This window comes from Falco biarmicus, chromosome 3, assembly GCF_023638135.1.
Source record: "Falco biarmicus isolate bFalBia1 chromosome 3, bFalBia1.pri, whole genome shotgun sequence".
Lineage (NCBI taxonomy): Eukaryota > Metazoa > Chordata > Aves > Falconiformes > Falconidae > Falco > Falco biarmicus.
In genome coordinates, this window is record NC_079290.1 from 42,247,302 (window position 1) to 42,491,094 (window position 243,793).

The 243,793-nt window shown below is 38.0% G+C and overlaps 1 protein-coding gene across 2 annotated transcripts; it reads right to left on the reverse strand.

Moving 5' to 3' along the window:
* Nucleotides 1-73,911: 73,911 nt before the first annotated feature.
* On the reverse strand, nucleotides 73,912-241,634 carry C3H8orf34 (chromosome 3 C8orf34 homolog). Of its 2 annotated transcripts, none has more exons than XM_056333302.1 (14): nucleotides 241,318-241,634; nucleotides 209,232-209,379; nucleotides 208,155-208,286; nucleotides 199,876-200,004; nucleotides 188,335-188,363; nucleotides 181,235-181,404; nucleotides 176,825-176,991; nucleotides 133,014-133,149; nucleotides 112,826-112,911; nucleotides 107,666-107,748; nucleotides 96,873-96,993; nucleotides 91,672-92,174; nucleotides 86,360-86,453; nucleotides 73,912-74,943 (listed from the first exon to the last, which is right to left on the reverse strand). In XM_056333302.1, the coding sequence occupies exons 1-14, from the start codon at nucleotides 241,513-241,515 to the stop codon at nucleotides 74,936-74,938; spliced, it is 2,004 nt and encodes a 667-aa protein (XP_056189277.1). In that variant the 5' UTR covers nucleotides 241,516-241,634; the 3' UTR covers nucleotides 73,912-74,935. The 2 variants fall into 2 exon arrangements, with proteins under 2 accessions (XP_056189277.1, XP_056189278.1); XM_056333303.1 differs by lacking the exon at nucleotides 241,318-241,634 and adding an exon at nucleotides 240,397-241,196.
* Between the last annotated feature and the right edge of the window lie 2,159 nt (nucleotides 241,635-243,793).

Genomic DNA, 243,793 nt, shown 5'->3' on the forward strand with positions numbered 1-243,793 from the left:
CTTTTAAAAAAAGGCTACAAAAATTAACTGTAATAACTTTTAATGTGATTTAGCACATAGTAGAGCCCTTTCTACCTTCAGAATCTTATATGATTTCTTACTGTGAAAAAACATCCTTACTCTACAATACAGGATAATGTCTTATTTTTAGCTCTTTGGAGATGTATTTGAGGGAAGAAGATACACAACAGATGGTCAATAGAGAGAATTCATATTGAAGACTTGAAAAACAGAAAATTAATTTAAATGCTTAGTTTCAGATTTAGGAGAAACATATTTAGGCTTCCCTGCCTGAAAGAACATGTATTTACACATGCAAATTAGATGTTTGTTTTCAAATAGATACATGGTGGATGACAGGATGCATTAAGCTTGCACTACAGGACAATTTAATTTGTAAAAATTATGGCATGTTAGATGGAACATATGACCTAAGTTTCAGTGATCCAGCAGGAAGGTGATGCCTGTTGATTATATATGGGGTTTGACTCTCTAAAGCTTTAAAGAGTTACAGATTTTTACCTTTTCCTTTCTTGCACGAGAGAAGACTGTAAACTCATGTAGGCTACTCCTGTATTTAAGAAGTTTTAGATTAAAAATTTAACTAAGTACTAGTTAGTGAGAAGTTAGAAACACATAAAAAACCTGCAGATTTTAATGTGTGCCAAATGTGGCATATGGTATGCAATTAAATAAAATAGTTGCTTAACATTTACAGCTTTAAGGACACTTAAAATTTTATTACTCTGCAGATTTCTTTTCCTTGAGAGGGCAGTGAATTCAGTCAAATCCAGCTTTACACTAACTAGCTACTTTGCTAGAAAGACTCTTGTTCCCTTTGACCTGCGTTGGAAAAAAATTAGGCAATGCCTGTATTTATGAACAGCTATTGACATGGGAGCAACAGAGAAACAGGGGACAAGTGTACTTCAGTTAAAAGAGACTGGATGGAGAAGGTGAAATTCTAGCCTCACTGGCCATGGCTATGCTATTTTATGCTGCTGGTTGCCAGAAGAGTCCTTGGCATGTCTTTGCCCTGGGCCGGTTAGTCCTCTCCTGTACGACCTCTGTGCAGGTCCCAGTAGGCAACGTGAATGCAGCGGTGCAGAGAAGAGTCCCAAGCTATTGAAGTCAGTGACTAAATTCCCACCAAGTTCAGGGTAGCCAGGATTTTATCCAGAACTTTTTGTTTCTAAGGAGCAAATGTACGTGAATAAGCTCATTAGTCTTAATAAATTAACACTTCTTTGTGGCTGGTCTGTGTAAACTACAGTATTCATTGTATCTACTTCTTTACAGGCCACAGAAAGACATTATAAATTGCTGCTTTATTTACTGTCTCAGAAACCCTGAAATACCAGTGAAAAAATTTCAGTTTTAAGCCCTAAAATAGCATGGTGAATTGTTGTTGTTTGGTTTTAAGTTTTGGGTTGTGTTGGTTTTTTTTAAGGAAGTGCTGTACCTTAGAATAGAATTATTTTTAATGACATGTCAAGAATGATGTTTTGAAATGTTTTTCAGCTTTTTAAAATGTGCTATTGAATCTTATTAAGCTGTCAAAAGTATGACTAATATGTTAAGAAGTAACATGATCTTGCTGTAAATCAGTATTTCAGAGTAACAGATCTCAGAGCCAGGAGAAGAGGGAAGAAAAACAATTGTTTGCAAACTTTTTGCTGTGACATTTTGTCCTCTCTGCCTCCACAATACACTGCATCTCACTGCTCTAAGAGGCACTTAAATGCTTTACAAACAGTGTAATCTGAGCTAGGAAGCTGGACACAGCAGCAAGCAGGGATGGGAAGAATGGAGAAAGTACTTCCAAGGTAGCACTTTTGGTTTTCCGGCATTTCCACCAAGAGTCAACATTTTCTATTGGAAGCAGTGTGATTCACAAAAGAGTCATTCAATCAAAAACCAATGTGTTCTTAATAGTTTTGACAGAAGATTTTCGGTAAACCCTGACATTAAGTTAAGTGATATCAGGAAGGATGAACCTGTATCAAGATTAAAGCTTTCACCTTCAAACATCCAGAGGTACTCGTTGCTGGAAGGGACCCAGGAGTGTATTCTTTGACTACACACCAAATTACAGTTGAATTTTTGTCTAAATTAGGAAAGGAACTCTCAGGTTTAGTTTCATTAGGAGCAAAATTACTTGTCAGATATAGTAAGATAGAATATGGGGTCATATTTATATATGTTATTTTTATCAATCAAATGACCTATCTTCCATTTGCTCATGCATTCCCAGTGGTAAAGAACAACTGACATCTGGAACAGTTTTCAAACTATTTGATGCAACAATTTTCAAAAGAAAACTGGCTGAATAAAATAATTATTCAATCAATTGAAAATGGAGTTTATTAGTAACAGCTGACTTCTATTTCTGGTTTAGCTGAAAGCAGTTCTGTGATCCCTGCTACCTAATGATTTTCAATGGATGCTGTAAAACCAAAACATATATTATTTGCAAACAGCGTGGCCTTTGCTGTTTTGAATATGTAAATAGTTTCTCTCTTAACAGGTCTACTAAAGGTTAGCCTACTTGCTAACTTGTTTTATTTCCCTGTATCCCTCCAGGAAGTTTTATAGTGAGTAGGCACAGTTGGCAGTTATGGCAGCACCTAAACTGAGTGGATCGTGGCATGGATCACGGCTTGTCTGGGACAAGGCTGGTGGTTACTGCAGGGTCCTTAAAGTCAGAGCCCCTGGGTTTTCTTTCTCCAGAAACCGTGGAGCCAGCTGCTGCACGGTAGGGTCTCACCAACGACTCAGGAGCCTGGAAGGCCCCCTCAGCCAGCCATTTAGATGTAGACATGACTATTCTCTTAACAGGACTGCTGTTAAGATTATGGAAGGCAAGAAAGACTTAAGTTGTTCAGATGCTGCAGGGAGAGGAGCTGGGTAAAAATCAAAAGGGAAGAAGTACATGTTAGGCGGGAAACAGTGTACTGTTTCAAAATCATCATCATTTACTGCTCCTACTCTCCAAAGAACTTTATGCAATTTATTTCAAAAACTAGAAAAATAGTAATCCTGAACTACTTCATGTGAAAAGTCTTCAAATTATTGCTTGAGATTTCCTCACATGGACCTCCTAGAGGTAGATGGAAATTATAGACAGTACCAGTTCCTTCCTCTAGCCAACCTATTCATCACATACCCAGCCAAGCACATCAGGGTAATTTGGGGTCTTGGCTACACAAAGGAAAATGAAGCTGGATGCTTCATAAAAATGAGTCACTTTTTCCCCCAACTGACTATGTGACTGTCTCAGAAAGCCCTGATCGTGGTCAGTTAACTCTGAAAACTATCTTTGCGTGCTTGAATGCCTATTTACCTTTCAAACACTGGGCCAATATCATGAAACCAGATGGAAATTCTTTGAAAATTGAGTACAGGATGGAGTTACTCCAAAGCCAGTGCCCAATGAGATAGGAGCTCAGGAAAAAGAGAACCAATTGAAGTGCATTTTCCCAAATTTGGTATGCCTCACAAAATCAATTCAATATTTCATTTTATCACCATATACTTACTCTTTCTATCTTCTAAATTTTATTAATCAGAAGCAAACAACTAACTTGTCAACCCACTAGTAAAAAACCCTAACATTTTACATTGCCTACCAGCTCTTACATGAAGTCAGTTCTTCAGGCTTACTACATTATCAAAACACAACAACATACAATGTTCTGCTTGGAAAAAATACGTATCAATAAATGATAATCATAGTATCTCTTTTCCTTAATTTATACTCTATAAGGTTTTATATTTTATGATCAACCTGTATTTCTCAAAACTTTTTAATGAAGGGATGTTTAGGTAGTATAATTTACTAAATAAGCATTTCATTGCAAATACATAATTATATACACTAATTTATTCTTTTTTTATATCCTCCTTACAGCATTTTTATGTTATTAAGATCTTGACAAAAGTATCAGCTGTGGCATTAAGTAAACCTCTCTTCTGGTTTTCATTTAGGCTGTTGTGTTCATTTCTGTGTTTCTAATATAAATGAAAGATAGCTGAAATATGAGATATGTGGGGGTTGATGTCTGTATATAAAATCTAGTGCTATATGAAATCACTAGATTAATAGCTATGCTAGTAGGTGCATTATCAGGCAAAAGAAACTTGCCTATTGCTGACAGGTAAGTCTGCCTCCATGGTCTATCAGAACACGTAAGCAAGTGCTTGTTTTTATGCACTGAAGACAACAAAACAAAGAGCAAGCCTAAGATAAAGCTCATGGCAGTGCTATGATCCTTCTACCTGAAGGAGTTTGAAACGTGAACTTCAGGTATGTGCAATAAGAATTATGGACTATGTATGGAGATTATCTTCACATATATTGGTATGATTCTCACATTATTGGTGATTGTAGGAAAGGTAAGAGGCACAATGACCAGCTGTGCTAAAAAAAGTGGATGAACAGAAAAACCACATGTCACTAAGTGATACATTAAATTAGTGCTGCCATTCTGCAGGGCAATTCAGAAATGCACTGTAACTATAGGTATTCCAAGCTGACTTTTACAGGAGCCAATACATGCCTTTAGCCTAGCTAGTCTGCAGCTGGTTTTCATGCATACATTTCTCCTTATTCATTAAAGTAATACATTTCCCAGATCATCTTGCAACTTTATCAGCATCGTTGGTTCTAGCCACTGGAGTGCACTTGTGGCCATTTCCAATGGACTTCCCTTTGCTTCTGAGGTAGATATATAACATGTACTGATGATGTGTGTCTGAAGCCTGCAACTTTCTTGTGACTTTTGGCAACAGTACTAGTGTTCAAACATTATAAATCTGTGTGCTAGACTTTACGGAACAGAACATTCAAAAATGATCACAGAAACATAGGCCAATTTCAGCTATGGTTTTGATTAAAAGTTTGATAGAAACCTCAGAAAAATGACAACATGCTTCCACAGATAAGCTCTGCAACATTTATATTCCACTTCACTGCACTGAGTTGATTCAGAGTGCATTTGCTTTTCCTGGCCGCAGTTTAAGTGCTCAATAAAGTTACATTCTATTATTAAGTGCTGACTCTTTTTCCCTAGATTAACGGGGTTTGGTTGTCCAGAGAGATGAAGTCTTTTGGAGAGGATGAAATATACTGAACTTAGTAACATTACAGATACTGGGCTTTTGCCCTTTTACGGTATAAAGAATGCCAAAAAAAGAAAGCGCTTTCAAGATCAGTGGCCTAAGATTATTTCATTCTTTGTGCAATTTCTTATGAGCCTTCAGGAAAAATCAGAGCATTTTTCCTAGCAAAGATTGCTAAATGTGCCTTTCATAAAACGCGCCTGTGAAGTAGGCAACACTGTAACTTGACCCAATAAGGAAAATGAAAGGTTAGCTTGGAGTGCTCTGTGATGACAAAGGGGTGAACAAATTCAATTTTCCTTACCCTATCATTTAGCAAATTTTGTGATTTATAAATGATTAAATAATTTTATGTATTCATTCTGTACTTTTTAACTGATTACATATTATTAACAAACTACGAATCAAACATGCAAGACCTAGCTATTTATCCATATCACCACGGTAGCAAAATTCTGAGCTGTACATTGCATATTAAATAGCTTGAAAGCAGACTACCTAAATACCCAATTTCTATTTGCTACCATTACTTTATTATCTTAGTGTCACCTGAATGTATTAGAAATAGTAGAAGAGCGACATTATACGCAAGGCTTTATCACTGCATGCTCCTTGTATATTTATTTATCATTTAGCCATATGAAATAATGATAGAGTCAAGAATCCCATTGCACATTTCAGCCAGACATTGACCATTATGCTTTTCTTTCTTTCTTTAACAAGAAGAATTGCACATAAATATAAAACAGACACTATTGCAAGAGTACTGGCAGAACAGCAAATATGACTCCATATTCGGAGAAACTCTCCAGGAAAAATACATGTTGGCAATATTGTTTGATTTACATTTTAAGTGTGGGCTTGTAAACATAACTATTGTGCAGGAATGTTCTCAGAAATAAATCTCTAGGTCATGTCCTATTCCCTCTCTCAATATTCTGGTCAAATACTGGACATTTTCAGAAGACAGAGTACATGCACAACAAATACCTCCCAGAAGGCTGAAAGAACTGAGGATAACTATTTCAGGTACACGTACCTACAAAATGGAAGTATTAGCAAGAAAATATCTGCCACTCTTGCATGAGATACACCATGAGGAAGCCTTCAGCGCCCACTTACTAGTCAGAGGACTGAACAGTCACAGGTTAATACTAAAAAGGAGCATGAGAACATCATACTCACAGAGAAAACAGCATGCACTTCATCCTGTATCATTGCCATAGCAGCTTGTTTTCAGAAGAAAGAGCATTTGCAACCAGCATATATGCCATACAGTATGGTAGGTGCTTGGTAAGCACAATGCACATCTCACAGTCCAAACTATTGAAAGAATGACCTGTCCTCCTTCCACCTCCTACATCATTCCTACATCTACCCTAGACCTACCTGCAGTAAGAAAAATGCATCTCTCAGTTTCACGTTGCAGTCTTCTTTTGTCCCAAGGAACTGGGACTGATTCTTACTGAACTAGACAGCAAATTTTCCAATTACTTCAATAAAGTGGGAACTTTCCCCCTTGGAGTAGAACTTCAATTGCACATAAGTCTCAATTCACTTCAAGGCAATTGTTCTGCCAGCCGAGCGTCTTTCCTGACATGCCTTTCTGGTAAAAAAAAAACCTGTCACCACCCCATCTCACCTGTGCCTGCTGGGTCTTGATTTGCAGCAGGATGGAAATGGGCAAGCGAACAGCAATCACCCATCCGCTCTTACCACCACTATAGAATTCAGCACTAAATTCACTCATTTTCAGAACATGATCCTTTCCACTCTCTTTTGGCTTTTCAGCTGGAGGGACAGTGCAGGAATGGATACTGCGGGCATGCAGCTTAGAGCTGACAAAGGGGCAAACACCTAGTTCATTTGCAGTGAAGTGGGGGGCTGTGTTACCACAGTAAGATAAAAGAGGTGCATCACCAGTAACTAGCAATTGTAAGATCAAGGCATCATGTCAAAAAGTCCACAGATGGGTAGAAGCAGCATTAGTGGACATTGCAAATAATTTCCAAGTCAGAAGGACTCTTGCAGGCTGTGCAACCGGGTGGCTGTGAGAGGCTTCACCGGCTGGAGAGCATACAGATTCCAGAGCAAACATCTGCACTTGTATACATACACTGGTGCTGCTTCAATACTGGGACATGTTACATGGCAGTGACTTTCCTTCAGGGTAGGAGGAGGATCTCACTGATAGAAATCTGTAGCAAAAGGCAGCAACATTTATTCATCCCCTTGCTTTCTTTCTGTGTCCTGAGAGCCAGGCTGTAAGTGTGAAGAACCAAAAGCTGCTTTATCTAGGGGGAAAAGACCCTGCACAAGAAGAGGCAGTGTTTCTTCATGCTCTTTTGTCAGTACGGTTGCTTGTTTTAACTGCCCTTTCCTCTTCATGCTTGGCTTTACTGCTGCAGATGGAAGGAGATGTTCACAGCTCAGCCCTCGGGCCCTTGCCAGACTGTTTCACTGGATAATTTATTCTAGTTTGGATCCTCCCACTACACGTGTTTATGCTGTTTAGGGGCCAGCAGATTTGTTCTTCAGCAGTCATCGCTTTTGCCAAGTTACCTTTGCCCTAGAGGGTTGGCTCCATCAGATTCAGGCCTGCTGAAGTGTACTATATCCCTACAAGAGGGATCAGTGTTTCTTCTGCAAATCAAAGCTGAGCTGTTCACATCAGCTCTAGCTCCTGCTGGCATGGCCTCTCTCCCAGAAGCTACAGGCAATTGGTCCATCGTCCATCTTTGCACAGACACTTCCATGTGGAGCGGATCCCACAATGGTATTCATATGGTCCCTGCTTTATCATTCTGCAGGGGAATATACAACAGCCCAGAAAGAAGACGTTCACATGGATTCTGATCCAAGAAATATGCATATTTGGGGGGCCATTAGAAAGAGAAGTTTGATATCCTAGGGTTTCTGAAAGCTCTCCTCTCAGCAGCGTGGGGTGATCTTAGAGAGAGCTTTTCCAGAGCCCAGGCACAATGATATGAGTCTCAGCAATGGAAATACTTCGGCTCCAGTTCCCCATGACCTAATATGTCATATTTCCATCTGAATGACATGAGACTTGTGTGTTCATGTTTCTAATCCCCTAATCAAATCTCATTTCTGTTTGTCTGGATCATATAATAACACTTTGGTCTACAACAAACATGCTTCTCAGTAACAGTAAACTTCAGACACATTTGTGGGGCCCCAGACTGGCCAAAGAATTGCTCTACAGTTACAGCAAATGGGGTTGTACCTGTGTTTGCTTCTGTGGAATGGTTTAACAAGGTGGATTGAAAATATTATTGGAGAATGTGGGCTGTAATGATTTTTACCTGGTGGGGAGTTATTCATCTGAATGTTTTTTTATCATTTCAAATGTTACTTGTGGGAAGGGAATGTCACAGTGCTCCAAGAGCTACATTATGTCAGCTGCCATGCTCTATAAACAGATTACACACACCTTATATAAACAAAATGTGGTTAGCTAATTATCCTGAACAAAAATACACACACAGAGAAGAAAATTCATTTCAAAATGATTAATTATATAAATTTTAGTTTTACTTCAGCAACATATTTCCAATATCCCCTTGTGTAGCTGCAGCTTAATAAAACTCCCTATAAGATTACCACCATTTAGTTGGTTTCACAAGTTCAGACTGCTGTACAGAATCGTGCCATGTTGTGAATTCAGTACTAACCACATTGTAAACTATGACCTAACTTGGCAGAGAGGTTGTATATATTGTAAATAGATACTATGACAGGTGTATCAGCTAGGGCCAACAATCAACTTTGTAAAAAATATATAGTATCAAGTGGTTACGGCCATAAATAAGCTGGAAAAATTGTAAATGGCTTATTAAAATATTCAGGAAAAATGTTTTATTCAGAGGGTCATTGCTCATTACCCATACCACTAGGTAACAAATTAGAAGGAAAATGCTAAGTCAGGCCAATGCATTTTACTCCTTTTTTCCAGAAGTTATATGTAGTGCATGGTAATAGATTCTTGTGGGAGAAAAGAAAAAGGCTTAAGAGCACTATAATTACTTTTTGTCAAGTAGGAGAGTTCAATAAAAACCAGTATATCTCTGCCTTGCATATGTCCTCCTTTTATGAAAATCTTGTTTCCACAATTGGTTTTGGCAGCATGAAAGTTGAAACAAATATCACACTAGGAAAAAAAAAAATCCATGAAAGGTGGTAGAATTTTCTCTAAAAATGGGTTCAAATCATGGCTGACTGGACAGCAAAATACTTCCAAGTCCGGAAGGACCAAGATGCTCAGAGGAAGAGCTGAAGAGATTAGCTTGCAAAGTTAATGATTTTAAATACATGCTTCCCAATGCTAACGTACAGCACTAAATACAGCAAACAACTTAACTGATGTTGATATAGCCTACGAATGGTTCCCATATGTGGTTCCCAACTATGTGTATACTGGGTAGTATATTTATTCCAGTGGTAAATAAAATCTTAATTCAGCAACCCAGTGGTTTACCAACAGGGCATGTGTGGATATCCAGCTTTTAAGAAAAACATTCTTAGTGGTATTCATAGCCACATTACAAAACCCTGCAGACAGAAAGTCCCTCATGAATTTCCATTGGAATTCCAGCCTAATATGGAACTCATGGGATATAATAAGGATTTGATTTTGTGATATCTAAGGCAAAGCACTGGTTGTGACCTGCTAGAAGTTTTGCAAGTAAGTACAGAATTGACATCTTCAGCACATTCTCCAGTATGTTAGCAGTACATACTGGCCAGACACTCCACAAATCTAGTGTAGTCTCATGTGTAAAGCTAATCGTAGAAAGAAAAATGTCAACATAGCACATTAAGATCTTATTTTATTCCAGTGTTCCATTCCTACTTCTACCTCAGCTCCCATGAAAGCATTATGCAGGAGAACTGAAGCAGTAAATATGAGTTAATGGAGATATTCCTAGTTCTAAGAGTTTGTTTGATACTGTTATACAACAAAGTATTTACAAATACATAAGAAAATATAGGGGTATTAAAATAGAACATTCCTTTTGACTTCCAAAGTCATACTTAATTTAGAAAACCTCTTATAAAAGAAGAGAAACTTGTAAAAGAAAATACATTACAAAAAAAATGTAAGGTGCAACAGTTAAGTCAATGTTAAGACTGCCCGTGTAGCTGTAAGCTAGTATCCTTCTGCAGGCACATTCATGAACTGTGAAATTAAAGACTGCAATGTATTACTTTTTCTTCAGGGCTTTTGTTCACCTGACAGAGCACAGTAGACCATGGCCCAGGACTAATTTGAATAGAGGTACCTGTTGCTGGCAAGACCTCTGCTTGCTGCAGAAGTTGAAAGAAATACAAGGTATGCTGCAGTATTGTGAAAGAAAGATTGTGCTCATAGTAAGTTACATTTGTGCTCTCTAAACAACTAGATTCAAACTGTCCCAGAGGTCCTAGGTGTTGCTCAGCAAGGTGCATTATTCACATTCATCAGAGCTGTTCACTTGGTAGAAGCTGCTTATCACTTTTTGTTCAAGTTATGAGCATGGAACTGGGTATCCAAAATGAATGTGTTAATTTAAAATAAAACCACCTTAGTATTTTAAAGTTTGTATTCATACTTTCTAGAAAATCTTGAATAAATTAATCTTTTACCTCAAAGATAGATTTTTAAAGTTCTTTAAATAGAAAACTAAGTGATGAGTCTTACAGAAAACTTCATGAAATTACCAGTGTGTTTTTTATACCATTAGCAGTAGTACACAGCAAGGCTAGGAGAAACAAAAAGAGAAAAGATTAAGCAGTTGTTCATTAAGTACTCACTGCACTGAACAAGGCAGGGATCTTGCAGGAATTAAGTACATGATCACAGAAGTTACAGATAATCCAAAAGGAAATAACTGGAGGATTAAATTAATTTTGGAAAACAAAACCCAAAACTAACACACCCCCTTAGTTCTGGTATTTTCTAGCTCACAACTCCATGAGTTTGAACCCAAAGGCAGTCTCATCTACGTGATTCTCGCTGCAGTTAGAGGCAGCTGTTAAATCTACAAAAGAAAAAAAATCTTTCCTGTGAATTCTTAAAAAGCATATTATCGGGGTAAGAATTCGTCAGCCCACAACATGAACTGTCTGAGCTGCAGTTGGTGACAGAAGTGGATTGTCAGTTGTTATATACACCAGACAGAGGGGACAAACCTGATGTTTGGTCAAGAAGTAGCTGAGATGTCTGCTGTCAGCAGAGAACAGGGAGAGTGGGAAGCCCCAGGTACTTCTCAGAACCTGGCCAAGTCCCCTAGACGTGACAGACCTTTTTTCCCTGCTGTTCCCAGATTTCACTACTTGTTCTGCATTCTCCATAAGGATTCCTCTTTTATTGCTACTTTAGCTAACTAGATGTTCATTCTCCCACGTCAGCTAAGACCTTCAATGGCTGTTCAAGAGGTTTCCCAGCAAAGACTTCCAGAGAATGCAAACACACAATAAAATGGAAGCTTCAGATCTTATAATTTTGTCCACAGCAGTTTATACAGTAAAGTGAGTTTTGGGTCCGGCCCCACATGTATTAGAGATCCCACTTTTTTCTTTTCCTTCCCCCTGGTTGTGGACCCCACAGTAGCTCCAGGCAGCAGCTCACAAGGCTCCTGTACTCCAGCTGCCCCCCGTCAGCTATTCCCCAACTGCTTGCTGCCTGAGGGCAAGGTTAACATGATGTGTGTAGGTCTGAAAGGTACCTGAATCAATCTGCTGTCTTGGTAAAGAGGATCAAAAGAGCGTACTATGAGAAGTGAGGACAAAAAGACATGTGCTGGAGAGGCAGATGAAAAAGAGTAGATGTGCAGCTGAAACTTTACAGAGAATGGGTTTGGAGCTTCAGTAGAAAAACAGGAGAGGTAGGTGGTGGGTGTGTGGTTCAAGATGTGTGACAGAAGGGTGGAGGACATGAAGGTGATGATAGAGCAGTGGACCAACCGGTTGTACAGCAAGTTACCTGTAAACTTTACTTGGAGTCTTGTCCTTATTGAGATGAATAAATGTCTTCATGTAAATACACAGCTCAATACAAAGACAAACACTAATGGATAACTGCAACTTGCCAGTAGGTATACTAATACATTGATTGTCATCAGTTACTCCAGCAAGGCAGGTGGGCCAACTATATTGTGCCCTGCTTCTCTGTGGAGAGAGAAAGGCAGAGAGGCAAAGCTCTGACACAGGAGGATTTCAGCTCAGGCATGCCCGACTCCCAGCATACTCCTTCTCACCCCATTGTGCTTTTGCTTTTAATTTAGCGTATTTTATGTGCTGGGGGATTTCCAACTAAACCGTTGCATGAGACTCTGATCATGCATTATCAGGCCAAGCTGATCTGCCAGCTGCCCCATGGAGCATGTTGCTGCTTTCTGGAAGAAAGGAAAGAAAAGACTTGAAATGGCTTTTTGTGAAAGACAGGTACTACTTTGTGTTGTGTCAGCATGCTGTGTGTTGGCCTTGTTCTGCAGCCATTTCTCACCTAGCTACTACATACACACACAATAGTAATATTTAAGTCTAAAGTTTATTCATTCACAGGTTTTAAGTACAAAGTAGACCATTTAATCAATGAATATGACCTGCATATGTCACACTAAATCCTGCATCTAGCATGTGTTCACATTTCTAAATGCTTTGCCTTACTAAAGCATGCTGCCTTTCTCCAGCTGTTAAATTTCTGCTGTAGACACATAGTGTGACTTGTAATGTTATCCTGGAGTTGTTTAAGGGTTAAACTACAACATTTTCTTCTCCATAAAAACAAGGAAATCTCTAAGCAACTGACAAAAATCTTCTTAGGAATTGTTATGTTCAGCAGTAACAGCTGAAAGCATTTAGTTTATGAGCCAGTATTCATCTTCAAAGACTTCATTCTGCCCAGAAAAGAAAGAACAAGAGATCAATTAAGATCTCATCCAGCGTGCTAGTAACAGTGGGAAACATACCTCACACAAGTCATATAATCTTGGAATACATCCTAAGCAAACGATAGTCTGATTTTCACGTTCTTACCTTTCATAGTGTACAGATGCTGCTTCAGACTGAGATGACTGATTTTGGGAAATGTGAACAAAAAGAACTTTTGCAAGCTCAGTTCTGAAAAAGGAAATTACATGCAAGGTACTCGGTTCGTCATTATTTAGCACACGTTCTCCAGGTGATAGATGACCAGTCTTTTCACTTAGTGTGATCTCATTCCCATGTAAAATCTGTAGTGTATGGAGCAGGAAAACTGTATGTGGTGCGTTTTCCTATTTAATCCTCAAAGCAACTCCATCAAACTGTCATTTTTATATTAAACATGGAATTAATTATAAGATTATGAGATTTCATAGCAAGGGTTATAAAACTACTGTTTATTCATCTGAAAATGCTTAATTAGTTTTATTTCTAACAGGTTTTCATATTTTGTTTAGAATATTCCATTATGTTCCATGAAGAAATACAGCTCCCTTAGACACGAGCATAAGTCTGGGAGCCATGTCTGAATTTTCCTGAAGATGAAAGTTTCTCAGATCTCAGGCCAGCTTGGCTCTCTACAAAGGTACAGATGAAGACTCTTACAGTGGTGAGAATTTCCTCCAACTTCTAAAAAGAGAGTTGCTGTAAGGTCCTTGCTAATTTTAACCATAGTCAGAGCTGGTTTGCTGCATGGAGAATAATGGGAACAGTCTTTCATCCCACTGGTTTTCCACATCAAATTCAGGACATTTACAAAGGTGGATCATATTTTTGGGGGGTCCATTTTATCGCCACTGTAAATTCTCTGTTCCAAGGTCTTGAGACCAAAAGGACTGATATAAGAAAACGTATAGCTTGTAACAGCTTTCCTTATAAATCTTAGCTGCACACAAAAGAGCAAAGAAAATAGAGACAGTGAACAGACTTTAAGACCGGGAGAATAAAAGAAAGTTTATTTAGAGGAGACTCACTACCAGACTGGTTTGACTTGAATGACGTTTGTAATCTGTAAAGAGGCCATGTTATGTGAGGTGAATACAGAGTAACATTCCTCAAGGGGGAGAGAATGCTTTGTAGGACTTTCTTGTGACTCTGAAAGTACCACTTACGGTGGAGTAACACCGCACCGAATTACAATTCCAAAAATGCCTACAATGAGTGAAAGCAAACAGCCCAGTTGCTCAGAATTCGCTGACGTGTATGTCAGGTAAATTATGCTTGTGTACAGATTATTTTATTATTATTAAGTAGTAAATAAGAGAACATTTGCCTTGTCTGGCTCACTGTGAGAGCACTCACATGCTTTTGCTTGATCAAGGCTCAGGAAAAAGAAGGCAAAGGTGGCTGGACAACACTCTTTTTCAACCCTAGTATCCATCAGCTCAAAATACAGCTCCAGCTACCACAATAATCTTGCTTTGAATCCAGCCTTTGATTTTTTCTTTTATGGCAATGATTCAGATACAACATAGTTAATAAGCAGCATAAATGTCTCCATATTATTTCCAGTTAGGTTCTTCCGCAGATTTTAGGAGATAAATACCTATAGAACTATATTTGAAAGAATTTTTAAAATACTCTTCACAGTTCTCACACTGCAAGCCAGATCCTTTGCAGTAATTAAGTTCAGGCAAACTGGAAAGCAGCATCTTACAATATTCTCTTATGGAATAAAGTTATGAACTCATTTTTTAGGAAAAAAGGTATATAATTATGTAAAGGATTGGTTTGAACTACATCACTTAACAGAAAGTTACCTCCAGAGACACTGATTTTGCAAGTGCACTGAGAGCTACGTTTGGTTTTAGAAATCAGGAAAGTAGTTAACTGTTTCCAGCTGGACTTAGAAAACAAGGTCACCTTCAAAAGAAACTTTTGCTGTGAAACTTTTGAAAGAAGTGGCACTCATAATTCTCACTTCAGCAGTTCTTCTGTAAGAGACCACCATTGCATCTCATTTCTGTGTGTAAGTGCATACAAAACTGCATTGCTGCTTTGTTAACGAACATGTTTACACAAAGTCATGAAGGTTTCGGGGAATTACGGATGTGAAAGTCCCGCTCAGTGCAGGTGTGTTACAGTCATGCCTTTTCTTTATAGCAGCATGATTCATCTCATTTAAGACACAGTAATGAAGACAAAACCCACAGGCACTGGTGTGTTACATTTCAGTATCCTGTGTATAATCATGACAGGAAGAATGCCTGTGTAGTTTACGAAACCTTCATCTCTATTACACATTCTAAACTTCCTGAGTGTAGTTTTATTAAATAAGAACTACTCCCAAATAATTCCCTGATGCTATGCAACCTTTTTTTCTTCCCCAAAAAGCAGATTGATAAGAAACCCTACTTGCACATACAGCCTCAAAAACCACCAGGCATTTCAGCATGCAGGATGGGTTGATGCCGTGGGCAGGGTACATCTCATTCTTGCTGTAAATTGCAGACAAAGGCAACAGCACCTTGAAATAGACCAGTTGTTACTATCTGTGGCAGCTATTTGTATGGTATTTCTCTAGTACATGGTGGGGACAGACTCATATCACTGCCTTGAACAATTTGGTGTGTAGATAATGAGAAACGGTGGTTGGATAATGTAATACAGTAGTGCCAAGAATAAGCATTATAACATGTCAGCAGCTTTTTATTGAATTAAAACGTGATTTTCTAGGTACCAAGTACAGTGCAATTTAAGTGCTACTACTTTACACTTTCTCTGAGAACTTTTAATCTCAAAAGTTCTAAAAAACCCAAAATGTAAGTGAGATACAGAATATTTTCTTACCTCTGGGGTGAAACTGAGCAGCTGTTTAACATCACATACAACAGCACAGTTTAGGACAGCAGTTGCTAATGTGGGAAAACATACCCAGATGTTGACTCCTTGTCATTTTGGGATCACATCTTGCTTAGATATTCATGCTCAGAAGACTGAACTCTTTCATGCCTTTGAAAATTCTCTTTTTCCCTCAAATTCAAATATGAGAAGAAACCATTCTTTTTTTTCCACATATAAAAGCAAGATGTATATAAGGCTTTTCTGACTTTTCTCAAAGTCCCTGGTCTCAAGGCTTTGATTTCTTGGACTTCAGTACTGTGGTGACGCATGCATGAGCACTTGCATCTCTAAAGGCTTTGGGAAAGAGGAGGGGAAAGGACTTATTGCCCGTACTTACATGAGACAAGGCTCATGGAAAATCAGAAAGGGTCCTCACAAGGGTCACGTAGACATCCTTAAGGTCTGGCAGTTAATTTTGACAGCCAGATTAAAGGTTGTCTAAAGACCTGAAACTGATTTTCCAGGCTAAATCAATTTCAAATCTCCAGACTGTTATCTGGCTTAAGTTCTTTAAAATTTTATTTTTATGGGGTTTTATGCACAAAGCTGTTTTAAGTCATGTTGTCGCATTTATGTACGGAAGGAAACCCAACAAACCTGCCCAGGACTAATGTGTTCCAATAGGTGCCTCAAGTGAGGGATTCAGAGCAACAAAATGCTCCCAAGTGCTCTGCCTAACTCAGAAATTCAAACCCTGCTGTTCTACATATATAAAAAAATGTATAAATATACATATATGTAAAATATATTTTATATGCTGACCCAGCCACCACGCACACAGCTAGCAAGGTCACAAGAGTGCCGTGCTTAAGAACTGCTACTCTAGACGAGGAAGCAGCTGGTTTGGTCCTTAACAATAACCAGTTCATTCAGACTGCTTGAAGATGATCTTCAGCTCATGCTGAAGCACTACATTTGATTTAAGATTTTCCACAGGGGACTAATTCAGAGCTTAGTGCAAGCCTATACAGCTAGGCAGTGACTGATGTGTTGAATGCAAACAAGTCTGTCCATGGGTGCGCAGTTAATCTGGTGCCTGACTGACCAGGTAAATATAGCTTGGTTATGCCCTCAGTTTTCTGCTGGCACCACACAGAATAAATATGACCACCGAGTAAGCTTAAAATCTTTTTTCTCCCTGTCACAAAGTCATACTAAGTATTACTTTATGAGGGGATGCTGGTGGTGCAGAATTTATTTCAATGTCTCATTTAGACATCCATTTTTGACACATCTGATACCGTTCCACACTTCTCCAAAGCCCAAACACTAAATGTTCAGTTTTACTTTACTAGTTCCAGCTAATCTCTTGTCCACAGGTTGCATTAGCAAGGCAACAACACATCAGTTAATAACGATTTACCAGCACAGTCCCAGAACAGATGCTACAAGGAGATCACCCATCAGGCGTGGCTTTGGGAGTTCCCAGTCAGAGCACACAACAGAAGACTGATCCCATGAGCCTGAGAAACAGATGATTATTAACGGGACTTATATGACCAAGTTTTTGGCTCCATCCCGTGAAGTTCAAGGACTGAAACAAACCTGGAAGAAGTTCACCACAAGGACTGCCAGGAGAACAGCTGCTTAGGGAAAAAGAAAAAAGCAGTGACCCACACTTCTTAGTGGAAGTGGGTGGAGTTCAGTGAATAGACAAAGTGCAGGCAGAAAATGAACTGAAAACTCTGCTGCTAAGTAACTGTGAAGTTTCAATACAAAGGTGATTCTGAAGTTCTGAACAAGGCAAAAAGTCTTAGAAAAAAACCTGGCTCTAGGAACCAAAGGGATATGATGTCCCTAATGACATCCCTTAAAAATAATGTGTTTTTTCATAGTAATGGTTTAAATCAGAGGCTTGGTGATGATATTTTAACCAAAGTTAACTAATACAGTGAAGTACAGATGCAGACCATATGGAAACCAAGGTAACCAAAGCTGTCAATACAAAGGGGCTTGTCTAACCTGTCCTACTCAAGCAGATGGAAATGCCTTCTGCAAGACAAGAAGTAACAAAACTTCTCTGAAGAATAATTTCCTTAGAGCCAAATCAATCAATTTATATTCAACACAGAAGTGTTTAAAAAAGAGCAGCAAAAGCAAAGAGCTAACTAAACAAAAGTAAAAATAGTTAGCAATACCAGATCAAATCCTTCAGGTAGCCTGGGAGAGAACATGATGATCCAAAGAGTCTTACTTCAGTTCTCCTTGCTAAACTAGCAGGAAAATTGAAAGGAGGGTAATACCATTAGAAGGATGATATCAAATCTTTTTGCTTCATTACCTCTCCAGAAAAGACCAAAGAAAATGGTCAGAGATTAGAAAACAGAGACAGAAGACTAGTTTACTAGCAAAGAGGGGAAAGAACATAGCATCCTTCAGTTACATGAAAACCTCTTGTCAAGAAGAAGAAAATCAGCTGTTCTACTTGCTCATAGTGGAAAGAACAAGTAGTGACAGCATCAAGGGTTAAACATTAAGAAAGAGCTTTGGAATAGATTTTCTGGGAAGGTCACAGAATTTCCAGCCCTGGCAAAAGGTTAGACAAACATCTTTCAGGAAAAAAGATAAGTATAGCTGATATTAGTTTAGGGACTTCATGACCTCTTGAGGTCTTTTGCAGGACTATTTTCTATGATTTGACAACTTAAGCAGTGATGAAAAACTTTACAGACTTTCCTTTGAACTCTTCAGATGTCACTAAGATTATTCAGACCCTTTATTCTAACAATTCTTATTACATAGATAATGAAGGCAAAGTTTGCAGGAAGAGATGACATCCCTTATTTTTCCAACTACATCAGTCTAAAAAGATAGTATTTGGGTACATGTGCCTTTTTGAGAATAGCAGACAGGAAAACAATTCCTATTGTTTAAAAGGACTAAGCTGCAAGTTGGGGAAAAGCAGGTGTACTTTGCATTAGCTTTTAATATGAGGTCATAATATTACATCATTCTCATGGAAAGAGTAAATGTTAACATGCTGAAGCATCATATTTAACAGAAGAAACAAATTCTAATTAACATCTTCACTATTCCAGTTAAAAATGTATGTTCACCTCTACAGCTGCTGTATTTCATACTGAGGGAAGATGTAAGGCTTCAAGGGATAAATTTGTTCATGTGAGCTGAATTATGATTATTTTTTTCCTAACATTAAAAGGGAAACGATATAAAGTTATAATAGTAAAATGGGGATAATGGAGATAGCAAGTATCATCCTTAGCATGTAGTCAAGGACTCTAGTGACACAAAGAGATAAGCACCAGCCTAGTCTGATCACATGGTTGCTGGTCATCCTTCTGTAGGACAATCTCTCATACATGCACTTGGTTGTGACAAATACGCATTGCCTGTGCATCCCTCAAGAAGAGAACAGCAAGGTCTGAGTTGCAAGAAGAATCCTTCCTTCCCATCTAAGCTCCCACCTGAGGATGTCAATGGAAGGGAGAAAAAGCCTGCCAAGGTTTGTTCATGAAACTGTCTTTGGTCTTCTTCAGAAAAAGATGGTCATTTGCAAGAGCGTGCTATGCCAAAAAAATTACTTGTAATTATAAATAAACTCTCTGCTTAGAAGAATGACCACTTCAATTGTAAGACAAAAAACAGTGCTGTTGCACAGTAGTGTACCTCCCACTTCACTCAAAATAAAACCAGACGCCCTCAATATAAACTGATACATATAGGCTTCTTTACAAATCTTGTATTTCCTTCACATTGTTCCCTATTAAGTAATAAGACCTGGTCTTCAGCCTGGTTCTTTACTTTCTGTTTACACCTACAATGACCAGTGAAAAAAATTCAGGAGACCTTGCTAGAAACTGTATTCTACAAACTTTACACATCTATTAAGGCTGAATTGCCCTTATTCCTCCTAGACCAAGCTTTCCAGACTTTCTTCCTTTCAGGAAAACTTCCATTCCCTTCCCTTCTATCCCATTCCATTCCATTCCATTCCATTCCATTCCATTCCATTCCATTCCATTCCATTCCATTCCATTCCATTCTATTCTATTCTATTCTATTCTATTCTATTCTATTCTATTCTATTCTATTTCATTCCATTCCGTTCTGTTCCAGTCTATTCCATTCCATTCCATTCCATCCATTCCATTCCATTCCATCCATTCCATTCCATTCCATTCTGTTCTGTTCTGTTCTGTTCTGTTCCGTTGCATTGCATTGCATTCCATTCCATTTTCTATCCCCCAGTTTTGTATGGCCTTTATCAGCCCGGGTATGTACATACCAGATAGCATTAGAAATTCAACCTCAGGCAGTATCTGTACTACTAGGCACTAATTACATGACATCATTGCAGGCCAGTCTATTAGATCAAACTTTAAGTAGACTTTTTCCTCCATTGCAAATCCCATGAAAGAGCTGATATTGCTGTTGAAATCCCTTTTATATGCAAATCAGCAAGTCTGTCTAAGACACAAACAAATATAATTTGAGTTGTTAGCTATAGCCTAGAGACTCTGCTTGCAACATTTGGACAAACAGAAGCAGAGGCTTCTCCCTGGTGATCTCTTTTACATAGATCAAAGACTTTCTAGCCTTTTATGGGATCCTGTTTAGGAATTAAAAGATGACTTGGCCTTATTCAAACATCAGACTTCCATAATACTTGGAATGGAATTAGAAAGCCTTAACAAAGCCTGTGGTTTAGAATTTGCACTTCTCCTTTAAGCTTAGAATCAAATCATATTTTCAATGTTAACTATGTTAAATAAAACAGTCTCTCTGCTAGTCTATAAAAAATTGCAGACATTTTAGTTGGACACAATCTCTAGTGTGTTTATCTGTTTGAAGGAACTATGCCCTCACTTCCAGATGGATCGAGTTCAGCACTTATTCAAATCAAACCAAGGCAGTTTACAGAACAGAAATTACGTCCTTAATTATTATCTGTGTATTTTTATCTATGACTTGTAAATATGTGAGGTCAGCTGTACCTTTGTTAGAAAATAAACACAGGAAAAAAAATCACAGTGACTGAGCATGTGAAAAAACTTCCAGCTAAGCAAAGTCATTTTTGGAAGGAAAGCTGCAAAACTTCTCAAAAGGAGTTCCTGTGTAAGATGGCTGTGTGTTAACATGCTGCAGCAGCAACTGGCTCTTTAGCAACGTCTCCAAGACAGCAGTGGGCTTTGACACCCCTATAACCCTCTTCGACTAAACTGCAACCTCAAGTCATCATCCTGAACACTTGTACTGCAACGGACAGAAGCGGGAAGGGCAGAACAAGCCCTGCAACACCAGCACAAAGCAGGATATGTCAGGAAAAGAATAACTCTGCAGAACACATCTTGTCTCTAACTCTGAATCTCTTGGATTGACTGTGCGGGCTCCCAAATCCAAAATGGGCTTTCCAGTTTCTGAAAGCAGAACAGTCTTCTGAGCCTTTAGCACCCAAATCATTTTTGGTTGTACTATTTAAAGCAACATCTGCTTGCCAGGCATGATTGACTGACGGAAAAAACTCCACACATTTGTTAAACAAAATAAGTCATTATTGAGATAAGGTACCACTACATGGCAGTATGTCTCTACTGTAAAAAAAAAATAAAAATTCTCAAGCTATTCTGTCACAGAATTATATAATAGGTTTTATTTTCCTTTTCTTTTGCCCATTTAACTTCATATTAAAAGCATCCTGTTAATTTAAATTTCTTCAGGGAAAAGGGATAAGTTTGAAGGTTGCTTTTGGCCAATTTGTGTCTTGGTCACACACAGCAAATCAGATTTGTATTTCTGTAGTTTCCACATGATAGGCAGAATAGGGAGAAAATTTTAATAGATAGAAAATATATTAATATTGTAACAGCGTCAATCCTAATGATTTCTGATCATTTCCAATCACTTCCTGATTTTGTGAAGCAAATTCAACAAATAATGTCTATTAATTTCCAGACCTAGCCAAATATTCTTGTCCATTATGTTTTTTGCCAGAAGCCTGTTATAGAATATCCTTATTCATTACATACTACATGTCTGCCTACTCTAATAAACTTACAAAAGCTCTGAGAGAATAGAGGATGATAAAAGAAGAGCAGAAAAAAGAACAATATTCTTTTTATCTTCTCTGGATTCTTTGTAATGTCAATTACCAATAGATCTCCTTTCTCAAGCAAGTGGCATGTATTTTGTTCCAAAGACAGACCAGCAGAGCACTACGCACAGTAGAGCGTGGGGTGGAAAAAAAAAAAAAACCAACAAAAAAATCCTGGCACCAATATCCTGAGAAGGTATTCCCAACCAAGCCAAAAGCCTGGTTTATAAAGCCCACAGGGATGATCATCCATCTAGCCATCTGCAGACCAAACCACATAATTCCTTTCTTCCTCAAAAGCAAAATTCATGTAAAGTCAGATGTGCAAGGAAAACAAAATCTTTGGTTCCAAAAAGTTTATGCAAACAAAAAGGATTTGTGGGCTCCACATCCCATGAATTTTTTTGTTCTGCTGCATTTTTATCTGCTGGGAAAAAATGAACACAGGACTCTGTTACCAACTGGTATTTCACAGAATTTCTTCAGAGTGCAATGCCATAAGGTACTATGCTGCTGTTTGCCGTGTTTCAAATGAGGAAAGAAAATGAATAGTGCAAATGATAATAAACACTTTGCCTTCACCCACTCAAAAATCTATGGTTGATATATACACACAGTGTAAAACTTCGTGACTCCAAGACTGTCTGAGAAAAAACAGGTGGGTGCATGACCACAAAGAAGAACAGTGACAGCCACTGGCCTGGCTGCTGTTTTGTTCTCTAAAAAGTTCTTCTGGAGGTCAAGCTCCCTGAACCTTGGGGTCCTGGACAGCAACCCTCTCAACAGACTTCCTCTCTCAGGAAATGCAAAAGAGCAAGCTCACCCCTAAGTTCAGCTGGAGCTACAAAACAGAAAGCCTATCCATGGAAAAACAGCTAGAAAGGATGTCAGAAAGTTGTGTAGGAAATTTCTGATTCCTGTGCAGGACCCATTATGCCATGCCAGTTGAGACAAAATCCAGGGAGTGTCTTCTTCTGCAGTGCTCCAGGTAGCACAGGGGGCAGCTGCAGCATGTGCCGTTGGCAGTGTTTCTTATCAGTGATTCTGGTGCTTCATGGGTGGAAATGTGCTGCCATAGCAGCAAGGGCTGAACACAACAACAGGCAGGAATTAAGCTGAATTAAAGAAAAATGCCCAGTCATTAAGTCCATTTTTATAATGCAGAATAACATCATTTAGTCTGCTGGAAGCAAAGGAGGTCAAATCACTTTCCAAACATTCCCTCTCCCATAAAAACTTCTCACTTATTTTGCTGCTAATGACTACCCATTCCTTCCTTCTTCTCTCCAAATGCTCTTTTGCAGTGGTCTTTCCTGTGATTTAGATACATTAGAATTTCAAGCATAAATAAGTACCTCACTTTTCTATCATGCTGTGTAAGTACAACACATTTGAACGAATAAATGTTCATTCTTCGATTTTTAAATCGTTTTATTACTGATAATGGGAGTTTCTGTACTTATTGCCAAGGCCCTTCTTTAGGAATTGATTTTGAGTTTATATCACAGTGTGGTCTGGATTAATATTAACATCTAATTCAAAGCCACTTTTGTCTTGCCTTACTGGATTAATTTAATGCCTTTTTAAAGACACAGCTCTATGTGATATCATTACACTGCCAGATTTATAACAGCCAATGAAGTCACCATTATGGCTTCTCATAATTTTCCTTTTTCACCAATGGTCTAATATGCCATTAGTCCTACTTCTCAATTATGAATCTAGCTTCTGGACAGGTAACCTTTACATAGAATACAATATTTAACTCACAATAATGGTAAGAATTACTTTACAGTGACATTTTGATTAATAAACTATAAATCAGTATTACCAAATTTCAGTATACTTCAGATGCAGTAGATATGAGAAACAGTATTAAAATATAAGGGATAATAGTGAAAATGTTGTTGATATTTCTGAAAGAACTATAGTTCTTTCCAGTTTTTAAATCCTAGTTAAAAATCTTGTCATTTACCCTGTTTGTACCTATTTGTAGCACAGGAGTTTCCTTGTATAAGGACATGCACATGAAATTATGTTCAGTAATATATGAAAAATACTTATTGTATATTAGGTTTTCTGTTGCTTCTACCCTTGCTGAAGTGTGATTCAATATGTTTGTGCTCCTTGTACTAAGTCTAACATCATTAGTATAATGAGTAGATGTGAATTTAATAACTTTCTGTAAAAATATTAATCTTGGCAGTTCAAACACTTTCAGCTATGAGCTGTATCTTGGCTCAGTCATGTTTTCTCCTCCGGTTTCTCTGTGTTTCAGGGTGTCTTGGATGACAAGGAGGGCCATACACCTCTTCTTTCTGCCCCAGTGTACTGTTTGAGGCTTTAAGTACTGAACCTTATTTCTTAACATTTAGACTTGTGAGTGTTGAATGGTGACACATCTTTGATTAATGACAAAAGATTCACATCACGAAAAGGTGGCAGATCAATAGCTGGCCATAGCCATCAGATAGGACTAGATTTTCTGTAAGAAGATGATTCTTTATTGCAACAAAAACTAACAACCCATATATCTGTCTACACAGTTAATTTGCATAGATATACCTTAATTGGTTCTGAAATTACCTTCAGATCAACAGTCATAACTTTGGTGCCCTGGGCTAGTACAGCTGCAGGAGATAGATTTATGTTATCATGGTTGTATAACATTTTTGTAAATGAGGGAAAATAGCTTATTGACAACCTAATCTATGAACAGTATTCCTGTTCCAAACTTCAGATGTGTTTAAGAAATAAATACTTGTGTGTGGTCTTTCTTCCTGTTCCCTCCTCAGACATGATTCTGTTTCTCCAGGGATAGAAAAAGGAAAATGCTGGAAACATGGTTGCCTGGAGAAATAGCAAGTCAGAGAAACAGCTGAAAGAAGGAGGAAAAACATGACAGACAAATCAGACTGAGTACTAATCTTCAGACAAGATTGCCTGGATTTTACATCTATTATACTATTATGCACATTTTTCATTTATCAGATCTCCATTCTGACGATTCATTTATCATCTCTATACATTTAACTCCTCACAGTTCATTGCAGAGCTTAGATGAGAAAGAATGAAATGGAAGTTGCTCATTTCATAACATCCAAAGTATTTATGATGAGCACAATTGTGCTCCAGGACAATCACTTAACTCCTCTGTTTGCCACAGGGCAAACAGTTCCCCCCATACATTTTCAACTGTCAATGTGAATAATAAATAATAGGTTTGATTTTTATATTTAAAGTTTTCAATCCGGAATTAAATTTACAAAATTCCACCATATATAAATTTGCCTTCTAACTTACCTTTCAAAAAGAAAGATAGAAGGGAGGATGAAAAATAATTTTAGAAAACCCAACCATTCCTAAAACAAAAGTTGAGTATCAGTTACTGACCTAACTATATTTTGCACTAAAGGATCAAATGTCCCTATCCCTGACAACTAAAGATAATGAAAAAATACAAACATGAGCTTTGTCCTTTGTTGCAGGGTCAGGAGATACAATCACTCACTTAAACTATTAAATGTAATGCATACAGGCATAGGGAGATGAAAAGTGCCAGTTTAAATTAGCTTGACCTGCAGTGTTGACTCCTGGACAGATGGCATAATATACCCTGACTTCATTGCTGAGGCATTAGAAGTACACAGCAAGAGCCCATTGTGATATTAAGAAAAAGCTCAGAAGCAAACTCAGACTGAGATCCAAAAACCTGCTGGCCCCCTGTGAGGCTCTTGGCTTCCTTTTGCCAGACCTATTACAATATAGAATGAAGTCTCCTCCGTTTTAGCTAAAGCAATGCAGTGCTCAGGCAATGAACACTCATTTTCTACTTTGCCATCTACAGAGAGGGCTTTAGGCTGAGATTCAGAGTCCTAGACCAGGCTGACAAAGGGCAAACCAGTCAAAGTCAATGTATTCTTTCCAGAAGGAAAAGCTAACTGCACCCGAACCTCACTGTTTGACAAAGCTGGCAATCCTTCTGAGGAGGAGTGTACAGGCATAAAAATTAGGTAGATCTGTAAATCCACATATAGTATGTCTCACGAGACAGCAAGTCATCTAAAGAAGTCTTTCTTCCCATAAATCTTTCTAATCTTAGCAGAAACTGAAGGATCTTCCCACACACATGCACACCAACCCACACATATTTTTTTCCAGTAGATTTTAAATCAGAAGAGAAACAAAGTGCTTATCCAACTTCCCTTTTGCATTCATTCTCAAAATCGGGAGGGATGTCTCTGAAGTGAATAGATAATTCACTGTCTAACACCCTGAGAAACAGAAGCAGGGGTATAGAGTGCAGAGCACTAACAAAATAGCCGGGTATATAAAAACAAAGAGCTAAAGGCTAATGGCATCTCAGCGAGTGAAAGGCAGTTAGGAACGAAAAGTAATTAGCCATTTTTACAATGCATGCAAGTTGGCATCGTGAAAATGGTTGGCTCCAAATATCAATGATTTACAACCATCTGTTTCTTCACCAGCGCAGGTTTGCAGCTATGCACTTTGGGAATTTAGGTTTTATGTGCTCTAAGTGGGAAGGACACATCACAATACGAGTGCCCAGCATCCATCAAACAGGTCACCCACAGCTCTAAAGGTCATCTGGGTTCTGTTTTGTTATCTGGTCCCTTTAAAAACTAGAGAAAATAATAACCCTGAAATCTCCTCATGCTTCCTTCTCCTCCAAAGGCAGAAAGCGTAACAAAGGGCAAAGAAAATTAAGAAAAGAGATGATGACATTAGATGAACCTTGCATGGAAAGGAGTTGTGGGATGCTTTGTGTGCCATGTTTGCATTACTTTGAATAGTCCTGCCCAAGTTTCTCATTCTCTTTAGCCATTTTTATGTACTGAGATAATCCTACAGGAAGCCAGATAGTGATTTATTCCATAAAATGTATCAGATTCAAATTGTTCCTGCCAGTGACCACACTTTCCATTTTTTGGGGGGGCCATAGCATAATCTCGTTCTTTTCCATCACCAGCCAAAATCTTTACTATTGTACAGACCATAAACCTGGGGAAGCTCTCATTTTAAAAGACGAAAATAACTGAAAAACAGGAAAACATTTTGTCACCTACAAATCAGCTTTACATGAAACTACAATGATTCAACCTCAAAGCCTGGCAGTAATCTGTGGCTTTCAATACAGACTTCACTACGCTTTGCAGCTCCTCCAGGAACTTCCCTTTAAAATTGTGTTCCACCTTTGATAAATGGCTTGCAGAAAGTCTGCACACCAAGAAACTGAGCACAAAGTGTGGTTTATTTTAAGCACAGAACATCTCTTAAAGCATGAATGATTTCTCCAAAATTTTAAGTGCATAACAAGAGAATAATTTGCATTCCTATGTCTGTTTTTTCTAAACAGTCTAGTAAAAGACATTTAATCCTACAGATAGTGCCTTGCCTAAAATTGGGCATCTGAGTAACAACTTTGGATTCAGCCTTCACCTAGCTAAGGCGTTCTGGCACCTGCTTTATTAACTTAAATCACCCTCTTAAATTTAAACATATTTAAGCACCAGCACCAAAAGTGTGGATAGTTTCCATCAATCTCTGAAGAAAAAACAACACACATTTATCTCCCTGACAAAATTTAATCATGCATATTAAAAACATTGGCTTTTATGACTAATGGAAAGTCAAAACATTTTCTCGGTGTATTATTTTAAAGGATTTGCAACACAGTGGAGCTTTCTGAGCAATCACAACACTGTGCATATATACCCTGATTTTTATTTATACCCTGATATCGCTGAGGCCGTGGATAATGGCCTTACTGTTGCAGTTACCATACAGACAAAACTTTTGCAGCAACCTTTGCCAAATATACAGTTTGGGCTAATAGGGAGCTGGAGCTGAAGGCCTAATCAGAGAGCACTCAGAGCAAGTGAGGGAATATTAAACGCTCCCTTGCAGTTCAGAGCGAAGAGAGGCCTCTAAGTAGGGCAGATCTCCATTCCTGGCTGTCAGAAGGCTGAGTTGTAACATGAGCTGGGCTCCATTTGCTTTTCCATTTATATAAAAACCTTTTTGTTTCTTTTGTTATAAACTTAGACCTCCAGAATAAAGCCTGGAGGAAGGGGGGAGGGGGAACACTTGCTGCCTGAAAGATGTAGTTTGTTGTTGGACCACCTTATGTGGCATACAGTTCCTAGCTATCTGCTGAGCTCGCAGCAGCCCTCTGTGCCAGCTATAATCTCTTAAAAAATAAAGTAGTTGTCCACATCCAGAGAATCCATCCCAGTCCCTGCCCCCAAGAACTCTACATTGCAGAGGAAAGACTAAAGCACACCAGGAAAGCAGGGCAAGCATTACTGTTTCCTTTTACAACACTTAGAGAGTCAATCAGTCTTTAGGAGACATTTTAAAATGGGAAGACCTTGGCAAATCAAGACTTCAAAAGCAGCTCATGGCAGAGAGGAAAAAATCGATAGGATGGGAATAGGGTAAGCATATTAAGAAAGCTCTGCATTTGGCATTACTGACAGCAAAGGGAACAAGCCTTGGACAGAAGAAGATAAAGCTGGGAGAGGCTGTAAGCAAGCCATCTCCATGGGCAGCTATATCTGTCAGGCACGCTAAGGGGAAGTGCCTTGGTAATAAACAGGAATAATATACTGATCATGCAAGAACAGCATATATTGCCACTTTGCTACACTTCAAAGAGATTAGACCAAGAAGAATAATAATTAGTAGGACATTACAAGTGTTAATGTGGAAGATGATGAGTGAAAGCACAAATATAAGTGTTCTAGTTTTCTGCAGAAGAGGACATATTTACCTCTTAGTCATGAAGGGGGGAAGCAACACGGGTTGTGTAGATGTGTTGGTGAAGGGAACTATAAAGAAATTGAAAGACTTTACTCAGCTGAGACTTATGAGTAGTAATAAACAATGGCAGATATGTTCTTCATAAAATCAGTATTCATCATTGCTTTTATGAAGAACCCTTATCACTGCTCCCATTTTAAGGAAGGAAAAATGATGTATAACTCAGCGATACAAATCACCCAAAGCTGCCGAGGGTGGCGCCACAGGGGCAAGAGCAGAAGAATGGTGCTTGGAAAAACGCACAGCATTTCACCTGTGAAGCTGTATTCCCACTGAAGCCAAATGCATCCGTGGCTAAAGGGAACACAGAGGGAGAACTCTTTTGCAATAAGCAATGTGGAATGCATGAGGAGAGAAAATGAACCCTCAGGTGAGACCTTCCTCTACTCCTCTCCATTGGGCAGGTCGAGTGCTACATACAGGGACTAAAAAAACCCTCAGTCTTCCTCCAAGCATAAACTATTTACTCCGGTTGTTTTATCTCAGGCCTGTAAAGGCAACAAAACCTGAAAAAAGAGGGACCTGCAGTAAATAACTGATTACTAGATCACTACTTAGTGCTGTACCTGGTTTACTTTGCTAAATTTAAATCGAAAGAAGGAAAGATGGATCTCAAAAAAGAGCAACTCCAGTCTAGAAAGCCATGATATGATTACCTCTGTGTTTTGTATGAGCTCTACAACTTCAGCCATCAAAGGAATTGAGCAAAGTTTTCAAAAGGTAAATAGCCAAGAAATTTCAGAGATCTGCTGTGATATAAACTTTTATTTTTAAGAGTTACCTCACATGTGTCCTCTCATTCAAAAACTACATGGGAAAGTTCCCCATCACAAACACTTCAGTCATTATCTATACTGTCAATATTTAAAGGATATATATTTAAGGCAGAGGAGAAAGAACCATAATTGATAGCACTGAAGGTGGTAGTTATTCCAGGATTAAATATACGCACACCTCTGCCATGTGAAATGCAGGTAGTTTATTACTGCACATGCCAGTGAAAAATCTGCTCAGAAAGACATGGAAGTAGTGTAAATACATATATGTACATTGAGGAAGCTAATGAAAATATGAAGGCAAACACAAAGGAAGAGCCCTGTTGCTCAGAACCTGAAAACTGCGTGACATCTACCACATGCTGCAAGCCCCAGTGCTTATGCGTATAAGCTTATAAATATAAGGGCTGAATGCTCATAAGGTTGGGAAGAACTTAATATGACCTATCACTTGGATAACAGGTCTGCCATGCCTTGCTTCATTTGAACCTCTCTGCTTCCCCCACCATTGGAGCTGAAAGATCTCAGGCTGGGGGGCTGCGATGGTCTGAGGTGAAAGGAAAACAATGGAAGAAACAGTTTTCTTTTTCTTTGCTCTTATGAATCCCACAGGGACCCCAAAATCACATTTTATATCAGATTCTGAGGGATGAGTTTTCAGCCAGTGTTCTGTAAAACATGCTTTTTCATGTTATAAAACCAGAAAAAGCCAACAGTTTTAACATTTTAAATTCTATTTTGTAAAAATGGGCTTATTTCTATTTTCCCCTCAGCTCCCTTTTTTTTTTTTTTTTAAAAAAAAAAATAATAATTTCCAAAGCCTATAGGGACAAGTTGGACATTTGGCCAAGATTCAATATGACATTTTATAGTTGAGATAATATAAACTTCTGTAAAATGAAGTAGCAAAATGCTGCCAATTAGCTCTAACAATAACTGGAAAGGACAATATTGCCTCTGAAATAATCTCCTTTCCTCTACTTGTTATTAACAAGTTCTGAGCGAGATTATGTTTTTATAGGTGCTGTTTATCTTGGGCTTCTCATTGCTATTGATTTATAAACATATAAAACATATCTAAGTATTCAATAGCACAGAAATATACACAGTAAAGTCTCAATCCTCTGTCATACTTCTTTTCAGTTGCACAATTCCATTCACTTAATTGACATTTTCCTGATTTATAAACCACAGAAGTAGAGCAGAATCTGATCCACAGAGCAATAGGATCTTTCTCTGTAAAATTCGGTTTTAAATGTTAAATAGTCAGTGCCGCAATGATCAAAAGATGCCACAACAGTAGCAGCATCTCTGTTATTCTGAAATTTTCTTGCTTGTAAACTTCAGACAAAACCTCTTTTTGTTTGTTGATGTGAGCATTTTAACAGGAAACAGGAGTTCAGCCACTAAAAAGCACTTTTTTTCCGACACAAATTTCACCATTGTACTGTGATTGACAGCCATCCCAATGTCTATAAACAACCTACAAGCCTCCCAAATTGACCATTCAGTTCCTGCGTCCAACATTTAAACACTGAGCGGTTTTTGCGCTCAATAAAATTCCTTTTCATTTCACCCTGGGTTGCCATGTCTCTTCAAACAGAGACAGAAAAGCAGTGCTCTGTGTCAGACAGATTTTAATTTTCAGTCCTCATCCATTCGTACAATGTAGACACAAGCAAACAAACCCTACCCAAAGCCTAGCAACCCGCAGTTTAAACAGTCAATGCGTATGAGCTACGGGATGAAGGCCTGGACCTGTTCACACATGAATAAAGAAGATTAAGATTTTCTTTCAAAGACATGAAGCCTTTTTGACAGCCTGTGTCAACAGCGCTGTCTGCCTCTCAATGTGAAACAGTCTTCTATCACAGGTTCCCACAGGGAGGTCTTGCTTATTAGCATGCTTTACACTTCCATTCCTTGTCAGTATTTAATTTAAGAATAAGGGTGCAAAGTTTTGCAAACTCTTACTTACCCACAATGAAAGGATAACTTACTGGAGACGTTGAAAGGAAATACCAGCTAACATGAACACCTACAGGGTACACTTTTAAAAGACGATAACCTAGAAGGAAAAAAAAAAAAAAAAAAAAAAAAAAGCAGTGGATGCAGGCGTGTTCTCTATTCGCCACTTATGTGGAAATACACCAATAAATTCATAATCATAGAGTGTCTTTTTTAGCAGGTTAATTTTGTAGATTGCCCATCAGCCTATATTTTAAGTGAAACACACGTCTTGCTGTGCAGGGCAATATTTCAACTAAAATTTTGGACGTAAAACCCCAAAAACGCAAACAGCAAGAATAATACTGACTGGGTTCATATAGAAGCACAAGACTGAAAGGGATCTCCAAAGTCATCAAACTGAGTCCACTGCCATCACAGGCAATATGACATATAAACCCTCTCAAAAAGCGACCCAGTGCTCTTCTGAAACAACACTGTGTACAACAAAAAGCCAAAACCATGATTTTCATCGAAGAGAAAGATTAGTCCTGGCTGAAACTATTTAGATTCCATTTTTCTGAATGAATTACAGCACCAATTCACCATTACATACTGACTGTATCATATTGTTTAAAATCAAAATATTCTAAGACTCCAATCTTTCAAGCACACCTAGGGAGCTGTTTAGATAAAGTGAATGGTCCCAGTGAAGGTAACAGCATCATGCAGATGTAGAGCACATGCAGCTTTCTGGATTATGGTTTAAATTTCTGGAATTAATAGGAAAAAAAATATACCTCCTTCAATATTGGTATAACTTTTGTTTTAAGGAACAAACGAAAATGTCGAGTCCTGTATTAGCTCACTGCTTGGGTAGGACCACAGATTTGTTACCAATTTGATCATCTAGCTTAACATTAAGATTTTATTTTGAAATTATCACATGACAAAGTTAGAATGTTCAGGGCAAAAAACTATTTCAACAAGGAACTGATTATGTCTCAGTGTAGTGGGAAAAGCTCCAAATTTATCTCAATATTGAATTTAACACGATTAAATGAGAATGGTGCTGAAAGCCAAGTCATAATCTATATCATGGGAAGCAAGATCTCAGGCAGGAAAATTATAAAGATTTTTTTTTTTCAAAATTGCTAAGATTTTTTTTAAGGTTAAAAATACTTTCCATCAGTATTTTTAGGGATTTTTTTTTTTTAAATCATGCAGCTGAAATAAAAGGAAATTAATTTTTTATGGCTCTAGTGTAGAATTCAACATGATATACAGAAAAGAGCTGAATGACCTTGTAACTAGAAATAAACAGCTGAGACATGGATCAACATCTAATGCATCAAAAATCTTCCTTTAAAGCTATGTACTGTACATAATAATGAATCATAGTCTTTCACAAGTATCTGCTTAGCAGATGCTTTTTAACAGTATTCCTGATTTCTTTCCCACTGTCTGACGATCGTAACTGAGTGTGTGAGAGCTAATACAATTACACCAAATAGGTACTTCCTTTCATCCTGGTTTAGTACATCCCAAATAAATATTCTAGGTTTTTAATTAGTTATTTTTAAAGCAGTACACTTTGAGTTCTACAATTTCATTCTAGCCAACATTTATTTCTGTCAAGCAAGTATGTGACTTGGTGCACTGCAGTTATAATTCATAACATATTTAGTTATGTTCTCAAAGCTACATATTTGTTTAACAGAAATAAATGTCATTTCAAGTTTTAATTTGCTAAAGTTAAATTTGTCTAGACATCAAGAGAAAAGTTACATAGGTCCGAAAACAAAGACAAATAAGTAAAGAAGAAGAACAAATACAGTATATGTGCAATAGTCTGGATTTTATTCTCTCCAATGTCAGTTATTTATAGGTATTAATTCTGAGAAGGAACATTAGGTTCTAGCAACAGTTAGTGGCAAGCCTATAAATAAAGCATCGTTCTACTATAGAGGCAAAAAAAGCCAACAAATAAAATTGCTGATTTTTGTTTTCTGATCAATTCTTTAAAGTTATAACACAAAAAATAAAAGCATACGTCTCTGCCTTTGCATCTTTTTGTTTCTTCTTTTTTTCCCCACAAATTAATTTATTCACTGTCTCTCAGGGTCTCAGGATGCAGTCTTTTGTTTTCCTTTGTTTTATTGGAGACAGATGCATTGCTTGGAATCAAACACGCTTTATAGGTTTAGATGTACAGTGCATACTATTTGCAAAAAACACTCTCAAAGCAGTTTGGAGACCCCTGCGTAATTTCAGTCACAGGCAAGGGACTCATCAGAACCACCACATTTGTTAAAAAAAAAAAAAAAAAAAAGTGCTACCCAGCACACACACACACACACAATCTATTGGTTTTGGTAAAAAGGGAAATTTAGTGATTTCCTGACATTTTTGTGTTAATTTTCATCACCAGAGAAGCTGCATAACCAAGTGCAGCAGCAGAGAAATTTTGCAAAGCCTTGTGACGCCCGCTTTCAACATGGCTGCCATCTCGCCTTATTCCTTCCCAGCTGACCTCAGTGGGCTTCGATTTTGCAAATGCTATTTCTAACCCTTTGTTCTTAATGGGATTCTATTGCCTCCATCTCCCGACCAGTTAGAAGGTCATCCTCCTCGCCGGGGGTATTTGGCTTTTCTCTCCTGAAGCAAAATGGGAAATAGCCACCCTTCAAGCGATTCTCAAGAAGTTTCTCTGAAGCATGGGATCGGAGGGCACGGCGGTGAGGTTATTTCCTAACTTTACAGCCAGCAGGAGTAAATGTGACCATGTATTTAAAATACTTCTCAGAAGTCCACACATGCACTAGATCCACTTGATAAAGTAGGCAGGAAAGAGGAAGAAACTTGTTTTAAGTGCATGCCTGAGCGACAGAAGGGAAAATTTAGGAATGTGTGTCAGGGGATGGGGAGTTGAGAGAGACAGGGGAAAGGCTGGCAGATGGTGGGGGGAGGGAGTACGGGTGTTACTTAACCATGAGCAGCTACTCCCACTCACTTTATCTGAGGTATCTTTGGAAGGTAGTAGTTTAACATGTAGGCAGAACTGGTGGCTGCCAAAGTAAAGATTTAGCAAAATTTGTGTGCGACAAACATTCTGGCAGTTTGAGATGTTCCAGTCATCAGTGAGACATCCAAGACCTGGTCATGCAGTGGGAGTGTGTACCAGCGCTCCAGCTCTCAAACCTGGAGGCAGCACCCTGGTGCAGATGTGCTCTTACCAGCAGTTGACACAGACATGCCAGGCTGTCCCACAGACACTAAAATTCCACAATCATAATCCAACTGTTACTGTACGGCACATGCAAGACAAAAATAGAGTGAATTGGATGTTCTATTTTTTTTCCCCCTGTAACTTCATGTTTGTAATGAAACAAAAGGCTCACATGGCTCACAGGATTTCTTCTTTTTACTTTAAACTACATGTGGTACACCTATGCATGCTCAGGAAAAAGAAAAAAAAAAGACACATTCTGATTAAGGTTTTGATTTTTCTTAATGATTTATCAAAACAGTGGAGTGTTTAAATTGAAAACCAAAATCACTTATTTTGAGATGCTATTGCAATATTTCACATCTTTTTTCATTCACTGAGACCCCTGCTCAGGCCATCACTTCCCCTGGAGTTCCATAAATTCCTCCCTTGGTACATAGGCTATGAGATTGTAACACCCCTTGGCAGCTTTTAAGAAAATTTTGGGTTAGGCACTGAAATGTTTCTGTACCCCCAAATGGCATCTTAAAGTCAATCACCAAGTTTCAAAACTGGCATGGCGTCAAGGTGATCAGGATTCATGCCCTTCAGAGCTAGTGCTCCCTGACACCAACAGTTCATAAACAGTATTTCACAGTTCACTCTCAGTCAAGAAATTTAAAGGTAGTTTTACAAGCAATCATATTCCAAACATAACTGAAACTACCTTACGGTTCTAGGATGTGTCCCAGCGTCAGTGATGAATTGCATGGCATCTCCAGATTGCCCAGCTACAGGAACATGATATGAAATGTGAGGTTGCTCTGTTCAATTTATTATCACATCACAATCCTCAGACCTTACTTGGTGGCACTGGGAGCATGGCCCTTCTTGTCTTATTCAGCCTTGTTCATAGTGTGAACGTGGCCCAAAGGGTTAGGTCATCTAGCTGGTATCTCAGGTAAGAAAGTGGAGAGGGATCAGTCAGGTCAAAATTAAGAAAGAGAAGCTCTCTGCCCTCACTGCTATAAGGCTGGTTGATCCTGTTTGCCAGGGACAGTAAATTCCTTGGGAAGATTTCAGTGCAGTAATGAACAGCCTTCCTTTTGCCACACAGAAAAACTGAGAGAAGGGAAGAAAGGGACAGCAAAGACTGTTTATGCCACCTTTGTCTGTGGAGCCACGGCCAGAGGATACCAGGTGCTGGGTCGCTTTTTAAGTCTCCAGCCCTCTTAGGTCCTGAACTCCACTCAAGAAATGGAAGAAGGGTGCAGCGGTAGCTCCGGGCATGTGAACTTTGAAGAACCTCCATCATACAAGAATAAATGCTGATGATACCTAAGAAGTGGTGGTACCTGCAACGATTTTGTAGAATGGATTTGTATGTTGGACCCAGTTCAGAGTTGGGCCTTATTCCATAATCTTTCAAAATTCTATATCAGGTTATGTTCTGTGATCAAGCAGATTCCCAGTTGTCCCAGTACTTGTTACCCTCACCAGAAAGGCAAACAGGGAATAACAGTTGTCTAATGTTTTCACAATTCATACTGTATTTGACATTCATTCAGTTTACCCATCTTGCTCCTAATCCTAAAATACTCAACTTTAAAGCAGGGTATTTTCCAGATTTTTACAACTCCATAACATCTGCACCAAATATTGTGGGAATGCTTTAACCCAAGTTCCAAAATTATACATGATTTAATAAGAGAGTTGTTTATGTTGGTTAAACAACAGTCAGCTATTGAAAACAGATTCATGGAAGATGAACAGCTTTAGTACGTGAAATGTTTAGGTTTACTGCATTGTGCTTAAGTATATTTAAATATAAGTTATTAAATTAGTTTGCTAAGATAGCTTGGCCTTAAAAATCTATGTTTGGGGACTCTGTATAGCATTTGATGGCATGATGCTAAGCCACCTATTAGTGTTTTCAAGTTAATCTGAAGAGTAACTGATAAACAGGAACAGCACCAACAGGAAATGTTAAACAGTTATTAATGTGTTTATCTGAGAAGTTTTCCTGTCTGTAAATACAATTATTTTTGCATTACCACTGATGACGATTGACTGTGGTGAGTTTAAAGCTTTCATAACTATGGCTCCACTTAACACAAGTGATCATTATGCCAAATTTTGCAATACAGCCTAGATTTGGTTGGTTTATTACCAGAAAAGTTACTTAAGGTCCCCAAAGAAGTACAGTGCGATCTCTCTTTGTGAAATAATTTCCTTTCATGGTTCCCATTCCATGTAAAGTTTTTTTATTTGCAATTTCTATGTAGTTTTACAAAGCCATAGTAAAAAGCAGTTCCTGCTTCAGCATGCCAACAATGTTAAACATCAGAAATATATTGGATAAAACATGCAAACAAAAGATGGGACTAGTTAATATCGAGGTATCAACAATTAATGACTTCTTTACACACTGTTCTTTTGCATGCACTTTCCTGCAAGTACCTCATCTATAAACTAGTGAGTGCATAGACTGTCTTTACAAAGCATTGCCAGCAGATGAAAAATAAGGAGTCGAAGCCGGGGGTGGGGTGTGGGGGGGGCAGGGAGCGGGGGGAATTATGTACAGCCATTAGCAAGATATCTCTCACTTGGAGAATATGTAAGAAGGCAGATGTCATGCATTTGCTAAAGTATATTTCCACCTGTTCGCTATTCCCCATCCTCACATCCTCACACACAGCTCTGCATTCCTTCACCAGGGTAAAGGAGAGCTTAGCTGCATTAACATCAGGGTTGGGAATTTCCCTCCAGTGTTCATTTTTCCGTGAGACAACATATTCCTTTCTCCTTCAGCAACACTTGGCTCACTGATGGGAGAATGTGACAGAATTTGGGTAAGAAGGCATCCAAGGTTTATAGCCCATAAAGCCAACTCTTCCCACTGCTCTCTGCCAGCCTCCTAGCAGATGTTATTCTGCAGGTAGTGCCAGGGTCCAACTGCTGCTCCTGTTAGAAAAAGCCATTCCGCTCACCTGCTGGAGACAGGAGCTTTGCTATGACTATGACTACTTCTGCAGCCAGCTCATTTACTCTAACTAGAACAATCCAATCTCTCCCCCTGGGTTAAAGGACCCAGCACCACAGGAGACACAGATGCCTTACTGGATAGCTGAGACCTGAGCATGGCTAGACAGGAATTGCAGCCACCTGTTTTTCACACAGACACGGCTTTTCTCCTGCCAGGGAGGCAGGTTCAATGTGACTTCCGAGAAAACACCATTTCATGAAGTGCCAAACCATGCAGTGGCACTCTTCTTTCTTTGCTCTCTGCAATGCGAAGCAAATGGTCCAGTTTCTGCCTTGCCAGAGGTAAGGCTAATTGTGTCTCAGCAAATCCCAGAGCAGCAGCAAAACCGTGTGCTGAGAATAGATATCAGGCAAGGTAAGAGGGAAGGGAGGAACACTGATGCTTCTTCCTCTGCAGTCATCAGCAAGCATGGAGATTTGAGCAGTTCTCTCCCAGAACACTGAAGCTGATGTGGCATGGCCACAACAAGCCATGTAAGTGGTGAACCAAGCCTGGCCCATACCCAATAGGGTCATAAAACCAGAATAATTACAAGTAATCCAGTCCCAGATTAGCATCACTAAAATCTTTGGCACTACCACTTATCACAGCTACTTCAACGCCCTGCATAAGTTCTTTTTTAATATTGACTCACACAAAAATTTATCTTATATTTAAGCAATAATACAAAGCCTACTCCACAGTTCTGACATTCATTCTTTCCCAGTTTCAACAACAGCTTATCATAAATTATCAGTCAGGATGGGATCACAGCACAACTGAGGACAGTCATGAGAAATCTGAAGTTGTTTGGAATGTTTAGTAGAATAGTTTATGGAACACAGCTGAAGAATACAGTAACAAAAATCATAAAGCCTTATTGTCAGTACTGGAAAAATCAACTTTTATGTAACTAGCCCCACCTCTAACAAAACATTAACTTTTTCCACAAATGAAATATTGGGTGATTTGGTTGTTGGGAGTGGGCTGAGGTCTGATATGCCTGGTTAGTCTTTGGTGGGTAATTCATTTGGATCCTGAACACCTAAACCAGATGTTTGTATTTAATAGGTCAGTGAGTCTCATAGGCAAGTCATTATTTAATAGTAGAATCGGGTATTTCAACATGTCTCTCTCCTTTTCCACTACCAAGCAGACATAGTGTCACACATACATACTTTTATCACTTGTGTGCAGCACACTGTAGGCATTTAATAGCTCTAAGAGTTGTATGTAGAAGACTGATGTAATTTTTTGCAGTTTATTAGAGCTCTAACTGTAGGTTTATAGGATACAAAGGTTTAAGTATTCTATATCTGGGGCAGATTCAGAGGCGAAGCAAAAAAAGAAAGTCTCGTTTGGAATATAATACAAGTGTGACACAAGTACCACGACAGTCAGCTGTTAAGTCCTCCTCCTGACTAATTTGAATCACGGTTGTATTCATTAAATTATGTTCACAGCTAGATACTGCACTGAGCTGTCAGCCTTTATTTAACGTGAATCTGGAATGAGTTTATCGTAAGCCTGAGTTCCAGGTCTTTTTCTTTGAATGTTCGTTTTCTTCACTGAATTATTTTGGATTTAGTCCAGTGTAATATGGTAGGGTTTGGCCCGTCATTGTTTCAGAGATCACAGCACTTTCAAACACTGAGTTGCAAGTGAACCTGTGATATCCATAATTTATGAAGAAATATGTTTATCAAGTAAATTCAGATATGTATACAAATACATAGAAAACAGTCAAGAAGTGTAAATTTGCCTGTTTTTCTCCATTCTAGAAGCCACCAAGTCTTTTTAAGTAGAGTTTCCAAAGTGACAGGGCAAAATTTGGCTCCAGAATGACCACAAAGACAAAATAATCACTATTCTGAATACCAAATTCTTTTGTTTGTAAATGTTATATGTTTAAAAGAAATTCTGAATAGTATCTTTATTCAGAAAGATATCTTTGTATAATCCAGAGTTTTATAGTAGGATAAACTCCTGAAATGACATTTAAAGGTGGTGTTTAAATTAGAATAATATTTATTAATATGAAAGAACAGATCATTTTAGATACATGATTTAATTCAAATTAGATATTTAAATCCAGTAATACAAGTGTAGTAGATAAATATTGTCACATGTTGACAACAATGTTGTCAATGTTGAAACAAATATTAGAGTAAATATGGAGTAAATTCATTGGAATCCCCAAATTCACCACATGTTAAACACGAATGGTAACAATGCCTAATTGCCCAATTTTTTTTCCCCCAGTAAAACACTGGTTTGAGTTGCTCAGAACTGTGCCATAGTTGAATTGTTCATGCTGGAGTATGTCCTGCTGCTTGCTCCCTTCAGGCTGTGTTCTTCTGGAGAGTGTCAGCTTAAATGGTTCACCCATTTCCAGGGATAGTGATAAGGTTAAAATGGTGCTGTCCATGTAAAGATGCTTCCAGGTGCCTCATGAAGGAAGTCTAGTATCCTTCCCACTTGGGGCAGGGGCATGAATCTGCTCGGTAGGTTTCCTCCTACAAAAATCTGTGGCAATTAAAAAGCTGATGGAGAGAGCTCTGGAAAGCACATTGCCATGTGCTCAGCACAGTCAGCTGGACCCTGGCAGCTAAATTCCCCAAGGACCCTCCGGCCTTGAGCGTGCCTTGTTCCCACACAGCTCCTGTGTGCTGCCCAGGGGGCAGAGCTGACAATGCTCCTGGTTCTAGCCCATCTCTTGCACCATATTAAATTTTTCTTAAAATGCCAACTTCTGAAGTCCTGCTGAGCTTAAAAGAATCTCAGCTGCCAGTATTTTTTAAAGGTTTCCAGCACTCGCTATTACAATGCAAAGCCTACAAACACAGTGTGAGTACATGCTGAAATCTCAAAAAAAAAAAAATTGAATATAAACTCAACAACCAAAAAGTCTACTAAAAAGAACTGAAGTTTTTTTGGGGTTTGGGGGGTTTTTTTTAACACAGTCTTATGACCTTGAGGGCAGTTTCATGATAAATTGTGGTCTGCCTCCTGATTTTTTAAATGCTTGAGGCTGAGAATACTGGAAATATGCATGCATTTCCCTGGGAGAAGCACTGCAAGGGCCACAGTAGTCTTGTCATGCAGTTAGCCCAGCACTGGAGACAGAAAACCACTTTCCATTCGGCAGGCATGCCATTCACGTTGGTGTCCTGGCAGTAAAGGAAGAAACAACCTGATCCAAGGGGAAGGAGAGACAAGGAACCAAAAGGCATGTGTTGAGAAAGGTCAGAATCAGAAGCTGGGGGTCTGGACCAAAGCAGAAGGGAACAGGAGGGGGCTGGGAAGCGAAGATGAACATGTCTACAGCCAGTAGTGAAATTGCTCCCTTCATAAATTTGGGGAGAAAAGTGGCAGTCCTGAGTCCCTCTGTAGTGCAAAGAAACCCACTGCTGTGAAAAGCCAAAACGAGTGGCTGCATGCTAGGTAACAGCCTGCCACTGCAACCACGGGCAACTTGGACCGCTGAGATCTTTGCTGTGTTCCGACTTTTCTAATCTTGCTAGCTCTGCAGTTGTGGGCAGGCATTCCTTCCCCTGCTCCGTCCCTCAGTTTTCTGTGTTAAAAAAGCACATGCAATAGAACCCAGAAAAACAAAGAGCCCCCCGCAAAGTGAAAAATGTCAGACCTAAGGTTGCTACGAATCAACTCTTTGTACATGTTCATTATGGCAGTGTCTAATGGCACTGTTGCCCATTTCTTCCGCAGACTGCTTCGTGTGACTACAGGACAACAGCCACGTGGCTGGCTATTCCATACTTTTTCTCAGATTAATGTATTAAATATGGGATAAGTATTTATTTCTTGTCTTTGACTTCAGTCCTAATGTCAGTACTATCATAATGCTTCACAAATACGTATGATTTTCCTGAAGAAGTTATCTTTCCATTTCTTACAGCCGGTGCTGGGATTGGCAGTAGGCAGCTGTGAAAAAGTTAAAATTATTTGATCATCATTTTATGAAGAACTCTGTGGCAGAAACAGATGTAAGGGCTGGTTCATTATTGGAGTGTTTTTCAGCTTCTTGTAGTACTAATATTGTCCTTTCTTTTCTTGAAAGCCTCTGTTTTATTCACTGACACCTTTCAACTTCTGTAAAAATATATCAAGAGTTCCCATAAGCAGACTCATGCAATAAATCAGGTGACCAAAGCTCTGTAGATGCAGGGCTAGCTCCTGCTCTTGGGATTTCTTTTTGCAGGTTATATTGGCACTGTGACTTCTGGCTCTGAGCCCGGCTGCACAGAGACGTGTGCCTCCCACCTCCCCCTCCCAGAAGGATGTCATCAAGGTGACCCTGCAAGGTCCAACCATCTGGCTGTATGGAAGAACAGCAATTGACTGGATGGAAATAGTCCAGCCAGAGCTGGCCTAAGTTGGATATTGCCCTCATAAGTATACTACATCCTGTGCACTTAACAGTTATTGCAATTATCATCTAATTAAAGAACACCATAACATGTATGAGTAGGTTGAATTGATATTACTTAGGCAGCTTTAACCCCAGGAATTTTTAACTTCTGAGTGTCTGACTTGCGATCTTAGCATTCCTGTAGTGTAGGGTTCTGGATGTAACAGTCTCTACATATCTGACAATATGTTTCATGCTTCATTTGCCAGAACTGTTATGAACTTTAAGTCAACACATTAGGAGCATGTTTCTGTTTCAGTGGCAAAAGGCCAGCTTTTAATTTCACTTATTTGCCACTGGCTAAACTGTGTAATTTCCTAAACATTTCTTAATTTCTAAAATAAACGTCTAACCAGTATTGCAATATACTAAAACATACTGTTCAGATGACAGAAGGAAGAACAGATATATGTAGGTAAAGCATTATATATAGGGGAACTAGAGGTTTCTACTCCATTTTTATTTTGACAACACAGGGTGAAAAATTTGTATATATTCCTCTGTGCTTCAACTTAAATGTTATTTTGGGTTTGGTTCTATTTTGCTTTGAGCAGGATTCTGTTTAATTGGCTTTGCAGTTTTGTATTCATAACATACAATGTTACAGAATTAAAACAGCACCACAAACTACAAGGTAGTTTGAGTGTTCCTAGAAATATAGGTAATACAGATTAACGAGATTTGGTTGTGATTAATAGAACATTCGGCTAAGGACAGATTATAATGTTAAGAAGTCAGATGGTTTTACTTTTTCTCCAGAACAGTGGATTAAAGACTCCAGCATTGTTCTTCAGCAGTGGCTATCACCTACATTCCCTATGTATGCTACAGACATTCACTTGCAGAGCATCTCTTTATTTTTAGGAGAAAATCTCTTCTAATGTGTTACAATTTTTTTGGTGAATTCTCTGCAACATTTGGGGTTTATTGACACCAGCGTGCATTTGTTCACAACAGCAGGTCTCTGGTTGGTAGATCCACTCACAGTAAAGTTAAGCTTTCTAGAGGCAATGGGGGCAGTTGTGATAAGAAGAAAAATAAGAATTAAATGTAATCTGTCATCAGACTGTAAATGTAAATCAGATTGTAAACATAATCTATAAACAATTTGTTTGGAATGGCAAGGGAAATATTCGTGCTAAATATGCACCAGATTTACAGTGAAGCTTCTAATACTCACATGAATGCTAACATCTTCAAGAAATGGGCTTTTCCTTCTTCATGACTGAAGGTCTGGTTTATTGCTGACTTTGATTACTCAGGTATTGCCATCATCACCTCAGCAGACTTCACACCCAGAAGTCATTCCTAATTAAAAAAAAAAAAAGTCTGACCTTCTCCAAGTTGATATTTTAATTCATTTTCAGACTTATAGAGTAATTCTTAATTAAATATTCAATGACTTTTAAAATCTTAACTCATCACAAACACTGAACAGCTTTAAGAAAGACCCATTTCTGCTGTGAAAGAAAAGGTACCACCACTCTACAGTTAAGGAATATACAGCCATTGACAATAACTGGAGCAACTGTCTTTTGCTTTCAGCATGGTGGGTAGCTTAAAGCTGCTGAGCATTAAGTCATTAATAAAAGTGTCCAAGACAGCAAATAATCATTATAAGTGATGTCAGCAATTCTTCATGACCTTCTAATTTTATAGCCTTTTATTTGAAATACATTAATAAAAGAACCCATAAATCAAGTCCTGGAATGTAAGTAACATGTTCCTATATTGAAAAGTTCATTCTGTATTTCCATCAAAATTTCCATTTCATCTGTTTAAATATCCATTGCATTAATTCAGACATAGACCTAATGTTTCCATGCTACAGGAGAGAGACAATTCATTTGAAATATCCATTACAAGTATTTTTAGACTCTATTTAAAGCCCCAAGGAAATGTATATGATATGCACTTGAACACCAAATTAACTCATTAAGATAAGCACAATTTTGTTAGTGTTAAATCAATTTCTAGTAAAAGGCTGCTTTTTTGTGCTGATAATTTATGGAAATATTTGACTGTTATAGCTCCCAGCAAATCCTTACTAGTGTGTCTGTAATCTTACTACACTGAAAGTATTATAGATAGTAAAAAAAGATGCTTAGGCATCAGTTTTGGAGAATGTACACTGTACCTCAAGGCATTGTGGAATCTTCACCCTCAAGAATATAATTTTTCACTTTAGGGAACTTCCAAAACAGTACATGAAGTGGGCTCTCTCTTGCCTTTTGCTAGTGCTCTCTTGTCATGGTAAAATGTGAACTTTCCACTCAGCAGAAGAATGGGTAACAGAGAGATGAACCAGGGAAAAGATTCCATTAAAAGGGGGGTGTGGGGGTGGGGGTGTGGCGTGGGTGTGGGTTAGGAGCAGTATCACAATTCATTCCAGTAACTTGGACAATACATATCCTGTAGTGGTTCACACCAAACATGGAGTGAATGCCTTCTGAAATAGGTACCAGGTAAGGGTTTTTTTATTTAAATTTCACAGGCCACGTTCTCAATGGCTATAAATCTGTGTCGCTCCATCTGCACAAGCCCGCCGTTCCACTGCAGTATAAAACTATTTAAGCCTGAATTATAGTAGTCCAGGCTTCATCCCCACTCCCGTCCCTGTCCCAGTCATCATTGCTAGAGCAGTGTGGCTGAGAAATAGCAGAGCGAGCTGCCAGAGGTAGCGGACTCGTTGGGAACAACTGCACCACCACCCTGTGATGGGGGACCCCCCCCAACCACACTGCAGGCATTTGGGCAGCTCAGTGTGGCTTAAGGCAGAGGGAATGCCAGCTCAGCAAGGGCAGCCTGGACTGCAGTCAGCACCAGCCACTGTGGGACTGCACCTTTGACATATGTCACTGAAACTTATTCAGCTGACAAGCCTAAATTGTGTTGGTTTTAGTGAAATGAATCTTGCCACCATAAGAATGGGGCAGTTTCCCAGGTAAGACATTTTTGAATGACACACAATTTGGCTATGAACCACTGAGATCGTGGGCCCTTGAGACAATGGCTGAGCAGGGCAGATAGATGCAACACATCTTTTCAATGGCATTACATTTAATTACAGAAAGCCGTAACTCCAGCTTCAAGATTCCCTGACAGAAGTTAAGAAAAACAACACCACCCCCCAAAAAAAAACATATCGCAGACTTCTTCACCGCACAGATGTGCAGCAGACGTGGGTTAATTGCTGAGGCTGCAGTTACAGTCTGCTTTGTAGTAGGATCATGAGGAACATGATATGTGGCTGTATCTACCCTGGCGAGTCATGCGGCCCAACGTGAGCGGATCTGGAGAGTGAAACAGCCAGTGTTGAGGACCCAACCTCCAAACTTTCTGCATTCGGGTGGATGGGGGGGTTGGCTCAGATGAGTTGTAGCCTGACCGTGCGGAAAACATGCCAGCAAGCAGTGGGGGTGCATTAGTTCAGCTCCTGGAGCATATTTTCTGGCTGGGTTTATCTCAAGAGGCAGCCTGTCTGCGTGCCGGGGGAGCACTCTGCCATGCGGGCAGGGTGCAAGTGGGGATCAGTCTCCCCAGGAGCACCCGCTCACCTGGCCCCAGCTAAAATGCTCATCAAGATATGCCCATACACATGTACCAACGCCTGCCGGGATGGAGTAGATGACCCTTGCTGGAAAGATAGAGCCTGTCACAAAAACTGGTGAAAGTTGAGTATGTGGAATATATTACAGCGTATCTTCATTATTACTCCTTCACTTTTAGATACGAGGCGAAGTCCTTTGATACCTGTAACTGCTTTTGTTAATGGTGTTTTTTCTTCGTGGCCAAACGTTATATGAAGCCTTATATATCCTCTGGTTTATTTCAGGCATTTTGCCTGAGTAAAGACTTTAGGATCAGGCTTATAGATTCTAAATTCTGGAGATCCTTTGGGAGACATAAATCATGGCTGCATATAACTTGGCTGATTTAAGTGAAAGAAAATACTTGTAAGAATGTGTACTTTTTAAAAAACTATGTTTAAAGATATATTGAAAAATCAAGTCCTGTTGCACTGATGTCATCTACAAAGGTGGGGCACTGCCTGTGAGGTACTTCAATGTTTTGTGGGTTCCTATAAAACTTGGCCAAGGAGCAAAGGCATTTCAGTTTAACAAGCTAATAAATAGTTTTGAATAACCCACCTTGTGTCTCATAACATTTGGAATTAAAACATAAACTATAGCCAAGGAGGACAGAAAATAAAGAAATGCAAGGCTGCCCTCTGCCTCTTACACTGGAAGGGATGTAGAGGATAGTGATGGAAATGGTTTTTTTTGACATATGTGATCCATTGTCTTTTCTGTTTTCTACCCCCTGCCTCAGTAAATGGTGCAGTATACTGTATTACATAAAATTAAAAAGATATTCTGACACAAACTGAAGATTTATTATACAAAAAAGTGCCGTGCAGAACATTTTTCAGGGAATTACAAGATCTCCACAGGCATGCCACGATGTTCAAATGTTGCAAGAGGAAATCATATTCTGTCTTGAGATCTAACCTAAAATTGATAAGAGTTCATTTGTATTTAACATTTTGGCTGGGGCTGGGCCTTTTCCAGGATTTTTCTAATGTTCTTTTGGGACTGCAAGGAAGTCACCTTGGTGTCAGCGTTGCAGCATCCCCAAGTGCCAGATAACCTGTCGACATCATTCTGAACCACTTGTAAATTAGGAGAGGAAGTGAAAGAGGAGGCAAAAGGCCACGTTCATGTAGGATGAGGACGTTTTAGTGGACAGACTCTGCATTTTACTACTGGCAGCCGGTATTAATTTCAGTGAATTGATTTAGCCATAGAACAAAAGTAAGTGAAAGGAGCATTGTCTCAAAAATTTGTATTGTAGTTACAAGCTACACCTTTATGACTGATGAAGCGGTGTCTAAGCTGACAAGTTTTGGCTTTTAACCTGTTTGAGAGACAATGTTTATTTGTGGCTGGTGTCTAGGGTAGGAGGAATAAGAGAAGTAGATGGTGAGGATAACATAATCCAATTGTAGTCCTAATTATACTGCAATTGCTTTGATCTTTAATGACTTGTTTTAGCTACTTTTGATGGAAAGCCTTAGGCTTTTGCATGTGGAACACCAAAAATAAATTTAAAAGAGTACATTTGAAATATTATTTTTTTTTACATGAAGTATCATGCCATGGGTAACACCTGCTTTTTAGCTTCAAAAGGCACAAGGCTGAATCCACACATAGGTTTTCAGCCAGTTCTTGTAGTTCATATAAGAGCACGTGAGCATTATGTGACCACTGTGGGGCCATTATGCAGGTTGAACCTACAAATCTTTAGGTGTCTGCCATCTTAGTAATACCTAAGTGCCCCAATTTAAGGTAGGGAATTAAACATGTAGCAAATGAGAATCACATGGGTAACATTTGGAAAATAATTACAATAAGTATGTTGATGGAAATCATCCAAGAACAGCTTTGGCAAAATGAGCTATGAAGTACATTTCATCTGTGTTTACATTTTTAACACTAAAATACAAAGTTTATATTGTTCCCCTTTAGTCCACCTGGGAAACGAGGGATATTTCTCTTCTATGTTTCCAGAAAAACAAAAATAAGATTGGAAATAAATGTTAAACTGCTAGCTTAAGGGCATATTTTCATCTTGTTTGGAGCAATAATTTTTAATAGCATTAATAAGAGGCATACATACTGGGAGAATAAATCCACCTGGGCTTGTGTGTCAGAGGTAGGTGAGCGGAGCTGTGCATACATCTTTGTCTACATGGAATTGATCCAAGCACACTTTGTATCTGATATGCACAAGGACCTCAGTCACAGTCTTTGTCTTCATTTTGCCAGTTAGTCCCTGTGTAAATAATTAAGGATTTCTGTTACCTGACTATGTAGTACTTCAGAAACACATAATATCCATTTATTAACCTTTGCAGGTTAATTTTCACAGTGGAAAACACAGGGAAAAGTACTTGCCAAAGCACACCCATGTTAATATATTGCAAACACAAAGCTCAGAGAAGTATCACAGCTAAGATGAATGTGTTATTATTTGTATTTATTTCTCTACTAGAGAAGCGCATACAACTTTCCAACAAGGATAAGAGCTTTGGGAAAGTAAGCTTTGCACTTAGCCCCAGACTTTCCCCTCTAGACCTTCCATGTGTCCCAGCCACTCACTAGTACCTTCCAGTGACTCAGATACAAACAGACATGATTTTTAATTGTATGTTCTACCAAGGTCACTGTGATATAAGACATCAGAAGGAGCTGCACTGAGGTTAGAAAGCACAGAACAAGAGGCAACAGCAGATTACATCACTGAAATAAATTAAAAGGAAAATAAACAGAAGTAACTTCATGTTGTAAGCTAGTAGTGGCATTAGCCCTGCAAGTACACCCTGGTTCTGTTAAAACACAGTTAACATTCAAGTAAAATAAGTGAAGCTTAACCAAAACCAACAGTCCTCCCTTGAGTATTTCACTACAATCATTAAGTCACAATTAGCAAAACAATTACAGTAGAATCTTCGTGAAAGGGACACAATTTTATTCCATGAGAGTAATCATCTATCGAACACTTGACTTCTGAATATAACTAAAAACCTTCTCGAAAGTGTCCTCTCCTTTAATTCTGTAGACCTTGCCATGGCAGATCACACACAACGAAGTGCAAAACATTCAGGAAAGAGTCTGGAAAGTTCACTTGCAAATCCTAGAATCCAATACAGTCTCAATGGCTTAAGGCTGTCAGCACATGCAAATTTCCTCCAGTGTCAGCAGTGGGAAAATTGTATTACATGTAAATTAAACATACAATTTGCAAACTGATAGCAGCTGATTAGACTCTTGGCCCTCAGGCTTAGCTTGGTTTCAGCTCTGCATGTATTCAAAGTACCAAATTGCCAATTAAAGAATCTGCTCCTAACCTTCATGGCTCAATGTTCTGGAGAGAAACAGCAGTCTTATGTCCTCCTCTACTTCCAAAGTTTCCCAGTACAAACCTGAGGCTTCACCCTTTCTTTTTACAGTGTCTCTGGGACATGAAGTGGCAGGACTGCCACCTCTGCACAGGGAAAGGGAGAGAGGGCCTCATGACTCTTCCAGAAAATAGGACTACTGTGACAAAGGAAATGTTATCTTTCTTGGTTTTAGACAGAAAAATTCACTGGCAAGGCCTGTTCATCACAGAGGTTCTTGTAAAGGTGGGCCCCCACCACTGGTAGAAACTAGCATGCAGATTCCTGTCTTTAATCTAGCTTTCTGGATACTTTGCGAAAAATCTTGGCAAAGCTTAATAATAATAACCCTGGGGATCCTGGGCTACCCACATGGCCTATTTTTAGTTGGCTTGTGAGTGTATCCTGAAAACATCTGGAATTTCTGGGACTTCACTGTACCAACAGCCTTGCTAAATAGTAAGTCCAGCCACACCAAGAACTGTGCTGAACGCTTCTTGCTGATTTTCTTACTCAAAGATCATTTCTAAGGAGACATTCAAAAGATCTTTGTAAAAAAATTTGTTCTGCTTTGTGCTCCAGTGTGCCTTATATTTTGCTCTGTCACGTCACGTGCTTACCTTCTGAAGCAGTTGGCATTTTCCCTCAAGGCTGTCATGTATGTTCTTTCTCAAACTTTTTAAACTTTTCCCTTGTGTTGCAACTGATCAGGAATGTTTGGCCAACACTAGAAACTCATCTTAGGTGATGTGGTGTACTGTAATTGTTTGGTTTTTTAAAAGTAAGATTGTATCAGTGTTGATGATAAATACCAGCATGAGGGATATACATGAAATTAAGCCTCTTTACTTTCGTCATCCTCTGGAACAACTGGAGGAAAGCAAGGTCATGTCCCTCAAATAATTCACAGCTTTTTGGCAAAAATAAAGTGATCTATTACTCAGTAAATTGATTTTCTTCCACTATTGATTGTAAGCAGCAGACATGTTGTAGAATCCTCCCCATATTTCAGGAAAGGAGCTTCATTTCATCTTTACACCATAAGTGTGTCATAAGAATCCCTGTGACAGCAAAACCAGATAGACTTGTGCTATGTGAGATGAACTATATATTTAAAAGCCCTTTGGAACAGATTTCTGTCGTAAACAAACTGCTCCCACTGGGCTAAGTTTTACATGCACATATATAATGTTACAGAAAGAAAAAGAAAACCACCACATGCTCTCTTAGTGGCTAATGGGTACACTTTTTATTGACTATGTGTACAGTTTATAGGAATGTCAACAGGATGAAAATGTGTTTTTTAAGTTGCCAATTGCTAATATGATTTTGTGCTTAAAAGTGAATCACAATTCCCTTATAAATTAAAAGTATCACAGATAATTTATCTAACACACTTGCCAAGCTTTTTCTTTCTGTCAGTTTAGACACAATATTAAAAATCAACTTGAAATAATAGAATGGTTCATGAAATGCAGCTACTGTCTGTTCTACATTTTTGTTTTTAAGTAAACTTGTGCCAAAAGGAAAGTTCACATAGAGCCAGAAAGTCTGTATGAAATCATTTACTACCCCCCAAAAATGCACTGAAGAGAAATTAAATTCTGAACTTTCACTGATCTCTAATAGGGCTCCCTACAAGAAGAAGTTTATTGTTCATGGGCCAACATTAAAAATGTGATTAATTTCAATTTTTGAAATACGCTTTGATCATAATTATTACATATTTGAATTAATCATTTAAAATCCACCCTTGTTTGAGATGGAATTGCAAGTAGACAGCTCTACAGTAAGCCGTATATGGGGTGGAGTGGTTGGAGAGGAGAGAGAGGCAGTAGGTAACTTGCAAAACAGGATAGCGTGACTTTGCATGCACTAACATTGATTGCAATAAATCTTTTCTACTTCAAATCAGACATTCCAGTGCTCTATCACTGATCAAATTCAGATCTCAAAAGGCTCCAGCCAGAAAGCCTGGTTTCAATCCACCATTGGAATGAGGGCATGGGTGAAGGGAGGGAAAAATGAGCTAAACTGAAGATGATGAGATCAGCTTTTAAAGTGCAACCTACTGTATTTTAATTGTGGTTTAAAATATATAAATGTATAAATTCAGGATGTCAACTGTCACATTCAGAGAGACAATGTGAGGTTATTCCAGTCCTGGTTAGTGAAAGTTAAACTCTAGCTCAGTAACATAATGGAAAAATAGCGTTTTGGAACCAAATTATATTAAAAAAAGAAAGAGGTGATTGATTCAAACTATATTCTGAGAAAACTCAGAAAATACCAAACAAGCCTTCAGACTGTTCCTCTGTGAGTCCAGAAAAAAGCAAAGCATGCTTCAGCACTGGCATGTTGGCAGTGTACAGAGGCAGAATGCAGGTGGGCACGTTTTTGTCCATAGGGCATTCAGAGGGAATGCTGAATCACAGTGCTGTCTTGGGACTGGTGGAACAGTAGTGATTGTCCAAGATACACAATCAATTTTAATAGACATACACTGCGTAAACGTTATTACATTAACCATTGCATGCCAGAGTTTAATGGTCAGGTGTTTCAAGGAGATCAGTGAGGGCTAGATTACAAAATTAATGCAAATTAAAGTGGTCCAAAATAACACACCTTAGATGATTTCAGTGTTAATGGAACTGGGGCTAGCATTCAGATCCTAAATTAGGTAGGAACTAAAAGAGCTGACAAACAGGTAACCAATATCTCCTACCCATGTGTTAGCCTCCGTTAACCAATGCAAAGACAGGGACTCCAAAAAAGAAAAAAGATTTCCAAAAGCCTCTACGGACAAGAAAACGTTGCTCTGAGACCAACATTATCATGACCAGTGCACTCCAAGAAGCATGCAATAACTACTACCCTCTTAAAACTAAAATTGTAAAACCATTAAAAAGCGATGAGGTGTTGTTTAATTCATTTTGTTTGGAGATGTTTAAGTACTTGTGAATGTAACTAATGACAGTTTTATATAGTGACAGATTAAGTCCAATTCCTGTTTAGTAGCTGAAATGCTCCATAGTAACTCCTAAATAACCATCGTCAGAGCACCGGGTTTAGTGTTATTTACTCTCCTCCTTTGAGTGCATGCTTCCCAGTTCAGGCAGTGCTCTGAAGCACAAGCAAACTTCACAACTGCTTTCTGGTCCCTCCCTGTCCAGACTTCTGAATCTGGAAGAAGGACGCTCTCCCAGCCAGCATGTTGCAGAGTAATGGTAAGCAACAGGGCTAAGGAGAGCAAGACCTGGAATCTTCAGGGTTTTAGAAAAAAAGAGGTTATTTCCATAATAAATACTACTAAGAAGTGAAGAGGAAGGAGAAGAAGGAAGGGAAATGAAGAAGAGAAAAGGAATTTCCAAGGTCTGGGCTTTGCAGCCAGAAGGATGTTTGCCTTGATGGCCAGGGCAGGTGTTTTAGAAGACCCTGACATTTTGCTCAACCCAGGTCTCACTTAGTTTTAGTTTGTGAGTGAGCCTTTATCACTCACAGAGGTCTTCCTCTTGCTAACCACAAGCGAAATCAGGATTTTCAAGACCATACAGAGAAACTGTAAGGAAACATTAAGAAAGCATGGAAAAGAAAGGAGGGTACAGGATCGAGAGGGAAAAACAAAACTCAGAATAAACCAAGCAGAAGTATACTGCTCACTACTTACAAACCTATATAAAAAAAGAACAGTTTACAAAGATATAGATCTAAGTCACTGCCATAAATGCAATGTTTGAAGGGAGTTGTACCACTGTGATGGGTACAGCTTCAAGTCTCAACCAGAAAAGAGCCCAGTTCCAGCATTTCTTAGGAAAACTACAGTGCCCAGCACACATTAAATCTTGCAAATAAAACAGCAATCCATCATAACTAGCATGTATTTCTGAGGATGTCAAGCGGAAAGAAATTTAAAATTCAATAGATGAATGCCATTTCTACCTGAACATAGCTCAGGTTTTTAGCAACATTGCTTTTAAATGTATATGTCTTCAATATCAAATTAAACACATCTTTTAGAAGTCCCTACTCATAGTGTCGCTACCAGCTATAACAGTCTTTTCACAGAGCTACGACGACTGCAGCCCTTTCCAGCACATTACTAAATCAAAACACATTGCTCTAGAAGTAGCAAATGAGATTTGAGGTGACTAATTGTTATAAAAGGGTAATTTTATTAGCTCAGTTATACCCAATATGTAGTACAGTTACATCAAAGCAATTAGCTCCATTAACATGCCCTTTCTGATTGATGTGATTTGTGATAGGCTTCCCATACATACAGTGTTATATACAATAAGTAATTAATAAAATCTATTTAAAATGTTGCGCAGTGTGGAACCCCCCTGAAACTGAACAGGTATCTTAGATGTACATAACAAGTAAGGGAATCAACCATCACACAAATGGAGATTACTGCTATCCCAGAAATCAGAAAGTAGTTCTGAGGAAAAAATATTTTTAGGTTTGGAACAGAGCAGCCTGCACCCCATAATTAAGCAAATGACACAAGCCCACTTTCCTCTTAACTGCTGAATATTGGTACTACCAGAGATCCAAGGAGTAGAGCATAAATATTTCCAGAAAATGGAAATCAGTTCAAATGTGCTTCCTAATGATGCTTATTTCTTCCTGTTTATGAATGTGCTGTCTGTTTTTTTTACGTAAGAGGATAAATTAAAATAACTCCACTGCTTTCCCCTTTTTGGAGCTCCCAGTCTTAGCAATGAATCTTAAATAGAAAACAGGGTGGGATATTTCTTTGGTATTTGTCAGGGAGTAGGTGGAAAGAAGGAAAATTTATTCTGCAGTTATTGGGACTACAACACCAGGCTCGCAGCAACCACAATGTTCACATGTAGGTGACCTGGCTATAAAATGAACTTGATCATTATTCGACAAATCCAATGCAATATTTTTTTATCCCTTTCGTGATAAGAATCATATTTTAGAGCAAAATAAAGGCCTCCCCATGAAACTGATTTAATGGGGAGATCAGGGCACTGAACCCAGAAAAAGCTCCATGCAGGTAGCTGGACCTCTGACCTGCCCACGTGCAATAACCAGAAGGATGTTTTCAGCGTAATTCAACCTTCATTGCACAGCTAGCAACTATTGAACCCGCTCACCAAACAAAACTCTGCACATCCATAAGGCCAACAGTCTGTGACTAAATTATAAAATGAAAAGGGACATTTAACTTGCACTATCTGAAGCTCTGCCATAGGGTTTGGTGGCTGACTTCAGAGACAATTCTGTAACTTACTGATTATATAATACATACTATATTATATGGAGCAAATACAAGTAGGACCCCCATGCAAAAAATGGCTCATACAATTAGAAAAAAAAAAAAAGAGAGCAAGAAAGTAAGAAAGAGGCCTGTTCAGCTCTTTGACAGACCATTAGTGAGTCCCTCCAGAAGCTACTTTCAAGGTGAATATCCTGATGGTTGGAGACAGCTCCTTGCAGTGCCAATCAGCAAGTACAGAGCCAGGCTTAAAACCCGCCCCTGTGCTGTATTTTTCCTGGCTGTTTAACCACTTCTGGTAGCTTTTTGCATTATTTGCTAGATATGCTGGATCTTACCATGTGGTGTTTAACTGTCCTTGTGCCCTCTCTGGAGACTACTAGAAGCTCACTCCACACTTTGGATATCATTCCAGAAGCAGGCTTTCAAAAGCTGGTGTTTTATCCATCACTTACAAGGGTCTTCAAATCAGTATTGGATTTGCTCCCAAGTAAGACTGGACATGCACAGGTACTGAGCAACGATATGTGATGCAAGGCACAGGATGTGTAATATTGCACTGGACTAAATAATAGCTCTGTAGTCTTTACCAGAAGAGCTAAATTGCCTTTCCAAAGAACACTTCGTAAATATTTATATCCTTATTATAGTGATTGGCTTTTACAGCAGATTAAATGAGTCAGCGTGGTACTTCCCTGAATTAACATAAGATCTAGAAATCTAAATGGTTGAATATATCACCAAATGACTATCAGTAATCTCGACTGATCAGAACAATAGTGTCATCTAGAAATGTCATTTAGAAATATCTACACTAATAATTTCTAAAGCTTGCATTGTCTTGGCATTATCAATCACAGCTGCTTTCCTTGCTCAGTGAAAACACATGGCAGGAGGCTAGTGGTACAGAACAAAACCGAAAGATGATTATTCATGCATCTGGTTTTTTCTACCAGAGCTACTTGCTGGTTTTTTTCAACTCTTCAAAACAAATTTTAGAGGCTTTATCAACTCCTCCACAGAGGCACTCAGAAGTAGAGAAGGGCCAAGAACGTCTGATGAAATATTTTGTTGCTGGAAAATATTATTTACAGAATTCTTGTAGGAGCATGCACAGCCTTTTCAAAAAAGTTCGATGCAGAAGTGAGTGGCCACAAACCCATTCAAGTGTGTGATCTCACAACTAGACCACTAACTATTCTGACATAGCTCTTTTGCCTGGTAGGGCAGTTCCACGTTTCCTAAAATTTCAGTAGTCAATATCCTAGAGCAAAATCAAGGTTGGTTTGTTTTTTTTTTTAAAAAAAAGGTTCTTTATCCTGCTGCCTAGAGCACTCAAGATGTTGGAAAATCATATTCAAAACCTTGTTCAGAATCCAGCAGAGCAGAACCATGCAGCTGTCTTTCTATGGGCAGTATCTTCAACACCAGAGGGCCCTAGAGGGTGAACGTAACTATTTCTCACTTTTTGAAAGACCTTGATTTGAGCTGAGAAGTAGACTAGAACTAGCACTTTCTAAATCTGCAACCTTTCAAAAGACAGGATAGTTGTTTTTCTGCTGAGGACCTTGCTGGATTTAGCACCTACCTGTGCTAAAATCTACCCACCGGTTTTCTGTCTGAAAAGATTCAGGACATTTGGTGTTGTTAACTTAAAGCTGTTAAAATTCAATATTTATGTGCGGACTCAATAATGTGAGGTCTGTGTGATTAATTCAGTACATTTTGGATATGAAAATGAGATTCTGTTAGTGCTGAGATATGCATTTAGTGACATTCCATTAACAGAATTATGCATCCTGTGCATTACATTGCTTCAGTGTCCATGTGTAGTTGGAAACTCACCTAGAAGATTTTATTTGGTTTTGCCTGGAAAGCCAGGAATGAAAAAAACCCAAACAAAGAAAACTGAAGATAAGAATGAGCGGGTTTCCCTAAACTGTGGGGCTGTGGGAAAAAGTACATGAAAAATCATGCAAAAGGTTTGATCCCCCATCCAGAGCTCTCATTGCTCTCAGTAGGAGTAGGAATACTGTAGAGTTTTAAAAGATAAAAGGCAAAACTTGATTTTAGCATAGCTGAAATAAGAGCAGTAATTTTGCTGTGATCACTACAAATGCTAGTATTCATTTCAAAATTGAGAAACAGCATTTTCAATGCTGGTTGGTGCTTTTAATGTTCTAGATTCAATAAAATGTCTGTGTTCTATATAGGAAAAGTGACTGAAATATTAAAATTTGTTATTTCATAATACAATGTATGAATGAACGTGCTTGAAGAAGTTATTTAATCAATGTCCACATCAGACTTCAGACAAACCTTTTTTAATTAGCTGTCAAGTTAAAATAGATATAGTTTCGAAGTTTTTATAAGCAAAGTTCATTAAAAGTCTACCATGACCCCTGTGGGATTTTATTGATAATGTGTAGGAAAAGAAGCAGTGCTGTAATACAGCCAGGTTCCATGGGGAATTCAATAGCATGGTATTCAAAAATATTTCATACAGTGATTCATACTATAGCTATTTTCCACAGCTTCTAGATGAACAATAGCAGAGAGGCCACAAACTCTAAAACCTGTGTTGGCTCAGCTTACGAACAACCTTATTTACTTTGTAATTCACTATTTAGACATTGTTAACTAACAATAGGTTAAATCACTAAATAGTTTAACATGAACAATGTGAAGTGTGGCATAGTCTCTTCTCTAAAATCAAACAGGAATGCACAAATGCCTTGCTGTGAAGCTGGTTGCCACTGTCAGTATATTTTATATTTAGACTGTAAATAGGAAAGTATATTTGAAAACATATCTCATTTAGATCACAAACACTTTCAGATTTTGGCATTTGAATGGACTGATTTGTCACTGCTCCAATGCTGATGTAACATAATCAGAAGTATACAAACTGTTTGCAAGGCTCATCCTTTGGTTAGGCTACAAAAATACAGTTTAGTTTACTTTAGTTTGGGGTTATCCTGTTTTATGCCCCAAGAACTTTGGTAATCAAATGGAGAGAGCCCTTAAAATGAGGGTTTAAAAAGAGTTTGAAACCAGGAATTCTTTTGCATTCTTTAATCTCGTGTCATTCAACTAGTGGTTGTGCTCTTGGAATAAGATAGCATCAACTGAACCAACAGCATATATGGTATCAGCTGATTTGACCTGTCAAAAATTTCAAAACGTAGACAAAAAAAGATTAACATCTAATCATTAGCCTCAATGGAATTTAATTCAGCATTTTAACATTCGTATTTAACTAGAGTAAGATACTAAGACAAAGATTTTTAAAGTATTGTTACTCATCATATAAATGTTTTTAAATGTTAATTTAAATTTATATGTTTCAAATATTCCTAAAAATTCACATTGAACCATTCATTTGTGTCTGATTTTTAGCAATACATATATCCAAAAGATTTTTTCAGTTGATAGAGAAAGATACCAATGAATGAGGCTACTATGAGTTGCAGCAGTACATCCAGCTGGTCTTCAACCTTAATTATTGTTGAAGCCACACCGCATTCCATATTTCATTTGATTCTGCTTTTATTATCAGCCATCCAAAGCCAAAGATTTCCTAATAAAAACATAAATAGATGGGAGATACTATGAAGGATACTTATAAGATCTACTAAATCCAGATTTCAACAGGACCTAACCTTCTAGTGTTGCACACTAGTTAAAAACAGAGCAGATTAGTTGGATGCTATACTCATGAGGAACAAAAAGGCCATGTCATTAAACGCAGGTACGTTCTCGGTTACTGAGAAAAAGCATGAGTGAAATTTGATTAAGAGCCATTCTTAAAACATGCCTCTGACAAGAAAATACTATTGATATTGTGTATCTAAGAAAACTTTTATTTGGTGTTGAGTTCTACTCATTTAGTGTTTAAAATCAATCAGCATATATACACAAAACCAAAGGAATACATCCATCAGGGATAAATAAGGTTAATACTGTATCCCTGATAAAAAGTACCCTTATCAGATCATGACCTATTTTCTCTGGATATTCTTGATTAATATCCAGCCTTATACAACATAACTTATTACAGTATCTTATGCCATTTAACAGCATGTTCATGTACAAGTGCTACTGGTAACCAAGGTCAAACCAGCCTGAGAAGGTTCCCAAGATAACTAATTACTCTACTTTCCATGTCACAATTCATTATCCCTTCAGTTTGCTCCTTTGCTGTGGAAGAAGCGTTAGTATCCAGCCCAGCATCTGAGCATCCTGGTGTGGAGCTTGGATATGTACCCTTCAGTACCTAAATGCACTAGCATGGCTGTTCCTGGAACTGCACCATGAATGAGACTAGTGTGAAGATGCACCTTTTTTTGTTTGCTGCTTTTTCCTCCATCTTGGAAAAAATTTCCTTTGCTTCCAATCCATCCCACATTGCACCCCAACCCCCACAAATGGCTTTGCCAACAAAATTGTGAGGGCAGCACACATCAGCAATGGCAAACCTATCATGAGGGGACAAGGGACAGCCATACTTCAATGAGTATTGCTGTAAGAGCTTTTTAATCTCCAAGCAAAGTGACTGTCAAGAAAAGTCACATTTAACTCTTGTAATAGCAGGAGAGTCCTACAAAAAGCTCGCGGCTGAAACTGTGTCCAGCCCACCTTTTATTTATATGACACAGATCCTTGTTCTGTGGGCAGGGAAGTTACACTAACTGCAGTCAGTTCCACAGACTAACCAAACCATAACCTTTCCCATTTCCAGCTCTATTCTTCCCAAGTACACAGTCAACAGTGCCACTTACACAAGAGGTCCTTGTACCTTGGGCTGAGCTCCCGCAGGCACCAGTGGAAGTCCTGTAAACCAGAAGTGCTCAGCACGTTCATCTGGCAGAACTGTGAAGCAGCACATTTGAAAGGCAGGAATTTCAATGAGTGAGGAATGAGAAAAAGGGTTAACGAGAGGATTTTAAGTAAGGCAAGACACCTCTTGGACACGCAATGGATCTGACTAGTTTTAAGACTCGTTCCGGGAAATAAGTTTGTAACTTCTGAAGGCCTCCTTCAAGACGTTTCCCACAAGGAACACGGTGCACTTACTGACAGTGCTTTTACATACGAGAAAACTATGTTCTAAGTGTATCTGTTGACAGTAGGGCAGAGGCTGTTTGTCATGCCAGCTTCTTTGACTTCAATCTGACTATAGGCATGAGCAAGGAAAGTATCTCCTTGGACAGGAACATTACTTGGCACTTGCCAAATTAATGAGGAATAGTAGATGAAAAAAACTCGAAAGCTCGCATTACAATTACAGACCACAGGAATGGAAGAAGACACTCACCTGATGGCATGACAATGGGTGCAATGATAATGCATGGTTTATGGAGAAAGGAAATTACTCAAGTGACTTCTTTTTGCCTTGTGTAGTTTTTGCATCCTTTCCATCATAGGCAGTCAGTATATTAGGAATTAATTTTGGCAACAGTTATTGCCCATTCTACTGCCACAACTGATAAAAGTATGGACAAGTCCATTTCAAGCCATCCCTCTATCAAGTCGTGGGGAAAAGTTCTTACTTAGAACCTTCTCTGGTAATAGTGAATGGGTAGCTGAAGGGGATCAGGGACTCCACAACATCAGGGAAGCACAAACAGAAACAGCTGCTTTTCCTGCTTCTTAACTGTAAAGAAGATCGTGCCAACATTTATTAAAAATAGATAACATTAGTTTAGAAAAAGGTCCTGGAGATTTTCCAGAGACCCTTTTAGCTAATCTTTCAGTACACTGAGTGGTTTTACAGCTAAGTGAGCAAAGTTATTCAGATAATTGGCAACTAAGTAAAGTAACTTCTCTCTTCTTTCTTGATAGAGTCAAACAGTTTTGGGAAGTCTGTAAATGTTCAGTGAAACATGTATTATACCAGAGTTCAGATGTTCAACAAACCTTGTTTTTAAGCAAAGAAGATCCATACTTCTTAATCTGCTACAGAGACACCAGCACGTTGTGGATATAATTTTAATTGCCACAACACAATCGTTAAATCTAAGGGATTATATGCATTAAAAAAATTGCAATAATCGTATTAGTAGTTTCTTCTCCCTTCTGTTAGATGGTGTAGTGCTCAACAGTCTTGCCATCTAAAAGAAGCCTCTCTTTTTATTTAGTCCCAGACCACTAATGAAATTGGAAAGCAAAAGGTGTGAAATCCCACTGCTGGAAAATCACTATCAAAGGTCTCAGAGTTTTAGTGGTATTGGTCTACAGCCTATAGTTTGAAGTTTCTCATCATTTCAGTCTAAGAACTGTATTACTCTAACCACTTATGTTCCTTTTTACTTTACTTTCATCAAAGGCAGCAAAAAGTGGCCCTACTTGATTGTAAAGGACAGATGATTGCAAAGAACTAGAAATAAAAAACAAGTTCATTTATTTGTTCATTTTCACACAGTATTGTCTGTTTCTGCAGTCAGTAAACACTGGTGTTCAGCACAGAAGTCAGTATATATGGTACATTTATGTAGGCATATTTGGGATACTTGTGTAGAACTTAAGATTCTTTTTCCAAGAATAAATTATTGCTTGTCTGAAAAATTACTGTCAGTCAAGGGCAATGAATTCCCATCAGAATTCTGCTAATGAAACATTATATTTAGTATTATCACCATTAGCAGAACAGCAGCATTTTTTACCTTCATGACAAACCAGAATGGGAAACCTATACAATTCAAGGGCTTGCCAGTGACAAAACTGTTGTAGCTATGCTGTGGCCCTTTTTAAGTAAAGATACAAGAAGTGCACCTTAAATCCAACCATCAAAAATCTGGGCAGAACTCCTTGAAAATCTGTATCACTTACATTAATATGAAACAAAACATAACACTTTAAACACTACACATTCACAAGTCATATATTTAGGGTCTTAAGTTTACTGACAAGTCCATGAAAGGACTGAGGTACTTTAATTAAAAGTGCTCTGTCCTTATATATTTACTAAATTTCTACAATTACAGATAGTAGTAGAGCAAATCATTGTGGTCTGATGTGGCTGAAATGAATACACTTACTATGGGGTGTGTCTAAAGAAAGTATTTCACTGTTTAAAAAAAAAAAAAAAGAGAGGAAGAAACACTTGCAAACAGATTAATTCATGGAAGTTAGACACATAAATGTTCTGGACAAATAAGGAGCAGGAGCCCAGGGAGGTGCTTCTCACATGACCTACTGCTAAGCAGTCAGAAGTGTAATTCCCTCTGTGACAGTTGGTAGGGACATTCAGTAAATTTTGGTAGTCCCATCATAAAGGATACTTACTGAGATCTAAATGCCAGACCCTTGTGCAAATTTCAGTAGGTAGCTTGGTGTGTAGGACTTGCAAACAACTGAATGTCTGCAAAGGCTTGAGTAAGTCTCACCGAGACCTAAGTGGTGGCCAACCAACCTTTATTAGCATTCTTGAGGCAGGAGTTGGACATAATAATTTTCTTCTATCAGGTTATTTTATCTTCCTTCTCCTTGACTACAAAAATTATCACTATTGTCCGTCCCAGAACTTTTTTTTTCTCCAACTCTATCATCACGGCAATTCATTCTCATCACAAATACTGTAAAAGCATTTTGAGCTCTCTCTCTGTCATCACTTAATTCCATTTTCCATTATAGAAGCAATTATGGGATCAGAAAGCACCTGAGAGAACTCCTAGTAAAGTCAATAGTACATAAGTGATTGCAAAAGGACCTGGGACCAGATGAAAGGTTGCAGTCTTAGAGAATGCATACTGACCATTTTGTCCACGTGTGGTTTTACTGTTTATTTATATGCAGTCTGTTTATATTGGATCAGCATTTCTCTCTGCTGCCCCTCACCCGCCACTCTCCCCCCCACCCCCTTCTGTATACGAAATCTGTATCTTGGGTCCAAGATGGGACTGAGGTATACAGAAACCTCTAGCTAGTCCAAATGCAAATAGCAGCAGATCCAGGAACCAATCTGGCTGGAGGCATTGACAAAAGCCAGTGGTTCATTTTCAGGTCATCACACAGCCAGGGATACATCAGCCCTGGCACAAGGGAAGGAATAGCTTCATGGCAGTAGCTGGTGTAGACCCAGTATCAACAGAACAGACCCTGCTGACCTGAGGATACACGTACTGGTGATTAGGTAGTCAAACTGCAGAGCCAGATGCTATCCAGCCTCAGTGAGATGGTCGTGTCCAACTCACAAAGCTTTATGTATTCAGTAAATCATCCTGAGTCAGTCGACTGAAGGGCAGAGCTCTACAAACACCTTTGGCAAAAAAAGTTGCCAAATTGGGACAAATATGTTGAGCAGTATGCCCTGCATAAATATGCTTGGGATATCTGGTGGCACTGTCACTAGATGGAACAAAGAAGTTCCCTTTCCAACTAGCCACACAGAACCGGTGTATAAATGCTGTGGGTACAGTGAGGTACCAACCTGAGCTCCCCTCACTTGCACCACGATGCCCTCCTACAGTACTACATGTCAGCAAAGTCACTGACCTCAGTGAATTCCAAGAACGGGTATTTCCTGGACTAATAAAAAAAATATTGTTTCCCCTCCAAATTCTAGGTTAAGTGTTCCTAACTTCAGTTTTGTTCCAACATGCAACACAGCAATTAGAACTGTAAAAATAAAGAGAAATTGCTAGGAGGAAAATGATAATTATAACAGATCTGGGATGCTCTCATTTGAAGATGTGAGCTACAGTGTCAAGGATTCCCAGTAATAATATTCCCCCCGCCTCCATTTGTTGATAAATTAAAACTATCTATTAAAATAAATTAAAATAAGACTGTGGGTTATATTACACAAACTACTTCCATGACACCTTTTTGTCACCATGTATTTCAAATGCACAGTTTGAAAACAAGCTGGCACATTTGGTAATTCAATAATGTCAAAATGATGTAATAAGGTTCAAAAGACCATAGCCCACTTGTAAAGGATTCAGAGAGATCTAATTATCACTGCTTTATGCTATCGATCAATGTCACAATGCAGCATCCTCTGTCTTAGTTGAATTGCCTGGGAATAAGGTTCACTGCTTTGTGTGCTACTGACATAGGCCCTGAACAATGTAGGTGATGAAAATTGCCATATGGTCAATATTAAATGACAGTTACTCTGCTATAAATCAAGGAATGGTGCTGGCTGTCATCACTGGAAATACACAATCACTTTTCAAAAGGGCCAAAGGCCATGACTTGTTTTAGGTTTGCACTGGGCTAAAGCTCGAAAACTAATTTCCTAACCCTCACACAAAAATATTAAACTGTGCAGTAGCAGATTAAACATTATATCTATCTGCTTATTCTACCTGTTTCCACAATCTTGTATGTTAGCGCTAACTAAATCTCATTTTTCTGAAATATGCCAGTATGCCAGTAACTGAAAGTTATTCTAGAGAGAAGAAAGCTTCATAATGGTATGTAAAGAACAGGAATACTTTATTAAGAGAACAATTTCAAGTTCAAGGCAATACAAGCAATAAGAAAAGTCTTCGTTTCCAAATATTTCACCATAGGAACCTTAAATCTTATCAAAAAGGAATTTTCAGAATGCAAAAATCAAAAGTGTGTAATAAATTTAGAATCCTGTACAATATATCGGAGAGTGTTCCTCCTCTCTGTGACATAAATATTGCTTTCCACTGCCATGGATAAAATGATTTCCTCATTCTGTGAAGTTACAGGATCTCTCACCATGCAATAACTCTTCCCTCATGAAAGAGAAAATTGGTACCTCTTTGTACAGAATGCACAAAGCAAAGGGCAGATTTGAAAGCTCTGCCAGTCAAAGCTGGATGACAGTAAATATTGTATGCAACTCCAACTGTGGCAGGGGGAAAAGCACTTTCTGCAGTGTTTCAGCCCATCAGCATCAAATAGATGGTTTTCAGAAAGTACTTTCAAATGCTCTCTCATAGCCCTGTCCACAGCTAGAAAGTTGCTTGGCTGCTGCATCTTAAGGGTAAGAACATCACCCATCACTTGATGATTTAAACCTGTTCTTAAACCTGAGACAGGACCATTCATCTTGGGACAGTAGCAGGGCACTCTCCTCGGACACCAGTGTAGAATGACCAGAGAAGACTTAAAGTGCCAACAACAAGGCAAGGGAACTATGAGAAGACAGAGGATTTGGGGTGCATCAAAGGATGTTAACAAGGATGTCTCCCAAATTTATCTAGCAATCTGCTTACACAGGGGACTTCTGTTCATAGTGATGAAGTAGCCTAGAAGGCATGGCATGGGCCCTTCAGAAACATATGACTGAACACTTGAGAAAGTCTGGATGTTCACTGTGAGCAATATAGAGATCTCCCATCATGGTATCCAGAGATTCCCACCCAGTTTCACTTCTTCAAAAAGACAGCAATAGAGGTAGGCACAGAAATATCCATATACACACACAGTCCAGAAACACCCGTGTACACACTCCCTTCACTTGCTAATGTACGCACTTTACCTGTAAAGATCCACCCAGGAGAGCTACAATGGCAACAGAGCAGCCCAGCCTACACACAAAAGGAAGAGCTTCATGTAGCAAGCCACATACTGAAGACAGACCAGGAAGATGACAAAAAAGGTGCAGCATAAGTGTCATCACAGCAGCTTGAAAGGAGAGGCACTTGAAGAGCCTGGAGCACTAGAATGAAGGAAAACACACAAGCTTGTGGAGCTCAGGACATATTTCACTGCCTTTCAGCACTGCACACTTGGCAAATGCCCATGGTTGCCTCTACCTAAAGGCATTCTGGACCTGTGAAAAACTATTAAACACTTACATGTTGTCATGTTAGCTGACCCAACTACATACTCTGTGTGGCTAAATGCCATGCCATTCACCCAAATAATTTTAAAAAGCAAACAAATGATACAAACAAGAAAAGCCCAGAAAATTACTCTTATCTGGTAGCATGTGACTTCCTACTAAAATGAATGACTATATGAAATAATACAAGCTGAAATATGTAGAGGAATGAAGGCAGTGGGTTGATTAGCATTGATAACATGCAGCTGTGGCCTTGCCTCGAAGGCAGTGGGTTGATTGACATGGATGATGTGCAGCTGTAGCTCGTTCCCACTAAGTGGTTAAATAGCCCTGAGGATTGGGGGGTAGGGGACTCTGGATGGAGGGGGAGTAGTGTGGTCTGACCTATGGAGGAGGGAGAAACATCATGGCTAGTAGAATCTGACTGACAGTAAAAGCCTTGTTGCGGTCTACTGGTTTGTTCTGCAATGGTTGTTGCCCTGTATGAGGCAAACTGAGATGGACTCTGACCGCAACAACTAGCGCCCAATGTAGCTGAGACAAGTGGGAGAACCTGTGACCCATAACAGACACTGTGAGAGGTGAGCTATTGACAGCTAACTGATATGGGTGTATTGCAATACTTGTTATATGTCTTAACTCAAATAGCAACTAAAATATAAGCTAAGACTACTCATTTTTTGTATTGAAAAATGGAGAACGGTCTAAAAATTCACACCAGTTTGTGAGTGTTGAATGTTAGCTTGCTATGGAGAAAACTACATTTGACAGTGGAGTGAACTATGATCAAACCTTGCCAATACTGAAAAAGCAAGAAGCCCATAAGCCAGAACACTACAGTATTCATATGGCATCATAGGGTAGGAAACTAAAATGTAGACCAATTGTTGGCACACCTGATGGAGAAATCAGATATTTTTTTATTGGTAGATCTTATGAATGTGTTTCATACAGAAAAATTCAGCTTTTACAAACAATACAACAGCAACAAAGTATTAAAATTCAAAGATGTTATGGAGTCCAACATGCTAAAAGATGAGGTTTGTTTCTCATGTGGCTCATTCCTTCAATGCTAAGATAAAGACACAGGCAGACAGACCAGTTGAGATAAAACACAGTTGCAAGCATAAGGTGATTCCTAGCAAGCAGGCAAATTTTTCAAAAAACCTCCGCATTTCCTTGAACTGTTTTTGGTAAAATGAAGTAATACAACACTATAAATAAAATTTATTAAAAACATAACTTGGTCATATTGTGTCAAAAATAAATTTGAAAAGGTCAAGCCATTTATATTTAAATAGTAGTTTGCTCATAACCCCCCCACAATTTTATTCTTGTAATTCCCATATATTTTCCTGGAAATCAGTTTTCTCTGACACAAAAATGAAGCTCTGTTTTGCTTCACCAATATTTATTAAAAGATAAAAACAATTCAGACCATGCCATTATACATATGTTATTCATATGGCTCCATTCCACTATCTACACTTCAGAACTTAAACAGTGGTGTTGCCTGGCATCCCCTTTTTTGTTCCAAAGAAAAGTCACTCCATGTTTTGGCAATGAATATATTAAAATCAGCAATTAGACTCTCCAGGACAGGAAAGGTATGGAAGGAGAAACATTACAACTCTTATGTTAAATTTTGTTTAGGCAGTCACTGACTTGTGAAAAAAACAGCCACCTGCCTGTGGTGCTCTCAGGAGTAGAAGGAATGGCAATCAATCAAGCTTGAGCAACAATCTGACTCACAGTGCCATAACAGTATTGTCTGATGCAGATAATTACTTTGAAATCTGGTGGGTTTCATCTGTATTTTCCCCAAAATTCCATCCGTATCAACAAACAGGGAAAATAATGCTACTCATACTTGCACTGCATTAGTGGCATGATAGTTCAAATCTTAAAATAAATGAAATACCTAAAACACTCTTATAAACAGTCTGTGACAGCTGCATTCAGAGCAAAAGTAAAATTGGAAAGAAGGATCTCTGCTTCCTCTTGGAAAGAAATACCCTAGGGGTTGGAGGGGGAATATTTCCTCCCTTGCCAAGGTACCAATGAAACATAAATCCACGCAGGCTCTTTCCTTGTGCTGAAAGAAATAAACAGCTGTGTTCCACTTGAGTAAGCAATATATTAGGGGTGGGGGTGGGGGGTGAGCAGAGGGACAACCTAAAGATGCCCCTTGACCCTAAGCACTTTTCGTAAACTGAGCAGTCTATCTTGGTTATCACCCTAACTCTCCCAAAATCCCATGGTAGTGGTAAACTACAGTTAATAGGAGGAAAAACTAGCACAGCTTCCCTGAAACACTCAAAAAGGCTATATTTGGAATCCAGTAGCCACCTCAATTAAGTACTTCAAACAATATTTAATATGGTGGCAGTGGGAAGGAGGAGAACAGATAATCCTAATGGAAAAACTGTAGCCCTGTAATTTACGTCAAAGTTTTCCTATCCCCAAAAGAAATAGATTAGAAAGAATGATTAAAACTTTCAGAAGATATTTAATAGATGTCCGATAATAAAAATGGATGACTTCCAGACTCATAAAACATAAGGACTGCAGGAGCTGGAACTGCACTGTACAGTGCAGAATCTGCTGGAAACAGCAACAAGGATGCAAATGATCCCTCAGTACACCAAGAGGACGCAGCTGGTGGGAGGCTGCTCTCTGCTAGGACAATTTTGCACACCAAAGAAGAGAACGCCCCAGGTTAAAAAGACAACAGGGCAACATCATTTGGATATGATGCTTTTCACAGTTCAGAAAGAAGCTGGCTTTCTGAACACAGAATATTTTAATGCTGTAAATAACAGATGACCATTCCAATGGATGTAGCAGACACTGTGTCATGGAAGTGAATACCACATACACAAAAGTTAATACTAACAGTTCCTCTGTATCAGTAAGTTCAGCATAAAACTTTATCTCAGTGTCTTTATTATAATAGACCAATGTATAGCATTTTATAACTAGACTAAGCATAGAGTTGGAAAGCATCATGGGTCAGGTAAACAGTTCAACCAAAAACATGACACCACATGACCACTGGAGGTTGAAGTCAAGCAAAAATCCATGTCAATATCCCGCATTCCCTGTAAAGCTTATTCCTTGGTGTTTGTAATGTCTTATTGCATCTCTCTGAAGAGATGAGGACCACTTTGCATGGGACTTGTCAAGGTTTTCAGATTTCTGAATCACTAGTGAAGACAGAACTGATATTAAAAGTATTATGAATAATTGTTGAAGTGTATCTTATCTACTTGAATGTGATTCCAGTGGAATGGAGTAGAGACAAAGATACTGTATATTTTTTAGATTTAGATCATGCTCCCAATAAATGATTATGACCACAGATACTTGGTGTAGATACAAGAATAAAAATGTCCACAGCCCTGAATTTATTATCTTATACTTTTAAAATCTACACAGTACAGCATTTACTTTTCTTAAATGAGTTAACCTTCTGACATGTCTGAAAGCTGAAAAATCAAGTGTTCCAGCATTTGAATATGGTATTATTCTCTAAACATTTAGCATACAGATCAAGTGACAGAAGATGATGTTTAATTTGTCATACTGTTAATTGATTGCTTTTAAAGGGAAATAGTGGCTGCACAACTCTATCTGGAGTTTTGGCTACATTTTTACCTGAAGAATTTTAGTTGTCTTTTAAACAGCTTACTGTCTTTGCATAGAGCAGGCACAGAATTATGGATGAGGTTGATGCTACAGCCTCTCCCAGAAGACCTATGCATCACAGTACCCCAGGCAAGCCCATCAGATGTTTTCAACACGTCCTCATAGGAAAATATTTTAAAATCTGTAAGATCTGTGTCCAGATGAAAAGTCAATAACAGATAACGTGTTCTGGACACAGAAATGTAGCATCACCTGGGGGGATAGGAAGTTAGAAGTGGCTTTGGAATCTCAGCTAAAGGGCCCCACACTTTATTAAACCTGGAGTTGTGAGTGTGTAGGTGTTGGATTACATACATCAATAGGAAGAGAATAATTTCTGGAGGCACTTTATGAAGAGATTTTGAATTATGGTACTCATCAGGCCCCAGGGAACACTTTGGCAAGGTTTTGAAATGCACTCATGAATTCCTCATGCACTTTTTGGAGACAGCTACAATGACTGAGGCACGGAGGTTCAAATGACCCTTTGCTATTTCATCACCTGTGATTTCCAGTGTAAAAGCAGGGCTTCTCAGAGCAGCAACATGTGCACCCTGTAGAGCATGAGTCCTTGCTGTCAGTGGCTGACACATCTCATGGCCTGTAACAATGTTTCTTCAGTAACTAGCTGTAACTCTGGGGTGAAATCCTGGCCACATTTACAACATTGAAAAAATTCAAAAGTTTTTACAGGACCAGTAATTCATTCTGTTGCTTTGAGTGGCATTTGAATTCAATGTTATCTGAACTGAAACAAGATGCAAACAATTCAGGTGTGAAGAACGTATGCAAGGGAAAAAGATATTGCTCTGAGAAACAACTGTCAAGCAAAAGTACAAGCACTCAGGTATATGATTTGCTAAAAATAAGAAGAGGGATTCTTCATCTCCAGACATTCCCAGAACAGAATAGACAAACATGTCAGAAATGGTTTAGCTGCAGTTATGCTGCCTCAGGATTATCAACTAAATGGTATCCGGAGGGCCTTCCCAGCCCCATTTCCAACTATGCCGCCTCTGTAGACAAAGACGGGTACGTTTCTGGGAGAGCAGGTCTCTGGTGAGAGTAAGCAGCTCAGCATTCAAGTCACAAGAGGAACTATTTATGTTTGCTCTCCTGTGGTGTCTCTTTAGAGATGTGCTGTAGCTGGGTTTGGTGGGCAAAAAGGAAGTTCCTTTTGTCTCTTTCACGGTTCAGAACAATATTCTGTCACTATGCTTCAAAAGAAGCTCCATGAACCTACAGATCAATGAAGACATTGGTTCAGTGATTCTACTTAATTGTTTCAGAACTAGAAGCATTTTCCAGGAATGGCTGAAAACTAATTGAAGAAAAATAATGTGCAGTTCAAATCTAATACAGATACCATTTATACATAAAGACACTAGTTGGAGAGTGTGTCAAATTTTATGGTCAACCTCTTCTGGAATGGCAGCTGGCATAATATTAAACGCTAAAGCACTGCCATCTTCCAACAACAGAGATATATATGAGGCTTCATAGATAAAACTCTAGTTTTCAATAAAGTGAAATGTATACATTTGTACTGTGCTTGTGTAAGTGAAAACACCACTAGACTTGGCGCATTGAACTGAACTTCAGGTCAATACAGTGTGTTCAGTTGATGATGCACCTTGACAGGTTTACAGCTGTTATAAACTCCTATGGGAAGTACTTATTAAATCTGCTCCACGTCTATGGCAGATGAGCCACAGAAAAGACTGCCTGTACTATCCAAAGGAAAGAAAAAGAAAAAAAATCTATTAAACAGGATTCTCTCTGACTATGCTTCAGTCTTATATAACATCAGGAAAGTAACCAAAGTCATAAGGAACAGTCATGTCAGAATTCTAACTTATAAAGATGTGTGTTCTTTTAACCAGGTACTTGGTAAAAAGTAAAACTAATTTGACTAATATTTCAGCAATACACCATTAAGTAAGCTAATGCTGTCACAGCAGTGATCTGTTCAAACTTTACTGGATTAGACCTCAGCTTTTGCACTCTCAGCTAAAACTGTAAAAGGCAAAAATACCTACAAAACTAGGTACTTGCATTGCTTAACTAGCTACTGTCTAACCCAAAGTAGAAATCAGGACCAAAAGTGAATGGGCATGAAACTTCCATAAGTACAGGAAGAGCTACTTGCCTCTGAAAGCAGATGTTAGCACATCTTTTTTTTTGTTGGGAAGCTGCCTGAAACTACTCATATAAAGCTACTAAAAGCATGGTAACTTCATGGTTAGCTTACTTGCTGCTGAGAAGTCCAGGTTGCTATCCCAGGGGAATTTTTCTGTATTTTACATGAATAGCTCATTGGATTAAATGTAAAGCATGTCTACATATAGCCAAAACAATGAACAAATAGTGTCATGTACATGCATGTGAGTTGGCTTTCATTTAGTTCATATCTCTATGAATTTAGTTCTTTCCATATATTTTTCCTGCATTCTACCTAGTTAGTAAGTGACACATAGACATCTGAAGCAATACTCCAGGAAGCAGGAAACATGCTTTCCTCCCTCTTTTGTAATTACTGACTCAGAAGAAAGAGACTTAAGACTGTGAGTAAAGCCATATTTTTAGGAAGCATATTCCCACAGGGCCAGAAGCTTTTGTTAATACTGTATGTGCACAGTCCATCTGGTTGTTATGTAAGTGTTTTTAAATTATTGCTTAAGTTTTCAAGATAAGGAATTGCTCAGAGAAATCTTTCACTTGGTAACATTTTAAAAAATCGTTTCATTTTAATACTTTCTGCAAATAAAATTTCTTTCCCATTTCTCCCTCAGCCACACCAACAAATCCTAGAGCTAGACAGGCGTAGCAAGAAGTCACTCTTTCAAATCTGCCAAATGATGAAGTTACTCGATATGAGTAGTACAAAAGGAAACCTACTCGTGAGTTTGTGTTACTGAATGAAGAGAGATACATTAAAGCTGCTTTTAAGATTATCCAGATAAAGTATCAGGGGTGTGAAGATCTTAAAAGGAAGCGGCAGAAAGTCATACAGCAATAAAAGCAGTTTTATCATAAATTGGCCTTTGAAAGAAAGACAGCTGCTTGTTAGACAAGCTACATGTTTTTATACACTGAGATACATTTGTATTATTTCCATTAACAATTACTACAAAGAATACTATGTCCTCACATTGAGTTAGTAAATGCTTTTAAAAACTAAGATCTAAACATTTGGCTAAGAAAAATTTATCTGTTTTTCATGGCTCTTTTTCCATCAACTGAATAGCAGTAACTGAATAGCACCAGCAATGACCCATGAAGTATCTTTCTGAAAAGCACTAAATCTGCTCAGTTCCATGCAACTAGAGGCAAGCACATTTCTTCATAGCTTACACTGAACTTTTTGTGATGACTTTGAAGTGCTTGGTGCAGAGTTAAAAACAAAACAATAAACCCCCACCTCGATACTTTTGCCAAACTAGAGCAGCACCAACAAGAACCTCTGCAGCTGACTCTCAATTCATTAGGCACCATGGCAGCAGAGTTTATTCCTTAAGCAACCAACAAATGGAAGCTGTGTCCTGAAGCCAAAAAGGTCAAAGAGAAAATGAGTAAGGCTTCCTGCAGCTCAAAGGTGAAAACAAGTTTATCACACATGCCTTCAGCATGGCCTTCCCAGCTGCTGTTTATATTCCCCAGCCCCCCAAGCCCAGCTGCTTGTTGCCTATTACGTGCATCTCGGCTCCTCCTTGGAGTTGTCCTGACTTGTTACGCTCCATTGCCAGCTTGTTCACAGTCAGGGTACCAGGTGGCTGCTCTTCTATGATGGCAGCAGTGGTTGCCGGGCTGACTGCTCCTATCAGCCAAGACTGCTTGCCACATGCTTTAGGGGGAGTAGTGCCAATGACAAGTGTTAAAAAATCATGACATCATGTCTAAAACATGAGAACTAAAACAATAAAAAAAAAACAAACGGGAATTTTTGCATGTTTTAGTGTGAAAATTAAGTAAAATTTTCATGGTTTTATCTTTCACCCTTCAGCTTTTAGAAAGTGCCCCTGAAAAATAACATTGTTCCGGCCAGTCCCAAGAACAGCCAGATCTCAGAAGCCTGAGACTTCACAGTTTTTACAACTGGGACCACTCAAGAGTGAAGCAATCTATCACACTTTGAGACACTTGCATACGACTCATACTTGCTAAATTGCTAATTGTTTTAATGAACGTTGGCGGTATGCACTGCATCTGTAACTGAAAAGTTTTTTGCTCTCTGAAGACCAGAAGCAGGATTGATATCCTGCCTTCTTGTATAAAGCTTGCGTTGTGTTTCTTCACATCTAATCAAAATACAAACCCAGACATGTCCCTGACCTCTCTGAACTACCCAGCCAGAATTGTCTTCAAGTTCTTAGACATGCAAGAACTTCCAGAATTAAGATGCTGCCAAATTCTAATTTCTTTCTCATCTTGTTGTGGGCAATCTTAGTTCCACTGAAGTCAATGAGATTTTCCCCAGGGATTAAATATGGTCATAATTTCAGCCAGTAATGGCACAAAGCAGAAAGAATGGAGCTCAACAGATGTTCAGTGAAGCAGGTGGAAGGAGAAATAAAGGCACACCTTTACATTTTTCAGTAGTGTCAAGGTAAAATATGAAATGCAGGCCACTGAGGGCAAATAAAACCCATGAAAAGGAGGTATTAGTTTCACAAGAATGCTTCACTGAGCACAACTGACTCAATAGAGCGTATCAGTAATAATATACTCTCCTATATGCAAATGAGTCTTCAAGTATACTGCAAATACACACAGCATAACAGATTTTCTTTATTGATGACGAATTAATGAAGTCTCTTGCTGAAATGAACTCCCAGGGACTATTCCTGTGGGGTTCCAGTCCACTAAACGTTTTACATATAGGAAGTCTACACTATGATGATATATATATATAGCAAGTACTCGTTTGTCACGATGTTAGCTTCCACTTGCTCATGACTAAGACAGACCACACGTTTTCTGTGTATTTACCACTGTATGTTTGTGAGAGCAAAAAAAGTTCACGCTATGAAACATTCATGACAGACAGTTCATTTTTATTTCTTAAACAAATAGATGGTTTGTTATACTGTATTTTTTTAATAGTTGCAAGCAATTTCATTATATCATTGTGTCCGAGATACAGGAACCAAGCGTACATAATTGAAGACAAAGGAAACTGAGAACACACTTGACAGAATTAACAGGTAAATGAAATCAGTAAATGCAACTGCCACATCCCTTCATTTGATGTCTGTGGAAAAGCATCTTCTAAAGTTCCAAGCACACAGCACATACCAGTTAGCTTACTTTAAACAGCAAATTTGTTTCAGTAATCCATATGGGTAACTAATGCTTTATCATAGATATGATATTCCTTTAGGTGCTTTATTTTGGCATGCATGCTCCATTCCTTATTGATATGTTCCCTTTTTAACAGAGTCTTTATTTGTGTTAAAGATCAAAGTAGATAAACTCAATACAAAGCTATGTGGCAAGGGCAACACCTGTTTCTGCTACCCACACACACACTCATTCACTCGCTCCCCCTTCTGACCTCTCTCTGCAGGTGACTATGAGTGAACAGCTAGTTCTCTGTGAGACCTGAATGGGACATACACATTGGCAGATGTGGGCAAATACTTTCATGTTTATTAATCTAAAAAAGAGTAAAGATTACAAAAATATAAGAGGTAGAAAACCTTAGACAAGTTAAAATACATAAAATCTCTAGGTAAAGTTTATTTTGGTCAGGCAGAGTTTAGTTTATCAAACGTCAATCCAAAATAACAGGGGTATGAACTAAACAAAAACATTATTGTAACTTTACACTAAAAGGTGACAGTTACCCTTCTTTCTTAAGGCCACTGTACCACAGCAAATACTCTGATTCAGTGCATTACAGCATCCACATATCAGAGTGGTTCCACTTATGTACTGCTGATACTAGAAAAATAACTTTATTTAAAATTATTATGTATAAACTAAAGCGAATTTTCAGGTGTAGTTTTGATCACCATACTTTTTGTTTTAATTGAACTGTTCTTCAACAATCCCACTGATTTCACAAACCTGTGAAATCAAACAGAAAAACACAGAAATTAGGGCTAAAATTTAATGTACAGAAAAACAGGGTAAAAGGGAAAATTAATCCTTCATTGTGTTTGTATTTTGTAGGAGTTTTCCATAATGCTGAATTCACAGTTAAATAAGCAACATTGATCAGTATTTTGATGAATCCTGGTTCCTTTTCATTTCTAAAACACCCAGAAGCAAATCACAGTTTCTTTAGTTATATTATTTGTTGCCATTATTCAGTGTTTTGGAAGGGGTTTCTGCTGCTTCTTTTTCAATAGTAGTAAGAGACTACAAAAAATTACCAGTGTTTCAAAAAGAATCAAACAGAATAAACGACTGTGATGCATCAGCTAAACTGAGATAGCAATGTTTTATTTTCTGATTGTGTTCAGGTTGAAAAGCTTCCCCAACGCAAAACAGAAATTTAGCTTTTACAAATATTTACATATGCATATTGAAATATATTGTTTTGCAAATGTTGCTGACTGTAACACAACCTGCCCCCCACCCCTGACAGTGTTTGTAAAAGACGTGATGCTGTAACTGGACCTATTACACAAATCCAGTCAGAGAATCAGGGTTATAAACAGGAAATAAACACCACAACCACATTTAATTACACAGCTGAATGCATAAAGGTCCACATGTTACCTTAGAAGCCTTCATCCTGCCATTTTTAAACCCTGAAGGAAATCAGGCACAGCAGTTTCACATTTAATCACTTCTTTTGAACATATAAATATGCAAGCCCGCTTTGGGAGATTAAAGAAACTTGGCAGGAACAAACTATTCCCATTATCATCTCCAGCTAATCAATTAAATACGATTGGAACAAGACCTTTAAGTTTCACTTTGCCAGGTGATAAGCCTGGACTTTATATCTGATACTGTACTGATGTTCAACAGAGCAAGGTACATACCATGAAAACTTCTGCATCACAACAGAGAAAAAAAAAATACAGCCTAGGAAATCTTAGCAACAGTTCTTATCTTTTATTAACCTTACATGTATTTTTTTGTCATTTACACCTAATGTTTAACAACTGTTTTCTGTAGAGGCACTTCATTTAGCAGATATTCAAGCACTGTCACAGTTTGATCTTTTAAGTAATAGATTTGTCTTAAGGGTTGAAAAAGAACAGCAAATACATGTAAGCTTGTTTCATTTGAAGATTCTTCTCATGACTGCTACGCACAAAACTCCAGGGACTGTGGTCTTCTTAGCTACAGAAGGAAATGGGATGCCAGCCAGAAAATATATTCCGTGCTACCCCATATGCATTATAGAATTCTTGACTGATGAGAAATAGTATTAGCAAGATCAAATTAACTTTCAGCTGCCATGAGATACAGAAGCACCAAGGTGGAAATGCAAGAGATGAAGGACACTCTGAAGGAGTGATGGGACTCAGTGTACCTGTCTCAGTCCCCTAGTAAGACATATCTCTAACTGCCCTCTGCAGTCCCTTTGTTTCTCTTCTTACTTCAGAGAGCAAATAGCTTGGACTAGACTCTCTCACTTCTATACAGGCAAAAGTAGGTGAGAGGACTTGTACCCTGACAGGCTGATTTCTCCAGTATAAAAAGGAATGACAATAACTTAGAAGTAGCAAATAGAAGCAGGAAGACCCCGCTGACTTGGGGAAAATAACTGGAAAAACTACGGCCATTTTAAATTTAGTGAAATCACACCTGAAAGAAATCCAGATAGACATTAGAATTTCAGCGCAGACTCCTGACACACTTTAGAAACATTAACTGGTGATTTCTCATACCTTTGCTGTCAGTTAACACATTTTATCATCCCACTTTGCAGTTCAGGGCAACAAGACATGGAGAAAACAAGTGTGGCCAGATCCTGCTGTAACATTCACATTGGCACCATGCATTGCCAAACAAGATTTAACCAAAATGAACAGAAGTCACATATCACGGATGAACCCTCCTCTCTTATCCCTCTCTCCCAGTCTCCACATTCATGGATTTTCTCCCTGACAAGGTCAAGAACAGTCACCGTAATCATGCCACAAAATCTTAACCTTTTCCATTACAGAGCTTTTCCTACTTGAATGTGAAATCTTTCCTCTTCATGACAAAAGAGAAATTTCTACAGTTTTGGCTTAGAATAAATTTCGTCCTTGTAAAACACATTTACAGCAACAGGATAATAAGGAGTGTTAAATTTTTTTTAGAGCCTGGAGAATACTGGGCCAAAGGAAGAAAATACATCTGTCACAGATCCTTCAGCTCCTGGTCATTTTTGTACTCTAGGATTACAGTCCAGCATTCTACATTTTTTCTGGTTTCTGCAGCAATCTGGACCCTCTTCTGAATCAGTCAGTTGTGGAGCCAAAAACCTTTCAAGGCTTTATTTAACCCAAGGGGATGTACTCCCTGCTTGATATTCCCTGGGTCTTGCACGTCATGGAGTCATCTGCAGTCAAACAAATTGAGTGGAAAGTAGGTATAGAACATGACAAATGTGCTTTGGTAGTACTTCTGGGCTACTTCGTCCTCTTTCTTCACTGCCATAAACGACTACACAAGGCACTGGTGAAAGATGACTGTGTTTGATAGCTCTTGAAAAAAAGTTGGGACAATTAAATGGAATAAAAAGCACACATAGTTTTGCAGCAAGATATTCTTGGCCTGTAGTGAAAGAACTCAGCCAGCATGGCAAGTGAAAGAATCAAGGAAGGCATAAAAGAATGAGCCCATCAGCATAATTTGGTCCCCACTCTTTCCAATGGTCTGTACTATGAAGGACACACCAAATGGCCAGTTCCTTCCAACTGCAAAGTCTGGACAGTAGTCCTCCAGTCGAACAGCTCACTGATATGCTCCTCAAAGGCCAGATGCAGTTCCATAGGATGACTGCACCTCACAGTTTTCATAGGGTTGTAGTCACTTGTCTTTAGAGTAAAACACCAGGGGTATTGCTTCATGAGTATTTTGGGGTTGAAAGGCCAGCTGAAGCAGTTTCAGCTCACCACTGCCAGACTCTCCATAGCTCCTCCCGATTCACGCAGCACAAATGTTAGGCAGCCACAGGGTTGAGCAACAACACAGGACTGAATTATCTGAATAAAATTCTAATAAAGCTTAGTACAGTTTTTTAGCGATTGATTATCTGTTGAATTTACCTATATATCTATCCAGAGTGGTTTATACAAGGCATAGAACTCCATGGAATTAAAAAATTAAGGAGGACAGCCAATATTTTTTTTTTCCTGAAAGCTTAGAACTCTCCTTGCAAATGTTTTTCAAATTAAAGAAAAAAGAAGTCTTTTAAAAGCAAAATATATTTACATCACTGCTATTATATACGCTGCCATTTAATACTGGACATTCACATAGATAAAATTAGCATGAACATATTCTATGCTTTGAAATCTACAGACTTCTATGACTAAAGTTTAACAGTATTTTATTAATAACTGTTATGGTCAATATTAATCTAAACTGTCATATCTTATAATTCCCAGGTATAGGTATTTCGATCACTAAGGACAGCCATTACTTTATTCAGAGGCACTCTGCTTTCTCAAGTAAATTATATATTCTAAGGACTAAATCATGGTAATAAAAACAAGTGGGGTGGGGTGGAGCTTTGCAGTTTTAAATCACTAGGATAAACCTTAGAATAAAAATTAAAAAAATGCATTTACATGTACATACATTTATGCACATTTTCAAGGGTTTGTAAGAAAACAGGTAGCATCAATGTAGAATCATGATCATTATGTCATGAGCATCTTTATCAATGTCTAACATGTAGTGTCCAGGAAACCAACTGAAACTGCACATCCAGCCTGTTCTTTATGAATGCCTAAGTACATTCATACATACCAAGACAAAAAACCCTGCTGTCATCATCTAGTTTGACCTCTGACATACCTGTACAGAGCCCGGATATACCTGTATAGACCCCATAGAATATCCCGTTGGATTATCTACCATCTGTCATTAAGAAAGCCCTATCACCCCTTGTGTTAAGAACTCCAAGTTCACTGCCTCCCTCAACTTTTGCTTACAATGCTTAAGGCTCCTCGTTGCTAGGACATAGCATTTAATTTCCTTTGTCACAGTCTGATGAGTTGAATCTTTTTTATTTAAATGACTACCTACAGATACCAAGTCATCTCCGAGGTCCCTAGTTGAATGTCTTTAGGTGAGCCGAACTCCTAACAGGACTTCCCAAACCCTAGGTTGTTTTTAATCACCTTCTGAAAGCTCTCAAGTAATTCCAACCTTTCTTAACGTCAAGACATGAAAACCACAGTTTTTTATTGGTATGACGTGGAATAATCACTTTGCTACTTAAATTTTTAGGCATTCAAGGCATGGTCTACTCTTCTTTGTGACGCTGAGAGCTCACTCTGAGATGATCTTCCATGATCATCCTAAAGCCATTAGGTCACTGCTTTCCAGGATAAAGCCTCATTATTCTGCAACAGAGACAGATATGTTTCTCTGGTGCCAGATAAATTTCATTTGGTTCGAATACATTTCATCTGGTTATAATAAAGTGCATTTTACTGGAATGTAGCCATTACACCAGGGGATTTATATCATTTAATATCTTCAACTTGTCCTTCCCACCAATTATGCAAACCTGTAAGACCCTAATGAGCCCCATTCATCTACATCTTCCCATTAGAAACTCTAGTTTTTGATTCCTCAGTGAGCCAGCTTTTAATTTACCTAATGTGTGCCCTGATAATTCTCTATGCCATTTTAAAAATTACAGTGTCATTTTTTATTACATGAAATGTCTTTGGGAATCCAAGTTTACCATAATAATGCAAGTTGCAGGAAAGATATCCTTAGGTTTGGAATCTGTACTGAAAACAGCTTTCTGCACTGAAACAATTTTGAGAATTTTTTTCTTCACTGCAATGGAAAATTCCTTCTTCCTCCCAAATACTTAGTTCAATGTGAACTTTTCCAAGATGAATCCAAATATTTAATGGCAGTTTTGGATTTAAGCACATCCATTCCAAAAAAAGGAATCTTGAGTCTAGTTGCAGTTTTCCCTAGCTGTATTTGAATTCTCCCATCACTATCCAACAGTCATCTAACTTCTGGCAGAATTAATATCAATCTCTACTTTTGTATCACCATCTATAAATAATTAAATCCAAGCAGCCAAGCTTCCATGCTAGAAAATTGTTTTCTCTCCTTTCCAGACTACAACAGCAGCTTCAGCTATGGGTGTTACAAGACCATCCAGCCAAGACCATCCAATAGGCCTGGAAAAATTATCTTTACAGGAACACAATCCTTACTGGTATCCCATTTCTGAAGTGGACACAGAACTGTCTCAAGCTAAATACCTAGCTAAGCCACTGGTAGGCAGAATGACAGACAATGTATCTTACTTGTCCACACCGGAGAAATTTGGAAAATTACTCGTACTCCAAGCAGACAAAAGCTTTATGACACTCCTCAGAAAGGTTATTTGGGGTGGGGAGATACTACTTTTTTACTCCAGTTTGTATTACCACTCTTAAAATATTAAGTAAAAGAAAAATACCAATATTTTTTTCCAGAAGTTACATGAATTTGGAAGCGTAAGTGTCCCAGCAGTTCAACCCAGATTCACTTCTTAGACAAAAACTGCATATTTATAGTAAATTTCCTATTCACTGGGAAAAATTTCCAACTACAAATATCATGTTCTTATTAACCAGACGTATAATTGACCATTATATTTGAACAATGCCTCATAACTACCCTACTCCCTACAGAAACCAAATCTAGCCTTGCCCTAAACTCATACCCACTGAAAGAGATGTTTCCAGTACTGCTATACTACATCAGAGTAGAAGACAAGTAAAAACAGCTGAATCTGACTCACAGAAATAGATTGTGTTTGTACTAATGTCATAAAGGTTGTAATCAACAGTTGCTGCTCTAAGCCTGATTCTGTCATTCTTACTCATATACTGAGTAGTATCTCACTCTAGCAAAAGGAAACTTTCACAGCAGAAACATATTCCAGCAGTAAACTCCTCCTTATCAACGCTGATCAAGCAATTTTCCAAACCTTTGGAACACTTATTTTCATAAGGAAGAAAAAGTAACTGTTAAGCCATGTGAATTTGCTCAGTGTAAGGAATTTTACCCACAGACAATTATTGAACAGTTTGGAATTTTACTGGAACACAGTCTGAATTTCTTGATGTTACAAAATACTGTTTTTCATTCTTTGGGTCTTTTTCCTAGGTGGACATTTGTGCTGAATGGGAAAATGAAGGTTTTCCTCAAAAGCTGTTGAAGTCAGCAGCAGACTGTCTTTCACTGCGGAGTTTCAAGACCAGTGCAAGAGCAAATGCAGTGCAAAACCTACATTTCCCCAACAATCAGCTTTGATTTATCAGCAGAAGGCCTTTCTCTGCAAACCTCAGATGAGTTTGTAGATGCATAGTGGAAAAACATTCAAGCTTCTTGCCACAGGTCAGCAGGTGAGAGTTCAGGCCTTTTCCCAGATCAGCCAAACTAGAAATGAGCACCTAGTGCTCCTGTTGGCAGGATGAAGTTAGAGTGAAGTGATAGTAGCCACACCACTTGGTGTGCCACTGACTACAGAAACTGGCAAGCCTTAAGCAGATTAGGGAGGGCAAAGGAATGTATATATGTATATATACATAGATACATATTTAATGTGGATTACCCAAGCAGCAAGTTCATTAAGAGTTTACGTCATTCACCTATCATGTACACCTGCCAAACGGGCTGACTTCAGGTAGGGATCTTCTACTGACCGAGGCTATGAGACCTGGTGAAAACTGCTTGGTGGGCTACTTCTTAAGTTAGGCACCCAAGAAAGCGGACTCAGGGTTTGGGGCAGTAAATCGATGCCAGGACTACAGAGAGTAGGTAAAATTACACCAAAAGACTGTCTTTTCAAGGTTCTTGGAAGGTAGTGATGCATCAGGAATTTCCAACCAGCAGTCTTTGTAGGACCTGTTCTCAAGGGAAAATTAAAGCTGGCTCTTGCCAGTTCCCTGCAAGGCCAAATTTCTTCTCATAAAAGCTGGCCAAGAAATGCTCTGGTAGTTGTAGGTGAGCTTTTCTGTTCCCTTGCATCAGTACCCCATAAAGAATAATATTTTTGCCAGTTCAAAGAACTTCCACCAAACTGAAGTACTGTGGAAGCAGTAAATATTTTCTCCAGATCCCTCCTCTTTCCAAGAATAATCTCTATGCATCCTCTGAAAACTCTTTGAAGAGAATCCACACACAAACTACTACCAGTAATAACAGAGAACTCTGTCTTCAGAATGACAGCTGAGGGGGAAGACATATGAGCTCCTGTCTACAGGCTTTTTAGTGACACTAAAATAAAAAAAGAACTACAAACTCTTGATTTTGGATCATATTGCCTTGGCCATTTTCACTTCTCTTTGCTCAGTGTGTACAGAGCATCAAATCTAGCAAGCAGAAGAAATTTAATTACTAAATCATACTAGTTCTTAAAAAAGCATGCATTGGTTCCTAGTTTTTAATAATAAAATTTACATTATAAGAGCAAATAATTACACACCTCTCTCTCTGACATACAGCCACAAATTTAATAAAGCACATAAAGGGGAAATAGAGGTTATAATAAAAAAAATCAACAGTGCTTCTTAAAAATGTTTTTCTTTCATTCTTTAACATAACTAATCTTTAAAGCTGTAATCATTTATACTCTTTTATGTGAGTACCTATTTGATTTCAAATTTTTTCATAATTGGTATGAAGCTTTAAAAATTACAACATCTAGTTATCTTTGGATCTTGCTGATAAGGATAAAATTTTAAAAAGCTGTCAGAGAGCCTGAAGGATTTGGAAAGTAAAGTCTGATTTACAAGAACTGAGAACCCAGATCTCATTTCCAACAGACAAGATGCGCGTTGTCGTATCTGTATGCAAATGATGTTTGTTGGGAGATGCCAAAGTGACCCAATTCTGTTCAGCTATCATAGGCTCTGAAAATAGCCTCTTTAAATTCTTACATCTGACTACATTTGAAACGGCTACCCCAAAACCGTTTTTCTTTTTTTCTTGCAGAACATGAACCAGAAGGTATTAATTTAAAAGAACTCAAGGTGACTCACATAGCTTTTCTTTTTGCACTTTGTTTTCCCACTACCAAAAACTAGCTTTACACCTGGCTGCTATTATCTCAAAGTAGTCAAAGAATGTGGTAAATATTATCCACATATAATTTATTAAAAGCCGAGTCAAAGAACAGGTGTTGCTATTGTAAAGATTAATTTTGCAGCTCTTCTGCTCAAACTCATAAATTACGAACTCCTGGCCCCCTCAACACTAAATCACATACACAACATCCACACAGATTTATTAACTTTAGGGTGAAAAATGATGTGCAATCTTGCCAGCTGCTCTGCCTATAAGCACTGATATCAGCAAGTATGCCAAGCCCCTCACCGACTCTTCACTTTACAACTAGCAATTGGCAGCTTCTTTTTGTCAGCAGTGGCAGTTCTGCACTTTCTGCTTGCCAATGACAAGCATGTAACCTCAGATGGGGATGATAACATTATTTTAACAGCATTTATCATTATTAGATTTCAGATACAGAAAGTATTACTTTGATCACACATTTTTGTTCTACTCCTTTAGCTGTAACAGTAGTAACATTGACCTGCTCTAAAGGGTGCAGCAGTTAACTACACCGCAGTTAACCGCACAGTCAACCTGTGTTCACAAAGGGAAAGCCCTGGTTAATTAAGCTCATATCCTTCTATAAGGTCACCTGGCTAATGAATGAAGGCAAGATGGTGGATATAGTTTTTCTGGATTTCAGTAAGGCTTTTGATGCTGTTCCTCACAGCATCCTTCTGGAAAAATTGCCCAGCTGTGAGATGTGCAGGTTCATGGTGCACTGGGTGAAGAACTGGCTTAAGGGCAGAGCTCACAGGGTTGTAATGAATGGGGCTGCATCAGGCTGGTGACTATTCACCAGCAGTGTTCCTCAGCATTCAGTTCTAGGGCCAGTCCCGTTCAATACATTTATCAATGATCTGGATGCAGGAGTTGAATGCACCATTAACAAGTTTGCTGATGATACCGAACTGGGAGGTGCTGCTGACTCTCTTGAAGGAAAAGAGGCCTTGCACAGGGATCTAGAGAGATTGGAGCGTTGGGCTGTGATTAATGGGATGAAATGTAGCAAGTGCAAATGCCAGATCCTCCACCTAGGATGGAGTAACGCTGGGCACAAGCACAAATTGGGAGGAGTAGCTGGAGAGCAGTTCTGTAGAAAGGGATCCGGGGCTGCTGGTCGAGAGCAGGCTCAGCATGAGTCAGCAGCGTGCCCTGGCAGCCAAGAGGGCAGACCGCGTTCTGGGGTGCATCAAACACAGTATAACCGGCCGGTCAAAAAGTCAGCACTGGTGCAGCCTCACCGTGAATACAGTGTGCGGTTGTGGACACCCGAGTTTAAGGATGTGAATGCGTCCAGAGAAAGGCAACAAAGCTGGTGAAAGGGTTGGAAGGAGGAGTGGCTAAGGATTTTGAGTTTGTCTAGTTTGGAGAAAAGCAGGCTGAGTGGTGATGTCATTGCTCTCTACAGCTTCCTGAGGAGGGGAAGTGGAGAGGGAGGTGCTGGTCTCTTCTCCCTGGTGTCCAGTAATAGGACATGTGGGAATGGTTGGAAGTTGCATCAGGTGAGGTTTAGACTGGACATTAGGAAGCATTTGTTTACCAAGAGGGTGGTCAAACACTGGAACAGACTTCCTAGAGAGGTGTTTGATGTCCCAAACCTGTCAGTGTTTGAGGCATGTGGCAATGCCCTTAACAATATGCTTGAACTCTTGGTCAGAAAGTACAGCTACCTTCTTTCCTTCCTCTGTTCTTGGTACCATCAGATCCAGAAAAAAAAAAGTATTATTAGTTAGGCAACTATCATCTCTACTGATCTGGTGATAGGACCAAAATTTTTGTCAGTTACTACTCTCTTACACTGGGCAGTGACAATGATCTGCTGGGATTATTGGAATCTTACAGTACAGGATCTTGGATGCTCAGAAGTCCCCACACCCAGGCAATGCAGGTACAGCAGCTATAAAAGAACCATGCTGTGCATCTGATGTGTTCTGAAGCATCAGTCTACCTGATCACATAATCAGCCCCAGTCTATGTGTGCACAGCCAGTCCTACCAATGTTTGTGGGATTGTAAATTCATTACAGAAAATACAGAGGAAAATTCACATGCACAGAGAAGGCATGTACCAGGCTCTCCCTTTGGCCTCCTAAGGTGAGCTTCAGCCCAAAGTCAGGTAGAAGGTTCGGGTGCAAGTCAAACTGGACTTACTGGCTTTGGACTAAAATCAGCTGGACACACAGAACTTCATTGCAGCACTGTACTGGTGTTAAAAAACTGGCACATGCTCTTCAGTATCTCACTGTGTAAACTGAAATTTCATAGTCAAACCCCAAGCTATGTATGGTTTTGTGAAACTGGTATATGAATAGAAAACTCTTAATTTTTTTAATGTGGCACAATTTAAAAATCTATTCTATTTATCTGGCATGATTTTTATTATTCATTAATCCCTTACCCAACTGTTCCATTCTGTAATAAAATTGGCCTTTTCTTATTTTAACTCTGCATGTTTAAAGAAGTTTTAGTAGAATATATTAAATTTTCTAAACATGCTGATTAAATCATCTGTTCAAGTATATCACCTAAAATGTGTTGGGAAATAGTGTGTATATTCTGCCTTGCATACACGAATCTACAGCGAATTAAAAAAGAAAATGCAAAGCATTTAATATTTTCAGCAAGATAGAACTTGCTACAGTTTGCATGTATTACAATTTATAGCATGTTACTTGTTGTTACTTGTTCTGTCAATTAGGTTATGATCCTGCTGACCCCCTTGCTTTCATGATAAGACAACTGCTTCAAAGAGTACAGGATATTAGGGATTACTTGTGTGATTAAGAATTTTTTTTTTCATACAGTAGAGGAATTCAAAAGAACACAGGTAAACCAGAGAGAATGGAGTCACAGGCCTGAGGAGGAAGGCTCTACTTTTCAGAGCTACTGCGGGTTTTTTTGCTGGTCAATACAGATTTACTAAACAGAGTATCTATTTCAACTTCATGCTACTTCCATGGAACGGATGCTTTAACACATCAGGACAAATTGTTTAATTTAGTTAAGTAAACTGGGGTCTCTGATCATTTCGTCATTGTTCAGTGACCGTTAGAAAACTTATGTAAATCAATCCTAAAAAGTTCAGCCCTCAAACAAATGATTAATTGGTATTTATAAGAAAAGCTCCTGTGAGCAGGCATAAACGTCATAGAATTTGTAGTCATACTGTCTGAAGAAGAGAAGTTAGTTTGAGGGTTTTTGACATATTATCTGGTCCTAACAAATATACTTACATTTGTCTTGGTCAGCTTCCATTCCTTCACTCTCTGTGTCACTTGGCAATATCCAAGGCTGATGAGCAAGCTGAAGCTGTTGTAAGAATTCATCCTGCCACAAAGAGATCTATTTTAGATAAAATGACAGAGAATGGTCTATATCAACGCAGACTGTAGCAGACACTCTAGCCTCACTTAACCTGAGAGGAGAAAGCCTTCAATAAAAAAAAAACAATAATCGTGTTGTAAAATAAAACCAGAATGTAGAGAATATGCAGACTCCCTAGAATTTTTTTAATTCTTATTTATTTATCTATTAAAAAAAAAAAAGTCTTTTTAGCTATCTGTCTGCTATAGCCACAGACATATACATACTCATCTTAAAAATGCAGCATCACAGAACAAAATCTTAATGCGTATATTCCATTTGTCCTTACGGTTTTTGGACTATGCCTAGATATGTCATGCATGATTTGTTTAAGCAAGGCTTTCACTTGTCTGAACTTTCACCATCTCCAATCTAGTAAGAACAGGGACCTGAAACTTGATTTAGAATCTATGGTTTTATTGGAGAAGGAGAAAGCCTAGGAAGGAAAAATGCTATGGAAACTTTTGTGTCCAAGATACCATAAAACTCTAAGCATCATGTTTTACACCGTTAAAAATCCATACACAACTGAATATATGCTTTTTAAAATGCTTTACAATTGCCTCCTTTTTTCTATAAGGTATATATGTATGTATATACAAATATTTTTCCATGCACACACATATATGTATGTGAGCACATACACACACAGACATATAAAATACTTTGACAGGTTCCTTTGCAATATTCAAGGTGAGAGACAAGACTGGAGTGCACAGTTTTATTTTCAAAAGCATCTCAAACATGCAAGTCTAGTCTCTAAAAAAGAACTTAAACATTAGCCAGATATCATAAAATTACTGGCCAGATTCTTATAAGTACCTGAAAAAGAAGGGAGGGGCTAATAGCCGTGTCATCTTTTACACCAGCTGAAAAACAGAATCTACATATTCAAAGTAAAATTGTATTGCACAGCGCTACAGCGTTATTGTTTCGGCTCTCTGGTTTATAAACAGAAACGGCTTACTCAAATCAGTTCTTGTTGACCAAAGGCTGTTTAATCAAGATCTAACTCACTGGGAGTACATTACTAATTCTGCTAGTAATCTGCCAAAGAAATCCACAAAGACTGCCACAATGGCCCAACACCAAGCTCCGGCAGGAGCTCCAGGCCTTATGCATGTATTGCCATTTCAAATGTGCTTAGTGTTCGAGAAGGTTGCTGACCACAGCACTGAACTGGGCAAAGTGGTTCTGTTCACAGAACAGGATTCTTGCAGTAGGCTCTCACACTGACCAGCGTACTTTTTAATCTTCCAAAACCACAGAATAAAGAACTAAGCCAGGCAGCAGAACAGCGTGGAAGTATCTGACCCAAAAGAGAGTCCTCATCATATCGAGTTATGCTCTGTACTCTAGTAAGTAGGAAGAAAACTTGTGCTAATCAATACTATACTCAAATAAGCTGAAATTTCCCACTGTCAACTATGACAGACCAATAAAGATTACTGAATACCACTTTAAACCATCTGGATAAATAAAGTAATTGTAAAATTCCGAGCATTCAGAAAATGTAATGGTAAACAAGGGAGTCAGCAGTATTTTAATCTCAAAGCTATTGATAACTATCACAGAATTGTGTCACTTCAATGGAATCCATCCTAAAGCGATAAGCAGGATTTAACATTCCTTTGTCAATTTATACAAACACCAAAGGATAAGGTAAATGCATAAAAGTATCTCTGTCAAAGGATTTGGAACCATGATTTATTAGCTTTATAGAGATAATAAAACTATTTCTCTAGGTAGCATTTCTTTGCTATAATTCAATTCAGCCTTGAACAGAGCTGCTAATAAAAAACACCTGTTAGAACTTTGTAATATTATGTGCGCCAAGAGGCAGAAACTTGTCCACAAAATCTCAGATCATTATGTCTTGAGCATTAGAAAACCCAAAACATTCTTAACAGCTGATATGTTAAGTACTTGCCAAATTATTTAAGATTTGTGCTATAACAAGATTAAACCACCCTGAGCTACCGCATGAACTTCACTAAAACTTAAGAACTCTGAATAGTATTAATCAGTAAAATGTTTGTATTTTAGACTTGTTACATTACTCTGAAATGCATTACAAACTAGGAAGCACACATAAGGCATTGAGAGATATGCTAAAATTCCTGATAAAAAAACAAGTGACAGCACAGTGTAAACTCATGCAGATTCTGAATTCTTTAATTCAAGCTCCTTATGGTAAAACATGCTCCTGGTAGCCAGTAATCACATCCTTTTCACCAGACTTACTCTCATCAAATATGTATCAACTTTGTACAGGTTAATCCATGAGCACCACCTACGAGTGAGGAAGCAGAATTATCTGTAAATCTTATCATAGCATCTTCTATAGGATTGGCAATATAACCACAGTGTATTCAAATCTAGTGGAAATTCCCAGTTCACACCATAAAGCTAAGAAGAAGAAAGGCAATTTCCCTTCTTTTATTTTACTGTTTTTATACAGCGAGAGGATGCAAAACCTACAATGAAAGTTGCAAAATAATTTACAGTATCAGCCTCAAGTTTCATCTTTGTGATCCATAAAAGTACAAAGAGAGCCAGAACTTTGTTGTTCTTCTACCCCAGGCAACCTTTGAATTTTTAAAATTTGACTACATGGTCAGACAGAAGCTGTGACACAAGAGAATGAACTCACGTGGCCATAAACAGGGAGACATCTCCAACATGGCAAAAAATGTCACTGAACAGAGGTGCCTCCTGTGTATGTTGTGTCTAAACCCAATTCTCTAAGTGATCAAGAACTTCAGTGGGCAACGATAGCTTAGAAGATGCTTAGAAGAGCATCCAAAGATGAGGCTGGTAGCGGCAGATTGGCCAGACCTCCGTCAGCTACTTTCTGACATCCAAGGGCCTTTAAAGCTTGGTAAAAGAAGGTCTTCTGTATGAACGTGTCATATTAGCAGTTTTTCCCTTCACAGGAGAGCTAGTCCCAAGACAATTTTCCATTATGTCAAAGGTCACTTATGCACGCCAGAAAAGGATAAACAGGGTTCGAACTAGGTCACTAGCAGCTAATGTACTATTGTACCCAGGAGGCAAAGAGAAAGAAAAGAATTAGTCACTTCTAGAAGGGATTGTAACAGAGGGTAAGATCCTACACAGAAATGCTGAGATTTAACGCCAGATTTACAGTGGGCTTGCTGGTTGAAACCAGACATGCTACTCTAACTGTAAAACTGGGTAATAATATTGCTCATTTCTTAAAGTTCATGAAACATATAAATACATATATTGAAAGTATGCCAGGACACATTGTAAGAGCTATCAGCAAAGCTTGGGATTTGGCAAACCGAAGTAACAAGTCACAGCAAATGAAATGGGACTCACAGTTATTATTACTATTAACTACAGAAAGGCTGTGGAAGAAACCACTTTTAATTGCCTGTCTCATTACAAGAAAGATCAGGATTGATGGACAGACCGGGTGTCCCTTGGTGGAGATGCAGTGCTCCTTACATGGCACTTTCAGGAGTCTATATAATAACTCTAGTTGGCATCACGTGACTATGCATCATTTAAGAACAGGGGTGCTTAAAAAGAAGGAAAGAAAGAGAGAAGTGTTTAGTGGGAAACAATGAAACCCTTCATCTATTCTGAACATGTTTAGTTAAAAATGAATTTCAGTTCCCATTTTCTGGCATGTGAGGAAATTCAAACACACAAACATATCCACTTCTCAAAACAGAAGACAATGGTTTTATGCTTGTCAAAAAATAAATTTGTTACAATTACTGTTGGGTTTGGGGTTTTTTTTCATGGAAAACTTCTGGTTTGGAAATATTTCAACTGTCAGTGAAGATAATTTCAATAGAACTGTAGTCACCTTCAGTCCCAATGTCTTTAAGATGGATATCCAATTTAGGTGAAGAAGTAGCTCAAGTGACAGGATTAGTGCACTGCCATTCAAACACCAAAATGAGGATTTTTTCCACCAAATTTAAGTAAGATTTCTTCCCCAAATTCTTTAGGTTTAGAGTTATCTGTGCCTCATTTCCTTTCTTTCATAATAAATAATGGAGGCCATACACTTAATTACAAGATTATACTAAGTATCAAATCTCTCATTTTCCTACAAACATCTCTAAGCAATATTATTATAAACATTTTTAGTTTTCTTTAAGTCGTCATTAGACTGATAATACATTGTGTCAAGTGTCATACGCAACAGATTTTTAAAACAAATAATACTTCTCAGAAACAATTATCTAAAAGCATGATATTTTTTTCAGTCTTGGAAAAAAGCTCTCCAGGTTTTGACAAATGGATTACAAAGAGATTGGTAATGAATGGTGGGAACCGACTTATTCCACCATTAAAAATTAGCAATCTAGACATATAGGTCCTTCTCATGTCAGTAAAGAAGGACTGGCATTTCCTGAGAAAAAAACTCACCTTTGTAAGGCATGTATCTGCGATAGACAGCAGGGCTATTCTTTCAGAAGTGTTTTTATTTCCACCGCCTATACACTGAAGTTATATTTAAGGCAGCTAAGGCTAGCAGAGGAGATCCCACTCAAAATTTACAAGGTACTTTAACTTTTTTCCTTTTGTTTTGTTTTAAAGAAAAACTAATCCTGTAAAGCCTTTAATATGGGTCAGGAAGTTTTTATGCTCTGAATCAGCCTACTTAACATGCACATAGTACTACGCAGTGATTCAGCAATGTTGGATGTTTTTTCACTGTAGTTCAGTTTTGTATTTTGGAAAATCTGTCTGTTCAGCGATGCCTAACTAATCATTCCAATGCGTCCAAAAAATGAAATAAAAAGCATAGCGAGGAAGTATTATGCACTGTTAGTGTGGCAGGAAAAAAAAAAAAAAAGTTGCATTTAATATTCCAGAGATACGCACCTCTTGGAAACTGTAAGGCTAATAAAACTGCTGTGCATCATGCAAGCAAAACCCTATAGAGCCCATAGAAAATCTGGTGTGCATGAGTGCTGCAGTGTGTTTTCTGTAAATAAATCCTGGCATTCTCTAATCAGTACCTCTCAAAGCTGAGCAGTATTTCCTTGCTAATTTTCTCATCGTTATATTTAAAGTTCTTTTTCAAGTAGTAAGTTACATTAGGTATACGGATGTTACTTCAATATGAACCATAATCTAGTCTTCATGTTATAGCAGCTTTTAAACATAGCAAAAAACATTAAATCGAAAATCTTACTTCTGATAAGCTGCTTCTCTGAGTAGTGACAGTTCCAAGAATGTCTCCACTCATTTGCACAGCAAGCCCTGAAGCAGCGCTGAGGGTCCTCCCCATTTGGCTCTTAGATGTCAAAGATCTGCTTCTTTGCATGCTAATGACGCCTTCCCTATTTCCGTGGTTGCTAGGGGTAAGAGGCCGTGACAGCAAGCTATTTGGGGTCGCTGGTCTGCTCCCCGGAGCTGATGGAGTTGGTGGCCTGTTGGTTTGCGTACCGGGCGTTGGAGGCCTGCTGTTTGCAACGCTGGAGACCTGTGTTCTGCTGTTAGCCGGCAGCGGTGGTGATTTGTTTCCTTGGAGCTGAATGTTCTTCCCCATCTGTGTTGGCACCTGAGGCCTCGGGTTTTGGCCCTGTGTAGCTTGAAGATTACTTTGATGGTCAGATGTAACTAAACTATGATGTTGGATACTAGGGCTTCGTGAGAGTCTCGCTTCTTCCCATAGTGCCAGGTCCTTCTCAATATCTGTGCGCGCACACACACACACACACACAAAAAGAAAATAAAGAATCTGTTTCTGTGGTTTAAAACTCCTATGGATTTTCTCCAGTGTTAGTGACAACCTGAAGCTGTGCAGAGAAAATCTATCTGACCTTAAAATATAAGGCATCAGAATTAACAGTTCAAATGCGTGAAAAGCATTTCCTCAAGTTTATTTACATTTGATTTACTGCAAACACAGCTATCCCACAGAAACAAAATATTACCACTTCACTGAACATCGATACAGCCTATAAAACTTCATCTCATTTACTCAGAGTTATCTCTCTGCGGCTTTTGCACGGTTTCTCATTAGCATCAAACCCAGATGGAGCAGTGAGTGAAACCTGCCATCCTCAGCTGCAGCGAAGGGCAATCCAAAACTGGTTCAAGGTGAGACTTCTGCTTCTGGCCTCACTGTCCACTGCCCAAACAAAACCCTTGAACTCTGGCACATCTGGATCTGCGATCCTGTCTGAATCTGAACTTTGTGCTCTGGCCTGCTGTCAGTGCCACAGCCGGTGAGGGGTCACCAACATCTAGAATCCAAGGAGAAAAAGTGGCCACCATTTGGCTGTCCTGTCCCTACCCCTCACACAGCCGTAAGGAATAAGATCCTATTTAAAACCCCTCACACAGTTGTAAGGAATAAGATCCTATTTAAAACCAGAAAAGATCAGGGATAGAGATGAAAAGTGTCTTTTGAATTCATTTAAATGTTACTAATGCTTCTAATGAATAAAATCTGATATATCCAACAGAATTAGGTGAGGACAGTGGGAATTTAGGTTAGCATTGCTAATGTACTGAAAGTCCTTGCAAGTAAAAATGTCAAGCTTAAGGAACAGTTTACTCAAGTTTATTTTATCTTACACAATTGTTATGAATTTTCGCTCCCACTGGCATGTACTCTACTGTAACTTGGTTTTGATGAGAACAGTTGGTTATCTTTAGAAAATCAGTGCTGTTTCCTATTAAACTGTACAAGTCACAGTCCCAGAAGCTGTGAATCTGCAAGGCTCTACTGATTTAAACACCTATTAAGTGAACTTATTTATACGAGCATTTCATTTTTATTTTGTTAACAATAATTTCACATTCTAAAAGTCTTAAAAGAAACAAATCCTAAACTGCATATTGGAAAACTAGATTTTCTTCCACTTGTTTACCAGTAGGTATAAAAGGAATGCTCTATGTAAAATAATTAAAGATGTGCTGCCTTTAACATTAACTTATTTTATAATAACACCTCGAAAACAGGAAAATAAGCTTTGTCAATTTCATGTTACTAGTCTAATACAAGATAGTCCCTACATTTCAAATGCTATTACTAGAAAATCTGGTAAAACAAATAGTTGTGAAAGCTTCAGATGAAAGTGTCTCTCAACTCTTTAAATGTTTTGCTGTTAGCAAATTTCAAAACAACTTACTGTTTCTAGCACACAGTTAAGAATATTTCTAATTGCTATCTTGCTGACCTCTTAAAATAATTTACTTCCATTTTGAAATAATTATGTCTTGAAGTACTCTCCCTTTATGCTTTTAAAATAATCGATACACATAACTTTGGAACTTGTAAGATGTCTGGCAAAAATTCAGGGGCCAAAAAATGACAGTGTGGGCTACCTGATTTAAACCAAATGAGGAGTATGTTCTTTTAAAGATTCACATTAGCCTACATCTTTGCAAAATTACCAACCACTAACTTCCCCATGATGATTCAGTATGCTAAGAAATTATCTGAATATTGAATGATTATAGCTAAATAAACATTTTATTCTGGCTCATGTTTCCTTAATTCCATATAGTAATTAAGCCTGCAGATAAACCAATTATTCTAATAATTTCTCCTACACATAATTAACATGTTTCCATAGTGTAATTATTCAGTTTTCTTTAGCAGACATCCTCTTCTTGATTTTGCTTCAATATCAGCTTTTCAACCAGAAAGGAAAGAAGAAAAAAGAATAATCACACATCTCCCGCTTTATAGTATTATCTGATCTATAGTAAATACCAGAATTGAATTATAATTTAGGATTTTTTAAATCCTTTGTCAATGTCGTTTAAAGGAAAATAAAATGCAGGCAACAGAGCAATACAAAGGCATTTTACTTTCATATCAGAAACACCAGAAGAAGGATATGATTCATAATGCACTTACGAACTGTTTATGCATTTAATAGTTCTTCTTATGATAAAATATATTCCAGAAGTATCCAATGACAACAGAATCAGTTTAACAAACCAAATTGGCAAGATACTGGAATTAACTACCAAAAAAAATATTCTCTGCTTGCGTGTGATATAAAGCAGCCACGGTAACATAAGACACTGGATCTCAGACAGTATTTCAAGCCATATGTACATAAGGAAAAGAGAACTGCTTCAATATCTGATTTTGTAAAAATACCGTTCAAATATCAAGGTACTGAGGCAGTTGCTGGCAGTTGGTGCTTAGTCTCTAATTTAGGCACAGGTACCAAAGTGTGCCTTATGTTATGACTTTTATCCAGCATATAGTCCTATAGTCCTTAAGAAAAAGACAGGCTCCTTAAGAAGGTGTATCCGAAACAGGGGACCACATTTCATCATGACACAGATAGTCCAAGTCATAATTCAGGTATCTAAATGACTGCCTAGTATTGGGTAGAATTAATAGGTTCCAGTGTACCTGGGAAGAGAACTGAAACAAGGAGACTTGCTGGTATCAGAGATACTTGAATTTTGCAAATGTATGAGACAAATAAGGCTAAGAAAAACCACAGCATTATTTCCTGAGGTCACCTGAGCTGATTCTTAATGGAAATAATGTTATAGCTTGTCTGTGAGGGGAATAATTGTCTCAGGTAGCACTGGTGTTATAATAGGACATGAATTATTAGGACCGGACAAGAGTCCAATGTCTAATAATTGGGCTGTTTTCTCATGAATTTCTCAGGTAGACGAAAATTACTGAATAGCAGAATGACTGAACCCCACGTTCAGTGTTACTGAAGTAACAGGCCCAAAGCCAAATCACAACAGCACTGCTGTGAGGGAAGACCTTGCAGGTCACACAACAGCAGACTGAATCTCTCTCAGAGACTGAGTGAATGTAGCTAGTTAGCTTACAGTCAATTAAGTATTTAAGTATTGCATATTCTATTGAATATGGTAATTATTACTGTCAGCTTTGCCAAGGGAGTTCTAAAGGAACTGCACGTTTCAGAGCATACTGCATACAAGAACAGCTTGTACAACCATGGAAGTGCAACCAGTTAGGACATAAATCAAAGCAGGAAGATCTTCAGCAGACCCCTCCTGAGTGACAACTGCAGCAACAGCAGGGAAGGCAAGTGCTGCCTCAGTGGCAGAGAGCCCTGGGGTAACTCAGGTCCCTGCTGTGCCACAGAAACCTGATGACCAAAGCTTGGCCTGCTGGTGTCCTGGCTCCCACTAGATGTTCCTGGCAGTTCCAGGTTGGAGAGAGGGCTCATGGATTTTTCAGTCTAGTCTGGCAGTGGCTATATCTCTAATAGCTACAGTGACTTGAACCTGCCAGAAAAAAAATAATAATTGAATGACAGTATTTCTGTTGACAGAAACAAAACCTGTCTAAAATATCTTCATTTGTAGATATCAAAATTTTTAGCTCTTGCTCCATTATGAGCAAAAACTTCTGAAGAGCCTCCCACATTGTGCTTGTAACTTTGTCTTCTTTCTTGCCTTCAGCTGCAACAGCCCCTAGACAGAAATGCAACAGCTGTACCTCTCTCTAAAGAGGATACAGCTCCCAAGCTTTTCACACCAGTATTATCGGTAGGATAGGTGTCAAAGTCTTCTAGAAAATCACACTGAAAGTGGCAAGTTCTCTGCCTCGCTCTCTGAACAGCTTGAAAGAAGGGTCAGATAAATTACATTTCTCCCTCCACATCACATATACAGTCTTTATGTTCCAGTTCTGCATTACTTTTCATAGAGTTGGCCCACAAAGCTCAGCTTTCATCATATGACAAATAGGATGCATAATATAGGACTACCACCGCTAACAGGTCTATGCCACACCTTGTAACTAAAGCTGAAGATAGAAAATATTGATTACAAAGAACAACAAATTTCAAACTATATCCTAGGATATCCCTCATTACCATCATCCCTCTGAAGCATATTTCCACTGAAAAAAAGGGGGGGGGGAGTTGTTTGACCTTTTAGAAATGGTTATCCCACCAAAGATGTTGCAGATGTTCCACTGCATGCAAGTTAACAGACTTGGCTAGAAGTCCCATGAATAAGGTGGGCTTTTCTTGCAAAGCAATCTGTTCTCAAGCTAAAGGTCCACTGCAGTCTTTTGTAAAGACTACTTAACTGTAGGTGAAGCATCTGTACCTCCTTATTGCGTAAGTCTTGGTAAAACGTGAAAACAAACAAACAAAAAAGGCGCATTATTAAGCTGTTAGACTGCAGTATATTTAACACAGTTTAATTACTGTATTTACTGTAATTAAAGCAAAGTTAATTACATCTACAAACACAACAATAATTGTGCTGGTTTTCTTCAATGAAGAAAAGGGGAAGTTTGAAGTTTTTATCTGTTTTCATCAGCATGTTACATAGATCAATTTTTCCTTTGTCTAAAATATTGGCAGAGCTAGCTGAGTGAATACTGCTAAGCATTTTATGATCCCTTGCTAGCATACATACCAGCTAGGTGTTTTTCCATGGTCTGAAGTTCTTTTGCTGCTAAGGAGTCCTTTAAAAGTTTCTGCCTTGGGGAACCTCCAGGTCTGACACCCATGGTATCCACGGTCCAAACTGTCTGAGACTTACACAGATAAAAAGAAAAGGGAGTGCTTTCAATCTAGTTTCACATTTACACATGAAACAATAAAAAAAAAAGCAGCGTCCTTGTTTAGAATAGTCTATCTGGTGTTTTTTATGTAGAATATATAACATTTTCTGCAAAATACTGCAAAATATCATCTCTTACCTTAAGTAACATGAACAGCAGGCATTACTTAAAATCAACAGTTTTAAAATAATTCATATATATAACTCTTGTTCCACGCTGAGACATCATAACAGGACAAATTCTTCAGTGATTTACATTCTGTGCAGTTCCAGTTACTTAGTGGGGGTTGCACTTACTTTAAATTACCATAGCATTTGGCACCATATCTCTGCAAAGCAGCACTTCTGGGAATATCTCAGAATTTCCTAATCAAAATTGCCAGTGCTGTTTTATCACTGCGAGAAGTATTCCTTTCAGGAACAGCAACTAAATCACCAGGGTAACACAGCAGTTCAGAAGGGATGCCAGCAAACAGACCACCTCCCCAGTCGCTTTACTCTTGAACTCTGTGGTAGTCAAAGTTATCTGCATTTTATGGAACCCACTCAATCCAGTTGCAAGAAATTATTTTAAAATATACTATGAGGTAAACTTGCTAAGTTTTTTTAATGCTTATTTGACATACACAAAAAATATGTATGACCAAGTGTGCAAGACTTGATCGTAAGAACAACAGACAAAAACATTAATTAAAGCATTCTTAACAGCCTATCTGAAATAAATTTTACATTATTACCTCACCAAAACATTTCATTTGTAGTCTAGGGGGTTTTGTTGATTTACCAGGTTTCCTAAAGAAACAAGGGTTATGCAATGGTCTCGTCGTCATTTACCCTTTGCTAATTTTTTAATCTTCCACTAAACGTCAAATATATTCAGAGAAGGGCCGTGGTTTCAAAGAAATTAGACTGATGTAATTTCAGGGAAAAGAATGATAGAGCAGAGGAGGGAGACTCAAACTGGTGACCCTGTTCAGAGAAGGTGTACAGGGCTCTGCTGCTACGCAGTAGGCTGGGCTGGAACTCTACCACCAGCAGATGTGCGTTCCTTAGCTGCAGCATGTTGCGGTACTTTTCTGGCTGGACTCTCACGTCGTAGGGAAAGGTGTACCACAGTTCAAAGGAAGAACATGAAAATACAGTTTTGGCATCATCTCTATTCATAAAAAATTTGCTTCAACCATAAACGCTAAATAAAACACTGTAGCTGCCTTCCCTTGTAGAAAAGTAAGCATAATTCTACAGAAGTAAAATGCTATATGGGATATATTCTGCATCATTTTTAATCTGTTCCAAATAGACACTGCCTTGTATGCAAGTGATCATTGTAAGCCATGTATCTTTAAAATACGTTAACACAGATTAATATTTATAAAGCAACAGCTATACTATAATGCTACATATGTGTACATAAAAAAGCCTAGTCATGTTTACCAGCATATAAAATAGTTTGAAGCTGCAAGTAATTCCATTATTCAACTCACAACGTTTTTAAAACACTAATGACATTTTTTGATTTGCCAATTGTTTTTTATATTAGTTCTGCTCTGGTTAAAGTTACCTGTATTTAATCACAGGTAAATACATGGGAACAGTTGAATGAAACAGTAAATTACTCAGAAGTGGAACTGATCCTGCAAACACATTTATTTCAGTCATACCACTAGACCTGACTTATATCACGTATCAGGAATAGTCACACCACTATTTCTCCAAGACATTTTGCGCATTTGTCACTTCAGTCCTCGTTGTGAAATCTCCATCCAAATCACAGTATGTCTTGTTGAGGTCACTACAGAATATTAATCTGCATTAAATTACTCACATCTCTAAATGTTTATTTCTAACAGATAGTAGTTACCCAATACCTATCTCTAGATGGAAGAATATTTTATTCTGTGAACAATTCCTGTGAAATAAACAAAAACTAAGAAAGAGATGGAAAGGTGGAATATAGCCTGTAACAAAGCTCTAATAGATATATTTAGATATACTCTTGTGCCCAGATTTTTATGGTGGAAAAAGGCAATTTTTCTATACATTTTATAGTGTACATTTGCATAGAGAGAAAAAACAGCAGGACTTCAATAATGACTAGGGGGGGAAAAACCCCAAGGTAATAAGGATGTATATACAATTTCATGCACAAATACAACTCTGAAGAAACATGGAATAAAAACCTGTCAGTGGTCTATGGCAATACTAGAAGATCAAACTACTCTTCTAATATTCTTAACTGACTATTCAAGTTTATCATAAGCAAATTACTACAGGTTTTCAGCAAGTCCCTAACCACCTAAAAATACAGACTTCCAAATGTTAGCCTGGTGACAGGCTATGCCTTATTTTCTGGAAATGAAATGTAGTTATCTTTCTCTTCTACAAACCTCTACCATTTCTTCTTACATTCTGTCTTTTCCTCTACTATACTTCCTTTCTTTATGCACAGCAATCATGTAAGACACATACAAAAAAGGTGACTGACTGAGTAAAGGCAGGTCTCTACTGCCGGTAGTACAATCTAAGAGAGAGAAAAATTATTCTTTAATGGTCGTCATCATGGTAGTGCTTTAGACATTTATAAAAATATGAGTAATGTTTAAATTAAATCACTTGCAATTAGGAGACACCAAATCACAAAGATCTTCAAACATCAGCAACACCTTTGTATGGTTCAGTACAGGTTTTTAAATCTTACATGTTCATGTGAAACATACAGATATGCCTGTGTATAAGCACATACAGGCCCACAAAGGCAGGTACACACATGCATTTAATAAATACTTGTGGCTGCCTTCATCCTGTTAACACCGAAATACAAAGATGCACAGAGTATGTGTTCAGTTCTGGATGTAGTACAGATGTATACATTATTTCTAAGAATAAATATTAATCTCGTATATTTGATTTAAATCAAATACATTTACATGTATTCAGTCTCTACCATTACATAGCTTTACGTTCAAGCTCCCTTTCAGATATACAGTTCCAACACACTGTGAAATTAATGTGGTAACTTTGGATGAAGTTTTACCCCAAATTTTCTAACTCTTCCTGTACATTTTTCTGTTCTATGTAATATCACAAGCTTATGGCATTTTTTCAGGCGATAGCTTCACAAAAGACTAGAACAGTACTGTAATACTATTTATGGAAGATGATGTATTTAATATTAGCAATTTAATTTTATGACAAATTATGTGCCTGTAATAGTGCCTTCCAATTAAACATTCACTTGATAGAAAATAATAATAATGATCTGGAAAAAATAAGGCACAACAGTTTATTAAGACATTAAAACTGTAGTGTAACCATTTTTTGTTCCTCCCCTGAAGCTAGATATTTCAGGGCTATAACCAACAACATTTTTTGAGGCAGACTCAGGTAATGTTTTTTTCTATTTATCTAAATAATACTGAACATAAAAAAATATTTTTTAACATCTTGTGTCTATGAGTTCATTTAAGCAACTAATGCATAAACACAGACAGAGGTCCTCAGTGTCTCCAGCACAAAGTTTATGCAACAGCCTTGTTCCTAAAAGATAAACACAGGCTGAAAGTACGGAATGTTATCAAGGAGGCTTTGGAAGCTTGTCAATTCAAATGTAAGAATAAATGAATCTATACAGCTTTAGCAGAATTCACTGGTGCCCTTCCCTCCACTGGATGAATGGCAGCAGTTCACATATGTCACTTAAGAAAAAGAATCAGGCTCGCCAGCCATTTATTTAAACCTTCTTATCCCACTTCATCAAAACCTATCCTTTTTCTACTGGCCAGGAATTGCAGAGATAAAACACTAATGGCATTTGGACTTTAATGATAATGACAGTAGACTGAAAGTAGTTGAAAAATATAGCATATATGTGTGAAGTATGTGCATAGAAGCAATTCCAACTCCTTCAGTATCTTCCAAACGACAATTGCCATTGACCATTCATTAAGCTTTATAAATATTAGCATAACATTTACAAACGGCTTATTTTCATTAACAAGACCTAAAAAATGAGGATGTTCCTGAAAGGCATCCTTGTCTTTCTAACTTGTAGAAACCTCAGACTTTGAGGGTGAGGCAATGCCTCTTTGTGCCAGAAATATGTTCAGACAAAGCACTCAGGATACATTTGTCACCATTTGAGGTCAACTGTGTGTCCATTTCTTAAGTTATTTTCTTTACGTATCATCATAATTTCTTCACATGCAACACATTCATTAATGCTTTTTTTTTTTACTTAGATCACTTAGCCAAATTACTGCTAAAATAAAAAATTACAAACCATAAAGCCAAAGGTAATCTCTCTCATCACTGGTTCCCTGAACTTCTGGAAAATACCATAACTTACTGGGAATGCCACAGTGAAACAGAAATACAATTAAGGAGGTGATGAATAAGAATAAGAGAGATTTTCCAAGATCACTCTATGTGCTTCAATCTGCAGCACAATGTTAGACAGCATACACCAGCATAGCTTTTATCTCTAAAAAAACCCTGTGCAAATGTTAATGCCTTCATCTCACCATCACACTGACTTGACATGGGCTGTGTAATACCCACTGACACCTGGGGAGTTCCACAGAGGTGCAACATTTCGGAATAACTAACGCCAAGAGGAAGGCCTCCAAATTACCTACTACATCACCTGGAAATCAAGTGCTTGATACAAAATAAATTACTCTTTCTTGTTGACCATAAGAAGTGTTAATAAATGAAGCAGCATTATATTTCTATGTCATTTTGGCCTGCTTCAGAGTAAAAAATCCAGGTACTCATATGCACATCCATGCACACAAACTCTTTTCAGGTGTGGGAACAGTCCCCAGCTCACAAGAGAAAACGCTTCTTCATTTTTAAAGACTATCTGAATTGCATGATCACAATGAAATGAGGAAAAGGAGGTGAAACCCATTTAATTAGTAATTTCCTGGCAAGCTGTAAATAAATGCAATGCATTTTGATTTGATTGAAAAGTTTGTCAACTTTTTATTCTACATGGTTGTGCTAATGAAGCGCAAATTTTATTGGTAACTTCAGGAGATGATACTGTAAAAAGACAACCACGCGTAGCTTTCCAACCTACCATTTCTTTGCTGAATAGCTTAAATATCTTAAATATACGTATTTGACAGAGATCCCTCTGTCAATCCCTGTTATTGAACAATTTGTTTGCAAGTGTCCCTCCTGCTCTGACCAAGCAGCTGGCAAGGACAGTTGTTATTTGTGCAGCAGAACTTTTTGTGCAATATTTTGCTTGAAGATTCTTCACGTTTTCTGTAAGAGTTCACCAAATGTTTAATCTTTCAGCTTCTGTAGTCTGTTCAAGGACATAAGGTGAGCTAGTCAACAGATCTTTTCGGTACTGCAAAATAATAAACCTCAGAGCTCCGCTGCAATATTGGCAGCCACATCTAATCCCCACCTTCCACATTAGGGCCTGTTCTACTTGAAATGCCATGTAATTGAAATTACAAGCTTTCTGCTTCCCATGGCAGTCAGCCAGCACATTTCACACTAAACCTTACACTACAAAAACGGTAGTTTGAGTTAACTTGCACATAGATTTTCTGTTTACAGGCAAGAAGGAAGGAGGAAATATATATGGGCACATGGGAATCACATTTGTTTCAGTTCCTGAAATGTAACCAAAATGATTTTTTTCTAAGTTCAGTCCTGTTTTATTTATTGTTATTTGTACTAATTGAATTTGTCATGCACAAGAAACCAAAATTTTATACAGGTAAAAACAAAGCACTCATTGATTACTTCTTTTAACATGTATTTTTTTTTAAAGTTCAGAAAAATCTTTCACATTAGAAATACCTTTTAGAGGATCAAATATTTTCAAATAGGAGTATATTCACTCCAGAAGACATCTGCCTTTCTGTCTGCCCCATGAAAGGTCTCCTTGGAAGCACCAACCACACACTGTATGCAGCACCTGCCAGTGGGGCTGATGGACTAAACCTGGGGGGCATGGGGCCCTTTCTGGAAGCAGTCTTTACCCCTGGGGGTCCGGGCAGGGAGTCGGGCAGCGCTGCCACCCATCACAGCGCTAGGCAGGCACCTGAGGGGCTCAAAGTGTTGCAATATGCAACATACCAGCAAAAAGAATACCAGCAGATAAGAAGTGAAAAAAAAAATTAAGTACTTCAGGTGCTCTCCAAAGTAAAAAAGAACTTTAAAAGTAAGAAATAATTATTCTACAAGCTGTATGTCCAAAATGCTATGCCTGCTTTATGGAATTTGTTTTACATAAGGAAGGTCTCAACCAAAGAGGTTCAAGGTATGTAATTCCAACTACTTACTTAACTACGTGCAGGAAATATCACTTAGTTCTCAAGAACATTGATACTATGTTCTACTATTTTGCATTGTTAATATAGCTAATAGTAATTAAACTTACACATTTGCAGGTTTTTTTGGACTAGCTGTTGAAGAGTTGCACTACTCTCATATTATCTGTTATTATTTTTACAGAAGATTCATAATGTGCCTGAATTTCCACATACTTACAAATGTCAAGTTGGATTTGAAAACTGTTGTATCAGAACACACTAATTTTGTGTGTCTAATATAAAAATATGACCTTTGTAATTCATACTAACTCACAGGCACCTCCTGTTGTTCCTGATGTGGCAGTGGAACCTTAAAATACTTATTTTAATGAGTAACCTGTTAAATGCTAAACAGTGACCTCAATCCAGTAAATAATTTCTAGATTTACTTAAATACTGAGGTTCAAGTTTAGAGCTGTTGATTTTAATTAAACTTGTACAAGTATTTAAGTTACTTCTCAGCATTGTTCCCACAGAAAATAGTGGGAAAAGCTAAGAAAATTTCTAACAATTACAATTTAAATCATGTATCACTGGAATATAGCAGCATTCAACATGTATTGATAACAAGAATTAAAAGCTTAATTTTTCCTTATGCATGAAGCCTCAAGTCATTTCACAAATTGAATTACTGTTAATGAATTTCTGTATTTATTACAGAAATGTATTTCCTTCTAGGAAAGCAACTGAAAAGTTCCAAAGCAGTAAAGAAAACAGGAGAAAATTTATTTAAAACAGAACACCTTTATAAAACAATTCATTAGAATATTTTTCTCACAGTAACAAAGAGCATAAACCCAAGGCAAATTCATGCAGGAATGCCTCTTGCAGTTGCACAACTTTTTTTTCCATAGTTCCTGTTACACTTGGATTGGTTTGCCTCGCATGGATGATTTGCAAAGAAAAATATACCATTTCATGTGTACATGCAAGGCAAGATGAGTGAATGCAAAGATTCACATAAAAAGAATGATAAGCATGAGTACTGTTAGATCCAGGTGGTAAAAACAGCAACTCAGGGGGAAAGCAAAGGCTACTCAATGTGAATTGCCCAGTGTATGTGCCCTCTGTCTTACAGTTAGTCACCGTAAATTTAGTAACTTTCCCCGATACCTTACATTTCCATTTCTGTCAGAATTCCAGCCCACCTAAGTTTTTCTTAGTATCACTTAGTTTTTTCTTAAAGCTTGCTAGAGAAATATTTATAAAACTCATTTACAGAAACATAAGTGCAAAACAGGACTCTGAGTTCACCACACTGCAAAAATCTCAAGAAAAAGCTTTGCATTTTACCTGTACTTTTAATTACATGAAACATTTGTCAGAAAATGAGCCCTTCAGTAAGCCAGGATCTCTAATGACAATTTGAATGCTTGCCTTCACTTCCAATTCTTGCAAAACACTTGGGAAGAGTGCTGAATCCTGTAAATACTTCAAACTGCTTTTTGCTACCTTTACTTGTTCATTCATTCAGTATGCATTGTTTGGGATTTTGCAGCAGCAAAAATGTAGGTTCTCAACTTTTCAAATATCAACTCTCTCGGTGGAAAATAAAAAGTAGCTAAAGATTCTATTAACAAAGGTTTAAAGGAAAAGGTCTTATTACAAAACCTTCCAGATTCTTCTGAAATAGAACAGTAAATACAAACAATGTGATGAGAAAATATAATCATAGTATAAATTAATGCACCATGTTACAGACATGGATGTCGCCTATCTCTTCTAAGTAGTGGCATCCAGATTGCTTTAGCCTTCACGTCTAAGCTCTTAGAAGTGGACTTTTACACTGGACATGAAAAAAAAACCCACACAGCTCTTTCCTTAAGATCCTTATGCATAATTCTTGCTGCTTTATGACACAAATTTCCGCAAAAAACTTATCCTCTGAAGGCCAAGGCACTCTTAAAGAAAACGTGTCAAATACACACTAGTAGAGAGAAATTTATGATAATGATCCATTTAACCAGCAACCAACTCAAATTACCCTATTGAAATGCAGTACCAATATTAAGTATGGCACACTTTGAAACAGATGGGGAATTTTTACATGTGATATACACCTTCGAGTGAACGCTATGACACAATTTGTCCATTTTATGAGAAATGTCTGATCAACATCATATTTATTCTATTTTTTCCCTCCTCTTGTATCTCGTATCTCACACAATATCTGAAAATCATTTCAAGTCACAAGAACATGTTTTGGTATCAATTCTGAAGCAATTTTACAGGCCTATTTCTTATTGTTTTGAAGTATTTGTGGGAATCCATTACAAGAATGCATTTATCTTCACAGACTTCCTATAGAGGTAAAACTGAGGTTCCTCATATTTTACGTCAAGATTGTCAAAGAATAAGTCTCACTGGAAGTTATTAGAGGACCATGGAACAGATCTCTCTCTATTCCTTCAGAGCCCTAAAAGGCAACAACTGGATCACTTTTTTCTTTTTGAGGAGATACAGCTGTAGACAAACATAAAAAGATAGCTGAATGTTACTCTGAATAACAAGCCCTTTTAAAGAGATAAAAGTACGCAATCAACTAGGCACAGACTATTTAAGCAGAAGCTCTAAGATACAAAACGCAGAAAAACCCAAGAGCAGATGAACCAAGTTACTGGTTTATGGCTCCTTAGGAACTTAGGTAAACGAACTTTCCGGGAGCTCTGAAAAGTGATGGTAGCTGCCTTTGCCCTAGGGAGAGTTTGGGTGGGCAGAGCAATAGCTGCAGCTGCTCTTCTTGCCTTCTCTTTGCAGCACTGGCAACAGCCACAACAGCCGGTGCAGCTTCCAGGGATCCAGCCCAGACAACATTGCTGCCTCTGGCAGTCAACTGCTCAGGCAGCCTTACCGATGCCCAGAACTAGCAGAGCATGAAATGATATATGTAAATATTGTTCTGAAGCATGCACACAGAGAGCATATATATAAAATAATCAGTTGAAGGCTGTGTATTTCTGTAGCAAGATTTTGCTAATAAACTTAATGGTCATGTTTTCCTTGTATCTTTATTTTTCTGTTGCTCTTTCCCTATGTTATGTGCCTGCAGAACTGATGAATCAAAGCTGGTAGCTGCAGGTCCAAATCAGTAAGAAAAACATGGGTTCAGAAACTGCTGCAAAATTTATTATACCCGCCTGTTCGGTGGTGAGAAGCAGGAAGGAGGCTTGAGAAAGAAGCTCAAACCAATGGCAACAGCAGTTCTGCCCCTTACTCCTTTTGCCCAATATCCACAAATGCTCTGTGAGTTTCTTGCACTCCAAGTTCTCAAAGAGCTTCAGGACTTGATCTGGCACTCCATATCCACCAACTGCTTTGGTAACTCTGGCTGGAAATCCTGTATGTTTAGTATTATTTAGCTTTATTAGTAGCACTTAATCAGCTGCCTGAAAGACTGCAGGATCAGTCTGCATTGTTGTTTTTCTTTTTTCTTTAATACTGCCCTTTTTTCCTTAGCTAACAAATACTGAGCCCTTGTTTTCACTTTATCAACACTGAAGTGTGCTATAAAACAATATTACTCTGGTTGAACAGGAACTAATGGGCACTCTTACAGCTGTCTAAAATTTTGCAAAACCAAACACCTATTATCAAGTTAATTGCCTTAGAAAAAAAATCCAATCCCTTCTTTAACCTATACTCAGATTTCTGATGCAATACAACTAGTGCCAAAATACTGGTATTATTATTCTTTAAAAGATTAATTTATTATCAGTTATATTTTCCGCAAACTGCAAATCTGCACAAGTTTTCTTAAATTTCAAAATAAAGTAACTCATGAAAATATTGCCAAGCATAACATTGCATTTTTAAAATAATTATATAAATTAGCCATACATTTTAGATACCTCTTGCTTATTAGTTTCCAGGCAAATGTTAACAAAAACCTAAATTATAATTGAGATATTATAATTTCATACTTCATAATGGAATTTAGAGTTTGAATTATTTTGTTCTCTTAATTTTGTAAAATTTAATATTATCTCGTAAAATGGATATTTGACTAACATTTAAGAAAATATGGACTCAGTATAAAATGACTGCACTTTCAATGGGAGCTACACATGGAAGTCCAAAAACATTTGGTTTTCTATGAGATTAAAATAATTTATTTCAAAATATCACCTGCCCTGGAATGAAAAAATAAAACAGCCACAGAACTGAAAATTCAGAAGGGTTAGATAAATTAAGTTTTCTTCTGCCTAAGATGACCATGCTGGCAAGCACAACTTTTATCTTTATGCAAAATCTAATTTTTATCAAACTATTCTTAAAAATTATAGCATTATCCATAAAAGGGAAGATACTTACAGATCCTGCCACTTGAGAGGCACTCTGAAATTCATCAATATCTTCCGTAAGTGTTTCAACTGTTTCAACCCCGGGTACTTGAGCTGTTCCAAAGACACAGAAGAGAAGTTAATCACTCTAATTAAGTAAGCATTAGTCACTTTGAAAATAAAATGCCTATAAATTAACTGCTGGAAAGGTAAATGCGGCTACTGTAAATGCACTGCTTTTCAGTTACACTTCAATGGATTTTAATCTATGTCTGATTTTAATTATGTCTGATTTTATGTCTGATTTTAATTTATAAGCTTAATGCAATGTGGAACAGTTTCTCTAACGTGATTAGAGTGACAACTAAGCTTCCTTCAGCTGCCAAGGCGCCATGTATGTTATTAATTTGTTTTAGTATTAAAGTTATACTGTTTGTCCTTTACACAAGTGAATAGTGGATCTTCAGCTTTAATAAAATCAATAAAACTAGATTTAATTAATTCTGTTATACTAATTAGAATATAGTTAAAATCCTTGAAGTAATAAGTTCTAGTCACTTTAGGCAATATTTAAAAGCCAGGCAAGCTCAGATTTTGCCCATACTGCCAGATTTGTAACACACCATGACTTGGTGAGAAGTCTAGAATGCCTCTTCGACACATATGGTAATAACTTCAAACCGAATTTACCTGCCTATGTCAGAGAAAGCCATTTCCAAATAACATGCTAGGCAGTTTCACTCTTTGCCTGACAGTCTGCTAGGCACTTGGGCACTGTTCATAAGCAGCCTAAGAAAACAAGGATGCCCTGATCTTTCCTAGATTCTGCTGTTATTCAGAACCTAGCAAGGAGGTCCTTATGTTTCCAGCGTGCCGCAATCTGTTAAACATCTCAAATTATACTTACTATAAAGACAGAACTATACAGAACTACGGCAACTGTGGTTACCACGTCCATTGCAAACACAAATGACAGTAGAAGAGGAAGAGGTGATGATGATGCAAAGTTGTGGTCACAGAACTGTCCAGGAATTGGGAGATGATGCCACATTTTTGCCACTGCCACATCCAGTTCTCAACCCTAATTCCCACATATTTGCATCCTTATTAATTTTTTTTACCCTGGTCATTCCGTTCCATCTGTAAGAAAACTGTATGTGTTTCATACATTCCTATTTCTATTGAACATCACCAATTTCAAATTTTTCCTCTACATCCAAATGCCTGTTTTGAACTTTCTAATATATTGGCACTTTAAAGAAAAAAAAACCATGTAGAAGCTACACATCCTAGTCTTTTCACACTTCTTCAAGCAGAAACTTTCTACTTTCTGTTGGATAGAAACAGGAGCTGGCTAAGTGCAAATAAAAACCAGTGACTCCTGTTTGATACAGAATGAACCACTGATGTGAAATTTGCTTATTAAAAATTTATTTAGCAAATTAAATATTATGTATCACAGAATCTGTAGACCTAATAACACAAGAGAATAGGAAATACCACAAGTACAAACTGTGATGTAGTACTGTATAATCTACCATTTTCAGTCCAATTATATTATTCCATGTAGAGTCACAAAAGAAACAAGTCTTTGCCCACACCTCAGAAATATGTGGAGTTGCATACTACACTGCAAAGTAACTCACTTTACAAACAGCTTTTCTCAGACTAATTGAGGAGTGGTTTAGAAGTGCTACACTTCTCATTTATCCAATATTAAAGAGTTTGCTCCCTAATAAGGTATTGTATTTTAAGCTTCCTTCTACAAGAATGAATTGACTGCAACATCTTATTTGCAATAATACCTTCTTTTCCTACCTTATATCACAGCTTTCACTCAAAGGGTAAGCTACTTTTCAGCAAGAGACTTAAACAAGTGAAACAAGGTCCTACGGTACCTATTGGCAACCGCGATTAAACAAGTAATTACCCTTTAGAGATACTAGTCCTTGATATCCAAATCTAAAAAAAAAAAATAAAAAAAAAATACACAGTAGCAGATGATCTACAATTACCCCAACCTGATAAACAAGACTGAGGGTTGACAGATGCAGAATTTTACTGGATCAGTCCTGTTGCAGTGCCTGTCTTTTGAAGCCTCAGCCATTCTCCCCATCTATCTGTACAGAGAAGGAGCAAGGCTTAATGGAGGACTGATCCAAGAGACAAACCTGACAGGCTTGGCATCTACAAGGGGAAGTTTGCTATGTGGTCACTGAAGCTGCCGCTTCAATCAAAATCAAGAACCTAGCTATTAAATTCTTCCCTTAGTTCTTTCCTGTGAAGTGGTCCAATGGGAAACAGCTTTGAGAGGTACAGTTTAGGACAGGAAAAAGAAACTGCAGCATTACGGCGTTTTGCGTTCTCTGATCTTGAGACCTGATTCCCACCCCTCATTTTTACTACTTAGATCAAACACAACTCTGTCCAATTCAGCAAGATTATACTAGAGGGAAATCAGTGTACTGGTTAATTAGAACCAGATCCAGATTGCTAGTGGAGTTGTACAGTGCCTGATGCTGCAGATGAACTTTTTACATAAGCTATTACATTGACTATTAGGTGGAATTGCTTTGGTAAGGCTTATTTATAAGAGCTGTTAGATCAGATGTGCGACCACTACTTCTGAACCTAGTTCATCTGAAATCCACAGGAGAGACACTCCAGATCTAACAACTTAGCAACTACCCACTAACCCAGAAACAAATCATTATCTAAAGAAAGCTACCCTCAACTTTGCTGTGCATCAGCACCTTGCTTGCATATTCTTGAACAAATGGTTTACATCAGAATAGTTTTCTCTCAGCAAGGTCATTGGTACTGATAAGTAAGAGCAGAAAATAAATTAAAATAAACCTGGTACATGAAGCCTGTTACTCACTTTTTCATAATATAACACATTCCTAAGGGGACCTAACTAAAAATACAGTGCAACATGGTACCTTGGTTACTTTGGGTTTTCTAACAATATCTTCAGGAGTAATCTACTTCTCACACATAATATTTATTAGAAAAAATATCAGATGCACAGAAGATAAGTAATGTGCTGTATTTATAGGAAAGACAGAATGGGCAGTTGCCTGAGATCTGTGCCTGTTTCTAGTCTGCACCTACTTGTAAAATCCAGCTGTGCTTTTTTTCAAATCAAAATGTACTACTAGCCAACATTTTAGGAAAAAGAAAATACATTTTAAAAGGCTAAACATTTCTGAGAGTGCCTCTTGACAAAAATTTGGCAATACCTCACTGCTGACCTCAGTCCTTTTGCCTTAGGGGCTTTGCTATTTTCTAGTCATATGACTAACAGGTTCATGTATATTCACAGACATGAAATAAATGTGTTTACAACAACGGGAATGTCATTGCCCCACCTACCTACCTAACTTCTACTCCCTATATTTGTAGTTGAGTTTTTTTAGTGAAAGCATTCTCAATTTTCTCTATATTCATACTGACTACAGAGTATCCAGAAGCATGTAAAGTGGTCCAAGTAGCTATAGCACTTCTGTGCCCCACACTCAGTGACCATAAAAGATCCAGCTTCATTATTACACAGCATCCAGCACCTTCTGACAGTTTCACCTTCTTTAATCCTGGTGTCTCTGCCACTTAGCAACAGCTTACTGTTTTATGGAAGCCTACAGTTTCAGAAGATGGCATGGCAAAGTGAGCGTACTTCCACTTCAAGAACAAGGGTACACAGGAATGAAAAAGGAAGGTAGAGATCTGTAGAAAACAAATTGTTTCAGGAACTGTAGAACGTTTTCCTACATTTATGTCTTACTGCTCTACTTGTTCCTGCTGCAATAATCTCATGCTTGCATATCCCCTTACCTACACCAAACAAGCCACCATAACCTCCGTTCCTGGGGGATTACTCTCATAACAGAAGAATTTTGCCTTCCTCTCACTGGGCTTGAGTGCAGTCACCAGTCTCGGTTTCTCTTGCTGATAACCTTCATCAAGCTTGTAAGAACATCATATTTTGAGATTCTGAGTTCCCTACTAATATTTTTTTACAGTGATCCAACGCAGATGAAAGGAAAATCAAATGACATGACTGCATGAAGCCATGCATTATCACAAAACCAGTCTGAAAAATTTGTCTTTAAAGACATAGTTACTAATACTGACATACATTGGTTTACAAATGAGGGAAGAGAAATGAACCAAAGCTCAGGTTGCCATTATACCCAATAGCACTAAATAGCAGTAGGATAATTGAAAACAACAAGTTAGTTCCAATTTGTTTTGCATTAAATAATCAACTAACTTGATTAATTCATCAGCTAACTTGTCTGTGGCTGCTGAAGTCTAGACTGCATATCGAACCCTCCAATTAATAGACTCGACTGGTTTTGCCCAACAGTTAAGGGAATGGACTGAAAGATTTATCTTTGCAGATTCTCTGTCCAAATCTCTATTTATTTCTGTCTCCATTCCAGTGACAGCTAAGATAAAGTTAACCTTCATCAACTTAATCTTTCATAGGAATGCAGGGCACTCTCTGGCAAGATAACCCTTAGGAAGCACCTTTTCCCTTAGTTTTCAGGTGTTATTTTGTTCAAAAACCTGAGCAGAAATTGAAACCAGGCTAAGGATCCTAACTGCAGATTAGTGCAACATATGATTATGTTTGCATGAGCAGAAAAAAAATATTTGTCAGAGCTATTGTATAAACTTTTTATTGTATTTCAGTTCTAGTCAGTGGTGCTTGGAGAGACCAGAGAAGCATTTCTGACGCTTAGTTTAAAACCAGGAGAAATTATATAATTTTTATTTTTACTGTATATTATCTGAATCCTGTGGATGCATTTGTAGTACCAGGTATTTCAAAGATCACTTTTTGCCATAGAGGCCAGCTGGCAATGAACAGCCCATGTCTATGCTATTAAGCTATGCTACACCCAAAATGGTGTGCTAACATACAAACTGTCTACTACAATGAATTCCAGCCCAAGGCAGCTCCCAAAATACGCCTAAGAATTATTCTGCAGTGCTAACTGGCCATGACAAAAACCATGTCAGGGGCTCTTGAACACATTTGAAGTGCGAACGATTGAGTTTGAATGCCCAGGAACATTATCTGGAAGAGTTTAGTCTTATTTTACAGATATAGCCTCTACTCTTAAATTCAAGATTTTGGTGTTTGGGGATATTTTTATGAGCAGCAAATATTTATATAACTTACCGTCAAAGTCTGACACTCCTGACTCAGATATTTGAGATACCATGGAGACATCTTCCGGCCTTTCCGCCAAATTATCTCCTTGCAATCTGAATTGTGGAAAAATGGAATGAAAACATTTGCAATCATGTTTCATAGACAAAACAAAGAAGAGTGCTATCTCTGAATACCCTACTCACAACATTCTCCTAATTAAAAGGGTAAATTTGCTGAAAAGCAAACATCCATGGTTCGATCATATCATCCTAGACTATCTAGCAACCAAAACTAGCTTCCAAGAAACAGTCAATTGAATCCTAGCTTATGTATTTTTTTAAGACTTATTTCCACAACAGTGGGGATTTGGTGGTGTCATGTGCATATGAAGCTGCAAGCTTCCTTCACTATATTAAAAAATATTTCCATTGAACTGGACTGCACTGGCTTTCCCTGTCAAGGTGTCAGAGCTGGGGGGCTGCAGGGTGGCCTTGGCAAGGAGAGGCTGGGGCTGCCCTGTGCCAGACACAAGCAGCTCCATCCAGCTCCAAAAGACTCACGGCAGGACACAGCTGAGCCCCTCAGCCAAAATGGTGGTGTCTTGAAGAAAACAGTTAAGGAAGAGCAAACAATACCACACAGGCAGAAGACCAGGGAACAGAGAGTGGGAAATAGCAGAGGGAACACTAAGGTCAGAGCAGGAGGTGCTCCACACTCTGGTGCAGGTAATCCCCCGACACCCATGGCGAGGTGCATGCCAGTACCACTATCCACTGCAGCTCATGCAGGGCCTGCACCAGAGCCGGTGGATAAGTCCCAGAGGGACTGTGGCCTGTGGAAACCCACAATGGAGCAGGTTTTCTTTCCTGAAGGATTGCAGCCCATGTGGCGAGCCCACACTGGAGCAGGTAAAACATCTGACGAGGGAGGCGGAGCAGAGAGGAGCCCTTATGGATGGACCACAGCCCCCATTCCCTGTCCCCCTGCACCACTCAGGGGGTAGGGAGGAGTCTGGAGTGAAGTTGGGCCTGGGAAAGCGGGGAGGAAAGGTGTGTTAATGTTTGTCTTTTGTTTCTCATTACCTAAATCTATTTTAATTGGCAATAAACTAATTTTCTCCAAGTCAAGTCTGTTTTGCCCACAACAGTAACTGGAAAGCAACTTCCCTGTCTTATTCCTGACCCACAAGCTTTTGCATCCTATTTCTCCTCTGCTTCTGCTGAGGGCAGCGAGTGAGCGAGCAGCTGGGTGGCCCTTAGCCAAGGTTAACCCACCACAGGGAAATACATGCAAGAATACTTCCTCCTCCTCTGTTGCTTTTTAAAAGAAAAATATAGTAATGATGGCTGGCTTTGTCTTCAGGATTTTCCCCTGCATCAGCTGACTGTAATACCTTGACAGCAATTTACAAAAATAGTCCTTGAATCTGTTCTTTTAAACAAGCATCCCAAAAGCCTCACCATCCTTCTTCAGGCTCTTATGAATCCCGAGTACAGATTCTGCTCTGAATAATGGTTTGTAGCTCTTAATACAATATAATTTCCATTTACATAAAGGTTGTCTTACCTTGGATGTATTCAGACATGAAAAGAATAAGAAAAATGCAATTCAAAGCCCAGGAATCATAAAAATTCATTGAAGTAAAACCTTGGGGAAAGAAATAACTTATCTCTTAAAAAAGATACCTTTCACTCAGTATTCTCTCTGCAGCTGCTTTACACTAAACTTTGAATTACGCTTTGAAATCAAGCAGAACCCCTATATCTGCCCTATCTGAATTTCACTTTTTATGGCTCTCACAGTTATTTAATATATTTGGGTCTTAAATCATCTATTTGTTTGTACCTTCTCAAAACCGTTACACACACACACCCCCCCATTACTTTATCTCCATTTATTGTCCTTGGGCCAGTTTATTTATGATGGAAAGCTCAATGTAAATTCGTAATGGCTCTTACCTGAGGAGGCAGTTCCACAGACCACAGAACTCCTCAAGGCAACAAAAGCGTAAAACTTAGAAGCTGTAAACCTGATTTTGAAAATTACTTCTATGAATACTTTGTAGCTCTATAGCTGGTTTGTAATGCTCTAGTTACAAATTCTTTAAAAGCTTAGCTTGTCAAACAGGCCGTTCTACAGACGACAGTCAAACAGAAGCAAATAACTTCATACCATTATAAAAAAGATATTTAAATCAGGAGAAAACAAATTGCAAATGAAATAACCACAAAAAGAAGGAAGATCTCAAAAATCACATTTTCCTTTGTATTAAAATTGACCTGTCCTCCTTCATTACATGCATATGCATGTTTAATGCAAGCACACATTCAAGCTTGTAAGGATATACATTGAATTGCAGGAACCAGAAGTAATGTACCCTTCTCTGCTGCCATGTTGATAGTTTATTTGTGTTTAATTAGAAGGAAAATTACTCCAACCTTCTCTGCTTATACTGCAGCCATAAAAACAAAAAGCTCTAGAAGTAGGAGCTGCTTATTTTATCCCATCAGAATTTTCAAGATTTTATAATACATTCCCATTCTCAGCTTTTATAAATCCAAACCAGACATGAACAACTGAACTTATTTGCCTCGTGAAAAAGATACAAAAAATATTTTTTTAAGTCCAGCGTATCTAGTCAGAAAAGCTATTTCATACTGTTTCCCTTTGTAGAAAGAAATGGCTGGGTGAATTAGTGGGTGGATGGGTGAAAAAGATGTTTGACATATCTGGACCTCATTTCCACTTCCAATTTTTAACTCATGTATTTCTTACATATGGACTCATATTGGAATAGATTCTCCAGCAACATAAAAAGTCACAAATGCTATTGCTTGCCAAAAGAATTCTGATTTCTTTGTCAATATTAATAGTATTCATAACACACCTCCACAGTAAAATGAAAACACTTGAAAATTCTTAAGCAATAGATTAGAAAGAAGCGTATGTCTAGAAGAACTTTTAAAGCAATCAGAAGCTCATTATACAATCAGGGATGCGTTTTCTAATCTGTCCTTGTTTATGCTACCGTCTTCCCTGGTTCACTCTTGCTGAATGTCTTGCAAGACAAGTGCCTGCACCACGCTGCAAGTATCATTAATGTTGGAAGGCCTAAGCTATGAAATCCACTTATCTGGTTGTGGGTACTAAAAAAGCATTTTCATGTCCAGCTCTCCAAGGTTGACTTGAGTCTTCATTGCCAGATACTTAATAGAAATCCTTTAGCAAAAAAGGTAAATGATGACCAAAATGTTGAGTCGGAACTTTTCATCCACTGCTTTGGAAAAGGCAATTATAAAAAGAGTAATGTATATGACAGTCACATCCTTGTTTGCAAAGCAATCTAAAAAGAGTCAAACTTTTCCACACTGGTGGCTAGCTTTGGAAATCTTGGCTCTTATTTTTAATGTGTACACTTAAAAAAACCCCAGTTACCTCAAAATTACTAATTTACTAATACTTTAGAGACTATTTAAGTTACTAATCAAAATCTTACTTCAGCTATTATTTTATTTGGATTCTAAACTTGATACCTGATAGCCAATACTTTTTTTTCTATATATATACTGCTTATAGCATCAACTCTTGCTTAGAGGCCGTTGTTTCAGATACATTAAATCAGCTGCATGTTGGACCTTCAAGAGCTACAAAGGTAGCTTCCAGGTAAATACTTCGATTGCCTTTAACCCCAAAATGCATTCTGTAGGACTTGTTCCAAGAAAACTGCCAAGGACTTCAGGACCAAAGACATCCTGAATACGTTTACCAAGTAAGTTTGCTGGGTACAGCATCAGTATAGCAGGTCTATCATTACTAACAAGCTTGTGGGTGTGTGAAACACAGTCATACTGCCAGTATGACTTAGTAAATATGATACTACAAGAGTATGCAAAAAGAGGACGAAATTTCATCTAAATTCCTTGAATGAGTAGCAGGATAATAAAATCCTATATTGCCTCATCAGAGGAAGATAACAGCAAATAGGAAAAACAGAGTCAAGATTTAAATTATGGGCTTTTTTCATCCACTACTTTCAAAAGGTCTTTTCCTGAACAACATATATAACACACATAGTATTATCTAAGAAATGGCAGTGACTAAAACAGCAAAAAGAAAAGATGTTGATTCCTTTAGCATTCAGAGCAGGAAAATATTTCCTCTTGATTTGATATCTGAAAAAGCAATATTTTCAATAAATTTTTAACATTTATCAACTTATCAGAAATTTTATATTATTGCCATGTAAAGCTGCCTTTATCTACTGGTTTAATTATTTTATTAGTGATGGTGCAGTATTTGTAAGTAGGAGTAACCTACCTAAAAAAGCACAACCTTTTTTTTTTTTTGGTCTAAAAGTTCAGCCATCTTAAAAAAATGAAAAATTACATCAGCATGCAGAAAGGTGATACAAAAGAAATGTTACCATTTTTATTCATTAACATATTTATCTAAATAAATTACTCCTTGGTTTAAAATCATGCCCATATTAAGTGCATTGCTGAACTTGAGCATTCAGGACATCTGTCTTTCTTAAAACAGACTGTTGCAGAACAGGGCATATCATCAAGATAAGGATGTTACCATTTGATATTTCAATAGAAGTGAACTACTTCCCAAATGAAAAAATCCTATGATGAAACTATTATTTGAATCTCGGTTGCTAAACTAAAATGAAAGTGAGGTTAACACTGTGATTTACGTTGTGTAACCTCTCATCAATGAGGCTGTGTGAAACAAAACCCCATTCTGACTTATATCACAACATTTTTTTGAACATCTTCAATAGTTCCCTGGCAATTTGAATGCCTGACAACACCTCAGAACACATCATTCTGTGCTATCACGATTACCAATGATCTTAATGAAACATTTCTAAAGCCCTATGATTACAGAGTAGGAAGTAACTCACTAACACGTTGATTTCACCCTGCAGACAGTGCAAGAAGCGATACTCTAGAGAAGTATCAGATACTAGTTCCTACTTCAGCTCCATCTGTTGCCAAAAAAAAGTTAAAGAAAGCAGACTAATGGCCATAAATGTTTCAAATTATTTCCATTTACAAGATGACAGAATGTTCCAGGGGAATTTCACAGAGATTAAATATGCAGTATGTAAGTATCTGGTAACATGAATTTAGTGACAGGTCACTGTACACCATTCAGGTGGGCTCTGGATTCAGTGCAGATTTGCCATTTTCCCACCTGGAAGATGAGCTCTGTGGAGTTGCTGTTTGATGGAATCTCCAGCTGGAAAAGACTGATCAAGCGCTACAAAGTTTCAAGCTTCTCTTGTGCCTGACCTTTCAGAAAGACCCATTCTAGCACTCTTACGACTAGAGCTCTTCTAATGACACACCTTGGTGAGGAAACGCCTCATGGACTTAACTTTGCCTTCACAGCAACCTTCACATCCCCCTACCCTGTTTTCAAAAACACCATAATAACCCTGTGGCGATCCATTCATTACTATGAGGAGAAAACACTGAGTGCATCTTGATCTTTCTTCTAGCATTACTTAGTAGCTGGAAATAAACTGGCACCATACGAACAGTCATTCTGCAAGATCAGCTTTGCTCGGAGCCTGAACAGTCATTTGTGTCTAGATTGCACTGTCTGAACAAATTATAGTCAGATTCTTCCATGTATTTGCATAAAGACTATTCTGTTAGTATTACAGAAGGAATGAGTAAATAGTATGAATGAATACATGATGTAAGGCTTTTTGAAAGTCAACAATGAGACTTCCATAGCAGCAACATATTCCCCATTAGATGACTTCAAAAAACTGAGTTTCACTTCTAGTTTCTGAAATGTACCAGTAAGTCCTTTTGATACTAAAACACATGCAACTTAATTAAGCCAAAAATACTACCGTTGGAGCGATCTACATAACTTTATCTAATTACAGCTATATAGAAGTAAACAAAAAGAAAGGACCCTTACATAAGGAAGGTCTGTTCTCTGCAATATGCAAAACTTTGAACTTCTACTTTTTCTAACACAGTTCACTAGGATGTATTTCTTAGTGATCTTTTCTTCTATTGAAACTGATGTTGCTTAACCAGACTGTGTGGACTTGTCACTGCTATCTGAAAGCTAGTCCTTGCTGAAACTTGACATACTTGACAAGAAAATAAATGTTAACAGTATCCAAAGTCCAAGTGAGTTTATTGGTCTTCTTTACTGTAATCAGCTACATGGCATGTGGCATGTCATTAAACTTCCCCATTCTTTTTGTGTGACAGAAGGAGGGGTCCTGTTTTCAAATCTCGCTGATATCCATCAACATCCAATTTAGGTGAGCTATTAAGAGGACAGCTTCTTGACATTACAGTAATTGCTGCTTTAGAAAGATGTTAAGACTCATGACCTCACTTAGAAACTGAAAAGAGACAAGATGAGCCTACAAACCAATTCCTTAAACGAATCCAAAATTATCTAACAGCATCCTAAAATGACTAATTATAATGGGTACCTAATGAAGCATGGTTGTAGGGGGGATTGAAGGAGAGAGTAATGCTAGAAGGAGTTGTGATTTCTCCACTTGTACCACCACTAAAACAATACAGTAGCCCTCATACAGCTGCAGAGTTTCCAGGCAATAGGACACTGGAATTAAACTACATCTTGGGGAAAAAATAACAGGGAACAGTTGAGGAAGCTGAATTGAAATTGTTTTGTTTCTCCACAATTTAAAGTTGGCATGCATTTTCAGATTTGAAATTTGTGGAAACATTTACACTTGAGCAAAATGTATTTTTCAGAGGTAAAACAAAGTCCTGCTTTGAGGGTAACTATGGGTGTGTCTATATTTGAATGTGCACATGACTGTAAGTACAGATGCAGGACAAATTCCTGCCTAAGAACTCCTTCAGTGCACTAAATGTAGACATAAACTATGATTGTCCTCTATGTCAACACTGTTGTCCTATGGCATTCTTAAAATCAGAGGTAAATGAAATTAAACTCCATGTTATAGCAGAATAAAGCAAATAGTCATCTAGAAATATGTCACAACTCAAATAACCAAATTCCCATTCTATTCCTTCCAAAACAGAACCACCACCCCCCCTCCCCCCAACCAAACAACAAACCCAAACAGAAGAAGGGTTATCTTTTTTGGACAACTCTCCTTTAATGCCCCAATAAACAACTACAGCCAAAGTTATATAATTACTGTGTATGTGGCTGGCTTTCAAACTCTGGTACATGACTACGGGACTTCGCCTTTTTAAATACAGCAAACCAGAGCTGGATAGATTCGCTCAAATTCTGATGATGCCCAGAGGTCAACAACCACAGAAACTGAAATTCCACTTGAGAAGAAATCCTTAAAACCTTATTTCAAGATAATACAAATTCTCCTTCTGGCTTTTTCATAACAATTCCTCCAGGGCACCAAGACAGCAAGGGCAGTCCTCCAGGAGGAAGTGGGAAATTACATGTCTGAGAATTGCATCTCCAGCCATTCTCTCTGCTCTTCCCTGTGTCAGCTAAATTTTGTTGAATCTGGATAATTTTTGCAAAACATTTTGGTTTCTGTGAATCTCTATCTCCAAAAAAACATTTGATTGGAAAAACTCAGATCTGCTTTGCTGAAGACTCAGCTGACTTCTTTTAGATAAACACAGTGAGAAGCTGGGGAAAGTTCAGCAAAGACTCCTTCAATATTCCAGCAAAAAGAGCAGTAAAGTTTTCATGTTCACTCAAGATCAGTGTGCATTTTTAAGGCTACACCTGCAAAGAAAAGTTCTCAGCTCTGAAAAACAGAGGTAGTGTCATGTTTGTATTAGAATCTTTATTATGGAGATTTTGGCTTGTTGAATCACTGATTTTGCTTAAATTATTTCAAAATATGTTAACTATGCTCTTGAAAAAATCCTAACAAATACTTCAAGCAATTTATAGTTTCTTTATGAAGTAGTTATTAATTTGGATCAAAATCTGTAATACACATTTTGTAAGATTAATGAGTATCATGAACTTATTAACAAAGTAAACATAAAAAATACAACATGATGATGTTTCTTTGGCAACCAAAGGGACTTTCAGTTAGAGATGAGGAGAAGGATAAACTGGACTTATTGGACCTCCCTTTTTTTTTTTTCTTTCAAATCATCTGCTTCCTTTCTGTAACTTAAAACATTACAACTACATCTAACATCTCACTCTGATACCATTGTAATACTGAATTATAATTTCCCTAGAGCAAATACTTAACTCCAGGGAAGTTATAGCAATAGAGATCAGACAAGAGAAATCTGGAAGTCCCCACATGCTTTTAGGTTACACTGAATGTTTCCTTGTGCCTTTCCCTAGCAACTTCAACCCCACACCAAGGAACAGTACTCCAAGCTTCGTAAATATCTGTCCTGACTGCCTATAATATGGTGAGTTTATTACATTCTTTGTTCTTAAACATACTGATCCAAATTCTGATCTCATGCACCTTGACATAATGTCTCCACAAGTTCTGTGCTCCTTTATAATGGCGTAAAATACAAAGCTTCTCCAGCACCTACATATAAGGCCAGGAATTTCTGACCTATTCCACTTGTTCTACTAACGCCTTTTATGAAAAAAAAAAAATGTTAAAACTGTGCCAGTAAAATTCTTAGTGTATTCACAGGTACAGAGACAAAAAGATGTCAGTTTCCCAGTATACACTATGCCAGTTAATATAATGGTAAAATTATATTTAGTAAGTATTATTAAACAATATACAGCCAAAAGTACTCTTTTGCTGGTAAAATCCTCCATCTGCTTTAGCTGCATACTCTAGTTTCCTAATGAAGATTAGACTTTAAAAGAAGTTTATACAAATTTCAGATCAGTAAGCCATAGAAGAATAATGTCTTAGATCTATGGCGGCAAACAACAGAGGATTGTTAATTCACTGAGTAATGAGAGTGGCTGGCACCTCTAAAGTCTGAAGTAATAATGGGAAACCTCTGCAGCATGTCACCTTGTTATATTAAAAAATCAGTGTCATAGCTTCTGTTCTCACCATATACTGAAATACAGGAAGCATCTGCGTTAAAGAGAAATGAAGCATGAGGACTGTTGGATTATCCTGCAGAACATTACCCAGGAAGGCAGACATTTCCAAAAGTAAACTGTAAGACTACATGAATAAATACTGATATTTAACAAAATTTCTGAATAAAATGTAGGAATATAAACTTAGTGACATATTCGGCATGCTTCTCAGCAAAGAGTTACAATTCCTTTAAATCCATTTTAAAGTAGTGCAAAGCTCTCAGCTCTCAGGCAGGAGTATGCTGTTACCACCATCGATTCTATTCATGTGAGACACACAGCATGCATAATATTTGAGTTTCACCCTGATCTAAGGTACAGTTAATCTAAAGTAACCCCATTTTCACTGATAATATTCGGATCAGAGTGTTTCTTAATTTTGCACTCAAAGGACACTATTTCTCAGTGCTTGCACACTAAAAGACAGTAAATGATTTGAAAATTCATAAAAATAGTTAAAAATGGATTTTGATTGAAGTCCATTCTCTTTCTGCAAATTAAAAGCATTATTTTCCAGTCACTCTTAAAGGTTATTGTGGAAAGTTTCCATGTCACCAATACATAATTCACAGCCATAATGTTTTCAGCTGGTAAAACTAGAATATCCACTTGCTGAGCAAAACTTACACTTTGACACAGGCTGCAAAATAATCTTTTCTGTGTGCTGTTTGCCTTTTCAAAATGTCTGAATGCAGGCCTTTGTGCATTTAAGTAAGTACACTCTGCAGCTATTTCTTACGAGAACCAAAAGTGGAAATATATTTCCCAGAGTACAGAATCCATAAAGAGACTGAATTATCTAATCCTTTTACAAGATGGGGAATTAAGCCATTCTTATGGCAATCTTTTATCTGCTGCTGGCTTCAAACCATTATCTCACAGGAGAAAAATTACAGTCTTTGTCAGTCTTTTCAGACTTAACGCTCTTTCTTCCCCTGTGAACCATTTTTTCTAGGACTAGTGAAAGAGGTGTGTGTGGGGGTGTGTGTGGGGTGTGTGTGTGCATGTGTGTCTTTAAGAGCTATATTAAACTGTTATCCAGAGCCTCAAATTATGACCAACAAGCTTCCCCAAGCTCATGATCTCCTGGCTTCCTCCCTGTATTGTTTGCATCCAGAAGCAACTGCCATTGCTGATATATATCACAGTGTAGCACCAAACAGAATTTATATAGACCGCAACAGAGAGTTAGCTTGCAAAGCACACATCAAAGAGCTCAAGGCAGAAGGAGGAGGAAAGGCTTGGGAAAGCTCTGGTCTTTTTAAATTATTGAGGGGGTTAAAATGTGAAAAGGGAGAGCGGTGTCTTGACAAGATCTACAAATGAAGGACAGGATGAAATGGCTGTTACCCTGTGTTACCCTCTATTAAACTGAGAGACAGTACAATAATTTTCAGGACTAGACAAAGTGATATTAATTTCATTTTCAAATACGATCCTACTGCTTTCATTATTACAAATCAAGACTGGTACATTCAAAAGAACTGAAAAAAATCCTTCGGGTCTACTCTTAGAATTTCTCAACAGTGTTTTTAAATCTTTACAAGTGTACCAACCTCCTCATATGAGTTCTATCTTTTTATAACCAGACTGAGATAAAATAAATAAAATAAATATAGCTACTTTTGAACAATAGTTCTCACAAAAGATGTTCTAGTGACACATCATCAATTCACAGCATCTTATACCGTATTTTTCCTCCATAACCAAAACCAGATACTAATTCCCTGTCAGTAAAGTTACAGCAGGGCCACCTCCAGATGAACTGGGTGCATTAAGTGCCACATTTCCAAAACCAGTCATATCATGAGACCAATATGTTCGTATGTTTAAGATGCAATTCACATGCAAATTTTATGTACCTGGTGCACATTTCAAGTGTAAATCTATTTTTACTAACATGTAAACACTTATCTTTCTTTAAATAAACAGAATTCAATTTCTCTTACGTTGAGTGACAGTTACTTACGTCAAAAACAAGTCTACTCCACATATGCAGCTTTTAATAAAATATCTGTTACATCAAACTCAGAGGGAAATGCTTCGTTGCTGAAAATACTGCATAATGCAAGGACACAGACACACACTATTCCTTCTGAAGAGATAAATGATGCTTCCGAAAATACTGGTTTCTTCACAGCTTACACGATTTTTGATAACTATGTTTTTATTATCACAGTATTTTGTGGAACTTCTGACAGGTCTGAAATTATTGGTTAGTCGATTTATAAAGTGGGAAATTTTGGTAAAAAAGAGGGAGGAAAGAAGTCTGATCCTCCTGGGATTTCTGTCTGAGCACTTGATATAAATCTCCTGTCTTACATTGTTCCCTTCCCAAGACACGTTTAAGATTTTGAAAATAGAGCAACTCTGGCAATTTTTTTAAAACACACATTCACAGGGAGTTTGCCATAAAACTAATTAAGATTTGGGATTAAAAATGATAATATCTTGTGCATTTTAGAGGTCAAACTTAGATCCATGAACTCAAAAAATCAATTGAAATCACAGAGATATTCCCTATTTTTCATATAGTAAGATTTTCAAAGCAACACGAGTCAGTGAAAGAAAAGAAAAACTACTGTGTACTCTGACAATTTAGAAAATAAACTTACTCACTCTGAAAAATTAATTTATGTTCTCTGTCTCTGATAACCACTAGGACCAGAAAAAAATATTTTCTGATTTTTTTTTTTCTTTAGTGTGTTCCTATTTTTTAAAAGAATAAGTAAGATACCTAAGTGGTACACCACTCCAGAGATGGAAAGATAAAATGGTTTATTGTAGCTGTATGTAACACTTAGAAAATCAAGAGAAGACTACGAAGACTTTATTGTAGTTATTAATGTATCAGAGCTGGACAAATTAATCACAGCTCAAATTCAACTCAGCCAAAAAGCTGAATGAAAATTTTCTGACTCGTTCATTTTTGCCACAACTTTTTATTTTCTTCTGATTCTTTTTGGGATTCCACTTTATGAGAAGTTCTAAGTAGCAAAAGGAAAAGTATGGGTTTTCTCTACCATTTTCCAAAGTGAAAGGAGATTTTTAAAACTTATAAAGCACCACCATACAGTGTTTCATTTGCTTGTTTGCCACTCTTTAAAGCAAACAGATGTAAATAAAACATTTGTTTAGCACAAAGTCTGTGAAACTACCACAAACAAACATGAGGAAAATTCAGCTCTTTGAAACAAGAGGTCCAATAAAACCAATGTTACAAAAAAGAAAATAAACGAAAAAAAAGAATCCAAACCAGCGGCACGAGTCATCTGGAATGTTTAGTACTTTCTCCTCTGTAAAAGTAGTCACTTAGAAATAGCACACAGACAGAAAGCTGGTATGAAATGCAACACAGGAATGAAAAAATTATGTATGCATAATCAAAAGGTTTGGTAACATTTGAAGACGTAATTTTCCTAACATTCTGTGCATGAACTCCAATCAGAGAATTTTTCCCAAAAAATTATTTCTGTACCACCCACTTTAGTTTGGAAACCTTTTTTCCCTTGGTACCTTGAAGTCATTTGTTCCCAAATCTCAGGAAAATTAACAAACCAGAAGTTTCTGCCAGAAACTGAGTCACTAAGCTGGCCTTACCACTACTGGGCAGACATACAAAAACTATTCTTCATGCAAATACATATACCAAACTACACATATACCTGTAACCATTCTCCAATATTGCATTATAGTGCACAGAGACAAACCAGGGATCATATGGAGGATTTGAGAGAATATTCTTTCTGACACATCTATATAATTTATATTTCTAATTAATAATATATGACACAATATCATTGTTTCCTACATTTCTGCTGCATGATTAGACAGAAATTAGCTGTTACCTTTAAAAGAGGATGTTTCAAAAGTATTTACACATGGAAAAAGACTTTTATTAAAAAAAATTATAAAACCCACAAATAAGCAAAATACAAATCCTAGGGGGTTCTGTTACATTTTTGTGTAAAAGGCTGCACTCTAGACAAATCAAAACCCATTTAAATGTACAAAAGGAAAAAGTTATATAAAATTCACCATGGAGAATAAAGCTAGCACAGAAAAAGGGGTCATATAATGATCCAAAATGAAGCAGTCAATAAAAAATTGAAAAAAAAAAAATGGAACTTAGTGGGGAACATAATAAAAGATTCAGAAGCAAGTGATCTGGATGCTCTGCACCCTCTGCTCTGACAGAATATTCACTATGCATTTATTTACACAGAACTTTGGGGAGCAGCAAAGGAAGTTAGGAAAAAGAGGAATCAAAACTATGCATCAGGTCTGAAAACGAAATGCAATGTTATGTTTTCCAAATAGATCTATCATGTTATATCATGATTTTGATATCAGAAATTACAATTTATTCTCCTCAAGTCCCAATTTCTAGTCATATGCATTCCAGGATCCACCAGTTGCAGGTTACTCCTCACAAAACATTAACTTAGGAAGGAAATTAAAGTCTATAAAGAAAAAAAGTTATTGAAAGACATCCTTTGAAGTCACATACACAGTGCTCTACTCCTAACTCTGTTAAGGAATGGAGAATTCCATATTCCCAGCGATCAGGTTGTCTTTTACCCAGTTCCATCACCTCTTGGTTTATATTCCCATTGCAGTTAAAGGGATGATTATAGCTCATGTAAATATACCTGAACCCCCTTTAAATTAGCATGTGCAGATGCCATCACTGAATAGTTTCACAATTCATGTAGCAGTTAAGGAACTTTTGCACAAGCAGAAATCTGCCTGTCAGATTTCAATGTAGGCATAGCCTTTTATCATCTTTTAGTCCTGCATGCATTTTTAAGGCTACTCCCTTTAGAATTACTCACACCAAAATGGCTCAGCCTGGGAAAGAAGACTTCACACTCAGACTTGGAACAGCAGCCCACTGAAAACAGAGCAGAAGCACCTACAGTGGTGGCTTGGGCTAACTTGGCAGAACATAAAACCTAGTCCATCTGTTAAAAACCACACCAGCAGCAAACTCTACATCCTCCCTTCTTCCAGGATCTATGGCATCTATATGGGATGTCAGAGGTTGCCCCTCTTCTTCACCCTACGCGATCAGACTCTATTGCAGTGTTGCACGGTACAGCACCCATTCCCTTGCACCAGCCCCTCCCCAGCTGTGGGGTCAGTCTGGGATTACATGCCTGGACAAGACAGGAGAACCCATCCGATTTCAAAAGACAAGTCAGCCATCTCGATGGTTGCTGTGCCGGAACACAATGGCAGTAAGAGCGGACTAGCCATAACCAATATGGAAGGAATCTAGTGCACAGCTGAAGCTGAGGAAGGGAAGCTCAGTACGCTTCCTTCCTTCACTTGAGGAAATCTTCCAGGAGCCCATCACCTTTTAACTGCTTTTTAGATGTAGTCTTTTGTCAGTATTTATGATCTTCCTCACAGGGGTAACTGATTTTTTTTTTTGTTGTCTGAAGTTTCAGTAGGGTTCTCTGTGGACGGCACATACAGTAACATGGCTTGTTTAGCAGCATTTTTTTCTCTATTTAGTCATCAGCTTTTCTGCTTTTGATAGTTAAGTAAGATCTACTTGTCAAGCTTCAGACACTATTTTCTGCGCAGCTCATTACCAAATTTTCCACCAAATTCTGATGACCTCAAGTCTCATTAGTATTGTTATAGCTTTGTGATAGTCAGATAAAGCATCTCTACACAAACTGTTACTCTGTAAGAATCTAAAATGGTCAAAGGTAGATTAACACTAGAGAATTCTCTGACCAATTAATTCCTGTTCTTTTCTAGAGAGATATATCATGGCCAATTCTGACAACAGTTCTATTCTTTCTACCATTATTCTGCAATTTATAACAAATTATAGGTGGTTCCTTCAATTCTCGTCTCCTTCCTCACACATAAAGGGTCGTCATGGCTCTATGTCATTAAGATCTGCTTAAAGTCCAGTGGTGTATTTCACAGAACCTACATGTGATTCTTAAATTACACATAGCACCATGTAGTTTATATGACTATGTCCCAAGTACATATGGAAGTAGCAGAGACCACACTGTAGAAAACCAAACTTACTAAAATATTGCAAAAATCCAGATGGTTAAAGAAAAGTTAACTGGCCTTAGCAAATAACCAAGCTAACCTGAAGATTTTTTGGAGGACAAGATATCTTAAAGGAGTCAAAGACGCAGACTATGAGCAGGGCAACAATGGAGATTTCAGAGGCAAGGTGAACTGACATGAGAATTTTTAAGTTTTCCAAACTAAGTTTTCGGAGATTACCTGTAAATGGTAGCATGCACAGAACACCTCATTTATTCTACATTAGCAGCTCGACCACATAAATTACTGCACTTGAACTGTATTCCACTACCAATAGTGACTGTTAGAAAAGTCACATTTACTTTTTTAATTTACAGACGTACTTTGTTTATACCCATATACTTGATTCCTCTAATATGTTAAAAGGCCTTAGGGCACCATGCATTTGCTCTATCTAATCTTAAAATATTAACTAAAATACTGCATCTCAAACCCATATTTGTATGCGACTAGCACTCCTTCCCAACATTCTTGTTCAGAAGCCTTCAAGCTTGTGGCACAGCATGTTTTCTATAATCCCATTTCTTTTTTAATCACATGCAACCCCTTTTTTGTATTCTATTGATGTTAAGAAGAATGAATGCAGCCCTTGCGCTATTAAAAACAAAAAGCTTCTTACTTCCAGGAATGCATTGGCAAGACTCCACAAGAACAAGATTTAACTTTTGAGCATGGCAGTGGGCATACAAGACTAATGGGTGGTCCTTATGGAAAAAAAAAAAAGAAAGAAAGAAAGAAAGAAAAAGAACCCCCCCTAAAATTAATTCAATAGTACATGAATATTATTTTATATCTTATGCCTGATTAGATTCTTATAAAATGTTCAATGTGCAAGTCACAATACATGAGAAAACATTGAAGTGTTGTTTGGCTTTTACAAATTGTCGTTTATATCTTTATTTAAGCCATATGAGTTTTGCTTATATTTCAGAATATCTTATGATTCATCAGCCAAATCTGAAAATCATTTTTTTGCCTGTATGAGAAATGATTCACAAAATTGTGTTATAGAATGAGTCAGTTTAATCTCTAAATCAGTCAGATTAGTTGTGCCCTTAGATGAAGAAGGAATTTTTATTATAATAATTTTGCTCAAATTATCTAAATCAAGATCAGTTGTACTAAAAGTGTCTTTGCTTATTTTCCAGCAAAAAGCAGACCTTCCAAATACAGGGGGGGCTGTAGCCTTTTTTCCTGTATCTATAAACTTTGTTTTGTTCCACCTTGTGAATGATGTCACCCCTTTATTTAGATGACTTAATATGCTGCTTAACTTGCACTGTAGTCCAAGAACAGCTATGGGAATAACATTCTCTAGCTACTTTCCCATTTGAAAAACCTCTTAAAGCTGTTATCCATCTGCATTTCACTCATCGTGTGTGAAACATCTATACAGGAAACAGTAAGCTCTCTGTTTCTTACAGCTATATCCCAGTCTACAAATCAATTTATACATGAGGAGAATTAACCTCTCCTTCTCTTTCTCTGCTTTTTGGGGATTTTTGGTTGGTTGGTTTTGGGGTGATTTGGGTAGGTTTTTGTTAATCATAAGCTGTAAAAATCAACTTGAAAGAATCCCCCATTACCTCCTAGATATCTGGGTGGAGAACTTTACCTTTTATTAAAATTACTGACCTGGGCTCTGACAACACTATCATTTGAAGATGCCTGATGAAATTATCAGCATTGAAGGTAAGATACCAGTTTCTGAAAAAAAACCCACCTCAGATGCTTGAGGGTTTTATTATATTTCAAATTATGTCCATTCTCAGTCTGATTTCTTATGATTCATGAAAAAGCTCTTACTTTTGTCCAGGTCACTTAAGTCAAGGGAGAATGTTTTGCCAAATGCAGCACCTCAGCAGCATTGCAGGTTTCCCCCCCCAATATAAACTGGATTTAGTTTGCCTTGTAACAAAGTAGATTTTCATCTCTAACATAGTCACTCCCATTTAGCATTCTTTTTTAAGATCTTTCTCTGACACTGTGTTAAACACCGCATCAGAAATAGAACAGGGGAGTGGAGTACCCTACTGCAGGTGCTCTCAGTGAGCATACAGAATTAAACCAGCACTCTCAAGCTAAAGTAACCTGCACATAGCCATAGCCCTGCTCTCTCTAATTCTCAAATAATGAGTGAGCTCTAATGATTTAGGGCAAGAAAATGTAATATTAGTAGCAGGAGGGTCTAAAACTTACATATGATTTTAATGAGGAAGTAGGTTGGAATTTTATTGAGAGTATTTGTCCTTTCCAAGTGAGACCCAAAAATTTAAGCCAAATTAAGTTAAAGCTTGTACTGAGGAACTCCTTCAACTGTTTAAATAAATCCCTCTTGGAAGAGCCCCAGCATGTTCAAGAAAGTGAGGAACCTTCTGGAGGAGGTACCACAGAAGGTAAATTGACTGCAGAGTAATCAGAACAGAGTATTAAAAGAAAAAAAGAATACAGCAAGAGGAAAGAACTAGAATATGCAAATGCATGAGTAAAATTAAACTTTTGCCTGAGCCAAGAAGCATATTTTCTAACATTTGGAAGTCTGCCAATCAAATTTCAAGTAAAAAGTTGTATTCCTCCTACAGACAGCCAAAATACCTTCAGTAAACCTGATTTGGCAATCTGATTTGACAAGCCCTATTATCTACCGAACACCCACTGCCATTAATAGCTCCATTCATTTCAAATCACTTTATGCAACCAAAAAAATGGGTAAAATCAAGAGAAAAGACACGTTTAATTGTAACCAAAAGTATTCAAAACAACTTACATTGACTTTTTCAATTGTATTTAAATGTGCCTATAATCAAATCTTATAGTATTTATATATAAACTGTACTGCACACAAGACTACTTTGAGAATAAGAAAATAAAAAAATTCTAAAGCAATTAAATATACTAGTAGGTTCTGTATTATGACCTTACAATAAATACTGGGCTTTGCCATAACAATGGAGACAAATGCCAACACTGAGAAACTTGATCATAGAGATGACCCAAACAGGCTGTGATTTTATAGCACGGTGTTTTCAATGGCTGTATCACTGAGTAACAGAAAATTGAATTGCCCTTGGAACCGGAAAAAAAAATTATCTTTGTCCTTGAAGCCACTTGCTTCATTCAGTTCTCTCTACCCACTACTTCAGCAATTGCAAGAAGGCACTGCACAAATCCGCTGTGAATGTATCGAAAGAGACAGCTTACTGCACTAATAACTCTATCTTGGAGTAAGAAAGGAAAGGTGTCCTTCCATAAGAAGGAAGGAATGCTCCAAAAGAACATACTGACTTCATAATCTTGAAGAATGTTAGTTTCCTCACAGCTGAATAAAACAGCTACACCCATTTCTCTCTTTCGACCTCCCTTGCTACTGATGAGAAGGTATATTTTTTGATTCCTCCAAAGTTTAAAGAAACTGCTAAACTTCAACAAGAGTTAAAAGGACCACAGTCAAGTAGGTATCATCCAGTTCCTCACTGACTTCATCAAATAGGGTAGGGAATGAAATGAAGGTGTACAGGCAAAATAAAGCCCTGCTTTGCATTCTCTGATATGTGAAGTGACAAAAGGGGATTTTCTAAGATCCTTCTCTACAACTCATATCTTAGTCTGCAGTCATATAGTACAGCCAGTTTAAGGACAATAGCAATAGCCAAGGTTGCTAGGTTTGGCTCAAGATCTGAGCCGTTTGCTCCCTAGTGTGCAGGATTGAGAGAATATATAGAATCTTGGCACCTGCTGTTAGCGGCTACTTCAAGGAATTTAGAATTTAATTAACCTTTTTATTAATCCATACAAGATTTTATGTAAGTTCAAAAAGACCATGTAGAACATTTCTGTTTTCCTTACCTTTCTACTTGTTAATCCATGGACAACCAATGCCAGTTGAAAAAAGGTGCCACACTTTCATGTAGCTAGTTGTTTGGAAACATTTTACAACATAAGCAATTTGTTTCTAGTGAATTAGAAAGAATCCCATGACTAGCATGCTTGCTCTTTTCTTAAAGCATAAGGCCACACTGCTGTCAGCAAAACTCTCTAGAATTACAAGGCCATCCACCCAGTCACTGCTGCTCTGACCATACTGTGTGCTGAAGTCCCCCGAGGCTCCACAACCCTGCTACAGAGATGCTAACGCATGGGTGATTCAATATGCCTGTAGTTATGCTCCCAAGCATCAGAAAACGTTTTGAAGCCCCTCTTCCTACATAAGTGCCTTTTAAAAGTAGTAATTCACAAGCAAAATGGAAAAAAAGTAGAAACGTAGGGTGGCATATGGCCAAACTTTTGACTTAATTTCACCACAGGTTGCTTTTTATTTACAAGCAGCTAATCCCCTCTCAAACTACACAATAGAGCAGCCATTGGCAAAGGCAGGCAGATAAAATTGGCATGCCTCTGTATTGTTCTTGCTAATCTGAACCATTAACAGAAGGGTGAGAAGGTTAGTTTTGTCATTTAAACAGGCTTAAATCCTTTCTCCAAATGAGCTTTTGTCTACATAGAAGAATGGATCTAGGAAATTTAAGGGGTTTCTGTTAGTGTTGCATTCTCAAGTTGACTTGGCTACAGGAATGCCAACCTGTTTATTTGGCCCTCATACTGTAAATGCAAGAATTATTTCCAGCTGTCAAAACCAAAAGGGGTTCAACCTGATTAAATTATCTTAGAGGTGAAACAGGATGAGATTATAAAGTGCTAAGAAGCAACTATTTGAAAAACTGAACTGCACCTGTGCAACTAAATCTCCATTTATACAGGTGCTTTTCAAATTGAATTTGAACCTTTAAATTCCCTGATCCATCTCCTGAAAAACCACAGAAGCTCAAATAACTAATGAAATTCAGAGATAGAAAGGCTCAAAATACTTTCAAGCTGTGAAGTAAGCCTGAGACTTGATTCATTGTTGATGTGACATATCACGCATAAACATAAGGTGAACAACCCAAATGCCACAAGTCAAAGGGTAGCCAATAACTAAGTATTTTTCCTTTAGCACAGGAGAGGTATCACCTCGCCTATAAGCACAATACATAGCTGAAAATCTGGGGAAAAGAATGTATTGACTAGCATGATCTGGTTTTGTTTTGCTTTTTACCTGGCACATCTTGCGCAGATATTCAATGTGACCTTTGCTTGAGGCTCAGCCATATGAGCACTTCGAGTCTGATTAAATTTGCTCCCGGAAGACATCACACTTGTTACTCCTTCCATTCGTAGATCATCAAGATCCTCTGCAACAAGACAGAATGACTGGATGAACAGACAATTACATTTTGTAGCAATAAAGGTACTCCACCTGCAGAACCACTGAAGAATGGAACAACTCAAAACAGAAGAAAACACAGTTACCTATGTAATATTAGGAAAAGCATTTGAGAGGATTTTTATTTATATCAATTATCACTCTGTTACAAGGGGTTCCTTGAAAAACATTCAGTATCATTTTCACTTCGGTGCTGCCTGTTTCTTTCAATCTTTATTTCTCAGATTCATTTAGAAGAAACCTGTCATCACCAGGTACTATCCAATAGCTCCATTTGACATATGGCATATCGAAAATTCAGGTTTTTGAGTGTACATTCCTCATCTGATTTTTTTCACCTAGCAATGAAAAAATATTGCTAAAAGTGCTGTGCTAAACCCAGCAAACATGAAATGGATACATACATCACATCGGAAGAGACCATAATGTGCATACCCACCATACTGCTGTAATATTTCGGCAACTCAAAATAGGAACTGGATTTTCTACTATTGTAAAATCATTCCCATTTTGCAGGAAAATTGCTGAGACTCTCAGAGAATTATTTGTACAAGATCACACTGGAATAGTATATATCAGCAAGACTGTAAATGAATTCTCTTGGTTTACAGTCAGGACATTCTTTAAGGATAATCTATGTATTTTTTGCTGACATAAAATAGGCAAGTTCTAGATACCTCATGTATCCATAAACCCCAGTTTTCAGTTGTTTATAATTTGGTTAAGTTCTAGCTGAAAGGTAAACAAGCAAAACTGACTAGCTGCTATTGAATGAGCACCAAACCCTCCATGTACTGACTGATGCATGTGGCTTATGGTATACAGTATATCATCATCTAATTAAAATGTCTTTCAGATAATGTACACACAGGTACTTTCATATATTTATGTTTTAAAAAGAAATCTGATGTTAAAGGATCCCCGTGGAGCAGAAAGTGCATAAAGGCAGACTTTAAATCCTGACTTCAAACTGGGAAAAGTCACAGAGAATTTTAAAATCAGAAGAGGCAACGTTCAGTTTATGTTTAGCATTCAGTGCATGCTGAAATGTAGATTTTTTTAAAAAAGTAAAACCCTATGTCATATACATTTGTTAATTTTTCTCAAGGAATTTTCATTGAGTTAATTCAGCACTGGATATAATTTGTCCATGGCAAGCTACAAAAAGATGTTAATATTCCAGCTAGACAAAGAAGTATAACCCCATCTACCAAATCCAAAGAATAATTGCAGCATTTCCTTTAATTACTGCACTTCTGTCTCAGTATTGAATGATTTCAGTCTTTTCTGGATGCCTCTAATTTACAGTGCAGTTATTGCACTTTCTTTTCACTAAAGGAACTGCATTTGAGAAGCTACCTGGTTCCCTATACCTGTAACTTTGGATGGGAATGTTTGAATTATGAGCAAGTTCATGTGCCATCTGGCAATCATCTTGATTGACCACATTCATTACTGAAGGTCCTTAATTAAAAAAAAACCACAAACAACAACAAAAACACCAAAAAACCCCACCCCAAAAAAATCATACAGTAATTTCAGTACTAAACTCTGTGTTTGTGTGTATATATTGTTCAACAATTTATAAGTGTTTTGCAGAAGAGCATTAGTTCATAAATAAGAATGTTATTAAAATATATACGAGTGCAATAATTCATTTTAAGAACAAAAAAAAGGTTTCCAAAGGTTCAGATGTTTCTATGTAACATCAGAAAGAATCAGTCTTAGCAGAAAAGGATTTCATTGAGAAGTCAATTCAGTTACAGGGTCTGGAACACTGAATCTTTTCTCTTTCTTTGTATTCTTTGCTAGACCAACTAGTGATGATACAGCTGAGCGGTTCAGTGATCTTATTTAGCAGCAATGAGGTAATTCACTGAGAAAAGAGAGAAAGAAAAGCCAAGTCGATGACTGCTTATGGGATGGAAGACAAGAATACTGCGAAACTACTCAAATCCTTAGAAAATTGTTACCTATCTTTGTACAGTGGCTGGACGTTCACATAAATGAAATAATCTCACTTGTGCTAATTAAAGTTTGTTATTTTAATGCATGACTGTGCACTGTATTTCTTTGATTGAATGTTAATTCTCTGTTGTTTTCTACATGAATTAGGGTATGTCTGTGAAGTCCTTATCTTGGACCTCCAGCAATTTCCATTAAGTATGTTCGATGTAGTAAAAAACCTACCTACAAAACAAAATCCCCTTACATTTCTCTCAAATCAGCAATTCATCAAAATAAATTCACACAGCTGCAATCTTCATGTATTGCCATAACAACAATACACAAAAATACTTAAAAAGTGAGATAAACATCACAAGTGTAATAGACCATAGCACAGAACCAGATGTTTTCTGTATCGATAATGCTGCACTAAGCTAAATTCTTTGTCATTTTTTAAACAGACAAGTTTCATCAAAAAGGGAAAGGGAAAAAGGGTATCTGTTTCAGCTAAACAAAAACATAGCCCAGTAAAACAAGGCAACACTTTTAAATAGGACGTTGTTTGTAATTATTTACTTCCTTCCTTTCTAGCGGAATGGCTGAGGAAAGGGAAAGGGGTACTAATGCCGAGTATTCTAGAAAGTGTGCAAGACTGCTTAATGTCTTAGGATGAAAGAGTGTGGAATCCTCTTACAACACCTCCTACAAGACTCGCACACCATTTGCTTTAAGGACAGAGCTCTTCTTATGTAAAACTCCTATTAAATGCACTGAAAATTCAGTTGCACAGAAGGCTCAGGTAAGCAGGTTATGTGCTACATTTTTTTATACAATCTATTCACTTTTGTCTCTTTCCTCCATTATAAAACACGTAGTTATTTCATAGGAGTAATTCAAGAATTATAAGGTGCAAAGTTGGAAAAAGTTCTGGTTCATCTTTACAGAGGTTATCACAGTTCAGTTTGTTCAGTCTAATGCTAAGAAAAGCACTAACTGTTTTCATGTGAGAGTAAAAAATACAGATAATTAATTCCGATTTATGTTACAGCAGGCCACCAGTGAATTCTGACGTCCCAGTAAAATAATGCCTCTTTCTCTGAAGCAATTAATTTCTCAAGGCGGTGTTCTTACATCATGATAGACACTGATGTATTCCATGTACATAGCAAGGATCACTGACTGAAGCACAGACTCTTAATATGCTCTACTACTCTCATTAAAACAATCTAACTCCCTCTCTCCAAAAAAAACCACCCAAAAATTAAGCCAAAAAACCCCAAACCAACAAAACCCTACTACCAATAGCACTTCTGCCTGCATTCCAGTAATTTATGCTGCTTTCTATGTCATAATTGTATGTTTCTTATTATGTTTACCAATGCTCTCTGGTTTAGATGAATTTTCTTATCTATACCAAGAGAGCCCCCCAAAAATCCCACCTTATTTCTGAAAGAACTGTTGGAACAAGCAGGAATTAGGCTTCCCGACAAAGAACACCTGACGCTTCAGTCCTGAAAATTATGTTTAAACATTTACTTCAACAGAAGCAAAACTGGAGTTATCTTCTGCAATACGCTACGTACATGGTGTCATTTTTTTTCTTCTTACTCATCTATGACTTCAATGCCACAGAGTAGACACCGCTGTTAAGTCTGGCACACGTATTCTAATATATCTTTCTATTAACATCTTCAAATATTGGAATTTGGCCGCGTTCAGACCCATGCCATAGACTGTTGATGCAAATATCATCCTAAGTAAATCCATCAAGAGACTTCACTCCTTACAGTCACTTGAAATTCCTGAACCCAATGTTCTGAGGACATCTTAGTAAGCACCTGAAGTTAACAATAAATTCTCTAAATGCTTGTGCTTCCACTGAAGGATGCATGCAAAACCAATTGAAATATGATGTTGCTAAATCCTTGAGTTCACATGTCCACCTCTACCTGGATCATTTCTCGGAGCCAAATCCCAGCAGAATCACACTGCAAAACCAACACGGGATGACAGAAAGCAGCATTGTTTGCATGTACTGAAACATACAATGAACCCTTGATTAAAGTTCTCACTTTTAATCAGCAAGAGTGAGAGGAATCTGTCTTCATTTTCTCCATCTTCCTATTTTAAGCTGGGACTGGAATTAAAGTAGAAGGAGCCTTTTCTGACAAAGACATTCCAGTTTCATTAGAGCACACATCAGAATCTTAAGACAACTACACCACACACTGGCCCACAGCGCTCCTGCTTATTCTCCTTTTCCACTAGGTGGGATACTTGTTTACTACAGAAGACAAGTTACTTGCAGGCAAGACTGATGGAGCACTAACTTAGGGGATGACAGTGTCTAAGATGCAAGGTCTGGGCTTCAGACCCTTGCTCCAAATCAGGCAGATTAAGTTTATAAAACAAGTCTCGGATATCCCAGCTGCACAGACCACTAACTGAATGCAACTTCATATTTAAATGAGAAAGTCCATAACCACAGCTGAAAAGAACAGGCATCATGCCCTCTTATCATTCCCTACTAGTAATTCTAGGACAAATGATCTAATACCACAAGCACCCACTGCTCACCCACTGGTTTAGTAACAGTGACTGACTATAGAACCACTGTTGCTCCACACCAATAATGATTTCAAACACATTGGTCTAAACCTATCAACTAGGTAGCTTCATTCAGTTCTAAAGAATTATTTCAAATACTTTATTTTTACTATAACAGGACTCTGTTATTGATTGGAGGCACATTAATTACCTCTACATTTCCAATAAAACACAATTTAGAATATTTCACTTGTTACATCACATTCTACAATGCATCACTGCAACTGCCATAATTGTACAAAAGTACACGCACTAAAAGAATAATATAGAACTGCAAAAAGGTCATAATGAGAAAATTCAGAAAACAATCAGAAATTCTGGACTTCAGAAGGCATCTAAAGGAACATCTTTTAGTGTTTTTCCCTGGCAGACTTTTTACTTTTTGCACTTTAGCTTTAAGCAAAAAAACCTTTTTAAATTAAAAGAAAATTTTGATTAATATTTTTCATCAGCTCCAATTCTGATGTCCTTTATTTATGCAGCCACTATATTTATTTGAACATGCAATTCAGACTTCAGTTGAACTCTGCATTCTTAAAAGAAAACCACCAAAAAAAAAGCTTTGTCATAATAACAGAATAAGCCATGTTTAAATCAGTACGCTTTTTTTCAATCATATCAAAAATATCAGAGCATTAAAGGAATGTATATTCAAAAGGCCTCATTTTGTTTTAATTTTAGTTTGTTTTTTTTTATTTTCTAATGAAGAGGAGCCAGCCATAATATTTTTCAAGTGTATTTGGTTAACATAGTACAGATGTTCCTTACAATATATATCCAAAATACTGAATTTTACATTACATTGTCACGGTTTTCTTTATAAAATCTGTTTTGCATTAAACTGATAATTTGCATGCTGCTAATATAAAACTTTACGAAAATGAGCTACGATGAATAATAATACATTAATTCAGTAGTACACCTCACTAAACATAAAGCAACTACAGTGATTTTCCAGCCAGTCAGAGCGGACAACTGTTTAGCTTTGTATGAATCCGTTTTTGCACTGAGGGCCACATTTGTATTTCTTTGTATCCACCTAATTTATTCTGCCAGCCACTTGGCAGGATTAAGCGTACGCCTTTTATTGAAATGAAAGTTGAGGCAAAGCATAAAAATTATAAATAAACTTATGCCAAACATTTCTAGTAATGCTGAACCTTCCAACACCTTTCTTTTGAAAAAGTATTTTGAATAAGTGTTTCTGGAGTGCCAGTTACTAAAGCATCTGTATGCTCTCTTCCATAAACCTATCTAGATCAAGGGTTCCTACAGAGGGAATAGCTCTCTTTCCCCAGCTACTCTTTTCTTTTTCTTGAATGGAAATGATCAAATCCCATATGCAGTCAAACACTTTACATGTCCCTTCAGAGAATCTTTGTGATGAAACACACCAAGTAAGAAGCAAGATGCTTGTACAGCTTAAATTTTCTACTGAGAAACTAGCACATCTCCCATTTTAAAAAAAGTGCTTTTCAGTGAAGCACTATACCCAAATGCACCCGACTGCAGACCAAGCTGTTGTGTTAGCAAAGTTCCAGTTAATTTAAGGACTCATATATGAGTGATCTCAGACTGGACAGTTTGGGCAGACAGAGAAGGCAAAGAAATCTCTGAACTCTATTTAGCAAAGGATACTTAGTGTGTTGTATGTGAAAGTTCATGGTAAGCTCTAGGTGTATTTAAGTCCTGTCTGAGACGGTAACGTATCAGTAATTCTATGACAATCACCAAAACGCTTAGATTATAGGACAGAAGGAAAAAAACCTGTGGATCTTTGTTATTGCTCTTCAAATTTCTGCCCAACTGCAACAGGCAGCCCTCCTTGTTACCTCTGCTAACTATGAATCAACGGTAAGAATAAGATGGCACCCAACAACTGAAGCTTTGCCGTTTCTTCCAGTTCCATCCCTCTATCAGCTTGTAACAACACTGCTTTGTCCTGAGACAGGACCATCTGTTCTGTATTCACTATCCCTATTTTGGCCAGACACTGGGACATCTGGAAGACTGCACTGTCTACACTCAGAGAAGCAGACACTGTGCTGGATACCATCAGCATACCAATGGCATCACGGCTGACAGTATATGCTCTTCCTCACTCACTGATTAAATTCATACCACTGACGTATTTTGAGGGTAGAACAGAATTTTTAAATATAATTTTCTCTCTCCAGCTGGGTCAATCAAATAAACTAGCAGGTACATCAAAACAATCCCACACATCCAATAGATAAGCCAGGTAATAAAGTTCCAAATAAACCATGCAGTTTTCTGGTAATATTTTTACTGAAGAGAAGTAAATGCTTTTTGAAGAAATTTTTGTTACTAAACTTTGTTACTTGAAACTTGGTTACTAAAAAAACTCTGTAGTTGGGGTGTTGTATAGGTGCCAGTTACTCTGTTGAGATTGTCTTGTGTAACTGGCCGGTTCAGTGCACTATCATGTTACATTTGCTTATGCTTTTGGTTTGGGTAAGAGAAAATTAGAAGGTTTTTGGTTTTACCACAATGCTTGCGCAAGCATACTGCAACACAGGACAGAGAGCTGGCTGAAACAGAAAATAATCTAGTGGTACATATGACACATGTGGTTGCTACACTTTCATTGAATATTGCCGAACAAGATTTTTGCCTAAATAATGCATCAAGCACTGCAGCACCTTAGTTCATGTAATGTTAGTTCATGCCTACTACCTTATACACCATAGAGATGCATTTGCTTTTACTCAGCGCTACTTTAACTTCTGGATATGAAGTAGAATCACACATTTCTCTAGCAGATCTCATTCCAGAACTATAAAATCTTGTAAACACATTAAAGAATGTTACCTGACAAGTCTGCTTCTCAAGACGCACGAAAGTTAATCATGACTCCATTGAACTCAACTGGAATTTGCCATTCTCCACAGACTGAAAAATCTATCTGAAGTATTGCAAGTTTCTCTTTTGGATTTTAGCTCATTGAGAGCTGTGAAACTCCGTAGCTCTCAAGACATGTTTAACTTTGGAGTCCACAGCACTGGAACAGAATGTGAACTACATCCCCTGGAGGCCACTGTATGCCATCCTCTGTGGAGTATAAAATCTGCACGCTAACCATTCAAAGTAATTTGATCAACTGAGCGGGAGGCAAAGATCCTAGAATGGAAAGCCAATTCAGCATCAGAGAGCAAATGTTCCTCAAAAAGTTCTGAAATAAACAAGGATGGAGGAAACGCAAAACCTGAAGAAGCACAATTGTCATATGCTGGAAGGAGGCAGCAGAAAGGAGTACAACATATCACAGAAGATAAATCGCTAACTCAGTATATTTTCCTTCTCAAAAAGAACCGTCTGTTCTAAATTCCTAGAGTGCAGGCAGTCTAACTGATAGATAATCTAAAAATGAAATGAGGTCAAACTTGCAGTACAAACCTTATCAACAGGAGGAACAGAGAAAATTAAAATATTACGAAGTCCAAACTGAAAGCATCTTCAATAATACACAGCAGAGATCTATTTCAAGCCAAAACAGAACAGGTAGCATTGCACTAAGAGGAAAGTTAGGTCAACACAAAAGGCCAAGTGAATCATGGCTTTCAGTCTTCAGGAGCACTAGCAAAGCTCACTGGCCCTGAAGTACTGTTAGCTCAGGTGGTGGACAAATGAGGTCAAACTCCAAGGTGCTATCCAGCAGTCACTAAGGATGCAGCCCTATAATCCAGCCCCCAGTGGTAATGAAAGTCTCACTTATTTCCATGCTCTTAACCCTTTCTACCATTCCCAGTGATACCAGTGCTTGATTCTCACCTGAGCCTCATGCGAGCTCATTCAGGGGAAAAATACGACATTATTAATGGAATCTTCTCCATCAGGCTTAGTGAGCTGCATAGGCACAGTGAGGGGGTCATAAAAGTATTAAAATAATTTTAAAGGAAACAACAGCAGCATACAACCTGCCATGAAGGAACAGAAGAGGACCATTTTCTTTAATGAAAGCAATCGATCATATTCAGTTACGCTCAGCCCATCTCCCAGAGCCATGCCCTAAATGGTGAAAGCATTAGGTATTTAAGCAACACTAACAATTCAGAATATGAACATATTTCTACAGGATTAAAGCACCAGAAGAAAAAAAAAGTTTATCAAAGTATCAGAAATAAAAGCAAGCTAGACATCATTTTTCCATGGACAGAAGGATACCCCATCTGCAACTCACCACTGTTGCTTTTAAGGACCTTAAATTGTGCTTCTCTCAAAACACAAGGATCAAAGTTTTCAAAACTGGTATTGTATCAGAATATTCAAGTATACATTCATAAAAGCTTTGCTAATATATTATCAAAATATGATCCTTAATAGTATGTGCTAGCATATCAAAATTTGGAATTTATTTTATTACATTTGCCAAGTAATTACTGCTTTTCTATTTTTTTCTTATTTAACTGAGTAATGCCAGCTGCTCTAACGACTGAACGTGTGAATAAGCCTGAACACAAGAAGCAGGTTAAGATCTCTTGTGATCAACACAATACCTTACCTTCTTATCACCTGTTCTTCATGTTTTAGACCTCTTGAAATACAGTAATGTACATGAATTAAATTAATTCTGATATTATAACTGTATAGAGATTTTTTTTAAAGTGCAGATTTAATGGGTGAGTCTTGCTCTACCACCAGTTGAAAGAAAAACTGAAGTTGCAGCCACTTCAAAAGTTTTCACAAATGAGAGAGGTCATTATGTGCTCACAGAAATTTTCAAAACTTAGTAATTTACCAGTTTCACTGTCATGGATACAAATATTATTCTGAAACTAATGTACAGATACATTTGCTCACCCATAAAATGATGTCACATCAATTCAGCTGCATTCCCCCAAGTGCAACACCCCTTCAGTTTCCCAAAATATTCTGAAACATCGATAACGCTTCAGCGTTATCCACAGAAATACTTTTTTTTCAGCTCCCAACTGACATTTTCGATTCTCTATGTACACAGAAAGTTCCCTTTCAGATGAGCACCCCAGAACAGTCCTGAGTAAGAAGCTCTCCCAGCTGCCAAAAACGCTCAGTATTCCCTATCACCTGAGCAGCTCAGTTTGTAGCCCTTCTCATAACCCTTTCAATAAGCACCCTGAGTAAATACCCATAGCAGCTAACACAACTTCCTATCACACCAGTGAAGGTCTCCTGCCTGTTTAATGTTCTGTTTCAGGTATCATCTACTTATGAAACATTCATTAACGTGAAGATTCAATGTAATTTGAGATAATGTCCCGTATAAGCAAATCAAACAATATAATCCAAACAAATTCTAAAAAACAGGTTATCAGAAACAGAATTCCCAAGGCACTGGTATAATCATAAAGTTCATAGAATTTGGAAGTTTTAACAGAAGTGGTTTGATGCCTTAAGCAAATACATTATTCAAGCCTTTTCACCAATGCTTTTGAACACATCAATAAACAATCAATATTCAAAGATGAAAAAATAACTAATGCCCAGCAGTGAGACCTTAACAATATTTTGTCTCTGGTAACCAGCCATACATCTAAATTTTACAGAACAAATATTTTTATCAGATCATTATGTATCATAAAAAAAAAAACCAATAAATCCAGCATAATTATTTGTGACTGACATAAACCAGTTGCTATCCATTTCCTGAAAAATACATGAAAAAACGAGTTCCTCTTCAGAAACACTCAAATATGTGAAAAGATTCTTCTATCCCTCTAAGGGCATGCAAGTAAGATACATTTCTCCATACAGCCAAATGCAGAAATAGGTCTGCAAACTATTGTCAGACACCTTGCCAAGCCTCCTCTATCCCAAACGTCACTTAAGGAGTACTTCTACAGTTAGGTGATAGTGATTGAATAATTAAATCTGTGACATTCTAAGGAATTGTCTCTCCACATGCATTAATTCACATTCACCCATGGTCATATATACAGTAATTAACTAACTAAGTGTGAGAAACAGAAATGAAATGATATACAATGTTCCTTTGCATACGTAAAAATTATGGCAACCATTCAGTCAGTTTCTGAGCATCCTAAATAAAATACAGAGTAATCCATTTATCAAGAAAAAGCCTTTGACTTCATGTGCTGGAATAATCTTTTAGAGATGTGGCAGGTGAGCAGAAGAAAACAATGCCACATGTAAGCCTTGATTAGGAATGACTGCATTCTCCATGTGCAGGAGAGAAAACAGGACTCTGGTCCACAGTTCAATCTCTGAAGAAGGAAATACAGCATAAAGAAGTAACTGTAACTGATCATGTAACAGGAAACTACCACAATGAATGGTAACGTCTCCGTAAGGCATGTGCAGGATGTGCACCCATCTCTACAGTGTTTTGAGGATGAAACCAGCTGATTTGCCTCAGAAATCGACAAGCAACAAGTGGAATGTTTCTATATAAAAACTGTAAAACAGGCACACGGCAAGTATGGCTTATCTTCTCAATCTCAAAACTATGTTTTCAATTGAGTTTAGTTAGGCAAAAGATTATGTATGAAAACAAAATTAATTATCCTTCATTTGCATTTCACATAAACCATCCATAATGATTTATAATAATAATTTACAAACAGTAACAATAAATGCTGATTTTATATAATACAAATGTTACTTCTTCCAGCCTACTGGCAATACTTTAGTTCTCTGAACAATCTTGAAGCTGAAACTTCACATCAGAAGAGACCTGAAGGAAGACTAAGAAAGGATTATATGCAACAATACTTTGGTATTTAAATGTCAGCATTCATAGTTTCAAAACCAGGAAAATTTAAAAGACAGTGACATTTAAAAATTCTGCAATAATGTAGAAATGTTTTGGAGAAAAAATAAATTTATTTTTATTATATATTAATTAAACATAAATTATATATTTATATTATATATATGTATATAAAAATAAAATATATAAAAAATGTTATTTACCTTTGCTGGAAAGGACAAGTATGTGACTATCACTTTTTTTTATTATGAACTATGCCTTTAAGAACAATTTTGTGTTCTTGTTGTTTCATTTACAACATCTTTTCAAGTTTTTATTCTCATCACATTGAAAAGAAAACAATCTCTTTATAACTCCTGGTTTTAATAAAGTAAGGGGAGAAACTTTCTGAATCCACAATTGAATTTATTTCTCTTTGCATCTGGTTAAAAATCAAAACTGAAAAATCCTATTATTTGCATATTTATTTATATATAATTATTCCAAGGACTATAAACTTTCTCTGAAGAAAATTAAAAACAATGGAATGACTATAATTCTTTTCATTTCTATTTTATGTCTTCATTATTGAATACTTCAAAGATAACACCATTTCTTTACAGACAAGAAACTTGGGCCACATCAATGCTACCCAGAAAACAGGAAGCCAATAAATGTAACCTTAGCGTGTCCAAAACTCCACCTTTTGTCACACAGGCACATTGTAACCTCAGCTGCTCAGTCCAGTAATGTATAAACTTTGTGTTTAACATCACATACATACATACATATCCTATTAAATTTTCATTTCTTTTTCAGCTGCTCAACATGTCCGTATTTTGCTAACCATTTCCATCATCATTTTTATACATACTTCCAAAGGTGACTCGCCACCTTGTTTCCCACAATCATACTCCCTCCCAGCAACACCTTGGCTTTAAATGCATCAGTGGCCAAACTCATATTTCACTGCAGTGAAGCCAGGACTTGAACTTTTTTAAGCGTGCTTCCCCTGCAGCTTATTGTTCCAAGATAGTGATGATTTAAGGAGCAGTTTCACATTCAGTTTAAGCTAAACAAAGTCTGCACTGCCACTGAAAAAGTCAGACCTGCCCGTCTCCCACACATCAGCTGACTAACGCTGCCCACCCTTCCACTAGCAGTAGCGCTTGTGTGACCCAAAACCACTGGGGCCAAGCAGCTCACCTGTCTGAAGGTCATCTCTTTTTTTGCTGGGTTGATTTTTGGCCTAGCTCAGATTCACTCTTCCATTATCTTCTTTGAGGTTTCTTGCTCAGACATGGACTCTTTTAAGCAGGCACTCAGAAGAGCTGATTTTAAAACACAACTTAGTATTTTTTCCATTCGGTGTCTGGTGACATCAAACCAGTTAAATTAAATGAGGGTCATGGCTGGTTAATGAAGTTAAAATAGAGGATACTACCAGGAAGCATGTTCATAGTAAATGACAATACTACGTCACCTTGAAGTATAATTCTTATTTTCCTTTGAACGGGAAGCTGAAATCCTGTAGGCTACAATTTGAGGAAATACGCAGTAGATATTAGAAATTAGTTTTAGTAGTTATTTTAACACCTCTTGTTTTGGATTTAGTTTATGAAAAAATATTGTAAAAAAAAAAAAAAAGGAAAAAAAGAAAGATGACTGTAAGAAGGACTCAGAACACAGAATTACATACAACAGCTTCCAGTGTCAACTCATACTTACTGTTTAGTAAGTCTTACTGCTTAGACTTCAAATGATTTAATATCAAAGATAACTTAGCTCCTTATCTCCTTATATTTAAATCTAGCATCTTTCCTCTTTCTTACTCCATCTTTGTCCACGGGCATTTTTTTTTTTATTTTATACTTGCCTGTATTTTTACTGTACTTGCCTCTCCCTCACCATTCTAGTCTTCGCTAATTATGCAAAGGATCTAGTAGCTACTTACAACAATGAACAGACATCCTTCAACTGAAATGCTCCTTTATTTTTTATTTATTTTTCCAGCATTCTTATGTGATATTATAAACTGATCACTATCCTGATTTCTCTTCTTATTAATTCTTGGGTTTGAATTTCTCATATCCTGAATTCTTTTCAGTCTCCATATCCTCCCTTTCCACTACCTCTCTTGCAGTATAACTTTTGCTACATTTTGCCTTTCTCATCTTTGCTGCACTGTCAAAGTACCCTACATATAATAATACTTACTGCCAGTATATTCACATACAAATATTTGTCTTCATGAATGCTGGGTCATTAAAGAAAATGCAAGAAGAGAAGCTGGTAGCACTACTTTTGATGTCAGCAGGTGCACTGCAGTTACTGCAGTGATGTGTCTAAGCCAGCACTAAACTTGCAAACTCAAAGTACTGCATGCCACAGTAACCCTGTGAATCACAGCAATGGCTATTGAGTTCTTTGGTTTGCTCAAAACTGCTAGATACATACTGCAAAAGCTGGCACTGCAGTGGTATCTGACTTGGACTGCTTGAAGATATCCTTTGTTTGCAGGGCAGTCACAGCATTTACTGCAGTATTCATAATTTATCTGATGGAACTTCTGTCATTTAATTTGTTAAGACAGAAATCAAAGTAGACAAATGGGATACCTGAAATTGTAGGTGGGCTAAAGAGCTGTTTAGAGGTACCTTGATTTATTTTTTATTTTCATTCTCTCTCTCTCCTCTCATTTTTATCAAGCCTTTCCAAACCTAATTTTGAGTTCTGCAAGTATGAGAAGAGTTCTTGTTCTGAAAAAGCATTTGTTCCTTTTCTGCTTTGCTATAAATTATATTTTACTTCACTCTAGTCTTTCTTCTCCATGTTGATTTGTCTTCCATTCTCTCTTTGCTTGCAGCGATTACAACCATTAGAAAAAAATATTCCATTTCCATTTAATTTTACAAAACAGAACACTGTCAGAATCCTTTTACATGCAAAAACTCTATTAGAAAGAATGGCTCACCAAGCAACAACCTTTTAATATATGATGAATCAACTGTTTTCAAGTAAGAGCAAGTAAAAAGTTTGGATTTTGCCTTGTTATTTACTGTTGTCATATTTATTTACTGCTTGCAGTATTTAGAATCTTAGGATTTTTAAATTCAGTGTTTGCACTTGGTATCATGTTCCATGGTAAGAGCACACACCTTGCAAAAAACAATTAAAATCCTGCCTGGTCAGGGAAAGGAACACAAACAAAAAACAGTAGAGGTGGCTGTTCTGTAAGCGTCAAACCTAATGAGTCTTGAATTCTTACGGATTTTGTTACATCCAAATAATTTATTCACATTAATTTCAGCTGTTTGCCTCCACAGTTCTTATAGTATTCTCTCCCTACTAATTCTGCCCATCTTCCTTCTTTTCCTCTCCTTCATTAACTCAAACAGCTTGTCCCAAATTGCTTGAGCAAGTCAGCAGATGCTTTGTTTGATTCAGAGCCATAATACTGATCAACCTGCAGTAGTACCTCTTTAGTCTGTACTGAAGGTTCAGGGTGATACTAATGAGATTGTCTTCTATCCAGATACAATTTTCAGGAAATTGAAGAAATTTCATGTATTAGAGACCTGTCAAATTCTGCTGAAATCTGTCAGTAGAATTAAAAGTTACTAGGGCTTTAAGTCAAAGACAGATGGGCACACCTTACAAAATGATATAAATGCACAGAAAACCAGCCTCATAGGAAACCAGGGGCTGAAAACTTGCAGGGTAGAAACCGGTATACAGGGGATATCACAACTGGGTTACATCACACTAAACTCATGGCTTTGCAACTTTGTTACTGTGAACATCTCCACCGGTTAAGACACTGGACAAAACAAGCACTTCCCTTTTTATCAGGTTTCAATAGTTACCATTTTATAAGCTTTTGTCCTTGAAATACCAAATGTATGCAGTCTCCAGCAGACTCACCCTGCCTGAAGTTGCTACCAGCCAAAACCACCTTCCCCTCCTCTGACAGACCTCGCTACTCTCCGAGGCAGAAACAGGCTTCCTTAATGCACTGGGCTGAAAACAACAGTGATTCACAAGCTAATTTACAAGCAGATCAGATGTCTCTGCCCTGAAGGCTTCCATATCTATTAAAGGTGCAGGGCAAGCCAGATGGCTGAGGGTGGCAACAACTTCAGCCAACAACCTCCTGCTGCAAGTCTGTCAGAAGCCAAACAAGAACAAATTTATACTCACTAATGATTTTGCATGCCCTTTTTCATTCCTTCTCTAAACTAGTATGTATAAAACTCATCAACGTCTGTCTCCAGTCATTTCCCTTGCACATTTTCCAATCTCCTTCTACTCTGCTGTATCCACTTTGAGATGAGGGTGCCTAGAATGGAAAGCCTTTATACCAAACTGAGATAGCCCACTGGATACACACAGGAACAACTGAAAGAGACTTGAAAGAAGTCAAGCAGGATATGCAGTGCAGACAATGCTCCATCTTGACCTAATAGCATGGGTCAAAGGTACCTGGCTCCTTTTACGTTTACAGCTGTCATGGGCCTGCAAACATACATCTCATCACAACCATTCATGTAATTGAGTAGTCTGGAAATTGCAGCAGTAGTTCAAATCAGTCTTTCTGACATGTTCCCAAACATTTCTCAATCACAAAACTCATCTACTGTCAAGCTGTTAATTTTTAGAAAATTCTTCCACTTGTTTTTGGTCTTGACCAACTTGGGTATTTTTTGGTAATGTTGTGAACAGCATTTTACTTATGATCTATAAGAATAATAAAATACTAAACTACAACATTCTAATAGAGGTACCCTACTGCTACTGGATTGCTAAAATAATAAATATTAAAAGGTCTAATGTATTTATTCATTATTATTATTATTATTATTTTGCCACACGGGCAGCTTCTAATCAATGATAGCACTTTATTTATCACTTTATGACTACTTAATTCCCTTAGTATCCTTTTGTGAGAGGCTTTGACAAAGACATTTTATGAATGTCCAAATCAGTCATACCTACTGGCATTCCTTAGCCGGTATTTTGCCAACACCTTCATGGAATCATTAATTACACACAAAAAAAAGGAAGAGACAGCTGCACTCAAGCCTAGCCTCTAGAACAGTCACCTTTTTATAGTTTTCTAGGGTGAACAAACTTGACATCCACCTTTAAAAAAAGGGGGAAGAATTCCCCCCTGCTAAAATGGTTGGTTATTGAGAGAAAGAGAAAGCGAGCTTTAAGTATTCAGTGTTTGAGCCCTGTACTAACCTCAGAAGTAATATTATAACTCACATCCTAACCATCAGTTTCTTATCAGAAGGTGTGAAATATTTGTATGGAAACTCCTCTGATGTCTTCTTTCTCAAAACTGGACCTAATAACTAGCTAACCAAAAATTAATCCAACTGTATAGGTAAACTCATAGAAAAATCTAAATACCAATTTTTAAGTGGGTCATTCCCCTTCAAACAAATCTTTAATAAATTCATTTTTTTTTTTTTTTAGTTTTAATGTAAAATAAGTATTTACTTCAAAAAAGGTATTTTCTGTTTTTATGACACAAGATGTTGCTTAATAAGCAAGTGCTGGGCTCTGTAATATTTCAAGTAAAGGTATTTGTAGAAAGATACTTGGTGGGAGTTACTGACACTGGGACACTACATACCAACCTGTCATTTTACACATCACAAAACTGATGCCAGTAATATGCAAGACAATACTTAAATATTTATAATTCTTGGCAATTCTTGGAATGGCAGTGGGCAACAGAAGTGTTCTGATGCATGCTGATAAAATGTGTCGTTCAGGAGAGGTTAACAAGCAAACAGAACAGAACCTAACTGACTATTCCCAATGAGACACTGAACACGCTTATAAGCTCTTGAATACTGCTAATCATGGTCATAACTAATCCTTATATATAGGTGACTCAAAATACTGCATAAATATCATCTTACACCACTGAATCAAAGCCCAAGTTACAAGCTCTCAGAAAGGTTATGCTGCGGCAAAGATAATAGTAAAGAAATATAGTTTTGCCTTGCATTCACAATTGTGTCAGCAGAACGCTTCCTTGTATTAAATGGTTCTGTAAATCCTGGCAGCTTACCCTGTCATGCAGCCTGAATACACCAAGAAAACATTATCTATTTCACAGCCAAGAACCATTTATTTGGTACTTGGCAGACTGCTTTAAGGAACGATACAATGCCTAGGGAGTACATGCACTATTTATTCTCTAAATTTCAGCTCACTGTTAACCAAGTAGACAAAAGGGACAATAGCTCAGAGCCCATCCTGTTAGAATATATAAAACCAGGGACAGAAATATTTAATATACCGTTAGTTAAGGAATGCCTCTCGAGGTGAAAAAAATCACAAAGTTTTCAGAGTTGAGCAACCATTTTGGACCACTGAAAACAGAAACCTAGTTTGATGATCACCAACAATATTCCAGATGCTCATCCCTTCTTTTAAGAAAAGCGATTCTGAAAATGAAAAGGTAAGTTTAGTGTTACCTGTTCTGTATTTAAAACATGTGCTATGCTATGATCTTTTCTAGTTGAATGCCACCAAATGCATTTCAGTGATGTCTTCACACTAACAGGGGATGACTGATGTTCAGATGTCCATGTTAGTCCTTTCAGCTATATTCAAAAATATTGAATTATTAAGTTTAAAAATACTTGATTCCAAAAACACCAGGCTTCGAATGGATTTACTCCAGCTTTCCTACCCAGTAGCAATCATTTTGGTGGGTCTCTCTCAGAGATAGCAATGCTGGAACCTGCCTGTTGCTATCGCACAAGCCTGAGAAAACCTACTTGGCACCAGTCAGCATCTGCCTCTCAGATCACAGGGCCTTGGAGTTTCCAAGTAAGCCGGCAGTTTAAAGCTTTAGCTCTAACCAAAGACCAGGTTTACATGCTGCACACTGAAGCCAAAATACCATTGTAATCCCGTCTCCTAACTGCAGAGCTAGGACATAGACCATGCTTGTAAATTTGGATATAGGTAGCCCAGGTCTGTAATTGCACAACCCACTCAGGCTGCCCCTGAGCCACAGATCTTGCTGCTCGCTGTGGCTCCTCCATGAAATCAACATTCTTGTCAATTTCACAGCTACTATTAGCAGGGAAACTGAGAAGAATGTCAATTCCACCAGGCTGCCTCAGGGGGATCGGGCATCTTCGGACAAAGAGCAAATTGTAAAATTCCTGTTTCAATCTTATTTGGAACAAAACATTTTAAAGAAAATAGTAAAAATGTCTGCTATTCCGTCCACTTTCATATTCACACTTTTGCTTTGAGGCATGTCTCAATAGCCATGCAAATTATAAAAGTTGTAATTTCAATACTAAATGGCATTGAAAACAATAATCTGCCACTTTCAGTGATCCCCAAGGTACAGCGGAAAGATTGTAACTACTTGTCACAGGAAATGGCCTATCCTTTTATTGGCAACAAACTACAAGAATGCTGCAACATTCATTTTTAAACTGTAATTCTTGACATCACATTTATAATCTTACAGCAATTCTCCCCTTCACGGCAACGTCTCAGGAGTAATACTCTAGTGTTTGTAATATAGAACAGCAAAATCCTGTAGCCACAGACAAGATTACATTATGTGTATATATATATGTGCATTACCGACTATTCTGCTGGAGATGACTTGGGGTCATTCATATAAATATACTAAACATCAGGTGGAAAAAGTTTTTTCTATGTTTTCTCAACACAGAGACCATGATTCTGCAGATTTACTTCAGTCATCTCCCTGAAAACATGAAGATAGAGACATTTGTGACAAGTACAGCTTCAACTGTACAACTATTTTTCAGTTTCTTACAATATTAATAAATATTTGCAATTTTAGCTTATTTTTTCCTTATTTCTTGTACCTCTTAAAAGGATATGTAAAAAAATATTTCTCGATTATAATAATTTATTAAGTTATTTCATCCATTTCTAAGGGTTAGGAACATAAAAGTATGTTTGCCCATATGAAGGAAATTAAGTACCTATTTCACTACAGAGTTCTGAGAATTCAGACGTTGAAGCAGGAAGCCAAAATTTTGTGGCAAGTCATGAGAATTTCATTGCTACTGGGGATCTTGCTGACATTTCTATGGAAAACCCAGTCAATCTGGCCTCCTTGTAAGTGTCTCAAAACTTCAAATTCACCCACAGTTAGTAAAAGCTCTTCAGGTTAGCAGCTCACTCTGTCTGCAATATGGGAATATGGGCAGGCAGGTGTATTGTATCTGGTGAGCAGTCCACCTCTACATAACATGTTCATTTCAAAGGCTCCAGTACTGGACAATTAACCATTTATTTCTTCTTTCTGCTGGATGTTTGCCAGCATTGTTCTACCAAGCATCAGAACAGAGACATGCTGGCCAGTCAGCACAGAAAAAAGGGAAAATGCAGTATAGTGCAAATGGACAGAAAAGTGAAAGACGGGCTTGGTTGGAAACAGGTACAGAGAACAAGAAAAAATGTAATCATATATATATATAAAAAAATCTTCTAATACATATGCACATGGAGTTCAAGTGACATATACAACAGGACCCTAAGTCTAGTATTTCTGAATTTATGATTAAATGTCCTGCCTTTAAACATATATACATAATTTTAGAAAAATATATTTGGTTATATGTTTGACCCCCACTTGCTAATGGTAGCACTCACGAAGGTACTGCTCCTTTTAAGTACTCCTGCAGGTGTAGTTTTGTCACAAATTACATTCCCTATAAATGCACTTCACTTTTGCCTGTTAGCTATATTTATGCCTTTCTTTTCTCTTGAATTCTTTTCCTGGTCATTCCAAGTCTCTTCAGTTCAGCACACCCTGACAAAATAATTCACACCATTCTCCATTCTGCACTTTTATCTCCAAGAAATTACAATTGAATTGTATCATAGATTCAGGTAAATACTTTATTGTCTAGAGCAAAGTTTAAGTTGAATTACTGATGGTGTTCAGTAGCGTTTTCTATGCAAGCCTGCACCTGTTTATAATGATAACCTTAGCTTACTGCATATGATCTTACAGAAGGGAAGATGGGCAGTGCCTATGCTCAAGAAATAGATATTATTTAAAAGCATCTTTTGGATAATATTAGTTTGTTCTTTCCCCTATTTTTCTATGAGGAAGTGATCACTCACACACAAAAAAATAATCTGTCAGCAATGGCTTTTACATTTGTTGAGCCTTTCATATTCATAGGTCAAAAGCCTCTATTAATATTCTGTAGAAAGCTTCCCTTAAAAATAGGTGATTATATCTCAAAGTTACATTTCCTTTAACAAAATAATTTGCAAAACAAACTTTTTTTCCCTTATAAGATAAAGGGAAGCATAAGGTATTTTTTCTCATTTAAACAATGGGTTGTCTGAACACTGCTTTCACCAGACTTCATTAACTCAGCCATTTATTTAAGATAGGCTTTTGTATAAACAAACCAAACACAGAAAAATCCAGAAGCTAAAACAGTCACACCTTAAACAACTCACCAGAAAAACAGCGGCAGGACTAGAACCATTTAAAATTAATTTTTTCCACATGATTCTAACAAAGGATCAGGTGTGCTACAAATTGAAAGTATGAAGTAAAGTCTGAAAAGAGAAAGCAATACATATAGAATGAAAAATTTGCTTTGCCAAAGAGAAGGAAGCCCTTTAAACTTATTTGACCTAAAACATCTTAGAAGAAAACAAATTATGTAATCAGTTCAGTAAGAGAGGTTTGACAGCAGCTGTATCACTAACTTCTTAGCTTTTACAGTGACCAACATACACTTCGTAAGTTAATCACAAATAACATGTATGTCATTACTTTTAATCAATTTAAAAAAATAAAATAAAATCAAACTGCCCCTATTACTCCAATGTGGTATGTCTTTTGAAAACACCAACTGAGCAGAAATTCTGTTAACAACAAAAAACATTGTATTTTCATGGGAAAGTATCAAATTGGTTAAAATTCTAAACAGGTGAAGATGGAGATACTAAACCAATTTTTTGATTTCTACACATTTACATTTTCTTTCAAAAAGTTTATTTTTATGGTCTCTACACAGAAACTATTTTTAAACCTTACTCTGTGATAAACATTTTATAGAAATAGTATCTATTTCCTACCCAGGAAAAAGACACCATAATCACTGTAGCTACACAGGCATGAATTCAATAAATTTTGCAGTAGAACGATGAATCAAAGATGATAATTTTGATATCTATTTTGTGTTTCACATCTCCATTGTCCCACACAAATTAATATATTTTGATACAATTAATTGTAGTTTTGTACTATGTACTAATATATGTTCAATTAAGAAAATGTTACATCATATAAAATGTCAAGATTTTGATCTGTAGATCATTTTCTAGCACTATCTAAACGTCGCAATTGTTAAATCTAGCATTAACTACATGTTGAGTTAATTACAAATACTATAAAATTAAATTAAGTTCAAATGCATCACTACAACAACCAAGTTCATTCTTGCAAAAATTTAAACTCATCATCCTTAGCTAAATATCAGCGTTTCTCTTCCCTACATATTTATTCCCTCCTCTATAATTAAATAACTGATTTGCTAGCAGGCTTACAAAATTTGGGATAAATTACAAATATAAGTGGGCAGCAGCAGCAGTCTTTATGTGCAACAATCATTGATAGGATTCTGCCACATTTTGACAAGTGCTGCTCTCCAAGTTTACTTGTTTCTACATTAATCAAGATGACATAAGCCACATATTCACAATTTTTACGATTAGATGAGTCATGCGACAGGTTTACATGATCAGTGATCTAGACTTGGAAAACATGACAAAAACCCACATTTTGTTACAATGGACAAATCTGGGCAGTTTCAATGGCAGCCACTGTGATGCATAGCAATATAATGGATGTTTGTAAAGCCTTATTTTTTCTGCACATTACAGCATTTCTTGATTATACAGAAGAATAAGATATTTGCTTCCTTATGTGAAAATGTTACTTTTAAATTTCAAGGAGAAAAAGAGATAACTGTTCCTCATTTCTTCTGCATGTTTCTTTTAAATTATGTACACATATCTACAATCACAGGTAAAAAATCAATGTTCATTGCAAAAGTAACAAAAAAGATTTTGCCAGAGCTTACAACAGGGAGCCACAGAACATTAGTTAAAAATTGCTCATCAGTTCTTGCAGTCACATGCAGTCTTCAGTGTGAATCTGCATACATCTCACAGTAGAACAAAGCACCTATTTTACTTTTATAAACTTTGAAAAGAAAAATACCACAAATTTACAGCATACCGATTTTTCCCGTTTCTTGTACATACGGTATTTTTCTCCTGCAACGTTAAGCACTTTGTTTGTTATTTAAATAGATTAAATCTAATCTACATTTAGATTAGCCAACCCATAAAGAAAAGCGCCAGCGCCCCCTGGTGGTCATAGCTCCCTTTTGACAACACAGGCTTCACTGTCAAGCAGGACATAAAGAATCAGTTCATCAATAGTCATACTTAATTCCCTTGCTAGACATTCCAGTAGACTGTGGAACTAGATCTGTAAACTACAGAAGAATTCCCTTGTTTAACCCAAACATTCACATTTGTGTCCATTTTTACTATAAAATACATGAGACAGGTTTATGAAGAATAATGTGTAACTAATTTAGCTCTTTATTTCAGCTTCGTGTTTAAAAGGCAATCTCTTTGTAAATTAGTTACAACTAGTAAATCACATTTATTATGTTGTCTGGTTATTCTAAATTAAAATGAAAACTGCTGCAAACTCAAAATGAAAGAGAACACAAGAATAACAGGGTGAACCTGCAGGGTCCAATACAGGTGCATTAAATGCACTAAGAAACAATCTCTGTTTTAGTAAGGCTGTTTGCAGGGTCAAAGCCTAAGTCTGTTCACTGTGCTATTCACTGCAAATATTTTTGGATGGCTTGTAAAACATTGCAGATTCATATAAAATGCAAGGTTATCAGACAGAAGTCTCCCTTGAATGCAAATCCCACTGATACGACTGGAATTTCAGGGTAAACAACAATCAAGGTATCCCAATTAGAATGTCTTCAGAGCAGAAAATGTCTAGTGCAGGATAAAGATACCATTGTAGTACCAATGAGATAATGAGTTGCTAATGTAGAGCAGCACGGAACCAGTATGCCAAAAGCAGTTACACCTAACTCGAGGAACCTGTAAGTCTACTCTGGAATTGTGTTCATCACTGTGCGCAGAAAGTATCCAAAGTCACATCCCAGACCTCCCAGGGATGCATAAGCCAAGTCATTCTACCTGTTATTTCCAGTGCATTACAGGAAACTCCTTTCTGGAACTGGAAATAAACTGTTCCAGGGTGTCACAGGTGGCAGTAGCATTACCTTGAGTCAGTACTGAAGAGTGCTGCAGAAAATTGAGTCTACATCAATCATTTTCAGAGAACAGCATGACTTCTCGAGCAATGAATTTTGTGTATGTCCAAATACTTGTGCTAGGGTGATACTCAAGTTATGAGATACCTTTACATCCAAAGACAAACCTTTACACAAGCTTTCACTGAATTCATTTTACTTCAGAAAATTAACAGGAACTTTTTTAGGAAGAGATCAGTACAAAACAAGCAAAAATCTTTAGGTTTGGTCAATATGGAAGTAGAAGATTTCATTACTGTACCCTGTTCATCTCGTCATCAGTGATTTAAAGGAAAATATGACTTGTCCATCAGAAGCTCCTTTTGTGTTTGCATCATTTATTCTCTTAAATATTATTAATTTCATCAAATTTAGACAAATATTCACATTTGCAAACCCGTTTCCATTTCTTTTTCATTTAAATAAATAATTACAAGCCCCAGCAATATTACAACAATGTTAATGAATTTTGAAGAACATGAAACAGAAAATTTAAACTGAGGCAGGAGCTTCAAAACTGACTAGGCTGTGTAGCAGTCGAAACTAACAAGGAGTTTCTTGCTCTCAGGCTCCCACTCACCTTTCCTAACACTAGTCTTTTTCTAGTACTGTATCATCTTCCTCTCCTCGCTTCCGGAAATGTCAATGCTGTACTTACTCTGCAGATTGTAGCAGTGAGCAGTGTGACTGTGCATCTCTCTGTAAGACATCTGTCTGTAAGATACTACTGTAAGACAGCATCTCCCACTTGTTCAATAACCAGGACTACTGCTTTGTATGGGTCACAATAACATCTCTGTTTAAAATTATTATATTCATTGCATTTTAAATAACAATGCCTTTTTGCCTGTATCATGGTTAAGTGCACTATCTATAGGCTACTTCAGGGATGTTGGAGACAAGGCTGCTGCTGATTGTCTGTGGAGATTCTATCTGCCTGCTGCTGCTGATTGTCTGTGGAGATTCTATCTGCCTGCATGTGTAATTTTGTGATGCTTCTTTGCACTGAATATGCCCATATTTTATCACCCCATATTCTACCAGTTTACAGTTGTGCCTAAATAAATCTATATGTTCTCCATTGGCTATTCACTGATTTTTATTTTTTTTTAATTCTCCATTAGGATTGTTCTATCTGGAGCCCAGGTGTTAATACTACACTTTCACCTAAGCTGTAAGAAGTGTTCATTTCTTCCAGCTAAATATATGTTTCTAACACACAGTCTGGGATGCCTTCAGCTTCGTGCTCAGAGGACTGACTTTTCCATTCATCTTGTCAGTCTCCTGCTCCCCTCAAAAACTGTCAGTTCCTTGTGTTTTCAGAACTAAATGGGTCAAACTTATTAGTTCTACTAACTTTTCCTCACAGCACTTCACCTCCTCATTTTAACTTCCTGTTATTGCCCTCACAGCTACTAAGCTACTTACAAACCTTTAAAACCTACTGCCATTTTTTTAAGTTATTTGTTCTACAGCAAAAGCAAATATTTGAAGCCATTCACTACCACTTATTTAGATAATTTCAGGCATTTTAGTCCACACTAAGGGCTCAGAAGAGGGAAAAAACCTGCAATGGGCTGTAATTACTTGTCTAGGTCATTTTATATTAACTTGCTATCTGTGTAATTTTGACATTAACTACTTCAGCGTATCAACTTCTAAAATGTGGGATAAAAATGTATTTCCTTCTGAGTGTTCATCTTGACACTACTCTTCAACTTTTATCTTCTCTCCTTCTTTCATCTGTTTTTCTTTCCAAGCACAAATAAACATTTTGGGTTTGAATCAGCTTGCAGCTTCTTCCCCCCCCCCCCGCCATGTTCTAGAGATAACCATGAGGTTTGACAAAATTTTGGCAGTACTGAAAGGCTAATAAAATCCCCATCAGTAAATTAATCGCCCTTCTGGATGACTGAATTTGTAATCGGCTGCTGGTTAGTTAAAAGCTCGGCTTGCACCTGTAAAACTTGTCACCAGATTTGAAACTGGCTTTGTATGTTAAGTAATATAGATATGTTAGGAGGGGAATAAAGTAATAGAGCAATTATTCGTGCATGTTTGCATGGCAGACATACTTCTTATACAGGTTATTCAAACCATCTAATATTTTAAACCCCTCTGTACGTCTTGTAATCACACAGAAAGCATCCTATTTCATTACCTACTTCACTTCACTTCTGAAGTCTAGATCTACTCTCTTTGTCTCAGTCTGCACGTTCTGCTTGACAAAACATTGACTTGCACAGTACTTAACCCAGACACAGACCAGCATTACATTTCTAATGGTTTAATTTTCAGTATTTTACAAGCATAGTTCAACACATTTACACTTCAGAGGCCCATGGTCCTGCCTACACTAGCAATTCATAGAATCCTTCAGGCTCAGAGGATGCTCAGGAGATCTCTGGCTCACCCTCCTGCTCAAAGTAGGGTCAGCCAAGTTGCTTAGGGTTTTATCCAATTGAGTCTTAAAAATGTCCAAGGTCAGTGACTCTACAACTTCCCTGGGCAACGTGTTCCAGCAGCTAAACATCCACATACTGATTTCCCCGCCCCCCCCCCTTATATCTAATCAGAACCTTGTCTGTGTCAATTTATGTCCAGCGTCGCACACCCTTGTGCTGTGCACCTCAGTAAAAAAATGTGGTTCCTCCTTCTCAGAAGCCTCCACATAGGCACTGGCAGGTTGCTCTTAGGCTCCCGAGGCTGCCTTTCTGTGCTGAATAAACTGAGTTCCCTCAGCTTCACCCCATAGGCAGGACCCCTATGTTATCAATGCTGTGCAATCTTAAAAGGGTTGTCATCTGCTCTTAGCCGCTAGACTTCCTGAAGCGTAACTTCCACAATCTCTTTACTACCATACCTTAAATCCCATACAATACTTCATGCATTTAAATATTTTTTCTTCTGGTTTTTTTTTTCTTCCTTTTTTCCCCAGAGGGGCTACAAGAAAACGCAAGCTGTAAGAACAGGTGAATCTCCTCATGAAAAAGGCAACATCTCTGCTTCTTTACTATCATCTTATCTCAAAACTGCTATATCCCATCACATTGAAGTAGACAGATCTGCTGCAGAAGCTGAGAGCTTCAGGAAAGCTGAACTTCCCATTCGACCCACATTTCTGTTCATGAGGTTTTGACATGGTTGGTTTGTGGTTTGGTTTTTTTAATAGCCTAGAGAAAAAAGCAAGGAAAGGCTCTATCTTTCTGTCCATTCTCCTAACTATACTCTCATTTCTTCTCTAAATCATGGATACTTCCTCCAATTTCATTATTTTAGCCTTAGCAGACAATATTGTGCTTACATGAGATATCAGATGTTTTCAGATAGTTCATTGTAGTTTCTACAGGGAATACTAGTTAATCTGAAATAGCCACACTTCTGCAGAAAAATGCGTTACTGAAGCTCTAATATTATTCCCTCATGCTGTTACAGTACTTGTCAACTCCAATTTCATTGTGCTACAACTCATACTAAAAAATGGCAGTTTTGCAGTCTGAGGAAAGACTTTATAATGTAGTTCTTCCTCTCAATAAAATTATTCATGTAATTCTCAGTCTCTTTCTCATACTTAAAAATCCACATTGCAAATCTGTGAGTCTAAAGCCAAATAATTAACTACATATTAACAACCAAGTGATCAGTCTTCTGCAATTAATAACATTTGTAGTGTCTAGTGTGACAGATTTCAACCCAATTTCCAAAGTAATGGACTGACGTTCAGCATTCCCTACTCATCTTCTGCCTTTCAGAAACTTGTCTATACAGATAAGATATAGAGTTTATCTATATGCTTTGAATATTCCTTCTATTAGTTCTGCATCAATAAACTGTAGTGACAATTGTGAATTAAAATATAACAATGCTAAAATGGATGGCAAGTCTTAGCACATGCTAATCTTACGAGCCATATTTAAGAGCTGACTTTTAGTAACTGGTTGCATAGATATTTTGGGAGTTTGGGTTTGTTGGTTTTTTTTCCCTAGCAATCCAGCAGTAATTATTGCACACGGGGTTTTGGTACTGGTTTTGATGGTAGTTATATTTCCAAGACAAGATTTTCTGCCTATAAATCTTGGAAGATATAACATCAAGTGCTGTTTTATGCCACATGACAACCAACTGCCCTGCAAACAGAGGCCAAGTTAATTTGAATGACAAAGCATTGTCTTACAACAACTGAAAAAAACACCAAAATGATAATGGAGTAGTAACGCAGTAGCATCCTCACAACTTTTACATTACCCAACCTTTAACTAAAAGCAGCTGGGGTAGATGAGGTGAGAAATCCTGGAATCAAAATGTACAGACTGCTGGAATGAGCAAGAAACAATGCCTTTCCCGCCCAGAGAAAAGCCAAAAAAAAAATTTTGGTCAATTTTCTTAAGGAAGACAGACAGGGAATGAGCCCTCAGGGAACAGGTTTTACTTTAATTCTGTGTCATTCTTCCATACTATTGGCAGAGCAGGAATAATTAATGCCAGAATGAACCCATGAGTGATTTAGGGGCAAAAAGATACCTTAAAGGTATCACCTAAGCAGTAAATATAGGAAAGGCATTACCTAACTTCAAACAGTAAGGGAAATACTTACCATTTCAAGGCAAATTACATGTAACTACTCTGTATGAAGTCCCCAAATTGTACCTAGTACTGGGTGATCAAATGCTACATTTCAAATCAAGATAGTTGGCTGTGTGAAGGAGAGTGAGAGGACAGTGATGTATTCGATACCTGGTTTGTCAAGACTGTGATGGCTTGCACAAAATCCTAGCCCACAGCCCCATTCTAGTACTATCAGACTTGGGATTAACTCCATTAAATATTGCACCTGAAGTAAAAAGAAATTTAACTTATCTACTGAGATACAGAGAGAAAAGGATGCAAAAAACTGGTTAAAGTGAAGTATGAAAAAGATACTCTTTCTGCTGCCACTGTGTCTTCTAACCTGCTTAGGCCTTACACTATTTTGAGCACAGCTATGTATTTCAACAACACACGCTTAGCTTTCACAAGACTTTCTAAGGAAGAGATTCAAGCAGATTGAGCCTTTTCATGGCTCACCACCTAAAAGCTGACTGTCTTTGAAAGACTAGGACACAGTTCTGTGATTCTCAAGTTCTGTGACAACTTGAGGATATGTTTTATCAACATAACCTTTGTTTCTCTTCCAGAACCTATTCATATGTGGTAGCTTAAGTGAAGTTCTCATATAAGCGATACTTACCTACATTAACATACACCATTAATACACCTTCTCCTCCCTATTTCTATTTCTCTTTAATGACAGAGGAAGGAGTAGCTTCAGCAGTCTAGTACATACGAGCTACTAGTTTCTCCCAAAACCCTGATGAAAGAGCTGTAGTGCTGCACATGTAAACTCATGTCTTGACAAGTGCTGATACAATTTTACTCAGTCATGTAAAATTAAGTTTATAAGATTACAAATATAATACAAATTACACATTTTGATTATGAAAGCATTCTGGTGATCATTTTACATGGTATACATCATCAGTGTTGGGGGGACACAGGCTAAAGAGAAGTTTCAAATCTAACTCTTAATACAAGCCACTAATTTCACTGAACAACATAAAACCCCCCAGTAAATTAAACCTATTCAATGTATTAGGAAAAAAACACAAACAACCTATGTCCCAAACACACTCATAGTGCCAAACTCGACTATCAAAACCAAACAAAACAGAAAACTGAAGCAAATACAGTATAAACTACTGGGAAACAATACCTAACAAGTTTTTAATCGTAATACTTACAAAAGAAGGTAAGCTATTCACAATATTCTGTATTGACAAGACTACTTCCTTAGTTTTGGGTGCATCAGATTGAACCAATATATTACTTCAGAAATTTCACACACTTCCCACTGACCGTACCAGAACCGAAAACATCAATTTGCATTATGAAATGTAAATAAAAAACTATTTTCTTTAAGTAGCATTAAATTACAGTTTCAGCAATTGGAAAGGCCTCACCAAGTAATGAATGTATCAGAAAAACATAATATAAACTTCTGGAAAAGGTGCTGTGATGGTGTGCAGTGCATAGCAATGGAGTAATTTTTTCTACTGGAACTTCCAACAACTTCCTCTTAACAAATTCTATTTTAGAGAGAGAGAAACCCACATTTTGAAGCATTTAATTCATAGTTTTGTTTTAATTACTATTTTGTATTGCTATATAGACCATATTCTGTCAGATATTATAAACAGCACCATGAGTTACGGTATAATACCTAGCAAATCCTCTTGCAGTGAATATATTTTATTTATTTATTTTTATAATTTCTTATGTTTTATTTTATATGTATAAATAAATCTATATTGCAACTCACCAAACCCTGCTAAATTTGTACTTCCCTGAGTGCCCTTACTGGCAGTAATTATCTTCTTGTGAGCAACTTACCTGTATATAAAATAAAGAACAATTTATTCAGAGGAAGCAACACTAGCAAATCAGAAAAACATGACACTAATCAGCCACATATTAACATGAAAAATAACTTTAAGCTCTTCTGTGTTTGGATATAGTTTCTTGCCTTCACATCCTTGCCTCCTAATATGAACTAAATTCATTAATGTCTCTTTGAGTAAGCCCTCTCCCTATCTATTACTCTGATGAACAATCTCTCCTCAGTAGCTGAAAAGAGTCCCAAAGCCAAGGAATTCACTGAAGCAGATCACACACTAGCTGTAAGGGGTCATGATACCTGAAATCAGGTAGACATACTACCTCACTCTGCTGCCACCTCCCTAAATTCTCTTGGCAACGGCATCAACCCTTCTCTCCCACCACCAAGAAGTGATTTCAGATGTGTATAACAAAATAGTAAGGAAGCCCCATCAGAGCTCACACAGCTCCACTGCTGTCTTCTGAATCTCCAAGTGAAGAAATCTTGTCACTTCTTACCAAAGTATGAGCTTGACAGTTGTAACAGCCTTTCTTTTGTGCTTCCTTTCCCTGTGTACTCCAAATAGAGAATGAGATTGCTCAGGAGCTGGCAGCAGTTTAGCACTCAGACTAGTCAACTAAGTGGGCCAGTACTCCCCAACCAGCTCCTGAATCTCAACATTCATATTCTGAGCTTCAGTGTAAACTAAAGAATAAAAAAATATGCAGACGTTATTGCAGATTACTAATACTGGAGTCAGTAGCCTCACTAAAACAGATCCAGGCACAAAAGCAGTTATATCCATCGCTAGAGTTCCTTATATATTGCCGCTGAAGGATTTCCCAGCAGTATGTCTAAACTAACCTAAGTGTCCTTAAGAAGTACAAAATAGTTTAGACATCCATTTATCCAGCATCCTAGGGATATCCCATTCCTAGGGATAAATACAAATAGGGCAAGTACCTAAAAATTGTTTATCATTATGCAAATGTGAGAAGTTAGCAAACATGAGAGGTTAGCAAATGTGATGCCCACCTACAAGAACGGCTGGAAGGAGGATCCCGGGAACTACAGGCCTGTCAGCCTGACCTCGGTGCTGGGGAAGGTTATGGAGCAGGTCATCCTGAGCACCATCACACAGCACAAAGACGACAACTGGGGGATCAGGCCCAGCCAGCATGGGTTTATGAAAGGCAGGTCCAGCTTGACAAACCTGATCTCCTTCTATGACAAGGTGACCTGCCCAGTGGACGAGGGAAAGGCTGTGGATGTTGTCTATCCAGACTTTACCAGACTAAGAGTCTGTTCACCCAGACTTTAAAGCCTTTGACGCCATTTCCCACAGCATTCTCCTGCAGAAACTGGCTGCTCATGGCTTGGACTGGTGTACTTTATGCTGGGTAAAAAACTGTCTGGGTGGCCGAGCCCAAAGTGTGGTGGTGACCGGAATTAAATCCTGTTTGTGGCCAGTCACAAGTGGTGTCCCCCAGGGCTCAGTGCTGGGGCCAGTCCTGTTTAATATCATTGCCAATGGTCTGGACGAGGGGATCAAATGCACCCTCAGTCAGTTTGCAGATGACACCAAGCTGGGTGGGAGAGTCGATCTGCTTGAGGGCAGGAGGCTCTGCAGAGGGATCTGGACAGGCTGGACCGATGGGCCGAGGCCGAGTGTGTGAGGTTCAACAAGGCTCAGTGCCAGTTCCTGCACTTGGGTCACACCAACCCCACGCAGCGCTACAGGCTGGGGCAGAGCGGCTGGGAAGCTGCCCAGAGGAAAAGGACCTGGGGGTGCTGGTCGACAGCCGGCTGAACGTGAGCCAGCAGTGTGCCCAGGTGGCCAGGAAGGCCAACAGCCCCCTGGCTTGTGTCAGAAACCGTGTGGCCAGCAGGACCAGGGCAGTGACCGTCCCCCTGCACTGGGCACTGGTGAGGCCGCCCCTCGAATGCCGTGTTCAGGTTTGGGCCCCTCACTGCAGGAGGGACACTGAGGGGCTGGAGCGTGTCCAGAGACAGGCAGCGAAGCTGGTGGAGGGGCTGGAGCACAAGGCTTATGAGGGGCGGCTGGGGGAACTGGGGGTGTTTAGTCTGAAGAAAGGGAGGCTCAGGGGAGACCCTATTGCCCTCTGCAACTACCTGAAAGGAGGTTGTAGCAGGGTGGGTGTCAGTCTCTTGTCCTAAGTAACAAACAGCAGGACAAGAGGAAATGGCCTCAAGTTGTGTCAGGGGAGGTTTAGATTGGATATTCGGAAAAAAAAAAAAAATCAAAATATTATTCACCAAAAGGGTTGTCAAGCACTGGAACAGGCTGCCCAGGGAAGTGGTTCAGCCATTGTCCCTGGAAGTATTTAAAAGACAGGTAGATGTGGCACTTAGGGACATGGTTTAGTGGTGGACTTGACAATGTAAGGTTAACAGCTGGACTCAATCTTCAGGGTCTTTTCCAACCTAAATGATTCTATGATTCTATTTTACTAGCATAATCTCTAAGCCCCAGCTGACTCATGGTCAGGGACTTTCTGAAGCAGAGGTAGCGTCTATATTTTGCAGCCCTTGATATATTTCTCTTCCATTAACCTGTCCAGCTCATTTTTGACATTTTTGGCATCCACACCAACATTAGCAAGTAAGTCCATAGATTAACTGTGCAGTACATGAAAATACATGTCCTTTTATTTGTTCAAAACTTATATACAGACAATTTCAACTGAAGCTCCATGATTATTATAAAGGAAATTGTACCTTGTTCACCCTAGTTCTAGTAACGTATTGCTCTAACTCCAGTAACATACCATAGCAATGCTGGCTCATTTAAGCCCAGATTCAACACAGTAAAGCAAATGTCTACCCTCTACATGTAAAAAACATGTGAGCTTTCTACCTACTACCAAACGTATTGTCTTACTGAGGTATTTCACTAGTACAGCTCATCTGATATTTTCCCAATAAAATACACTTTTATTTGGCAAAAAATAACAGAAAACACAATGTTTGTAGATTGTCTGTCTTATTCATAGAATGGATATATATACTAATGGAATGTCTGGCCTTATTCATAGAGCCACAAAGCATATAGCAAAGCAGGATATGTGATGCTAAAGATAATCACTAGGAATGTAGAAGATGAGGGAGATTGAAGTCCTTACCTTGCCCTTCTCACATATGCAAATAAACACCTATTATACCTATCATTTTTCCTATCCCAGTTCTTCCACTCTGTAAAAATAATGCAAATTTATTGAAAATCCTCAGCCACTTTTAGCCACTAAAATTTCAAGAAAGGATCAGAATTATATAGGGCACCATCCTCAAATATAAAGATTCAGATTATACCTCTTCAAAAAAAGACACCCCAAGGTACATGAAGTATTTATGTTGGATCAGACCTGAGGAGCAGCTAGCATGATGTCGTGACTTAAAACAGCCAGTAATATATGAACGGTAAGTAAAGATCCTCTCAGCTACCTGCAGTTTCCATATTTGGTACTGAGAGAACGTGCCAGAACCAACATACTTTAAAAAGTGGTATTGATCTATCTTCTGTGAATTTATCTCGTTTTGTATACTTATGCCTGTAGCCTCCACAATCTTCTGTGGCAACGCATTCCACAAAACAGCTATGCTCAGCTCATGAAAAGGCACATCATAGTTTAAAATGTTACCTAAAATATGCACCCTGACTCAACCACAGCTCTTTACTATTTGCCCGACACACGATGTTCTCAGCACATCTGAAAGCAGGCAGAGAATCAAGACTGGGGAACAGAGTTGGCTGTAAGAATTGCTGCCTTTTCTTTCTTATAAATGGTGTTGAGGTGGGAAGAAGCTTCTTCCTATAGCTTCTCTAAAGGAACCTCTGCATCTCCATAGACATGAAACATCAGAAGTTCAGGTCTAGAAGAGAATCAGTCTGATCTCACGACACTGGGATCAATACCACGTCATACTGACTAATCTATACCGTGTTGCTGCATGCCCTTGCCTTCCTTTAGAAGAAATCCCAGGCATACAGGACATAAAAAGGCTATGGTATTACAGACATTTAGGTCTCTGATCTGGATAGTCAGGGGACTAGGATTACAGTGTCCCTGCTCTGTTCTTTAGGTATAGGCTTAAAATAAGCTTTGGTTCCTTGCCTGTCCTTGGTAAACAAATGACATTTTAGGCTCCTGCACATTGTGATGTTCAGTACGCATCTACTTCTTGAAAATTAATCATTCTTTTGAAGCTTTTTATTAGCTCATGTAACTCATTTCAACTCAAGAGAATCTAGCATCTCAAACTATAATTGGTTTTCTCTCATCATTTTTCCTTTAGCAATATCAAACACAATCAACTTCAGTTCCAAAACATTTTATGCTTATCAAACCAGAAATAACTACACAAGTGTTGCAATAAGTGATTAATGTAATTCATAATTTAATCTAACTTTACAAACACCCTCTTAACCAAACTATAGAACTTACTAAGTTTATTAGAAGTTGTCAGTCTAAAATTCTATATGAACATCAAACACCTGTAGTATTATTGACAGTAAAATTCAAAAGCAAGATTCCATTACTTTAAGACTTTAAACACCAAATCTCTTTCCTTTCAATACACAGATAGAGCTTTACTTAAACTCAGATCAACTAAAAGATTCTCACTGATGTTGCTGTCTTTTGGCATAGGACCTCAAGATGAATTGAAATCAATGAACTCCATTCATTTGTCATTAAACAGACCTACGCATCTATCTTGGTTCACTGACTTTATATATTGGCAGAAAGAAAAAATACTACATCTGGTATTGTTAAACTTTTACACAGGTGTTCAGTGACAAGTATAATGCATGAAAACATTGCTTTAAAATTAGTAGAGGTTTTCAAGTTTATGGCTCTCCTCTAGACAACAGTCCTGCAGATCAAGGAATCTGGTAAAAAATACTGTTGACGGTATCTGCAATAATGTTGTAGTTAAAATTCCAGGGTAATGCTGTAAAAAATCTAAAAACACTTTCTGAGGTTATTTCTCACCTTAGCTGTTTTGTAAAAATAATTACTCCAACTGATTTACCACCTTGGCATTATTTGTGTACTTCATTTGCATAAAACCAATCAGCATTTACTTTACTGTTTGAGACCCACAAAAACAATACATTGCACTAAAAGCAAAAAATATAAATATTTAATGAGACTTACTAGAGTTAGAGCAAGCTAATCCACTGTAGCCTCAAGATAAAAACGCAAGTTATCCATAATTGTCCATTTTTAAGCAAGAAATTCCTTTGCACAACCTTGCCGGTTTCTTTGCTGCTCTTTTTCCTCTACCTTTTCCACTAGACTTCAACACTGTTTACATATTCTCAAGATCAAGATCCTGCATGTGGATTACCTCCAGGTAAATTCCACAAAACCAACTACATTAAAGAAGTAACACAGTATGTATGTTAAAGGGGAAGAATGACAGAAAGGAAGAGTTACTGCAAATATGACCTCCTGAAGGAAAGAATGTGGCTTTATGTAAGTCCAGAGAAGATTAAGAGTTATCTGAATAGTAACCATAATGCTCTCCATTGAGCTCTACAGGTTTTACAGTCTTCACCACTTACAATACACTTATGCAATAGCATAAGAATCCCAGCCAGATACTATCACCAAACTTTATGCTCTGTGACAACTGTGGTGGCTTCTGAGTTCTATGCTAAGGCCTTTGTGCACAACAAAGCCTAATTAAGAAGCAAAGAACAAAAGAGACACAGGACAAGTGTGAAAAACATTCTGGAGTCCACAATTATGATCTAGAACACCCATAGGGAGAGAACACATGGGGAGAACACAATCAGCTGTAAGTGAAAGGCAACAAAAAATTGGAGACCAGTTACAAGAGATCTAACTTTACACTGATCAACCTATCTCAGGAGGCAAAGAGAAGCCTTTATCTAAAAGAAATGAGAACTATTGCCCTGGAGATGCCAGAGAGTAGAAGAAACTCTCCATCAAGTCAAAACAACCTCTCAGTCTTCAAGAAGTAGTGACTTGGGGAAAAAAAAAATCTTTAAGGGATGTCCTAGGTCTGGCTGGAAAGGCGGTAATTTTCTTCACAGCAGCCCACGTGCCTATGTTTTAGATTTGTGACTAAAACAGTGTTGATTACACACCAATCTTTTAGCTGTTGCCAAATGGCGCTTGCACAGAATCAAAGCTTTCTCTGTTTCTCACTTTGCCTCACAGCAGGTGGGCAAGAGGCTGTGAGGGGAGACAGCTGGGACATATGACCTGAATTGACCAAAGGGATATTCCAGGCCATGTAATGTCATGGTCAGCAATAAAAACTGGTGTGTGCGTGTTTTTTTTCCAAAGCAGCTGTTGCTTGGGGGCTGGCTAGGCATCAGTTGCTGGTGGGAGATGATGACTGCTTTGGCATCACTTGTTTTAGGTTTTGATATTTTCTTTCTCTCTCTCTTTCTGTCATTCTTCTTCCTCTTCCTTTCAATTATTAAACTATCTTTATCTCAACCCATGAGTTTTCTTGCTATTTCTTCCTATTCTCTCCCCCCTACCAATGTGGGGCAATGAATGAGCGAGCCACTCTGTGGTCTTTAGCTGCTTGCTGGGGTCAACCCACAAAGAAGGAAAAAAGCCTTTTGGACCTTTTGCCTTCAATTGTTCATTGTCTCTCCAAATTCTAAATCCTTCAGGAGTTTCAAAGCACCTGGTAATCAAAATTATCAGACATTGCCTACCACACAGATGGAAGAAGATTGATGATAAATGGAAGATAAAATGGAAGACCAAAGATGAGACCTTCCAGAAATCATGAAAACAGTAAATTGCATTTATTGATATTTTTCCTAGAATCAAATAATCCTATTCAAATCGGGATGAACTATATCTTCCACATCAGACTCAACAAAAAGCCACTGAATGTCAAATACCTATCACTTAGAAAGTCAATTACATCTCACAAAAGTAAAGCTTAAATGTCATTCATACTAGCCATACCACTCACAGAGCAGTAACATCATGACTATTTATATGCTAAACCTGGTCCATATAATACAATCCTCCTTTTACTCCAGAAATAACCATTAGGAACACATAAGTATTCAAATGTTTTACATGCTTTGTGAGATATGCAAGTAAAAAAAAGCAATATGCCAGTGCTTTTTTTTTTTTTTTTTTTTTTTTTTTTTTTTTTTTAAGATACAAAATATGCCTCCTCTTTCCAGTGGCTGAATTTGAAGGAAACAAAAAAACTTCATATGAATAGATTCATAAAAGCTATGACCACCACTTTGTAAGACATTAGAAATGGAAGCATGTAGATTCTATGGTAATTTCCAAAAAAGCTGCATCTAAGTACTTATCTACACAGTAGCATTTTGTTTTTCCAAAATTGCGCTAGGAGGGCAGTTTAAGAGAAAAATAATGCTGGATCATACCTTACTAAACATCTTCTTGGTATCTGAGAAAGTCATTGTTTATTACTGCATTGAGTGTGAAGAAGCAGCATTCAGTGATAAGAACATGAGACAAATAACACTGTCATTATCACTTTCCCATGACTTGGGCTAAAGCAATGATCACTATCTCTGACTAGACAGAAATCTTGCCTTCTTCCAGTCGCATGACTGACTTTCCTGCTTGCCGGTGATTGAAACCTGAATACCATTGTACAATGAGGGGTTTGTGATCTACACAACAACTGACCTGTGCAGGTGCAGGCCTGTGCTGTGCCAATCATAAGGAAGAAGACTGTAGGCAGCTCCCACTTGGCATTTGGCAATTACACCACCTGAATGGTCTTATCTTCAAAGTGAACCACCATAGAATCATAGAATTATTTAGGCTGGAAAAGACCCAGAAGATCATTGAGTCCAACCATTAACCTAGCACTGCCAAGTCCACTTCCCTAAGCACCACATCTAGACATCTTTTAAATATCTCCAGGGATGGTGACTCCACCACTTCCCTGGACAGCCTGTCTCAATTTTCTAGCCTTTCATTTTTACACTCAGATACTCTTATTTCTGGGTATATCAATTTTCAGTTGTGTTGTCATGTGAACATCTTTTTGCTTGACAGTAGAAACGCTCAATTAAATTCTTCACTTATAAGAAAAGCTAAACTAAATCATTTACTTCTAAGAGCTCTAAGATCTGTAATGGTGGTGAACCTTAGCACAGTAGGATCTGTGCAGTGTGCCATGCCATAATTGGAGAACTGCCCAATGTTGCACAACTTAAGGTTCCCAGCATCTGATGGGATGTAAGACTATCTATATTATCCCCCTTTTCTACCTCAAAAAGGTATTTAAGTCCACGCTTGATAGAATCTGAGTGCCCTTCCAATGGAGATCTGTAAAATACACTTGTACCAGTGCATTATCTCTACCACTGAAAATTTTGCAACATACAGTACAGCCAGTCTCTGCATGCATAAGAGGCCTACTGTCTCCCAGTGGTGTCAGCTTCTGTACATGCACTACACATCAGATGCTCATTGGTAATGTTGCTGATTTCCCAATAGCTTCCAAAAAAGAAGGGTCAGCAAAAGGGGACACGATGAGCAATCCACAGAGGTTTCTCCTGCACAACCACTCTACTTAAACCCCAACAAAACAGGCTTGCAGGCCAGGAAACTGAAGATGTAGTACAACTCACACACCATGTTTCCCAGGGCCTTCTGGCCTCTCTTCTGGCAAAGGATGTATTCTAGTCACATAATGGAGAAGAAGATTTTGTCCAGCTGGGAGAGTCAACAAGAGGAACAACCTGCTGCTAATATTAGAATAATTTATCGGGTCTAAAGTCTGTTTCCTGCAAGTTGCCAAAGACCTCTAGGAAACAGGCGAATCAGGAATGTCTGTTGAACCGGAGGAAATGTACTGAAAACACTGCAGATTCAACACCCTTTCATTAAAGCACTCAAGAGACTTATTAGAAAAGCAGTATAGACAATGTAAGGGGTAGACTACCCAACACTGAGTTAGATATTGTCTCATCCTACAGGCAAAGACAATTATAAAATGTGACTATATCACTGGCCAATCTTTCAGGGGTGTTACAATGATTAAGTAATTAACGTTTGGAGAAAAGCTCTTGAGGAAAAAAGAAATTCTAAGATTAGAAGAAGAGTTATTAAAGCAAGCAGAAGGCATCAGGTATCTCACAAAGCAATAAATAAAAAGCATATTACTACTTAAAGTGCATGTCTGCATTTAAAGATTCTGGTTTGTTACTGCATAGGAAGAATTACACATAATAAACATGAGGCAGACAGTCGCTGAACTTTCACTTAAGATTCTACATGAATTAAAACCACTATTACTGTGAAAACAGCTCTGAAGAAAATAAGAGATCGTTTTACAAGTCCTGATGCTGCAAACACTTAAATTCAGCTCACATACATAATTATTTGCATTGAAATCATGAAGTTTTTTCAGAATCATATAGACTGGCACATGTCAATTGCAGGAAATGGACTTCGATTACCACCAGCTTCCACTTCAACCACACCTGTGTGAACTTCCTGGGTACACTTATCTTTGGAGTAGTGCTTCATAGTTAACTATTACATAACACGTATTAACATATGGTAACATTTTTTATGTTGCAAGCATGCACAGAGACTGGATAACAACAGGAGGTGATTGAGCTTTATGACTAAACATCACAGAATCATAGAAACATTTAGCTTGGATTTAGGTAAGATCATGAAGTCCAGCTGTTAACCTAACACTGCCAAGTCCAGCACTAAACCATGTCCCTAAACACCACATCTACACGTCTTTTAATTACCTCCAGGGATGGCGAGTCAACCACCTCTCTTGGCAGCCTGTTCCAGTGCTAGACAACCCTTTTGGTGAAGAAATCTTTTCCTAATATCTTATCTAAACCTCCCCTGGTGCAACTGGAGGCTGTTTCTTCTTCTGTCACTTGCTACTTGGGAGAAGAGAACAACACCCATCTCTCTGCAACCTTCTTTCAGGTAGTGGTAGAAAGCAGTAAGGTCTCCCCTGAGCCTCCTTTTTCTCCAAGCTAAACAACCCCAGCTCCCTCAGCCGCTCCTCATAAGACTTGTGCTCTACATCAATATTGTGTAGAACAATACAGAATTTCTCTTTCTTCTTCCTTACTTGTAAAAAGCTCAAGAATGTATATGTTAAGTCCAAGTGTGCTACAAAAAAATCTTATTTTACTTTGTGTATATTTATGCATAGCAATATATTTAAACAATTATGTATTTACACTTAATCAAATGATTTTTTTAAAGCAGAGTCATGCTTTTCTGACTGTTCAATCAATATTCCTGCCAATTTCATGGAAAATACAGTTCTCTCCAGTGGACACAGTGAGATACTGAGGGAATAACACAACCTCAAAGTCTCAGTGGACTTTGGCCAAACACAGAACACAGCTTAAGCCCAAATGTCATGGAATTCCAAAAGGACTGCAGTTTCCCAAAAAACTACTTTAGCTCCCAATTAGATTTACAAAACACAATACTTGGCATTATGATGTATACAAAATGAGCTCTTTGATTTCATTTTCAGTCACAGACCTCAACTGCATTACCCTTTTACATTTCTCAGAAGTCAGGAAGATCCTTTCCACTATGATGTTATCTGCCAGTAATCTATTTCAGCCATCTGTGTAACTGAACACACTTCGAAAGATACCAGTGTGTTAACAGCCCTCCCATGCATCTTATGTTATACATAAACAGTGAAATCAGAATGTATACTCTTCATCTTTGCACATATACTTCTTTTGGAATAGATTCTTCCAAAGTGTAACAGCATAATTGATTCTTCTATTTGGAATGTTTCATTCTAGTTAAACCTTCACTGACAATTCTGATGTGAGTACTAGGAGATCTTTTCTTCCCAAAGAAAATACACAAACAGTGAGTTTCATGTTCTTAATGCCTAAATAAATCAACCTAACACTGAAAAAGATTCTCTTGAAAACACATAAAGATACAAGTTTGTGTTCTGCAAAAACCTGCATTATAAGCAGGGTACACATTACAATCATCTGCTGTAAACAGTAGAATTTTATTCCCCAGAATCCACTTAGAAGTGTGAGGTTTTGTAATTTTTAAGAAAGGGCTCAATGCTTATTCAATTCAAGCAGCAAATATTGAACTCTAAAGGGAACAAGTCAAGTAGCTATATGTAACAATGCCCTGAAATACCGTGATGGCAGAAAGCCATGATTTGAAATTAGTTATACTCCATACAAGCAGTGTAAAAAGCATCAAACCAGTTAATAGATTTATGCAGTACATAATGAAAAAATCAGTCCCAGTATCATCAGTTACTGATCTGGAAAATATAGCAATGAAAAAAACCTACGTTTGCTGAAAGAAACTTAAGTTCTTTATGTTACCTTCAAAAGAAAATAAAATGCCCTTCCTGTGTAAAAGTTTGTCATATCCTGAAGTTTTCAGTAGTTCCACAGGACGTAACTGAACTATTATGTCAAAATATAAAACACATGCTGTCAGCAAATTGCAAAATGAGAATCAAAATAAAAGCTAGTCTTTCAGAAGCACAGCACTTTCAACACCAAGATGTGCATATTTAATTTCCTATCAGTGGTATTTACTATAATATGGGTATACCATAATCACTGTAAACATGGCTACTCATCCAATATCCCAACATTTTGCTTCAGAATCTCAGAATCACTTATATAACACCCCACCTGAACCAGAGGTCCAGTTTGTGACCTTTCCTAGTTTAAAATTAATTTTGTATAAACTCTGCCAGTTTCAATAAAATGTGTGACAGTAAAATGTTCCAGGTTTTGCATGACACAAAACCAGAATGGATTCTTACAACTGAGTCCTTACTAGGTAAAACAAAACACTTGTTTGTACACAAATAATATCCTTCCCAAACGTGAAAACAACAGAAAACAAAATTTCCTTTATACTGCCTTTCTGGTTCCAGATACCTTTAGGGATTCAAGTGTCTCAAAGGAAAGACCTACATATCCAGTGGATACCTGTTCCTCACTATCTCTACAGAAGTTAACAGAAGAATCTATTCTATATGTGATACATAATGAGCCCAGTAACATCACACACTTACCTACTGTACCTTCCAGGTGCCACAGAATTTTAGAGGAGTCCTGTGGTTTATGCCAGCACAAGACACCCATTCAGCTTTCTTTTTACGTCACACTGATAAAGTTGGAAAGATCTGTAAGTTGCACAAGGAAATAAGGAGGTAACACAGCTACAGACTAATTATGTCCTTCACCGGAAACCATGGATTAGTTCTGGAAATACCACCTGATTCCACAACAACTGCAAGCCCACAGTCAAAAATCCTGTGGCTTAATTCAAACACAAAGAACTAACTGACCCACTGAGACACCTCAGTGACCCAGCCCATTATCTCTTCTTTCCTGTAAAAACAAATGCATTCACCAAACTTAAAACCACTGAAAAAAAGAAAGTTTAAGTCACAATTATTTAAGCAAAACAAAAAACTTTTTTACCAGGACGCGGTCAAGCACTGGAACAGATTGCCCAGATCCATCTTTTGGAGATTTGACTCCCATTTGACTTTGGGAGTCAAAACCCAACTGAACAACGTTCAGAGGAACCTGCTCTAGCTGATTGTTTTCAGCAAGGGATTGGACTTGTTATCTCCAGGAGTCCCCTCCAACCTCAACTATCCTGTCATTCTATGAATACTGAAGGAAGGAAGCAACAGAAATAGAACAGAAACGGAGTAGAGCATCATGCATTTTTCTGATCTTAAGGTCCAACCCAACAGAAACAATTTGTGACAGAATTAGTAAATATAAGAATTCTGAGCTATCCTGAGACAGCATATTTCCCATGCTTTGATCCCACTTAAAGTTCTATATAGCAAAAACTGGGGGGGGAAAAAAAATTGAAATCTATTATTACCTTTTAAGCATCCTACATTGAAGCTTTTAAAAATGGCAGAAAAGAGACTATCAACTAACTTTCTTCAACAATGTCCCTCCTTTCACAACCAGTAATTCTACGAAAGGGAGGAAGCAGTGAGCATAGAGCCTTCTAGAGTATAATTTAACGTACAATACAGTCTACTGGAAAATTACAATCAAATCCTCTGGAGAGGTTACAAACTCAGGTTGTGTAAGGTACTTGTAGCTAGTAAGTCTCAAATAAAACCTACTGAGGTGAGCACTGCGATACAGCTAAGGAAAAGAGGAACCAGATGAAAGCAAATGAAGCTGAATCTCTTCCTTGTATATAAATGCATTCTCCAAGTAGAACCTGAAAGTAATTTATGTAGGAAATTGAATTAATTAATTTAAGCACCTGAAGCATTTGATATTTCACAGGATTTTGTTGCAGCTGGTAGTTTATTCACACACATACATACATAGTCTTCATAACATTCACTCCTGAAACTTGCAAAGTTAAACTCTGTGAGCCTTCATACTGCTGCTGGATACTTTAGCTTCAAACGTAGGGAGCAGTTTCAAACTAGTCTATGCTTGATCAGATATTATACTTTTTAGATTAATCTATATTTTAAAAAGTATCAGAAAATACACATAATTTTTTGCAGTTACCCAGCAGTTCCATTGCATCATCTTCATTGTCAATATCTTCTTCGGTTACAGATGGAGCTGTGCTTTGAGCCGAATCAAAGGAGTCCTGAGAAAGCATGGCAGCCAGCAGTTTCTTATGTTGCTGCTGTTGTTGTTTTAATCCTTTGGTCTTTGGCTCCATTTTTAAGCTGTGAGGGAGGAAAGCACAACTTTTTCTTACTGGTGCTCTCCACAAAGTATGTCACACATTTGTCAAACTACTATAACGTACTCCAGATCTGAAGGTTAACTCCATCAGATCACACATGAAACAGCTGGATATTACTCACTCCCTGATCATTGCATGTTATAAGTCAGTTTGTGTTTTCAATCCCTATCTAAAGTTTTGATTCAATGATGATGGAGAATTTCCCACTGACTTTACGGGCGTTAATCAAGTCTAAATAAACCACATATACAGAACAACAGGATGTCAATTACTAACCAGTATTGCTAAGGCATTGATCACACAGCAACAACGCTGACAACAAAGAACTGCTCCCTTGAGTGGTTGTCATGACCCCACAGGATTAAGGACAATACAGTTATAATAGTTCTCATGGTCTGTTGACTTGTGTCCCTAACCTAAGTAACTGCTAAGACAACTGGAACCGCACAGTAGTTAACAGAAGGGTCTAAGGCAGGACTTGCTACAGTTAGTAATTTCTGATTCCTTACAACATCAAGATAAAAACAACAGGACAGAAGTTTGGTGCCCCACATGAGCGTATCAGCAACACCTCAGACTGTCTTACAGTCTTGCAGGAAGGCAGATCTCTTGCAAGAAGGCAGATATGTCGCAAATGTATGAAATTTAGTATAATGTATGATAGTTAATTTCCCACTGCAAAGATAAACACTAATAAGACAAAGTGGACCTTGGAGATGAAGAATGGACTTTGAGTTTAGGATATCAGGTTATGGATGGGGCCTCTTCAAGGTCTAGTTAATTTGGGGTGCTAAGAAACGAGTATCATTTCAAAAATCACTCACTGTGTACATACATTATCCCTTGAGGGGGTTTCCCAAGAACCTTGCCGCTTCTCAGAATTTCTCCAATAAATTTTTCATGTAGAAAACTACTAATTGTTTTGGAAACTACTAACGTATTGGAAATTAGCTTAATCCCATTTTCATGGTGCTCAAATTTCTGAAAGATGAGCTCGGTACCAAGCAGGATTGCCATCAGCACTTTTATATGGTCTCTTATCACATATTAATACCTTGCCTTCCTCTCTTACAGCAGCAACAAAGAGCAGTGCAAAACTAGTGACAAATGCAGTCTTTCCTCTGTACCAATCCAGAACATTAAGGGGAAAAAGGTGACCCTTCATCAGTTTGATAAGATGTCATTAACACAGCTACCTCACACTGACTATACTATCTTTCCCAAGCAAAGTAGTAGTGAAATCCATCCTTTCAGTTTCTCAAAATTAATTCCTCTTCTTTTTTTAAGTAATTATCTTTCAGATATACAACATCTGCTTCCATCACTCATCACCACAGGAATGTGTTTTTAAGGTGGAAGTAGTGGTTATCCCCCACTCTCCACTACTGAATGGAGCAAAAAGTGAGGTTTGTAGTTGCAAAGACAGAAAAAGCAGATAACTCATGGATTCCCAAATATCTCACACTACATATACTCACTGTTATCTGCTTTATGCTGGAAAGAACAATATTGAAAATGGTCATGTTATCCATAGACCAGTGGTCCATAGGAATATGTCGTTTTCTGTAGCCTATTCAGTCCTTTATAGAATGTTATGAATATGTAAGAACTCAGGGCTTCCCCTTCCACTGAACAGAAAAAAACTTGTCCAATAGGGACTATGACAACACCACAGAGAGTGGGAGTAGCATGACACTGATGGCAATTACTCTACCAATGATCTGCCAATGCCTAATCCTCTGGATACTTATACACTGTATCATTTAAGTAGCATTTCCTTATGTTTACCGATTGGTAAAAGAAAACATATTACATGGAAATAATGGGACCATTACAGTTTTCACTGTCCTGTTCTTATGCTGTAACTAAAGATTAGGATTAGTTTTGAGAGTTTGCTGGTTTATCACATATATCTCGATAATTAGTGATCAATGAACTCTATTTTTATTACAGTGTTGCTAAATCAAATTCTACAAGGTATAACTGGAAACAATATGAATTTCAAATTCCTCCCTCTTTCATTTGCCAGGTAAAAATGTAACTGAATTATTTTAGGCTACACTAACTATGAAGTAGATGAATGAAATGCAGATGAGGCAGCCAAAAACTCTTTACAACTGGTAACGACTTCACTCTTTCAAGAATTCCATTTAATCTCATAAACCCCATACTATTCCCACTATTTTTTTTTATGTACTAAGTATATGATATATTAAAACTAAGTTACTATTACCTACTACTTGTCTCATGCAAGTCATGGTGTATAGTCAATTGCAAATTCTGCTAACAGTACTTTAATTCACAGTACCACTGAATCAGACCTTGAAGAAACTGCCTGTTACCAGCAAACTATTATTAAACATTCAGATTAACCTTATCGATACAGGTCTTTTAAACTTCCATATGTAGGTAGCAACAATTCTGAATCACTATCTTGAAGCTCTGCAATTTTATGATTACTCTGCAAGACTGCAAACTTGTTTTTTATAAATGCCTTACAAAAGCAGATGAAAAGCTAATGAAGCAAAGAATTATCCCAGACATAAATCAGTCATCCAAATGTAAATCCATATGCTGCATGTAATTTAGTTGTTATTCATTTCCACTGAAAATCAGTATTCTCACTTAACGATACATATTTTCAAACAGGTCTTCAGCACTTACTGCACCTAAAAACTAGAAACACCAGTGTTCCATGAGTTTTTCCTAGCATTAACTACCCCATATTCTTCTTATTTCATACGTCAAGCACATGATTTTGTCATGATACTCAACAAGACTTCTCAAATAATATTCTCAAAGCCATTAATCACATTCTTTAATTATAGCATTAGCTGTGAATTTTCTTACAGCTTGTACCACCCTCTACAAAGAGAAGAATATGCTGCTTTGAATCATCTTTGTTACTCAGAACTAAACCTCTTTTCTCCCTTCTAGAGATTAGACAGAGATGCTTATTTCTGCTCCTTCCTATTGAAAGAGGGGATAAAATATCCTCAGTTTGCTCTGAAATGTGCAAAAGGTCTTTATTCAGTGTCTTTATTAGACTGCTGAATAAGGAAAAAGAAACCCAAGCCCTCACAATATCAAGCTGCGGTGCCAGTTGTTGACTCCATTACTTTCCCAGGAACTGTACTGGAGAAACCCAGTGTCCAAATTCTGTTGGTTCCAGTCCAACACCTGGCTGAGGCATCATTACTACATGCCACTGTTTCTTTGAAACTGTAGTACTTGCAGCTTCCCCCACAATAATCTAATTAGAAGAAGAAAGAAGTACTCATGGATAACAAACATTCAACATGTGAGGAAAGTCAATGAATGCAGCCTCTAAGAGTACAGCAACTGACAGACCAGTTTCCTTGTGACAGACGGGGAGGTGAATTCCGATGTAGAAGGCACATGGAGGACATGGTGAAGGACTATATCAGACCTTTTCAAAGGGAAAGCAGAGAGTTTCTGCCTTCTTAAAAGTGGAAGAAAAAGGTGTCTGCTGCATTCAGAGTACTTAAAAAACAACATGAATCCCTTTTAAAGAAAGGATGTGAATACTTCACTTTCTGTGATAAATAGGAATCTTTAAATCACAGAAAATGGACTCCTTGTAAAAATGACAATCTCTTCCATGTAGCTGAAGCACATTAACAAATAAACATACGCTCTCACCATCAATCGCGCACAACAAATTGTCAGAAGTTATCTACTGCAGAGAATACAATTTTCTCTTTGAGAAAGAATTGTTATTAACACCAAGATGCTAAGTATTAAGAACTGAAGATTAATTTAGGAAGTCCTGTTAAAAAGAACATGGATACTGTTTCCCTTGTCTATATTTCCTTTAAATTGGAAAATCAGATTTACCACTAAAATGTCAAGAAGATTAGCAAACAGCTACTACCGATGGCTGAAGGACAGAACTGTTTGAAGTATCTGAATGAAACTATGTATCACAAAATTATTACACAATGGACCCAATCATGTCAATATACACTTAGCTTTATACATAGGAATAAAACTATGGAATTGTAAATGAGTATACAGTTAATCATATACAAAAGCATGACAAGAAACCAGTCACGTATTAATGTCTTCCATTTATTCTGCATGTTGCCACACTACTATGGCATAGGAATTTAAAACCACTGCACTCTGCTCTCAAACAGGGTGTTACAAAGACAGCTCTGCTTCACAAATTCTAAAACTTCTAGGCCAAGCCCAAATCCCACCTTCCTCCAGGACTGCTGCTATCCTCGCTGTCCCACTGCTCATTTTTATTTCTTGGTATTGGTGGCTGCAGCATCTCAGCAGCCAGCGGGTCTGCATCATTCTCCTCACGGCCAATCCATTCTCCAATCACACGAGGTCTGAGAAGGGGGGTGTTAAAACCTGGTGTGTCCTGAAGAGACAGAAAAAAAACCCAGAAACACTGCAGTACTTGTTCTCAACCACACATGTAAATCGGAAAATAAAAGAAGAAATAGAAAATAAAACTATTCATTAAAAAATACAAAAACAGTACAGTACATTATCATTTCAGAGGACTACAAAATACCCAGAATCAATCATGAACTAATGAAAAGATAGCCATTAATAAAATTCCAAGAGAGATTTGCCCACCCCGATGCCTCAAATCTCTCCTGCTTCTTACTTTTCAATAGCAACTGTAGAAATCTGGGGATCCTTGAAAAATTATGATTATTACTTTTTATATATATAAATGCACAACTCTTAAAACTCACTTTCAGTTCTGCTAAGCAATACATGAGGCCACTTGTCTAATGAAATCCCAACCAAAAGACTGCTGTAGATTAATAGCATTGCTCTTATTTGCATTATGAATGAATGCAAAACTAATAAATAGATCTGCATTTGGCATTTTAAAAATAACCCTGCTGAGATTTACGTAATATATCTTTCAATTCTGAAAATGGTATTAAAATTTTAATAAAATGCATTTCTGAAACTACTACTCATATTTTTAACCGCTTACTGGAAGAAGATAGCTGGAGAGGATTACAAGAAGCAAGCATAATGTAACTGGAATATTCAAAACAATAGCAATAATTTGCATCATTATATTAGGAATTTAGATTAAGGAAATAAATTATCCTTAAAAAATGTATGAAAAGGCTGTTCTGAAGTGGTGAGTATCTCTGTTCTCAGTGTTACTATAATGGTTTTAGATAAAGGGTCATGTACAACAGGACAGTTGAACTAAAAATCATGCATGTATGCAAAAAAAAAGATATGAAATTAAGAAATAGGAATATATATATTTGCTTTAATTAAACTATTTTCTAGGCTAGCAAAGACATTTCAAATAGAATGGTGTTCCTAAATAGGGGAGATGTATTCTATTCTATTCTTATCCCTTAATGAGCGAAAAATTTAGGAAAACAAATCCTTCCCTGTTACCTAGCTCAGTGTCTCAATAAATACTCCTGCCACAAACAAAAAACATCTGCAAAAAGTACAGCACAGTTATTACTTAGCCTAACAGCCATATTTTCTCATGTTCCTAAAAACAAAAGTCTCATCTTAATTGACACAGACATAGTAAAAGCACAGTTTGAAGTACAGGCCTCTACTGAAATGAAACAAAAAAAGACTGAAGACTGCTTTCATGTGAATGCAGCTACCCGGCTCTGGTTAGACACTGTAATTTTGCTCAGCAGAACTCCAAGAGCTTCCATTTTGACAGAACCAAATGTGACCTAGACCCTGGATTAGACTCATTCAGCCCAGTTCTTCTGTTCTGGTTTCTGCGATGTGCCTGTCAGTGCATGACCACATTCCACTCTCTGTAATTCTTTGCAGAGTTCTCCAGTATTTGACTAATTCACTTTTTACACAATTTCCATTTTCTGCAAAGGTTTATGTGACACAGTAGAACCACTGAAAATGGAATGCAGCCAATACAGAAGAGAGAAATCCGAGGAAAACACCACAGCTTCAGAGGTTTTAGAATACCTAACTGCTGGTGTCTTTCTTTTATGTACTTACAAATACGCTTTTTGTGGATCTGTCTGGTGCTGTGTCATAGGTAATGCAGACTAGAAGACAGTGGCCTCTGGTCACTTGACAGGTGTTCCTGTCACAAGTGTGACTAGCATCACTAAGCTATGAGCTTGGAAAAAAGATTATTCCACTGCCCACAATCCCTTCATTACACAAGGTGCTTACATTAGTTTCAGTAAGAATCATTTGGCCTCTTTTGAAGTTTATTCCTGCTACTCTAGCCATTTTCTCCCTTCTCTTTCTCCCTAGGATAATTTTAGTAATTAATAAAAATGGTTCCTGGAGCTAGCTAAATTTGCAACAACTTGCAGTGTCAATCTTGCTGAAAGCTTTCAGTCCCTTAAGTGAAAATGAAAAGCACCTAAAATTTTGCCCTTTTTCAGTATCATAAGTTTTTCCTGACACTGTACACTGCACCATCAGCATATGAATAAGTAAACCATGAATGCTGTGTCCATCCTTGTTACGCTGATTTCTTTTCTAGACATTTTAGGGATTAAAGTAGCACTTTCATACTCCATAGAAATGTAATTTATATTACATAGTCATGCTTTGCCTCATTTTATCACCTTGCTCTCCTTTTTGAATCTTGTTAGACTAGTATACCACAGCATCAGTGACCTAATTTATTTTCCTCCTTTCAACTATATAAGCAGCCACAGTGAAAACAAATGAAGAATCAAAGACAGCTCCATTCAGAACACCAGGACATTTATTTGGCACCTTATTTCAAAAGCTTCAATAAACTCAGATTAAGTATTCTGTTCTCAAACAAGTTTTTATAGTATTGGGTTTTTTATATATATAAACCTTAGAATCTTAACTGGTTTCAATTTATATTCCCCCATAAGTAACAGAAAAGATTCACAGTAGCATCAGTGTGCACAGAATTATTTTCAGGACAGGTAGTTATTTAAATCTGCACTAAATGAACCAAGAGGACTATCTTATGGTGCAGTCCAGGTGTCATCCACTTATCATCCAGATCAGTAGCTACCAACTTGACACACTCAAGCTTCCTTTATGCAGCGACTAGGAGAAGGGAAAGACTGGAGGACTGCTGAACCTTATCTTCACCTTGGGCTGAGACCAGGGAGCACAACATTTGTGCATCCATTTTATTTAAATAAAAAAAAAAATAGTTTAAAAAGCTTAATATTCCTAATTTCAGATATTTATTTTGAGGGAACCTCCACAGTGAGAAATACTTTTGATTGAGAAGAAATTTGTTTATTTTTATGACTAAAGAGTAGTTGTTTTCTCTATTTTATTAATTATAACCTGTGTTCATTGCAGTAACGCTACATATAAGAAGAAAGTATCCCTAGACATGGCATAGAAAATTGTTTTAATACTACCATTAACGGTCAAGCTCACCTTCATTCAAGTCTGAGTCTGGATCTCTAACACTTAGGTGTCTCTCATTATTACTGTTTAAAGTGACTGAAAGACATTGTTGGGGATTCTGAACAAATCTCACAATGTATTTGACAGGTCTCACATTACGAGAAAATATTTCTAGTCTCTGTATATGCAGGTTAAAAAAAAAACCAACCAAAAAAACCCCAAAACATTCGCTAAATGTTCTTCAGAAAATCAAAAAGCCAGAAGATTACTACACCTTCCCCTACCTCCTCTTAAATTTCTTTAAAATTACAGTATTTTAGTCAGTCTCCAACTGTAGCCAGAGGTAAAGGGTGTGACTCCTTTTTCTGCACAATCTTTTTCAGAAATATTGCTTAAATGGGTACAAGCACATAAACCCATTTTAAAAACATTTCTGTACTGTAGCTTCCTGGGTAAATTTTGCCTTCAATGCATTTTACAATGCAGACATTCTACAGGGCAACATATAGTTACAGTTTATTTTGCAACATACAGACAAGTAGCATATTCTAGACTTTGCAACATTCCAGCAGCAGCATATTCTAGAGAAAGCACATCATCAGTAGCCCCATGGTCAGAGCATTCAGCTGGAACACTGGAGTTTCAGTAGTATGGCTATTCTATGTGTATTTGAACAACTTCCCAGGGAAGTATCCAAGCAGTTAGGAAAACACCCTGAAATTCATAATTAATTCAGGGTTTTTCTCTAGGATTTTTTAATCAGCCTAAGAATATATTGATTTTGCAGAAAGGCTAACATCCTAGCTCAGTTTCTCTGTTTACATGAGGTTTTTTGCAGTACTGAGGATTTTTAGGAAACTACACATTTTCATGCATAGTTTCTGTTCAGTGGTAAGCAGGGTGAGTGAATTCAGAAATTTGTATTACATTACCTCTGCACTTCAGCCTTAAGATCTGTGAGTCACCACACATCCCTTCTCATTTTCTTTCCTTACACGCTGTACTGGCAGCAACAGTTGCTGCTCTTACATAGCTTCCATGGTCTAGAGACGTGGGCTGAATCATCAAGAGCGAACACCAAACTCTGCAAGACTGAACTAAATGAGATTAAAAAGGAGGGAATCTACACAATAAATCTGTTTTAATTGCCTTACTCTTAGGTTTTGGTTTTGTTTTTTCTGTTTGCAATTATACCAGTGAACTCAGAAATTTTATTTGACTGTGTCCAAGTGAAAGCTTCTATTCTGACTGAAAGACTGACCTTGCCTGCCTGTGTTTTCTCTACCTCTGTCTTGGACTGAAGCCCTAAATACTGGCACATAGCTAATAATATAGCAGATAATTGACAAGGATCCATTTAAATGGAACTCCCTTCCACAAAAGCGATTGTAATTCAAAGCAAACTGGTTTTCCAAATTCAAATGCTCAAGTAACTAAGCAACCAACTAATTAACTGAATTACTTGGAGAAGGAGTTATATCAACCAACAATACTAATCGAGTACTCCCCTAACAAAGGGAGCTAGAGGTTACAGCAGCCAGAGAGAAATATGTTTTTAAAAATACTTACCTAATGAGAAACAAAAATAAAGAAACATACACATGCATTCTGTTTTCTCCAGGTTCATAATCTAAAGCACAGGTAAAACAGCAGGATTATGGGCTCTGTCCTAATCCCTAAGAACGATCATCAGGAAAATAACGCAAGGAAAAGCATATAGAAGACCTTCTTGTTGTGTTTAGTTTTATGTCTCTCATGACATCTATGTAATGACAATGTTCTAAGGGAATACAATGCCAAGTTTGGGCATGCTATTCTAGGCCCATGACATGCATCTGAAGGGTTAAATGTTAATCCAAACCACAGATCAATGTAGTTTGAAAAACGATTCAGTGCTGTCACAGGCTAAATAAGGAAGCTATAGTGTCATTATGTATTTCTGGGAAAGGAATTACAATGAACTTGACTACATTTATACCTGAAAAATAAACATCACGTAAGAACATGCTCAGGAAAATGGAACAAAATTCTGCCTAACGTTAAACCATTACCATTTAGTCTTTGGCTGCTTTTGGACCAAGCCAAATAATACACTTTGAAACAAGTCACCAGAACGTTTCAGGAACTAGCTCATGTAATAGATCATTCCTAGGAGATAGGATTCCACAGAATGGTTCTGGCTATGCTTTCCTAATGCAGAATTAGCCTTTATGTCCATTAAATGTCCTTAAGGGGCTAATCAAGAAATAGAAATTAATTTTACTAAAGCCCACAGAAATGAAAAATTGTGCTGCTTCTGTAAATATTTCCCGCAAGCCTATTGAGCAATACTGCACAAAGGAAGCAAGTTAATAGCTTTATTGTTTGGGGGTTTTGGGGTTTTTTTTGTTCTACAAATAAATTTTGATTTCAAGAAGATATAATTTACCTGTCCTCATCAGAAAGAGATGCCAAACCAGATGCAGTTTTGTAAAGGTGTCAGGTAATGTATGCTACTGAATATACGTAAGATAACGTCAAGTTTTTTTTAAAAAAAACACATCACCTTCCAATTTGAAATCATAAACAATAAAGTATATGGCAACAAAAAGACAATTAACGCTTTGCTCAGACTGAATCCTGAGGAAATTCACCAATTATGTTCCCCATTTCAATTTTCACACTGAATAAATTAATTTAAAAAACATGGATGTTTTTGAACAATAATCTATCATTGTTTAAAAAAAATTAACACATTAGTATCTCCTAACAACTATACATAAAAAGTACGTGACAACAGTCTCTAGCCCCAAATGTCTTTTTCCTCCTACAAACAGTATTTCATAGTTTTTTCAGCAAACAAAACCAAATGAAGAGGATTTCTTCCTAAATAGTCGTATAGATAAGGGTTCTAATGGAAGGCCTTTTAATTGTATTTCTCATCACTTCTGAGCAGGGTTAACAAAACAGTAGGAAGGAAGATTTAGATACTGGTATACTCTTAATATGAACAAGACAAAGACAAATGAAGGGAAAATTATAAGTAAAGGCCATGGTTTTGAACTGGCAGCCCCATACGCACATGGCTGCATGGTAACAGTGATCAATCTTGTCTACATGGCCTTTGCTGGAGAACCTGGTGGTAGTATTTTATACACATTTGTGTCAGAAAGGTTCAGGCCTTCATTTTACTAGGAGAAAGGAAAGATCTGTAAAAACTTGTCTCCTATATGAGTCATTATTCCTGTGTTTTACATACACATTTTGATCTCGTTTCCCTAAGAGTAACAGTTTCTGACACCAAGAATACGGCCCAAGGTTCTTGGCACTAGTAGCGTACTGCTGTTCACTGGTGAGAATAGGGAAGATAAAGGTGTTTTGTTTCCTTTGGAACTCTGAAAAATTAGCTGATTACTCTTTCAACACAGAGTTCATTACAGCCAAACCTAAAATTTGTGTCAACTGTGTAATGTATCAGAAGGGCCAAAATAGAAGAGATCATTGTTTATTGCATTTAGCAAGGAAGTAAAGACAGTTATGTATGTCCTGTGCTTTCCTGATCGAATGTAGGGAGCAAAAAGTTATTCCTAAACATTCTCACAAATCATATCTGTGAATGCAGAATTCATGATTTCATGAATAAAAGGTATTTAAAGCTAAATGTTTCCAAAAGGACACAAAGTAACTCAACAGACTATATTAAGCGAAGACGGAATCAAGATCAAAAGCACTTCCATGGCCTTACGGAGAGTCTCTTCAACTTGGTGAGACTTTTTTTTCCCCATAGTTGACCACCCACCCTGGATCAAGCTCTTAATGTGTCAACATATACTGTACTTACCCATATAGGTTTCCATACCCAAACTTCCTCTGAACCCAACAGAAATGTGTATGCCAGGACATGGAGAGGCAGCTGTCATTGCCTGAAACTATCACAATCATTTGTTTTTCTACTGTTCATTAGGCATACAGCAAATCTTACCTTATCATGTTCATCAGAAATAGCAATGCCTGAAAACAAAACAGATTTAAAAAAAAAAAAGAAAAGGTTTAGAAACATTCTTTCTATACATGTAATTTACTACAGTAAGTAAAAGTAAGCTTTAATCTGAAAAGTTTACATACTGTTCTCTGCACACTGCTGTACCATACAACGCTTGTATGGTTTTTTCCATTAGTGAAATTGTCTGGAAACTCGATGCTCTTAACTTTCCTCAGCTGTAATATTATCGAAATGAGTTTGCAGAAAACTATGGAAATTAAAACCTTAAAGCTTAAGATACTTCTACCTGCTTTCTAGAATTAAACCAGCCACATGATACTTACATATGGACACATTATTATGCAAATCTCACCCTGACCAGCATGCATAACATCATGCTGCAATTACAGGGCAACACGGACATGACTCTTCCCTCTTCCTCCATGGTTCAATATAGAAAAGATTCTATGAAAACAGATGGAATTTAAAGAGAAGAAAATCTCAAAGTAAATCTCAAAGTAAAATTTCACAATAGAATGCAGAACTGTTTTTCTAAATCCTCTGAATAAGAACTTATTTGCTGTTGTCCCTTCCGCTGATGTCTGCCTGAAGCTTTCCTATGCTTGCTTCCATTGTTATCATCTAACTCTTCTAATCACAACTATCCTGTAGCACATTAAAATATGCACAACTGGTCTCAGAATTTTCAATGCATCTACACACCTCGGTCATATCACATGGAGAGATCAAGCAATCATACATTTAACGCTATCATGTTAAAAATTCTGATATATTGAAAGCAAAGCATTTCCCAGGTTCCTTCCAGATTTTATAAGAAACATATCCAGGTTACAACTTCAATTCAGAAACCAAAGACAAGCATCTCCTGGTGGCGAAAATAAAGTGGAAAAGTACCCATGTGTAAGAAGAAAACACACTTTAAAGTTGTTCTGTAATTCAGATCACGTTAACACAACTTCTTCCAAGGAATGCAAGAGATGATATTGCAATCAGCTGAGTGGAGACTTGTTCTTTCTAAAATCACACTGAAGATTGCAGCACTATAAGCTTATTTCCTTGATATTTTTATTTCTTACTATTTGGTATAACATAACTACATGAATTCTTCAGGGTTTTTTACTGTACTTTTAATCATTAACTCTACATGGATAATTGTCAGCTTAGATGACTTCCTTATATCAATTTTTGTTTTAAAAACAGTGAAGTGCTAGGAGAACTGCCATTATAATTTTAAGACTTCATCAACACATAAGAAATATGCCAGGATATAACAGAATATGTTCAGTCATTCAAGAATTTTAAAGTAGATTGTACTGAAAAAGATGCATTTTGCCTAACCCTTCTATCCCTTACACCAAATAATCCATTTTAATAACTTTAAACTTTTATTTAGCTCAGACACTAATGTCCATACAATCTAATCAGTAGTTTGCACCAACCTGAATCTTCCAACAGGACTAATGTGTTGTGAATTTCTTCAATGTCCAATGGGCATTTACTGGAGAGAAGATAACTGCACTCTTGAAGGTAGTAAAACCCTAATTTAAGGCTTGAAAACGTGATTTCCATCAACTATCAACCAGCTCTCCACCATGTTGGATATATTTTGCATAACCAAGGTCAATACATTTTAAACCATAAATGCTCTCAATAAACAAACTATCTTTACTCAGCAATTCCCCATACTGTTAGGACGGTTCGTTTTGATTTGATGCAGGTTTATTTCCTCAAACTGGAGGGTAGGTTCACTCTTCTTCTGCTTTCAGAGACACTCTGCGAATGTGTCTTCAAAACCTGGGAGTGGATGCAAGAGCAATTTTTCCCTGTGCTGACTCACTCATTAAACATATTTATTTTCACGTATGGCAAAAGAAACTAAAAAAGGTAACCCTGCCATTTCCAAGACTCCATTCTAAAAAATGCCAAATGCTTTTACTATTCAACTGCCTATGTTGCTAATCACTGAAAGTTCCAAATAACAAATGGGAAAAATTGTACATACAATTTTATGCCTCTCACAAAAAGCTCTCCTCATTTCTCTAATTAAGTTACATATAAGCACTCTCAATGGAAATAGCTGTGTTTCAGGTTTAGGCAAAACATCCATGGGAGTAGCCAAAATGTCCATCTATGAAAAACTTTTTTACCTAACAATTTAGTCACTTCCTCAAACTGTAGCCTTTTTCACCGTAACACCAGAAAAACTGACATAGCTAGTCTGTTCAACCTCAAATCCAACGGCTAAGTTACCAGGAATAACTGTTTCTGACTTCCCTCAGCTTAAAGCATTTGAAGCCTGACTCTGCATGATGGTGAACACAAAGAATGGAAGTTTTAGGGCTGCTCTATCACACTCTGCCTCAAGTCACTGAGCAGTGGATAAGAAGGGGACTGCTGAAAAAGTTATCCTGCCTTTGCTGGGGAAGGTCCTCTGACGTTGAAGGGAATTTCCTTCCAAAATAAAGGAGCACACTTTAGTCTTTCTCTCATAGACAACATTTGCTATTGTTTTATATCACACTACGATTCACAACTCTAAAGTAGTCCTACCATTCTTACTTTTTTGCAATAAGAATGTGCAGTGTTCTGACTAACAAGGTGAGAGGTTTGCTTGCCACCATCAGCTAAAGCTTACAGACAAGGTTTACAGTGGGAATTAGTCATGTCTTTAAAAATCCTCCCTTTTCCAAGTAATTAAGGGTGCTGAATCTTGATCAGGCATCACAAGTACCCAGCCCACTCAGCTGTCTGGTGAATTACACAGATTCAGGGCAATTGTTTCTACTTCTGAGTGTAATGACCCTCTCTGCTGTAAGGGTGCTGGAACAATAAAGTAATGGGTCTGAAAATGCTTTCACAGTCCTTCAGAAATGCTCCACAGCCACAACTACTGCCATCTCTAATCAGCAACAAATCTGGAGCGGGGCTGTTGCTGCTAGCACAGCCTCTCTCAACTGGAACACTTTCATCCTGTCAATAGCTTGTTTTTTGAAGAGAACTGGAACAACATGGTATTCTCTGATCGCAAGAAAGGTCTGGCACGCTAAGTTTAAATGAAACATGACTACCATACAATAAATATGCAACTCATTAATAACTATTATATTTTAATTACTAATACCATGCCTACATTAGGCAGATTGCCCAAAAGTGTATGTCACTGTATTAGCCATGTACCTTATAGCTTTTTCATACCTAAAATATTAAGAGTTGTTTGTCATGCCTTTTTTTAAAATTAGCATGAATTATTAAAACTATTCTTTACACATCTTACTACTACTGTTCCAAATCTTTTATCCTTATGGCAATCTGCAAAAGCACAATTATAAGAATGAAGAAATAAAGATGATGATCATTACAGGATTATAGCACCTTCCCTTATTTTATTATATGTCCTATATAATTATTATATATCTATATACCATTATAGCACCTTTATAGATGAAAAAGCCACTTCCCAAAATGTATCTGCAACATGTTTTAATGAAATAAAATCCCTTCTTAGTCTAGAATTAATATCTTCCACAGTAAAGTTCTGCTTAGAACATTCTGCTTAATTTCTAGCTTACCAGGAAATGAACTCCCTTTCACAAGAAAAATGAGCATTGTTAATAACAATTCCATGAGTCTTAAAAGTGCCTAGCTCTTTCATATGCAGTTTCTAGCAGAAGAGTTTTATTTGTTGCTGCGGCAACAAATACAACTAATCAAGTACCTAATGCCTCTCCACTCAGTGGTATCATTCCTCTTTGAAGAGTGATTTTTAGACTTAGATACTCTCAATTCAACAGCATAAAATTAATTTTAAAAACAATAGGCACCACACAAGTCCAGGTCTTTTTTAAAATGGCAAGTCATAAAATCCTTGCCTGCTGAATTATTCCTGATTATTACTGATTACAGTACCTTAAAAAATTGCAGTATCTTCATATGCTATACACACCCAAAATTACAGAACAGGTGTTCTGGTAAGAATGAAAGTTGTGGAACTTCAGAGACATCTACTATTTTTGCTTTTATGTGTGGTCCTTGCTTACTTATAGTAAGAGAAAATACAAAATAAAGATTCGTTGAGATTTTTTTAAGACTTACATTTTTCTAAACAACTTTAACGCATACCCAGTCGTAAGAAAATACTATTTCAATGTATGCCAGACTGCCGTTATTCAGCTCAATGGGAGCAAATAGCTTATGCATTTTCCTAAACATCCAGAAGATGGCCACAGAACCCCCAACAGCCAGTTTTGTTGCTTGCCAAACAAAGCCTTCTGGATTTAACATACAGGTTTTGACATACTAAGACAAACCCAATGCACCTGTAACTAACTTGACAAAATTAATACTCAGGATCAGACTGTGTCAGGGAACTTGTGGATGGCTGGACCGTCAACCTCAGTACATCACAGGTTCTGTAACAACCTCCAGGACAGAAACAGCCGTATCATTCTACCATCATTAATACCGCAGCTTTGAGCATGAACACAGGAGCATGGCATCATGTATTAACTGCCAGCAGTTACCTGTCCCAAATCACTCTCCTATCCATTGTAAATCAGGAGAAGCGTGTGTTCCCTCACTGGTGGGAGAGGCTATCTCAGATGTACTTGCATTTTCCATGGCAAAACCTACACTGCTGGCAGCGTAGTAACTACTAGCCCCTGTGTCTGTTTGCACCATTAAACACAAGGTAAACTGAAATTATTTATTTCACACCATCCTTGGATTATAAAGAACATAAAGTGTTGCTCTGGTTGCACCAAGCAATTTCCCCCAGAAAATATGTATACAAGAACCAAACCAGCTCAATCATTTCTATATAGGAACTTTATTAATAATAGATTTGCCATTGACTGTCATGATAGACATTCTTGTATTTCCTTTACTTACACTGAGTCATATTACAACTTCCAAAATTAGACATATTTCCTCCAGTAGAAATTGAGAGATTTTCTGTGAAGGCATACTGAATTGAAATCTCAAGAGATCTTGCCAATGAGAGGCATATGCCCTTACACTATTAAACAACTACATATCATGTTTCTGTGGTGGTATCCATCTTGAATATTCCACCCGACATCTAGCCATAGAAGAACAAGGGAAACAGCATCATAAGGCACTACACACACAACAAGATACTGGAACACCATACATCAGTAAAGTCAATATCTAGGAAACAGAGATTTAATCTCTCCTCCCCATGGTGGCTTCAAAAAAAGAAAGAAAATAATTAGTCCCCAAATAATCTGTTCTTTAGACTTTGCAGCATTTCTATATCCAAATTTCTGAGTTGCTCCAATAAACAATGCAGATTTCAGGATTAGGTTTGGTGAGTAATGAGTTAGGCAAAGAGAGAGAAACTAGATGCAAATCACCCACCAAATATCACGTCCCAGAAACTCCCCTAGGCCAAGGTCATTTCAGAAGAGGATTATCAACAGACCTCTTGATTTTAGGGAAAGGTGTACACTGCAGTAGATTGGTTAAGGTGTGTAGTCCACAACGGCCAGTAGCCAACCCTTCTACTACCCTCTGAATGGCAACTCACTACTTCTAAGACCTAGAAAGTACCATATCTGAGATGACAGTTGCACAAACCCCAGCTCTGCAATAGCATTAGGGAAACTTTTAACAAGCCAAATGCTACTCCAGAAAAGGACACTTCAATTCAAAAAGAGACTCTAGCCCTGAAACTTAAGAGTAAGCTAGATCAGAACAGTGAATACTTTCTCAAAGGTCATTAATATTTTAACATCTGTAGGAAAAAGACACCTATAACTGAAGTAACAGTGATCTCCCAGCCATATAAGCGCCACTTTATAATTGAATAGCATTAATTACGTTCACATTCTTCCCATTTCAATCTCAGAAAATATCATTATTTTGTATTATTACTCATACATCACACTAAAAGCAAATAGATTTTATGAGCAAAGGCAGTATCGGGTAACAGCTGCAGTATTGAGATAAAATTATCTTTCTTAAAGGTTTGATTGAGCTTATCTAAAAATGTCGATCTCAAAATAAATCACAAACATTGATCTCACATAAGAATAACACAATTTTAAAGTTCAGCCTGGAGAAGAAAGGAAAAATCCTCTACAGAATACTGATGAATAGCTTTGTGGTTCAATTAGCAGAACACATTTAGGGCTAGATGCTCAACTGATCATGGATAAGTCATTTTTACAGAGTAAAGTCTATTTCAGATCAACAACTGTGTATGACTGAAAAAAATACTAAACTATTACATCTTAAAACAAAGTGCTCCACGAGGTGATTGCTAAAAGTCTAGTGTCATGCAGGTGTGCATTCACAGTTCTACAATCATCATCAGAAATGCCTGGTTTCAATGGGAAAATTCAGAGGTCTCTGATAATTGCTAGTGGCATTCTATTCAAGTACATCTTCCATAACCACAATGTAATTCATTAATACTTTCCTATACTGTAGAAGCTTCTAAATGAAACCCCTTTCTCATGTGTTTCAGAGACTGCTAAATGCATTAAAGTAGTTATTTATGTATATATTGTATATATTAAAATTCTCACATCCCACACACTCACAGGTTCATCCATAAAACCAAGGACATGATTTTAGCAGTTTGTTGACATATTCTTCTCTTTTTTTCGAACTAGTTCTACCCTTATTGTTATGAGACTTTTACTCTTATCTTCTTCCCCGTAAAAGATTAACAGAACACAGGCTTTTTATGTTTCACTATTTTATCTTTTTCTTGAAGGGGTAAGACCATGCTTGTCTTAAGCTATGCATAAACATCTTCAACTGATTCTAAGACTATGAGAAATAACCATTTGAGATATTTTGAAGGGACTCAGATCTTTCATTCTTGGAGATATCCAAGAGGAATGGATATGATCCTGGACAACTGGCTCTAGGTGGCCTTGCTTGAGCAGGGGGGTTGGACCAGATGACCTCCAGAGGCCCCTTCCAGTCTCAGCCATTCTGTGATTCTTTATGTTTTGCAGCAATACTAGATTGCAGATGGCTTTCTTATTTACTGATTATGTATTTACTGATTACTCGCCTTTCAAATTAAGAAACAAGAGATCACTTTTTTTCCTACTGGTTATAGCTAGATACTACCTTTTCTGGGAATCCCTCCAACTGACTTGGATTGGTTAGCAAATAGCTTTGCTTAATGTTAACTTCCATTTACTACCATTTTTCTGACCATTGAATACCAATTTAATTCAAAGCATGATACATTTGTTTCTTCCCCTCTGATCTGCAGTATATACATGGCCCTAACAAGGATTCAAACATTATTAACAAAATGGTTATCTCTGATGGAAGGCTATGCATAATTAAGAAAAAGTACCCATCTCACAGTAGAACACATTAAGTGTCATCAAACGCCATTACTATGTGTAAAGTGAAACCTCGAATATGCACACATTTCCGATATGCACTCTAAGCCTTAACTGTTCACATAAAAGATGTAAAGCTGTTCACAAAACAGGCAGGCTTCACACCAACTTTGCAACAAGCTCTTGCTGATACAGTGCTCACTTTTTCCACTCAAAACACTTATAATTCACTGTTTTCCATCTCTTGTTATCTATTTTTCCAGCCTCAGAAGATGGGGGGTGAGATCCTTAGCTATACGGGAGATTTTAACTCTCTTTAAATGGCCAGAAGGGGAAATAGATGAGCATACATCTGAAACAGCATAGAACTTTTCCTATGTATGATCAGCTGAGCAAGAAGGACGACAGCAATAAAGATGAGTGACCTTGCAATCGAAGAAAACAAATCATGCACAAAGGAAATGCAGTATACTCCTATATGTTGCTTCATAAACCAAAATCTCCCCTAAATAGTTGATCTGCTACTTTAAAATCCACTTCAATGACACACAGCTGATTGGAGAAGCAAACTAAATCGAGCTTTCCCATGTGGGTAGGCCTCCAGACAATGCTATAAATCACCAAGCTCCAATGCACTTAGACCATAATTATGGCAGTATTCTTCTCCAGCCTCTCAAAGCTCTTAAGATACTTTTAACACTGAGTATGAAGTCACTTTTGGTTTCTCAGATCTACTGCAGCACAGAATTACTCACACATTGTCTTGATGGGGCTTGGGAGGCAGGCTCCAAATATAAGTTTTAATCGTGAGGAGGACTGAACGTAGGAGAGACACAGATATCCACACGCCTGAGCCTCACCTTCCAAAGTTTTTGTGCAGTTCTAATTTCACTTGAAGGGCACAGGTTTGATACCTGGACTGCATAATGAATGAAGCAATAGAAATGACAGTTAATTCACAGACTGCGCCAGCTGCATAGCAGGCAATGAAGTACTGGAAACTCACTACAAGATCCAAAGCTTATCTTTAAAAATGTAAATTAATTCTAGGACTTGATGGAAAATTCATTTAACTCCAAATATCTGGCTCTATGTGGCACTCTCCCCTATTAAAATACTGAAGAATGAAATTAGAGGATGCTGAAAATAGCCATTGACAGCACATTGTGATCATTTGCATACTGACTGTTGAGCCCAGTCCTTGTCCCATATTGCTTCAAAACAAGATTAGTATTAAAGGTAGCATTAGACTAATACATTTTACGGATGTGCTTGAATCAAAAGGACTGCACAAAACAAGCACTAATACTGGAGAAAGTAGCTACAAGACCTTGCTATGGCTTTTGTAAAGTTGGCCACATGGGATGCTTGTTTGGGTACAGCACAGAATTTCACCTGTCTTATAACTTTAAAGCTCTAGACACATCTATTGATTGAAACCCTCTACAATATTTTCTATGTGCAATCTGTATTCTCCCTTTGGAGAACAATAGAACCACATTTCCTTTCAGAATTTTACCTTTTCTGACTCTCCAAACTTTTCACGTTTTCACGTTTCTTCATTTTGAATGTTTATTATCATCCTAACACATAAGAAATCACAACACAAAACTGATTTATTTCCTGAAAAGATGTAAAAATCAGGAGTACAAAAACTGGAAACAAGGACACACAACTTAGCATTGATCTGATGCAAGAGTTTAAATGATACAACCAAAAAGGCTAAAGTGCAAAATGAGTAAAAACTATCAAAGAACAAAAAAAGCCACAAGAAAAGATACTATAAATACACTAGGAAAGGAGGACAAAGTAAAATACAAAACTATTACACCAAAGAGAAGGAAAGCAAATAACAGATGATACAAAGAAATCCCAGTATTCAGTACTTTCACTGCTTCAGTCTTTACAAAAATATTTAGTTGTAGTCAGATGCTTAACACTAGTGATTTTAAGAGGAAAAACTGCAAGCCAGATGATGGAACGCTGAAAGGTATTCTGATGATTTAGAAACATCCAAGTTGGCAGAACCTTGTGAAATTTACTGTAGAGCACTTCACTAACTAGGTGAAGAAACCTATAATCTGTTAGCAACTGTCTTTCAGGAATGGAGAGGACAGAAAAGGGCAAATACTGTACCTTTCCTCGGAAAAGAAAAAGGGAAGATGTGAACCACCAACCAGAAAGCCTGAATCTGACAGCAGCAAGAATATTTGATGAATTTTTTAAATAAACAATTTATCAACATCAAATGGATAGGAAAGGTGATAAGAACCAGCTGACATGAATTTATCAAGAATGAATCGCATCAAATAAATCTAATTGCTTTCTCAACTGGGAAACTTGCCTAGTGGATAAGAGGAGGAAGTAGATGCAAAATACTTCAGCTATAGTAAGACATTGTTTACTGTCCTAGATGATACTCCAGTAAACAAATTAGGAAATTACATTCTAGGTGAAATCACTGCAAGGTAGAGAAACATCTGGTGGGAAAAAATGCACTTACTGAGTAGTTTTCAAGGGCTGGTTGTCAGATCTGAAATGGAATCATGAAGAGGTCTGACAATATTTCCGTTAAAGATCTGGATGAAGAAATAGAGAGCACATTCATGAAAATGGACTTAGGATCAGGCTGCAAGGGATTTAAATTACTGTGGGGGATAGGATTAAAATTCCATATTATCTTGATAAATCATCAGAAAACAAGTACTAAAAAGAAATAGTGAAGAATGTTTCATTTGTGAAATAACTATAAAAACCTGACTCCAACAACAATGACCAGGTACCTTCACCTCCAGTCCAAGTGTAGGACCCAGAAGAGCTGCAGTGTTCTGCACTCCAGGTAGAAAACTCTGTGGCAAAGAGCTACAGAATGCTGCAAACTGTTATGTATAAGGAAGCCAGAACTCAATGGAACCTACACAATATTGACAAAGAAAGACAAAGATGTAGGATTAAAGAGTAGATTCAGTCCTTTATTATTGAACTCTCACATCTTATTGGTCTGCATCTCCAGACAGTGAATAAATAAGCCCTTCTGAAAATGAAAAAAAATAGTTTCCATATCTGTGTTAAGCTTGGTTACAAGTCTCTAAAGCAGAAAAGCTTGAAAATTACACTCCTACCCATCACAGTAACCCAGTCAGGCAATAGTGGGGCTGCAAATCAGACACCCTGATTGAAGTTGGTTTAGCTCCTTAGAGGCAGATAGACCAATTTACTAGAAATGCATTTAAAAAGAACCCTGTAACTGTACTACTATAATTAATATAAATATGAAAATTGCTCAAAATATAATTGTTATGATCAACCCAAAACATTTGGGAGAGAGGGAATTTGGGCAAAATAGTTTTGGGTATTTGATGCAATTTGGAAAAATGCTAAATCTCAATTCTCTACAAAACAGATCTTCCATTCTTCATTCATGTCTATTTCTGACCTCATCATTTACAATTTCTGCAGTGAATCAAGAAAGCGCCATGGATAAAATTTCATGAGAGGAGAAAGAAAATATTTCTCATTTAAATATCTCCCAGACCACACCATATTAGTTTTCATGTACCATGGCAGAGTACTTTTCATACTTTGATAATTTAGTAGCGTTTGCTCCCACCAATGTACACCAGCATGCTATTTTTAAACACTGCTCGTGTTTGACTGTGTCTTTTAAGGGCTAACACTTGTGGTTTGTTATGAAATAATCAGCTACCATGTTTTTGAGTATTTATTTGAGATGCTTTAAAAAAAAAATCTAAACTGCTTTTGAAAACTGGAATAAATTAACTGGGTTCAAGGATACAGAATACCAAATTGTTTTTCAATGACAGGTCTGATCTACATCACTGAGGTTAAGTTTTCATGAAGGTGAATCCAATCGAACTGCTACCACCCAAAGGAGCAGTTTCACTGCTGCATGTTCCCACCATTTTCATTAAACCAGCCTCTTGTGTCGACGTCTTTATGAGCTAATTCAGCTCACTAAACTGGCAGAAAACCAATGTAACAAAAAAAGAGGTGCAAAGGAAGTAGTTTCTGTCAGCAGGAGAGCTGCTAAATTATCTCATCAACTGGAATGTAACTGCTGCTGTCAATGAACTTGGTCTTAATTGAATAGAAGACCACCTTGTTGATATATACTTCAAATTACAGTTCAGGCTGCATGGTTACATTAAAAAACTAAAATCAATCAACTTACTGCGAGACAGATTCTCAAGGGCTTTTCCAAGTTTTTTGCTCTCTTGAAGAATATGATTTAGTTCATCAAAATCATGGTTCTCCGGTTTTGTCCTCCAATCCCATTTAGGATGTTCTATTGACCTTGGCACTAAATATACACAGATATATAGATGAAGTTTAGATTTGGTCATTCAGGCTTCTACAGCAGAAAAAAAGCTGCACAGTGAGTTTACAAGCTCAAGTACCTTGAGTGGAAATTACTTAACTATTCTGTTTTAACAGCTGGAAATACTTTCTTTCATCAATGTGAAGTAAAAATGAGAACAGCTATGAACAAATGCATACTTGGGATGATTCTTGCAACAGAATTAATTGGCAAAAGGAATTATTAACATTAACAATTTAAATATTAAAAATAATGCAATAATGAAAAATGTAATAAAAATATTGCATATGAAGTTACTTAATTTGTATCAAAATATAATTGTGTGTCCTAGGGGCCAGTAAGGAAAAATGTCAAAATGAAAATGAGTAACTGGTACTTTTGGCTTTTTTTCTAAAAAAGAAGTATTAAAACAACATGTATATATGTTTTTTTTAAAAAAAATCATAAAATGTATATTACACAGTTCATAAAAACAGTGAAACAAAATATGTCCCACCCTATCATCTTTATTCTGACACTTAAACTATCTTCGGCAAGCATACTCCTGAGCTTACAGTCATTATCTATTACCAAAACCTTTGGTTTAATTTTATATTAACAGTTTTCTTAACTGCTGAGCTAATTTTACCTACAACGGCAGGGAAGAACAGAAGGAATTTCTGAGATATGTAGGATCCCACAATGCACAGACCTGCATTAACCAACTTGAACATTTTGTAGAAATGAAAACAAAATGATGCTGTCACTGGAACTGCAATTTAACATGTTCTTTTTGCCATTGTTCTGAGGTAAGTGATCTGCTGCCTTCCACACCAAATACAATCGTTGGGATGACTCCGAACACAGCATTACTGTGCTGTTGTGAGTACAACGATGCCTACTCCACATTCGCAATAGAAAGAACCAGTTGCATTTTTCAATGGTTGCTAACTACTCACTTAAAAATAACTTCAAAAACAAAGCCTATAACATCCAATATATCCTGGCCAGCTTTGAAATTTTTATTTACTATTTTGACAGCTGTCAACTAATTTATGCTTACAAACTTCATTTCCATTACATGCTAAGAAAGAAGCTTGCAGACTCCTACAGATCATGCAAAAAAAAGTAGTACCTTATGATCATTTGGAATCTCAGAGTGCATTTATGATGGTATGGGGAAATTATGCTCTGACTTCAATTTCTGGTAGCTATTACAAAATGTGTTAAATAACTGTTGCTATTGAAATTTCCCTTATTGCTCACTGCCTTCTGTGTGAATATAGACTCTCCTCCATTTTTGATCAATTCCAAAAGGAAAAGTTGAAGGCAATAGCCATCTCTTCCAGATAAAGAAATTGGAGAACGGTATGTTTAAGTCAATATGTCACAGAGAACATGATTCCATCTCCTGTAGACATAAACCAAGCCATCTTCAAACTAGACATCTACACAGCCTAACAACACAGAGTATATTCTGATCTGTAACACTCACCCAGGAACACGGGTAACTATTAGGGAAGTTAATACGTTAGACTTCAATTACACATTCTTGAAGACAGAAGACAAAGGAGACATTGAAAAAGACCTACAGAGATCAGAGTAGGAGGAAAGAGACACTGGAAGCCTCAGTAAGGAGAAGGGAAGAGAGGGGCAAGTTGGTGTGTCAAGAGTCCGGTTCTGCTTTGTGTTCAAAAGACAAGTCATGTATTTCCTTCTGAGGACAATGGAAATAATGAGCTGTGGTGATTCCTAGCAAATACATACAGGCCTTAAGGTATTAGGGTATGTCTAGCCTCTACTCAAATGGCAGCTTTTAATTTTTGTTGATACTTTCAAATGGCAATCATTTAATTTCCAATTCCCCACTTTAGGAACCACTATGTTCATTAGAAGTTATCTAAATTTTTGTGTGACCAAGTATTGCCTCCATTCATAGACCCCAGCATAATTAACTTACATTATATAGCACAACTTCAGTATTTGTCATCCTTTTTCTTATTTACAGAAAAAAAAAAGTTCCACCTAGTATTTTTTCCTCAACTTTTACTAATTGTAAATACAAACCGTTAGTAAACTAGAAAATAAATTCTGCAATGAGGTCTCTCTATTATTGCTCACCTTTGTTTTATATTGAGATCACAGGCTCCTTTACTGCCTGCTTTTTCAGCCATCTCATCTTCTCCCTTCAGTGTACCAACACTATACTGTGCAGCATCGCTCTGGCTATTAGCAGTTTGACAGACTTTTCTTTCCAGATACTGAACTTACCACACCACAGAAAACTCACAGTACCATCAAAATACAAACAGGCAATAATTTAATATAGTAAAGCCATGTACAAAGGTGACCAAACCTTAGAGTTTCCAGGTTGCAGAAATTTCCCACATTGGAATTAGATATCATGTTAATTTGAAACTAACCACAATTTTCAAAACACCAAAGGACAGAATTTTTGAGAAAGCATACAATCTTGAAATAAAATTTCTTATGGGACAGAAGCTGAATGAACGAATATAAGTTCTACTCAACAGCTGTGGAGCTTCCAGGATCAGCAACTGCTGAGTATATGGACCAACCTGCATCAGGAAAATCTATGTATCAAGGCTCTATCCTTGGAAAGAAGAGAAATTTTCTCAAGAGACAACGGTCTGGTCCCTAGTTTCAGAGAAATGTCCCACAAACACAAGCGGCTTGGACTGCATCTCACTAGACGGATGGCAGGAAACCAGTCAAAAATAGGTGGAAATTCGCTCTGCATGCTGGTGTATTACAGTCTGTGTTTCAGTGAACCATTTTGTATTTCAGTGAAAAACTATTAATACAGACATACTGTCATGGAACATTTCTGTGTTGCGATAGATTTTGTTTCAACAATGGGTTTGGCTCATTCTGTTGAATGAAAACTGAGGACAAAGTTAAACAGAAATGACTGAAATTGTTATTACTTCTAGAGAGGACATAGTTCTTACTGACCTACTCTTCCAACTAATGAACAGATACTAAAAGTCAAATCTACTTCATTACATCACGTGGCATGTGTCTGTCCTTTCAAAGTTCATTTTCTGCTTGCTTACACATGTTTTTAAAATAGAAACTTGTATCCTCCCAACTATAGGATCAACAAGCACTGGGCACTTTCAAATGGATGGCTTTGTGTGAAGCATGCAGAAATATATAAGGAACATATGACCCTTTCTTGAGATCTTTTGAAATACATGACATTATTCTGTATGTATGAGCTCCATCATGTATCATTTCCATGCATGTATCACTACACACTTAGTAAAATCCTTTCATAATATTCTGACTTTCCTCTTTATTACACTCACTCATTCCTCAAAATCATCGTATCAGTAATCTTAAATCCCTCATCACATTACCTGCCTCAACCTCATCTCCGTTATTTGAGAAATTTATAGAACACTTTCTCTTGAAATTATGTGCCTACAGTTCAGAAGATTTATTACATCTACATCATAGCATTTGTATAGAAATATTTATGTTTTCCTTTATAGAGCAGAGATTTCCCCATCTCATCTTAGAAGACTGTAAAGACATGCTTTCCAGTATTTGTGATTTTCTGGCAGCATGTCCGCCCAACAAATGCACATCAGATTCATTTGCAGATGTGTTATGAATTCTGTCACAAATCAGCAGACCTTTATTTCCAACTGGATGATGGTACAAGATCTGTATTGTTTTTATCTACATATACATGTCTTTTCAAGACATGATTTGCAGACAGTCAGACCAGTTGCTCAATAAATCCTACATATTTCATTAATACATTGTATGACCATCTTACATCTCAAAGAACAAAAATGCCTGTTGTTATTGAGCATAAAATTACTCATGTACTTAAACCCTGCAATAGCATTCAGATTAGAGTTCTTTGATAATACAGCCAAACTGGTTTATGCAGTACCCAGACATTAAAAGGCTAAGAGAATGATGGCCTACAGTCCTAGACTGACCAAGGGCCATCAAAAGTAGACAACATTGTAATTTTAAGTGGGATATGGTGAGAATGGTGAACTGAAGCAGAGTGGAAGGATGATCTGTGATCTGATTTAATATGGAGGTGGTGAAGAGGTCAACTTACTTGGCTTAAAAGGAGATGACTGGGTCTGTTTCACAAACTATTTAGAAACTTTGAAACTTGTTTTTCTTCAAATACAGAATGTGGTAATTTAAAATATTCATTAAATATATTTATATATATACACACAAACACACATACGCACACACACACACTAGGAGCCCCAACTCCAATTCTCTTCCTTGCCAGACAACAGCAGCAGCTTCCGCTTAATTCTGGTTTTGCACACATCAAACAAGTGGTCAGATCATTTAGATACCAGGGTTTCTTGTTTTTGTGTTTGTTTCAGGTGCAACCAAGATTGTAACAGGCAGGAGGGAGGGACTGGAGAAATCTTTCCAGTAAAAAAGTTGAATGCCTAAGGAAGATAAATCTGTGCAGGAATAGCATGCAGTGAACATCAGCTCTGCTGAAGGAAAAAAGTATTTCCTAATTCAATAAATCAATTCTCCTGATGTTTCCAAAGATTCCCATCAAATTACAATTCTCAGTTCTGAATAAACTTACAAGTTCAGGGTCATTTGAACAAGACAGTCGTAAGACAAAAGCTCTGCAACAGAACATATTACAGCTGATGGACTCTATTCAATTTTGGGTTTGTTTTGGCAGTTTTGGGGGGCTTTTTAGGTTGTTAGGTTTGTTTGCTTTAAACACAAATCTGAGAGTAAATCTTTAGGCCTCAGCAGGCCTAAAACATTTTGTTTCTCAGGTGAGTCCTTACTACCTCTTTGGAGAGGCTTTAGAAAAAATGTACAGTGACACCCAAAGATGTTTTGACATACAAGCTGAAGGCACAAAAAAAATGGAATACACTGTGCACATATGGACAGAATAATAAATGGCTTCTGAACATGTTTGCTTTCTGCTGATCCAAGTAGTTGAAGGGACATACAGTACTCACTGATTTTGGCATAAACCCAGCAAAAAAAAGGTCAAAAAAAAGTCATTACTGATTTGGTTGTTGGCAGAAAATAAGAGAAGCAAGATATGGCAAAAAGGCATATGACTGAAACCAGCCTCTGTGATAGCAATTAAAAATATAGTTCAAACACACAAAGTATTTTGAAAAAGTTGCAGAGAGAAGTATTTGCAGGGATGAGTAAGTCATGAAAATAATAGCAGAAATCAAGGTTTAAAACAGTATTAGGGACAACAAAATAGGAAAGGGCGTGAACAGGAAAGCATGGAATCAGGGGATAATTAGGATGGAAAGGACCTCTGAAAGTCTTCTAGTCCAACCAGCTGCTCAAAACTGGTCCAATGAGGGCAGGCTGCTCAGACTATCCAATTGAGTTTTGAGTTACCTCCCAGGATGGAGATTCAGCAGCCTCCCTGGAAAACCTGTTCTAGTGTTTGACCACCCTTGCAGTACAATTTTTGTTGCCTCTTGTCCTTTCACTACACACCTTCCAGAAGAATCTGGCTATGTCTTCTCTACCACCCTCCAGTGTAACAGTCGGTGGCAACAGAGAAATCTCCCCTTAGCTTTCATTCCTTCAGGATAAACAAACCAATATCCTTCAGCTTTTCCCTGTCCATCATGTGCTCCAGCCCTTTCATCATCTTGGTGGACCTCCACTGAACCTGCTCGGTACACCATAGCCTATCAGGACGTACTCCAGATGTCATCTCAAAAGTGCAAAATACATACTGCTGCCTATACTCTTGCCGATGCAGCCTAGCACGCAGCTCACCTTCAGCACTGCAAAACACACAGCCACAGCTGGTTCATATTCAAGTTCTTGTCCATTAGCACCCCAGGTCTTTTTGCAAAGTTATTTTCTAGCCATTTACACCCCAGTTCATACTATTGCTCAGGATTATTCCATCCAAGATGTAGGATTTTGCATTTGCCTGTGTTGAAGGTCATGAGGTTCCTCTCAGCCCATTCCTCAAGCCTGTTGTGGTCCCTCTGAACAGCAACCCTGCTACCCAGAATACCAACCACTTCCCACAATTTGGTCTCAGCTGCAAACCTAAAATAACATTCTACCTCATAATCCAGGACATTAAGAAAGACTTTTTGAATGGTGTTGGTCTCAGTACCAGTCCCAGAAAAATGCTGCTTGCTGCTAGTGATCGGCTTTCCAACTGAACTTTGCATGCCCAGTCACAAACCCTTGAATCCAACAGTCAAGCCAACTTCCCACACTCTTGTTGTCCACTTACCCAGTCCATATGTCACTGAGTTATAAGGATACTATGGGAGACTGACAAACATTTTGCTAAAGTCAAGGTATTCAATGTCCACTGCTCTTTCTTTGATTTCAAGGCCAGTTATTTCATCTAAGGGGGAAATCAGGTTGATTTAATCAGGCACATATGATCTCATAAATCCATGCTTGCTGTTCCCAATCACATTTTCCTCCTTCCTGCGGCTGGGATCACCTTCCAGGAACATTTGCTGAATAATCTTCCCAGAGAGTGAGGTTAGGCTGATCAGCTTGCAGTCCCCAAAGTCTTCTTGCCCTTCCTCAAAATCAATGTGATGTTTGCCTTTTTCTAGTCATCAGGAACCTCCCACAATCATCATGACCTTCCAGTGATGATAGAGTGACCTTGCAATGACATTAGTCTCCTCTCTCAGAACAAATCCCAGGTAGTGGCATGTATTTATGTACATCCAATTGCCTTAAGCACACTCTAAGACTATCTTCTTCTGTTGTGGGTAAAGCTACACTCTCACACTGCAGCTTAGGAACATGGATAGCTTGAGAGTAAGCCTTTCCAACTGAAAAGCATTATTAGATGCCCTTCAGTCCACAAGGACAGATCCTTGAGTCCAGTCTTATTATGGATGTATAAATTACTTCCTTGCTCGACACGTGACCTGGAAGTTTAGAGTGCCCAGCCTCCTCTTTGTCCCTCTCCTGGGACCACCTAAGGACGAGCAAGCATGAAACTTGGTGTAGGCACACAAATTAAGGGAGTGAAAAGATGTCACTCCACTACCTGGGATAAAGACTGAGAACTCTGGGTCTTTAAGAGATGGCATGGAAGTTACTTGATGCATATGACAGAGTCTGAAATGCAAGGGAGAATAACACAGCATGGTGACAGGAACAGCTCACAACACCCTTGGCCCATTGCTGTGCAACATTATGACCTACTGAGGCCACTGGGAGATTTGACTACACTGAAGTCTGAACTACCCCATCTCACTTTTAGAGGAAAAACAGCAAGCCTTCCATTGCAGCATACTACATCTCTGTTCTCATCTGGTCCACCTAATCACACTCCAAGTTATTAAAAAGACTTGCCTTTACAAAAATTTCAAAAAGCTGCAACAGTAAACAGAAGAATTTGCAAATCATTTTGGAGAAAAAATCTTGTATACACACTTGTGTGTCTGTGTGTACCTATACATACGTATGTATGTATATTGTAGATATATTTACTAGCGTAAAAAAATCTATTCAAAATCAAGTTTAAGTCTCTTCAATGGCCAGTACACAGGAAGCACTATATTTCACTAAGGCTTGCTGCCTCTATTTTTACTACTTCTATTTTACGGGTCATTGACAATATTCCCTTCAGTCACTCTATTTCTATTCTGCCTTTTCTTTCAGTGTACTTTTAAGATTCCTTCAACAACTCTCAGAGCAGTACACCTGTTCTGCTGCCATGGCCCCTGTATCTTGAATAGTATCTAGTTATAATTTATAGTTTTGCCTTGCCTGACCCACTGCAAACAATCCGTTACTAGGACCAGTAACAGCAGAACAGATTTTACACATGCAAAATGGCAATGCAAACTAAAACATCAAATCATAATTGGTATGTGAGCATAAAATTGTGCATGATACCCAGATATTCTTCTCTTTTTCTCATCTACCTAGAATTCTATTCTATCTATTGATGACAACATAGGGTATTATTAAATATTCGTAACTCAAGTGAAAGTAAAGCAAGAACCAAACTCATCTAACATATATATTCAGCCATTTCAACTGCTCATAGTTTGTATTTTATTTTAACCCTAATTCAACAGAAAAATATACTCTGGGTTTGGAGGTATGCACGAATTAATAATGTAGTGAAGCTTTCTTACATGACTTGGACTCCGGTGACGGTGGAGAAATGTTGGACACGGCAAGGTCGCTCTTTGACTTTTTAGGCTTTTTTGCATTTACCTGCCAAGGTTTATCGTAACTTCTAAAATCTCTCCTTGTTCCTTTATTTTCTGTTAAAAGAATCGAATCAGGCAGTTACAACATTTGTAGGGTCATTTTTCAAACACTTAATAAACAATTAATCCAGAAAAAATGAGACCTATCAATCTAAACCAGGGTCCGCTCTTTTTGTTCTGCTATTTCTGATTTTTTGCTAAATTTCATGTATTTCTTCCATTTCCTAAACATCAAAATTTAGAAATTTATTACTATGTTTTTCATTAAAACCATATCTTATTCTAATTATGAAAAAGTCCTTAAGCTCCATTTATTGTCTTACATGTTTGACTGCCTATGCTTAAAATTTTACACAAACAAAAATCTGATTTGTCAGGCAACTAACATTTTGACTACCTATTATAGTCTGAAACATATCATTAGTGCATTTTTAAATACAAAACCAGCATTCTAATAATAGCTTGTACCACAACATCAAAGCTAAAATTTCTACTTTAGAATCAGAGCAAATATTTCAGAATTTTTTTTATGTTTCTGAACATCTACAATCATAAATTATTCACACTGGAATTCATAAAGTAGTAAGTGTTGGAATGATGAGTATTTAAAAGTGTGTATTATTAAAGAAAATACCTCAATAAAGGCTAATTTCAGACACAAAAACACCATGGGAGAGAAAAGGAAAACAAAGCAAAGAGAGAGGGAAAGCAAAAAGGACAGCAGGGGAATCAAGGGATCTTTATATGCACCTCCTTTCTCAGTGAGACTGGGATTGTTTCCACCCTGTAACTCTGATCCATACTGACATGACCAGGCTGAGCTGACAGCCAACAATATGTATTAAATTCAGTATCTATTGGACAAACAGGATTTATCGCGCATGCTCAAAATCACATAGTAGTACCTGTTCAGTAGGTATACGTGCATCCAGGAAATCATGAACAAAAGTATGGGAAGATTATACTGGAGACTAGCCCTTTCCAGCATACAGAACATACCTGATGTTTCACTCTCTGCCCAAAGGGCAGCAGAGCCAGACAACGTTCTCTGAAGCTGACTGCGGTTTCCCTGTTTGGACTGAAGATGATCAATTAGAAATGGGATGGGCTGGTCAGGTGTCTCTGTTATCAGCTTGGTCATCAACTCCTTTAGAAAATTAAAACAAAACAAAAAATTAGTGGGATATTGCATCTAAACTAATCTTGTATTTACCAAAAGTAAAGGAGCATTTATAAAGGAGAAGCCTGTTTTCAGCTTTGAAGAAAACAGCTGGAAACACCCATCTCCTCAAAGTACTGCTAGCTTTGCCCTATGAAGTGTTTATGTCTGAGTGCTCTTAGCCTGTACAACATCACCCATCCACTGGAATTTACCCTGAACAACCCAATCCCTGCTACCTGCTCAAGTTTACCCAAAACAATCTGAATACTGTTCATTTAACCATTCAGAACAAGCACCTCTTCTGAGCAGCAAGTAACTTCATTTAAACTGTCTCTTGCCAAGTAAGAGAAACACTCTGATATATATCATGTAAGAAAAAATCCAGAAATTGGAGTAATTCATATTTTAGTTGCTTGGCAACACTCTTAACAGAAAACTTTTCTTTTTTTCCCTGCCAAAATGCAGAATTAGTGACAAGTGGAAAGATGTAATCTTGTGCTTGTAATGGACCACAACAAATGAAGGAATTCCACTGCAGAGGATTCTATTACCGAAGGAAAAGTGTAATATCTGACTTGTAATTTAAATAATTTATCTGAATCATGATTTGAAAATATTTTTCTGTCTTAGATTAATAAAAACAAGATGATGAGAACTGAGATAGGTGCATTGACACTATTAATTTTAAAAAAACATGCATGGGTGATAATCTATTAATAATACATTACAAAATTAATGTAGCATCAAAAACGTAATGTGGAGATGAAAAATTTTAGAATGCCTATGTGTCAGTGTAAGACAAATGCTACTTGATCACTGTCATCACTGACTTGCTTATCACAGGAAGAAATTATCTTCACAGAAACAGACCTAATAAAATAAAACAAATTATGGGATTCTTTACTTTATTCTGAGATGCACCAATAAAACTAAAGAACATATTTACACAGTAAAAAAAAAAAAAGTGATATTCCAAGGTGATATGAAATTAATTCCTATTCAAAAGGACCACTTTTTTATCTACTGTTCACATAAGACCTGAGCGATACAGACATCTGTGCTGTCCCAAAGCATAATCATCAGTTCTAGTCTGTGACAACAATTAGAGAAGTTAAAAAAACTGTAGATAGAGGCTACTGTTATCTATCTGGAGTAACAAATAAGTTGTACCAATCCTGTACACCTAAAGTAAAAAAGAAATAACATCGCTGGAATCCTCATAAACTGAAAATAGTATGCAGTTCAAAAAAATACTACTTATTTGTGTAATAAACCTCAAACTGATCTGCCTTGGGCACTTTCAGAGATGTCATTGAAAGTAAATACAACTTCAAGTCAACACAAAGGTGACTCAAATTATGAAGGCTGCCACTTAAGGAAGACATAGCTTTTCACTATGAGCATTCTGCTGTAAAAGGGGGGCAAAGAATCTCTTGGGGATTTGCTTCTCAAGCTACTCCAAGCAAGGTGTCAATGTGGTCTCCAACTTACTGCAGCTGGGTTCCTGAACTCTGCAGAATGTGAAAAGAACACCACTCAAACCAGCAATAACAACAGCAGTGATAGTAGCTTCAGATATCTGCTCTGTGTAAATCCACATTCACCTGCAGGAGTTATCTCCTTTCATATCTTCCTGCCACACAGGCTGTCAGAAATCTCAGAAGTAGTATCACAACTCCATGACCCTCACTGCCTTTGCCCTCCTACCAAATTCTGCCAACCCATCCATCAAGGGACCTAACCCCATCCACTCAGCCCCCAACCCATGCTCTTCAAGCCCGTGTTTCCTTTGAGTCTCTTGTCACCCCCGGCCAACTGGCAATTACAAGGAAATATGTTACCTGCCTGTGTACGGCTGCCTAGCTATGCCACGGGGTGGAGGGTTGAGAGGGGCAAGACAAACAAAAAAAAAACCCAACAAATCACAGGCACTAACTGTACTTAGTAAGCATCCAGCTCATTTTTTAAGTAAAAACATATGCTTCACTGAAGGCAAAGAGACATTAAAGATTAGGGATGTCTATTAGGGGTATTCTCAGCACCATTGCCTAGTAAAACTGTCTTAAACTTCTGATGAAATTACCCAAAGTTTATTTGATGCTGTCATCTGTTGTTTGGATGACATCTTAATAGATAGCAGGATTAGCATACTGCATGGTACTCTAAATACACTCTTACAAGTTTGGTAAGTTTCAAAAATAGATGACAAAAGTGAAGGTATTAGATAAGAAAAACTAAAGTGTATGACAAGTTACAAAAATAAAATGCCTTTCTGGTTAGCAGCAGTCTGATCTGTCTCACAATGTGCTAAGGAGGCAAGGTTTCACAGGAAAAAGAAAAGGAAAAAGACCAACTAGTCTCAATGAAGCTGCCTCTGCACTAACAGCAGAATAAAAATGGCACAAGATCATTGAAATTGAGATTCATTTATTGATAAGAAATTCAACCGATTAGTTTCAAGTATGCATGAAAACAGGAATGCAAGACACTGACATTGCTCTTAAAAATATTAACGATATTTTTTGCCTTTTTATCTCAAATTTCTAAGTTTTCTACTTGTTCTTGATTTCACCTAATTCAAATCAGAAACATAAAAAGTTTTGTCTACCTTTATAGCATGTTCTTCTGTGTACAGTATGCCTTGTAACAACAAATGAAGTCATGGCAGATTGGGTCTCCATGCTGCCAGGTGAGCTGTTCACTACCCACAACCTCCCTCCTCCTACCTTCTTTACACTGCTATGTCTTCCTTTCACTGCATGCCTTTTTGTCTCTTCTGTCAGTGGGACTCCCTTCAGTGTCTACCCTCCAGCTGCCTAACAAGTGAAGAAGCCCGTTCAGACGCCAGTAGCTAATTAATTCCCTGTGCACCCAGGAGAGGCACTGCAGCACAAAAAAGGGTGAAAAGGAACTTCCACGATTACTACAAACTAGAGCACTAGGCTGAATACAGTCGTTTCTGCAGCTTCCACACTCTATTGCCCCAAATTAGGTTCTGCCCTGACTAGAATAAAAAAGAACAGGCTGAAAGGTGATATAAGCTCCAGAAAAACTGGCAGTTAACTCCTCCAAGGATTTAACCTTGCACTGTGCAAACCAGAAATGATACCAGTCACTTCTACTTTCTTCTGTAACAGCATCTTTGTATGCTTTTACATTCATTAGTTTTATTAAAATATGTAAGACAGACTGTTTTAAAAGAAACTTGCAAAAGTTGATCTGTGGGTGTTTCCAATGTAGAGATTCACACACATATTGATAAGGCTCTAAAATACATTGAAAAAAAAACCAGGTCTAAACTAGTAAATATATAAATTCTTTATAAAGAGAATAATCTTTCACTATTGTGCTGTCCTGAAGTCCTCTATTAGTTATTCAATGCAGGCACAAATTTTAAGTTCCTTGTGACTGTCCATGCATTTAATACAGATGAAACAGTGTTCACAGTCTATTAATCATAGGCCCAATTACAAGAAAGCTCTAATTAGCTATGTCTAAACGTACCTATCAGGTTATTAAGTTAATTAAGAGACATTCTGTCTTGCCCTATAATTGATAACAGTAACTACACAACAACCCCAGGTTTTGTTTTTAACTATGGCAGAGTGTGCACAGGTTTTGGCTGTATTATGTTCTCATTTCATGATTTAAATTGGATGTTTAAATTAGGTAGAGCATGTTGCCCTCAGATACCTGTCTGTCTCTCCTGACCAAGAGACTAGGTGGCTTAGCTTAAACTACAAGGTTTTGATGTGATACAGTTCCAAATTAAGACAATTCAATACAGCAGGCTTCACATCAACGTCAACGGTGATCTTGTCAATGAAGAGGCCAAGGGAGTCTACAGAGCTCCCAGCTAACTAGCTGGCGTGTGTCCACTTAGGAAGAATTGCTCTCCAGGCTCCACTGACTGTATTGGCTATATATCCATTGACTACAATGGAGCCTGGACACAGAAAACGGGCAGACACCTAAATCTAGGTTTGCTAATCACTTCGTACAGGCTGTAAAGAGCACAAAGAAGATAAAAAGTTGGGTGAAAACCTGTGGAAGGAAAGTAAGTTCAATACATTTTTTAGTGATCGACACATTATTTTTCTTTAGAATTCCTTTTTGATTTCTGCAGTAATAAAGCAAGGAAATAAATAAATAAATAAATGATGTATTTCGACATTATTCTTACCGGCTAAAACAGAAGTTTGCAATTCTTAAATGAGACCAGAAAGGTAAACACCACTGCTTCTACCACAAAAGATTATTTTCTATGGAAGTTAAGGAAAAATACCAGCATCCTTCTTTTGGAAAATAGCTCGGCTTTAAATCTTCTTGAGCCATTTAGAATTAAAAAAGAAACACACCAGGCTATAATCAAAATTGACTTCAACATATTTTAAGCATTCATGAAATTATCGCCGTGTCTCCCTATGAAAACAATTATTCAACACAAAGCAAATTTCCACATAAAAACAATATGCATGCCTATACCTTACTAGTTGTTTCAAACTAACCAAGGTAGAAAAACAGTTGAGAGCAAACCTCTATAGGATCAGTAGTCCTATTCAGCTTGTTTGTGAAAATACTCAGGCTTTTACCTGAAACTGAATGAAAAACTTTCAGCCAACTCTTTCTTTCTTCAAAGCCTCAACACTGCTTACTCCTGCCTCTTCAGCTAGCTGTGCCGCTAAATTTAGCATCACAAACTGCAGTACACAGTGTCAAACACAGCCTGCAAAGACATTAGTCTGGACATACAACTAAAAGAGAAAGTACAAAGCTGGTATGATGGCCCTGATACTATGGTATGGTGCAAACAAAATTCCCCTAAAGGTGGCACTGGTAACAAAATCTACACTATGGAAGTAGCGGCGCAGGTAACATTTTCAGAAAGCCTCAAACTGCTTTTTTTCACATCTCAAATCAGGGTGATAATGCTGATACACAAAAGTGGTAAACTTTTGAGTCATACAATGAGAATAATAAGAGTGAGTCTGAAAATCATAAAATAGCTAACAGTCCTCCTTTAAATGTTCATCTGTTAAATATCGGTACCAATTCAATAACAGAAGACCAATTTTAGGGGCTATGTTACCAACCATGTTTAGCGAGACTCTGGAGAGCAGAATGGAAACAACATATTCTTCCCACTACAAACCCTTTGCAAATCCCATAATCAGTTCCCAAGTTGGATGAACTAGCCCTATCTGATATAAATCCAACTCATCTATATAATAATTGATAAAACGTGTATCATTGATCTTACTTAGCGATCCAGAAAAAAAAAAAGCTTTTGCACAGATGATGTCTGATGGACAACTGCAAAGTTTCACTGAGAGAGCTCACAACAGTTTATCAAACTCCACCATGCACATCATAACATGCAATATCTATCTGAACCTCTTGCTGTATTTTTTCACTTACGTATCCTTTGAGGTTTTTTTTTTTATTTATCTTATTCTTGATATTTCAAATATCATTGTCCCAAATGTATTATACCACTTCTGCATTCACAAAATAGCTTCAAACACTTTTGCTCTTTGGCTTTATTATTGAAAGATTTTCTCTCTCCCATTCTATCATTTCAGACAAGAATGCTGTCAAAAGGGGGGTCGCCGATAGTAGGTTACTCTAAAACATTAACTACTTCTCAGTAAAAGAACAAAAGGTTAAAGACATGCTCTCAGATATGCCAAGCATGTCAACAGTTATGTTTTCTCCCATGGTTTTCAAATCACAAAGACTTCTACAATTGCTAACACTTCTTTCAGCAATCCTGTATCTCTGCGTACCAATCTCACACTTGCGGAATTATGCCTAATACATCATTATCTGAACTCAGCAAGGGTTTATCAAACAAGGGTAGTTCACGTTATAGCAGAAACACTGTAAGGTTTCCCTAAAGTGTAATTCAGAAATCGTCCTCAGTTTCCACCCACTCTATCAACCAGTGGAAATTCTACCCTGAAGGCAAGGCACTTCACAGTTCAATGAAGAGAAAATGGAAACTACTAGTTTTCTAAAAGGTCAGTAGGATTTAAATCGAAAGAAATACTAATAGATAAAGGCTAGGAAAGACTGTTACAACCTGGACTGATTTCCTTAAATTACATTCATAAACGAACACTGACTGCACATCACTGCCTTCCCTAAATGCTAACTCAACAGGCTAGAGCTGATTTTTCTCTATCAGCTGAAGTAATCTTTCTCCAATTTCAAGGTCTAAGGTGAAGCCGCTTGTTCCTCTGTGTTCAATGATTCATTACTGCAACTGTTCAAATAATCGCATCATATTTCCAGTTCAAACTTCACTGACTTATCTTCTACTTACCTGGCACAAACTTCTTTTTTTCTGAAGGAGGGTGATACTAGGAACAAAAGCAGTAGGTATTTTTGTGTCTACCTCTGGCGGGTCGACCACAGACAGCAGCTAAGCACCCACCAGCTGTTCACTCACTCCCACCCCCTGAGAAGTCAGGGAGAGGATGGAAAGAGCAAAACCAAGCAAAACTCATGGTTCAAGATAAAGACAGTTTAATAACCAAAGGGAAAACAACCAACCAGCCAACGAAAGTGATGCTGAGGCACTCACTCATCACCTCCCACTGCAAGCCCCCAAGCAACAGCTACTTTCAAAAATTTATCCCCCAGCTTTTATTGCCAAGCATGACATTATATGGTAAGGAATATCTTTTTTCTTATGTTGGGTCAGTTGTCCCAGCTGTGTCCCCTCACAGCTGCCCAGCCCCAGCCTGCTTGCTAGGAGGCAGAGTGAGGAACAGAGAAGGCCTTGACCCTGTGCAGCGCCAAGCAATGGCCAAAAGACTGGTGTATCAACATTGTTTTAGTACAAATGAGAAACACAGCACCATATGGGCTGCTGTGAAGAAAACCAACTCCATCCCACCCCGACTCAGTACAGTACCACTAGTACCACTCTATAATAATGGTTATTAAGGGTTTATGAGTGGCAATCAGAAGAAGGCTGTACATGAAAAAAACCACAATTGGTGTATTAAGGGATTGACTCAGCAAAGCACTTAAGCTTAAGTGTTTTTTATGCATGAGAAGTAAATAATTATAAAGCCAGGTGCATGCTTAAAATGCCTCGATGAAGTAGATTACTGCTCTGTGCTGCAGAATTGCAAGCATTTCCTTCCTTCCAGGAGCCTACACACCCCACCCCACCCCACCCCCCACCCCCCTCACCAAAAAAAAAAAAAAAAAAAAAAGTCTTTTTTAGAATCTAACTATGCAAATGAAGATTGATGGAAATCCTTTCAATTGTGACCCATGGAAAACCTGGACAATACACATTTTCAAAATGTGTTCAGCAACTAACCACACCTGTCAGATGCTCTTTCACCACCACCACCACACACCTCCCACCCCCGAACACTTATCCCAGTAAAGTTAAAAAATGTAAATACATGTTTCCAAATTAGGCCACACATTAGATATACTACTGATATATTACCAGAGTAAAAACTTATCAGAAATAACTGTTGCATGTTTATCATTTCTCATGTTTTTTTCTAGTTCCTGTCCTCACAGTTTAGGGCAATTAAACTGATTGATTTGTCAGTGATTAAAGAAACTTACTATGCAAGACATTTTATACTTTCCTTTTCTCCCCCCCCCCCCCCCCCTTACAGCCATATTATAATATCTAAAAGCACAATACCAGTAGTAGGACATTGATAAATTTGGTCTAGGAATTAAGAGTCCCAATTTCTTACTACTTAAAATCCCAGACTTCCATACAGTTACTCTTAATTTTTCCAACAGAAGACAGAAGGACCTAAATCTGGAGTTGGGCAACAAGTGATGATTCCGTGCAAAGCTAGTTAAAGTCCTAGCCCTACTTAAATGCAGGAGCAAGGTGCACACCTGTCCTACTCACTGCCTGAAACCATGTTACAACCAGGAAAGAATCGTCCCGGCTATAGTACAGAAGCAACTTCCCCTAATCCCCCCAATTACTTCACTGGTAGATACAAAGCTGTGCACTGGGGTTCATTACAGCAACAGTGGCAAGGCCTCAAAGAAAGCCTTGTCAAATCAATTTTTATAGCAAACTCTTCAAAGCCACAAGTTTGACACCCTGGTGCTATGTTCCTCTCTCCCCTATTTCACATGGCTAACTAGTACTCTTCTATTGCACACGTAAAGCATATTCAAGTGAATAGTAAGACTACATTTTTGTAGGTAACTGCAATGTACCTAGTGGTAGCATGAATGTAATATGCTTGCACCAGAGAGTCACTGCCTTCAATTATTCCCACAAACTTCTAGTTTAGGTCAGATGCTAAAACACTGCTAAGAGCACAAGCAATTGGAAGAGAAAAAGCTTTGAAAAACCTCAGGGCTCAGCCACACCCCAAATAAATTCAAAGTGTAAGTAAAGATTATTTTCTAACACAAGAGTTTCAACACTGCTGAATTTCACAGCATTGAATCTTACTAATATGAAAGTATCAGGCTAACTCAGAAAAAGGTCAGTGAAATATTTCAAAGCAATCTAACATAGATAATGTAAAAATAGGGCTTAAATACAGTAACTTGAATTCCTTCTAGGAACAGGATTTCTGGTCTCATGCAGAAAAAATACAGACATATGGGGACAAAATATGTATAGCTGAAAATACTGAGTATATTCAATTATTTTTTATTATTATGAGTATATATGTAAACAAGAAAAAAATTCCTGTGTTTAGCATACATTCAACAGAACACATACATTATAATTGTAATAACTGGACAACTGAAGTACATTGTAATTCATATATTCATTAATGTATTCATAATATGCAATGCAAAATCTACCTAAAACATAAATGCATAATTCCTTCTGTTTGTAAAAGACATGTACTTGCTGTAAAATTACAATAACATAAATCTGACATTACAGGCTTAGAAGCTTGTGTATCTTAGAAGTCAGAAATACACATCGTCCACGAATTTTCCATGTGAGCCAGTCAAATTTGTATCACTGTGATGGTTTAACTTCAGCCTCACAGCCACTCACCCACTCCCCCCACTGGGATGAGGCAGAGAATCAGAAGAGGAAAAGTGAGAAAACTCGTACATTGAGATAAAGACAGTTTAATAGGTAAAGCAAAAGCAACACGTGCAAGCAAAGCAAAGCAAGGAATCCATTCACCACTTCCCACCGGCAGGCAGGTGCTCAGCCATCCCGGGAAAGCCGAGCTCCATCCCAGGTCATGGTTACTTGGGAAGACAAATGCTGTCACTCCAAATGCTCCCCCCTTCCTCCTTCTTCCCCCAGCTCCATATGCTGAGCATGACACCACATGGTATGGGACACACCTTCGGTCAGTTGGGGACAGCTGTCCTGGCTGTGTCCCCTCCCAGCTTCTTGTGCCCCCCCAGCCTGCTCGCTGGTGGTGGGGGGTGAGGGGCAGAAAAGGCCTCGACTGTGTAAGCGCTGCTCAGCGACAGCTGAAACATCCCCGCGTGATCAACACTGCTTCCAGCACAAATCCAACACATAGCCCCATACTGGCTACTGTGAAGAAAATTAACTCTACCCCAGCAAAAACAAGCGCAAAACCAAAATGACTCTTCATATACATGAAATATTGACATTCAAAATGAAATACATAATTTTTCTCCACTTTTTATTTCATCCTTTCAAAATCCTGTCAAACTTTCCTAAGTTGTGTAACAAAAACTGGCAGTGAGAGTCACATTAAAAGGCCTAATATTGTACTCTGACAACTTCCCCTGTGGATAGCAGTATTGGAGTGGATACAAAATGGTAATATGACATATACATGTCAACAGTTGACATTAAAAATTATTATTTTTTTTTTTTTTTTTTACAACGTGGATGGTTGGAGTTTTTTGACACTTCAATTTTCAAAGCTACTGACTGCATGCAAAACCATGGCACCCAACGCAGAACACCAGCAAGTAGCAGAGCTCTTCCAAAGAGCAACTGCTGGAAGAAGTCACTGCGAGTCATTTAACAGCGCATACTGCTAAAAGGAATTTCCCACTGGTAACTGCTCAGCAGTCACCCATGCATCACCCACGCAGCTGGAGAGAAGAAAAGCTCACTGAGGACTCTCAGGTGAGCTGTAGACATATGTTTCCAAATCCTAGATCCTTCACTCAAGTCACACTTTGCCTGCTCGCTGGTTTCAGCATATCAGCCACCAAATGCTCATTTATCCACAGGTTTGTCTACCAGCAGCTATGAAGAAGACTTCCGAGGCTGATCTCACACATGAATGAAGCAGACAACAAAACAACACAAAACCAAACCAGCAATAATGTATTTAGCATAAGCCTATTAACATAAATGCAAAGATTGGAAGTGCAAGTAAAAAAACCTATACTCCAAGGTCACAGACCTAAGTTTAAAACATCGAATCCTGCCAGTGATCTCTCATAGGTATGTATGTATACATATACATGCAGAGATTTCCAGTAATTAAGTAATCTGCAGTTCTGGAAATTCTAGTTTTATTGGAATGTCCACAGGACAGATTTCAGCCTACCACATCAGGGCTTCTGGGCCATTTTGAGGCTTTCACCTAATTCAGGCCTTGGACTGAAGTTCAAATCCTATCACTTCCATAGTTTTACTGTACAAACAGTTTTCAAATTACCCATTCAACAAAGATACTAGAATTGTACACTGGCCAAAAATTTAGAATTAGAAATAATGTTTCTGTCCACTTAAATATCCACTTTCTTTAATGAGTCCCTTATATGAGTCCCTTACAATACATCGACTTCTGAAGTATGAGCACAATCTAATGGATGATTTTAATCTAATGGAATTTTTTTTTTTTTAAGTATGGCTTATTACAAAAGACGGTAAGCTTTTATTACCAGAGTTCAAATAACAATTTCAAGGATGGTGGGGTTATGTGTGACTGTACTAGGAACACTATGGGCCAGTAAAAGATTTCAGTATCTAAACTGAGAGTTATGGAAGTTATCCCTAACTAAAATTGTATCTTGACAATCTCTGTAGTATTGATACCACCAGTTTGACTTGAAAATATTCCAGGTACATAAATGATAAGTGAACCTTTGTGATCTGATGCACCTAAAGGACATGTGTATTTTATCCAAAAACTTCAGGCTCAAAGGTAATCATGAGAAAGTGACCACAATGTGAGTACTTTTCCAAGGCAGCTTGCCTGAATAGCTATGCTACAGCCTCACCTGATCCTCACCTGCAAGGAGGTGACAGATGTGAGTCTAACCCCTGCAGGCTGAACAGGATACTGAAAATAGGATCTCACAGTCTCTGAGCAAGTGAATAGAAGAGGGATTCTGTGACCATCTCTTTAGACCACATTTTAAATTCAAGACACAAGCCTTGACCAGTGCTTTTTAGAAAGACAGCAGACCTCAATCTTCTAGAGTGGAGAGAGTGCACTAAAAAAACCAAACAAACAAAAAAATACCCCACCAAACAACCTGAATAAATAGGGTCTCCCTTCTTGATTAAGGCTTTGGATGGTGCTTTCACATGCAAATAGCATGTGCTTTAACATGCAAATACCTGGGGCAAAACGCTATGAAGTATAACTAAAGTATCAACTGTGAATAGGCACCGTTGGACTACATGAGACTGCAGGTGGGAAGTACCAATGAACATTAGGTTAACATGAACAAAGTCCATACCTCTGTGGCATACAAAGTCGTGGCATGTAGCCTTGGCTACAGGAAGAGAGAGGTGATAACGTGATTGGCTTTCACGTTTCTGAATAGGATTGGATTAATATAGATAGTCAGAGATCTGTTCAGCATAAAAGATTCTAATTTTTCAAGATTTACAAAATTACATTTACCATGTTGGCATTTCACTTTTAAAGATGTAATGACATAAAAAAAGAATTTAGAAAATTGGTTTTCTAAGGCCACTATGGGATCATCTGTCCATGTCATTGAGTCTTGGGATGTAAACGGTTGTTAAGATTAGTAACTCAGGTGCTAGACTCGAAGATAACAGGATCTACAAGAGATTCCTATGAAAATCACAGAACTGTTCCATCAACAAGTCTTTCAGACCCTGCAAAACCCAATGAAGACTAGACAGACTGGCACCTGAGATTCCTGAGGGGTCTGCTGGAGTTGCTGTTCTCTGACCATGCTTAATGCGTGACCAATACTAGACCCCTCACAAATACAGTGAGGGCAATACCTGCTAGCTGCATATGAGCTCTGGTTCTCATTCAGGATACTGGAACCTAAATACAACACAAGGCTACCGTCAGTCTGAGGAAATTCAAACCCACAGCTCTCACCACACAGGATACTGTCTTAAACTCAAGGCTATGCTCTATCAGTGGAAAGAAACTTTCTAAGCTGCTTCCCACACCTGTGCTACTGCACAGTAAGATAGATAGACAGGCAGATAGATAAATCAGGCGGTGACATGAAAGGGAGCATGATTTGACAGTCCAGCGGCTAGTATTAAACAGCCTTTAGATAAAATACAGACACAGTCCTTTGACACTGTGGAGAACTGCTTCAGTTCTAGCCACATTTGAGGAGAAAACAGGCAATTGTTATTTCTTGAAACACTGCACAGCAACACCTGCTTTCAACTCCAGCTTGACACTCTAGATTTGGCTGATGTTTCAGACATTGCTTAGTGGTTTGGCATTTAGTGTTGTGGGTGAGTTCTTGCTTAGTATGTGGGGTTTCTGGATCACCATATTGAGAAACATACTATACCCAGCTAGTGTTCCAATGTAAAAATGCCACTAACAAATCCTGGAATTTCTTCACTGAAATTTTAGCATTTGGCTTGTAACTAAATGTACATCTTTCCTTGGATCACACCCTCAATGATTTTTGCTTTGTTGGCCTTCTTTAAAAAAAGAGGTCTTGAGAAGTCCTTTAACTGCCATCACAGCAGTATGAACATTAGGGAACCCCTTTAAGTTAACATCACTTTTACACAACAAAATCCCATTCAAGATATCAAAGCCTTATTTTCAATGGAGCTTTGGCCTGATGAGCATTCCACAGTTTGAAGCCTCTGGAAACGACCACTCAACTGTCTTCCACTGGTTTCACTAGTGCATGCAACTAACATAACATACAAACCACAGGATAACAGACATGATGAAGCTGCAGACAGTCAAGCCCATGTTAGCAGAAAAATTAAAACTCAGGCTATCCAGTGTCCACTAGCAGATGCTCTACTCTGACAGCTTTTGGAACAAGGCACTGTAGCTCTTGCACTATCTGTAAAAGGCAAATCAGTATTACTTCTGCTGTGGAAAAAATGATACAACTAACGTCGTGTCACTACAACATTACATTTACTCAAGTTATGCAGAAAGAAAAATATGAGACTGTTTCTAAGAGTTCTGGTGTCCAGATTGTGTAGCCAAAGTTATTAAATATTCTGTATAAATTCTATGCATTTAAATATTTTTTTTATTTTTTTTTTAATCTTGACCAACAATTTTAAACTATTCACACGGAAGTTCAAATAATAACCAGCAGTTACAGTGACATGAAACTGAGAATGTGAGTTACCAGATCCAAGGTAGGGAATTTCTAACACAGATTTAATTACCCTGACTTTAGCTGCCTACACAAATTAACCCTAAATTTTCTCAAGTAATGATCACTAAACAAATTCCAATGAAGTTAACAGGTGCTCCCTGATTGTTAGAATTTATTTAAATCACGTCATTTGAAGATGTTCCTTCAATACAGCAGCTAAACAATTGTTGGTAATAGTCTAATTACAAGTTTTATTCATACACTTTGAATAGATGAATAGCTATTCAGATATGCATCTTAATTTCCTTTTATTTACCTGTGAGAGATTGACTTGGTCTCATAAGACTTCATACCAACATTGTAATCAGCTTTTTAAATAGAACTAAATGTTTAATATGCACCAATACAACAGAGATTTCTGAACTGGAAAGGTCAGAATTTGTTGCCATAGAAAAGTCTGGAAACTCATTTTCACCACAGCAAAATACAAAGGTTTCTTTTATATCTGCAGAATTTTTATACAGCAAATGTGGCTGGAACTCTTTAAATAAGACTAATGAGCTGTTTTTAAAGAGCATTTTAGGAAGACAGAAGGTTATTTCACATATAAGCAGTGGATTGACTTAAAGCTACTTGTACCCTTCCCCCCCCAGGAAAGGACACACTGATTTGCCTTTCACCAGTAACACAAGATGCACAGTATCATGTTTGAATAATCGCCAAAGCCACTGCAGACTGTCTGCAAGCAGAGACCTAGTAGCTCTTAAATGCCTTTGAGAACACACAGTCACGTTCAGTTTGGTTCAACACAGCTCATACTCAGTGCTTTTCTAACTGCAAGTGGAAATGCTAAAAATCTCCTTGTTTACTATTACAAGTAACACTTTTATATTACTGGTTATTTTAACCTGTATTCATTTAGAGGTAGATGATTTTTTTTCTTAATTACCTATACACTTGAACTTCGCCGATTAAAAAAAATATGCAAAATTCACAATGAAATCAGAATTAAAAGAACTGGTCTTCTTAAATGCAAGAATACAGGAAACTTTTGCTATGCAGAAGACATCAGCCAACAGACAGAATAATAAAATTTTATTATGAATGCATGATTTAATAATATTATAATATGTAGCTAAATAACTATGTTAACTAATAGCAAAAAAAATATTGACCAATTTTTTTTCTATACTCCAGGGGATCTTCCAGCATTTTGTGTACTACTATCTACTACATGCGATGACATGATACTGGCAACTATTTTATTTCTGTTGAGTATCAGTGTACCTCAATTTATCTTCGGCCCCAATCGGGAAGACACATGAATAACTGCAGTTCAGCTGGAAGTAAAATCCATCTGTGATTGCTTCCATATGCATTTGTTTCATCCATCAGTTAAGCCAAAATTACTTGTATGATTTTCCCCATCAGCAAGCAAGACGACAGAGAAACTGCTTTAATGACACCTTTTATTTCTTAATATTATTTTCAAAGTTCTGACAAATTTCTAACATACTTTGCCTTCATTGATAATCTTTATTTCAAGTCAAATCAAAATAGATACTTCTGATGCTCAAAGTGCGGAAACTTCTAAGAATGAACATCCCATCATAACCAAACTAAAAACCAAACAAGGTTAGGCACACAGAGGGAAAAAGACATGCACGTGTCCATTTTGACCTAAAGAGCACAGGCTTTAAGTACTCGGGTTTAGAATGCAACATAAGCCACGGAGAATCAAGTATGCAACACATTATGAGACACGTAACAAAACTGCTAGGGGAAGGAAATGTTAACACTGAGTGCAGAACCACCTATGGTCTACATGTCTCCAGCCACCATCCGGGGCTCCCAAACTGCTTCCTGCCGGCACTACCAGGTTCATTGTTCTGCCTGAGCCCTGAGAAGGTGCAGTCACTGCCCCTGTCTCTGTCCAAATATGCCCCAGGCCTTGTGGAAGAACCCCCCAGGCTGCCATCCAGGATTCTTCTGAAAAGTAGGCCCTTCAGTGTCAAGGTTTGAATACATACAGACCTGGCAAGGCTGCGGTGTCTGAATCCAGGAGAACACAGAGCCTACTGAAGGTGAGTAACAAGCTGCCTAACTGACTGCTGCTACAAAACAACACCTATACTTGGAAAGCAGGCACCAAGCTTACTTTCCAAAACCATGTGCTCATACTACTGTTCCTCCAGGATCCCCTTCACACATTTACTTGCTTACCTAACTTACTGAATTTGTGCTGCCTTGAAATAACACTTAAAATCCATTTGTCAGAAGTTCTCATTTGCAATACGTCTGGACAATTTCTACCACAATAGGGTATCTTTTCCTTGTTGCAGCCAGCAGATGAAAACACAATATAAAGATAGTGGAATTTTTTCAGCAGATAATTGATTTAAATATGTATAAGAAAGGATAACCTATAAAATTCCTTTTGCACATCTTGAAGTAAACCGAAGGAAAAAAAAAAAAAAAAAAGACACCACTGTATTCCCTGAAAAGCGTGGAAAGACAGAAAATGGCAGGCATAAGGTGGTAGTCATATTAAGAACAGCAGCAATATCTGAGTAACATTTAGCTTTGTTTATTTAAGAAATACTGTGGTTAATTTTAATCCTGGAGGATGCAGTGTCAAAGAGTCAATCTAAACACTTGTATCAGGACATTCCTGCATTAATCAAGTTATTTCAACATCCAAACATCGATTATCTATGCTGAAACACAGCTACATCATCTCATGTGGAACTGTAACTTGAAAGTTTTTTTTTCCACCCATGTTGGCTACTGAAATCACAGAGCCAAAAAAATACCTTTAACCACTACACAAATGCATTTACACAGGTGACGTTACAAATCAGAGAGAGATCTGATCACAATCAGAAGAGACAGAAGCCTCTCACCCTACTTCTACACCCTACCTTCCAGGCTCAGTGTATAGCAAAGCGTGTCACTTCCTCTGGAGCACCCTGAGGAAGAACAGATCCCCATACAACTTCTGCACAGTCACTGGAAAACTCACTTCAGACAAGACACTTGCTTCTGAGAGGCTGGATGTCTTATAATCATGCCTAGAAAAGGGTGCCCCAGAAAATGACTCTTCAGCAAAAGACAACTGATTAGCTGAAGTGAAAGAACAGTATGGATTACAGCCAGGCACATGTTTAACAAGAGATGATCCAATGCCCAATGTGTATTTCTAAACACTCCACACTACAGCTGCATGAATTCTGCAGACCCCACTTCTGCTGTAAATGTCCCTGACTGTAAGAGCACATAACTGGGTTTTGCCTTCTTCATTTTTGATTTGGGTAAATTTCATGTTTGTTTTTCAAATCTCATTTACTATGTTAAAACAAAAGTATGCTTCAAAGTAAAAAAAAAAAAAACAAACAAACAAAAAACAAACAGACAAAAAAAAAAACCAAACCAAACCAAAAAACCACACCACAAACACTTGAAAGTTAGGTTTGTAATTGCTCATACAAACTTACTGTGGTTCACTTGTATATACATCACAGTAATCACACAGACCTTTAAAAACACTTTCTGTAATGCTCATTCAGTTTGACTTTCAACTTGGATATCACTACTTGAACAGGTTTTGTATAAAATGTAAAAATAATGCTCAAGTATTGGATCAAATGCAAAAATCATCCAGCTGGTGGGAAGCACTGAAAGCATTCCCTTTTCCCACAAGTATATATACATATATATTGTATTATTGATATACATCAGGCTCACAAAAACTTTTGATATCACAAAAAAATAGAAGAAATTAATTCAATGTTCCACTGAATGCAGGGCAAAAAGGTGCTACGATAAAGGTTTCTTGATTATTACAATGGCAACTGTATTTTAAGGACTTACAAGAATGGCGAGATCCCATTTTGTGTAATACATGGTCAATTTTCATATGCTCAAATATTAGACAAAACCACTGTATAAGTGGTCATGGAAAAAAAACATTCAAGCACCTTTGCAGTATAGCAGCTATTATTTGCAGTATCTTAAATTCAAATGCATCCAATTATTTCAAATTTGTTAAAATTGGAAAAACCCTCAAAATACCTAGGGTTTAATTACAGTGGAACACAAACAGTAATGTGACATAAGATACAGCTATATTTTTCCAGTGAGTAAATGCCTACCTATTCCCAGTCGAAAAATCTGTCCAAAGACCCTTCTGAAGGTTCTGAGAATACCCATTCAACTTAATAGTCCATATCCAGAAAGAAACACCATCACAGACATAACTGTCTATTCTCATGGTGTCTATTTCAGATTTAAAGCAGTAATCTAGCTCTACCCAAATACTAATGCTCACATTTTTATCCATCAGCAATAGACTCTTCTGACATTACTTCTGGAAAACAAAACACCAACCCAAAACTATACACCCTACTTTAGCATTCCTGTACAGTGATTTAGTTCTATGTGGATGGCTTATACTTTCGATCACTACTGATCAATGTGAAAGAGAACCATGAAAAGGAAGGATAGAATTAATGTCGTTGATATTGAAGGCATATGTTGTCCACACAGGATTTATCAGTTTGTTCTCAGCACAGTCAAGCCACAGAGAGAGCTTGTAGGAGCTTAAGAGACATCCAAACTATAATTTCCATCAAGCAATTCAGCCAAATGAGGAAGTTCAGATGAAAGTCAACTCATCACAAAACCACTACAGGTTGCTTTAACAAAACATTTCAATTCATCTGACTTAAAGGTTTAAAGGAGCTGTGTTTTACAACAATAAAAAAAAGAATAAAATATTTCTACCCAGCTCCAAGTTGTACATTGCTATCAGTCCCTATCTTCCAGAAATGCTGGCTATAAATTTTACATTCTCAGACCTTACATCTGCTCATCAATGTATCATTATAAAGGAATTTAAGCAGCATATTGTGCATCCTGAGGACAAATACAAATTATATCTGAAGACTTAAGCTAAAGTATAAGTGACCCAACTACTCTTAATCAACTTTCTGGATCTTTCTTTTGTACCTCTCAGCATACTACCAGCACTTATGGCTGAAAATGAGATTCACATGTAATGCTACTGGAAAAAGCTGAAGCATGCATATAGTTTACCTTCATGATTTGTCACAGGGATTACCTATTTTTTTCCATTATAAAGTTACTTGCATGCCCAAGTCCTAACAGAATCCTCACCTAAGTAGTGTGGAAAACCTCGTTCACACTAGCTTTAAAGAGCCGTTGAAAACTGAGAACTATGTCAATACCAAGCTGGAAAACTCTCTGAAATGAGAGGCTGTTGGACACTTCTGTTTGGCGTCTGGGAGGACAAGTGAATTGGTTGCACTGGCTTAAGGCTGACACTTATCATATCATGCCCACAAATAAAGTAAGTCTGAGATAATGGGGACAGCTAAATAAGTATCAGCTTACATAAGCAGGATACGCTTTCCACTCTATAGTTATAGATTAGCTAAGTTATGTAATTGATTGCAGTATTAAAGTATTTTTTACATTATGCAAAGCATAGGTATGAAATAAGAAAAAATATTAATACTGGTTTCTGTATAACAAAAATATAAGCTAATGAATAAATATTTTTTCCAAGAGAAGAAAAAGCAAGAAAAATAGCTTTAGAAGGAGTCATAAAAAAACCTACTGAGTTCTAGTAATTACATCATATGGGTCTACTTACTAAAAACATTTTCTAGTCCCAACAAGGAAAATTCAACACATACACAAAACCAGTGTATTTCTAAAAATTGTCACTTGAACTTTGACTATCTCCTCCATGTACACTGTCACCACGGATCTAGTCAGCATGCCCTCACTAACTTACCCAAGACATAACCTGCAACATCCACAAACTGTCCTCCAGCTTAGGTTTTCAAACAAAGGACTAAAGGAGTATATTTGACAAGAAAGCTAAAGCCTTCAGTGGTTATTTCAGTAAGTACTACTGTACTAACGATCAAAAACTTCAAATGGGTAGCAATAGTAATTTTTAAGGACAGATAACTGAATTGTACCTAGAACTGTAATTAGGAATATAATTTCTCAGCAGACACTTCTACCATCAAGATTGCAATGGCTTAGGCAACTGAAATCATTTCTAGAAGCAGAGATTTGGTTAATTTTAGAGTATGTGATAGGTTTTGGGGTTCTAGAGCTATTTTTAATAACAGCCAAAGCATCACTAATCTTATTTTCTAGTGCTTTTAATTTAGAGAATGCCTGCAGATCACTGGTGTACGTTTCTGTTTGTTTCTGACACAGCAAAGTAACTTCCCAACCCTGACAGCAATTGCCCAATTAAAGCTTCCTGATGATTTGATTGTTATTAATTTAATGTTAGATGAAATCTGCCTGGTTACCAGTGAAGGCCTTCCTCTCATAAATCAGGGCCTCACCCACTGCAGCTGGGCTCCCTGTAGGAACACAATGTGCTCACATGGACTGCACTGCAGCCTTGAGACTTGTCAATGCTCTGAACTGCCACACTAAGCAGGGGAGAAGGGAGGAGAAATCAATTTTTTTGAATGTGTGGCACCAATTAATGGGATTAATAGCACTACCAGGCACTGAGGCAGCACAAAGACGAGGAAGCAGAAGGGCCATAATGAGCTCAGGGACTTGCTGGGAAAACTCCTATACCGTGTGAAGACTGCAAGAGCCAGAGGGGTTTGCAGTCTCTGTGCAGACAAACAAGACAGACAAAGGAATGGGAAACTCAAGTACAGACTAGTATGTGATAATGCAGTGGGACAGCAGTAGCAGAAGTAGGAACAGCAGCCAGATAACTGGCTACCATTTCAGTACCGTAACTACTGTCTATTTTATTTTCTCTCTTGACTTCTTAACTTTTTCTTCAGAGTTTAAGTAAATGTTAAGTGGCTCTTCATTTTGGACAACTTCATTCTTCTAATCATTTTTCTATTATCATAGGGAAACACAGAACAAAACCAATTTTCTTGCATTCTTATTTACCTTTGTTTCTTTTTCTTCCCAGCTGTCTTTTTGAGTATTCCTCCTTTACAGGATAAGAAATCAAGATTAAATCTGTTACTCTAGCAATTTAGTCTTCTCCTTGTGTATCCCTTCTTTGCTACATACTGCGAAGCCTCCAAAGAGCTCCACTATCTTACACTTTGCATTAGATTATAGGCATTATTATCTACTGACATTATCTGAACCAGGGCACACTTAGGAGAAGCTCTGAAAAGTTTCCCCCCCCCCCGGGGGTCTCTACATCATGCAAAAGGATGTGTCTTAAAAAGATACTCAGTGAGTTGCAGCCTGCCATCTCTCCAAGGTTACTCCTGCAGAGTTCATCTTTAGCACAATTAGGGGTGATGTTTCATGATGGCACACTGACAGGAATTTCGGCAGCTGCTGATTTTGGTTTTGTGCTCAACTTGCATTTCTCTGGACATCTCTGCTTTGTCCTGATTATGCGGGAAGAACAAGATTCTTCAGAATGCTTAGGAAGATGAATACTCAGGTCACATTTGGTGTATTGAGCGTGTGATGCCCAACTGGCCTGGACATGTGCAGTTATTAAGATTTGTTTGAACAGGAACGTAACAACACTTACTGCTTTTATGCAAGATTTTTGTCCAGCGCACATGGGATTCTCAGGTGTGTCCCAATGCTTCAGAGCATCTATATGCATTGCATAGTGTGGGCACAGACACACACACACACACATTTCAGTCTGAAAAATGCCAGTAAACCCAGTCACATAAATTCAGCAATCTTATCCTGACTCTCTCTTTTCTTTTCCTTCAAATTAAACTAGTCTTACACTCATGCCCCCCAATTCCAACTCTACATCTCCCAAGTCTCCAGAAGAGACAGCTTCCACCTATTTAGACTGCTAGGAAAAATTCTGCTGTCAACAATACAGCTCAGTTTTTCTGCATTAATACACCAAAATAAACATGGAACTTACCATTCACAGTTTCTTTCTTTGCGATAGACACCTGACCAGAGGAATCCTTCAGAATCATCAGTTCACCTCTCCACTCACAAATGTCAGCAGAGACACAATGCCTTTTTCAAATTGGAGTGTAATGCAATCTTGATGAAGGAGTCTGTGGCACAGCAGCCAGTGTTAACAGCAGTGCTAAGGATGACTTTAACTCCCTGGCAATTTATTGCCAAGATCAAGTACTAGAAGTAAGAGTCAGACACTGCAAAACATGCATATTTCTTTAGATAGTAAGTTACATTTTCTTGTATTTGCCCCATGTTTCTCACCCTTCAGTTATACTCTCAGCAACCACAAGCACTAGAAGCTTTAAAAAAAGAAAGTACAGATCCCATTTGACTGTAGGGACTGGGGGTGGGGGAATACCAAAACAAAACACACATTGGAAATATAGCATTAATCTTTGTCATCCCATCCTCTTCCATTTCCTTGCTATTCTCACTTTCATGCTCAGTGCATTCATATGGTCCATTTCCTCTTAATTTGTTAGGCCATCCTCACTAATTATTCAATTCCCTCTTCTGTTCCTTCCCAGAAGGGACAGGGCTGGGCCTCATGGCATTCTCCTGACCTATGTGGAACTGCACCTTTAAAAGCCAAGATCCCTATAAAGCTAACAAACACACAAGCTGCAGGTATACAAGGTTAAGCAGTTAGTTAGAACTCATGGGCTGGAGATCACTTATGCCCATCTAGCAGCTTGCTACTGGAGAAAAGAGCAGCTGTGCTCCTCTCCTTCCCCTCACCCTCTGGCCAACTACATTTTCTCTCCTTCGTTAATGTCTCGCTCCTCATCAGACCACATGGTGATCCACCAAGCTAAACCAACTCAACACTTTTAACTTCTTTGCAGACTTTCTTTTCTTCTATTTCATCTTCACAAACTGGGTAACTGTAGTATAAGACAACCACCAGTTCTGGAACAAGGGTCAGCAGGAACGGGCAGCCAGCAATGAAGAGGAACAGGAGCTGCAGCAACTGGCTCACAACCTGCAGTTCTGAGTACTAAACCACCAGAGTGTCTGCGGAAAAACAAGCTATGAGAGGAGGAATGATTCAATTAAAAAGGCTGCAAAACAGCTGAAACACCCAAACTCTCATGATTCCTGCCCCAGAAAACCGCTCCTCCAGAAGCCAACAAATGAGCTTGATAAGCATATTGTTCCAGCCACTATAGAGAAATCTGGTACATGAATAGAGTGATTTTACTCATTGAATATTGCAGGGAGCTGGCAAAATGATGAGAGAGAAAGAATGCTTCATGTAAATACACAAGAAGGTAACAATTTCCACTCACCCTTTGGACAGAAATTTTCTAAGAGGTGGCTAATGTAAAACAGGCTTCTACTCACCATGGATAAGCAAGTTCACATGCATTCTTTTGTATGGGCATTCCCGTAATTGTAACACATTTCCTTACAGTGCTATGTAAAGTTATGTTCAAAACTGAGGTGTTTCACTGGAAACTCTTATGTTTAATGCAAGTATAATACTTTAATTTTATGTGAATAGGGAAAGAAAACTGCCCAAACCAACAGAAGAGCAAAGCCAGACGGGCATCAATAACTTCAGCCTAACGACTCTGCCTGAACACTTTTGGATGGAACTAAAAATAGGTATTCAATGAATCTGGGTAGCCGAAGGAGAAATGAACACAGTGTGGCATATGGTACCTGACATAAAAGTTAAGGCCATCAAAGACGTGTCTGTTGCAAGCTTTTTAAAAGGCTATTACCCTCTATATTAGAGCAAATATGGATGTTGGGTTGTCTCAGCAAAGACACAGGCATGCATTTTCAGCGCCATGCTCTTTTCCTGTATTCTAGAATTAAACTCATGAATCCTTGCTTCTTCTACCAAACAACTGCTCTTTTCATCACCTTCAGTAATGTCTGAAGCAGCACACTGCCTTAGTCAGGAGGCCAACAGTTTCCTAATAAATCCATTTGAAAATTATTTTGCTTTCAGCTGGGTTTTAACTGTTTCTCATGGTTTCAGGCAGAGAAGCATCTTTTAACTCAGAAGATATCCCTCTCCCATATTTCACAGTTAGGAGAATAAGAAAGCGTGCATCCGTGCAAGGAGGATAATACCGAATACAGTCATTTTTATTTAGATATTACATTATGGCATTTGGGTAGTCTGTTCAAGAGTTGGTGAGCATAAAAAAGCACTTCTTTGAAGTCCAGAGGTAACAAACCATCTCCATTACCCTCACTCATACAAAAGTACATATGCTTTCCAAACAAATAAAATATCACAAGACAAAAAAAAAAAAAAACAAAAAAAACCACAACACAAAAAAACCCAACCACCAAACAAATCACTAGGCAAATGAAAATTATAAATTATCACTCTCCACCTCTTAATTTAAATACACAAGGCATAAAATGCAAAGTACCAAGTGGGAAGAAAAGACATTGAACAAAGGGAAAGGGTATTGATTAGACCTTCAAAATTAAAAGGTGAACTGTAAAAGAACATGATATTAAAATGCTCTTAAATATCAGGTTTCTAACGCTATTTTTTAATGCTTCCATTTACATAGTAACACTTTTTAAAGCAGCAAGCACTAATAACAGGTGTCTTTCTAGCTGTGTCTTTTTAGTGAAGGCCAAGATAAAGCATCTAAAAAACCCACTTGCTCCAGGACAGTAAAGCAGCACATCACACATGGCAGAAATGCCAGTTCAGGTACTAGCTGCCCTTTTCCCTCTCAGAAGCTCCAAAACTAGAAGGCTGAGACTTCTGCGAAGTCTGGGGTACAGATAGCATCTAGCCCACTTGGAAAAGCATAAATCAGTAACAGCAAAGAACATGTTAGAAAAAATTAAAGACTAAGTTAAAGCCATTAACTTTTTTAAATTTAATATTTGACATTTATTTTTGTCCTTTGTACCAAAAGACTGAACTAATCAAAAGAAACAAAACAGTTGCAGAGCTTACTTCAAGTTTAATTAACAGCATGCATTAAGTATCACCCAAAACTTGGAAGAGACTTCATAATGTGATAAAACACAAAGAAAAAAAGAGCAGTAGTAATTGGCTTATTTTGATCCAGACTGATTCATTACTACAGGGGTCGCCAGACAAAAATTAAAAATCATCACTGTCCCAGTGCACGTCCTAGAGGAAAGACATTAGACTCATAGTGTTTTATTTTCTTTTATATTAAACAAACATCTGCTAGCTCTAGACCTTAGCATTGAGCAGCCAGGCTTTGCTGGTACATGATGGTAAGAGCAACTCAATTCAGAACTACCTCTCATATTCTCAATTATTTTTTATGGCAAGCTAGTTATGCCTTCTGCTCCCCCTATTAAGAAGCAAAGTAATTGTCATTTTGAGAGTTTAAAAGCATTAAAAGTTAATGTAACAAAAGGAAGTTGTTATGATTCTTCCATTTTTTTATTCCCTATTTTAGATACAATTCTTCAAATTTGATTATTACTATTAGACAAAGGATATAACTTTGATTTTTATTTCTTTGTCTTGTGCCAAGAGGGAATTTTTTTTAAAAAAGCAATTAGGAAAGCCCACATTTCCCTTTCAGACATGTAATATTTTTGCCACTGTGGAAACAAGGTTTATGTGATTATCATCTGTGTCTGACCACACAAATGCATACCTGTACCTGTAATATCTTTCACTTTCTCTTTCCAATATCTTTTTAAACCTTCAACTAATTTCAGAAACATTCCCAGAGGAGTAGACATCACAAAAATGCAAGTTCTTTCAAATGTTGAGAGACTAACTAGTCAGGTAGCAAGACCAAAACACGCGATTTTCTTCATTCAGAAACAATCTATTTTCTTAAACCCAGATTCCACAGGGAAGAATAATAATGAATGCCTCATCTACAAGGCAAATTTCTGACAACTTTTGCATCTTGTTGGTCACCAGAAAATCCAAGCAAAAAGCATAAAGCCATTGCTCATGGAACTGTTTGTTAATGGAAAGAGTCTGTCTATAGTTTAAATTAGGGTTTTTCACTTGTTTTGCCTTAAAGACAACTTTACCAAGGCAACTATCAGTATGCACAGTGAATTCTCTGAAAAGCAAAGGACAGCTCTGCACCATTTTTTCCCATTTGACTTTCATCCCCCGTAAGCAGGTCTTTTACTTTGGTGCACATCAAGGCTACCATTAAGTCCTGCTGTAGCAGACAACAAAAAAATTTAGAACTTACACTGTGGCATTTCTAGATCACTGCTGGTTTCCTTTGAAAAACAGCTAATATTGGTTCCTCTGAAAGAGGGACTACCAGGCTGAAACAATGTCGCTGGGTAATCAGTTAGTACCTAAAATGATTCTTGCAATGTCTAAGTACTGAAAAACCTGGGTCTTCTAAAGGCTCCATCTAGCTGCCTGAAATTAAATGCTTCTCTATGTAAATTCACATCATCCACAATACAGTCCCTTTCATGCTAGCAATAGAATCTAACCAATTAAGCATAATACCAAAATAAAATAAAAGATATGAGCAAGCTCAAAAGAAAACAATGCTCTTTGAGAGCATCCCTATCACTCACATTGCAGATATTGCAGCTTAAAACATAATTTGATACTGTGAAGAATCTTAAAGTGGTAAATGAGACACTCAAATTCACTGTGTCTACATTTGTATATTTAAGAATTGAGGGCAAACATTCCTTCAGAAGACAGCGCAAACTCAAAAATTCATTCCCCAACATTGCCTAATTCAGTCACAAGGTACACCATAAATACTGTTAGTGACAAAACAGGTGCATTGGGATGTGTTAAATTTTAAGTCAGAAGCATAGGTATTTTATTTAAATTAAATATTGGAAGCCAGTGCATGATATATACCAGTAATGCCATCTCATTTAGGAAAAAAAACCACCGTAAATTAAAAAAAAAAAAAAAATTAGTTCCGTATTACATTTGCTTCAGGAATTTTGTCTGTTAAAAGAAAACAGCGTAAGTGTGGTAACATGAACACACCCTTTATGTTATTCAAAATAAAAATTATAGTTCTAAACCTACATTACTGCAAGAAAAAATCTTAGGTAACCAGGGGTTTTCTATGCTTAGTTTGAGAAGAGTTATTTTGGCTTTTGATAACTCAAAGAAATTACAACCTTCTAGTTTGAATAACAACAATGTACCTGCCGGATGATTTTTAGCTGCAGTTCTATAAATAAGAACATTGCAAAACACTATATTTATCTCAGAGCTCTTGAAGATTTATTGCAGTCTGTTCTTCAGAGTGCTGATCCAGCTTTCAAATTCACAGAAACTGTCAGGTTGCCCAAATGAGAACACAACTAGATGCTGAAAAAATAGTCATACAGAAGTCTAGATGTATGAATACTCACAAGCAGCAGGATTATTCACTGAAATTATTAGCACACAAAAAGAATTTGTTGGATTGGATGCTTGAACGCAAAGTGGGTCAATACTTCACTCAGACAGAAATGAGTGGGTGCTCATTCTGAATACTCTGTCCCAGCCAATTTTAGGCACGCACCTCCTGTTCACATTTTAGAAAGATTGAAAAAAAACAACAGTGAAGCTTCATCACAGAAATAATTCATTAGAGTTCTTGTTGCATTCCAAGTTAAATGTAAAAAAAAAAAACCAACTAAAAAAACCCCAGGTAGTGCTATGCTACATGTTACCACAAAAATCCCAGAAGAGAGGTGTTTCTAAAGGGCATTTCTCAAATCTAAACTAGGTGTCTACCCACAGTATTTTCAGGTGCTAATAATCTCTTACAGAGATATCTCCACTTTCAAAAGCAAAAGAAAAAAAAATAAAACCACAAAGACACAAAACCTACACAGAACGAGATAAGCCAGCTCATTAAACCTGACGGAATTTAAAGGGTTAATTTAAGGCCTTACCTTCAGCACTAACAACATCTGCATATCCTGGGGCATTTAGAAGTTGACCTATAGGTTCACAGGAATTTTACCTGCAAAAACCTTAGGGACCTGTAAGATGAAATGGCAAAGAAGTAACAGTATTGAAAAAGCATGATTTGAGGACCTACATTCAAGGGGGAAATGAGGCTAAAGTATCAAAATTGTTTTGCAATCTGGCTTAAATCTCAAAATTGACACAATCTCAGATGAACACACTAATTCCCACCCACCTTCCTTCCCACTTCTAAGATATAAATAAGAACTTAACTGGTAAAAATGTTTGGAATCAAGTGAATCTGCATGTTACCATTCATAGCTTAGTGGATAGGACTTCCTACTATCCATTAACAGGTATTGGTAGTCAGTAGAAGACTGATGCCTGCTGAGTCAGCCTAAACTCATTAATTCTTTCTCCAGAAGGTTACTCCTACTTTTCTTTACAGAGATGGAAACAACTTTTTAACCAAGGGAGGGCCCTGCAGTCTTCCTGGATCTTACATGTCAGCACTTCTCTTGAACACTTCTCTTTTAGACAAATTAGAAAGACAATTCACCTATCAAACACCAGAAAACTTCAGCAAAGAAAACTGAACTCGTATGCATATGCAGCACATGCTAAAGGTAAAAATAAAAAAAACCAAAAAAAAACCCCAAAAAACCCCCACCCAAAAAACATACACACAAAAAAACCCCAAAAAACAACCACGAAGAAAAGAAAGATGAAGTCCAAAAGACCAGATGTTTTTAAGTAGATACTGCTGGTTAATGAAGTATGAAAGGCCCTAACCACTGTACAAGGTGTCCACAAATCCACGACAGAACAAAGAAAAGAGACACTACCATGATAACTGCAAGCAACTGAACAGAGTGACCAACTAGTAACTAACAGCATCTTCTGCTCATGACTGTAATGCAGGGGAATTGTACTTCATCATCAGGAAACCAACAACTGTCCCAGCCATCAGGTAACTATGCCTGTGTCATTGTCTAAGAGCTGCGGTGTAAAATCCTCCTGATCACTGATCATTCATTGTGTACACAATATAATATGTTTATGCACCACCATCCTTGCCTTCATCTCAGAAAGCCTGCATGTCCTCTCTCAGCTTTCTTCTTTCTTGTCACTGCCCTCAATTACCCAATATTACTTTATGCACTCCCTAAAATGTTGGCTTGAAGCATATATTGAGCAATTACAATCACAACCTGCTCAGCAAGTAACACTGCAGAAAACTGAATCCAAGTCCGCTCTGTTCTGACTTGGTATCAGAAGATTAGTACTCACTGCAAAAAAAGATGGCTGTCATCCATGACAAGCAGTGATTAATTAGCATCCAAACCAAAAGCGGTATAAGAAAACGCTAGCTGTTCCTCAATGAAAGAGGAAGCACAGGTATCTCCATGTGTCAAGACTTTCAGAGAGATAAAAACCTGATCTGTTAGTGAATATATCTGATAGTGAACACACGGTATTCTTGACACACCACAATGCATATATAACAGGAATACCAGTATAGAGCATAAGCTTCGCCCAATGCATAGTCTTTGATCAACTCCCATCAACTTCAAATACATACCCTCCCCTTACTAAGGGCTACAAGATCAAGCTCAGGTTGTAGATCTTCAAAAACTGTTGAGAGCAAAAAATACATCACCAAAATTAACTATACAAGTAGATTTTAAATGGCTAATCAGGAAGTGGAGGAAACAAGAATGACAATCCACTTCCTCCCAGTGTTATGGATCAAAATTACATTAAGCAGCTACATGAATGTTACAGCCCTGTATCTTAAATCCACTCCGTAGTATTCAGGTCTAAGTGGATTTCACATAAAAATCTCTTCCTGGTACACAGGAGTCCACTAACAACCTGTAGACAGCTTACAAGGTTATGCAAAGAGCTTTCCACAGATCGTTTCTACCACAAAATTCCTACATTATAGTGATTAGCGAAATACGTAATGATATATGAAACGCTGTAACAAATACAACTTCTTCATTTTTTCCTCCACTATTGACAACTAAAGCATCCCACTATTTAAACTGAGATGAGCATCTTACACTACTGAGAAACTAGGTTAAAACACAGTGACTCAGAACAGTGATGTCAAGTAATTTGTTTGAATTTTAATGTGTAAAACAATGGGTTAAGAAAATTTAGCAGAAAATGACGTCTGTCAAGGACCTAACTCCTCAACAACCCCAAGGCACTTAATTCCCACTAAGATACACAGGAGTCAGTTACATATACAGCCCTAGCAACTGTGCTGATTGAATAGCCTTTTATTCAGAAATTGACCCACACAAATATTTCAGTTTCTCTGAATTCTAGAACTAGAAAAATCACCTGCTGTTCCCTAGTACCCAGTTGCTGTTCTATCAAATGGGGCTTCATTTATTACGGAATAAAAATATCTAACAACCCTGACACTGAGCCAACATAATCTGTCAGAACAGCATCAGCCCATGCAAAATATAAAAACTGACCTATAGCAAACAGTTTTACCACAAAAATTGAACCTTTCTCATGATGGTTGGCAAATGCTACCCAAAACATACAGTGAAAACAAAGCATCCACCACACCTGAATCGAAGAGATTCCTTACGTAGTAAGCTTGACTGAGAACAAGTTAAACACTGGAAAAGGCAGGCTTGTGTCTTGGGGTAATACTGCCAGAAGTGTAATGTATGTGCATTTAGATATAAAAACTGCATGAGAAACAGGATGGTAAAATGGTAATAATCACAACTGCTCTAGTGCCCTCTTAAATTCTAAGTATTCATAGCTTCTGCACAGAAATAGTAAGATAACTGTATCCGTGCATCTACAAATCCAAGTGCCTCTTTGGAAGACCAGGGAAAATCTACAGCAAAAATACGGTTCCCAAGCGTTGCGACTGCAGATAAAAATTTCAGAAAACATCATCGACACAGACTTTTCGCAGGACGGATTTCTTCCCGAGCGCCCGGTCCAGAGGGCGGGTTTCCCGGTGGGGAGGCACCCCCTCTCGCTCCCCGCTGGCCGGGCACGGAGGGACAGCGCCTCGGGTCTCGCCCCCACCCCTCGCGGTTCGCTGCTCAGCGCTGCCGCCCTGGAGGCCGGGGGGGGGCTGGGAGCGCCGCCCCCGCCTCACGGCGCGCACAGGGTGAGCCGGGCCGCGGGGAGCCGCGGCCCGACGGCAGGGGCCGGGCCGCCGTCCCACCGCCGTGCGGCTCCGCGGCCGCTGAGGGGAGGCGAGGCGGGGCGGGGCGGACCGCGCCGCGGGGGCGCCTGGCGCTCCCGGGGCGGAGGGTGGCAGGGCGAGGGGCACCACCATCGCGACCCGCGCGGGCGCGTGTGAAGCGGGGGGCGGCGCGTCCGTGGCGGGGCGCAGCAGCGGGGCGCGCCCGCGGGACAGCCGGGGAGAGGGGCTGCGCCGAGCCCCGGCACTCGGGGGGGCACACGCCCGCTGCGGGCGCGGCAGGGCAGGGGGTGCCGGCGCTGCCCTCCCCTCCCCGGCCGGGCAGAGGCCGAAGCGGCGCCTCAAACTCGTCCTCGCCCCTGCGCTCACCTGTGCGGCGTGGGGAGCCGCAGCCATCGCGGGGGCACCCCTACCCCCACCCCCACTCGCCGCGGAGGAGCCGGCCGGCGAGAGCGCACCTTACCTCGAAGAGGGGACCGATCTTATTCTTCTCCAGGTAGGCTTGGATCCTGGTCTGCTGGTGAGACGCCATGAAGAGCTCCGGAGGCGGGGGCTGGAGCTCCTCTCCCCCGGCGGCGGCTGCAGTCCCTCCGGCTGCTCGCGGCGCACTCCCCCGCCGCCCACGGGCTGCCACAGCGGGAGCGGGGGAAAGCGCTGCGAAGGGGCGGCAGCCCGAAGTCCCGGGGACGGAGCTAACTCAGGTAACCGGGGGTGGGGGGGTGGGTAAAGCCGGGTGCCAGTCGCCCGCTGAACTGGGCGCGGGGCGGCGGCGGGCTGCCTGCCCTCGGGGAGCAGCCGGAGCGGAGCACGGCGCAGGGCGCACAGCTGCAAAGGCGGCCCCCGGGCCCCGCCGCTCCGCGCGCCCTGCCCGCCTGCCCGCCGGTGCGCGCGCGCCAGGCAGCGCCTTGGTTACGGGAGCAGCCGCGGCTCGAGCTGCCGCCCTCACGACAGCGCCGCTCCCGAAGCCAATGGCCCGGGGCTCCCGGCAGCGCCGCGGCCGGCGGCGCCCGGGCTCCGGCGCACGAGAGGCGGGAGCGCGGGAAGGGGGAGGAGAGCGGGTGGGAGGCGGGGGCTGCGCTGCCTCCTTCCCCCTGCCGCCGCTCCCCTGCCCTCCCGCGGGTGGGCTTCTCCCCCGGCGGAGCCCGGCTCCCGCTCCCCGGAGGCGCCGCCTGCGCGGTCCCGGGCTGGGAGCCCCTCGGGCGGGGCGAGCGCCGCGGCCCGCGGGCGTGAGGGGCCTGGCCGGCCCTCGGAAACTTCGGCAGGTGGAGGGTCGCGGGGGAGTGAAACGAGTCGCTCGCCCAGCGTGCAGTGGGGGTGCAGGGTCTACGGCCAGCGCTTTTCCTTAATTATTGTTTTAAATTATTTTACAATCTTAAAATGCTACCTTTCTTATGATGCAGCTAAAATTCCCAGTTGGCGACCCCGAGCATCTTGGCATGGTAATTTGAGTAGCCACGTATGTGCATCCTGGTCGCAGGTTGTGTTGAGTTCCCTCAAGCAGCCAAGGGCTCCCCTCCAAAAGCCAGCTGAGAAATGAGAAATTTCCAGCTGGCTTTAGGGAGTAGCGAGTTAACGGCCGCATCAAAGAAGTGGTATTTATTCTTTCTCCACTTCAAGTAATTAGTTGCCTGCCTTTTCTGGAAGCAGGGTCACAGCCAGCTTTTCCTTCTCTCTCTTTAGAGAAAAACAAACAAAAACATGCTTCTTGGGATTTGATGTTTCTTTTCTTCTGCAACAATTGATTCTGCTGTACCAGCATTCACCTGTTAAAAAAAAACAACAAACAAACAGTGAAAAAGACATCTCTTATTTTTTTCACAAGAATGTTTTAAAAGCACAAAACAGCATTGAAGAATATCAGGAACACTCAGCACATCTGCTGAATCAGGCTGCCTGCTCCCAATCAAGCAGTGTTCTGCAAGTGCAAGAGTACAAGCTGCTCCTGATTCAGAAACCCTTAAAGAAAAGGATTCATTTTATCAGGAGTCAAAAGATCGGGAGTTCTGCTCACATGGCCATTGGCTGTTGTGTGACTTCAAAGTCCTCCTTACTGACCTAAAACTCATGCCTATACTTAGGAGGAGGTTGGGTGTAAGTGTATGATAAAGGGAGTTTGCAGCACACCCTATAGCATAAGCAGTGGCTTGTAGAATTCTTTAATGGATTGCTGGAACATGCTCAGTTTCGCTGCACATCCCAGTCTTGGTGTGGCAGAGTTTTTATTTTCTGTAGTAGCCACTAAAAAAACCCCCAGCTTTTTCCTTACTCTGATTCTGAGTGTGTTGGTAGTCTTCTAAAATTCATGTCAGCTCAGAGTGTTAGCATATTATCTCCAGCAAAGTACATCTGCTTTGCCCGGTACCACTTAATATGGTGCTAAGCTAGTTTAATCAGCCTAATTAGGATCATGAAATCATAAGGGTAATTGCCAGTGATGCAGGTTCTCCACAGTGGCTGTAACGATTCCCATCAAATGAGGATGTTTGTAAATTGCATAAATCTTACCAGAACCCGGATTGCTCCAAAAGGTGAAAGTCTTTAGCTTTGCTAAATGGTGCTTCCCTCCCATGATCCAAAAATGATAACACGTTTCTATAGCCCTACGCAGCCTGACCTTTGAAAGCAGCAGTACTTCCAGGCCTGCTGGGACCTGACCACACCAGAACTATCACTGCTGTCTGTACACCAATAAGAGGACCGAAGAAAACAAGACTTTCAGCCATACAAATAGAAAAGAACCTATTCAAGGAGGCTTTAAAGCAGGGGTCCTCATACTACAGCCCGTGGGCTGGATACACCCCCCCAGGGTCCTCAATCCAGCCCCCGGTATTTACAGAAACACACATACACACACGCCGGGGGCTGGGGGGGGGAAACCAAGCAGCCGCAGATGACTGCCTGCCACTGCATCCGCGCGCCGGCCCCCTGGTTAAAAAGTTTGAGGACCCCTGTTTTAAAGATAGCATAACTGTCTATAATTGCATATTGTACAATTAGTTAAATCCTAAGATCTCACTGTGAAAACCTCAGAGTTTTGGGGTTTGGTTGCAGGGTGGTGTTTTTTCTCCCACAGAATCACAGCGTGATTGAGATTGGAAGGGACTGGACCCACACCCTTGCTACAGCAGGGTCACCTTGAGCTGGTTACCCAGCACTACTTCCAGATGTCTTCCGAGTATCTCTAAGGATGCAGGATCTTGCTGGTATCTGTTGTCTTTCTTGCTCCTATTTCCCTAGACCAGGGGTCCTCAAACTTTTTAACCAGGGGACCGGCGCGCAGATGCAGTGGCAAGTGGCAGGCAGTCATCTGCGGCTGCTTGGTTCCCCCCCCCAACCCCCGGCGGGGGGGGGGACAGGGGGGGTCTGTAAATACCGGGGGCCGGATTGAGGACCCTGGGGGGCCGTATCTGGCCCGCGGGCCGTAGTTTGAGGACCCCTGCACTAGACCTTCTTTTCCGTCTCTTAATTCTCACCCAGACATATAACCTAGACTTTCCAGTTGGCTTGGGAGCCACACTAGCAGTCCTACTGTGGCTGGGAAAGCTTCCAACGCCAAATGCAGAATTAGCTTTCTAAACAGACACATCTTGTAATCCCACAGCTCCCATAATACTTAACTGACAGGTTATCCCTTGATATGGATTAGGCACTTTAGGGAGACATGAATGCAGACAGTTCCTGACTAAGAGCTTCATGTTACTATTTCCTAGTTGAAGGTCTCCAGCAGCTCCCTGACAGAGAGCTTGCTCTCAGTGCTGAAGTGTGGGAGTGCAGGTGTCTCCTGCAGAGAGCATAGGCTCAGTGACATGGTAAAGTAGGAACAGGAACTTCACTGTTAGCACTTTTTCCTCTTTTTTTGT

Excerpts from the sequence above, each read along its gene's own strand:
- C3H8orf34 (XM_056333302.1), bottom strand. The coding sequence starts at position 241,515 with ATGCGGCCGTTAACTCGCTACTCCCTAAAGCCAGCTGGAAATTTCTCA. Across the intron at positions 112,912-133,013 it reads ATCTGCGCAAGATGTGCCAG|ATTGCAAGGAGATAATTTGG; the intron begins GTAAAAAGCAAA and ends TCCACAATTCAG. Across the intron at positions 96,994-107,665 it reads CCTCTCAAGTGGCAGGATCT|TCTCAGACAGTTTGGACCGT; the intron begins GTAAGTATCTTC and ends TATCTGTGTAAG.